Source organism: Camarhynchus parvulus, chromosome 4 (assembly GCF_901933205.1).
Source record: "Camarhynchus parvulus chromosome 4, STF_HiC, whole genome shotgun sequence".
Lineage (NCBI taxonomy): Eukaryota > Metazoa > Chordata > Aves > Passeriformes > Thraupidae > Camarhynchus > Camarhynchus parvulus.
In genome coordinates this window covers 25,632,379-25,876,171 of record NC_044574.1, presented here as the reverse complement: position 1 = coordinate 25,876,171, position 243,793 = coordinate 25,632,379, and the positions used below count along the sequence as shown (strand labels likewise).

The following is a 243,793-nucleotide window of genomic DNA, read 5'->3' as shown; positions in this document are numbered from 1 at the left end:
CCCACCACACTAACTGGTCAGTATTGTTCCCAGGAGATGCTGCTCCTTTGGCCCAATCCTAGACCATGGGTTCCTGTTCTCCCACTCCTTACCTGGCAGAGCAGCTCACTCCTGGGGCCTGCAGTGGCATGGGCAAAAGGCCCCCCAACTAACCATCATAAAGGTGTTCAAGAAATCTCTCTGGTTTTGCAGGTACTAAGGAGAGGCCTCTTGAGTATGTAATTTACACCAGAAGCAAAACTTTGTACAGGAGGTTTTTTGAACCAAAAGCTAATGAAATCAGTACCTACAGTATAATAGACACACTGTAGGAAGTTTTAATTTCACCACCTAAAAAGCACCTACAGAAATTCACATTGCATAAACAGACCTGTAATTTGAATCAGAAAATCAGCATATCTTGGTACAAAATATAAAAAGTGAATTATAAAAATAATGTTACTTGCCATCTGCTGGCGTTCATTGCATTTTTCTCTGTTTCACAGAACTCTTCCCTTGATTTCAGAAAAAACATTTTTTTTCGTATCAGCCATGTCAGCTTTGATCTTGGTATACTAAAGGGAACCAGAACTGCATATAGGCAGCAAACTGCCAGTATGGATTTGATTATTGTTTATAAAACTGCTTTTGCAACAAAGCAATTATATATGCCAAGAAGCTGTGTTTTTAAAAGATCTAAATAAGTCTGTAGAACATTTCTGAGTTCTGAAGCAAGCCTTTCTGATGGGAAACATGTTGAGACATAATTATGCTTTCTTCTGAAAGGTGGTTTTAAGAACCAGTAACACCCTATCCTGAAATATGCAAATTTTGCTATCATTTTGATTTGTGAATTAATATTTATAATGCAGTATCAGCAGTAAAGGGATTTTTTACTCTTCTAGTACTAAAGAATGCTTTCATAAGTGCATCAAGATAGTCCATAAGTTTTTTTTACTTTAAATCAACCTCAGTTAGATTTGGGGGTATACACTCTTTCCTCTGTCAAATTTCAGTTCATACTTGCTTCAGGGCTTCTCCAGAATGACCAAATGACTCCCACCAAAACCTAGAAAAGGAGGCAAATATCACAAATATCATTCTTTGGACTTTTGCAGGCCTGTGTGGAGAGTACTACATAGAGAAGGCTCTGGCTATTTTTAAGCACGGGATTACTCAGCTCGTTTAGCTAATAGTGTAATGAAAGGCACAGGGAGATGTGGGGATTTTTATAACTGGAAACTGCTACGGCTCCACAGGGGCTGCTTTGGTGATAGACTATCTGTGGGAAAGGATTCCTAGCATATAGATTAAATAAATTTTTTTGATGGCTACAGTAATTTTTTCGGGGGGGGGGGGGGGGTGAAGGCAGAGGTTTCAGATCTGTCGTATTTCTATTGATATTGTTTTAAATGGGAGCCAGAGCAACGTTGGATCATCTGAGAGCTGCTATAAACTTCCTTTGTAAAACCCAGTCCTGAATTCTTTACCTATTCCAAAATCTCATTCAGCTCTTTCTTGAAATGATGATTTGCCTGATTTGTTTCAGAAATGTTAGCTATAGTGTACAACATTCAAAGTTTCTTCTAAAAATCTAAAAAAACAGGTAATATGTTGTCAGCAAGATCAAAACAGCAAATGAAGTTTCAAAGATAGGAACAAGGAGACTGGTATCTTCACAGATGTGGATGAGATGGCTGATGTTCTCACTGAAAGGCATGATCTGCTAAAGGAAACCATCTTTCTTACACTTTGGCAATGTGATTGATTTTATACTTTTGCATGAGACTGTGCAGATACAGAGAGCCAGGATGAGTTAAAAGAATTTGTTCAGAAATGATCTCTAGCAATATGACATACTTCTGCTGCCATGTAATTATATTAGTTCCTCATTGGTATTCATACTCAAATGCAATTGGACTTTGCAATAAAAAAAATGTGAAAGAGTGAGTACCAGGCCATTTCTTAGATTGGCACCAGCATGAGACAAGAAGGGATGTTTTTATAATTCTGGGAGATTCAAGATTACTTACAAAATAATTGAGAAATACACATGGCAAGGAACAAACAACACCGTTAGAGTTACCTCTGCACTCCAAGGCAGCAAGTAGACCAAAGCCACCAGGTCTTTTAAGAAATGCTACCTTTTCTATTTGTCACTTAATTCTTTCAGCCAGTGCATATACATTTCAGCATTATTACATGCTGAAATTCATTATTCTTGTGTGATCTCTTGCCTTCCTTGGGCTTCAGGGTGATTGGTTGCCCAAGAAGGTAGGAAGAAATGCACAGTCACAGATGTGGGGAGGTCATGCTTTGTACTAGAGAATCCATTTTAAAAGTATTTTTTTACGTAACAGATATTATCCAGCCTTTTTTTTTTTAACTAATACTCCCAAGGACATGTTAGCAATGATCCTCAATATGTGAGAATTCATGGGAACAGGCTCCTTGGTGATGGGAAACAGCTGGTGGAACATGGCCCTCAGCCCCTGGGTGACTTTCCTTGTGATTTATGTCAAGAAATCCTCCACTTGCAGTACAAAGGGCAGGAATATTTCCTGTAAGGGTGAACTAGGTGAACCAGCAGATATTCTGAAATACCTTTGTGCTGAAAATACCTCTGTGCTGAAAAACCTCTGTGCTGTTCAGTGGTAGCATAAAGAAATGTAATGTCAAAAATATTCCTGTTTCACTGAAAAGACTGGTTTTTGTGTCTAATAAGGCTGACAAGAGGGGTGATTATTGTGAGCTTTGTCCTAGCTAAGCTAGCTGCTTTGTTGAAACTTGTAGGAATGTAGCATCTCAGATCCCTACTGTTTTTTTAGCTTTTGAATGAAAAGAAAATTATTGGTTGACATTATCAATAGATTCAAATGTTGTTGGGAGATCCCAGGTAGGCACACAAATATACATGCTCAGGGACAGTAGAAACTCAACATCTCAGGAAACCCAACCAAAACCCACTTCCAGTAGAAATTGCATGAGAGCTGCACAAACTGCATGGGAGTTTAGCTAAAACCTAATTAGCAATAGGTCCTTACCTGTGCTGATCTTGAAGTCTGGTTCCTCGGGGTGGGGAAACTACTGAAGTACAACTGTGAGGGAACTTAGCATTACAGCATTATTCAGCTTTATTGTATGAATCCAGCCAAATTATTCCAGTTTATTGACGGGAAGAGATCGTGTTTCTTTTGTGCTCCATAATTTCTAGCTCCACATGGCATTGTACCTGGGCAACCTATAAATGGATTAATTTTGCCATGCCATGCCACTAATAACCACTGGCTTTTCCTTGCTGCCAAGCTATTGCTCTCAGTGAGAAATGTTCTTTCTGCTTTTTTCTCTAGAAGTAGTTGCACCTACAGTTAGTGGCTCTTGCCTCTGTATGTGATGGGTTATTAGTCCCTGCTGCCAAACTTTGCACCAAGAGCTGGCAGCTGTTTCCTGACTTGAGGTAGTGCCTTCCAGCTCTTGATGCAGGCAGGCCTTGGTGTGTGCTGCCCAAAATGGACTGTGGGGCTGGGATTTGGATAGGTATGTATTCATGGCTCCTGGGACAGAAGGCTACATCCTCCTATTTTGGAACATGCTGTTCTTAAGGAGTTTTGCATGCATGTGCTCTGCTCTTGTTTTGTTAATGTCTTTTACTCTGGTCCGTACTTTTTTATTTTTTTTACAATGTAACTGGTTTTAGTCCATGTACCTATCAACTGTGCCAGGAGTATCTGGCTGAACCATAAACTATAAAAATATGTGTATGGATATGTTAGGGGCCTGCAAAAGAAATGCTGAAGACCAGTAAAGCTGATCTTTGCTCTTGTAATCCAAAACAAAGGATCCTTTTTTTTTTAACCTAAAGACTTCTTGATGTCATGTTAGATGTTGGCTCTTCTAAAATGTTCACTGCAGCTGTAAGGAGAGGTTGCAGTATCGCTTCACCACGGGATCAGCTGGGCTTAATTACTTACCTGAGGTCTGTCTGTGAATGTCTTTGGGAAATCAGGAATGCAAAACATGAATCATTGATGGTTGTATTTTACACTACCAATCTGCAGAATTCATTACTTTCTTTGAATTAATTTTTGCGTATAAGCATGAAGCAAGTGAATTCAATGGCTCATGGACTTACTCTGTTAAGTCTCATGCCAGTTCAAAGAATTCAAAACTATTTGATGGATATGTGTTTGCAATGGACAGCACATATGGTCCTACTGCTGTCTCCCTCCTGGTGCTATTTTTTGCAGTTTTGTAAAGTTCACTTTGCAAGACTTCCTTAATTTAATTTATTAAATATATATTATGACCTATATAGTATAGGTAGAAGATGACTGATCTGTTGCTTCTCAGCTGCATGGACATTGCTAGCCCTTTGCCTGTGGCTCCTCGGCTGGAGCTGTGTCAGGCGAGAGGCAGCCAGGTAAGAAGAGGCAGCTCCTCAGGAGGAGTGCACCCAGCATTGCCAGGGTGCTGTAAGGCTCAGCTGCATCTCCTGGTTCTCAGTGGAATAAAGAAATCTGAAGGAAACTGTGTGCAGAAATTGCCTCAGATCTGTTCCCAGACATCTACCAACTTTTGGGAGAATGTTGCAATTACCAGCCACAGGAAACCTGGGTGTTAAAAAAAATCTTGGCCTGGGGTATCCCACAGAGTTGCTTCAAGCAATCAACATGTGTTTGTTTTCTACTTTTTAATACAAAATTACATATGGCACCACTGCTCTCATAAATAATGACTTTGCTTCTGTTATTGTGGAAATAACAGAATTCCATTAAGATCAAATCAGCTGATTACTTGCTTGGATACTCAGTGGGATTTCTCTCTGCCACCCTTTTTTCTTTTGAAGATCTCTGGCTATGAAAATGTTATTTGACTTCTCCTTGAGTGATACTTAAACATACTATGGAAATACTTTCCAGTAAAGCTATTAAGATTGAAGTGAAGCATGGTGCAATAGTTATAATTCTTTAAACTGTAATTTCTTCAAATTTCTCTACACTCTGAATGGTGAAAGACAGTGACATAGATACTACTAGTAGTTTGACTGTGTTGTTTGGAAGCATGCTGCTGTGAGCTGCCAATATGTGATAAGAAATACAGTGGGACAAATTTCCACTTAAAAAAAAATTAAATTTGGCACAGAAAGGTCATGGGTGATGCATAAATTTTGTAAAAATCAAGGTAGAGCAATTTTTCTCAAGATTCTCCTTAAGACCTGATTTTTAATGTTCTGATCTAAATGTTGCAACCCTGGATTTGTGTTGGGTTGGTTTTTTTTTAAGCTTAAATCTAGAAGTGTTCCATGGCAGAGAATCTGACATTGAACATGGAACATTATAGCTACTGCAGTTCTTCATTTCAGAATTAATGAAATTGAGAAGGAAAAGAAACAAGTCTAATTATGTTAGTCTGTGGTAACATTATTGCATAACTTAGTGGACATAATACAGCCAGTAAACAACATTAAAAAGAATAAACATGATGGGAAAGACCATTCTAGACCACTTGTCTATCAGGTTAACATCAGTCAAATCAGGGATTTTGACTTTGATCTGGGATGCCCTCCTGCGTAAGTGTCCTTTTTTATGGAGCCTGTGCCTGTCCAGAGCACTCCTGCTGTAGAGGTCCCTGCTGGAAGTGGCTCTTCTGTGCTGCAGGCTGGCACTGTCGTACGTGTGTGTAGTGGCTCGGGGCTCGTGGAAGATGGTGCAAATGTTATTTCGTAGTTCAAGCAGTTCCAGAAGCATGTTTCCATGGGCATCAACCTGTGGCAAGGAAGGAATGGGGATTAGACAAGCTCCTCAGCCAGCCCAAGGTGTTTCCCAGATGGACCTTGTGGCTCTAGTGTCAGGGTGCTCCTGGGGCTGCAGTGACAGTCCTGTCTGGTACAGCATCCACAAAGGTGAAAAGACACTGAATATGCTTTCCTGACTGGTGTGAAATTAGCTATTCAACATCTAAGCACCTTCCATCCTTGGTCTTGTAATTCAGTTAATTGTCTCATCCTCTGTGAAGTAAGACTTAAGACTTTTGTAATTTTATCTTTCACTTGGACCATGGTCTTTATGAAATACTGATTTTTAAAATCTGGTATCTGGCACCTGAAGCTTTCACATACTCAAGATGAAAAGAAAATGTTGCTCTCTCTGCCCATTTTAAACAGTTTTTGACTGTTTTAGTGCTGCAGGTTAGTTTCTAGAAGTTTTTTAACAATGGGTTCATCATATGAAGAGCATGTAGATACACGATACACATGTATTTTATCAGTTATTATAAAATACTCCTGATAAGAATTGATTTTGGGCAATTACTCTATTATGGGGATGAAATCATAGCACATTAACTTGTTCATGTGCAGATAGAATAATCCATTTTATTCAATGAAAACTTACATTCAGTTGCATTTTTATGTGTTAGTATCAGAAGCAGCTGTTTCAAATATGTTTGTCTCGTTATTTGTGCTATTAGTCAAAGCACTGTTTTAAATACCTGAGCAAAGAACTGGTAACTGCAACCAGTATGTACATGTCTAGCACAAACAATTATATATATATAAATATTAAATATTTTTGTATCATTGTCTTCTCATGTATGAGTGTAATTCACCATGAATTGCTGCATTGCTGTGAAATGTTCTCCTTTTCACAAATCTTTAGTTTTCTACACGTTTGTAGTAAAACCTCTTTTGAAAAGTTTTTGTGGTATTTCCAGGTTAAATTCTGATTTCTCCACAAAGACTTAATGGATGTTTCAAATCCACAGATATTTAAACACCCACCATGGCTCATATGAGAGAAATATATATCATAACACTGGCCTCTCAAATGAAACTTCAAGGTCTTCTCCTTGAGGCTTGAATATTACTGTGTTTTTGGTAAACTGTGGTGTTGGACCTATCCCAAATTTATAACAAATTCGATCATGTCTGTGGATGCCTTTATATCAGCGAATAAGGTATTAATTATAGACAACATCTGGTCTTGTGAAGCACCATTGATGTGCAGTGCTTTGTTTACACTCTGAGCTTTACATTTTCAGTAAGACATAGCAGACCTAGGAAATTATATAATAATTACAGCAGATTTGAAGTATGTGCAAGAAGAAATTCCAAACAAAACACACAGGGAAGCCTAGTTTTTGTGGGTTGCTGCAAAGGAAAGATGTGATCAAAGAAAGTTTCAGCTCCACCTGGCAATGGGGAAGATGTTCTTTCCCATCACAAGGAGAAATCTTTACATCATTACTGATAGCAGTGTGCCACACTAAGCACTTACTAAATGAAAGAAAAGCAGTGAAGGGAGTATTTGTGGTACAAAAGCCACACAAGAGAACTGTGGGGTAAAAAACCCTTCTAAGTGAAGTAATAAGTCATCACAGGTAGAAAATGTACTATTCTGGTTTAGAAATTGATTGTGTATGTGCTGAAATGAGCATTCAGTGGTTAACACCCCAGTTCCCACCACTGTTTTGGTGGGAAAAGCTCACATGTTCTGGGTTAGAAAGGCCAGTTTGTCACAAATCAGCATAGTGTTTCAAATGTTTGCTTGAGATATGGGCTGTATGTTCATATTTTTAGGTCAGTTCTTCAGATTTAAGAAGAAGGAAGATTTAAGCTAGGGTCTCCTACTCTTCAGAGGACTACCATAACTATGGGACTATTCTTTTACTCTGAAGATCTGACATGTTTTCTGTGCAGTCAGAAACTATCACTGGCAATCCTTGAACCTTAACCTGTCACCATTTTTTATTAATAAATAGTGATATTCCATAAGCTGTTAGCATGAGTCCTTCCGAGGTGCTGGCTGTTGCTGGCAGAGGGTAACATAAAGAGGAAGACCCACTAAGGGGTCATAAACTGGGAAGACCTGCTGAGGGGTCTGTCTCAGGCTGTCCCTGTCAGTGACATCTAGGTTTGACAAATGAACAAGGAGATATAAACAGACTTTATGCTTTATTCAGAGAAACAGAAAGATTGTTTACTCCAAAATAATAGGTTTTGTATATTAAAAATAAAAATGGCACAAATTGTGAAGGTGGAGAGACTTTATTTCCATCTTCTTCAGTCTTTAGAGTATGGAACAGCCACATATGAAACAGCAGTTCTGTTTCATTTTTCATCTGGTCTTCTCTATACTGTTCATATTGTTTGCTGAGTGTTGCTCAAGCATCTAAAACTTGTATTATCTGGTGGAGGAATTTGAACTCTTTTAGTCTTTGGAGTTGTATGTCAGATGAGAATGATCAATATCTTCACCTGGCACAAAGAGATGAAGCACTGTTACATATCTTCTAATAGTTACAGGTGCCTGTATGGATAAGTGGTGTGGGTCAAGAGTAAAAGGGAAAAATGTCCCATACTTACAACTGTACTTCTTTTATGCTCAAAACCAAACTTTCCCCCGCTCTGGTGCAGGCATCATAATACCAGTGAAAAATCTCGAAAAATGATGGAGAGGGGCTGGGAGCTGTTTCGCTGGAGGTAACAGAACTTTGCTGTGTCCCACTGCTCTGGTCACGTGCATTCCTCCTGCCAAAGACAGAAATACAACTGTTGGAAATCAGCATTTCTATGCTGAGTAAAATTAATGTTCACAATGTCTCACATCAGCATGTGGAACACAAAATTCACCGATATCCATTCACGTATGTGTGTTTATGTATATGTGTGCATACATATGTATTTACAATCACAAACCTGCACTGTACAGGCAGAAAGCAGTCTGTTCACTCAAAGGACTCTCAGTCTCAGAATGGGATTGCTGTCTGAAGTGTGAGCACTTAGAAATCCTTTTTCTATCAGACTTCCTTTTTCTATCAGAAAAATGATGGTGTATGCAATGGTGCTTTAAAAACTTTCCATCCCATTCTGAGTACCAATCCCAGTGTAATCTTTGCTGCATAACATTTAGACAAAAGCTTTTAGTTATGAGTTATGGCATTTTGTTAGTTAAATGAACTCTCCAAATATGTAGGAGAAGAACTTACCTGCACTCTTATCCTTGACTCAGTTCAGTGCACTGGGGCACATGTAGGCAAGGCTGACCTCTGAAGAAGTCTTGATTTCCTCTTCATCATGAATCCTTGCTGTGCTGCTTCTCACCCAGGCTGGGTTATCTCTGGAGCTGTTGAGTTAGCTGGTCAGAGTTTGTGGGTTATGTTGTTTTTTCCCCTTCCTCATTTTCCACAGAAATGGATAGACAGTGTCTGTGCCTGACAATCCATACCGGGGTGGCTTATCTCCTGTGCTCTGTGGAAGACAGTACTTTGTGGGGTCTTGGAGACTGCTGATTGCCTGAACTGAATTTGTGCCCTCACTGTAATAAAGCATCTCCTACACAGTGGGACAGAAGGCAAAGAGCTTTTAATGGGCTCATGAGTTCACTGAGACTGAGGATATGATGGCTTTGTTAATGAGGCATAGCTCTAGTGGTGGGACACCAAACACAACCTCTAGAATTAATAAGATATCACAGAGTTTCTGAAATGCACTTCCAGATGTGAATGTGACACTGTAGCCATCTGTCAAGATGAAGTCTTACTTCTTACAGTTTTATGTGTTGGTCTCATTCTTCAGACTGAACAGAGGGCTCGAATACAGTTTTGTTCAAATGTTATCACCTCAGGCCACAGCAGTAAAGAAGTTTATAGGACAGCCTGGGCAAGATCTCATTAATACTTGGATGTAATATATTGTAAGGAAAGCACAGAAAGGAAGAAAATTTTTGGCTTGTTAGGATATGTACTTTCCTCTGCATCAGACTGGGCCAAATACACCTGAATCTTCAAAGGGTTCGTTTCTGAAAAACTGGGGAAAAGTGAAATAGGTTTATAGATGTTTGCAAGTGCTCAGTGACATTGCAAAATTAAACTCATCCTCATTAAAAATATGTCCATAGTGTTACTTTCTGTAAGTTTTCTGGCTTGTTTTTTAAAGAGGGGGTAATTGTAGTGTGCCTGAATTTAGCTGAGGGAAAAATCCTGACATCTACGAAAGCTGTTATAACCTAGCAGCAGCATCCTTGTGCTCCTCAAGGTTAGTGCTACAGACTTCATTCAGGGCTCACTGAAGCAACTGAGCTTGTCTATGCTTTTTATTTTTGGTGAAGTTTCTGCATGTAAAGAGTAACTTTAAACATTTCTTCTATATCACCTTCTAAAGCAAAAAAAGATACAGCTGAAGTGATAAATATTTAACTTCCTTGTACCCCTTGTACTTCTTTTGCAAGAAATACAAAGAAGAAAGAAATACGTGTCCTAAATTTTCATTTGCATTTTCTGTATTTTCTTACTCTGTTTCCAGTTGAAGATGGAACAGACCATATTTTGCTGTGATCTCCTTAAAATACAATTTTTCTCTAGGCAATCTTAAATACTTTTGCATTGCTTTTGCACATGTTCCACCTGTATTTATCTCTATCATCATATAAATGAACATTTTTACAGTACAAGTAATGTGTGAAAAGATAGCTTGAACATTTTACCTGGACTCTATTTGTTTCTAGTCTGCTCTTCTCTCCTGTAGCATGTCCTGCTCTGCCTGCTGTCTTTTTTTGACGTTGAGGTCCCTTCCCAAAGAATATGTAGTTTACAAAGGCATATTCCAGCAAGGCCAGGAACACAAACACAAAGCATCCCATCAGGTAAATATCTATTGCCTTGACATAGGGAATCTTTGGCAAGGTCTCCCTGAGGTGGGTGCTGATGGTGGTCATGGTCAGCACAGTCGTGATTCCTGCGAAGGGAAGAAATAGACATTGACTAATGAGACAAGGAAGGAGATCTGAGCACAAAAGACATAATGGCAGCATCGCACTTCTCATGCAGATGGGTTAATTTTGTGATCAGGTTCTCAGCAGCCAAAGGAATGTGTTTTGCAGAACTGGAAAGGAACATGTCCTTGCTGGAACTGGAACAAGTGTGCTGATAGCACCTTCCTTGGCTTTTCATGCAGTGGAGGATGAATGAAATAACCTTTAATAGCCCAGGCTATGTTGGAACTTCCTGCCTTAACTTTTGCAATAACTGTGCTAGGGAATGTGGTGTTAGCTGACCTGGATAGCAAAAGTTGATTACTGCTCTTTCTATGTGAGAAAATGCTTCTTATTTCATTTACAACAGTAGCTCTTCTTGACCCTATAGGTGACTTGCATTGCTGTGGGGATCTGCAGTAAGTATCTAGCTTTTGATTTAAAATGGAGGATTGAAAGGAGAAAGGGAAGCCTTTTGATAAAGTGATGGTCTTTGATGAAGAGAAGGTTTTATGTATGCTTGAACCAAAGCAACTTTTCCTGTTAACTAGGTGCTTGCAAGTAAAGCATTTCCATCTCATTGTGTTATCCACCACTGAATGACTTTTTTCCCGTATGTATTTTTTTCTTTTAGCTGGCTGAAATTACTTTTTAGTCTGCTTTAATCACAGGTCATTAGTGCATGTAGATAATAGCTCTAGGCACAGGTGTAACAAGTTTAATTTTCAGGGAGAGATGGGACAAAATGGCTTTTTGGCAATAGAGCTGAAAAACATATACGCCTTAAAGCACAGATAGTGCAGAAGATCTTCATTCTTATAGAAAGTTGTAGGAAGGAAGGTGGTATGGGAAAGAACCAACTATAGGTAAACCAGATTTATTTGATGGAAGCTGGTCTATCTCCACTCATGTCAGTAGGATCTTGTGTATTCCTTACAGTCACAGATCTGGCCTGAGAGAACACTTTTTAACATCAACAGGGATTGTTCATGCAGCACAGCACAGTGTAGATACCTTTAGACACTTGAATTAGACTTTCCCGCTCCAGTTTGGAAGCAAGATGCTTTTGGCCTGATCCAAAGACCATTATGACAACAGGAAGTCAGTCAGAATCTCATCCTAAGTGTGATGCAAGAGCTTCAGATGTAGGCAAAGTCACACCTGCCTGCCTTCCTGACAACCAAGACCCTGTGCTGCTTGTGTAAGATCACAATTAAAGATGCTACAACCAGCAGAATGGATATGGTGCCACTGTTTTCAAAGGCAGTAAGTGTCCACATAATTCAGTCATTTTGAGAAGTTACCTAGAGCAACTCTGGCTGCAGAGGCATCATAATTGATCCAAAAAGACACCCATGACAGAATTGTGATCAGCATGGAAGGCATATAGGTTTGCAAAATGAAGTATCCAATATTTCTTTTAAGCCGGAAGCTAAGTGATAGTCGAGGATATGCTCCTGAAAGAAAGAAGTCATATAATGACTAATGCCTCACAAAAGGTAGGCACTGATATTTCTGTCTTGGAGGAAGAGGGGACAACTTTTTTTAACTTGTCAGTACTTACCTGTTGTAAATTCCACTCTTTTTGATACCATCTTGTAATCCACAATAGAAAATTGTGGGAGCTCGATGTTATTAACTCCTGTCACTGCTGACTCTCCTCCATTCCAGTAAAATTCAATATCATCAGTAGTGTATCCATCTGAAACAGAGACACAATTTGATTATTGACTTTTCTTTTTGGTTTATTACTTTGCTTAAATAGTTGCAGTTCAAGTGGAAGGAGCTGCTGTTAAACAGGAACTCAGCCTTCTGTTGTGTGACATTCCTGTTACACAGAAGCCTTCTCTATGCCCTGAGGAAGATTCTAGATGTAGAAGAGCAGAAGACAAAAAACAAGAATGGAATTCATGATGAAAGTTTGTTTTTTAGCTAGCTCTAATACTACTACTTTTCAGTCAGGCTTGAGTTGCTCAGTTTGCCAACAGACAGACACATCATCAGCAAAATTTTTAAACTCTCTTTGGAGGAGCTCTGACAGTAAAACCAGGTTCAGTTCCCAGATTTTAATTTGATTTCCTATGCAGGATGTGACAAAATGCACAATTGGGAGCCAGTGAAGACAAAGATGATTCTAGAAGAATTAAGGTGCTGTAGTATCACCTAACAATGTCTGTCAGAGCAGTAGGTAACCCTTTGATATTCATGAAGCATTTTATATTTTAATTAGACCATGCCATCTTTGATTTTCTGTTATCACAGAACTATTTCTTTTTTACTGTAAAACTAGCACCTTTCTTCTGTTTCCTTTTAACAGAGATGTTGATTATTTATAATGTAATTAAAAATTAATTTGCTATTATATCACTGGAAATGTTAACATTATTGTTACCATTTTCAGAAATATTTTGATTGAACTCAGAAGTGACTGAGTTTCAAAAAATCTCGCAATTGACAACATTTTTGAACTAATATTTAAACTGGTTCCACTTTATTGCATTTTTCTACTTTCTCCAGATATCTACCAGAGGAGAGAACATCTCATCTATTTTTAAATTTTTCCTTCAGGTGTTAGATTTAATCAGGTTTAAATCATATAACACAGATCAAATAAAAACATGTGTTTGAACTCAAACCTTTAGAAAACTTGACAGTACTTCTGCCAGTTGAACCAACTGTAGCCTTGAAGCCTCCAGAGAGTTAGGAACCTATCCTTTCATATGCACAAGTAATGCAATATCAAGCTAAGGAAATTAGTCTTGAGATGTCTTTTCCTGTGATGGTGCCTGGTAATAGCCTCATCCCTGGAAGGCTGACCGCATGCAGAACAGATCCATGGTTTCCCTGGTGACAGAGTAGCTCTAAGGATGAGATTGCTTGGAAAGTCTGCAGCTATTGAACAGCTATCTTTTGATGCAAACACACAATGATGGGCTGAACAAGGTTAAATGTTCACAAATTTTATTTCTGAACTGCTCAGTGCCATGGTGTTCTAACTATCTGAATTGCTCTGAAAACCAAACTAACTTATGTAATATGGGTCGCTGCTGCAAGCTTAAAACTGGGTTTCCCATTTCTTATCCTATTTTATTTTTGTTTCAAATTATCCAGCCCAGGGCTGGGACAGAGCTCTGCATGGCTGGTTTTCATTCCTTTCTGCTGCAAAAGGTCGAGGTAGCTGCTTGGTACTGAGACTTCAGTAGCTGCTTTAAAGGCTGTGCACACAAACCCCAGGGCTGACATGAGCTACATGCAGGGTGTGATACAGAATGGCTGAAAGTGAATGAAGACCGCTAAGACTGTTTAAAAGACCAAGACTGAGATTGGCAGGGAAGCGTTAACTTCATTTTCTTGCAAATCTGTTTTATGAAAACCTTCTCTTGAAGGATTTCTCTTCTCAGAAAAGGTGGTGCAAAACAGATGGCATTGGAACTGTAATCTCACGCTGAAAGGGCATTGATTATGTGTAGACTTTGTACCACACAGATGTCCTCTACATGAGGTAATACCCATCCTTTGACTTTAGGGGACAGAATAAAAAACAAAAGGGGCATCACCACTAGATGTTGACCAGCTACTTGCTGCAAACTCACAGGTGAAGGTTTAGATGTGAGAATCCTGAGCTCTTCTTCAAGGTTTGGAAGAAAACCATGAAAATTATCTTCTGTTCTGTGCTGTCATCACCTGTTGCCCTTTTCACATCCTGCCCTCCAATTTTGCTCTGATTGTGTCGTTTCTTTGGACGGTGCGGGCTGGGACCCAGGGCAGTGAGAGGAACAGCCTCCAGTCCTCAGGAGCTCCTGACTTCACTTGCAGCTTCTTAAGGCAGCCACTGCCACCCTCCCTGTGGTTTCTCTGACGTTTTGAGAAAAGAAATAATAGTTTGGCACCTTATTGTGGCTGAAATTCCCTTCCCTGAAGGTGAATTATTAGTGATTTAGTTGTTAAAACCCACAAAGGTGCCAAATAAACACCTGGGATATATCAGACGGCAGATTTCAAAAAGAAAACAGGCACAACCTCCTCCAAAAAGATTGCACCATGTTACTGATACACTGTGTGGTCATGTTGGAATTTTGCAAAAGGAAATTTTATGTGAGTTTTGTAATGTAGAGAATGTGTTTTCCCCATTGCTCTCTATGACTTTGGCTACTAAGTGAAAAGTAGAGCTATTAGGTTATAAAGTCAACTAACCAAAAGCAAGAACCTTGCATGTAAGGTATCAGCTGGTGACAAGCTGTCACTCCTGATAGGCCATGTTTTTAATCTCTGCAAACTTCCAAATACAACAAAAAGTGGGTTGAATGTGAACTACTACTTTTTCTGAATATATCGAATTTTTTTCTTGAATTAAAGTTTCCCTAAGGTTGATGGGAATTATGAGAAAGGGACAGTGATGTTTTTCACCCATGAGCATTCACATTTTTAGAAAAGTAGTTGAGCAAAAATATCTTCCTGTGGTTTTAGGTACAGTGAACTTCAGTACATTCATTATTTCCCTGGCAGTCATTGTAATATCTCTACTAGACACTAACAAGGTGTAAATTCTCCCTGCGCAGTCCATTCCCTGATAGGATTGTTGCTGTGTGATGCCCTTTCCTTATGTGTTTTGCACATCGTTCTAGGTGTGTGGGAGGCATTGCTTTTCACAGCTGACAGTGGCTCAGATGTACAGGAATTTCACAGGTGCTCGTGTTTCAGAGGTGTCGGCATGGCTTTTTTCTAGAAAACTTAGGAGTGAGACAGTTTGTTGCAGGTTAAAGACAGGAATTGATCTCAGTTCTGAACAGCGAGCAGGAAACAGATTGCTCCTTCTTCTTTTTCAAGTGGACAGCGGCTTTAAGCGAGGAGCTGTAGTGATGTAAATTAAGAAACCCTCAAGTGTGGAGCAGTACTGACTGCTGGCTAGCAGGCAATGGAAACCCCTTATTTCGAGCAGCAAATGCCTTAGTGCTTACAAAGGAAGAAAAGCTGTTTCAGCGATAGGAAAAGTGAGTCTTGCCCTTGCAGTGGCCAGTGTTAATGCTGGTTTGTTCACGGAACTTATCAGTACTGCCCAGGTAGTCCCTCGGCAGCTCTTTTGCCATGTAATCCTTGTCCCTCTGCGTACGTATGCCACCAATTTAAATGCATAGCTCTGCTTTTGTGACACAGAGCAGCACTTGCAGCTGGACCGTGATGTCCGAACACGAATTTCATGCAAGTCAGAGACACCGCGGGCCCGCAGCGTTTCAGCGATGCTGACAAGAGCTGTCACGGGCCGAACGAGAGAGCGCCGGGAGAGCGCCGGGAGAGCGCCGCAGGTCCCGGGCGGGCGCGGGGAGGACCGGGCGGCTCCGGCAGTGCGCCCCGGGACCGCGCGGGGGCGCCCGCGCTCCGCCTTGGGACGGCGCGGGAATTGCGCGGGGGATGCGCGGGGAGCCGAACCCCGAACCGATTATTTAGGGAGCTGGTTTGCTCCCAGCTTCTGCAGCGAGCATGGCCTCATTGCTGTGCTGGCATCCCTAGCAGTCTAGCTCGCTTAATCAAGCAGTTTTCCCAGGAATTCTCCGTGTGGTTTTGTTGACCTAAATAATAAGTGACCGCTAAAATTTTATTTATTTATTTACTGTATAATTAATAATGGTCCCTGAAAAACATTTGTTCTACTTAAGCCTTTTTTTTACTTGCTAGATAGTTTTCCATCTTCAAAATCACTAAAAAGCAGATTTAGTAGCCCAGCTCGAGATATAAAACTTCTGCTTCTTAGAAAATATTGTCTAGAAATTAAAAGGCAGCACTTAATCTTAATCACCAACTTTTTTTTTCCTTTCTTTTCTTTTTTTTTTTTTTTTTTTTTTACTCTCAGCATCTGAGAGTTTAAGTGAGAATGCTTGGTCAGAAGTACCACAGATCTAAAAAGTAACTACATACAGACATGGCAAGAAATAGGTTATGTCTAAATCTCCCTGTTCACAGAAAAAAATACTTTAGAAATGTTGCTGACATTGTGATTTAGCCAAGTTTAACAGTGTATGGGATGTCACCAGGCTGTTCTGTTTTACACTGCAGCACTTCTCAAATATCTCAGGGATAAGTGAGGATGTGTGTTACATTCACAAATACAAATCATGGTTTCACTATCATTAGCATTTCAATGGAGATGCCCAAACAGAATCCCTTTTCCCTTCTGATTCTCTGGGGCAGGGGAGCAGGTAGCTCTGAAACACCCAGCAGCCAGGTCTCTTCCTTCGGATCTAAGTAGGGCTTTTCAAAGGGCTACAGCAATTCTGTGTGCACAAATTGGTTGGCCCTGGGTAAGGACAGGGTCCTTAGGCTGTGATTGAGGCTGTACCCCAACCCTCTTCCATTCCTCCTGGATTGTGTCTTTCCTTAACAACTTAGTCTTTGTTGCTAAATGTCTTATACATATATATATATATATATATATATATATTTGTTATTATTCCTATGATTGTATTTAAACAGGAAGATAATGCATTCCTTCCACATGCCACCAAGGCAGTCCATACAGTGGTAAGTACATTGTACTATTTTATTTTAAATCTGACTTGTGAATGGGGCACCATGCATCTGAAGATGTGTTTTGGAACTCAGTGTAACTAGTTAACATTAAGGTGGTAGAAAAGGTTTCCTCTCACTTGTATTTGCATGTATAAGGTATTCACTGAGAAATATTTTTTGTTTTCCCTGGGGATATGAGTTAGCCTTAGCAACACTGGCTTAAATGAAAACTTGGTTACTTTTACTTGTTGGAGTACTAAACATTGTCAGTTATTTAAGAAGGTTTCTCAAATAAAAATAAATTTTATGTATGCGGCAGTCTGTTCCATCCCAGTTGGAGACATAACTTCCTATCCATTAAAAGAGGAAAATAAACGTTATTACAGCATAAAGTCACTCTCGCAAGATCCTAATCTAGTTCAAAGAGTGAATTATAACCTTGCCTTAATTTGCAAGTATCTTTAATGTTAGTTCAGTTTTACTTGTTATCATTTTTTGCCAGTGAGACTTGACACAAACCTGAAAGACCTGTGGGAGAGACATTATTTGGTTTTGCTTAATATCTGTTTAATGGCTAACACAGCAGGACTTGTCTGTATCACTGTGCCTCAACAGAGGGAAATGAAAGATTCTGGGTAAGTAGTCAAACTTGTATTGAAAATGCCTTCCAGTTAATCTGGCTCCTTCTACTGGACTATGCCAGTGATGGCAAAGGAACTTAAAGGCTAAAATAAATATAATGTAATGAACAATCAGAAACATATCAGTGTGTTTTAGCTAGCATGGCTTTCATGCGCAAGAGCACTTCCTGTAAGGCATACTGCATACTGGTATTTTTGTTTCCTGTTCACTAGTAAGAATTTAATTCTCATTAGCTATGAAAAAAAACCCAAACCAACAAACTAAAGAATTATTAGGAAAGGGAAGCAAATGCAAAATTCTTTGTTTGCATTTCCATATACATTGCAATTCACGTTGTGCTGTTTCATGGCGTTTCCTTTCTTTGCCCAAAATAGCAATCCTAAATTGACTAGAATGAAGGCCATGCTTGATTCCAGTGAAGAAAGGACCTGTCTGAGTCAATATTCTTTAGCCCAGAGGCAAGGTGGCTGATAAAAAGTCTGTAAGATCCTAAGTTAGAATGGTGAGCTTGAAGAGCACACAATTATTTACAGACAATCAGACTTTCAGACCAAGAAAGCAACAAATCATGTCTAGTGGCTAGTTTGAAAGAAACAAAGGGAAATTCAGCATACAGATAAACCGCAGAAATCACTCATTAACATGAGTGTCCCTAGTTTCTGCTTGTTCAAAAGCTGCCATGGAATCACAGAATAAAAATCTATCCAGGTTGTTAAGTATGATACTATTTCTGACTGGATGTAGCAAAGTGCAGAACACTTACTGGAGGTGTTTACTGAGGAAATATCAGCATGAGTGTCCTAGGCTCTGTTCTACCTCCATTGATGTGTTCTGCTGGCCACTCTCAGACACAAGGTAATGGTTAAGATGGACACTTGATCTAAGACACTACAACAGTTAGGGGTCTGACATGTTCCAGCGCAGCCTGATTTACCCATCTAATTTTTTTCACCTTTACAACACTTTCCTTTCATCACTGGAGTGATGACTTTTAGCCTGATGTTAAGAGCCTCTGACTCTACATATCTCTGTGTAATTCCTGTAAATCAAACTGTGATTAAAAAGTCTTGTTCATGCCCATACACTTTGTGTAGTAATAAGCAGCCTGCCAATAGTAGCTTAGAGGATAAGATGTCATTGAAAACTCTGAAGTTCCTTATATGCAAGTGTTTAGTGAACACCACCAGTGATTCAAATTTGGACTTGAATAATTTTGATGACTTGTTGTCTACAAAATTTCCACCAGTAATATATTGTTTTAAAACATTTTTTCAGAGAGCAGGTAAGCAGTATGTGTTCATGACTGGTGTCCTCTTGTGCAGCCCAGACACTTGAGTAATTTTATGTGTAATATGTACAAGGACAAGTCAGCTCTGACACACACATCATGCATCAGTTTCTACAGACTTTTAACAAGTTTCTCATTTTATAAGTTAGTCTGGGTGGATCTGAAGCATGAAGTTTTAAGATAGCACTTTAGTTACTTTGGTAGTTACATATGCTGAGGAACATTTTGTTTAATCGCTTCCACCTTTCTCACTCGTTTGCCTGGATCCTCTTCTCTTGTGCAGTTGAAACCACCAAAGTTCTGAAGTCACTCTGTCATGTTCTTGTCTAAAGACTAGTCAACAGTGATTAGTGCAGGAGCTATGCATGAGAAAGTCAACCCAAAGAGTCTCCTTTCCTTGCATGCCATTTCACTTGCTGGTGGTACCAGACCATCCTTGAGATCTTGGAGCTGGAAAGAGGATTTGTTTCTTTACAGCAGCAAGTGTCAGAAATCCCAGCCATCTTTTCATTCTGAGATGCCTTTTTCCTGAACCTGTTTTGATCTTTCTGCTTCTCCTTTTCTTATTCTTCTTTTGAATGGGGACACTACTGGTTACCAGCTGTATCTCAGCCAGCAGAAAGGTGAGCCAAAGATCCTCACCTCTTCTGCAGAGGTTTGCTTGCTTTTATTTCCCATCTTTCTTGTATTCTTCTAACATTTATTCCCCTCTGGCTTGATGAGGAGGAAGTAAATATCAATTTTCAGGAGCAGCAAAATGCAGACCACACATTGTTTCTACTCTAGTCCCAGCAGCACAGTCTGGGAGTGCTAGATTCAGGATGAAAGACCCTTGGCATGTTCAGAGAGACCTGCCCTCTCCTGAAAGCCTCGTGCAATCCTTCACCTTGTTTGCTAACTCAAAGGACTTCCACACCTTCACATGAACCTGACAAAGGTAACTTGCGTGCAGTGCAGTCAGGAGCACATTTTATGTAGAATTTTGTAAGTCCAATGCAAATCTTTTTTTAACCCCACCAGTTTCTTCCTTCCTCTTTTTTTCTCATTTGAGCTGCTGTACAATAGATGACTCTCACAGTCTAAGCCATAATCCTAGAAGTTTTTTTCTGACTTGAGTTGCTTTACGAAGATAAAAAGGGAACAACACTATTTATAAGCACATTATGTAAACATTAGCAGCAGAGGTTCAGCTGCTTAGCATTCAATTAATTTAGTTCAGTCAATATTGCATGGTACACAGTTTTGTCTGCTCATATTGTAAACACATCTTGCCCTTGAGCACTTACTTCATTTGACTAATTAAGATCTACTTCTAAGTGCTCTCATTTTGTTGCCAGGCAGACTCGCCCAACTTTAGATACAGCTGTTGTACTTGGTGAAAAAGGCATTTGAAATCCAGGTCCATCTGGTTGGTGCTCGAGTGGGTCAGGCCAAAACCTGCTCTTCTTTAAGGCAGCAGGGTCTCTGCTTTCCACGGGACTCAGACTGGAGATGAATCAGGACATTGTATGTTTCTTACCTACGCCAGCATGCCTTATACAAGTACACATATTTCTGCACAATATTGTGTTCCCACCTGAGACAGTGAAAACTCTTTTAAAATTTTAATTATGTAATGCACGTGCATAAAGTTTTTCAGAGAGGTAAATGTAGAAATGAGGGAAATGGACTTGTAGAAAGAATTTGACTCAGCTTTCTCATGAGACTAAAAAGGAAATAAAAGTTTTTAAAACACCTCTCAGTTGCCCCACCTCTAACTCAAAAAAAGTGTTGTCTGACATGGAACCAAGTACAAGTCCATTGTACTTGGGTGTTTTAAGGTAAGTTTTAAGATAATTTTAAGGTAAGTCATCTTCCCACTGAGATTTGAGGCATTGTGTTTTGTTATCTGTATTACTGCAGTGTCAAGAAGCCATACATATAGATCAAGACAGAGAAGGGATAGGCACTGAGTCGATAATTTCTCAAGATTTATAATATCTGTAAATACAGATGCATTGGGGGAAAGGCTTCATTTTCACAAACTGAAGCAAATCCATGAGTACCAGAATCTTCTAGTTTGTTCTGTGTTTTTTTCTTCTATACAGCAATTCACACCTTGGCAGAAGACACCTTGTCTTGAAATATATAAACGATACTTATGGCTGTGCCATTCTAGAACAACCGTATTGTCTCAAAGCACAGTATACCAGCTCTTCCAAGATTGTTATATTACCAGGTGCAGAGATTATTTTTCCTTCACCTCTGACTGCAGAAATACAGACTCATCTAAGAGCACAGCTGCTTCTGGAGAAGTCAGCCCTTCCTCCAAATGAATCCTTAATTTTTTTTTAAAGCAAGCTAAGCTTTTCCTTTTGCTGTTGCCCTGGCCTGATGAGTCTCAGAGGCTGAAGACTGAGACTTGATGAGGCTCTGCTGGGAAGTGACTCAGCTCCAGCTTTCCTGTCCTCTGTGGTCACCAGGGGACACCCTGGGTCACATACTGGGACTTCTGAGATTACTGAGATGACACTAAACAAGAAGAGCAGTTGGTGAAAATAACTCTGCACTCCTCTGTGTGTAATTAAAAAGTGCTTAAGACAGTTCAAGCTTTGCTAATTTCATATGCTCATGTTCTGGAACTGCTGAATGTCAAATATTTGCTATTAAAATCTATGCATCTATATGAAGACAAGCTACCCATCTTTTTGAAAATAAAATGTAAAAGTCATATAGACTAAACTATCTGCATCTGAGTAACTTGTAAATTTGTGTGCAGTGTAAAAATACATTCTGAAAGTAACATAACTCATTTACAGTCCTCTGGGGAAAGAAATATTTCCAAAGTGTGGAAACAGAGCAGTCACTGTGGCTTAACACTAGTGTGCTGTGAAGAATGAATTATTTTAGCTCAGTGGCTGACTTAAAAGATGAGTGGTAAGGAATGACACAAACTGAGCCAAAAATACATTTTAACTTTTGATGTGAAAAAAAAAAGGAAGCATGCAGTCCTACTTGGCTAATTTCTCAGTTTCAATATCAACAAGCTATTTGTGAATCTGCCTCTCAAAGTATCTAAAAAACAACTTGCTCAGCTTCACAGCTCTGTGCTAGTCTTTCTGTTCCTGTGATGTTTAAATTGAATGCTGTGGATGCTCATGCTGTAACTTTAAAATCTCTCTTGTTTTGCTGCCAGCATGTTCTCTGCAGCTCAGAAGGATGGCATGTCAGAAGTTAATGTGGATCCACAGATTGTTGTGTGCGTGCAGAGTCTCCACAGGCAATCCTTCTGAGAGTGCATTTGCAATGACACCAGCTCAGTATGTATACTCTGCATAGGGTATATGGAGTAACCTAGGCTCTATTATCTAAATGCCTTAATAAATTATAAAGTGAGTTTCAAATTGCAAAATGTGTTGCCCAGAGAGTAGTCATTTTGCTATCCCAGTGGGCAGTATATGGGATAACTTGGCAGACTTTTGTGCTGATCTCCATTCCTGCTCTTGCTGGGGTGTTTTGTATGGTACTGTCTTGCTTGTTTTATGAGTATGCTGTGATAAAATGTGCTTTTCTGTGTCCTGCTGTTGCCTATTCTTTTGTTAGGTTTTGTGGGAGCTTGACCATGGCATTTGATCCAGGGGCAGAGTCTTTGTGAAATAAGGTGGTTTGTGCATGTCACAGCACAGGCAGCAATGGGAGTATAGCAGGCATGGATGGAGACTCACCTGCACCCTGGTGAGTTGGGACAGCTGTCAATAGGATGACACGCTAAGAACATCCTATCACTTACAGCTGGCACATGAAGAGAAGATGGGCAGGCAGGAACCCTTCTGACTGTTTAATTCAGACAGTTTGCATTGCATTGCATCTCAGAAAGATGCACTGTTTGAATGATCTGAGTTTTGGAACCTCTCTCTCGCTCTTCTTAGTCCACCAAGTTTGGAAGAAATTTAAAGCCGAGTATGTATTTTAGAACACTTAAAGGAATTAGCCAGAAGCAGAACAAAGTTTTTATTCCCAGTGTTATGCTGTAACAACCAGAGACAAGTCAAAGCGGAGAAAATGAGGGATTTTTTTTAACCTAGGGTTTACAGAACCCATGGGAAGCAACACATTCCAGAGAACAGGTTTATAGCTGACAGGTCTCATGGGAGAGCTCGGGCAGTCTGGCAGGAGAGTGAGTGAGAGAAGCTCTTCATTTACAGATGTGAAAAACCTAAGCAGCTGGTACTGGGGGCTGTCCTCTTTATAAACATCAGAAATAGAAGCTCTTAAAAAAGGCATGGGGTTCATCATCCTTCAAGACTTTTTTTTTTTTTAATTAGGAAGAGGTTTGCAACTGGCTTTTAGAATACTCTGAGCAGCAAGCTCCTTTGAGAAAGGAGAAATTATGCTTTCTGTGGAACCAATTTGATATGCTTGGTGAGAAGCAGGATGAGATCAGATGCCCTTTTAGTGGTTTTGGATACTTTAGGGACAATATATAAGTGGATCCAGCTCAAAGCTCTTGCTGCCTCAGGTACAAGAACAGCAATATTCAGTAGTGAATTTTTATTGCTAGGCATGAATAAATTACTAGATATCTGCAGACAGGCAAAGGAGAAGCTGTATGGGAAAGCTTGGATTTAAGACAGGTTTTTCATCTCTAAAAAAATTCCCTATTTGTTTGAGGCGTAAGTTCTTACATCCTTGGTAGTTCAAATGCAGTCATACCCTGGATCAATGCAATCTTGTCTCAAGCAGAGATCTGTGATAAATCTGTTCAAATCTCATTCCCTCAGATGGCTCTGTGCCAACAAAGGTGATAATGAATGTTTAGGTATGAACTCAGTTGTTTTTTTCTTGGCAACAAATTATGTAGAGGTTCAAGTGGAGCATTTTATTGATTTACTTTAATATCACTCTAAGTTGGTTGTGCTTTCATAGAAGCATTGCATATATTTAGTATTAGATCTATTTCTATATGAAGAAGGGACAGCCATAAAACAATGGAATTGAAACAGAATCGCCATTTCTTATAATGTAGCCAACTGAATAAATCTTCCTCTTTTCCCCAAGTATCTCTGTTCAGGTTGCTGTGGGCTTGTTCAGTTCACCCATTCAAGTGGTTTCTATGGGTGCTGCTGACAAGGCTAATGCACAGTTCAGTGTTGCAGTGTTGATCCCTGAATCCTGCTGCAGCATTAACTGTTGTCATAGAGACACAGATTTTTGAGTCCAAAAGGACAGTTTGACAGATAGTCAGCTCAGACCTGTTGTAAAACACATAGCAGCTTGCCAATAAGTAAATAACTTTGCCAAACTGGAGCACGGCTGGTCCCTCCCTCTCCTGTGACAGTGAAACACATTTCACTGAAGTTTGTGAGATGCTGTAAGTAAAACCCCAAATGGGGTTTTAATTTATTGTAAGCGTGATGCTGTCAGCACACATTTTTTTCTGATGAGTGAAAGCCAGGTGCAAGCTTACTCCACAAGATCCTGCTGTTACTGTGATACTGGCATCCTCAGAAGGACAAAGAATATTAAAACAATAACAGTATTCTGTCTTACCCTCTAGGTAGTGCAGTGAGGTTAGCACTTGTACTTGTAACGAAGGATGCTAGAGTGGGGCAGCTGTACGCAGTCTGAAGTCCCTGACAGACAATCTCTGGGTGATATAATTGTAGCATTTTGATGCTACCATCCCTGGTTGTTTGCCTCCTCCTTCTGCTTGCTGCTTTATCAGCTGTGCGTCTGCACCTATGACAGTCCACAGCCTGTGATGGTTGCTGCCAGGAACAGTGGACTTGTGCCAAGGCACTGGGATCTAAACTGCCATAGCAGTTGTAGCCCTTGCCAAAGGCTACCTGATACAGCAGAACTAACAGCTGGGGGATTTAACATCTTAAATTGCCAAGCTGACATCCATCAGAGCTCATGTGAGAGTGCCAAGCAGTCTGTGTAACCTCCAGCCAAATATAAAGTCTCCTCTTTCCCAGTACATGCTAATCTGTGAGAAATAGATTGTTACAGATCCCAGCTCCACTGATGAAGCAGTTCCAGTTATAAAATCCCTTGATTCTGTACACAGAAGTTTTCAGTGGCCATCATGGCATTAGACACTGGAACAGGTGTAAAATATCTGATATGGTCTCCCCATCTTCCACTGCAGAATTTGGAATAAGGTGAACTGGTTGGGTAAAGCCATGAAAGATGTGTGTGAAGGAACATGCGCAGCCAAAATGCTCCCCTCCTAAATGTATACATTTCTCTTGTTGTCAGCCATGCATACATAGCTTCTGCATTCCTGTAAGATAGCTTTAGGAAAGCTGGAAATGCAATTTTTTCAGGAAAATAATCTGCTGGCTCAATGTAGGCATGCATTATCCATGCCTTTGCTGTGCTGCTGGAGAGGTTTGATAATAGTGCAGCATTTGGTTCCTTGTGCTCTTTTCCATTCCTGTGTCACACAGCTGTTTTGCTGCTATTTGCAATGCCTGAAATTATTCACTGTTAAGTACTATTAAGGAACAATTCTTATCACTTTAGGTTTTCAGGGACTGTCTTTGGCTAATTACCACAGCATCCCTACATGGTGAAATGACTCAGTGCCTTTCTGCTCACAAGTAGTGTAATGTTCATCTATTCTTTGACAAATTAATCTGTGGGACTTCCTGGTTCCTCTGGAACATGCTCCTTCTGTGGCAGGAGTAAGTCACCCTTAAAAACTCATGGGAACCCAAAAGAGAGCCAGGTTGTGTGTGCTTCAGGATTGGTGCTCTGTGGCAGTGCTGCACAGCTGCACAGCTGTTGTGGATGCATCGGGGAGCATTCAGGTTTTGGAGGGGAAAATATGTCTCCAGCTTGCTTGTTTTAGAAATGGGGAAGCACCCTGGGACTCTCTGAGAAGCCATTTGCCTGCCAGCCTTTGGGAATGAAGGAAGTCCTGTAGCTTTCACAGTACAAAGTACTGCTCTGGAAGCTGGTGCCACATGGGTTAAGCCACAAAACTGTGCACAGTATAAAAATGAACAAGCCCACTTTCCAATGCTTTGAAAATGGTTTGGCAGTGCACATTCTGCACAGTATCTGTCTAGTGGTGAGAAATGGTGCTCACTATTGCAGACTTGCTTAGTGATTTAGAGACTTGCTTAGTGACTACAGCACCACCTTCCTTGCCCCTTTTACTTAAGGAATAGTTCTGTCCTGGCGTTCATTGAATTCCCATCTGTCCCAAAATTGCGGTGGATAAGCTTTTCTATCAAAGAGATACTTTTTTAACCAAAAAAATATGAACAGTTTCATTTTCAACCTAGCTCTGTGAACATTCTATACTGGCACAATAGAAACAGACCAGAAGCTCAGTAGCTGAAGGGTGAGGCAGGAGCTGGAAGGAGAGCTTGAGGGTGGGAGTCTTATAAACTGGTTGTGCCATGGAAGCAAATGGCACGTGCCTAACACACATGGCATGAGCAGAGAAGCCATGGACATGGTTATCACCCCTTTATTCACCTTATTTCATTCTGTCCCCTCATTACTCTCAAGGGGATTAGTTTGTACTACTGAGTGCAGAGTAGTCTGGACAAATGGCTTACTTGTACTCAAATGCCTAAGAAAGAAGCAGGCAGCTTGGCCTTCAGAACTCTATTCTTCCAAATATGATGTTCTGGTTTAGGGCACCCCAGGCCATATGATCCATAATCTTCAAGAATTTTAGACACGCAGAAGAGAAGAACTGTGCTGCATTAGAAGGTATGTTTTAGGTGGAAAATTGTCAAAGACACCAGTGCCCCTGACACATCTACTACTTGTGGGCTTCCAGTAGCAGGTAAGCACATCTGTGCTTTTGGAAAATCATTCTGTTGTTAGTAGAACTGAACTAAATACTCATGAGAAGAAACTGACTCTCCAATTTTGACCTGTTGCAAATTGTGATCAGCTCAACAAGTCTTAACGTATCAACATACGTATCTCTGGAGACATGAATTATTTATACAAGTGTTCAAAAGGTCTGAAAAGCAATTTTCTTTTGGGCATGTGTGACTGGCCACATGAATGACATGGTATTCTCTCATCCCTGGTTGTGTTAGCATTTTAATTGCTTATTCCATCTGATGCTAATTTTGATTCTTGATGAGGTCTCAGTGGTAGTACTAAATCCATTCTCACCGAGAACATTTATCCCTACAAATCTTCATTTAAGTGAAAGCTTGTGAAAAGAGAGGTATAAACCAGCAAAGTGTCAGTCTAATTTCATTATTTGGGCTGATACATGCTAGCTGATAAATGCTTACCTACTTTCATCATCTTCAGTCATGATTGAGCTGGGGACTTCAAATCAACTACCTCCCAACAAATAAACTAGGTATGTGTTCAACATGAAGGCAACTTCACTATTGTCACCCATTTTGGTTGCTGTGGTATTGTATATATATCTGTTTCCTCTGCTAATCAGGTGGAAAAGTGACTGAGGAGAAGTGTTATGCACTATATTTTGAAAATCAAGACTTGACTCATTCTCTAAAGGCATCCATTACATACCTTAATAAGTTTAAGCCAGAAGATGAGCCAAGCAGCAGCAAGGAAGAAAATTGTTTTGTGCCAAAAATAGGCAAGGGACTGCAAAGCCCAAGTATGGGAAGACAACCATGCATCTTAACAAGCAACTGTAAAGTGGCGGATTGTGACACTCGGACTGAGTTTTGAACAAGCAGAAAGCGACTGGGGGGATCCAGTAGCGTGATGGGAAACACTGAAAAGGGAAGCTACACGGCCAGCATAATAAATATTATTTTAAAAAACCTTCACAGGCACTTCTCTAACAGCTACCATCATAAAATAAAGAGACAATAACAAAAATTTGTAAATGCATGCTGTGTTCCTATGCTCATGGAAGACAGTGACAAAGCTCTCATTAACCTTGGAGCTGAAGGATCAAGTTATTTCCTTTTATAACCTCCAAATGATTTGGTAACAGCAATTGATCAGTCTTGCCAGAACCACGTGGGACAGACGTCAATCTTGATGTTAGAGATGGATGTGCTAAGGTGAAGTAATTAATCCCGGTTCAGCAGTGCTTAGGCATTGAAGATGGACAGTGCTTCACTGCTGTCCTCTGAGCTAATCTTCAAAAATACCCTCCTCCTCTCCTTATCAAGAGATTTTGAAAGGCATCTTACAAGCTTGGATAAACCAGTATTGTGAATGAAACACATTTTGGCTTGTGTATTACAGAAGTACATTTAGTATGTTCAGTGTGCAAGCTCACTGAACCCATACTATTTGAACAACTTGCTCCTGTTTTGCCTAACCTGTGAATGTGGTTCAATTCTCAGCTGTCATTTCACCAACCCTTTCCCTCCAGTAACTTACAACTTTCAATTTCTAGTGTGCAGTTTTGTTCATCCAGAGGATATCTGCGTAGATCCATCATGCAAGCAGCTGTTGTTGTGATCCTGTAAGAAGAGGGTGAAAAAAACCAATGAGACTTGAAATAATATTTTACTTGTTTGAGATGGCGAGATTTTCTATAACGGGTTTTCTGTTTGTTTAAATACAGAATGGTATGTACTTGGATTCCTGGCATTCAGTCTTTATATAGCTAGTAAAGCATGATTAATTTATGCAGCACAGTAGACTGGTTACAGCATAAAGCATACAACTCTATGCAGAATATTGTAGAGAGGATTTTGACTCAAAAGTTTCTGTGTAAAAGCGTACAGTGTTTTGAAGAACATTCAGTGAGATTTCTACTTGGACATCTTTTCTTAAATATTCTTAATTGAGACATCTTCAAATTGTTTAGCAAATTGTTTCATTTATATCTCATACTGCTGATATCTTTCTTTTTCGGTTTGGTTGTCACTTACTGCTATTTTAATTTTGTCTGATAGGTAGGTGTATTTTCATCCATGCTGTGGAATACCTGATAATACCTCATTCATTATTTTTATGCTTTCATAATCAGTTTATCATTAACTATGATAATTGTACATCACCTCTTAAAAATGGCACGAGGCAATCAAACACTAGTGAAATGTAACATTGTACAGTGGTTACTTCATGAACATTGAGAGTAACTATGATTGCAGGCTGGATGTTTCAGATCCTTACTTCTTCTAGAGGGCATGTGAGTCGATATTTGGTCCCTAAAGGTATTCTCCATAGCCTAAGACTTTTTGCAAGGCATTTCCTCTCCCTTGTTAGACCATAAATCACAAGAGCATCTAAAAAAATATTTGCTGATAAGTCTGTGACTGCGTGGGAGGAAAGTTAAATGACTTCACGAGGATCAAATTTTAAAGCTCCCTTTGAGAAAGAAAATTAGATCAGTGTTTTCAAACTCACAAAAGTGAGTTATCACCTTCATTTGCCTTTTTTTTTTTTTTGGTGATAGATGGGTTCTTAAATGCTTATAAAACTTTAGAAGTTGTGAATGGGCAAACTTGGCTTTTAATTTTATTGGTCTCTCTCCTTCTCTCTCTAAAGATTTATACCAGATAAAGGCAGATAACCTCTTTTCTTGATCTTTCCAGGATTTGGTCCTGTTGTTCCAGTTCCATGTTAATGAATACTAGAGGAGCTCATCTTGAGATTTTACTTTTGATGTGCTGAAAGTCAAGCACACTTACATGCTGTATTAGGTTGATAATCCTTGCTGTCACTGAACTGTCAGAAATTAAAAAGGAAAAAAATGCCACATGCTTTATTACTGTGACATGCTTCAACATCTCCTAAGTCTACAAAATCCACATCACATCTGGTATGAGGAAAATCTAGCAAGGACAGTAATAAGAACAAGCCCATGAAACTGCTCTGGAATACTGTGTAAAGTACCATGAAAATGATATCTTTATTACTTTTTTCAGGCTGATTTTGTCACATTAAATAGAAATGCATGTGTCTTAACATGCATTTGCCATAGAAATGCATTTGCCATAAAAAAGGTCTTCAGCTGCAGTAGGACCTTTCATTTAGATTAGCCATGTACAAATTATACTTCACTGAGAGGCACTGAGAAAACACTCATTTGTCAGACACCTGCTTAATAACACTTAAGATCACACATAACAATATACTGACATTAGTCACAGTTAAATGCTTTTAATGAAGGTTTCATAGGGAAATGTTTTGTTCCCAATTAATAAATTGGCCTTTATGGTAATTTAGTTGACCTGTATCACCAGAGTGTTTTCTGAACAGAGTGCTACTGTGGTGAGGCAGCACTCCCCCTGCCACTTCCTCAGGCTGCCCTGTGATCTCAGGGACTCCCATTTGGCTTGGCTTTTGGGCAATGAGTTGAGTGGTGAAGTGTACCTTGACCGTGCCACAAATTCTTGCATGGCTAAGGTGGGGGTGGCACTCTGTACCAGGGACTTCTGCTGCCACCCTGAGGAAGGGAACAAGAGATACTCAGTCATCCTCTGACAGCCTTGGAACATTATTTACCCGGATTGTAGCCTGAGTGGAGCCGTACCGTCATTTTTAAGAACTCCAGTACTTACCAGCTTGGATTGCAGCCAGGATAGAAACTCACTAATGACTAGAGCCTAGCATTTTGTGACCCTCTAAGCAGCTGCTCTAATAGCTGCCCTTTGAGCTCTTCTGGACTGCAGTAGATGCACCTCTCTCTCAGAGGGACACCTCTCAGAGCTTTGCTATACTTGGTGGACCATGACTGAAAACTCACAGTGGGACCCACACTGACACCCCCACTCTCTCTAAAGGCTCAAGTCTCACCCACAAAGAAATGACAAGGTATTTAATATATTTCATTTGATTTGAGGGTAATTTTGAACAGATATATCTTTGTAAATTTATTTAGACACAGACGTGTCTGTAAATGTTTGTGTGTGTGAAGTGATTGAAACACACTATATCAAGTATAGCATGAATGTTGCCATCTTGGACCTATAATGAGTCATGCACCCTCTTCTGCATCCTTACACTTTTTTCTTCCTGGTCTCTGTGCAAATTCTAAACTGATTCTAATCCAATTTTCATAGGTATGCTTCATCTTTGTAGTAAGTAACAGAGTAAACCCTTCCATAGCACTTTGTGAAGTTGTACAAATTTATACTAAACCTACTTTTGCTAATATATTTGACAATGATTTTTAAGTCATCCTAACCACTCATTTGTGATAACCAGAGTCTGAATGACCAGTTATTCCTAATGGCTGTGTATCTGTACTACTGACTTCTGCAGTTTTGCATATTTTACATAAGTTACATAAGAAACAGCAATTAGTATTCTTTACATCATCAATGCAAATTGATAGTGAAGTAGTAATTAATGCAATTGTTTGTATCTGAAATGTAAATATTCTACATAATCTTTTCCCCTGACATTGTAATTCTGACAACTGTACTGTCTTCTCCACCAGCCTGCCAACACAATATGGTTCCTCCTAAAGTTGGAGGTGCTTAAATTGTATTGGAAATCTTAAGTTCCCAGGAAAATAGTTACATGTAATTGCAGGAGTGCTTCAGGATTCAGCAACCTTCATTATCTGTAGTTCATAAATCTGCCTTTCAAGCATGTTTCTCACTCTTGATAGAGCTCAGCTGTGTAAAATTGTTAATGGCATTATGCTCTGCTTAACCACAAAACTTATTTAAGCAGATAAATTAAACCCAGATGAAATCATAGTAATTGTTATCTTGATGAAAATGAAATCAAGTATTTTATTATAAATAGAGTAAATAAATCCCAGACCTGTTAGTGGTTGTACTCTCTCTGGGTGGAGGAAGTAACTGATGGCTTTCACATGCACCAGAAACTTAAAAATAAAGACATTCAAATGCAGAATACAGGGGTGTAATGGCAGGAAGGAGATTGCAATATTCTGAAGATAGGGCAAAGCTCCAATAAATCTGTGTTCCAGAGGATTAGACCTGAAAGGCCCTCGACACAAGTTTGTGGCAATGGCAGAATATCATGAGGCTCTGTAAATGTTTAAGTGGAGGATTAATCCTACACTTGAAGCAGAACTATTTATATCTCAAAGTAGGATGTGTTTCTTCCAGGCTTTCCATTCTTAAAATACATTTTAAGTTCAGGTGTTGGGGCTTATTTATTTTGTTTATACAGTGTCTTTTATTCTACTGTCCTTACATACTTTAGAATCATTTGGCTACAAATGCTAAAAATGAGATTATGCAAAGAAGACAAGCAGTTAGGCAGAGATATTTCATTATGCTACTTAATTTCACTCATGTCAGTACTCAGACATTCTGAGATGGAATGAAGTCTGAACTGCCAACAGGCAAGATAAATAGTACTTGCATAAAAGCAAAATCAACAGATTTAATTTTTTGAAATTGTGGCTTGGGGTTCAAGTTATTTGATCCACTGCTTAGCTTTTACTTTGATGCCTTACTGTCTGAATATCTTATACTTACTGTATAGTCAAGTTATTTTTTGCTAAATATAAGATTAAATGAAAAAAAAAAACCAAAACACTGATGTCCAGTATTTGCAAAACTGACTTCCCCTAAATAATACTGTCAGAGATTTCCCCGCAGAGCAGCAGGGTTTGTAGGAACAAATGTTAAAGCTTAGTATTTTGAGTTAAATCATCAATGAGCAGTTAAAATAAGTTCAGAATGAACAGAGGAAGTAGATTTATGGTTCAGTACTTAGATAATTTCCTCAATGTGCTGTCAAAAAGCTGATCCTCTATTCTTGGACAAGAAATACATGCAATATTTAAGACAGCAATAATAATTAAATGTGAAAATGATGAGAGCTAAACAATGCAAATTCTATTGTGAAATGTTTCCTTCATTTGGAGGTCAGGTATCAAATTTTAATATGTTTGTTCTTTTTCTGCCAGTCAACAGAGCATAAATTATAAATGTACATGAAGATATGAACTGGGATGGACTAATTTTTTTTCCTTAAAAGTTAAATGAAATCTTTAAATCAAATAAGAAGAAACATGCTTCTCTTAACCACTGTAGGTGCTAGGGCTCTAGAACATGCTGGAAGTAGACTTTCATATTCCAGGTAAAAAATTGCTTTTATTAAATCAGTGTTAATTTAACTTTACTGGTATCAGGGAACTTAGTCCCCTAGGAACATCAGAACCCAGCTCCATATCCCTGGTGTAACTGTTTTAATTTTTCTGAAACTGGAAGAATCTTGATGTTTGTGTGGAGATGTCTTGTAAGAAGAGTTATTGAAGGAATAGAGGAAGGCAGAAATAAAAATATATGTAATCTGTAAATTTTTTCTCTGTCCAAGCCATGTACAAGGTTTACAGTTGTCATACCTGCTGACACCATAAATTTCCAAGCGCTGCCTGAGTGCTTGACCCTGGGAGAAATGTCATCTCTGCACCTGGAAACACCTTCTACTGCCTGGAGCAGCCTACTTGTAGGGTGTACATTGAGCATCAGCATCATTGGTTTGGTACTGGGTATTTGATATAATGTTGTGTGCACTTGGGATATCTGTGTTCAACAGCCTGTGTGTTGCTTGTCTGGTCACATTCCATTAAAGTCTATTAAATTCTCTTAAAAAAAGGAGTTATGAGTATTAGTAAAATTGGCAAGGGCTAAAAGGTGATTAAATAGTAATGCTTTCACAGATCTCATTAGAAGCTGAGAAAAAATTTGCAATATTGGATCCTTAGTTTTAGATATGACTACATTAGCATGTGAAAACTTTTTTTTTTAATTAGAAAACTATTATATTTTAGCTAATTTTCCCAGTAGGACATATATTCATGGCTCTAGGGTGACAAGCTGTCAACTGCTAGGTCATTGCTGCAGACTGCATACTTTAGATAACACTCAAGTTTATAAGGAAAGCTTTTGTATGATTTAGCTTTAAAAGTACAACAGACATTTCCTTTTGATCTTGCTCAGAGAAATAGTACAGTTGAATAATCATGACAAAATAAAAAGGACCTTGATGAAGATGTGTAAAGAGAAACACACAGGTCAAATACATTTATAATATTGGGTAAAGTGACCTGTTATACTTGAGTTGCACAAAGATTAGGCAGGGAAAAATGGGTCAGACTATGGGCTTTCTACTGTATTTTATCAACACCCTGAACTTGTCAGTGTTTGCTTGATTTGCCTCTCCTTCATCTTTGTCCCTTTAGTTGCCCACATTGAACCTTGAATGAAATGTGAGCGGCTCAGCGATAACGTCATTTGCCTCGGGTATCAAGGACTTGAGCTGCAGCCAGAAAGGGACACATGGCAAAATTTTGCAACGCCTTTCAAGGGCTAAAACGTTGCTTTTAAGGTAAAATGAGCTGCACTGGTCAGTGACAACACCACCCAACAAAACCACAACAAACAATTAAAAAAAAATAGAAGAAGAAATAACTAATAGTAGCACTGACTAGTGCTGTAGCACAGTGATGGTCATGGATTTGTGCTGAGACCTGGAGGAACCATTCTGGGCTTGTCTTTCCTGTGTAACTAGTAACACTCCTGAGAGTGAAGACACTTGTCAAATGTAGAGGAGGAATACTGGGTTTTCTCTGAGGTGTAAATACAAATGTCTGTTTTCAAGCAAAAGACAGGCATGAAAAGTTAATCTGCAGGGTGTCAAATCAATCAACTGCATTGGCTTGAAATAAGAATGCTAAAAAAAATAACCACTTAATGAAAACATGACTGCTCTTATTGCTCTTTCCATTCTCATATGCTCTCCCCAAAAGCTACTGAGCTGTCTGCCTGGGCTGCCATGTTGTCCTGTAGGTCCTCTGAGACACTCCTTATCCCATTCTTATTTCCCCCTGGTTATATCAACTCAAGAGCAGCCAAGACAAATGAGACAGCATTTGCCTAAATTGACTATTCCTCTTGAATCAGCTCATCAGTTGGGCTCCATGCTGGGCCCTAAAGACAGTTAAATAGCACCATATCAGAAGGGAGTAATGATGATGAAGAACTGATAAAGGCAGTGCTCCCACACAATGAATTTTGTTATTCCCATGTCAGTGGGAATATTCACCACCAGTGAATTGCTGGTAAACTGCCTGAGCATTGTCTGAGACTGAAGTCCTGGAAGAGTCAAAACTCTATTCTTAAAGAATGTTCCCTGTCTGTCTCAGCAGCAGAGCCTAATCCTGAGGTATTCATTCAGTCTCAGGGAGGGGCAAGCCACAGAGCACAGTGTGACACTCACTGAGGACAGAAAGAATGGTTTGTGACTGTGCCCTCATATGCCCAAACAGTTACTGAGTCTAATGCAGGATGTGCTGATTGGAGTAAGCACATGCCTGGTCTTGCTGTTGTGGTCATTTCACTTTGCTTCAATTAGTATTCTTTAACATGACCCAGGCACTATTTTATCACACCTGTTTTGTGCCTACAAAGCTATGCAATGGTCAAATGCTCTTCTGCTAGACTGAACTGACTGTGAATTTGAAACTTGGAAACTTGTTATCCATTTGCTGTTTATTCTTCCCTGCCCTTTTACATGTTGTATTTTCTTTTTGTTTGTTTGTTTGTTTGTTTGAATAATGAAAGGTTGTTTACTGGAAAAGGTCACTGATGATCTTCCTTTAAGTATTCCAGGTTCAGAAATCTCTTGCAGAATTTGGGGCATATGTGTTTTGTGATGAAGGCTTTCAGATGCAGCACTCTGTGATAATGGTGTTGTGATCTATAGGGCAATACTGCCTAAGAACTGCCTGCAGCAAGTGATGTCTTCAAGTAGAATTCTCTGTTCCTTCCTCTGATTTTTATTGTAAAATATAAGCTGGTGGTATAATTGCCACCTTTAACCTCACTTCTGAATGCAAATAAGTGTTATCAAGTGTGTTAGGCTGGTGCTACTGAATGCTTTTGGGAACACTGTGCTTTTGTATTTTATGTCCTGCTTGGCAGTTTAAAAAGATTTGCTGTGGGAACTGTAGGTCACTTTTTTTCCCCTGTATTTTTTCATAGAAAACATTGACTTCTACAGTCAGTGAAAAGTAGGAGTGTATCAAAGGTTACATAATTTTCAATTAGAGTGCTGTGGGCATGAAAATATTTTGTGGAAGGGGACATCACATTTCAGTTGTCTTGGGAGATTTACCTTGACACTCCATGTAATTGTCAGTAAATTAATTATTTTTTGCTTAAACCCTTCATGAATAGTTTTTCAGCTGCCAGAACTCTGCTTCAGCTACATAGTTACACAGTCAAATAGCTGCTTAGTACAGAGTAGGAATGAGGTGGGGTAATTACCTGAAATTCAGACAAGCTGACTTGCTGGTTTTTGCCTTTTCCAAGGGGAGAACCTGAAGGTCCAGCAGAGCAGTGGCAATAGGAGGCAATGGGAAAGGGAGAGCTCATACATGGAGGAGATGAGGAGAGAGGTGATGAGACATAAGGTCTGTGAGAAAACATGTTGCTCTGACTGAATTAGAACCTCCTAAAATCAAAACCTTAAGCCAGATATGTACTTTTTAAAGATAATGTAAGACCATTACTCTGTTCAATGTAGTGCATCAGAAATAGTTCAGAGTAGAGTGAAGATGAACGGTGGAAGAATGAAGATGTTTGTAAATATCAATAATAATAATAATAATAATAATAATAATAATAATAATAATAATAATTACAATTTTACAGTGTAAAACCTTTTAAATATTAAAAAAACCCTGTGCATTTGATGCTTCTAAGCCAAATTTCAGTGCAATGAGGATTTTTATTGCACAGCTATAAACCCATGAAAATAAATTTTACAATATAAATCCCAAGAGGCCTATAACCATACCAGGGCAACCAAGATACTTCAATAAAAAGTGCCTTAGATTTGGAGCTGAAATTCACTGCAAATAGTAATTTAGTTTGACAGTGCAAGTATATCGCAAGATAAAAAGAAAAAGAGCAATCCAGATGGGAAGTGCTTAGCATAAAGGAAGGTTCAAGAGAGAAATAAGGTCAGATAACTGGTTTTCAATCTGGTTTGAATTAAAAAAAAAGTTGATAAATCTGTAACTTTTTCAATGTCAGTATGCAAACCTTCTAAAAGTGACTAAATGCCAGAAAGGTGCGGATAATATCCACTGACCAAAACACCCTGCTCAGGAGAGAATACAAGTCTGCTAGATGGCAGCAGTGATGTTAGTATCATCTGGTATGATCACCTTTTGAGTTTTTGTTTTGTTGTTGCCTATTTCAAAATAAAACAAAATTAGACACCAGCATACACCTGCTCTCTTTGGCAGGAGCAGAAACAAGGCAATATCTTCCATATGCAGCCTGGTTTGGAAGGCTTCAGGATGTGCTTGGGCAAAACAGCTGATGGTTTCAGGTTTGTTTTTTTGGTTTTGTTTCATGCTTGGTTTTGTTTGTTTGTTTGGTTTTCTTTGTTTGTTTCACTTGTTTGTTTTGTTTTGTTTTGGTGGGTTTTTTGGGGGGGCAGGGGGGAATAGATGCTTTTTTCCTCGTATCTTGAGTAATCTCAGAGAGTTCAAGGAGCATTTGAACAGTACTCTCAGACACAGGCTGTGATTTTTGGGGCTGCCCTGTGCAGGGCTAGGAGTTGGACTTTGACAATTATTGTGGGTCCCTTCCAACTCAGAATATTCTGTGATTCTGTGATCTTTGATATTCTGTAGGCTCAGACTGCAGGCTTTTGTTCTCCTAGCAACACATCTGCATTTGATTTCTACAAGTAGTTGATGTGTAATTCCTCACAGTCAGTATCTGTTGTTGTGCCTGTTTCTTCTACCTTTAGCCTTAAGATCACAGTACAATAGACTCTTTCTAATGCTACTGTGCCTTTATTTATGCAGTGTTTATAAGGACAGAACAAGCAAAAATCTCCTTAGTTGACAGAGATGCTCTTTACCATAATAAAATACTGAATTAAGATTGAAGCTTATAAAACAGACCAAATTTTCTGCTTATGTTGTCTGAGTAGTTAAGGAGAATTTTTAGATAAAAACCAGGTTGTTTATGGTCTTAAATTCTCACTTTGTGTTGTTTCACACCTTTCTGTGTTGCATGGCTTCTTGAGTCCCCAGTGGTAGCTGGGTAATTTTACATTTTTTTTTCTTTTTTTTTATCCTTCTCACAGGACAAGAGGATAATACAGTGTGGCATTGCTACTTGACTACTGCGTCATATCTCTGTTGAATTTCATAGTTCAGAAGTTCTTCCCTGAACTGTTTTGAAGCTGTAAGTCACAATAAATTACATGGGCATTCTTTCATTAAGATAAACTAATAACAATGTAAAAAAGTATGAAAGGCATTGTGTCAACCTGTAGGGTTTTGAAACTCTCATCCCTATACTTTCCATCCTGTATATTTTTTGCTATTATTCTCAAGTCTAGTAGCTAAATAACATATTACTGCTAAGGTTTAGTGTCCAGCGGTTTCACAGAATGATTTCTTTTCCTTCAATGAACACCTTATTTTTGTATCAAACAATGGAGTTTGAAACCTTTATAGGAGAAGGGTTTAAAATGGGTTTGGAAATGTTACATTTTAAAGTTCATATATTGCATATTCTACTAGTTTCATACATTCTTCCTGCATCTAATTTAAAGATGCTTTGGAAGGGAAAATATTTACATATACGTTTTACTTATTGCTACCTTTACACAGAGTAAGTGCATACCTGGCATGCTGAGGAGAACTGTGATAAGTTTTTTCCTTTGATCTTTAAACTCCTCTTGCTATGGCCACGACTTTCTCTTTGAGTATGCTAATAGCTCTTCATTTAGCAAATAATTTGCTTATACTGATAAAATTTCTTACAGGTGACTGAGTATAGCAGAAGATTGAGTTATTCCCTGTGAAAGCAAAAAGTCCTGAACAGCACTGTGCAGTATTCAGGCAGATTTACTTATAATCTTGTGAGCATGCAGGCCTTTGATTTTTTCTTACGAAAATGCTTTGATATTTTCACTGGCATCTTAAACATAAGCCTGACATTTTGCCATTAGAAAGTAACAGAAAAAAAGGAATTAAAAATGGAATAAAAGATCACTAGTGAGTGAAAGCTCATACATATATATCAAACAGCCATCAGCTCAATGCTCACAAAAGATAGAAACTTCCATTGCCATTGAGAAAACTTTTCCGGCTTATAGGGAGACCTATAAAATATCCTCAGAGATTAATCTGGAAAATAAACTTTATGTCTGTATCATTCACAACCACAAGAGTGAAATTATATGGGTATAAAACACTTGTGGAAGAGGTTGCTGTTTATAACCCAGGCAGTTTAATTACACAGAGCTCTGAATGGCTGTACCTGCAGAATGGAGGAGCTGGTGACTACAGGATGGGTTGAAATATTTTAGATGAGTTTTTCAGGAAAGGAAATTCTGATGATCTGTGAGTTACAGCAATTGTTCTAACATGTACTTACCCTGAAATTTGTTGATTTGGTTAGACAAAATTATTTTTGGTATTTTACTCTTGCAGTCCTGTAATGTCTGTGGTTTTGGCCTTTTTTTCTTCTTTTTTTTTTTTTTTGGTGTATGTGTTAATCAAATGGAATAAAGCTAATTCTGTTTATATGTTTTTTAATGATAACTGCACAGATTACCAATCAGTTTGAATTCCTTATATTTAGCAGATAGGCTGCCCATTTGAATCATCATCATGAATTCTGAGAATAAGGGAGATTTTAAAGTATTTTGAGCATTCAACTAATACTAAGCATATGCGTCTGCTGCGCAGAGTTCTCTTTTTTAGTGATTTGCTTATGAGAAATTAAATAAGGTTGCATTAACATACTATATATAGCCTAATTAAACATTACTGAAACATCTGTGACACACCTTCAAAACAAACCCCTTCTCTTTTCTTGTTTTCTCTCGACAGAGTCCCAGCAGGGGGCTCCCAGGTAACACAAAAATCTGTAGCAGTCTTAATACACGCTTGGTGCCCACACTTGGGTGATAACATGTATTTTAAAACTTTTGAGAATTTGAGTTAAATTACTCCTTAGAGTAGTTTCTTTTTTTTTTTTTTTTTATGCCTTTTACCTAAAGCAGGTTTTACTTGCTGAACTCTTTTGGCTCATCTTGAAGTGTTTCAGTGGGAATTGCTTTTCTGTGCATCCAAAGGTAGATAGATGGTGAAAAGTTGAAATTGTTGCCTTAGGGGTTTTAAAAATCTGGCTGATACAGGTCTTGTGCGAGTTTAGGCTTAACTCTGATATCCCTGAGAGACATCTTGGAGTCCTTATGCACTTTAGTAATTCGCTGTAGATGGGCTAAATGTATACTCTGTGTTAGTTATTAAATTAAATAAAGAGCAGAATTATCAGTTTCAGGTAAAGAAATAATTTTAAAAATGAAATATTGCTATACCTTTCTAGAATCCTGCCAAAAATTTAAAAGTCTTAATTTTATACCTTTTCCATTTACTTCTTTCAGTGAAAGATTCAACACCTGGAGACATTGTAACAAGACAAGTAAGCCAGTAGCCAAATGTATTTGAAATTATGCCAGCTGGGGTCAATAGAATATTTCTTAGGAAATATTCTGACAATCTTTTATTCTCTCCCCTCTTTCCATATGAAAATCTGACTAGAGATTTGTGAAAAGTATTCTTTTCTTCACAAAAATTTCTTCAGAAACACTTATTCAGGTATGGAAATATATCTTGCAGAATAGTTCAGGACTAATAAAATAGAAATTGAGGGTTTTTTTAAATTGGACTCCAAAGGTGTATTGCACAGATGGTTTCTGACAGAAGAAAATAACAGGAAATGGGTTAGACATTATTTGAACTAAATCCTTCACGATAAAATCTGTGCAATTTTTCTTTCTGTCCCTTGGCCAGGAGATATTAAAATTGATAAATGCAGCATTAAAGATATATGAGTAATTTAACTGTAGAACTGTTAGGCCTTTAAAAACCTGCTCAATTTTAGCTCTCATTTTACTGAAAAATAGCTAGCCTTAAGGTATTTGGTCTTTTGTTTGTAAAAAGGCTTATCAACAAACCCGAGAACAAGTTTGAAACACCTCATATCTGCCAATAAACCTCAAAGTATTAAGTTTTCCACACCAGATTTATTTTCCAGGTTTTCGATTTACACAAATACAATAGGAACAGGACTGGAAGTAGATTTATGCTTCCAATATAGCCATTTGATCACACTGTCTCACATAGTTTACAAATCCATCTATCTAATGACTATGAAAAATGCTGCATTTGCAGTCGCTTGTGATCATGCTCTCTGAGGTTGCTAGACAGGCTCTGCTGAAAGAGACATCAGCAGCGTGCATCAGATAGTTAAACTTCCCAGGCCTTAGAAGTTCCAAGTGTTTAAACTTGCCCAGGTTTCTGGGAGATGGGAGATGTCAGACTACCCGTTGTACAGAACTTATCTTCTCAGACTATAAAATCCTCTGAGGTATAGGACTGATGGTAATGTAAGAGGGCATACATGTTTCTTCTTGGATGACTGGTGTCTGGTTGAACAAGCCTATTGTTATGCATGTGGCTTGGAAAAATTTGTCTTTGGCATTTGCTTGTGAATATGAAGAACTGGACACTTTACATATGTAAAACATTTAGTTTTGCAATAAGTAAGTATGAGTAATTTGTATATGTTTTGGTTTAATTTTAACTATTTTTTTCAAAGAGAAGCTAGGTGTAATGAGTGTATATTCTTACTGACCTGACACTAGAAAGGACCTGTGTGTGTTTTTTCCATTTGTGTGCTTGTGTTTTATTCACTAATTTGGGTTTTATTTTGTGTTTGTGCTTTCTGTTGTTACTGTATCTGGGAGTTTGCTGTTTGCTTTTCTAGTGAAATTTCAAAAATTGGAGCCAGTGTTTCTGTCAGTGGGACATGTAGCTGGTATTGGGGCTGGAGATTGACTGCTGTGTTACCCTGACCCGGGGGCAGGTACCTTAGCTGAGGCGAAGCCAGCCACTCTGGTTGCAGACAGAGCTGCACCCAGGCTGGGGGAGCTGAGCTCATGTTGCTGCCTGATGATTTACCCAGAGACTGAGGAACAGTTCACTGTCACCTCAGACTCCTGTGTAGGTCCCTCCCATATACATTTACATGTACTATAGGTTTTAAGCGCTGAATGATTTTCAAGTTGCTTTGTCCACACGTTGACTCCTGCTTTAGGCTCTGAATAAATCCAGGACTTCTGATTTTTCTAGATTCTGCCCTGGAAGATTGTATCTAATTAGATTTGTAATCTAAAATGACATGAATTATATTTGAAGTACCCACCTCCTGTCTGCCCAGCTAGATTTCCTTATTAATAGTTTTATAAATTAAATCACTTTGTTTGATGCATATTTTGCCTCTTAAAATGAGGTCATTTTGTCCTGGCAGATATAACACCGTGTATATTGATAATATAGAAGTGCCAAATACAGGAGTATACTGCTGTATTTTATGTAGTAACTAATTTTATATTTTACATTTTATCATACTCTAGGGCTTGGCTATTATCTAGATTGTGAATTCTCTTGCAGCTACTTTTAAGCCAGTCCAATGATATTTGAGAAGAAAGGCTAATCCTCTTTTTAGGTGGAGATATTTACAGAAGAGTGAAGGCTAAAGAGAAAATATATTGCCTGAAAATATTTTAATGCATTATTATTTGCATCTTTGTTCTGTCCTCAAAAAATGGATTTTAATTTATCATAAAATTACTTATAAACACCGCATTTGATATCTGCAGTGAATAAAATCAGTGCAGGTTTGCTTTTCACACTAATACCCTTAAGCATTTCATATGGCACCAGCCAACCTTCTGCATGCTGCAGCTCAGAGCAGACATGGCCTTACTGCTCTGGGCTTTGAGCAAGGGCATGTCTCTGAGAACAGCAGCCCCCACAACCTGGAATCACTTACTCATTTTCCTTTTTCACTTTTATGTCCCTAGCAAACAGCCTGTACCAGCATTTGTTCAGGATTTCAGCAGCTTTCCAGGTTGTGTTTATTAGGAAAGTGCTTGTCTCTTTGAGAGAACACCTAAATTAAGACTCTTCCTTCTTTTGTATTAAAGTGCATTTATCAGTTTGGAGCATGTCTGGTGAAATGTTTGCTGTCTCCCCTAGGACCTTAATTTACCTGCCTGATGCATTTCTTGCACAGAAATGGCACAGATTTCCTCATCCTATGCCCCTCTGATTTTTGGTTGAATAACTGTTTCACTGATGTCATGAATAAACATCAATATAAAAGGAATGAGAGTAAGGTTAGTTTTAAGAAGCTAAAACTTGTATTTTATCCTTCATTATTAGCTGTTCTCAGCATGTTCAAAATTAATAGTAAGTAAGTTGGACATCTGCAGCAAAGTATAGATTTAATTACTGTTCCTTTTAAATTTTTATCATTAGAGGGAATTTATTTTTAATAAATGGCATTTTAATGAAGTTCAGGACCTGAAAAACAGACATAATGTGATATGTACCAAATTTATGGTGATATGAAATATACTAAAATATGTTAACATATTAGGACTCAGCATAGATCTATTTTCTGTACCTGTATATAGCCTTATATAAAAACACACACTAAATAATCTGTACTGCTAAAATATATTCCAGCTATGTAACTTAAATTGCAGTGGTTTTTAAAATGTTTTTGCCTTTTTCTTTCAAAAATACAAGTGTTGTAACTGTATATGTCCATTTGGTGTTCCTTGCAAAGTATAAGTGGCAAGAAATGTGTTAAAAATCTAGAATTTCAGGGGAAAAGCAAATATTATGATATTATGCAAACTTAAGCACTAACTTCCAGAGTATGCAGGTTAAGTACGTGCAGCTTCAGTGGAGTGTATCTAACTGGCTACACTGAAACAACAGGAGTTACATGGCCCAGCTGCGAAAAGCTTGTGAGGATTTTCTTTCTGGTTACTCAGCTGTAGGATATCTCTGCATGTGAGCTTTTACAGTGTGTAGAGGAGAAAGCTGAGCTAGTAAATACACAAAAATTCCTTTCCCATTTAATGCCTACCCCCTAAAAGCAACTAAAGAAGGAAATACTTCTAAAAACTTGCCTATACTATAATAGGATGAAGTGATTCTTAGAGTGTGTATATAATTTTATTTGAAATACCTCTTGATCAAAAGTACTTCAGTGCTACTCTCTGTCACTAAATTCTTTTTTCACTTGAGTTTTGTCTCCCAATATGTTTAAGCCAACTACAATAGTGTTACTTATACGCACTAGAGATAAGCTTTGGTGAGACTGAAGCTCTTTTAAAAGACATAGTAAAAAAAATTAAAAAGCATTTAATTTAGAAGTCCAATTTTTATGCAGATGAGGTTGACAGTGAAAGAGTAACAATTTCAAAATATTGGAAGATATTTGCACTTCGGATATGGGAGACAAAGAGGACTTACTCAGATTTAGTAGGCAGAACAGAGCCTGTAAAATAGAGGATAAGAAAATCATCCAATATCTATTTATACCAAGATGGTAAGAGATGGTATGATGCCTAGAAAACATGTAACCCATACACTGCAGTGCCTTTCAGCTTTAAAATTAAACTTTTGTTAAATATTGGCTAATCATTTTTATTTGTTCTTTTGATAGTGTTAATGAGATTAAATAGTTATTAAAAATACTAATATACTTAAATAGTTGCCATATCATTTCAGTAATCTGAATTTGATCTAGACCCTGCTTCAATTAAGCTGTCTTTGAAAAAAGCTTAGTGGGCTTTGCACTACAAAATGCTTATTTAGTTCTTCAAAGTCCTGTGCTTGATAGCTGCAATCAATTACAGCATCTAAAGCTTGCGTTGAAATTCAGGCCTGTGAAGCCAGTTGTGACTCCACCATGTGGAGTTTATGTACTTCAACTACTGACTACAGGAGCCAATGCTCAGATATTTAAAGCTGAGTCCATGTTTAGTACTTGTGTGTTTCTGCTGGTTTTTTTTAATAAACTCTCTACAGAGATCAGTTCACCCTGAAGTATGTCCTCCTCTTCCCTATGTATTAAATGGAAGAAATGATGAATAATTGCTTGATTTATTTTTGCAAAGTTCGTGTATATTTTTAGGGTCTAAAAATATAAAGGGAGTCCCAAATTGGTTCTCATGAGTCTTAAAATGCTCACTGCTAAATCTTTTGCCACTGATGCGCAGAAGAAATATTTTTTGTAGGATTTTCAAAATTATCACCTAATAAAATACTTTATAATTTGCTCTATTTTTTTTCTGTAGTGAAATAAAGTGTAGCTTTTTATTTCACTATATAGATGACATGGATTTTTCTCATTTAGAACAACTGCAGTCTGTTTTTTTGGCTGGACCTGTTTAGTAAGACAAGTAGGACAATCTACTGAGTACTAGTGTATATTGGCTACTTGTTGCCATGATGGATTGTCCTCAGAAGAACTCAAAAACTGACTCTTTAAGGAAATCCATGAAGGTGTTTAGAGGAAAGCCAAAACTCCATAATCCCAAAACATGGCAATGCAAAAGCAATCCAAAAACTATTAAAATTTCACTACAATAAAAGATGTAAACAACTGTATAGCAAATTTCTTTAATAACCCTCTCAGCTATATTGCCAAAATTGAGGCAGTAACAAGCAAAAGTCTACACTTAAATTTATTTTCAGGATCATACTAAAAATGAAACATTCTGCATTGAATACAGTTTTTCTTGTGTTCCACCTCTAGGATTTGCTTCCATGGATATTGGATGAATAAATGGTTAGTAAATCAAATGTTAAATGGATCAGTTATTGTTTGTGTATTGGTTGGAGGTAAGTGGATTTGTCTGCCAGTGTTTGTGCCACAGAAAACCTCCTCTGTGTAAGAAGTGGTGAAATAAATCTCTATGTTGAATACAAAGATTATTCTTCCCCTTGTCATCCTCCAATTGCAGCAGTGCCTAGCAAAGTAGCATCCTCTGCTGAAGCGGTATAAAAATGTGTGGTCTCACTGAAACCAAAAGTTTTAGATGCTCCAAACCAGCTCTTCACACCTTGTCATGATATGCTCAGTCCCCCTGCCTTGAAATAAAGAATTGCCCTAATCAAAGGTGGGTTTGTGTCTGAACATCAGAAGAGAGAGAAGTCTGTGCAAAGGTATTGCTGGAGGTATGTTACACTTCCTAACAACTAACTCTGCTCAAGGACATGCTCCTTCCAACACACATGAAATTCTGCTGTTTATTGTGAGGCAATGTCATGATACAAGAAGAGAAGTCTCCAAAGCAACATGGTGCCATTTTTCTGCTAGTGAAAATCTGAGAAGAATTAAGAGGTGGCAGAAAATACTAGGAAAGGATGATTTAAATCAGAGCTTCCATCCCTGACATCCTGACATAAGAATCTGAACACGGAATTCAGTACAATAAATTATTAATGGTTCCTTAAATATCTCAAAGACACGTTACATGTCTAGCATATTACTTGGGAAAGCCAGAGAAAGGAGAAGCAAAAGAAGCAACAGAATGTATTGGTTTAAGATTCTGAAGCTTTGGGAGAGATTTCCAGAGAATCTTACCTTAACAGGGAATAAAAGTAATGAGAGACACTACTAGTGCCAGAACTGTTAGAGCTAATGGCATCCGATCACTTGTTTAAAATGAGTAAGGGGGGAAAAAAAAATACTCCAGTATTTTAGCAGCTGTGCTTGGCACCAGGCTGGCACTGTCCCATACACCAGCCTCACAGTGCTGCAGGTTTGCACACTGACCCAAAGGGATTTTTTCCTTTCTCTTAGGAAGCAGGTGGCTATACTACAGAAAATTACAATAGTTGCTGGCAGGAGTACTTGACAGAGACTGAAGAAACATAATAATTAACACTAACACTCAACTTCCCTGGGATATTTGAAACGAAATTCAGTGGAAATATTACCATGGAGTCAAATGTCTTTCTGTGTGTAGTTCTTGGGTGAAAGGATGAAAGAGTTATTTGGTTTGTAATATTACACATTTTTTCTACTGTGAACAATTAACAGACCTGCCTATTGAAGCAGGAGACATAACAACAATGCCCAGTTTTAGAGGTCAGAAGGCTTAGGAGTATTCTCTGTCTGCACAAGTTTATAGCATGCATTGTTCTTTAAACTGTGGGGACATAGCAGCTGAAAGTTACTGGACAAAATAGCTAAAGGGATTATTGAGTTTATCATAGAAACAATACAATAATGGAGACATAGTGAAGTGATAATGCTTTGTTACATGATCTAAAACCACTCCGGTGTATTATGTGCATGTTTTCCTTGTTTATTCATCTGTAAAGCCAAATGCTTAACCTTGGTTTATTTCTCCTCAGCTCTGTTGAGGCTGAACATTGCATCAATGACAAACTGCTGTATACATGGGTGCAAGCGAACAGGTTATTTAGAGCTGTTATGATTGTTCCAATTTCTGTTTAAAGAAGCCAGTAAAATTTCACAGCTGAGCCTGAACAGAAATATTAACTCTGCACTGAAAACAGAAAAGCTGTTTGGGGAACAAGAGGCATGAGGGAAAGGAAGCATTTAAATCATCCCTGAGATATGGTTAAAGACCCTGACTAATTTGTGAAGAACTCAGACTCTGGTTGCAGCATAATTGGTGTTGTTTTTCTTGTTCGAGACATGCTAGGCCAATGCTCTGTCTTCAGCCAAGAAAATGAAACTCACAGGTCACAACCCATGTGAGAGGTTTGGTGATACTGTCTTCATGCTCTCTACTGCACAGATGCTAAATCAAGGTAATATGCTGCAGAGCTTCTTTTCTGCTTGTGAGACTAGACTGGAACTGTGCTCAAATTTCTGAATGCTGGATTTTACCTAGAAGTATTTTCTGCAGTGTTTTCTTATGTTTTGTTTCTTACCAGGCATATATGTCACCTGGAATATGAAAAAATTGATGCTTACATGAATTAAAGGTAACCTATAGGCTGACAGAAGCATATTTATTACCATGAGGAAAGTGACCACAGATGCAAGTTTAGTGGAATAACTGCCATCTGTTGCAGGAAGAAAATGTTAATGTATCTTAACTTCATTTTTTCTTCTGCTCATTTGTTATTTTTGTCTTTGGTTAGAGCTTTCTTGTGGGATGAGGACACTACATGTGTTTTTACTTGCAACTACAGGCCAAAGTCTGTTCACCAGATGTGTCTAAACAGCTGCCTTTTCTTGGGGAAAACATGGTGCATCAGTTTGAGCTGTGAAAAAGACCTGACAGCTGAGCACCTCTTCCTGCATGCAGCTGGTGATGGCAATGCTGTCAGTGGTCATGGGTCCATCTGGCAATACTTGGCCTTGGTGCACCCTGAAACCCTATACTCAGGCATACAGATACTATTTAAATAATTTATGCAAATCTACAAATATCTCCTTTGCAATCTCTACGAAATATCACATTTCTTCAAATGACTCCAAATTTTAAATTCCCATTGTCCTAAAGAGAAATTTTAGAAGGAAGGAAGTGTTTTTGTGAGCTGTGATTGATTACCAGGTGAGAGCCATAATGAAGAACTCTTTAATAGTTTTAACACACAGAAGAGCTGGAAGAAAGAGGCATTAGGTTTCATTAGCTACAGCTGTAGCTGTTAAAGGTAGTGTTGCTGCTCTGCGGAAAATCCTTGTGTGTGTTGTGGCTGACTAAATGGAATATGTACTGAACTCATACATGAGAAACCAGGAAGAAAGCACAGGGAAGTGCCATTGATTCTATCTGCACTTCTGCCAGCACAGACAGATTAAAATGCCCAACATACCGTAGGCCATAAAGGACTGTCCCATCTGGATGGAGTCGGATCATTCGGTTTTTCACTGTAACCCCATGGACAAATGATTTCTTGTCATTCTGGAAATACGTGTCCGGCACCCAGAGCTGGTCGGCCACTCTGTTGTCCAGAGTTAAGTTCAAAGGTATTCCAGAATAAGAGAGCCTTTTATCCCTCCAGGACTGCTGAAAGTACATGGTCAAGGTGTAGTCCTAGGGAAGAAACAAGAAAGGCTTTTTGTATTTTCATACTGATTGACTGACCAGTAGTTTATTTTTGGATGAATCTCAGTAACTCAGTATCAGTAGCAATAGGAAATTCAAGGATCATCAAGGCATTGTAACCATTAGGCAGGATCATGAATCTTGGCTTGTTCATATTAATGTCAAACTTGACACTTCCCAGTGGCAGTGACTACACCAGGCTTTCATGATCTCTGGACTCAGAGGGAATAATAGATGGCACATTTGGGTCTCCAGTCTGTGGATCAAACTTGGTTTCTAATTTTTCTTTTTTTAAATGTGAAAAGAGCAGTGTTTAGCTGAGCTCAGCCAAATAGCATTGCATAGCACTTAGGATATTTTTCTGATATTCCCTCCTTCTGATATTCCTTCCCTTCACCCTGAAAGATTGCCTCCACAATCCAGAAGGCCTAGCCCTCCTCAGAAAGAGCAAATACAAGCTCAGAACATAATGGATAGCTTCCCATTCCGCCTCTGCTGGAGTTGCCAGATGTAATGACTCCAGATAGCCAGGCATATCTCATCTCAGCCTGGGAAATGTAGTGCTTTCTGTCCTTGCCAATTGGATTTTACTGTACAGAAAATCAACAACTTGGCTATCATGTTATAATTCCAGTGAAACACCATTTATGCAGCCTTTCAGCTTTCATTTTGTCTGAAAAGAAACTTTCTAAAGGCTTATAGTCTGATTTACTCTCTTGTATACATCTTTCTGGGACACTGATGATTTTAAATGTAGTCAATTTTTTCAAGTGGAAAAAACCATGTACTTTGTAGCTCATGGAGTTCTTAAAAGATAAGTAGAACAGCAGTATGTGGACTACTAGTTTTCTCTTCCTCATCTCCTCCCCCAGCCCTGTTTTGAAGTGACAGGTCACTTTGTCACACGTTTTTATGGTAGAAGTGCCTCAAAATCATAGCTATTACTGAAAAAATTGGTCTGGTCAGGAGTAAGATTTTCTTTTAGGTGATAGAAAACCTTACCTCTGTCATTGTCACAAATCCTAGCATGGACTCTAATTCTTGAAGAAACAGCATAAAAGCTGTCTGATACAATCTGCGCTCTTCATCTATAGTGGCTTCTTAAGACTGTATCATTGCCATGAAATCAAAGCAGACTTACTTTTCAAAAAGACCTTCTACCTGAAAAGTCACACCCAACAGAGCTATAATACAGACTTGTCAGTGAAAGTTGTTAATAAAAATACTGCTCTTCCTTGTCATGGGCCAGTAGTTTTTTTGGGCTTTTTCTTTATGGATGAAATATCATGATTAATGATCAGCAGTTATATACAATACGATAATCGCATCCACTGTGAACACAGACCTCAGATTTGCAAGGATTTCATAGATATGCCCCTTTTCAGGCCTGAAAATTGGTTGCTACCCACAACAGGCACAAGAGGCTGTACGCTGAAGGTTTGTTCAGGTTTTTTGGCTGGCCTGGGTCACCAGGAGGAGGTCAGAACATCTTTCCTTTTCAGACCATGCTGGTCAAACCTGGAACTACAGAGTAATGCAGTGAGATATATGCTGCATTTTGCTGAGTAGGTGATTTAATTTAAGTAGGAGTACAGAGGAGCAGGAATACTAAGGAAGCAAGTTTTTGAATGTAAAACTTGAACAGAAGTAGGTTAGAAGCATCACTTAAAGAGAAGTTTACCCTTTGCTCCTCTTACACATATACAAAAACCAGTTGGGAATTGGATGAGAGAAATCAAAAATTAAAAACAAAATAAAAAATCAGCCAAACATGAAAGAACAAAACAAAACCTCCACCAAACACTACAAATACCCCATAAGCCCCCACCACTATTCTGGTGCAATTTTCATACATTTTATCTGTTTCCTAACCTGTCCTATTTCAAATCTCTTTAGGTAGAAAAGCTTTCATAGATGACTGATAAAATTCAAACCCTCAGTGCTGCACCTGCGATCCTCTACATCTTCTGCCTGATCCAGCAGAGCCTATGTAGCCTGCAGAACAGATGGAACAGAAATTCTGATTATACATAATTATCTTTTCTCCTTTTTGCCTTTCTTTATATTTTCCCTAGGCCTTAAGGCCGCTTTTGTGGAATTGTTATGCTGTTCTATAGAAAACCAAACAATTGAGAATGGTATCTATGTAATGGTTCTCAAAGATCAATCAAGAGAAGAATAGCCACAGTAAGCTACAAGAGATCTTAAAGGATGTGATCAAGTGAAAGATAATTTCTGTCTCTTGGCTATGACTACTAGAAGAAGTTGAGTTGCTATTTTTAGCATCCTAGTCTGTTAAAAAAAAAGTTTCATCCAGCATTTGTGCTTTACACAAAATGCTGCTGTTGGCAACACCACAGTAGAGAGAGTTATCCTCTGGTCTGCAATCATGCTGTACCATGGAGAAGTATGTTGCAAGCCTGCAAGTGTTAATGAGGAAAAAAAATCTGAGCTTCATCCTAAAGTAATCTCAGGGTTTCCTAACTGAGCAAATTATCTATTTTTTTCCATTCCTCAGTATGTGGGGGTATTAGTCATTTGGTATTTAAATAAGAAAAATAGTCTGATGTTAGATTGTGAGAGTCCCTGTTGCAGTAAGTTAATATTTTAAAAAGCATAGTCAAAGACTGTTTTAATGAAAAGCAAATTACAGCTGCACTATAACAACCCCGATTTTGTAGTTATAAAATTTCTAATTGTTTTTTAATGGAATACAGCCTTCTTATCTCTCATCAGCGAAGTATTAAATGTTGGCAAACCACATGGCTAACCACATCTTGGAGGTTCTTGTATTATTTTTTACATAGTACAGTGATGTGAGTGAAGTGAGGATTTAATGACTACTTGTCTTCTACTCTGTAAAATTTGCTGTGGATTTTGTGCTTTCAAGCTCTAGACTATATGAATAATTTCTGAATCTGTCACATCTGTAGTGGTAATTGGCTGCAGAATTTTTTAGCTTCTTATGAAAGCTTCCCAAGATCTCAAGCATAAGTCTAGATATGAAAATAAATCACACTGTATTTTACTTTCATATTTAAAAAATTCTATTCATGAGTTTAAGAAGCAGGGCCCAATGTAAAATTAAAAAAGAGAATCTGTTTCTGCAGCTAATTGTTCTTTAAAATTATTTGTTTTTAAAAGCAATTCATGTTTTATAGAAACACACTGAACAGGTTTTTTTTCTGAACTGTACTTTTCGTAATTAAAAAAAATCTGTAATTCTGATGAAAAATCATATTTCAGTAGATTTAATACTGCTGTTCATGCATCTGATCTAGTTTCCATTTTTTCAATGAAAAATTTGGATTTACTAGTACGAGATCTTTTTCTCTTTTTTAGTAATTGTGCAAATTTTATATTTCTTTGTATTTGTAAATGTGTGTATGTAGATGTGTACTATAACTTATAAGTAAATCTGTATCAGTGCTTTAATAAAGTGCATTAGGTTGCTAGGACAAATACTTACATTCTAGTCCTAGTTAAGAGAAGTTCTGTGAAAATGTAAGAGAAACTAGTCTATTTTACTCAAAATTGAAAGCTATTTCATAGTCTGAATTTAAGAGGCCTCATAGACAAATACTGGCACCAAGCCTCACAATATAAATTTCTCAGTGAAGAAAATGAATGGACCATTGAAGCATATTGTACTTGAGGTCAGATGATCAATTTGGAGTGCCAGTAAGGAATGGACTGAAGAGTTACCAAACAATAATTCCTTTTTTAATTCTATTTTCCCCCTATTCTTTTATTTTTTGGTGGAATAAAAATAGATAATGTAAGGGCAAGAACAGATTTTTTCCTTTCCTGTTAAACCTCTGTAGATCTCTGAAACCAGAAGAGATACATTAAAATAACTGAAGAATTTGGACTTGTTGGTAATTTCTACTCTGTGATTTACCAGCTCAGTACAGCAGAATATAATGTGGAATACATTGCTATATTGTAATCTAACTTTCTGAGAGACACAGAACTAGAACTTCAGCATGTTTATCAGCTGAAGTATGGATTCTGGCAGAATAAAAGGAGAAAATAGGGAATCTTTTAATGTGCAATGTTCAGCTTGGTGGTCTAAAAGACCTTTTGTTTTTCCCTTCTCCAAGGTGGCCTTAATCTAAGGTCTGCTATCATTTAATGAACTGAACAGCAGGTTAGCACATTGTGATATATTTAAGTAATAACTGGATATCAAAGCACACTCTGAAAGTCTTAACAGCTAAAAATAAATAATGTGGATGCAGTTATTAGCAAAAATTAGCAAATCAAATAGTATTTTATGAATATTTAGCTGTTCTAGGTCAATATCAGACATTAGCTCTCTACATGAGTTTGCACATGAAAGCACTATGCAGCAAAATGAATACATGAAGTGCACCAATGTCATACTTCTATTAGACAGCAGTGTATATTGGCGGTTGTGGGATGAACACTGTACACCCAAACAATCTTAAATTTAAATTTTATCCTTGGGAACCACCCACTAATACAATATCTGGCAGCCTTACAGAAAATGAGATGCAATGACATTCAGATATATTATAACAATCAATACAAATGTAAATGGAATTGCAATTTAAAATTAAATATGGAGTGATAATCAGAATATTAATACTGACAGCAATAGTGCCATAAATGCAGAAAAGCAATATATGTAAATCCTGCTGTGACTCAAACTCTTATTAATTGGGTAAGAGCATTTTCCATGTTTATCTGATACAAGAATAGGAAGGGCAGAGTTTTGAAAGAATGGCGAATATATGAATTTGCAAATTGTAAAAAATTGTACTCATTCCTATGTTGCAAGAATGCTAACATATTAGAAGCAGCTGTCAGTTGTTCAGCAAGTTAATTGTCCTACCTTGGAACTCCAAGGGAAGCTCTATATCCTCACCAGCAAAAGAGCTATTTTATGGTAAGAGGACACAAATGGTGATGTGGGATTTTGGGTTTATGTTTGGAATTTGTGTGTGTTTTGTGTTGGGGGTTTTTTTGCTTGTTTCTTTGCGGGTTGTTTTTGGTCCTCCCCTACCTCTTGTCTGCCCCTGGCAGACAGATACTGCACAGAAATTAGTGGATAAAATTCAGCTAAAATTAAGGAGGAAGAATATACTGGTTCTACAAATGTTCTTTTCTAAGAATGTCAGAGGAGCTGCATCTCTTTATTAAGTCCCCAGTCCAGCCAAGCAAGGAAGCCAGTGAATTAAGGGTCACAATACTGGACCAATTGTACTTGCCTTTCTAAGGCAAGTTTCTAACTTTCTAGAAAGTTTTCTAACTTTCTAAGTTAGAATTTTCTAAGGACACAGTTCAGAGTTCCTGTGGTTGTTTCCAATGAAGACCGATGCAGCATATGTTACCCAGTTTTAACTCTTCTATCCAAATTAGTGGGAAGATGGGAGAAGGAGCATGTACTCAAATTATTCAGTCTTTCCTGGCCTGGTTCACAGGAGGCCATAGTTCTTGTGAGCTACACTTCTGACAGGGAAAATGGAAGAGAAAGCTAGGACTCCAGGACAATAGGATAAACACCTTCTATTTTCCACACAGGACTGCTTGGTGTGGAATCAGAATTTTGGGATCAGATTTTTCACACAGCAAACTTTAGTTTTGCAGAGATCACGTTTTCCACCAGAAAACTACAGATTGTTTACAGATGTGAGACATTTGTAGGAGAAAAAGTTGTGTGAGGTCTTGTTAGGCCAAGTACCAGGTCCTATACTTTGGTTAAACAGCCCTAGGAAGTGCTACAGGCTGGGGGCAGAGTGGCTGGAAAGTGGCCCTGCAGAAAAGGACCTGGGGGTGCTGGTGACAGGGGCTGAACATGAGCCAGTTGTTCCCAGGTGGCCAAGAAGGCCAGTGGCATCCTGGCCTGTATCAAGAATAGTGTGGCCAGCAGAATCAGGACAGTGACAGCCCTCCTGTACTCTCCTGGTGAGGCTGCACCTCTAATGCTGTGCTCAGTTTTAAGCCCCTCACAGCAAGGAAGACATTGAGGTGCTGGAGCATTTCCAGAGAAGGGCAACAAAACTGTTGAAGGGTCTGGAGTGCAAGTCATATAAGGAGCAGCTGCGGGATACCTGGGGTTGTTTAATCTGGAGAAAGGAGTCTTGGCAGGACCTTATCTCTCTCTCTACAACTACCTGAAAGGAAGTAGTCAGCCTTTTCACCCAGTGAGGAATATGGGAAGAACCATGGAGGTTCAGGTTGGACATCAGGAGGATTCTCTTCACAGAAAGGGTTGTTAAAGATTGGAAAGGACTGTGCAGCAAGGTGGTGGGGTCAGGGTCACCATCCCTGGAGGTGTTCAAGAAGCAACCAGATGTGGCACTTAGTGCCTTGGTTTGGTTGACAAGGTGATGATCAACCAAAGGTTGGACAATGTGATCTCAGAGGTCTTTTCCAACCTAAATGATTCTGTGATTTTTTAATTTTGTTTCATCCAGCCTGGAGATGAAACATCGATACAAAGGAGTAGAACTGGGCATTTGGGAGAAAACTGTACTTCCCATCTTCTTGTGTGGACTGTATGGAGATGGCTCTCTACTGACTGGAGGACTGGCTCATGACTTGGGCATAGATGAGCTCTGAGGGTCTATCACATGGAACGTCATGTGAGGACTAAAGCAAACTGAGCCAAAGATAGTTGGGAGGGTGCAGCACTTTCAAGTTCCCATTAAGGAAAAACATTGTAGAAGAGTGAAGAATTAATTAAACCTCACTTCCCTTGCTACCTAGAAGCAAGGTAATTGGAAAGCTGCCTGCTTTCTATCAACGGTTTGTCGCGGGTTGGCCACAAGGTTTTCAGGGTAAAGGAAGAGATGAGATGGGCTCCATGATCAGAAGGCTTGATTTATTAGGTTATGATATAAACATCTATTTTAACTATACTAAAAAGAAAAAGAAAGGGAGAGTTTCCAGAAGCTGCTAGCTACCTAAGAATAGAAAGTAAAGAATGATCAACAAACCTTGCTCTCTCGGACTGTGTCCGAGAGAGCTCAGTTCCGGATTGGCCATTACCTCCAAACACTCAATCTGGCCAATCCAGAACTGACCTGCTGCATTCCACAGAAGCAGATAACCTATTGTTTATGTCTGGTTGCTGAACTTCTCAGCTTCAGCAGGAAAATCCTAAGAGAGGATTTTTCATAAAAGAAATGTCTGTGACAATGGTTGTTGCTGAAACACTTGATTATTTTTTTCCTTTGCAATTTCCATCTAGCTCAGCAGGGGTGAACTATGAGACCATTACAGAGTGTGCCGTATATCTAAGGAGGATGACACACTGCTAAGAGCTCAGTAGAATTCCTTGTGGTGTCAGTGCACAGTGCGGCAGGTGAAGCTGAACTGATTGCAATCTTAGGAGCAGATGGGAGAGGTCTGTTGACTTTTGTCTTGAACCATATTATATAAGCACTAACAGTACCAGAAATCTTACAGGAACTGGACAGAAAGTTGGAAAACATAAGAAAGTGAGTATCAGCAATGGAAAATGAATTGGAGTCGCAGGATGAACGAGCTCATCGTGTGAAGTAAAAGAAAATCCCCACAAACCTTAATTCTGTGTTGAGCAGGGCCTTATCTTAAGCCAAACTTTAAAGTAAGAAATCAGAAATAAAGACAGCCAACCATAGCTAGACTCTTTGGCTCCAGAGGATGATTAACAATGTAGGAGGGAAGATACATATATCTTAGTATGAGGTTGGGCTAACTTTATAAAAACAGCAACTGATTTTTTTTAATGCCTCTATATATTTATAAAATTTATCTTTTACCCATTTAGGAGCAGGAGTTATTTCTACTTCTATAGGTCTGGTGATTGAAATCTATTTGATTCCTCCTGCCTGGTTCTCAGCTGTCATTCTACTATATCAAGTCTCTTTAGTTTCGAGCAAAGCAGATGGAGGTCAAAGTGACATGTGATGAGTCAGTGTCTCTACCTGGAATAGAAACAGTAATTACATAGCTGCTGCCAGATCTTTAAATTTGTGTATACCTTACTGGGTTTTTTTTGATGTGAGTGGGTATTTTTGGTGGGTTTTTTATTATTTTTTTTAATTGGTTGGTTGCGTTGTAGCTTTATATGTAACTACTATTTTTTCCCCCCTAAATGCTCAGGACAACTTTGTTTCACTGTTCTTTAGGCTTATGATTGAATAGTGTTCTATAAAATGGTCATGATTATGGTGACTTATGTGGCCAGAGATATTTTCCTGTATATTTTTGGCACCTTGACTGCTTTACAGGATTCTAACCCATAAATCATAGGTCAAGCTGATATTCACATTTTGGGCTGTATTTGGAAACCAGGATAGAGGAACACCATGACATTTCTCCTTTATAATAACAGCCTAAGCAGAGGTATTTTGCACTTAGAGTGGATAACACTAAGGGTATTAGTGACACTGTCATAGCGCAGTGCTGGTTGCAAAATCCTCTGGGAATTTCTAGTCCAGTCTCCTGTCAGAAGCAGGACTGTCACCAACCTGTCTCAGGTTGAGATATTGCTTTGTCTAGAAAATCTTGAAGACCCTCAAGAATGGGAATTCCACAACATCTGTGGGCAGACTCTTCCAGTACAGCACTACCTTTTTGGTAAATCTTTCCTGACATCTACTCTGACCCTCCCTAAGTGCAGTTAGTAGTTGCTGCCCTTCACTATTTCATCTGCCACTACTGAGAGTGGTTTTGCTGCAATCTTCCCTTCAGGACATTAAAGGCTGCCATGAGGCTTTCCTCTGGCTTTTCTCTTTGCCAACTGAAGCAAGGAAAGCTCCAATGTCTCTCCTGATAGGTTATGTGCTCAAGGCCCTGCCACATTGATAGGTCTTCACTAGATCCTTTTCAGTTTCTCAGTATCAGGAAAGAAAAGGGAGACGCTGTTGAAAGTGCAGTCGTACCATTACAGAATATGGTAATAAATTCCCTCTGTGCTGCCCATATCCCTGGCAGTGTCACTTAGTATACAGTCTACACAATGAAAGCGCACTTTGTGGCTTCTTTTCAGCTGCTGCTTAATCCACGAGTTTCCTGGCTGGACCTGGAGATGAGTAGAATGTTTGCTGTTTTTCATATCACCAGAGACCTTCTCAATGACACATGTTTTTCACCAGGGCTGGCAGCAGTTTTGAAATTCTTATCAGTGAAACCCTAATTATCTTTTGACCCATGTTGTATGCATCTTCGTTTTACAATTAATGTAAGTAGAGAAGCCTTTCTTGTTGCCCTGTTTCTTTTTAGTCACGTCCAACTAGGATTCGAAACAATATTTTTATGCTTCACAGAATCAAAGACTCATTTAGGTTGGAAAGAGATTCAATCTCATTGAAATTGAAAGAGAATTTGAAACATGAAAGTCAGAGGCAGCCTTAGCTGCTCTTCTAAACTCCAGGGCTGTGATCCTGATTTTTGTTGTTTTTCTCTCAGATTCCTGAATTTTACCATTTCATAGTCATTGCAACTAAGGCTGCCTCTGACTTTCTTATCTCAGACAAATTTTTATTCTTGTAACTACAAGGTCTAGCAGATCATGTTTTCTTGTTAGCTTCTCAGTTACCAGGAGGTTGTCATCAGTGTGCTCAAGAAGTCTTGTAGATTTCCTGAGCCCTCCTGCATCATCCTTCTGGCAGATACAGCAGTGGTTAGTGTTCCATGAGGAACAGGACCTGTGCATGTGAGACTTCTTCCAGTTGTTGGAAGAAAGTCTCATCTGCATTTTCTTCCTGGATGTCTATAGTAGATACCCACAACACAAGGCCAAATAATATTGGTTTGTCTGCTAATCTTCATCTATAAAATGTTGTTTGGCTTCTGATCCATCCCAAGGTAGAGCTCCAAGTATTCCAGCTGTTTTCTCACATAGAGGGCAGCTCCATTTCCTCTCATTTCCAGCCAGCTGACCAGTAATTCTTCTTGCTGGTTTCCTTGCCAGTTCTGTTGCCTTGTTTTCTCCTCCTGTATGCCCCCTTCCGTGTTTCAGTTCATGGAGAGGCTTCTGTCTTAGCCTGGCAATTCTGTTGGTAAAATTCTGGCCTTCTTGCATGACACAGTGGATTGTTCCTGGTTTTCTTAAAAATTCAGCCTCATCTCTTCCTGCTTGATGACTGCTTGCTGGGGAATTTTACTTAGCAATTACCCAAATAAGCCAAATTCTACTGTCCTGATGTCCTGAGTCCTAACTCCGTTGCTCACTGTCTCAGCTATCCTCCAGATCCTGAATTCTGTCATCTTGGGATCACTGCAAATCAAATGTGCTGTAAATACTAGCTTTTCATCTGGGATGTTTCAACAAAAGGCAGCTTGAGGAAAAACCCTTCATGCGATTTCTCATGAGCTGCATAATTTAAATATTATTAAGCTGCTTACATGATAATCTAACATCACAGCTGGTGAGTATACAACACTGATGTAGACTCACTGTGGAAAATTTCCTTTTGGCTTTTGCAGGGAATCAGATTGCCTTTAAATGCATGTATTGTTGACACTAAATCCTCAGAGCAGAATGCAGAGTGTTGATAGTAAAGGACTTAGTTTTATTTTTATTTTAACAGCATAATCAGTTGGGTAACTAATGGCACTGGCCAATTTAATATGATTAATCTGATTAAAAACCTACACATGCAGTGCTGTAGCCAGTCTCATGGGAACCTAAATTTCAAAATACTGTATAGTATGTGTAGACATTTTAGGAGATGAAAAAAAAACCCAAGAAAGAGCAAATAACTCATCAGTCAGTTGGAAAGCATCTGATTAATACTCTTGAGTACTGATTAGGATATGGAGGTGCAGGCTCTCTTTTCTGCAAAATATGTGACTAAGGAGAACATGGGATTAGTAATTATCTGAGGAATTGAGTAGCTTAGTGCAAAAGATTGGGATTGGTGCCAATATACTGAAAATCCAGGAGCGTGTCTTCATGTAAATGACTTTATTTATAAAGAAAACCTCAAAATCAGTTTTATTTAATGCTTAGGGCAGTAAAACCTCTCTCTGAGACTGAAATTTCAGAAGGCTTCCACCTCAGTGAAGCCCAAGACAACTGCTACTTCCATCCCTTCCTCTGTGACCACACACATTTGAATAACTAGTTAGGAAGTGGAAGGAACACAGATTAGAGATGAACTTTGTCATTACTATTTTTGCATGGTGTTTTTCTGTGTAGGTAAATTCCTTGATCCTGTCTCCACCACCAATGGCTATCCAAGGATTGGTTCTGCAGGAAAGGAGTGAAGGACGAAGCCAAAGCAGCTTTGCAGAGCAGCTCAGAGCAGCTGTGAAACTACAGCTCTGGAGTGGGATCTACAGTCCCTAGAATTAGGCAGGAAAAACTAAAAGATCTTGTGAAAGATCACAGGACACATGTACCACTGTCCTCAGTCAAGGCAATTTTCATGTCTTCTAGTCAGAGGACGCCAGGGTGAACAGAATGAGTTAGCACTGTGCTGCCAGGCATGGGACTACAGCTGAGAGCAGGTTTGGCACCTATGTACAGCTGTTCTACAGTGTCAAATCAGAGAGACAGAAGCAGCTCAGTTCTATTGCCAGGGTTGCACCAACCCTTCTCAAATCACTGTGACACTCAAGCATCTCATGGGTTGGCATCTAATAGCCTATCTACTCTCTTATATTTGCTAGGTAAGTTTATTAGTGTTTTCACAGCATTAAAATACTGCAGGAGCTCAGCAGCCAGTCAACTGTTTCAGTATTACCTCGGCTCTGTTTACTTGTTTATTAACTTGGAGGAAAAAAAAATAGTGATTATACAGAATGCTGAGATGCTGTTGTGAAGTTTGTCCAGCATGGTGACCTTTGAGAGGGGCAGATGGAACCTTGCTGGCAGAAGCATGGAGTTAGTTTTTTGAGTTGTTGTCTGGGTTTTTTCACATATCCCTGTGCTTCTGAAATATTTATTTTTGGTCCATCTTGAAACGTCAGAAGTACCTGTAGCAGTTCCTTTGCACAGAGCTTCACTTCTCTTGGTGCTTTCTAGAGACAGCTGTGTCACACTACAAAGGATAAAGTTAAAACATCTACGTGATCCATACTTGATGATCACTGATGCAGATGACACAAGTCTGGTTGTGTCCTGAATTTATTGCAACTGATATAATATATGCTAGAGGGACTATTGAGGGCTGAGGAATCTTAAATCCATGGGTTGTTGGCCAAGCAGTATTTTCTTCTGAAGCTTTAATTTCTGGAGTCATTGTAAAGCCTTAACTATGCCAACTAAAACTCCTCATGAATATTTTTCAGTTTAGAAACAAGCAAACTGCTATTTGTTACCGGTAAGTTTTCACTGTTTCGCAAATTAGACAATTTCAGTGAGGAATGGAAATTCACTGTGTTTTTGTAGTGAAACAGTTGTTCCTATGCATTTATTCCTCCTTCTACAAATATGACTGCTTTTCTGTTTCTTAATGCCTCTACTGTGTAGTAACACTAATTTTCCACTAAAATAGACTTGTATTTAGCCAGAGATGTTCTACATGCAGCTGGCCAAACTGTGAAGGTTAGGTTTGTGACACTACTGTTCAAAGCTGAAGTGTGGTATTTTCTCACCTCCTTTCTGTAGGACCAGTTTAACTTCTTGCAGAGCTAATCACAGGTGCTGTTATCAGAGCACCGTGAAGTGTAGAGGTCCAGAAGGCTTGGCTATTCTGAAGACAGTGTTCATAAATGAGGCGTTTGTCGACACAAATGGAAACCAGTGTCAGTGAAGCAGCACTCCTATAGAGAGTAAACTATGGGACAGATGTAACTCTTTTCCTCTTGCCACCTACAAAGAGTCTGTGGCAAGAAGGGGGTGATAGTGAGGAACTGACCAGGGGGAACTCCTGGGACAGAAGATCAATTGTTTGGAAGTTTTGGTGCATGGCAGAGGTGGCCAAGTCATGCCACTGTTCCTGGAATGAGCAACAATGTAGATGATGGGAAGGATTTCTTCTTTGTGGTAATGGCGGTGAATCTCGCTGATCTTCAATATGATAAAATAGCTCTGGCTGGTGGCTCCTAAGCAGAATTAAGGCCTTCACAGGTAATGATAAAAGTGAAGCTACAGCACAAAGTAGGATGCAGCAGCACCATGCCATGCAGCAAGAAAACCTTGGAAGCGATATGGCAAGTGCCTTCAGTTAAAGTTCCTGATATGGGGTAGGTGAAGTCAAGTATGGGTTTAGTAAAATGAATGTTTTCCATATTTTTCCTGTTATTTGCCTTACTTAATTGCACAAACCTTGATTAAATCCTTACAGAACCAATGGGTTTGCATCAGTGGACACTGAATGCTACGAGATAAACATGCTGGTCATAGGACTCTCCAGATGGATATGTTTTATCTAAATGGCTTTGTAGTTTTTCACTTATTTATAGCAGGAATGGCTTTTAGATCTGTTAGGGTATAGCAAAAAATTAACTGAGCTACAAAAATAATTTATCCTCCTGCTTGCTTTCAGCTAATTACAACATCTTAAGGTATCTCAGGATAGTATGAACATCTGTTCCCTGAAGATTGACCCTTCTCAGACAATAATTATAGACCTAATGAGTGGAGAATGGAATTTAGGAAACAACAAGGGACAGCTCTGCCTTTCGTTGTTCTCACCAAGCACATTCCTTTCACTAAACTGACTTCCTAACATACCCTACAGCAAACTTTCCAGATGCAATAGTCCATTTTCTTTGGAAAAGGATAGAAAATCAGATAGTGGCTCTGGAACTTGAACATCATGCTCTAACAATTGGTGTTAGCAGATCATCAGAAGCAGATAGTACTGCCTCCTTTTCCAACCACTCTGAACCATAGAGCACAATACCAGAAACAGATATCCAGCACTCACTAGTGTTGTTGCAGGGAGATCTCCTATAATTTCTCATAATTTGAGTGATATAAATTACTCTTCTGGTATGCTTTTCAGTTTGCTATTTTTAGTGATAGAAGTGACACCTAATTTGCACTTGTTAAAACAGGCTTACGAAAGTGTGTTGTAAATAAATCTTGGGAGGAATATAAATTAGCATGGTGCAGGGCAAAATAACTTCCCTTTTGTGGGTCAGAATGAAAATAATGTCGGGGGGGGAGGTTGCTCCACTTCTCTATGTTAGAGAATTCTTGTACCTTTTTATATAGTATTGGATGCTGGCTAGAGTGGAGACAGGACTTTAAATGGTTACCAAGTCTTAGCATGACAGCCCTCTTGCTCTAAGACAGCCAGATGAATGTTAACCCTTAGATCTCCCCTAGATTACAGATGTGATAAAACAGACAAAACATGTTGGCTTATTGAGCAGTGAAATAGCTGCAGATGAGTAAGATCTTTGTGGCTTCTGCAAGAAATATGTATATAGGTAATGTAATCCTAATAAGAATGTGTAGAGGACAGGATGGGAGAATAGCTTGATTTTGGCTACAGCAGTTTGAAGTTCAGTAGGCTTAATAGGTACCATTTGTGGTCTGCTGCAATGGTAGCTGCCACAGTTTTATGACATGGATAATGCTTTTATGTCTCAGCTCCAGGGGAGCAACTACGATAGCTTAGTCCCTGCCCAGCACTTGGTTTTTATCATATATCCTCTCCTATATCACCAACCTGATGTTTGGGAAAAGCCTTTCTGTGATGGGGATATCTGTTATGTTAAAGATTAGTGTTCTGTGTGAGAACAGAGTTTTTATTTCTCCCTTTTTGTATTTGCAGGAAAAATTCTTGTTCTTTAATCCTGATTTCAGTCAGTTTTTAATAATATTCCGTCTTCAAATTCTGTCTGCAAAGATTGCTTGTCATAAAGATACCTATTTTCTACAGTATCAATATAGATTCAGCAGTAGATGTCAGTTCAATACTGGGTGAACTGTTTAAATCTCTCCCCAAGCCTTTTCGTTCTTCATTTCATGGAGAGTCAAAGTCCAGCAACTGAAAGGTAATCACTATGGTTACAGCATCCAGTTCTAGCAACAAATCCAAGATTTAAGTCTTAAAGCCTGTAGCAAAATATATATATTCGAGACACCCCAGACATTTGGGATCATGTTTGCAAGTGTTAAAACAGACATTGACACTTTGAGATAATTCCATTGCAATGCTTTACTTGCAAGACAGTGGTCTGCTATTATAAGTGGATTGCTTACATAAGAGTTGAAAGAATACTTACTAGTTCAAAATGCAGCTCAAAGCAATATTGGGTTTTCAAACTCAGACATCTAAGATTTAATCACTGCCTGGTTTGAAGTCTGTGTCAACACTGTCAGCCAAAAGAAAGATTGAAACTTGGATCCTTCCCAGCTGCAAATATTTCGAAGACATCACTGAGCCATTTTTAGGCATTACGACAGCAGATGACTTTATGGCCCAGGTGGCAGATATTTCATGTGCTGAGGTCCCTCACCCCAATTAGTAACTAATTTCAATCCATCTGTTCACAGATGGCAGAAAATCGCTGATCTACCACAGTTCTCTCTAACAGATAGGTATCCATCCATAAGCCAAATTAACAACCCAAGACCAGAATTGCCCAGGGAGATTTCTTGAGATGATATCAGCGCCCGAGCACTGTTAGTGCAGGACTAGTGGCTCTTTTTAGAGACAAGTCTAATGGGAAAATCTAGACAAATAATGCTCTTAAGCTGGCAAATGTCTCTTCTGACTGTGGCTCAGGCATAGGAATGAATCCAGATAGAGAATGTCTAATCTGGACCTTTCTGTAGTTTAGGATAGGGTACAGGATTGTGCTTTATGCTTAATGGATGGGGAAAAAAAAGTGTAGAGCTCTGAGAGAACTGAATTTCTAACTTGACTGCTAACTAGTGCAGGGCAAGAGATTCTACATTCCAAATCATGACAACATGTGTTTTGTTATTGAATTCTCAGAATGGCACTAATTGCTAATCTCAAAGGCCTCATTATCCTACCGCATTTCATAACATCTTACACACACACATATATATACGTATAGATATGTATATTTGTTCATTCTGGAGAAAAGAAGACTTTGGAATTATGTGATTGCAGCCTTTGGTATCTGGAGAGAGCCTACAAGGAAGATGGAGAGACACTTTTTACAAAAACATGCAGTGACAGGACAAGAGGGAATGGGTTCAAACTGAAAGAAAGTAAGTTTAGATTAGATATTATCAAAAAATTCTTTACTGAGGCTGGTGAGGTACTGGAACAAGTTGCTCAGAGAAGTTGTGGATCCCTGGCAGTGTTCAAGGCAAGGTTGGATGGGGCTTTTAGGAGCCTCTCCTAGTGAGAGGCGTTTCACCCAATTCAGGAGTGTTGGAACTAGATGGTCTTTGAGGTCCCTTCCAATCCAAGCCACTCTATGGTTTTATGACTTATTCTCTAGATACCTTTTCATAATGAAGTGCAAAACTAATTAGAATTTTTAATCAAATCTTTAAGCAAAGCCCATTCAGTTATAAATAGCACACTGTATTTTTTCATTTGATATATGACTTTTTCAACTTTATGATACTGGCTTTCGAGTCTTTGAGGAAACTGAAATCTTATATAATGTTTAACTGCAAGTAACTTTCCTATTTAGTGACTCATAATTGTGGTTTATTTTTGTCCTGAATCTAATAAATATAATATTAGGTGTAGAATATTCTCCAGCAAATCTTTGAACTTTACACCTAAGTCAACTGTATCACAACCACCTAGTAGATATTTACCATGGGATTTGTTTGTTTGTTTGTTTGTTTTGGTAAATAAATTAGGATGTGGCAGCTGCTGCTTGTCTCACTTGACTTTTAGGTTGAGGATGTTTAGAAGGATGCATTGTTTCAGATTAAGTTTCATTCATATACGAGATCTGAGATTAATCGATATCTCCTTTTACCCTGGAGTTTGCTTTGTTTTGCTTAGAGGAATCTCAAGAATTATGTAAATTGTGTGGTGAGGGTTTTTTTTGATTTCTGTTTTAATACCATAAGTGACAAAATTAGAAACAGCTGGTGATGAAATAAAATGCAACATATGCTTAGCAATTGTAGATCAATGTAATTTCTTGTTTATTCTGTGACTCATTCCCTAGATAAAAGAAATCTGGTGGACCTCAGTTATCTAATGTTCAATAAAACATCTTTGATTACATCATGTAAATGGATGAAAATGGGAATTAGAACAAAAGAAGTGTCATGGTTCAACCCCAGCTGGCAACTATGCATCATACAGCCACTTGGTTACTCTCCCTACCTCTCCCAGCCGGATCGGTGCAAGAGAATTGAAAGGGTAAAAGTGAGAAAACTCATGGGTTGAGACAAGAACAGTTTAATAACAGAAATAAAACAACATTAGTAATAAATTGTAGTGAAAATCTAAATCACAAAGACAGAGAGAGATATAAAACCCAAGGGAGACAAGTGATGAAAACGAAAGCAAATGCTGAGCACTAGTTGACGATTGCTCAGCCAGGGCCTCAGCAGTGGCACCCTGGCCATTTCTGCCCTGGTTCAGTGCTGAGCATGGCACCACATGGAATGGAATGGAATGGAATGGAATGGAATGGAATGGAATGGAATGGAATGGAATGGAATGGAATGGAACACCCCTTGGGTCAGCTGGGGTCAGCTGTCCTGCTGTGTCCCCTCCCAACTCCTTGTGCATCCCCAGCCTCCTCATTGGTGGTGTGGGATGAGGAGCTGAGGTGGCCTTGCCTCTCTGGAAGCACTGCTCAGCAATAACAGAACTTCCCTGTCTGATCAGCACTGCACAAACCCAAACCACAGCCCCACACTGGGCAACTGTGAAGAGAATTAACTGCACTTCAGCCACACCCAGAAAAAACAGTAGAATGGTTAAGATTCTGGTTTAGAGGGGCTGTGCCAGTACTGTATGGTGAACACAGAAAGTTACACACCAAGGGAGATTACAGGCAGAAATACTCAAAGGATGAGATTTGGCACTAATTTTTATTTTCTCTTATATTTTTAATGCCACTAGAAAAATCAAAATGTAACAATGAAATTTGCAGCTGATATTAAAGTAAGGAGCCACTGTGACATCAGAGAGTCTCAGAATATCACAATGATCATCTTGAATGCTGGGGTAGTAAAAGTGGGATTATATTAAATACTGAAAAGTCTAGGAGACTAATTATAAAGAAATATTTTATAAGATGAGACCTTGCTGGGGAATGGGATGAAAAAGAAGATGAAAGAGCCGAATACTTATCTATCTGATATGTCACTTGAGCGTCAAGAAATAGCAGCATCAGAAGGAAGCGTGAAGTATTTGGGGTTTGTTGTCTGGGGGAGGGAGGTTTGTCTTTTTTTTTTTTTAAGTCAGTAGACAAATGGAAAATGAAAAGAATTTTGGATCACCCAAAAGTGAATACTTAATGAAAGTTCCTTGAAAATAGTTTTAATCAAATGACACCTCATATTTGTTTTGTTTTGCCTTTTTTAAACTACTTTATTAAATAGAGATGAATATACTATAAAATACAATCTTATAAATTAATATATCAGGCTGTTGACAAAGTATTTTTTTTTACACTGGGGAGGTCAAAATTCATAAATTGTGAGAAGAATTAATGAATAATTATTTAAAAATTATTTCTGTTGTGAAAGCCCTCCTCAAAGTTCCACTTGCATGATTCAAAGTGTGTGGGTGTTCAGCCTCTTTCTAAGGTACACCTACCAGTTTTTATATAAATTACAGAATCATACAATTTGGAGGGAAGCTCCAGAAAACCTCCTCCAGCTCACAGCGTATCCAATGAGATCAGGCTTCTTGGGGCCTCATGCACCTGAGTTTTGAACATCTCCAAGGATGGAAACTCCACAACCTCCCTGGACAACCTGTTCTGGTGTTTCATAGTCCTAGCAGGGGAAATCTTCCTTCTTATGTTCAGTCAGAATTTCTCACATTCCAACTTTCGCCCCTTGTCTCTCATCTAATGCCTATGTGTGTAAGATAAATACAAAAAAGCTCATGTACTGAACTAAAAATTTCATTGCAGCTGATTATGATTATTAATGATGTTACATGATGATACTGACTTTCAAATTCTTCTTATATATTCCTGCATGATGTTTTAACATTTGTTTTTGAACAGGAAATGTCTCACTGTTTAAAAGCATATTAAAGTAGAATTATGTCTGACAGCATAAGATAACAGGTGTTTAAAGGTTTCAACTGTACTGTCATGATCTGTAAAATATTTTTTTTCCCATTGAGTTTATATTTGAAATTTTTGGCTGAAATGCTTAGCTTTAAACATCTACACAAGAAAATCAAGTAGATCAAAGGGCTTCTCTAATTTGCTAAATCTTCTTCACTTACACATGAAGGAAAAGTTATCATAGCATGTGTTGAGTTGGTGATTTTAAACCTTGACCTGGTGGGGAAAATCTGTCTCCCATTCAAGTGTAGGAAATGACTTTCATTCACATATGATATTTTCCAAGGTAATCTCCTGTATTATTTTACCATGTAATATTCTAGTAATAGCACCTCTGTGGGTCTAAGCTGTTTTTCTTTTTAACTTAAAGTGTTTGGGAAAAATACTGAGAAATAATTTTTTAGCCATGAAATGCTGCCATGTGTCAGCAGAAAAATGACAGAAATGGAGCTCATGAAGAATTAATCTAGAACATTTTACTTTGATTGAATTCTTATTAATAAAGAAGAAAATAATAGTGAGAGCTTTGAGTCCCTTTGAGTAACAACTATTAAAAGTCAGATGTGTTTTACTTTGTTTTAGACTCTTCTTGAATTCCCAAGTGTGGAGAAAACTGAGGGATGAGGAGAAAAGGAAAGAAAAGCACACAGTATACTTTGTAGTATACTTGTACCAAAGAAATGTTGGGAATCAAATATTGTATTTGCATGCTTATAGAGATGCACAGGTGATTTGCAGCTATACTGAGCACTTCCTTTAGCTGGTGTTTGCAAATAATGTTTCTTTTTGGCCAATGTACAGTGTATAAAGGAATGATAGTGCAGCTCAAATAGTAAATCTATAGGAATGCTTCAGTGTGTATCTTGGCATAAGAATTGGCTTCCAGGTAAGCCTTTTGTAATCATCTGAAAGCTTAGACAGAGGAAGATGTGACATTTGATTTTATAATATCAGTTCATTTCCCTTTCTTTTCTCTAAGGTATATAATATTTCTTTAATAAAAAAAGAAACATTTCCCTAACAGAAGACACTGATATTACGATAAAGGAGCAAAATAGAACCCATAGAGACAAAGACAGTGTTTGTATTAATTTCTCATCTGTTGGCAAATATTTTTTAATACCAATTTTTACTTTGATGTGGCTGTTTTGTATGGCTATGACAAATAAGATGCTTCCTATTCAAGCCATGGTGCTCCTGGCTCTCTGCATCTCCTGAGGATATGCTAGAAAGTCACTGAGGAATGAAAATAAAACTGGAGCCTGTACAAATTCTGAACACAGTGCATCCCGCCTCTTGCATTTTTCTGTAAACACACTGCTTTGGTTAGATCAACAGACAGCCTGGCTTTTTACCAGGCTTACAGAGCTTCTTCAATTCAACTGCAAAGAAAGGCTACAAGAGGTGGTTAAGGCAATACAACATTTGTATAAGGGCAAAGAGAATGTAAAATTGCCAGTGGAAATGCTGGGGAAGAGGAAGACAGTATGCAGAAAAAAAGGAAAGATCTTATTTCAATCCTGGGAAAACCTGGAAGAAGAAGTTACAGGAGAAAATCAGAAGCTCTATTGTAAGTTTATCAAGATGTTAGTGTCATACAATAATGGTTTCTGAGCATCTTGATTTTTATACTTGGTTAGTTTAAAATACTGAATTGCTCTGTAAGAACTTCACAAGCTCTTATATATACTTCAGATATGTATGAACACACAATTTGATCATCTGAACTTTGATGCTAATTTTCTCAGGTACTTTCTGTAACTTTTTGATTGCAGTGTCCTCTTGGGAAGAATATTCAGCTTGATTTAGAACAAAACTTTTGTCTGCTGCCATTCAATCCTATGTCATTACTGAGCATGCCATTCCTTGTTTCCTTAACTGAATTTAGATGCAGTGGGATGGGGGTCCTTCTTGAAAGGAGTTAGTAAAGTAAGATCATAAAGATCTTAGGCATGCCTAGCACGATGGGGCTAGAGGTCTAACACACCCTATGAAGTTTTGTTACAGACATTCTAAACTAGAAAGATGTAGATAATATAGCCAGCAGCAAACCCAAGAAATTCTAAGAAAGTAACATGGGATTCACAGAGCTCCTTAAGCAATAAAAAACAGCATACCACCTTTCCACAGAAAAACTGGTATAGGCAGGTGTTGACTGCCTTTGGAAATCAATACTCTTTTCTGACAAATGCATTAATTTGTAATGGCTGGTAGTATCAGCTGTAGGCAATCTCCCTGATCTCATAAAGACAACTCCTACATTTCACAGATGGTGAAATCTAAAACTGTTTTTGATGCTAGTCTGGATCAATGCTTTAATGAAAGAAACCTAAAATCCTCCCCTTAGCTGCTGCTTTCCACTTTGAGTGGCCACGTGTTTGTTTGTTTGTTTTTCCTACAATGATGAGGTAATTTTGGAAATGCTTGTTAGAGATACAAAATAGGTAGACTATTTTGGGGACACTAATGGAGAATTCAGCACTAAGTTCTGTGATTATACATGCTAGCCACTTGACCATTCTTCTGGGTTTTCTTTATGTGCTTCTATTTCTCTAGCAAGTTAAGCAAATTCAGCATTTAATTGCTATTTCTGTTCTGAAACTTTCAACCTTCTACTTTGCAACTGAAGCAGGGTTAATTAGCCAACCCTAAAGTTCAAATACCCTCATTAGTGAGAGGCTCACTTGCCATCAAGTATTACTGAATAATGATCCCATCAAGAAAATTTATAATATTACAAAGTGAAAGCAGCAGGATTTTCTGAATGTTTTGTTCACAAAAACTTACATGTTAACGAGCACAGACTTATGTCTGACAAGGACCTTTAAAGGAAATAGGAGAAGCATATTAAATTCAGAGATATGCTTTTGATGTCTGTTTTGCTGTATTTCAGGTAAATTAAAAAGTCTGTGCATACGGCTTTGACTATTCCGACAACCTGAATTTTGAAGCAATTGGCCTGAATTTCTGCAATTGTTTCCATTTTTGTTATTTGCTTATTGTGTACCACATAATTGGTTTTCCTTTCTTTGTAAAACTGATGTCTTTTATGTAATGAATTTCACTTGGGAGCTGACTAGTTTTGAACACACTAGAGGAATATGCCCATTATCTTACAGAGGAAAGTTTCACATTACTTTCAATTGTGGGAATGTGTTTACAAAGACAGTATTTGGAGAGGCTTTGTTTTGGAGTAAAATGATGTTTCACCCCTTGCAACAGCCAACCATAGCAGTTCCACCATGGTTTAGGATTTTACCCTAAAACATGCCCCAAATAGCAAAAATATGCCTTTTTATGAGTGCATCACACATGAAGAAAAAGAAAATTGTCCACATTTTCTCAGTACTTTAGAGACATACTTGCCAGAGATAGTCATGCAATGATGAATATCAGAATACCAAGATACCAAGATAAAGATTTAAAAAAAATTTTCTGAACCTAAAGATTTTATTTTGTCTGAAATCCTTTTCTTTCATTTTTGCTTCCAAATTCCTCTCTTACAGGATAGTCTATTTTTCCATTTTTGCCTTTTACTATGTGCATAAAAAATATTCATTCATCATAGGAATAACTGTCTGCTGATTACAGAAATGACTAGTATGAAAGGCTGTGTCAAGTTCATTTATATATTTAATTAGTTTTTTAACGGACTTGACAAAAGGTGTTTTAGAAAATGAATCACAGAATTTCTAGTTTGGAAGAGACCTTTAAGATCATCGAGTCCAACCCATCTTCTAACACCTCAACTAGATCATGGCACCAAGTGCCAGATCCAGTCTTTTTTTAAACACATCGAGGGATGGTGACTCCACCACCTCCTTGGGTAGATGATTCCAGTATTTGACCACTCTTTCTGTGGAAAACTTCCTCCTTAATTCTAGCCTGTATCTCCCTTGGCGCAACTTGAGACTGTGTCCTCTTGTTCTGTCTGTTGTTGCCCGGAGAAAGAGACCGACCCCCAGCTCACCACAGCCACCCTCCAGGAAGTTGTAGAGAGTGATAAGGTCACCTCTGAGTCTCCTCTTCTCCAGGCTGAATAACCCCAGCTCCCTCAGTCGTTCTTCGTGTGGCTTGTGTTCCAAGCCCCTCACCAGCCTCGTTGCTCTTCTTTGGACACGCTCAAGCATCTCAACGTCCCTCCTAAACTGAGGGGCCCAGAATTGGACACAATACTCAAGGTGTGGCCTCACCAGCGCCGAGTACAGGGGAAGAATGACCTCCCTGCTCCTGCTGGTCACACCATTCCTGAAGGAAGAAGCAACCCTAAGAGTACTTTCCAGCTTATTCTAGCTAGCATGTCTTCTTTGTTTCTTTTTTTCCTCTCCCTAAAGCAACTCCAAAGCCTACAATCTGTTCGATGTTTTAAAGCTCTGCTTTCTTATATGAGTCTGGTACTTTTCACAGAAGCTGGAAGATGCTGCATGAAAAGGGTGCCTTGTGGCAGTTATTTTCCACTTTTGCAAGAATCTACACCAGAACATGGAATTCAAGTGAACAATGTTTCTGTCATATGTTCCTAACACACTTTTCTTAACTGCATTCAACATATTTCAGCAGTCATTGTTAGCTGTAGTGGACATTTAGTTTATTTAGTGGATATTTAATGTAATTTCTCTTGAATATGAAAGTAGAAAAAAATTCTGTTCATTTTGCCATAAGTCAAGCTTTTGTGATGCATGCTCAGACACCCAGTCCTTCCTGCTTCTTATGTCTTCCTAATTGCAGCATCATCTTAATGGGAAACACTATTATGTGTACATATAATAGAGTCCACAACCTGGCCCACAGCTGAATTCCAGGTGACACTGAATGAACAAGCACTAATCTCCAGAGCTCTAATGGGCAGGAGCCTGAAGTTTTGCCCTCCTGTGTCGTACTGTCACTGACTCAACCTATGCTGAGCAGATATTCTCTGCTGAACCCTCATTAGACCTGATATATCAGGCATCCCAGCCAGAGGACCTATTCAAACAGCCAGTGGCTTTAATTTACCCAAATCCACAAGTTTTCTTTGGGAGGGAGACAAGGTAAACTGCGGAAATAATGGATTAAAGATGACCTTTTTGGAGCATGAGCTGGTGGTGAAATCCACCTGTGGTTTGGAAAGCAGGGTGAGCAACAGGGTGCCCATGACCCTCGGGCAGGTCTGTGCAGCTCTGCTGTTGACAGCAGATACACCAGGACACCTGTGATCTGCTGTAAGGTGTGCTGTAGAGTTTCTTTGTGAAAAGTCCTTGCTACAGGGGCATGACCCCAGCCTGTTTTTGCAGTCCTCTAGATCACCTCACCTAATCATGGTGGGGGCAGTGGATTCCGGCTTGGAGTTCATTTTTGTGAGTAGACTTGAGTATTTTCATGATTTGATCAGCAGAAGATAGGAAAACATATTTATATTTGATGAACACCATAAATAATGGAGGCAGATTATTTGAACTGAACAGTTTTGTGGTTTTCCTAGAGGAAGTGAATCACTGTTTTCATGTTTTTAGGTCCTCATATGGCATTTGAGGAGTCCCAATGACATCTTTGTTTTTTGCAATACTTCAGAGCTTTTGTAAGGGTTCTAACTTTTCTTCGGCAACACACAAATTACCCGGTGAATAACATTTTCTTCTGACTTACGACTATCTTAAATAATAATGTTTAAAATAAAGTAGCAAATGTTGGCCTTTTGTTTTCTCTTCTTGTCCTTTTCCTGCTCTGGCATCTCCCACATTTATTCTTCCTCTTCTGTCATTTCCAGCTGGATTCAATTAATAAAAACGTGCCCAAAACATCTATCTCTACATCATGGTTTTTTTCCCTTTTCTGAATTTATACCAAACTATTTCTTAGTGTGATTCTTCAGGGATTTCTTGGTCAGCTGTCTGAGTCACAGAAACCATATGGGAATTTCTCCTTCACTTTGATCCTAACAAATGCTAGGGTGGTGCTGGGTGAGAAATGCTTTCTGAAACTCAGGGACAGGAACGTACACTACTTCTAGAAGTTCAGAACATTAAAACCATCTTCTGTTAACACTAGTCAATACAGAAGTAGCTGTTATTTACAATTTTTTTTACGTTAAAGCCTAAGAGTATAATTACACCTGCCATAATGAAATGCTCTTTCGTGTTCAGTACCTACCAGCTTGCTTTCCTGTTTTCAGTTTGCATTTAATTATCATCAGCCTCTGATGCCAGTAGGACAAATTGTCTCTCCAACTACATGGCAGGAGAGTTCGGTGTTTTTATGTTTTCCTGTCTCACGTATCTTTGGCAACCCACCAAGGAAATTGGGTGGGTGAATTTTTGTTAGCTTGTTTGTCCACTTTAAGTAGACCACAAATGGTCTGATTAAAATCCTGTGTCTGTGTAGGTGGGGGAAGGAGGCTTGAATTAGAAGAGAGATATGTAGCCACCTGAGATGAAGCGTCCATGTAAACAGACAAATAAGTAAAAAGAAGCTCTGCTATGTCTGTTTGATAATAATACTACTGCATCTGTATGAGATTCAGCAAATTAGCACTACGTTCTGGTCCAGGGACTGTGATGGAAGGACCAGTTCATAAAGAAACTTATAACATGGACAAGAGCTGGAAAGATGTTTTGTGCCTTCTTCCCTGACACATGCCTGTAGGAGTGACATGTACTATCTGGTCCTTTGTGGGAAACCAAGATGCAGGTGCATCAGGACCTTGTGTTAGCACATGGTTCACTTCAACATGAACACACATATCACTTCATGAACACATGTCTATCAGAATGAAAACTAGATATGCCAAATGCTTCATTAGTGAGGTTTCAATGAGCATGAATTGATTTAGAGCATGCTTCTCTTAGCTAAGTGTTGGGTTTATACTTGTGCTGATTAAACTCCTAGAAGTTTACTTGAAAGTATAAATTTCAAGCCTTGAATAAACAAGTGCACAACAAAGAAGGAGCTTAAAAAGGATGATCTTTAGAACCAGATCACAATGTCTAAAGGACCACGTGGCACTGTAAGACTTTTACAAAAGCCAAAATACAAAATAGGTCACCTGTCCTGCTGAGTGGTGGCAGATGTTGAAACAACTGCTCTGTAAATGAACTCTGTTCTGTGCTAAAGAGCCACCTACAGACATTTGAGTCAAAACCCTGTGATAAAACACCTCTGAAACTCATATGGACTCATAAATATTGTGCTACACAAGTGGGAAAATAATTTAAAAAGAAAAAGAAAATTATGCTCAAATATTAAGTTGGAACAAACGCGAATTAATGCTATTAATGTGCCTGTTTTACAGAATATGACATCGTTAATCCTTTGATTACCATTTTTAGTTGAAATTGCCAGCCCAGTTATATTGAGGATATTATTTCTTTCTCCAGAGGACAGTTTTATGAAAAACACCTCCTGGGCAATCACTCTGGAAATCTGACATGTGATGCCCACAGTTTTTTTTTGGGACATATTCTTCAAGGCTTCTGTGGTTTGGAAAGAGAAAAGTCCAAAAACAATCCCTGAAAAATGTCCTGACAGAGTTTTGCTTTGCTTAAGTGTCTTTTCTTTGATACAGTAGGGAACGTCATGCAGACTTTTAACAAGTTCTCAACTATTCTGCCTTAATTCCCATGACCATTAACAGGTCTACAGTTGCATTCTACAACTACACCCAGGACTTTAAAAGCCAGGCACAAACCCCAGATATGTGCCACATGCTGAAACACTCCTAAAGAGCATGTCTGTGGGTTCTAGTGGTTTTTTAAAAATCAGGCCACTTATCCAAAGATGTAACTAAGAAGAATTGGGAAACAAGGTGAAATTAAAATCATTCTAGCCCTAGAATGCTGTTAGAATTTTAAAAACATGGTTTCTTGGCAGCTATATCTACTATGCCATGCTTTACTGTTCTAATTTTTATGAGCTATTTAGCCAGTATTTGCTAGTTTACCTATTTACAACATTCAGCGGCTTGTTTTATAAACCATAATAAGACTAGACATAGTATAGATTTTCTGTTGCTAAAATATGTCATAATAATGTTCCAATCTGCTGTAGAAGTAACAGGTAAGGCTGATTAATCCACTATGGACCTCTACCATAACCAGTTTCAGAAATTTGTTATTTTTATTTCTTTAATGACCTTCATAAGTCATCTATGTGTGGCATCTTCACATGTTGAAATACAGACTTTCAACTATATGCTGAACTCTGAAGGAAGGAGCAAAATAGGGTTGGGGGTAGGGGGAGAGCCTAATAGACTATTCAAAACCAGTTTCAATTCATAATTAACAAACAATTCTGAATGTCTTGCAAAGTAATAAGCTGCTAGTATCAAGAAATGTAAACTTATCAGCATTTGTGTAAGAATTATTGTGGTGAGTTTGCACTGAGTATTTTTCTTATTTTCTCTTGGTCTTCTCTGTGCCTCAGCTCACTCACCTGTAAAATAATAAATCTTGGCTATTTCACAGGGATGTTCTGAGACTCAATTAATTACACTCATTAAAGGACTGTAGTTATTATATTGTATTATAGAAAATGTCACACTTTAATTGGTAGGAAATGTCAAAATAGGTATACATGGGAAGAGATATGTCTCTTGAAGGCTCTTTAAACTTTTTAATTTGAAAATCAGAAAGGAAGAGAACTGAAAAATAAATCAGTATAATGTTTCCTTTACTGCTAATTTTGCAAGACTTGTTCAGATTGAGAATGTGTAGGCTTTGGGAACTGGAGACAAAACAAAAGACAGCATAGTGTCTTCAGCCTAGAAAGAGGGTCTGGAGCTCAACTACTGAAGGCATCCTTTTAACCTACCACCTACTATGATATAGCAGCTGAATCCTTCGGAAGGCTATAGCTCTGGCACTAGAAATAGTGTCTTTGTACTGAGTATATTTTTTGAGACCTTTTTCTTTGATTCAGAACCAAGGCAAAGTGTATTTGTCATTGCCTGGGGAACTGCAAGCATGTGGCTCCTCTGAAGGTTTTAGTATATTTCTGCTTGAAATTTTGCTAGACTTGCAATCCCAAGTGATTTTTGGATTCCTTAGGAGGGAAATTGCCTTTCATCCTTTCAAGTAGTTTGGATATAGCAGCTACTCTCAACTCAATTAGTATATATTGCTTAAAACACTCCCTGCAGCTACACCACAGGAGAAAATTAACATTTGGTTAAGAAATTTGCAATTCCTTGATGCAAATCACAGAGAGAAATATATCTATCTATACACACATATATATACACACATATTTCAGGAAATGTAAATTCCTGCCTCTGGGGAGGAAAACCACAATTCACTGGTATATTCAGGTGGATACTCACTGGAAAGTAGCCTGAACATGAGCCAGAAATGTGCCCTTGTTGCAGAGAAGGTTAATGGTACCTTGGGCTGCGTTTGTCAAACAACATGTTGCCAGCAGGTTGGTGAAGGTGATCCTTTCTCTACTCAGCCCTGGCAAGACCAAAGTTGGATATTGTGTCCAGTTCTGGGCTCCTCAGAACCAAACACTCGTGGAACTACTGGAGAGAGTTTAGTTAAAAGGGCCAAAAAGGTGTTTAAGGGACAGGAGCACCTCTCCTATGAGGAAAGGCTGTGAGAGCTGGGGCTGTTTAGCCTGGAGAAGAGAAAGCTCAGGGGCAATCTCATTCATGTCTGTAAATGCCTGAAGGGACTGTGGAAAGAGGACAGAGCCAGCCTATTTCAAGTGGTGCCCAGTGACAGCACAATAGTGAGCAGGCACAAACTGAAACCCAGGAAGTTTCTCCTGAATTTCACAAACATGCTTTTCACTTTGAGGGGTGACTGAGCACTGGTACATGTTACCAAGAGAGGTAATGGAGTCTCAATTCTTGGAGATATTCAAAAGCTGTCTGGGATTGGTGCTGTACAACAAACTTACAGTGGCCCTGCTGGAGCAGAGGGGTTGGACCAAATTACCTCTAAGGGTGCCTCCCAGCCTCCACAATTCTGTGATTTTTACCAATGTAGTTTATGAAAAGTTTGCAGTTTTTAGGTGGTTTAAATCCTGGATGTTTATGCAGCCGCAACGTCAACTGAGGAGAATTTGGCTTTTCTGACTTAGGCAATCACCCTTCACCAATACACGTTTATCAGAAGATTGAAATGCTTACTGAGATCATGTAAAAGGTGAATTAGACTCAGATGGGTTTATCTAAGCTGTAGTGCTTCACACATTTTGCTAGCACATTGCATGCTGCATTAGCTGCTTTCTGCCTTATTACTCTATAAAGTTCTAAATGTTTAGTGAGAGAATTGGCTTTCCACATCTGATAGTTCTGCTGCTGCAGTTAGTGTTAATGGGTGAACTAACAACCAGTTTTAAAGAGAGGGGATAAAGTAGAAACATCTCATGAACAGTAATATACCTTTTCCCTTATAGTCACAGCAAGCTAGGAAGTGAGAAATGCAGGCAAATAAATAAATATGTGATGTGCTCTGGGGACTTTGAGCTGACATATGGTATTAACAGATATCTATTATAAGCAAGGGAAGTTTTCAGGCATCCATTAATTAGAAAAAAATGGAAAAGCTTATAAAATTTTTCTTGCAAATGTTTTGTTTAACTTCTCAGTGAAATTTCTGGGTACCTGACTTGTCTCCTGCTTCCTACCTTTGCACTTTATGAACACTTTTGTTCAAAAGTTCTATGGCAGAGACGTTCACCGAAGGGGCACACTGGGCATGTGGTGAGCTCAACTAGCTAAAACACTTCCTAGAGTCCCAGATATTTAGCTTTGACCTCGATATATAATTTCTGTGGCTCAGGTAGAATGATGGTAATCTACATTGTCATTTTGTTTCTGATGTTGATGTCTGTTGAAAATGATGTTGTCGCGCTATACAACACAGGCAGTTAAAAACAAGCATTCATGTACTTGTCTAGGAAGGTTTTGGATGATCCATTCTGAAGTGGATCTGATATAGAGAAAAGCAGCTCCAAACAGAAGTATGATATGAATTAAACTCACTCCTCATACTGAAAGGGAGCTTAATTATATTATTCAATTTACTGTAAAATTGTATGCATCATATTTATATCAAACTGGTTAAAAATAATGAAATTACTGGATTTTTGTTTTCACGTGGAATACATTCATACACACACCACCTGGTTAATATTGTGAAGTGTGCAAGGTTAATGGGCAAAGATCTGTGGTAATGAAGAACTGTACTGACTAGTTTGGCATTGAGATGACTACGAGGAAGAATAAATCCAGTGCTAATTAGGGAACAAATATCAAAATGATTGTTCTTAATAATTTGTTGTGTTATGAAGAGGGAAGTTTTGAGAAGCCAGTAGTCACTGAAGAAAACTAATGCATAACATTTAGCCACCAGTAGCAAATTGGGGATTTAGGATTTGAAATGTCTGCAAAATTATTTACAAAAGAGAAATGGGGAGTTGCATAGTACAGCCTGCAGCTGTGGTAAGTGAAATCTCTGGTTACAAACAAATTATTTCAAGACTAGTGTTCCAAACAACTCACAGCTGAACCTAACCCAAGACTGGCAGCTGATGGCAGCCCATGTAATACAACAAAAGAAAAAAGAGCACTATGGCAGCAGAGAGAATCAGAGGAAATCTACAGCTGTGATACGTGTGTGAAAAATCTCAGTTTTCTTTGAACCCTTGCTTTTGTGTCCAGTATCACTCTTAGCAACACTTCAGATTAAAAAAATCTGTTGAATATTTTTTTTGAGTTGCAATAGAAGCTTTTGTAAGAAGGAACAGATTCAAACACATACAGGGTACAGGAGATTTCTAAAGTATAGAATAGCTTCTAGAAAATACTGTGTTTCCCTGAGGAGGAAAAGATGTGGTTGCTGCGCCTGTAGGCAGCTGACCAAGGTGCTGCACTCTGGAATGGGGGAATGCACTGTATTGGCACAATAATGGGCTGAAGGCATACCCCAGTGTGTCCTGAAAGACTGACTGTGACTGACTATGAAAGTAACAAGGAAGCAACATTTGGTAAGTTGCAAACTCAGGTGTACTCTGAAGAACTGGAAAGATACCAGGGAAACGAGACTATTTCTGAAAGTATTTTGTGCTGGTAAGGATGCTGAAATTAGTTGCATTGTACACTGAAAAGGGAATTTGGGGGGGTAAGGGTCTGAAATAAGCATTAAAATCCATTTTGTGCCTAAAAAAGTTGAACTTAACATAGGTTTCAAGGAAAATTTTATGGTTTAGTAGTGGTCAGGTGTGCCATTGCCTTTTATTTCATGTATGAAGCACCTTTATTATGAAGAAATTTTAATGAACTAGGTCCCCAAACAGCAAACACCACTGGCAGTAGGATGTGATGAATTATTCAAGCAGGATAATCCTGGCGGAGTGGTGAGGCTCTGCCTCCAGAGGCACACTGAGTGTCCTGGGTGGAGGAGGGTTCTGTCAGGGGTGTACTGTACAGCGTAGCTTGAAGTCCTGGCACCTAATGAGTGTGCAGCTCTAACCTCGGTGAAAAAGCAAGTCTGTGGCCTACTTGGGAAGAGTGTCTATAACATGAGTGACGGGGGTTTCAGACGCACTTGAATTGTGGCACTTGTTGGAAAGGGTGAAAGGCAACCTTAGAAACTCTTGTTTGCCTTTAGAGAGTCTCTAATATGAAGGCATTAATTCTAGATAGTACAAAGAATGCTTAGGGCAATACACTGAAAAATAAGAAGCCTAGCAGAATATGACGATTACTTCCAAAATCTGTTTTTGAGAATATTTGGCTTCTGGCTGAACAGAATTTATTAAGCTAATAACTCTTCTCCTGACTGGAACTGATCGAAACTGCCAGAAGCAGGACACCAATGTTGGGCAGTTTGGGATCACTTGAAGTATCAATTACAGCTCCTGTTATAATGGATCTGACCAAAGATACACAGCCTTTGAGAGCTTTCTGCACAGTAAAATGAATTTGTATCTTTTCCTTGGGTTCTTGCAGCCAGGTTTTCATGGCTTTTGCCTGCACTGCTGGGGAGCAAAGCATCACAGTGAATAGATGGGGCAGCTAAGCTGCTCCTTTAGAGGTCTTGTGCTCACCTCAGACCTGAGGCCCCAGGGAGCTGCTGTACCAGCTCACTCCTCAGACAGTGACTTAGCTTTGAATTGCTGACTCTGGCTGACAATGATCTATAATGTATTGCTCACTCTGCTTTTAAAAACAATGGAAGGACAAAATGCCACAGTGAAATGAAAGAGGGAATGGCTAAGCTGTGTTAACATGCCTGGAAAAAAACAAAGCCCAAGCAAAGCCACTGTTAGTGTCAGAGTTCCTTGGCTGTCACATTCAATCATACAAATCCCAGTAATGTTACCACTGCAGCAGATGTGTTTTATTATTTACAATGGGTTGTGGGGAACTTGCCTTATAGTTGGACTTGTTTTGGTGCTACCATCTTTGTTCCCCTAGGCTGTTTCAGGTCCTCTGAGAGTCCTGGAGCTAGTGCAGAGCTATTTTTTTCTCAGATATCCTTAAAGATCCTTTCCTGTATGTGTTGCTGGAACACTTTTTTTTTTTTTTTTTGAGTTGACACCATACTGAGTCCAATATTTTAGGTCATGTATTCTCTGAATAAAATCAGGCAGAGTGGTGAGCTTTCTGCTGTAAAATTTCCTTATTGGTCTGTCAGAAAGAGTGAGCATTGAGGACCAGGCACTAATTTCCCAGAAATATGAAGAGCTGTGTTTGGTGTGTGATGAATCAGGCAGACTTTCAAAGGTCGGCAAAGGAAACATTTGTAAATTAGAGAGATCACCTCAGATCTACTTTTATTTAAAAATCTGTATCCACACTAGCTTTGAGCAAGGACAAGAGGATGCAGCAGAGCATCATGAGAACAGATGATCAGCACCCAGCAGTTGTGAGGACAAGACACTGTTACCTAGCAACTTCTCAGAGCTGTCTTTTATAAATCCATCCTGTCATGGATGTCATGTATACACCACAGTTGGTCTTCACAGATTTTGCACTACTTAGTATCATAAAATATATCTTCTGAGCAGTAGCATCCTTGGCAGGTATTAAATCATGCCAGTCCAGGTTTTTCTTGCCCTACCTGTTCCATAGCAAGGCGAGGGCTGTGGATTTGTTTTTTGCGTAAGTCACCATAACCTGCTGAAGCTCAGAGATGGGGCAGCATTTGTGGGAGCTGTTGTTTCTCGACCTTTCCTCTTTCTTATACAGATTGAGAAAAAATGGAGAATTATCTGTGGTGATTTCCACATCTATAAGCTGCTCTCCATCTTTTGCAGCAGAAGGTGACTATGATCTGTAATTTTTTCTTTCTGAGGTGAAGAACCCTTACTCTGACTCAGCATTAAAATACAAAATGAATAAGTGGAGATATTTTTGGTTTTGACAAGTGCTACTTTACTATACCTCTATAGATTTCTCAGACAGATTATTTGATTCTGGATAGACATTTTGGATGTCACAGGATTACAGATATTCAGCAAGACTGATTTAAGGCCTTAACTCTTCTATCTAATCTTTGCCTACTAATCACATTTATTTTGAGATAATTCAAGTACACCATTGTTTCCAATGGCATTTGGAGTTGGAATTTAGAAATTCCAATCTTTGTTTAATGTTTTACTCCTGGCACTATTTTGCTGTGTACACTGTAATACTGCAAATAGGGAGTTGGACACATTATCCTAAATATTACACAGAAAAAATACTGTGCTGATTCCTGCATTACCCTTTCAAAATACTTTCCATCCTTTGTTATAAGCAGAGGGAGTGCAGCATGTCTTGCTCCAATAAGTATCTCTAATTTGATGTGTTATGAACTGGACTATTTTTCTTGGATTCTATTACAGTACAAGAAGTTCAACAAGCTGAGCTTTCTCTATGGCTCCTAGAAGCTGACAGGCATAACATCTCAAAAAAAAAGAAAGAAAAAAAGAGATGATATTAAAAAACAGCATCATGTTTTGAAGCGACCAAATGCAGTAGTAAAATATTGTGGCTTGTGACTTCCTCATGGTTACTTTAAGTGACTTGATATTAACTTGCACACTATCAGAGATACTGAAAGGACTGAATTCCCATTCTGGCTTTATTTTGTGGGTTTTCAGCATTCCTTCTATGTGAGAAAATATTACTGGAAATTGTCACTATCTATAAGAATGTTGTAAAGAAATTTTAAGCTAGAAGCCTGTCACAGTAGTGGTGAATTCAACCTTAACCACATTTAGTGACAGAATTATGGTTTTGTTTCATTTTTACTTGTATGTTTTTTGGTTGTTTTTTTTTTTTTTTTTTTTGTTTTGTTTTGTTTTTCTGGGACAGGATTTGTTTAAATTTCTGTCTGTAATAGAAAAAGCAATGATTGTAATGACAGAAAAGATTCTGCTATGTCTTTTCCTTTACCTATCTTGTATTTGTGTCAAGATCTTGATAAACTCAGAAAACAGCCTGAAAAAGATGTGATGTGATTTAGTTTATGACACATTCAAGTTCTATACTCAACAGTAATACTGTGTACAGTATCCCCATCCTGTATAAATATATACACTGAATGTGTATATATACAGGACAGAGAATAAGAAGCAGCTCTGAGCAAAATGTAGCTCACAAAAAGAATGTGGACTACTGTCAAGCTGTTGCAGAAGGAAAAGTGGCATATGCTCCAGTGGGATGTGTAAAGAGAAGGAGAATTTGCAACAGCTTGTATTTAACACAGTACAGAGAAGACATATAGGAGATAAGATATATCAGTCTTCAAATACCTGGAGACTATTGCTGACGTAACTCGCTGCTGACTTTTTGACCTGTGAAGTCAAGACAGGATGGGCTTAGAATGCAACAAAGTAGATCACAGCTAGCAAGGGGAAAAGTTTCTAATTCTGAGGATACATTTTACATCAGTTTCACACCAGTTACTTCAGGTTGTTACAGGGGATCAGTCACCGCCAGTTTCTACGTCCCTATTAACGACAGGCGTTGTGCAGGTACTATAGCACCACTAACATTTGCAACATCCAAAGAAATGGACTGTGGGACTTTCTCAGGCTTCTCTGGAATTTCCAGTATGTCTAAGTGCAATATTTCATTATCACTATTTGGCAAGAGGCAGGATGAAAGGTAACATAGTTTTGAAGTACATTAATTTATTTTACAATAACTCAAATACTTATTCATGCCAATTCCTAACATTCCAGTAGCAAATGTTAATAGCATCTAAAGAAAGTGTCCTAAATACACACAGAGTGATCTCTATGATACAAATTATCCTGTTACCAGAGCTGCAGGTCATCTGCAGCTGAAGTCATGCTTTTGAGGTTCCCTACATCCCCAAAACCTTTATTCTCCTTCAATTACCTCTCCTAGCTGCGGAAAACTTCCCACAGACAACTTTTTTAACGCCCTTTTCCTTTACTATGATACACAGTCTTTCAATCTGATGATGAGAGGTGGTAAACTCTAATCAGGACCACCCTTTCTAACTCACGAACTCAAGACAATGGGCACTGGAGAAGAAAAAAATTTGTTTTTCCACACCAGCTGGATTTCTACATATTTTTGTTTTGGCTCAGTTGTTTCCTTTATCAAAGTATTAAGACTTGTAACTCAGATGATGAAGTCTTTTGAGTCAGAGCTACCACCTACTGTTTGATTAACATCTTGCACATGAGTTTTCCCTCTGTGAAAAGATGTCTGTGTCTCTCTTTGGTACTTGCTCTCTTGCCCTTCACTGACTCAGAGTGCCTAAGGCAGTGGATCAGCTTCATAACTGAAAGGATTTCAGGTCAAATCCTTGGCAGGACATGTGAGTGGAGCACTCATTCTGGAAATGGCTCTAAACAGCAGAGCTTGATTACTTGATTAGTGCCTGATTTCCAGTTAAACACTTAATAAATCTTATCTATTATGGTATGCTGTTCACAAAATGTGGCATATGAAAGCGGACAGCTGTTAAGATGCCCACTGTGCTGTTCAGCATATTGGCCAGCCAGCCAGAGAGAGTGCAAATGAAGAAAGCTGCCAAGCCAAGCCCTGTGTGAGGTAGATGGGTAGTAGCAATGATGGAAGAGAAAGGAAGTGTTTTAGGACCTAGAGGAGGGGGCTGCAGACACTGCTTATCAGGTGAAGCATAGGTATTGAGTCTACTTGTTTCAAGTTGATTACTCATAATTTACCATCTGATTTTTATTTTTTTTTTTAAACTGCATTATATATCAGCTCAACATGAAAACAGAGGCTGGAGCCAAGATAAAAATGTTGCAACCAGTTAGTCGCTGAGCAAAGTGAACTGAGCACAAGCTAAGGGTTAGAGCACAACATAAGACCACCTCAGGGAAGCTGCTCTCATTCACAGATTAATTAATTGGAAATGCTACTTTTGGCCCTGTGAACTATACTGGAAGATGCTAAAAAATTTAAAAAGTCTTTCAGAAACACTAGTCACTGAGCAACCAGAGGATCTTGACAGGAAAAGGAGCAAAACCTATCAGAAGTATGGACTTAAAATATTTTCGGGATACTCTTACTCCTAGGAAAACCCATGATGAAGTACTTGGTAACATAAAAGAAGACAAATTTAGAAAAACAGTGGTATGTTTCTAACATGGAACTTCTCCTATTGTTCTCTTCTAGTAAATGATTAATTCATTATCAAACTATGTCTAAGAAACTCCTTGTGGTAACACATCTACATGCAGTCTATTTGGTCCAGATAGGAACTGAACTGAGGCAACCTGACTTTTTCAAGCAAAAATGAACATAACTCCCTGTTTTGAAGGTTTACCAACAAAAAAACTGAAGTGCTGCTGATTGCAACATTAACACTTAAATTGGTACAGAGGGCAGTAAAGTGGAGCATTTTTTCCTATCAAATGTAACTTGATTAGTATAATTCTTTTTATGTTTTTATGTTTGACATATCTTTATTTTTAAAGAAAGTTACATAGTTTCTGCCTTTTTATAATTTCTTATTGTGACTCTCTTAACTATCACCATGCCTTCAAGTTTCAGCCCCATAAGCCTTGAATGATGAAGTTTTCTTCAGCTGAAAGTAATTTTAATTTGAAAACCAGAAATCTTAGAAACACACAGAAAACCAGTATCTTATTTTTTAACTCAGCAGTGCAAGTCTGATGGCATCAGATGCCTCTAAGAACTAGTGCTTCTATGACTTAATTACACAATTTAAGCCTACAAATTAAGCCTGACAACATCTGAAATTACTGTGGTTTGTTCTATCTTCCTGGCTCCATTTCCATGCTTGAGAAATCAAGTGCATAGGCAGGAGAAGCATTACTGTGCTTCTGCTCATTCCCTGGCTGCAGCATTGGGACCAAAGGGACTTGAAGCCCTTAACATTTCATGGCATGAAATGCCTCCTCCCAGCACAGGGATGGGGCACACCAAAGCTGTGATTTTAAGAAGCACTGCATGTAAGAAGGAGGCATGAGATCAGCTGCAATAAATAACATTATTTCTAAACCAGGAAGCTTTAATTGCTTCACACTCTTATGTAACTGGGGCCTCTGAGAGTGTGGGTGTGTGTTTAAATGCACATCAGTGTGTTTCTGTCACGCCATTTCCAGATGGCAAATATGGAACTGGAGAGTATCTCCAAATAGAGCTTTGCTACAGCCACTCACTCTGCTTCAGACTGGGAGTGGAGAAAAAAGTCTAACAACATTTGTGACTGATTCAATTACCCTGGCTTATTGATGTGTTTTATTGCTGATTCTTGATTTCTCCCCTTGCTCACTATCTCACGTAAATTGTCCCCCTCATTTAATAAATATTTTTTTCCCTTTATATGAAGTGTTATTTTACTTAAGAGTAGAAAAATTTCTTATACCTTTGACAGACATTTTATGCACCTCAAAATTACAATAAATTGATTGATGCTTGCTGGGCAGACATTTCTTTGTCTAGGACAGTAAAAATGAGCTTAGATTATTATTTGGACCAGATTCCTAACACCTATGGGGCTGTGCTTTGACCTGAAATTTTCTACCTTGGTAGAACACAAACAAGGCTCACAGTAAGTGGGCTGTTTAGTTTATACATTTTAGGCATTCATAATTGCCCTTCAATAATCTCAAAAGGTTTTGTCAGGTAGCACAAAAAGTGAGAGAGCTAATGTAAAACTATTTTTATATCATTAATAGCTGCAGCAAATTCTCTATTTGATTCCAAGCCTTGAATGAGTTGTTTTGGGGAGAGGCTTGAACCTGGACTAGAGTTGGGGTCACTGCTGGGAGAACTACAGGATTTCCCTCCTATGTTTACCCCTACAAATTTTCTATGTCCTGCACTTGCTTAGTTTAGGTAACTGCTTATTTTGCTTGAGTCTTTGCCACCACCAATCACAGTTTTCAGAGCTCTATTTTAACCTGTTCTGTCTGGGAAACACAAACCAGTAAGGAATAACAGTTATATTCCCATACATTGCACCAGCAGTTGGGAATCATGTGGTGATGCAGTGGGAGATACTGACCTCCTGCCTCACCCCCTTTTTTAGCACATGCAGTCACAAAGGAGCAGGATGCTGCATGTGCTCCAGTTTGTAATTCCCAATACAAACACTCATGCAGAGCTGTCGGGTGTGTTTTTCAGTTAGAATTACACACACCATGAATTCTGATGATGAATTTGCTACAAGACTAGAGAAAGCGAATAAATTATTTATGACTTGACAGATTCCTGTTTATAATCCTTGTGGCTACTGCTGTACTGCTGCCAGATTTTAGCACCTTTGAGAAAGGACTTCATATTAAGAAATTTGTCATCTGAAAAATAAAGCCTGTTGGCACATTTGGTACAGAGGGGCTTCAACTATCCAAATAATCTTCTAAGCAGGCTTCTTTTATCTTTCTTGGGAGATTTTACAACTTCACTGTAGAAAATCCAGAGAAATATATTGTTTCTCTTCATAAAAATTATCTTTATGATTTAGCTTCTTTGTTATCCTTACCTCTGCTGAAAATGTGGTCACATAAATGTTGCGTAGTAAGAATTTATAATATAGGTTCTTACACAGACCTACATAAATTTCTAAACAGGTGAAGAATATGGCAGTGGAATATGTCCAGTTCTTACTCCTTGCCAAGGCAATGGAAGAAGATTTTAATTGTGAGTTTTCATACATTCCTACTTTGTAAGTTTGCTGGATTTCTACTCAACTCCTGGGGGAAGAGAATTCCCACCAGAACCACATATGCAAACATTTTAATCTGGTATTAGTGTGGTTTTAATATTAGGCATTTATGGAGGTAGGGCAGGACCTTAGATATGTTACACCTCATGTTTTCTTACCCAAAACCATGCAATTACTTCTACAGGAGCAACTTAGCACTACACCAGGATAACTTTGTTCAAACCATTCCTTAAGGAGATGTCATGGTTTAACGTAGTTTGGTTTTTAGCTGGGGATGGAGACCACAAGCTATGGAAGCCATTCCTTGTAAGGACCTTGGCAGCTTTCTTCAGACCTGACAGAACCAATCATCTGGCTAGTTTTGAATGCTGACACTCTGACAAACCACTTGAGAAAGCTGAAGACACCTCTGTGAACAAACTCTGGGAAAAGCTCTCTTGCTTCTGACCTTTGAACAGGTAAGTGGATGCTGGCAAGACCAGAACACCAGGCCTGGCCCTGCTCTTAGTATGTCTCAGAGACATCTTAGAGATGTCTTAGTATTGGGCTGAAATTCTCTTGTAAGGCTATGGGGAAGATATAATTGATGCATCAGACTTTTTTGTCCCTGTAACCTATGGAATGCATTGGGGGGATGTAGCATTCTAACTAAACATGTGAGCAGAGGCACCTGCAAGCAGATGTTGAAGTAGCTGTGATCCATTGAAAAGCTTGAAAAGAGAGAAATGAGTGAGATGAAAAACCTTGCCCCAGGAATGGAAGAAGAAAACCTCTGTTCCCAGAGATAAGAGAACTTTTGTTTCTATACTAGAACAGCTCATCCTTAAAACTGTACCCCAATAAGCTGAAATGACGATGGTGGTAGCTGTGGGAAAACTACCAAAACCGTGGGAGGGACCTCACAATTTCAGATTTCTGGGCAGCTGCTATTCATGAAAATTAAAATCACAAGAGATCTGTTTCTTGTGGAAAAGTCTCCATGGCATGGTAAGAGAGACTCCTCTCCCTAAGTGGACTGATAAAAGATTATTTTAAGAGTAGCAGACTGACTGAAAATACCAAATTTGTCTCTTTATGTTGTTGGTGGGGAAAAAAAGAAAAGCTGGGAGGAGGAGAAGTATTCTGAAAGCTTATTCTGATTTCTTACTATTTTTCTTTTAATTCTGTTAATAAAGTTTTCTTATACCCTTTAAAATCTTGAGCCTGCTTTGCTCTCCTCCTAATCCTTATCTCACAGCAGAAAATGAGTAAATAATTCTAGTGGGTGCACTGGTATTTGGCTAATACTAAACCCACTATGGGAGGCATGAAATCAGTTACTCCAGAACACAGAAATTGTGTTTTGTGTAACTGCCCAAAGGCAGCCAAGTGAAAAGACAACAGTACTGTACCTTTTTCCTCTGTGACAAACATCTGGTTTGCAAGGCCACACCATGAGCAATCAGTTAGGAAGAAAACTTTTGTCTGGTTTGGTTAGATTGAGTGAGCTGACCCCATGCTCTAATTTCATCCATGTGATTCTTCTGCCACAAGTCTTGGTACAGACAACCTAAATGGCTTCTGACCCATGTCTGTACTGAGAGAGAAATGATACAGCTGTATTTCTGGATGCCAAGGCTAAATTCATCATCCCTGCTGAGTCTGGACCAATGATTTTGGGCACAGTGCTGCAAGATCTGGCTTCCCTGCTTCCAGACTAAAACTGGTATCTTCATGTTATCCTGCATAACATGGAATCCCTGGAAAGGGATTAACTTGATGATTATCTTACAATCCATCACAGGGTGACCAATCATTGTCTTGGATACCTCACACTCTCCAGGAATGCTGTAGAGCCTGGTCTAATTCAAGATGCCATTCCACCTACTCTATCACACACTGCAGGCCTGACACAAAGTGCTGCTGTTCAGATTTGGTCTCATGAAACGGTGGAAAAACAGGGAACAGGGCTCTAAATTTAGTCTGTTTAGAATGCCACACCACTCAGTATGCCCATCTATTTTCAAAGCTGCAATAAAGCAGCATGGCAATACTAGTAAATGTCATTAGTTCTTTGAACTGAATTACTTCCAGCCACCAGTAATACATTAGAGCAATTCTCATCTACTACATTAGAGTAACTCTTGGCAGTGTGAACAAAATGAATCTGATACATATACATACATAAAATGAATCTGATACAACCAGCCAACCAAAACTTGGAATATAAATTCTCACACAGTAATCACTTCCTTTTTGCCTCTTTTCTTTTTAGTCAAGGCAGTATCATTCTTTTTTTCAGTCAGAGTCATAAAGTTTTTGTTCGAAGTTTTTATTGGTTTTCAAAAATGTAGTTGATTGGTTAATGTGATTTTGTTGTAAATAATCCTCTTTAACAAAATCCTTCTCTTTTCAACATCTGCCATTTTCAAGCTTTAAGATATTTATCTTATTTACCTGAAATTATTTTTTTTACAGTTAATAGATTATAAATTTCATTACCCAAATATATTGATATACTGTCATACACCTTAACTGGGCTATGAATATTAAAGTACTGACCTTGTCCCATTTTCTTTAGAAAACTTTCCATGAAAAGAGTAGCTCAAGCATACCAAGTGTGTATTCTTTTTCTCTCCTTAGTGTTTCATAGCTTTATTGATAAAAACAGCATCATCAAAGAGCATCAGCATTTGAAATGCTCTGAAATTATACAGAACCCAGTATTTTGTCACAGTAGTTCTTAAACCTCATACTGATTGCTCTGTTGTTGGTATAAACCCCTGATACAAATGGAGTTATTGCTGACTTATGTTGGAGAATTAAGTCCTACTGAGGCTGTTACCACTAGAAAGGGCTTGGGAATGGAACTGGGAACTTGATTACAGCTCCTTCTATTTGTGAACTGGTCTTCACTATTTGTACTCTCTGTCTGGACTACAGTCCAAACACTACATCTGAAGAGATTTAGAGACTTCAAACTGGTTGAGAAAATATTGTGCTTTGTTTCTTCAACTATTTGTGCTAAATTTTGAACAATCATACTGAAAAGAGAGGAGAGAGAAATTCCTACTTGCTCCAAAGAGACATTGGTTAGACAGTGAGCACATACTCTCTGACATCTTTTAAGAAACTACTTCAAATGCTCTCTGACACCTTTAATAAATTATTTCAATACCTTTAAAAGGTGTCTTTTAATGATCACATCTTTGGTTATCAATGGTATTGAAAGATGCTGATGGTTCTAATGTAGAAAAGCTTGCTAGAAGCCTTGATCTATGTCACAGGTTATGAGAAGACCTGTACAGATATTGTATAATCCACTGGTGCTTTTTTGCCCAATGGTAGATTTACAGACAGCTAGAAAATCCCTCCAATTTGAACACAGAGGAAATGTTGAACTTCATGGCTGCACTCTGAATGATTACTGACAGACAATATCCTGCACAGCAAAGGGGAACCACCAGTCATAGGATTTTATTTATTTATTTAATTTTCCTTTACGAGCTATTGGTGTTTATTTGTATGATACTTCACCTTGCTGGCAATCACTAAAGGAATGCCCCTAAAAAGCTGAAGTGTTAAATGTTTCTTCTGTTTCTTTTTCACAACTAATCTTCCACTACCACTGTAATGGACAAGCAAAGTTTTATGTAAGCTGAGCAAAAGGAGTGGATGAATGTACAGTTTGACCAAGAACAACATAATGGGGAAAGGAACAAAAATATTTACAGCAATGTAGAGCTAGGGAAGCCCAGTATTTCTGAAATGTCCAAATTTACAAAAATTATAAGCAATTTTGAATCTCTTTCATGCCCCTCCCTCCAGTCTTCATTATTATACTTTCTTCCGTATACTCAGATATTCTGAACCAAACAATAGGAAGGATTTTTACTTTATATTGCTTCCAGTTGTTTTCATTCCAGAATAGATGAATTATGGAAAAAAAAGTAAAAAACCAGTTGTGTCTCTGAAGCCCAGCACAGAAACAAATTGTACCACTGCTATGACAAACATGTTAGACTCAGTGAAAGCAAAATTGCTTTTTATCTTGCTGTTCTATAATCAGTTTACAGATTGCAGAAACTTACAGAAAAGATAAAATGGTCAAAGACTTGGAGATCCCATAAAACCACATTTGGTGGGGTTTTTTTTTTGCTAATGTGTGCAAGTCCAGTAGATATTGTTAGTTTAAGTCTCAGGCTTATGATCAACAGGTTGGAAAAGAAATTTAAAATGCATATTTGTAGGTATATTCTTTCATAAAATAATCCTCTTAACCACTTTTTTCTCAACTGTGTGAGCAAAAATTAATTCTCAAGTGATTAGGAACTTGAATTATGAGCATTCAAAGACACTGCTCCATGATCTGAAAATGCTGGAAGCAAACCACAGTCACCTAATAAAACACAAAAATACAGATGGAGAAATATATCATACAGAGAAATAAATCCTTCTTTGTGACTCTAGTTCTTATGCTGTAAAATTAATTTAGATAATTCTTCTTTTAAAATGAAATCAGAAGTACCATAAAATATCATCCAATCCTTTAGTAATAAATCTGATGGATGTTGCTATAACTGGTCATGTTGAAAAGCTCAGGCCTTTAGCAAAAGAAAATAATATTGCTACATAAAATACAACTGCAACTCTCCAGCTGACTTAGGAACTGAATCAGACTATCTAGGTCATAGCCTAAGGACAGCTTTCCTTCCTAGTCCTGGTTCAGGGAAGAACACCACTGACTTTTACATGATCCCTAACAACCTCATATATGATGTCCTTGATCATTGTCCTGAGTGGTTTTTTGTTACCAGATAACATTTCTTTGTCTGATTCATACTTTTGACTAAGTAAAGTAACTGTGGCCAGGCACTCATACCTCTTTTGGAAGTTACTTTTTTTCAAGTATCTTATTTTAAAAGTTTTTTTTGCTTGGAGAGTGCAATATACACGCACAGTTCTGCTGCTCGTCAACTTTTGTATTCCAACAGATGCAAATACTTGTAGGGGAAAGCAAGGGATAGATTAATGGGTTTTGGAGTATGTTTTGCAACAGATTTTTGTACACTGACAATTTGTTAGCAGCAAATCTCAAGTGAAGAAGACTTAAAAGGATTCTACAAGAAAACCAGTAATACCCATTTGGGAACATGGGAAACATAAAGAAACAATGGCTGAAACAGGTACAGGAAGAACTGTTTATAGAATCTTCAGGACAGAATTTGGATTTCTGCACTGTTTTCATTTACCATTTAGTTCACCAAGGGAATCCACTGATATTTTTCATGGAACACCCTAAAGGGAGACAGAAACTGAGTCATGGTATTTTGATTCTATAAAAATACTGAATCACAGTATTTTGATTATATTTTTTAAAATTTGTATCTTTGTGTAGAAGTAGCAAGAAAGCTAAGAGTAAATTTCATAACACTGTTTAATATCATTCTCAGTTGTTGGTACTGTCTGGTTTACAAAATATTTTCTGGAGCAAGGAGGCTATAGAATAGAGCTGGGAATTTGTTTCAGTTCCAAAGATGATATCTGTTCACAATCATGGTAGAGCACTACAGGATTGCTTGTCATCTTCGGGAAGATTTCTATGAATTTTTCTTTCGTTCTGTTTGTTTAGCAATGAAGAGTAAAGTGATGCTTTAGATTATTCCATTCAATTTTCCAGTGTTAATACCAAGTCCCTAGCCTTTTGTGGGCCTTTATGTTAATGATAATCACTAAATAAATATACAGGAATTTAGGAAGCATTTTTCAAGACAGCGTTTCCCCCACCATACTTCTGTCAAAATCCTCCTACTCCAATCCCTAGTTATGCAGCTACCTGAGCAAACACCTCTAGCTGGTTATTGAAACACCTGTTCTGGCTTTTTATCATTTGAGATACAGCAAGAGATGAGGACAAGAGACAGGAGCCATGGGACAGCAGAATGCAGAGAGCTCTCTTTTGAAAGGAAATTTTCTTGGCCATCTTCTTCCATCCTGCTAAATACAGACAATAAAACACGGTATAAAATAAAATTAAATTTAAAAAATTAAAGTTAAATTACATTTTGTATTTCTCTTTAGATTATATTATGCTTACATAATATAATCTAGATAGTAGAGATTTAATCTGTTAACAGACAGACAAAAAACCAATTGTTTTGTATTTAATTTTTAATGTTTAATCTCTTCTGAGATATTTCATTGCTCAGACACCATCTTTAATGAAAAATGTAGTTATTTTCAAAAATTTGATTGTACTATGACAGATTATATACAATACACCATCTAATATTTATATTTCAGTCTGGCATATTCTAGGTACATTATTATCATATTATTTACATATTCTTTCGTGCTGATCCTTTCTGAAATACATTTCGCTAATCCTCTGATACACTTTTATCACTTGACTCTGAACTCAAATTGTCAGTAAGACTCTGGGTGTATCACGACTACAAAGAAACTGAGAAATTGTCCATGTCTGCTATCAAGGTATTATATCACTCCCTGCTAAGGTGAGAAACATATTCTAGATTGATGCTAGAATCCACTTCAGGGAAACATACTGCACACCCTCACCAAATTCAGAAACATGCTGGAGAGAAGATGACTCTTTTGCTATTTTGTTTTGTTTGTTTTTAAGCTTTTGGGTTTTTTTGTTTGTTTGTTTGTTTTTTGTTTTGTTTGTTTGTTTGGGTTTGTTTGGGGTTTTTTTTGTTGTTGTTGTTGTTTTTTGGTTTTTTATCTCTTTTTGGTTTCTTTTTACCCAGTTCTTGACCCGGGTCTAAGGTATGCCTCACTGCTGGCACTGAAGGCTCATACACTATTTGCCTGTCTTGCTTCCAGTGCCATTTCAAAATGTCAGTGTTCTCCCTGGAACCAGACAAAAACCATGGAATGCCATCTAAATGACTCTCAAAGTGCAGGTTAATTTCAGCAGGTCCATAAGTAAACTCTATCCGGGTATCTTCCTAAAAGATACCAGAAGTCCTTCTTCACATCTGCCAAGCAGGTGTTCTGTTGCTCACATTTATGACAATGAATCAGACACCCTGTGACCTTTCAGCTTTGCTGCTCCTTTGTGCATATCTCATGTGTCAGAAGATATTGAATATGGAAAAAAAAAAAGATTTGCGGATAGCCTACTGCTGCATATTTAATGGAAAACCGAACACTGAGAAAATAAGCTGGATTGCTGACACTAAAAAATGTGTTTACTTATCTTATTGTAACATATTTTCACTCAGTCTTGCATGAAAATTCATTCTTGGCACTGATGTGGAAAGCAATATAGAAGTTGTCTATCTTCTAGAATTCATACTGTGGAAAATACACTCTCTCCAGGAATTTGATTGTTTCAGGTCTGCAATAATGTCCAGGCTGAGTAGTCAAAGCTTTTTATCTACATCCTTATCTCAAAGATGTTGATTCCAAACTTACTTCAATCAGAGTACCTAAGAACTTGTTGAGAAATAATTTATGCCAGCAAAGTGTCTTGAACCTGTTTACTCCTAGTTCTTTTCACAAAGAAATTTAATATATATCATTTTCCAGGATGACAACCAGAAAGTTGAGTGAATGCAGGAAGTCATGTATTAAAATAAACAGGTTGCAGGTATATTTAGGTAAGATTGCTTAGATGTAAGAACAGGCATGAAAACAGAATCAATAAAATATTATTTATAGTATTAAAAAAACCAGTAGGGCTTTGCTGTAAGGAACAAAATTACAGGGAAATGAGGTGGTTTGGGAATGATACATTGAATTGCAATTACTTTCCATCCAACATCTGAAAGACATTTTGTTCTGGAACACATGCATATGCAGAAGTTGGCTTTTGAAACTACACTTTGTCTGCTTGTCCTCCTTCTTTCATCTGAATATGACTCATCCAATACAGACTAGTTACTACCAACTTATAATAGTACTGGTTAACAAGAGTTCTGATCTAATGTCAATGTGTAGTGAAAAGTACAACTCCAAAATGGACTACTCCTATGATGTATAATGGCTTTACACATCAGTTGTTAAGTTTTCTCAGCAACATCTGAAAATACACTTAGGAAGCAGGAACATAGCCAAGCATGCCCTTCCAGACTGCCTAAGGCAGATCCTTACATAGGCTGGTAGTTGCAATGGCATATGATGTGCTGTTTTATTAACTTGAAAGTAAGTAAAATGACCATTGATGTTAAAGACACCATATCAGAGAAAAAAACTTGGGGGGGAAAAAGCACTAATGAATGTAAAACAAAGGAGAAAAAAACAACTGCTTTCCTTTTGTGAAAGGAGCAAATGTTTATATGTGATACAAAAGTCATAAAATGAACAGATGAGAAATAATGTCTTGGAGTCAAGGAGAACACCCTGACTGAGATAGGGAAGGACTGCTCAACAATGTTCTGATTTTAGCTCCTGGAGTCTTTCAGACTGGCTTGGAGTAAGAGCAGTAAATACACAATGAAGGGTAGGACACTCCTCACTTTATGTATGGACTAGGTGAGATAACTTCTTTCATTTCACACTTTATTCTTAAAAAATGTATCAGGTTTTGACATGGATCTAAATATCTTGTCATTCTTAGGTCCTGTCACTCATTCAGTATCTTTAAGCAGCTATACCACCAGTTCACTCAGTTATATAGGGACTTGTCAAGGGCACAAAAATTTCCAATTGGCACTTATCAGCCATATTACCTTATTACCATATTGCCTCTGATTGGTCTTTCTCATAGAGACATGGCCAAAAGAATGAGTCCAAGAAGCAATCTTATGCACCAAACCACACTAATATCTATACAGTTTTCAGATGCCTTTACATTACTTCTGCAATTGGTCTGGTAATGTGATAATGCTTGAATCCTGAGACTAAGAATTGCTAAGTGAAAAAATGCTCCTTGCTTTGAATTTAAGAAGTAACATATTATAAAGCAGGAAAAAAAAATCTTTGTCAAGTTCTCACACTGCCTAACTTTAGCCTCCTAACCTTGAAGAAATATTACCATAGACTTTGTGGGATAGGATTAACAGAGAGAGAGATAAGGATACTTCAAACAAATTATTTAGAGGAGGAAGGAAAACCTTCCTCTTTGTCAGTTTAAGGAACCTGCATTATCTCTCTGGTGAGTAGACTGATAACAACTGAAGATATTTGGCACTACTGCACTCAATTCTCATTCCAGCACATCAGTAGCAGTGTTTCAGAATTGAAGTACTTGACTTCCTCATCTATCAGGAACTAGAACTAGGTATCCACATTCTTCTACCCCAGGGATAGCTGACTTTAAAAGCGCTACTCCCAGCATAAGACACAATTTACCAAGAGGCCAAAGGGCTGCAACTGCAATGCAGAGTTGTCTAAAAGCACATTGGGCCTGGCACTGACAGAGCACCCAGTGAAGTAAGTGTCCACTCTAGAAATAAGAATGGCAGGTCTGGGAAGAGTATTTTCAGTTATCAGCCACACACTTAGAATGAAGGCTATTATTTGTTAAAGCGCACTAAAACTCTTTCACAAATACCTAAAGAAAAATGTCCTCCACAGAGGGGAATTTCTGTTCATACTAACTGTCCTGGTAAGTGTGTGGGACAAAAAGCAGAATTTGTGCCAGTCTTTATTGTTTCTTCCTCCCCACATGCCGGCCTTGCAATATCTTGCAAAAGACAATATGAGGACTGAGTGATAAATCTGAAAAACTGCCACCTCCCTAATGATTAGCAAAACCTTCTGCTTTTGCATGTTGTTATCACATTCCAAAAACTGGGAAAATAATGTTCTGAAATTAAGTAAGGTTAAATAACAGAATAACCTGAATAGGTTATTCTAAGAGAATAATCATGCAAGTTGCTTATCTGATCTGTTAATCACAAGAAATAGGCATTTAGTGGCATCAAACACTAAACAGAAAGAAAGAGAAAGCTTCATAATTTTGATGTCTGATTCTTCTGACAAATGACTATCATTATCGTCTTCTCCTGTGAAACCATCTGCAAACAATATATTCTTAAATATTAGAGTGAATATGTAAGATAATAAATAATGAACACACGAAGCTTCCCCAAGGCAGCGCAGAATCGTACGTGCTTTGAAAGCTAATGCTGACAAAGTATGCATGATGCTGTGTGGTATTCAGAAACTTCTCTTTATTCTTACATTCACTATGTTCATCTGGAAACCTGCTGTACTGGGCAAAGTACTGTGATGAGTGAAGTTAAATTCAGAGTTGCTTCTTGATATATCACAATATGTCATTCAGCAATACCACTGAGGAAAATGTAATTACTATGCAACATCTTGTGCTTTCTTGGGATTTCTCACTAGGTAAGTAAGAAATAAATTCCTGTCAGGACTGCAGGAGTATTGTTGTAGAGATGTAGGAACAGACCAGCTGGGTCATAAGCCATGATGCTGTGTTGAAATAACTGGTCACAGGGGATATATTCTTTTTTAGCTGCAGGCTGTATGCCTTTTCTTTCCACCTGAGTGTGCAGAGACTTGCTCACTGTCCAAATGAATGTTCATACAATGCACTTAATTCCCATAGTATCCCTGCAAGGTAGAAATATTAACAGAGAAGCAACTGAGGGCCAGAGAAATTAAAACAAACAAACCAATCGAAAAAATTCATGGAAGGACAGAAATTTACACTTTGGTTCACTTGATATCTCTCCCCTGACACTCTTTCCTTCCATAAAGCAAACATCTTAAACAACATATAACCCCTGTAGGCACTGATCTCCTGCTGAACACAAGAGTAAATCTAAGACACTGGCCTCCAAAACACTTTCTGAGCATGACCCAAGCCACCTGAATCACTGCCTTTTTCTTTGGAATAAGGACTTCCACTCACAGCTTTGTTCTGCTGCTACAATGACTGTTGTGATTACCAGGAGGAAGAGGCGTTAACACCCACACATTTCCCCAGTTTCAGTACAAAATTCAAAGCTCCTATTATGGATCTATTTTGATTTCTTTATTTTAAAGTCAAATACACAAATAAAATCAAAGGTACCTACAAAGAACAGAAGAGATTCCCACTTGTGACTTTTAAAACTTGCATGCCGAATGATAATGTGGTTGTGGGTGTGAATAATAAAAAAGAAGATGCATAGGTAGTTGTTCATGTTCATTTTGTTTTCACTGGATCTGGCTCAGCATAGACTAAGGAGACTGAGGTCTCAGATTACTCTTGGAAAGACCTGATAGCTTCTTATACCAATGTTTAAATTATACCATCATAGAAAGGTTATGGGTGGAAGGGACAAGATCACCTAGCTCCAATCTCCCTGCCACAGACAGGGACAGCCTTTACCAGACCTGGTTGCTCAGAGCCTCATCCAAGCTAGCCTTGGACAATTCCAGGGATGGGGCACTGCCAGCTTCTGGACCACCTGTTCCAGTGCCTCACCACCCTCACAGTAAAGAATGTCTTCCTAATATCTAATCTAAACCTATTCTCTTTTTGTTTAAAACTGTTAACCACTGTCCTGTCACTACATGCCCTTGTAAAAAGTCCCCCTCCATCTTTCTTGTAGGCTGCTTCAGGGACTGGAAGGCTGCACCAGGTTACCCCTGGTGTCTTCTCCAGGCTGAACAATACCAATTCTTCATATGAGAGCTGCTCCATCCCTCTAACCATCTTGGTGGCCTCTTCTGGACTTGCTTCAACGAGTTCATGTTCTTCCTGTGCTGGGGACCCCAGAGCTGGACACAACACCCCAGGTGGGATCTCACCAGAGTGGAGCAAAGGGGCAGAATCCCCTCCCTCTCCTGCTGCCCACACTGCTTTGGATGTAGCTCAGAGGACACGTTTTGCTTTCTGGGCTGTGAGTGCACATGGCTGGGTCATGTCCAGCCTGTCACCCAACAGCACCCCCAAAACTTTCTCAACAGGGCTGCTCTTGATCTGTTAATCCCCCAGCCTGTGTTGATACTGAGAATTGTTCCAACCCTTAATTTAAACACTAGGCTAGGATGCATGAATACAGCAGCAGGAAAATAGTAAAAATGCTTCAAGGAAAACCAAGCTGTCTGCAAGCCAAGACTCCACAATGACAGAGAATATATTCCCATGAGGGTAACAGACTTCTTGTTTTTTTCTCAATTGCTCATTTTCATTATTTTTTGCATTTTGCTCCTCAGAGGCATCATCATAACAATTAAGCATTTTAAAAAGCTTTTTCTTGATGTCTACGTGCGTTCAGAACAGTTTGTCTTAAACGTCTTGTTTACATGTCACTGGCAGAATTTTTTCCAAGAAAACACAGTTACCGCAGGAAAGTATAATCATCTTGAATAAGGTGGGCTTGACTCATTACTGATGCAACTTCACTGGTTTTCAGAGGAACCCAACCAATGAACAAGGTGAGCCGAGCATGTCAATGCTCCATGTACTCCAGAGAAGCCATGTGGAGCTGATATTCCAAAGTGGAGGAACAGCTAATAAATGGGAACAATCTTTTCCCCTACCAAGATGTCAAATATATTTTTCTTCTATATTTCTATAAAAGATGACTCAAGAGCACATGGATATATATAAATCTTAGCTAATAAAAATATTTCAACTGAAGTGTATTGGTTCAAAATTGCATTTGGCTTGATGTTGCACAAAGTTTGTCCAGCTTCTTGCTCCAGAGTTCTTGAATATTGCAACATGTTGTACTGATCACTTCTGTTTACTGGAAGTTACATTAAATACTGGCTTTCCATTTTTCTGGACTAAAAATTGCAAATTATGCATACTAATGAGTTCAACAGATTCATAATGTTTTAAGTACAGAGCTCCATATTTTTAAATTCCTTTCCATAAAACTGTGCTGAATTCTTCATTACCTTAATCACTTAGATGAGAAATAACCAACACAACAATTGCTTTATTGCTAGTTCCTTCTAGCCCCACAAACATACTTGGAAAAAAAAAACAACCATGCAATTCATAAAAAATGTTGCCTGCATTGTAAAAGGTTCTAAATAGAAAAAATATGAAACTATAAAAAATAATCTACCACAGTATTGCTGTTTCAAATCTGTTAAAAAGAATTAACCATCTGTCACGACAGCAGCTTGACCTGATGGGCCCTGCAGAGCAGCAGTGAGATCAGCAGGGTCCCTGCTGAGCCAGCAGTCCTTTCCTGCCCAGTCAGGACCTGATGCTATTCCCTGGCACAACAGGTTGTCCTCAGCAACACTGCTTCCACTTACTTGTTCTCTATGATCTGGAGCACCACTGTTGCCTGGATTTTCAAACAGCAACTGTGCAAAAGTCACTGAAACCATGAAGTTCCACAATAAACCCAGGTAAATAAGCCTGCCTGAGTAATATGTCAGAATCATTTGCAGATTAATATTTAACTTCAGAATTTACAGGTGGCCATCAACCCCATGTTTTGTTCCCTTCATAGGAAACCAGTGACAAAGCTGCACTGCCTGTGAAATGTGCTAATGTAAATGAAGCCTCCAAACCTCATCCATTTTCCTCCCTGACCAGCGTATTATTTTGATCAGTTAATGGTTTACAAAAAAAACACCAATTAAGGAAAGGATAAATCATAACGAAGAACACAGGAGGGAAGAGAATAATTCCAGTCTTGGTTATTCTCTCATGCTGTTGAAGAGCAACAACACAGAAAATTAAAAAGAAACAAAGATTTAAAAAATTATGTAACCTGGAGAGCTGAACTGCTCCTGCAAGCTGCTGAGTAAACTGCTGAGCTGGTGGCGATATTATGTACTTCCTGTTAGTGGTGTAAGAAATTTTATCGGTGAGCACATTCATTGAAAAGATGGGACTATCAGCATCTAGGCCACTTGGATGGGACAGCAGTGCACTGCAGTAATTAGTGCTTACAGAAGCTTCTGAGATACACAAGCACAAACACATCTACATGCCATTGACTTCTACTCATGTTACTTCAGTCACATTTACGAGGCTCTTGAGGTTAAAATTATGCTACAAAATTAACTTAATTCCTCTTTTAATATGATTAAGATCCTACATAATATTTAGACACCGTTTATGAATTTCAACAGTTTTAACTTGCTAACTCTTCCGTTCTTTCCACAGGCAATTAAAAAAGACATGACTGAAATTCTTCCATCTCAGTCAAATGGATTGATGAGTTTTAAAGGAGAACATTTACTCCAACCTTTAATTAAGTTTGGCAGTCTGAAATCATTACTCTATGCTTTGAAACTATGTACTGTAACGTGAGCATTTAAAACCATACAAGTCAATCTTGTTATAAGGTGGATGTCTGAGTGATAATGCAGCTTTCTAGAAGCTGGCTTTGAATCTTTTAAATTATCTTTCCTTAGTTCATGACATAAGCCATTAAGGATTTGCCCCACAGAAGATGCAGCCAACCTCAGTGTGACACTGCTTTGGCCAAAAGCAACCATTTAATCTTGCAAGGTTATTGTAAAAGTTGATAGGCAAGAAATCTGATCTGCATTTTCCATCCCACGTAAACCTTAACACAGTTAATGCTTAAAGAAAGAATCAACTGCATTATCTGGTGTTATTCCGCTAGATTATTCAGTGACTCCTACGACCAATTTCCTTGTGAGCATATTTGCAGTAGTTTAGCCTTTGGGGTGGAAATAATTTCATTTTAATATGTTTTTTGGAGCACTGCCAGAGTTACAGGCATTTTTTATGTGAGAGAATTCTACAAGCATGAAAGTGCACACCTTGAGATTCTGGGTTATCTTTCTAGAAGAAAATAAGGAGTCTCAAACAGCATCAAAGTATAAAATCTTTCCAATAGCCATCTTGGCTACTTTTCAACATCTGCCAGAAGACCTTATAGTTATTTTTTTGGCCTTTACTGATGCTTTAAAGTCCAGCACACTCAAGATGGATGGGACATAAAAAACTACCGAGAACTCTCCCAAGCAGCTGCTGTTTGGAATACAGTGATCAACAAAACACATCAGCTGGGGATACCTCTGAATGAAGGCAATCTCTGGGTTTGATTTAACAGTTTGAGCTCCTGTCACAAAATTCCTGGCATCCTGTGAACAGGAACAGGTCTTTCTGGTAATAGCTTTTCAGGTTGTCACTGTTCCTCCACTGAGGTTCCTCCCCCTTTTCCCACCTCAGGGTGAACTAGTCGTGTGAGTGTTCCCTCTCTTGGTTGCACAGCTTCAGCTTCAGGTCTGTACTGAGCTGCAGCTGGTAGATAATTAATTATTATGGCCTAGAGGAGGTATGGAACTTTTCAAGCAATAGAGTACAAAGTAAATCTGATTTAAAAAAAAAAGGACTATGTTTTGGAGGCTTTTGGAATGCATGCCTTGAATTTCCTTGTGAAGAATTTTTAGTTTGGAAGGTTCTGATATTCTCTTTCAGAAGTCAGATGTAAAATCCAAAATCAGAAGTAAAAGGGAAATGCAATTGTGGAAAATGTGAAAGCTTTTAAATAAGCACTTGTCCTGTCCTGCACACAAGAAAAGAAACATGAAATTTAATTTTATGGATTTATTTTTCTTTTTTTAGAAAGAAGTTAATTTAGGAGAATGGGTCTTTTTGAGTTAATAATTTGGTTTTCCATTACTACACAACTACTTGGCACTGTGACTGTTTCCAAAGGTTTGTACCACTGAATTGCAGGACTTGTGCATATTAACAGATCCCCAGCTGGATGTTTCCAGTGGTCACAGCACAACCATGTTGTCTGATGCATGTACACTAAACAGGCAGTGCTGGGGAAATCCTTTCATTTTCCCTTCCACAACTAAAAAGCCTATCTCTTTACAGGCATATCCCATATTTAATGAAATCCTACACGCCTCAAACTGGGTGCTAAAACTTCCACTACTAAAGGGGAGGGCGTCACCCCTTTAATTTCATAGGCACCATTATGATATGATTAACTCTCGATTGTGGGAGTCAGGAGAGTTGCATTTGTGGGGAACTGTGAGTTTAACATTAGACAAAAGAAATACATATTTTCTAAAGGGCATTCACAGCTAGTTTGTCTAAGCCTTGAAATCAGAAAAGTATTGTGCCTGTCAGCCTGAAAAGAAAATGCGGACTACAGCTTATATCAACCCTGAAGCTGGCCTCAATTTTGTTCAACGTTTGAAAAATTAAGATATATCGAATTTCTGGATCATATGAGACAACATTCACATTATCGCTTTATAAGTTTTGCCTGTTTATCAATTTTGTTGAATAAATGCTTATTCTTGTCAAATCAAAAACGATCCAACAAAACATCCACTAACAGTGACCCAGTCATTTAACCTCAAGCTGCCCATTTCTACATTCATTCCACATTTCACTCTATAATATAATTACTACTGTTTGGAATAGACAGTGATGAAATGATCTGGCCTTTATGTATTATTACTTGATTAGTTTTTCCATATTTGCTGAAAAAAAAATAAAATCAGTTACTGAATAGTCTTATAAATATTAAAGTGTCTCTGCATCTCCTTCATGCTCTTTAGGACAGTTGCTATATAACAAAAAAGTATTTCTCCTTTCTTCTTCTGCACTACAGCTAAGTAAATTCTCATTAATAATTATTAGGCTTCATGACTTTTCAGAAAAAAAAAAAGTTTAATCTAATTAGTTTAATATGAACATCTTCTGGTAAATATATTTAGACCAAGGACCATTTATTATCATTTGTGTTTCCACACTGGCTGGGGCTAAAGGAATTTTTGACATTTTACTTCTGTACAAACCAGGCTTATGATTACAAAAAATGAGACTTGACTGCTGTGATGCAAAGAGTATGAGATGGGGCTCATAATGCCAATTTGGTTCCCAGGATTTATTTCCTATGTTGAGATTCACAACAGCCACCATGCTAAATTCTCAGATACCTAATTAAGACAGGAAGGAGGAATAAGATGTGTGAAATTCTGGCTACTCCAGTAAACACAGCTTAAGTCTTTCTCAATCTGCAAAAAGTGTCTTAAGATGACCTCCATCCATGCACAGGAAGTCCTTCTACCATTTCTGGAGCTGGGATCTAATGCACGAGCAGTGGCCTGCCAGGATTAAAGGTCAAACTTTCAGTGCCTTGGTTCTAAGCATTACCCAGCTCAAGTGTTAAAGCCCACAGATTCAGATTCTCTTGGCTAAATATCTACCACTGTAGGATGCCACAGCCCCCTGGGCTAGCATCAACTCTAAAATAAGGGGAAGGCCTTTGCTCTTCTAGGCCCTGGATGCTTCTGTGGCAAACTGGAAAACTATATCTATATATACATACATACATATATATATATATATATAAAAATATATAAAAATACATAATAAATACATATATGTCTATGCAGTTGCTTGTTTAATTATCCACTTTACAAGAAGTATACAAAAAGTCAGCGGTTTAAGCTATATAAATTCTTTCTGGGGCAAAAAGACGCTACCCAACAGGTTGGAATGTTAAATAAACTAATCTCTGCAAGATTTGTGGCTTATTTGGGAGATCAGATAAATGTAAGAGCCTTGAATATAATTTTAGAGAAGCTAAAGAATTATACATTCTTTCCATTATTTTATTTACCTCTTTTTGCTGAGACACGAAACATTCAGTCTGTGATCACAGAAATTATGTCATCATCAGGGTAAGATCAGTATGGTAGGTCAGGAACAGTGTTCCCAATATAAAATAGAGGGATTTTTCCTTTTTTTTCCTTTCCTCTTTGGCATCTTTTTTAACTACTCTATAAAAGGTTCTTTATCACATGCATTTTTTTTTTAACTTTAGGACATGTACATGACATCTTTTGCCCATAATAAAGGTTTGACCACCTTGACTTCAGTAAGGAACACATTTTAGAGAAAATTACAACATGTACTGCATGTCAATTTTTTTCGAGTCCAGTTACTTCTCTCAACTGTTTCTTAGTAGATAGAGAAATACATTATTAGTTTGCTGGCCCTGAAGCATGACACTAATTACTGCCAATCATTCTGCCCATGTTTATTCTTGATGTACAAGCAGCACCTTCTGCCAACCACATAAAGGCATCAGAGTAAACTAGACATCACAGCAGCTTAATACATCTAGTCATAGCATGGTTTTAATGAACTCTATATTCATGTAAATGTCTATTACACTTATGGAGCTCTGTCATGAATGAAAATTAGCTCAACAGTCATTAACTGAGACAAGGAGAAAGGTCACCATGTGCCTTTGGAAGGTAATGCTTGCACTTACCACAGCAAGGCTGTGAAAATCAGATGGGAAACTAAACTAAAACTTACCTCATGGTACATTAGGGAGGAAGCATGGTTAGAACCAGGCAATGATCACTAGAATGTTTACATTCTACTTCTCCTGCTTGTTTGTTGTATGACAAGCTCTTCAGATCGAAATCAACGTAAGACAACATATCTGATGTCAAATGGGAGAGTCATAAGAATTAATCTTTCAATTAATCTTTCTGTAAAAGCTGGTATGGTAGCTCAACATAGTATTATTGAACTACCAAGCAGGTATAAAATAATGCTATTTAATGAGCTGAGGAGACGAGGACTGAGTAGTAAGGGAGAAAAACTAGAACAGTTGACTTCAAGACTGTGCAAGTCTTGCTTCATTAACTGAGTAAAGTATTTTACAATAGTCTTACAGATTAGAACAAGCCACTTCAGCCAGCCAAGCTGCTGGAACAGACAGTTACTACTACTGGTGCTTGCAGAATTCAAAATAATTCTATTGCCTATATCTCAACTTTTTACCCAAGGACTGGATGCACTTGGACATACAAATCACCCTGTTGACATGGCAGACAGTCTACATGACCATGTCTCACCCAACACACCAAAGGAGAGCACCTCCTCTCTCTCTCTCTCTCTCTCTCTCTATATATATAATCTTTACTCTTATTTATGCATTGAGACTGGAACACAAAATTTAACTCTGTGGGCACCATGACTGGAAATGTGTACCTCTATCACTTTGGATATAAGTTTTCATGTTCCCGAGGAAAGCCAAGGGATAAGAGAATTCCCTCCAATACCGCTAGGGTGAGACTGATTGAACTCTGGTGGATCCAACCAGACCAGAGGAGGACCTCACGTGATGAGGGTTTGCTCTCCTTACTCCTATTCCTTCAGCAACAAAACTGCCCTACAGCCAGAGGACACTATAAACTTACATCTTCTGAAAAACATTTCTGGCTCTGAAGCCACAGAACAGTAGTTCTTACTAATAAAATAAAAAAAAATCTATAAGACAGAGTTTAAAGGAAGATTAATGACTTATATGTGACCGCAACATTAAGCATCTCAAGGCTGTGATTTCTCCAAAATAAAAAAAGTACCAGAAGAAAGCATTATTTTACTAGGTAAAAAACCTTTTCTTCTTATGCCAAGATATCAACCACCTTGTTTTTGCAATGATGGATGGAATTACTGATCACTGTCCAAAACCAGGCAGACAATCTCTAGCAACACAATAAAGACCTTGCAACACAGAACACTCGATATGGGTATGTACAGGTAGACTTGTGATATCAAAGCCCTTTTAAACTGATTCAGGATGTAGACTCCATATTTTGCATTCAGGAATGGCTATAGCTACAGCTGGGACCAGTTGCTTCCTTCCACTGTGAGACGTGGCATTTTATGAATTGAAAACATTTTCTTACTTTTTGACCAGTTTTAGTCAAGTTGTCCCCTACACACAGAGATTATACAAAAAATCCATTTAGCATGTAACTTCTCTTTCCCAGAGGCTGTGCAAGTGCTAGAATGAAGAAGAAAGCTTTGATAGGTACAGGATGCAACTAAGAAATGCTGTGAGCTGGTGACAATTAATGACAATTAATGCCCTGTGAGATTGCCACTGGAAACTGTCTCATCCACCCCCTACAGATTAACAGTATTTCAGGTGTTGAGATTTTATAAGGTAAGTTTTGGACTTTTCTGAACAGGTGTTTTTGTGTTTTGCTCCATTTGGCTTCTTCCAGATGTGAAAGCAGCAAACCCACTACAGTGTCATAGAAATAGTTCGGAGTTGATTTGTTCTTTGACTATTTTGATAAGATCTGTGTTGTTTCCTCTGCCTTATCTGTGTGGTATGCACCATGTTCCTCCCTGAAAGTACAATACAGGGAACAGGAAGACCAGGAGCTGAAACTTGCAAAATGTTGTCTTCGTCTGCAGACCTTGGTATGCTACACACAACATGATGAATTCTGTTTCCTCCCCACTCTACCACACATATTCATAAGCAAATAAAACAGTAGCACACAAACAGAACCTGTGATACATATAACAAACAACAGAAAAAGCCCCTAAGAATGAAAACAAAACAAAAAAATCAATGAAGAGATTGTTTGCATGGCAGCTATTAACTAATACACCAAGGAAGAAATCCCCATCTTTAAGTAAATTACTTCAAACAGGCAAATATCACCCAGTGAAATAAACAGCGGATCAGAATGGAAATGTAAGGTTTCTGAGCTTTTAACTAAGTAGGTGTTCCCTTATGTACAGAAAGCAACTGAGATTTTCAAGTGAGATCAAACACAAGAAGAGAGAGTGAGAGCAAAATGCCCATGATGCTGACTAATTCAACATGATTTTGTACAACATTCTCACTCGCAACTGATTCATTGTCTTCTTCTGGGAAAAGGCTGTCAAATGAGGCAGGCACTAAAGTCACATTTTTGCTCTCTAAACCTGCTTGTCTATTAGCATTCCTTCCTGCAGGAGAACTGAAATCAAACGCAGTATGTTTCACACCTGTAGCTATGAGACTTCTGATTCTGATAGCAGGAAGCATCCTTATGTACTTATTCTGCAGTGTTGTTATTTTTTTCCCTTCTGCAAGAAAGAGAGCACTTTCTAGAAGTCCTTATTTTCTCTTTGAACCTTTTACTCAAGGCTACTAGCATGCAAAGTGAACTGTCTAACTCTTTAAATAATTTAACATGAAAACACGCACATCTGGCCATCTGCTGCTACTGTTGAAGAAACTCCAGCATTTCCGACGGCAGTTGCTGACTACGCAAAGGGCAAACCAGGGCAAGAGGGACCCAGAACCTCAAACCTGCAGTAGGTATTCTGACCGGGGCAGGGAGCTCTTCCGAAGGGCCATCGCAGGCACGCCAACATCATCCCAAAAACGCAAATAACTTTTCCTAGCAACTGCGACGTGCTCGGTTATTTTGTGGCAATCGCAGCGGCTCGGTACGCGCATCCCCGCGCAGCCGGGCTCCGGCCGCTCGCATCGCGGGTCCCGCGGCTGCGGCAGCGCCCGCACAGGCGGGGCGGCGCGGGCTCCGGCCCGAGGGTCACTCACCATGTTGACTTCCGAGACCACGTCGATGCTGGCGATCTCTATCCGCATGCCCACATCCACGGGCGGACCTGCGGAGGGAGCGGGAGGCGGCGTTAGCGCACCTGGGGGGGCCGGGGCGCGGGTCGGGGGGCCGCGGGCGCCTCACCTCCGAAGTCCGGGCGGAGGCGGATGTCGTAGCCTTGGAGCAGCCTGTCCACAGTCTCCTTCACGTAGGACATGTTGCTGGGCCCGTCGGCGCTGCGGGAAGAAGCACAAGCGGGTTAGGGAGGCGGCCGGGCGGCCCCGCGCCCGTCTCTCTCCCTCCGTCCGCAGCCCGGCGGCGCTCACCTGCGCGCCGCACACGCCACGGCCAGCGCCAGCGGCAGCAGCAGCGCCCGCGGGCCGGCCCGCCTCGCAGCCGCCCCCATCCCGACCGCCGCCTCACGGGGGACGAGCCGCGGACTGGAACTTGGCGCGGACCGGCGGGGAGAGCCAACTCCCGAGAGCGGGACGCATGCGCGGAGCGGGGCGTCGCGGCCCCGGGGCGCCCCTCTGCCCGCCCCGGCCGCCCGGGCCCGCCCGGGCCGGGCCCGCCGCGGGATGCTGAGGGAGCGGGGCCCGAGGGCGCGGCGCCGCAACAGGTACCGCGGCAGCCGTGAGGGCGGCGGGGCCCCGCGGCTGGCGGGCACAGCGGGACCGAGACCCCCCAGCTGCCGTGGGGAAGGGGCTACCATCACCGGGCGCGCCTCCCCGCTGGAGAGCCGGCTTCCCGTCAAGAGACAGTGAATGATTGTTGAGGGCGCTTCGGCATGAAAATTCTCCTCGATGTTATGTTAGCCGTGAAGTGAAAGGGACACTGCCATTCGGACAGAAATGGCACGTTTTGCTGCAGGTCGCCTTTTGCCGAGCGGCGGAGGCTTGAGGACGGGCCCGCCCCACGGAGCGCTCGGCGCTCCCGCAGCGGCACCCGCGGTGCCCCGGCTAACTGATCTGTAGTTCCAATGTTTTAACCAATGCAATTGACCCTGCGTTTAGAACTTCTTCTTTTTTAAGACTCTCGGAATGGATGCTCTAATGTAACCTGACCTTTCCTGTGCATCATTACAGAGTGACTGATCGGAGCCCTGTGAATAGTTCATGACTTTGCCGGTGCCGCTCGCTTTCATTGCGCCGTAGCGCAGCAGAAATAACATTTATCTCTTTCAGGTCCAGCCCATCTCCTCTGTGCTCTTCACAGTCCTGCGTGCGGTGCCCTTGGGATACGTATTGGATGCTTTTGAGTCCGCTACAGCGTCATGCAGACTTGTTTCTGAGAAATGGTAGACTTGGTGATGTTTTTTGTAGCTGAAATATGCCACGATATTTGAAAAATGCTGGAATATTGATGTAGTTTGTGACACACATTCTAGTGATAGTTTTGAGCAGCTTTTGGGTCAAATTTTTGAACAATGCATTTTTCTATGAAAATGTGTCCCTTTTGGAGAAGGAGCCCAACATGCATCCTGAGAGATTACTATGGGAGTCCTTCATCTCGCATGTGCTTTCTCCAACCATAAGTGTACAAATTTATGAAAATAATTATTTTATCAGTTCTTTGTAACAGTATATTATAAACATTTTTGATTTTCTTTGAGGCGTTTTATATTTTTTTCTTTTCCTCCTAGTTCAGTAATTAGCTGCTGAAAAATGTGACCTCCCAGCTCAACTTGAGAGTACTTTAGGATTGCTATTTGAAAGAGTTTTGTTCCATTATAATTGGTGTGGCTTGTGTAGAGTGCTTTAAAAAAAATCCTACCTATAACTGTCTGCCAAATAGTGTCTTTAATTAGAGTTGTATCCCACACAGCCATCATAAAGTTACCTGGTTCTTCTGAAGCACTGAATTAGGATTTACCATACAGCTATACATTTTACTTCTTGATGGTATGCCACATTACATTTAGCTTTGTCATAAGCCATGTGAAAGTCAGTTATGCCTGTATTTAAGGGAGACCAGTGCTCTCCAAGGCTTGCCAAAATCTGTCTTGAGGCGTAAGGTCAGGGGCGTAAGGTCACTAATAAACGAAACCAATTGAAATCCACTAGTTTTAACATATTAACCATGACCTTTTTGCATTCTAAGGCATGTCAAGTACTTACTAGAAGCAAGACAAATAATATAATCATAAAGCATGATGCAGAAACTATCCTGGGCCAAATGCATGTTCATTTTTTACCTTCATTATGTTTAAACTTTCAGGATGGCATCTTTTTTCTTACACAAATTAATGTTTCCACTTTACTAAATATCTTTTTTGCACCGCTCATTTTAATTTGGCACCAGAAAGTGCACATCATACAAAGATAATGTCCTGCTCAGGTAGTGTTGGCTAATTAAAAGAAAAAAGCAAGATCACTGAAAAAGAGGGAAATTTGGAGATTCTTTCTGTGTCCCACTAGATAAGCTCTGTAGGCAGGTGTCCGGGTTTAGGAAGACCACAAGTTTTAAAGACATAAAGGGGGAAAATGCAAATATCATGACTATGCAATATCTCTCTACTGATATTTTGTGCCTTCTAAAAAGTAGAATGAAAGTAGGTGTCTCTGTGCTTCTGCTCAAACAAATGGGGAGCTATGTTCCTCATAGTGTAAACTTTGTATGTGGAGGTGATGACTGAAATTGATAATTGTGATACTGACAGGTTTTGAGAAACTGCAAATAGGGACTTGCAGACCCAGGATACTCCTAGTCTGTGTCCAATTGGAACTGCTGTGTGGATTTTTCGTACTACATACACAGCTGAAAGAAAAATGAGAATTAGGATGAGTACACATTTTTTTTTTTAACTTGGCACTGAGCAGGCAACATTTTGCAGTAATTATATCAATTATATAAATTCAAAATTTTGGATCAATTTTTTTAACAATTAAGATGAATGGTTGTGTTTGAAAACTATTAAGTGAAACCTTGAAATTGTGAAATGACTACCTGGGCAGGTAAAATCAAATCTTGTTCATATTTATACATAAAGAGGCAGGTAATGAAATAGGTGACTTATTTCATCAGCTTAGTAATAGCACTATTGTTGTTTTGTACCTATAGCAATCCCTTGAGTCAAATAGAGTTTGTGAGCCATCTTCTCAAATGACAGAAAACTGCAAACTGGAAGTACTTTTAGTGTGCCTTGGGGATTTCAGTGCAGCAGCAAAGCTGCACAAACGATCGACAAGAGCTGAGTACTACCATGCTGAACTTGTGCTTTATCCTGGGATCTGTAGGCAGTGTGGCACTGCTACACACTGAGGAGATCACCTCACCCTCACACCTATTTCCCTTTCCTTTGGGTCTCTCAGCAAGCCCTCACTCTTATCTCAGGAAAGAAAAAGGTTCCTCTTTGTGCTCCATTTTCATCCCTCTCTTTATACCCTGTAAAGATCAATTAAAGTCTTTCTAGTGCATATTCTACTTTGTTTTAAAGGACTGTAAAATGCTTACAACAGTTCTTTTAAGGAATTAATAGTAAAGCAAAACTGTGAATCAGTTACTCACTTTTAATAGTCAAAATGAGAATATATGAGCTATAGGATTTTGTCCTGTAATAACTATAGCCAGGATAATTGAGTCTTTAATCATGTCAGCTAAACATATGTACTACTCGTTTGAAATCCCTTTCGAGATTTCCAAGCATTTTGTCTAGACCACCATTCAACATCCATTCTTAACAATACAGAATTTTCTTCCTCTCAAGATGTGCATGCCCAGTACTGCACCCCTGATGACAGAAAACCCTACAGCACATTTTCTTTGCCCTCCCTCCTCACCACCTATGGGAAGTAACCTTGCTTCAAAGTCCTTCACCCCATCTGTGAAAGATTTACGAAGCTCCTTCAGCCTCTGATTCTGGCTCAAGAGAAGTAGTAGGGGCTAAAGATTAAGGTCTTTGTGCCAGTTGCTATAGAGATGATAAAAAAAGACAACTTTAGTTTCAGAGAACAAACCATTCTGGGTAGGTAAGGAAGACAAGCCACGAGTGCTCAGACAGACATGAAGAAGGTGAGGGCAGCAGTTAGTCTCTGTGCATTTGTATAGCTTTTATGGACATTTTAACTACAAGGAGCCAGTCATCTTAAGTGTTGTTGGAAAAACGAAGGCAGTTGATGGCAGCACTGCAGAAGCTGCTTTTAAGGAGGTATTTACAGAACAGAGAAATATGAAAGATTTTAGTTCTCTTTAAAGGTACTTCAGAGGCTTCCTTTTATACAGCTCCTAAAAGTTGAGTTTTTTCAGTAGTGGTGTTTCAGTCAGAAGCAGGACAGAAAGAGTTAACACCTGATGTTTTATCCTGGAGAAATTGAGCGCATGTATACCTTTTTATTACAAGCAGCTCCCTTGGTTTTAGGAGGCTGATGAATACTGTGGCAAGGTGCTTTTACATTTGTAGGATTGAGAACTTTGCTTCTATGCTTTTTAGGCCGGCTCCTGTCTTCATTTGTACAGTGGGGTTTTTTTTGCCTTTTTTTCTTAGCATAAGAAATCAAAGACTGTTAGTTGAATGGCTCAAAAATTATTTTTCTGATAAATGGATTAATTTAACCCAGATTTGCCTTTCCATTGTTTTCTGAAGCAGCTCACTGCAAATCCTTATTAAAATTATCAGGTTATGAGTAGTATTCTCATACTCACAAGCATTTTACCACACAGAGCCACTAGAATGCAATGTGTCTCTTTCTCCCATTTCAGTGATGTGATGCACTCACTACAAACACTTGTGAATGTGAGTCATGTAAATAAGAGCCTAGCTTGTTTTCTTCTAGCAATAAGGGGATAGAATGGCTGAATTTAGTCACATATGCAATTTCTCTGGAGATATGTTCCATAACTGTGTAGCTCAGAGAGTTCCTTTCTCAGGAAGAACCAAGTAAAAACTGGATCAAAATGAAATTTTCTTTGAGAAAATATAAATTTTTGCATTATATACTCTCAAGAAGTTTTGAATTAAAAAATACTCCTAAGCAACCTGGTCTATCTTTGAGGTTAATGCATCTCAGGGAAGAAAGCGAGCTTGGCTCTGCAGTTGAGCTGGAGGTGGGCTACTCAGCTTCCCCTTCCAATTTCAAGTATTTTGTGGACTTAAAGGGTGGTAACATTGCTTTCTGCCTCTACTTCTGGTTTATAATTCTTCCATAGAAATGGTAGTTCCAGTTCCTTTTCAATCTCCCATAGCCTCTGCTTATTTGGTGTATTATATTGCTGAGAAGGTTGAAGATCCTGGCTAGTTGTTCCTTAAAGCTAGTTTTACATTAGAAGTTTTGGGGTTTTGACTTAAATCTGATTTGTGATGAAAACTGGTGCTGAACACAGGCCTTTTCTATTGGCCACCACTTCCAGTTTTAAAATCAAATCTACCCAAAATTATTCTTAGTGCACTGAAGACCCAGACTCCAAATCACATACTCCTCAAACAGCCAAGTTCAGTAAGAAAGGAAACAGACATTTTGGTTGACATTTTATAGGACTTGTTTTTTAACAATAGGTACATTGTGAATTATATATATATAATATATATATGTTAAAACCCTAAAAAGGAAAAGCTTGAACAGAGCTAAGAAGGGGCATCACAAATAGAAACAGTTCTTTGTCTTGCTGTTGCACCTGCCTCATGAAAGGTAGGCATTTTATATTTCCACTGATTATCAAGGTTGTCTGCTGCTTCCAAAATGGAGGTGACAATAAGAAAAATTTGCATTGTATTTCAAGAATATGTTTACAAATATGACACCTCTCACATTTAAGAATGAGTTTTATGGAAAGAGCAAAATATAACAATAAAATCTGCCAGACTGAAAACTTGCAAGCTGCTTTCTTCGATGATGGCAAATTCCCGTGGAATTCTGTTGTCAACTTACAGCCATGAAAATGACAGCATTAGGTACCACCATGCACAGTCATACCTACGCTAGGAGAAAACAAAGTGGGCATGACTTTAACAAATGCAATAGTCCTACACACCAGCTGCTTGCACACTCCTTTCTTGCCTCAGGAACACATTTGAAGAGTGAGACAGATGCTTCTGGCTTGCTGAAATAAAGAGCACGTGTGAATCTTTTCTGCTGGGAGTCACTTTGTCGTCAGGGAAGTGTAAGACAACAAGTAATTTTACTTCTCTCTTTAAGTGATGTAGGGGTGCAGATCTAAAATCCATGATTTATGTATGTTGTGTGGGCTGGCAGCAGTCAGTGGAAGCAGTCCATATACTGAGAAATGGATTGTGCCCTGTCATTTTAGCTGCTTTTAGCTAGTTGAAAAAGAACCTTATAATAAAGGCTAAAATAAGTGCAAAGTTCAGAAGTTGAAGAAAAAAAGAAATTGAACACAAAGACAGAAAACTGGCAAAGATCCTCAGCCAGATCTGTTCCTCAGCCAGATCACAGAACTGGGATGCTTTAGTGGTTTTTTAACCCCTCCTGGTATCTCTTCCCACTGCAGTGGCAGGCACAGGGGCACAAGGATGCTCCCATGGATAACTGCTCTGTGAACAGGTGTTCAGGAGGAATGGTTCAACAGCATGGAGTGCTGCTTTATTCACTGTTCATACATTTTGGAAAAGACTGAACTTTTTATGGCTGCCCTCAAACCCAGCTCAGAGAGCGAAACCATCATGACTTCTCTTTTAGAGCAATGAGCAGCATGTTAAAGCTCAGGAAGCAGTAAAAGGTGAGATAAGGGATGCAGGAGCATCTCCTTGTTCCCTTGAGCTTCTCTTTAGCAGCATCAAGCATTTGTGTGATGTCAGTATTAGCTTCAGACAGTTTTTAGTACCATTTTGGTACAGAAGTAAATAGAGGTTGAAAGAAGATTTAGTTTTGTGTGCAGAAGAGGCCAAAAGAACAAATATTAATATATTAATGATTTGGAAACCTTTGTCTCTCATCTTTTCCTACTGTAAGGATTGGTTTTCCAATCCTTCACATGAGTTGACTTCTCATATTCTCAACCTCTTTGTTATGTCTTCCTTTGTCTTGCTAGGTGTCTCCTTAAGTGGCTTGTTCTTTGACTCAAAGTTTCTCTCCCTTTACCTGGTATATTAAGGTTTAATTTTTACTTCACCTCAGGGCGTTATCAAGGTTTTAATTTCAGAAAAGCTGCAAAATGTGTTTCAGTGAGAGGTGCTAGGCCATGTGAGTGGCAGACAAGCCAAAATCCTTTTCACCCCCTTTGAGAAAGCAAAATGTTGCCTGCCTGTAGTCAGAAAGGGAACTGAAGAATTAGAACATTTGTATAAGGGGATTAAACTACAATAATGAAGCTATAAGAAAACGAAGTATTTTAAATATAGAGAAAATCCCAACACTATAGTAAATAAAGAACTCAGAATGAAAAATGCTATGTTGTTCTGATCCAGAATCACCCACATGGGTGACAGGGTTTTTGTTTACTTCAGTGAGTTTTGGAGCAGGACCTAAATGTCCCTAGTATCTAAACCATACATAAGTCAGGGGAGATTTTTACTTCTTGGGTAAAGAACAGATCACATATAGCTTTGGGTTAATAAGGCAGCAAGAGCACCTTATCCATCCTCTAAAAACCATTCATCTTGTGAAGTCTGCCTCCTGGAATTGTGTATTTGTCTCTGTTAAATATTCAACTTCCTTTTTGTCCCTTGGATTTTCCACCCACTCATTTTCACCATCAGCAGTGGGTCTTCATTTGTCATGTCTAAGTGGGCTAAGAGGTGAGGGAGGTGATGGTGGAGGCCTGCTCACAAAGACAGGGTATTTCTCAGAGAGTGTTAATCTCATGTACTCTCATATCTGTGTCCAGCAGAGAAATATTTAGAAAGCTGATTATGTATTAAACATCTGAAATAAGACTCGAAGTTGACAAAATGTCTTAACTACTAAGGACATAGGTATTGGTTAAATACTGACCTATTTGGTAATAATACTTAGTATTGCTACACATTTTTAAATCCCTGTGTGCATTTGAACTAATTAATGCCTTCAAATATCCCTACAAATATGGAAGGCTTTTCTAAAACTTGAGGAACAGGAAATTCAGACATGGAGGTGTGGGGATGAAAATTTTAAATGCAGATTTGGGTATTTACCTCCACAAGGTCTATGTCAGTCTTATGTATAAACTGATGCATGTAGACAGAGCTACACTTGTTAGAAGATTTGGTCTAAATGACTTATCCAAGGCTACAGAATTCAATGGCAGAGCTGAGAAAGGATCCAAGGTATGATACTATTTCTGTTTTTAAGTGCATTGTGCCCTGTGAATTTTATAATTATAATAATGATTTTTTTCATGCTATTCTTGAAAAATTCAATCTAGTACTTAAGACATGAAATACTGCAGCTGGACTGGATCAACCCCATGGTGAACACAAACTAGCACACTCTGTGACTGTGTCCAGGAGCTCATATTGGTACTGTTATAAACTACTTAGAGTGGACTTGTCACTGCACATCAATTACCTATTGATTCATACTCTTGGGTAAAAAACAAAAGAGTGCTGCACTTTGTCAATTATTGTACTTCTTTCACTCTGTATAGGAGCAGACTACCCTCCCTTCATAAGAAATATTCTAAGGATGAGAAATACTCCAGGAAGATTGAAAAGGGTGAGGAACTCCTCAGAGGTCCTGGACCTACCTGGTGTAACTTGAAGGCTAGCTGTGCTTTGAGAAGTTTGGACCAATGATTTCTAAACATCACTTCCAAGCTGAATTACACTGCAATTTCCCTTTGTGTGGGAAGGGGAAGGGGTAGAGACTATACAGTGGATATACAGAGACTATACAGAGACTATTCACTGTGCAAGAGGTGAGCACCCCACGTTGCTGTAGAACGGGATTAGATCCCTCTTGCTTGCCACTGAGGACATGGCCCCCTGCTAGGCCACCACTGTAAAATACCTCTCTGGGAGAGTAGCGAAGATCTGGGAACTAGTTAAGGAAAGTAGCTAACAAATATCTTAACTTGTCAAATGGTCTTAGCAGCCACTGCTGTCAGCATGAGGGAACAGCACACTGTGCCTGCCAAGCAGTTCTCAGCTCCTTGCAAATGATACTAAGGTACACCTCAAATACTTGAAAGAAGTACTTAATTTTTTCTCTTTTCTACCTGCTCATTTTTTCAGTGTTTTCTTTGCCTGATGCCTTTTTATTGATGCCTACAAAACAAAACCACCCCCCTTGTGCTGCCCACTGCTGCTACTTTCCTTTTCTTTCTGAGGATATGAAATTTTTCCTCAGTAACTTTGAGATGTGAGTAATGCCACTCCATGCAACAACCACCAGATGGTAATGAAGAGCAGACTAGTTGTGTGTCTTTTGTAGCTTTAGTGTTTTGCCACAAATGGCAAATTTTGCTTTTACTAGCAGAACTTACATGTCTAAACACCAATTTGTTCAGCTGCTTACCTCTGGGCCAGTCTGCTTGGCAGCTCTATTTGTATTATCCCCCCAATCATTCTGTTTGCTTTTATACCAAAAACACGAAAGGGAATATTCTCTACCTAATGCACAAATGCTGATATTATTATTTAGTACAAAAATGTTCTTATTATAAGGAAGGTTTGACTATATTTGGTGTATCACTATATGAGCTATCTCTTGTGAGAAAGTAGATGCAGAACACCTTTAAGTGACTGTATTCCTTGCTTCTTCTGCTGCCATTATATTTCTCCAAATGTTATGAAGGATGTGCCTCTTTCAAGGTAGAAAGTCTGTAATTGTGCGTGCTTGATGTCAGCAAGGGAAGCAGTGTTGATAAATGAACCAAACCAAAGCAAAGTTCTTAGCTGAACATCATTGTCAGTGAAGAGGTGGTGCTGAGCACAGCTCACCAATCCCCCAGCAGGGCAACATGAGAGAAGAGCAGCATCAACAGGGCCTCTTAAGGACTGTGAACCCCAGACCTCTGAGACCCAGAAGCCAGCCCCATAGGGCTCATGAGATTCAGAAGTCCCAGTTTTACTTACCTGCCTGCAGGATTTTGGGTTCTTTATGCAGTACTTGTAAAACATCTAGGTCAGTTTTTCAGGTTTTTCCTGGCACTATACAATCCAGAGACTTTGCAACTCTTTCCTTTCCTCCTTTTAAAGAAAAATGAGGCTCCTCCTCCTTTGGTGCAAGCCAGGCACCAGGAAGGCAGGGAGAAAATCACTAGAGCTGTCGCCAGTGGCTTCACTGTGGCTTCCATGGAATATTTAAGTCATTCCCCAGGTATCTGCCCATGACTCATATACTTCTGGGATTAGTAGACATGTAATGACTGGGAACAATGCAGCCTTCCAGGAAGGCAGTTTGTTGGTGCATCTTCGCTCGTTCCTTCTGGGAGCAGTTGCCAGCAGCAGGATGCAGCTGTCTTAAAATCAGTAGCAGAGCAGCAGGCTCTGCCTGAAAGCAGGAATTTGAAGGACTCTGCAAGTGGGAGCATCCAGCTTTCCTCTCCATCTGAGCTATGGCAGCCCCCACAAACTTCATCTGCCTCAGCCCCCTGCCCCTCTCTGCCCTGCCTGTCGCTTCTGAGTGCTGCAGGAAGTGTGCAACTGTTGCTCGTGGCAACCAAAATTTTTTGACACATTTTGTATTAAATGTGGGAGCCCTGACAGGGAAAGGCAAGATACAGGGCAGTGGCTTCCCAGGTTCCTCCCCACAACCTTGGCTGCCTTGTCCTTCACCTCAATGAAGGAGAGACAGATTTTTATTGCTTTTAGAAACGTCTGCATTTTCCCCTGCATGAAGAGGGTTTACTTATCTTGTTTTTCTGGGGATGCCCATTTTAGAGACAGAAATCAGGAGATCTCCTTGATTACCCACTTTGCCAATAAGGACATGACTACAACTTGTCCTGACGGCCCTGACTGCAGATGTGACATGGGTCAGTGACGTGTCAAATTATATGAGTGTGTGTGCCAGGAAAGTATTGGGGTCAGATGAGAAAGAAGACATGAGGGCACATGAATCCTCTAGTTCTTTCTTGGTGACAACATTTTTTTGCCCCAAATTGCAGTTCCTGCAGTGAATGCTTCCACAAACACTGAGAGGTCCCCTTAAATATAAAGCTCACAGTTTACCTCCTTAAACATCCATGTGTCAATCACTATAATCCATATAAATCTTCTTCCAATCAGTAATAGCAATATATACATGTGTGTGTATATATATATATTTATATTTGGTACTCAAAGGATTTTCTGGTCTTATTCCAAGCAATCAAGGACATATGTGTTAAAATAACCATGGTACTGTAGAGCAGTCTTGTAAATACCATATGCCAGAGGAAAAAATACACAGCTAAATGCATGTCGGCATCAGCTCCTGCAGTTTCGTAGGAGTTCTGGCCATGGAAGTGCAGCAAAGCTGGGCCAGCTGGAGGTTCAGTTTTACATAGAGCTTATGCTGTGCTCTGAAAAGACAGGTGAGGATGTGGCTAGAAAACTGACCTGGGACACAGCAGACTGGAATTAAGCTCATGTTCTGCTGCAAATTTCTTATATTGGAAGCAGTTACATTTCATGCATTGTGTCGCATTGCCACTTTTTGTGTCTCTATTCCCAAAGAAACCGAAATAACAGTACTTTCTTGTATCTAGTCCTTACTTAGTCTTGTTTATCTAGACTGTAATTCTTTAGAGAGGCAAGTGCATAGGTAAAAACTTTGTGATCAGATATTGAAATAGGAACCTGGAAAGAAAACTTCAAGAACTACATCGGGAAAGGGAACTACTGGGAAAGCTGGAACTGGAAGAAGACCCAGAAAGAGCTTATTCATCTTACTGTTCTTATTATCTTACTGTTCCCAGAGCAGAACTTAAGTTTTGATCAATAGACCCAAAATCTACATTCCTTAACCATAAGCACATCACTAGAGGTGTAGTCAAGGCCCACAGTGTCCTGGTATCCTCCTTGGTTGAAAACTCTTCCCTGAACAGGTAGTACAGACTTTCCCTGAACTCCAGATCAAAGTTTTGATAAAGCCAAGGCATGCAGGTTTCCACGATCTCTTTAATCAGCATGGATGGATGTTGGAGAAGAAAGGAATGAAAGACCCTTTAGTTAGTACAGTAAAGGTATCCATATATTTTCTTGGTCATTTGCCAAAAATGGAATCAGGGGTGTGCATTTTCCAAAGAACGCATACTCAACCCCTGATTTTTTAAAAAGAATGTGTGTGAAGACAAGTTGTTTGTTCAAGATTATAAGAAACTCTACTGATATGGATAGAAACTAAAAAATCCAAGAAATCAATGACTTACCTATTTAGATAAAGAAACATTGAAATACTTGGCAGTGATCCCAGTTTTGTCTTCTCTTTTCTAAGAGTTACAGGTTTTTAACTATGCAACATATAGCTGGGCATTAAAGATTTTCACAACCTTTTTAATCTTAGCTTGTCTGTCTTCATGGATTTGATGCCAAAACTAAATAAGGTAAAAATCAGCTGAATAATTAAATCTGCTGGGGGAAAGGATGGAACCCATAATTTGCCTATATAACCTGTAGTGTTGATAGAGTCTATGGTTTATAAAGGGGGGAAAAAGCAGCAAAACCAAAAAGTACAAACGCTGTAAAGGTTAAATAATGAGTAACACAAGAAAATAATTGACTTCCTTTTTATTTCCACTTAATCTGATGGTAACGTAGAAATGGGAAGGGTGATAAGAAAATCTGCTTCTCTGTGTTGTAACAAATAAAAAGTGATTAAGCTGTACTTAAGATCCATAGCTTTGGATAAACCTTCTTTGAGGCTTGGCCAGAATGTCTGCTTCATCAAAAATCATTAGTAGGATACATCAGTAGAGGAACAGAAAAAAAAATTCTATTTAAAAAATTCAAGTGCTTTCTGAGCATATGGAGCCTGGCAAAAATAGTCCCCTTCTTACAATAGTCCCCGATGGGTGAGATTTCTTCAGAGAAATCTTGGAAGAATTGGTGGTAAAAGCTGGAGAAGCTGGGAAAATGCTGAATTCAGCAAACACTTTTGGGGACCATCAATCCAGCCTGTGACCACTAAATCCTTCTGGGAGTCATCAAGTTATTTTAGAGAGATGATATAACCCAGATATTCTGTGAAGAGATCAAAGACCATTTGAAGCAGTACTGTTCAAAACAGCATACATCTGCTGGTGACAAAGAAGAACCTCTGGAGTTTATGCTACAAATGCATTACCAAAAAAACCCCCAGAATAGCTCTTAAGTTGTAATTTAGAAAACATTGAAATTTACCAGGGCAATGCATATATCAGAAGGAATATACACTCAGAGGGGCTATATGTGGTTTACAGGAGTGTTTACTGTTATTTTGAACTGCTTTAAGTTCCTTTTTCCTTCAAGTCTAGTTTTGTAAATGCTTCATCAATCTACAAATGATTCAGTTTTTCAGATATCAAGGACAACTGTCTGGTTTTGGTATGAATCTTATGGATTTCTTGATAATCATCACTGGATTTAAGGGAGATATTAACAACTCATAAATTTGAGGTGTTTTAGAATTAATTTTCTAAATTTATACAAAGTGAATTTATACAAAGTGAATTTTCATTAATTTTAGCGCCTGTTGGGAGTAAATGCAGTCTTGTGGCACCCAGATACTGCATCAATACAACCCAAGGCAGGCTTGGTATGACAGGACGGCACTATGTCTACATTGTCCTAGAAAAAACAACATGAGAATCTTTTTAGAAGCCATGCGTATTTCTTGCCCTTGCATGGTATGTCCACAAATCTTGTAACCTGATGTTATTTTTACTGAATGTTACTTCAGTTATCTCACTGAAGTACCTGTACTGAAGAGACAAAAATATCAATAATATTGTTCTTTGTTCTGAAGAACTTGGAAATCATTCAAAGACCAGCTCAGTTCCTAGAATTGATGAAAGGGAGAATTTTTTTGATTTCTAGCTGTAGCAGAACTACTGACTCCAGGCATGGCTTTGAGAGAGGGTTGTGGGATAGCATTTCTCACAACGTTCATGTGGTGAGATCATTACCGGTGAATACCACTAGATTTTCTATTTCAGCTCACACAGGTGTCTATACATATCCAGAAGGTATTAAAACAACCTAAACCCAAGGGTGTCCCAGCTCTGCCTGGGTGTTTGTTTTCTTCCTCAGCAGCTGCAGTAAGTGACAGTGCCGTAGAGCCATGTTTTGCTCCTAAGTTTGTGACTAGCCAGCAGGATTCTGCCCAGTTCTTAATTACCGTCTATTGCCCTCACTTTCATTTTTTGAGTTTCACTTCTGTCAGCAAAATTTAACTGAGGTATCCCTATATAAGATAATCTCACTAGGAAATATTTTCAATATTCTGCAATAAGGGTCTACTTTTTATTTCAAGGGAGAAAAACTCGACACTCTCTTTACTGGAGGTGAGTTCTCAGTATCCCCCTGGCACAGTCCATGCTAGAGCAGAAGATTGATCCAGAGAAACAAATCACAACACATTACAGAAGATCCCAAGTGGCTGATTAACCCAGAGAAATTTATCTGACTCTGGTGAAATTAGACTTCTGAAGAGCTGTTCATCCATCCTTCTGTTGTTCCTGATCAGATTGCTAATGGAGACAGAGCAGTGGACTCTGTCTGTTGTGCTGGTTTTCACCTGTGTGTGGAGTTAAACAGCCTCATCACAAGAGCTGAAGTGACCTTGGCGTGACATCCCACCGTCTGTGCTGTCCAGGTTTGTAAATACTGCACAGGGCGTGTATGCCATCCATAGGCAGGCGGCCCCACTTGGTGACGTTTTGGCAGCACATTTGTCATTCCACTAAGGCAGTCAGATCAGAATCCTGTAAAGCAGTCAGGAGATGAGGATCCTTGTCAAAATCTCAGGAAGCAGACTAGTAATCTGCAGAGGCCTGAATAGGGCTTTTAAAATTGGAAACAGAACTGACTGCCTAGACAGAGTTTTTGAAAGATAAACAGCGTCAGCAGGCTAAATGGATTTCAAGCACAGCTTTAATTGTTTTTCAAGCGAATCAGCAAAGGGCAACCTAGATGGAGCAAGCTCTGAAGTACAATCAGGAAGATTTCAAGTGTACAGTGGTTTTGAAGATGATCAGGCATTTCAGTGCTAAAAGATACTGTAGTAAGTAATGAAGAAACACTTTTTACTGTCGGCATTGACAGTAAAAGACATGTAGTCATTGAGTCAATTACAATACCTGCCCTATGTGCATGATGAATTTCACCACCCTCATTAAAACTGACATGCACGCTGATTTTCAAACCTCAAAGACTCTCTCCACAGCACACTTGATCAGAAGAACAAGTTGTTTATTGCCAATACATACTGCATGTGGAACACCCCCCATTCTCTTCCTTTCCCCCTCCACCCAACCATCCCAATAGCTTGTGACAGACTAACAACACTTCTGAGTGGATTTTACTGTAATTCTTCAGAATCCCTTGGACCTTGCATAATGGATTTTTTTGGGTCACCAAATCATGCTTCCTAATTATAGGAATGATGAGAAAAGAAAAAAGAAAAAACCCATCAGATATAATGTGAAATGATTCCCTTATTCTGGCTTTTTTTGCTTTTAGAAACCTGGGATAACCCACTCGCTTCCATCTGTTTTGGGCGTGCTCTGTTTTAACCTTGAAGTCAAAGCTTTCCTTCACCTCCTCTTCCTACCTCTCTCCTGCCAGCTCCTCTCCTACCGGAGCGAAGAGACCCTCCTGCCCCCAAGCCCTCCTCGCTGGGGAATTATTCGCCCCCGCCCGCCCCCGCTCTCGGTTTTGTTCCTCTCGCGGGGAGCAGAGGCGATCGGGACGAGCGGAGGCTCCGCCAGCGCGGTCACCCCCGCGACGCCCCCGGCCGCCGTTCCCGCGCCGCCACCCACCCCCGCACGGCCGCCCCTGGCAGCGGCGGCCGCCGGCCGGGCCGGGAGGGGAGCGCGGGGCGGAGCGCGGGGCCGCGGGCGGGGCGGGGCGGGGGCGGGCGCGGGGGGAGCGGCGGGCACCGGCGCCTGTTGCCCCGAGAGAGTTAACGGTGCGGGGAAACTCGCTCGCCGCTCCTGCGCCCGTGCCGGGCGCTTGGCAACCGGGGCGCCGCGCATGTGGGACCGCCGGGGGCCGCCGCTCCCCCGCCGGGCCCCGCGTCCCCCTCCCCGCCCCGGACGAAGCATTTAACGTGCCCAGGCGTGAAGTATGGCATGCAAAGATGGTTTCTGCCAAGGAGCCAGCCATCGCCATGTCCTCGGGTCTCTCCATCGCCCTCCTGCACTGCCTGTGCCTGGCGACCTGGTGAGTAGCCCGGCGGCGGCGGCGCCGGGGCACCCGGGCGGCCGGTCCGGTGCCGCTGCTCCCGCGGGCTCCCGGCGGCTTCGCTCACCCGCTCCCTCTTTGCCTCGCAGTCTCACCGGGCCGCCAGGGCAGATCAAAAAAGAGGAGAAATTGTGGCCGGAGAATTTTACCAGCATCCTGAACAGCCTCCTGGATGGCTATGACAACCGGCTGCGACCGGGATTCGGGGGTACGGTGGCGGCGCGGTGCCGGCGGCTGGGGCGGGGGGTCGCTGGGCTGGGGCGGGGGACGCAGCGCTCAGCGCTCGGACCGACCCGTTGCTGACCGAAAACGTGGGGGTGTGTCCCCACTCCGTGCTCCGGGGTCCGAACCCTCTGGGAGGGGCCGGCAGCGAGGCAGAGCCCGGCCCGAAAGCCCGGGGGGTGCTGCGCAGTCCCGGACGCGGGGGCCCCGCTGGGGCGGTCCCGGGCTCAGCCCCCGCTTTGCTGCTCTGCCCACATCCCGGGCTCGGGCGGCTGCTGCTGCGCTGGAGGAAGAAATAAGCGCTGAAGCCGGTGCGCGTTGGCTTGGTGGGGATGGAGTGACCTGTCCAACACCCAGATTCTTCTCGTTCGTGGCAGGTTTTGACCCATAAATGCCACGATCGGGTCCTGATAGAAACAAGTGTACTTTTACCAGCCTAGGAGGTTAGGTCTGATGGATTCTGTTCCCCTAGTTAGGGAGAATCAGAGCTCAGGTGCCAGTTCTTTACCACAGTTGCTGAAATTCCAGGTTTGATTTAAAGTAGTAGACTTGATTGCTGTATAGGAATTAGACGTGGCGGGGTTTTAAATTTGCCTTCACCTGTGCTCTGCGTGTGGGGGTTTTGGGCCTCTTCCTTTCCCCAGGCTGTTAAGATGCAGTTTTGTGATGCTGAAGAAGCAGCCAGACTTGTTCTTCTTTATGAATTTGATGTTTTTGTGCAGGGTCTTGGAACCAAAAATCATTAAGATCCAGGCAAAATAAAAGTTTATTTTGTAATCTGGAATGAAGGTATTGAAATTGCAAATTTGGAAGTAAAATTAATATTAAAATATGTATTAAAAAATACTACAGACCTTTTCATGATGCTCAGAGCTGTAATGAGGTTTTTATAGGCTGCTTCCAATACAGGATTGAATGAGATCCTTGCGTAGGTTTATGTTGCAAAATACTTTCTTCCTCCTCTGAAAGTACCTTCTCCACACATGTGATCCATCCACACTGACATATATGCCAGCACATTCCCCACATGCCATATGCAGTGCTCTCACATGCATGATTGTGATTGTTAAAGGACAGCACCGGGCACCCATGGACCACTCTTATTATTTTGAGTGTGTCAAATAAATGAGGCCTTCTTAAGTTAGCTTACACATCAAGTGAGAAGGAAGCTAAATTTATTAACACCCGGAGGAGTCATTGGGAACTGATAGTCTTTTGCAATTTAGTCTTTGTGGAGAGGTTACAGACACTTCTGCACGCGTACAAGAGATGTGCTAAGTTTGGCATCATTTTAGGTTGAATGCCAAGTAATTAGTCATCTAGAAAAGATGCTTTATGAGCATTATCAGATTTCCAAAATTAAACCACCAGTAAATATGTAATATATGGTGATTTTTATTTTAATACAGTTGTCCTTTGCAAGATGTTTTGCAAGAGTAGGTATTTTTCCCCTGTAAGTGTGGAAGACTTTCAGCAAAACGCAATCAAGGAGAAAAAGTTCATCGTATCTTCTTGAACTTTCACATTGGGAATATTGAAGTAAATGAGAGAGGGAGGCAAAACCTTAGATTTCAGCCTGGGGAAAACACCTCTGGGCCAATATTTCACAAAATGGATATTATTTTGCTTCTTCCTTCCTCATAACCATCTCTATGGCTAACATTTAACCACTCATCTTTGAGTTTTGAACTTTTAAGTAAAGCATGGAGGAAAATGCTTTGGTTTTAAAAATGATGCTTGCCTCCCTAGCTCCTTGCAGTGAAAATTATCTACACCCGATTTGAGAAGAACAACTTTGGATTAAAAAGACCAAACAACAAAACCAGCCAAAGAAAGAAATTTCTGTAACTCATCAGATTTCACTTTTTGACATTGCTCAGAGTAATAACTACAGACTATTTATTGAAATAGAGAATATAAAAATCAACTTTTACCTTTATTTTGGGGCTTTTTCCTGATAAATCTGTATCAGAAGTGGGATTTGTAGCTTGAAAGTGGGTCACACACTAGTTTATAGCATTGCAAACAAAATGTCAGAGGGAATGGGAATATTCAGAGATGGAAAGTATAGTGTGTTTTGGTAATGTTAAAGCTACATCACCTTCTGATGAACAGCAGAATACTTATTTTTGTTTTCTTCTTGAAGCTTATTTGCCATCTAGTTTTCACAGGGCCTGAAATGAAACAAAGGTTTTATTTTCAGAACAAAAGGCCTCACAGAGAACTAACTGATGCTGATTTTAAACTTCATATTGATGAAAATATTTCTAATTCTGGCATAAATTATGTTTAAAATCAGACTCGGGGAGGTAGCCAAATTCTGAATTTTGCTGGCACGTTACAGCATTACCACAAATAAAAATACATGAAGATAATTTACACGCAGAACAAAGTAGAAAATGTTTGATTTTGAAATTTCCTACAACTGGATTAATATTCTCCATACTATCATTAATTTGCACAATGTTTGGTAGTTTTGGAGGAGAAGTCAAATTACCTTAGCATGCTTACAAATGTGGACCTGGTTTCCCAGGGGAGTTGTGAACCCCAGTGGAGTATGTGGAAGCTTCTCTTGGTGGTAGTTATGCATTGACACCTTGAATTATAAGTTCGCTTTATTAAATGAATTCAATAAACTTAAAAAGTTGCTGTCACCTTATGAGGCACTGGGAGGTTTCGTAGTGTGAAGAACAAAACCAGAAGGGTTTATTAAAAAGGTTACTAAAAGACCATTTAGGTGAAAGTTCTCATTAAGCTGAGGCAGGGGGAGAATCTAACTCTCTAGATTTGCTACTCTTTAGTAGCAAAGAAATGTCACCTAGAAATTGAATGAAATAAAGCAGAATGGGCAGTTTCATGTAGGAAAGAAAAAAAACCCTTGCAACTGCTGTCAGGAAGACTTTAAATGCATAAGAGTTTTGAATTTGGGTAGATGGAAGGTATTTAGGGACTAATGAGTAAAGTAATGCTGTATGATGTTTGAAAATAGTGTGATGGAAGTGAAGTTAGTTCATTCCCTACACTGTATGTTCTGTATGCAATTTATAATCCAAGTAGGTTTCGTGGTCAAAACCACTTTACAAAACCAGTGTTTTTACAGAAGCTGCTTGTAGCGTCATTAATTGAAATCATCATCTGCTGGAAAACTTTGAGTGTACTACCAGAGTACTATTTTGATTCAGCTGTAAAAGTTTGAAGTAGAAGCATTTCTAGCTAAACCCGGTCTACAGTTTTCATATGCTTTTAAAATTTTGTGCATTACATGAAAGTTTCAGAAACTGTATTTTCTCTGAAAATCACCTTATTTTCTGATCATTAGTTTCAAACTGACAGTAGAAGTCCAAAGTCTTTGAAAGGAGAGTCTTACTCACTTGAAGTAAAAAGCCTGGGTCTGATTTGTCATTTTAAACCCTTGCATGGTTTCAGACTTTACCTGAGTGACTCTTGACATTAGAAAGGCCTGCAAGAGCTGATTCAATGCTGTATTGGATGGTAACTTTAAAAAATGTAGTGGTGTCTTTGAAATTTTCATGATACAGGAACTAATCACACTTAAACCTGGACTTAGAGATGTAGGAAGGAATAAAGAGACTGCAGCTGATGAGGGTGACAAGACTGTGTGCTGCTGTGTATCTTCTAATTTTAATGAATTGTGCCTTTCAGATGACATCTGATCTCTGGCATCTTGCTTTTAATGGCCAATTGTATGGCCAGACCAAAGAAAGAAAGTGCTGTGTGACTTGCCTCCTGCCCCAGGCTCTCAGGTTGGCTGTGGAACCCACTGACCACAAGCTGTGGCATCACCCACAGCCTGCTGCTGATGTGTTGTGGTGTGGTTGCCCATCAGTTAGTGAAAGATGGAGCCCTCTCCCTTCCTGAGTTCTGTTAATTTGTGTGAGGTAGAACCTGGCATAAGTTTTGAGTCTCACTATCAACTCCGTGTTAGCTCCGTGGCTTTCTCTTTGGAAATTGCCACATCCGCTGCTGACTCCTGAATAGAAGGAATAGGACTGTGTTCATCCATTTCCCTTTTTCTTTTCTTCCTCCTTTTGTGTTCTTTCCCATGATCTTGTGACTGAGTGCAGCTCAGTAGTGCAGCTGAGTATTTGGTAGAATTAAATATATTGGCCATTGTCTCCCTTAGGAAGGGTAGGAGAAGGATTCTGTGCCCCTTTAGTCTGTGTGTTGTTCAGCTGATGAACAGCATTTCTGAAGAGTTTCATTTCCTGTCTATGCAGGACTTTAGTCAGAAAATAAACGCAGAATACATTTGAAGTGCAAAGGCAATTTTCTGTTTTTAGAGAAAATAAAAATATCTGCATGATTATTTGCTCTTACTAGGAACTCAGGCATACCTTAAAGGTTCCATTGCTCAGCATAATAGATATTATAATTTATTTTCACTATTTAGATTGCAAATGGACTTGAAGTGAGCATTGAAAAGGGAAGTGGGTCATTTTTTTTTCCGGCAGTTGTCCATTCTTTCTCAGCTGGTGAAAGTTGGTGACTCAAAGCTTAACAGGATATGGTGTTAGATACCTGTAGGTGACAGATTTGAATTTGGCCTCAGTTAGTAATGCTTGAAGTCATTACCATCTGTCTGTTGTTCAGTGATCTGTACAAAATTAGCTGATATTCTTAGTCCAGTTCTTAGTAGACAGGTGTCCACATCATGAAAACTGGCACCAGTATCAGGCTTATTGGCTGGCTCAGCAGAGATGTTTTGCTGATAAATAGGCAAAGAAATAGTAGTCTCCTAATTTCTGGAAGTATACTGTTCCCTTTTCAGGTTCAGACATGCTGTTGGATGAACATACATACAGACAAAGGTTATTGTGTGATGCTGTGTTTGTTGTATTGTCTTTTGGTAGGGAATGTAGCCCATGTGTTTGAATTCTGCATTAATTTTTTAAAATGCCCTACCTACTTCTGGCTTCTGAGCAGAATTCTTACATATAGCAGGTGACCTTAGCTGTTCTTTCTGATAGAATGAGACAAGAGAACATATTTCATATGATGGGGCTTTTTTTCTTTTTTTTCCTCACTTAAAAAATGTCAACCCTATTCAGGCAGCAAGAACTTGGAAAGAGAAAACACCAAATCTTTCACACGTAGTTATATTTAAAAAAAATCTGTGGCAACTACTTTTTAATTTTTTTTTATGTAGCTATAGGAAATGATGTAATATGATTTTATGTGGTTTATATATCCTGGGATTGATCTCATAATAGCACCAATAACTGCACAGCATAACTGCACTTTGTATGTTGAAACCTTTGTGCAGGCTGGTTTGTTAATGTTTCCGATTAGTTGTGGGATCCTTGATGGCAAAATTTGCAATATACAGAAAGCTTGTGCAGGATTTGAGTGTTTACATACAGCAGGGATCTCTGCAGTGACAGTTGCCTATGGAGACGCAGGGATAATGGAGCCCGAAGTCTTTCACTGGGAGCAGTGCTGCAGCTCAACCCATATGTTGACATAAAATGCACGCGAGAGCTCTCTTGCACTCCTCTTCCCAGGGTTAGGGCCTGGCATCACTTCTTCAGCCCACATGGAACATCTATAACAGTGAACTATTCTGGCTTTTTGCAGGGGTTGCTTTTAATCCTGCCTGAGCTTCTTTAAAGTATATTATCTTGCAAGCAGTGATTCAGACGTAACTCTTCCCACTGCAGTGTGTAGGACTCTCCTCCTATTTCATTGACATAAAAATACATACCAGTATGATATAAATAGTTCTTCAGCATTCCTGAAGATTTATGGTGGATGGATACTTTGTGAAGATCCATTGAGGGGTAAGCCCAAATGGTCATGTTTAAAGTTAATTGGCCTTCTTACAACTCACTGCATTTTATTGCCAGTAATAGAGCGTTAAGGATTCTAATAGGATCTTCTGCTTGCAGAGCCTGAGTTGATTAAGTGGTGCAACATATTCGTTTTGGAGGGCTGCTTAAATCACCAGTAAAAGTAGGTTAGGTGACTACAGATCACCTCCTCGTTGACAGGAATTCCCACGATTAATAATAGTTTAAAAAAGAGGCAGCAGCATGACTCACTATTTATACCCCTGCTATTGTTACCAACTATGTTTTCTTCTAGAACAAGAAGAATAAGAGGTAGGTATTGGTGTCGCCATAGATACTCCTGGGTTGGCATTAAGTACTGGGATGTGCTAGAAAATCCAAGATTTGTCATTTCACAACTGTTAAGGCCAGTGTAGGTGGAAGACGTGGAGCATGAAAAGGCTGCAACTGGAGAGAAAGCATTAAGGAGATAGTCAGCTTCGCTGTCTTTGCTCCTACCAGACACTGAACTGTTTGGCCAAGGTTTTGGCTGCAAATCAAGGATTTGTATGTCTGTACTAGCTGGATAACTGTTATGATGTTTAAAGTATCTCTAGGTCCGCATTCATCTGCCATTTTCTAGTGTAATAAAATGTGATTTTCACATCTGTTTTGTTACTCTTCTGCCATGATGTTGGACAAGCAACCAAAATATATTTTGTGGCCTCATAATTGTCTGAGAGTTCCTGCTTCCTTCTTTCTCATGGGTTATACTAATAAATATTTGAGGGCAGAATAGCAGTTACTGGAGAGTGAACTCAAACATAGTTTTAGTCCTGTGCTGCTGCTATAGTGTTTCTAAATAGCATTAACGTGTAGGCTTGCTGATTTGGAGATTAGCTTCTTGATCTTAGCTTCCCCCTTCTTTCTGAGAATCTCCCAAAAAACAAAGTTGCAATGCCTATCGCCCATGAAGATGATCATTTAATAAAACAAAAGAAATCAATGTCTGAGAAGCAGCTTGTGCCTTTAGGAAAATCTGTCCCTGTGCTCAATTTGGTATGATTGTAAAATTACAGTGTTCTGTGAACTAAAGAAAAGACTATACCATCAGAGGAAAAGCACTTAAAGGTCTGGGGTTTATTTAAGGACTATTCCTATTTAGTTTCTTATAACTAACAAAGCAGTTGCTGAAAGGAATTCAGGCACTTGTCTCTGTTACTCAGTAAAAAGGGAGTACTGAATATTGAACTCAGTCCCTGAAAGGGATTCCTTCAGGAACTGAGTGCAGCATTCAGTATTCTCTTATTATTGAGTAACAAAGGCTAATTCCTGTATTTTCTTATTAAAGCTGTGTGGGAAAATGAATTTTTCACTTCTGTAGAACTGATTGCAGAACTATTTCAAGATCGAATGAAATAAATATCTATGTATTTAAATCAACCCTGGATAAATTTTAAAAGTGCACTTATGGGAGATCAGTGGTAATTGAATCTCGTCTATTTCTACATGAAAGTATGACTGGGCTTTTCTCTCCTATTTTCTAGCACTGTAGGTAAAGGTCTTCACTTCTAATCTCTTGGAGCTCTTCTGCTCTCCAGAAATCAATATATTCAGGAAATGTCATTGGACCATGTGGCTAGTAAAATGAATGATCTAAACCCTCATGGATTTCCCTGACTGATGAACGCTTTGTTATTTGTAGAAAAGGCTGCAGCTTCCATGTTTAGGGAGTAACCCATTGCAAAACAAATGGCATGGTATGAAAGTGTGTTATCTGGAACTTGGAGGTTGCTTCTTAAAAACCTCTTTGAGACAGACATGCCAAACTATATAACTTTCCAGGGAGCTCTGAGCTACCAACTGTTGTACAGCGGAATTTCTTATTTTATTTTGAAAAAATGCCCTTCTGAGAAACTTAGCTTCCAGCAAAGTAATCTTTTTGACATTTAGATGAAAAATTCTTAGCTTTTCATCTCTAAATAATTGGCAAATTCTGTAGTAAAACAATTTTGCATGGTTCTCTTTTACTTTTTGTTCACAGCTTGAGACTTGTTCTAGGTGCAAGAACTTCAATTTCCCTGTTTTCCCATTGCTTACTTCTTTTTTTATCTTTTACCATTTGATTCAAAGTGACATCTGTGAAGACTGATTTTTTAGATTTTTTTTTCTTTTCAAGTGGGACATTCTTCTGCTGCTAACTCTGTTGAATCTTTCCTTCTTTCAGCTTTAGATTGAAAATATTATGATAAAACCTGATTTATCAGACTTGAGCCACTTATCCCTTTTAGTAATTTGAGTTGTAGGGGTTTAGAATCTGGTTGTGAATTTTTAGATGATGCATTGTTTTTCAAACAGATACTGTTTGGTAAGACCTTCAGTACATTTCTTTATCAAACTTATGATGTGAGTTAATTACCTGAATTAAACTGTTAGCTAATGCTTTGATCACAAAATCATCATAACAGCTGATCATGATTAGCAGCCTTCTAGAGTGTTACATTAGGAGGAGACCTAAATCCCAGTGAAATTAGTGCGTGTTTTTGGTTTAAGGGGAAATGTAGAGCGTATGAAGAGTGAACGCCCATTTAAGATTTCAAGGTAGTAAAAGAAATAATACATTAAAATGAAACTGCTTTCTCTGATGGTTGATTTGCTGTAGGCAGCTGTGAGAGTGCAAAACCTCTGTTCAGTGCACTGTTTTTGGCAGTGTCCTAAGTATCATTGGTTCTTTCAACACAGACATTGTAGCAGAATCTTCATCTTGGTTCAAAGCCTCAAAGGTACTTAGACCTCCAACTTTTATTTTGGATATTAGTATTAAAGCACTTAAGTGCATCTCAGGAAGTGGATGCAGTTCTTGATCCTGCGATACTAAATTACTTGGTACGTGGCATGCTAATGTCTGTTGTCCAGTTATTGCCACTAGGTCCAAATATTAGTAATGAATGCTTTGAGGAATGTGGATTTCCGGGATTCAGTGCTTGTTGTAAAGTATAATGGTGTTTTTAGTGAGCCTTTTAATTTTTTGGCATCAGTTTTCTTAGCACTTGAGTCAACTTTGGTTTTCTGAATGAGGATTTGCATGGAAATACTGCTTTTGATTTACTTATGTGGTAAAGGTAATTGAGCAGTGCTTCTTATTTGAGACTTATCTGAATTGACCTCTGTTTGCATTTTGCTCTTGCTCGTCCACAGAACCCTGAAAGCGGTAACTGTTCACACACCAGGATCATTTATGGGAATTGTTGACCTGCAAAATTCAAATTTTCTTGCTCACTTCCTTTTCATACATTAGGTCCTGTTACTGAAGTCAAAACAGATATATATGTCACCAGTTTTGGACCTGTTTCTGATGTAGAAATGGTATGTATTCCTGGGATTAAAATGCCATTTCCTGGTTCTGAGAAACCATTAGCTGCAGTAGGAGTGGATGCTTCATCTGTACTGTTCTGTCAATCATGCAAATTAGGCAAGATTAGTAACAGCTTAATTTACAGGTTATAATTAGATACATAAGGCCTGATTCTGGTCACACTTTCAGTGGGTTTTGGCTGGCTTAAGAAATTCACTTCATGGGATTTAAAACAGATTTTCACAGCACAGAGGCAGAATCCAGCCTTGCAGGGAGTGTCTAAGTCAGTCTACTGTGAAAACATGTAATATCTTTGAAATTGCTTTTTATTTCTGAAACTTGTTTTATTCTCAGGTGAATAGTAATGACATCACTTCAAAGATACTTGTTGACGTTTTCATTTCAGATGAATGCCCTTTGCTGATCTTTGTGCTCCTTTAAGCATCACTTTCAGCAAATGTTTGTCTGACAAGAGTTTTCACAAGTATATTCAGAAATTAAACGTCCAAGTCACATCGCATGAAATAGTAACAGAGGAGAAGTATTTCATTTGCATGTTCTGTTATTTGTGGCTGAATGGCTTTTGATTTCAAGGTCAAATCCCGCAAAACTCTCATCAACTTCTAAAATACAGTGATGCACCCTTAAATCATACAGCAGTTGATCTTTTTATAACATAATCAAGAAATCCCATGGAAATAATGCAGCCATATGTGTTGAACTGAACTTCTTCATGGAAAAAGCACTTTCAGGGTAGTAATTTTCTTCCCGTATAGTGCTGTTGTTCACTTTGTGTTGCACCTGACTTAATTCTGTTATATGGAAAGGTATGTGATAGCAAGGTATTTTTCCAGAGCTACAGTTGTGACAGCACTCTCATGTTGAAATGCATCTTACCCCTTTGTTGGTTATCATGTGCAGTATGATGCTGATCAGAGTGACAAGGGGTACAAGAATGTGGTCCCAAGGAAATCTAGTAATAGGTGCCTCAAATGTGCAGGGAGGGCTCCATGGCATCTCTCAGGTTTCATTTTCTGGGGAAGTTATTAGTTATATTGGAGCATATATCTAGGTAGAAGTGAGAACATGGACTGAAGATGGGTAAGGAACTCGCAAAAACAGAGTTTATTTCCCCTTTCTTCAATAAGGATGATTTAGGAGGCTATTTAGGGATGCAGGAATTGTTTCTGGAATACTCTTCAGTTAATATATCCATTAGTGATCCAATGTAATCTGAATGTGGCTGCACTCATATAAAGCTTGCTGCAACAGTGACGTGTGCTATGGTCTCAGTACAGGGGAGGTCAGAACGTCTTTTTAGTTGCTTTTGTACCCATTTTCATTTTATGAATGGTTTTCATTTAATGAAAATGGTTGCAATCTTGTATTACAAAATCTGTCAGGTAGAAGCTAATAACAGAAACTGCTACTTATGAGCTATGAAGTTGCCAGCAAGAAATGACACTAGAGGAGACACTTTTCATGGATTAACTATAAATCACAGCGGAGGATAAAGTTATGGAAAAGAAGATATACAATCCTAAGATGCATTACACTAGTAGTCATGCCTCCTGCCAATGCAAATAGATACGGTCTTACAAGTAATTTCAATGGAGACATTACACAGAAGAATTTGAAATCTAGTCAGAAAACATTGTTTGGCTAAACAACAAAATCAAAACTGTAAGTTAGAAAGGACTTAAAGCCTTCCATGTGACCTTTTTCATTGCTACATGGTAGTTTTTTTTGTGAAATGCTTTAGCTTCCCGAGATGAGAAATGCATTTTTTCATCCATTCATTCACATTTGATTTCTCATGATGTGCCGCTGCAGTTGTTTGCATGTTTTCGTTGGAGTATCTGAGTGGCTTTTCTGAGGAAGTTAAGGGGATAGTTACATACTTTGAAAAAATGTAGATATATATGCAAATCTCTATATAATTTATTGTCCCTGTTTTGTGGGCATGGCAAAAGACTTATTTAGCTTTCCTCAGTTAAAAGCTTACCTTCCATGAGATGAAGTTGGGTTTTCTTTCCTAACTTTAAAGTGGAACTAATAGTTTGTCCTGGTATTTTCAATTAAGCCAGCAGCAGCTGATCAGTGGATATATTTTCTTTAAAAATCTGTTGACAATTCTTGTCAGAGATAATTTTGTTTCCAGTTATATGCTTGACTTCCAATTCAGTTGCCTGCTTCCTGAAACTTAATTAGGTTAATTATTCCTTGATGATTAAATGTGTAGCAGTTTATGGATATGACTAATGTAAGAAATTAAGCTATTAAGAAATACACAAGACACTTTAATTGGTGGAAAGATGTTTTTGTAGTGGACTTAGGATTTTCTTCTCTAATGATTTCTTTGCTCCTGAGGGATTTCTTCTTTTACAGGAAACACACATGCAAATGTGATCTTTGTTTTTCTGCAATTTAATACAGGAATATACAATGGATGTCTTCTTTCGTCAGACATGGGTAGATAAAAGATTAAAATATGATGGCCCTATTGAAATTTTAAGACTTAACAACTTGATGGTTTCGAAGGTATGGACTCCTGATACTTTCTTCAGGAATGGGAAAAAGTCTGTTGCACATAATATGACAGCCCCAAATAAACTCTTCAGAATAATGAGAAACGGCACCATCCTGTACACAATGAGGTATCTAATGTGTTTGTTTGACTTCTTACAATTACTGTATGCAAAAGTTGTACTGCCTAGACAAAATGGCAACCAGAGACTATTTAATTTGTTCCATTATAGGCTTACAATAAGTGCAGAGTGTCCCATGAGATTAGTGGATTTTCCCATGGATGGTCATGCTTGTCCTCTCAAATTTGGGAGTTGTAAGTTGCAATTATCAAATTTCTTGTAACTACAGAATTTAAATAGTAGAAGTAAATTTTGAGCAGTTACTAGACTTTATGAATTTATAGAGTTATGTCTTGATATACAATCTCTATGCAGACAAAACTCCTGTTGATTTCCTCAAGACTTCAATTTAGCACCTCAAAAATTAAACCCAGAGAACTAAAAAGCAGGTGGTGATTCAGCTATTATGTTAAACCCCACTATTCTGGACACTCAGTTGCTTGAAATGTGTAGTTTTTCTTGGTTCCTGGGGAGGAATTGGATAGTCAGTGAAGTGAGAGGTTATCTGGAGAAGAGAAACTTACCTTTAAACAGCCAGGTAAAAGACACGTAGGGAAGCAGGCTAGCTGACTTTCTGTACAAGTAGTGGAAGCACATTGGCATCTTAAGAAAGAGGTGTAGGTTATGTGCAGAGGTTTGATGTCTAGTTGTAATTTTGTGTCTGCTGGCCTGTAAGAGGAGTATACACGGCAGGTTTAGACTCAATAAATAACTTTTTAACTGGTGAGAAAAATCTTAGTGCAGATGACTCTTCTGCTTTGAAGTCAGATGTAGGTTTTTGAAAAATATGCAAATTTTGGATAGAGGAACAGTTTGGGATTTCTGCACAACAAACAAGAGAGGGTAGCTGTGGCTCCCTGATGTGAATCCAAAGCAGAGACCTCTGAGAGCCCCTGGAAATGGTTGGTGCACTCCATTAACTATCTTGTTATTCTTTTAAGCCTTCTTGGTCACTGACTTCTCTGCTTTAGACCCTCCAGTGGCTGGACATTAATCTGTTTTCCTTGACCCTAGAGCCTGAAGTCAGAAATTGCTGGAGAACCTTCAGAGATTTTTCATTGCATAAATTTAGCTTATACAGCTGGATAGTCAACCTGAACGGGGGTATGAAAGACACAGCTCTGATACAATTTTTCATCAGTGGAGACGAGGTGCTGCAAGATTTGTCTTTGGTAGCAGCTGATGTAGGTTTGTCTTTGGTATCAGTATGATAGGGGTGCTTTGATAGTGAGGGCTCATTCACAGTAACAGCTCTTCAGACAGAATCACCACTCAGCAGGAATTGCTGAACACCAGTCTGGTATTTCCCACAGTGAAACTTGAAATAACGTGTATCCATTTCAAATGTAAGACTGATTTGATTCAATTTTAACAGGAGTTTGGACTGCGTAGGGATTGAATGCTAGCCCTAAGACATGTCTTTTGCATTAAATGTAAAATGTTTCTTTGTGTGTGCTTATTTTGGGGCCGTTGTGAATTCTTTACTGACCTACGGTTTCTGGCAAATATTTTAAACAGAAGTTTAAAATGTTGCCATTTTTAGTATAATCATCTTTTTTTGTAAAGTAATGTGCGCCCAATCTTCAAAATATATCCTTCTTGTACATACTATTTTCTTTTTTATATTAGTATATTTTATTAGTAAAATTGTAGTTAGAAATTGCTAAAATAAATATGAACTTTGCATGCCCAGTAAGGGCTGATCCATAAGGGGTTTATGTTTAGTCTTCACATTCACATGTTAAGTGAATTTATGTGTGACACTTGACATATAACCTCAGCTCTTATTTATTCTACTCAAAGGGTGGCTTTTTGGGGGTAACTTAACATGAAGGGTATCTTCTGAAATTGTTCATGTATATTTTACTGTTTGGGTTCAGTAGCTTTGGCTTTGGTTCTTAGTAAGGCATGAGAAAAAGTTTCCTATTTATGCAAACTGATGCTGTGTTGTAGATGCTTATCCAAAGAGTGAAATGATTTATACCTGGACAAAAGGACCTGAGAAGTCAGTGGAAGTTCCTGAGGAGTCTTCCAGTTTAGTTCAGTATGACCTGCTTGGGCATACGGTATCCTCTGAAACTATTAAATCTATTACAGGTAGGAATCTCGTCAGTAGAAGTCAACTTGAGGTAAAACTAACCTGTAACATTGCCCAAAGCCTTTTTTCTTTTTCTTCCTGTAAGTTTTATTCTGCTGAATGTCATAGGGTATGTATTAAGGGCTGAGAGTAAATCTGAATTAGGTTTCTGTCCTTGAGATTTACATTTGCAGATTCATTACAGTAGATTGCGACAGTCTTTCAGAAAGCTAGAATGAGATCATTACTCCAAGGGACAAAATGAGCATTTAATCACTGCTTAAAATGCAGTTTGGAGAGTCAAGAGGATGCCCGGGTGAGGAAGTAATTTCTCAGCACTGTATCCACATTATGTGCAAAAGACTTCCTTTGTTTGGTGGTGCAAACAGCTCGGGATAGAAGTACAGCATACAGAATGGGTTATTAAAACCATAAAAACCCTCTAGCCAGATAAGGGTAGGCACAAATACGTTAGTCACAATAGATACTTCTGCTGATTTGTGTTGTAAGAAATAAGGCGAATGGCAACTACAGGCATCCAAAATGAGTGAAGTATCGCTGATGAGCAGTGTGGTGATAAACAAGCATATTCCCAAAATATTTTTAAAATTTGGAATCATTTTCTAAGCATCAGCAGGTTTGGGTGTTGTGAGATAGTCAAAATGAAACCAATAAAGCAAATATATTTGATGTATTGCTCTACGGATGTTTTACTCAAAGATAAAACGGCATTTTGCTATTCACTAGGAATTTACTTCTCAGCATATAGATTATTATGAGTTAATTTAAAAAAAAATCCTTGCTGTCCCAAAAGGCTCATTCTGTAGTGCTTTATTGTAGACAGTTTATTGCGTTTATGGTAAAACTGCTTTTTTGGTCTGTTTGCTTAATATGAATTACAACATTTTAGATAAATTTAGAGTATTTTTAATTCTTCTCACTGATTTGTTTCATTATCATAGTGGGACTGACTTATAAATCTAGCAAAAAGTTGAGATGCTTGCATAACGTTTGATGTGTATCATTGTTCTTAATTTTTTATTCAACAGGTAGGTACCACAATGTTACAGATACCGTGGTAGGTAGATAAATTGTGTTGAATTCTCATCTTCAACAGCTGTCAAAAGGATTTTTAAAATCATGCTTATACTGTAAAATGTAATTCAGTATTAGTTGTATTATAGCATTTTTGATATCAACTTCCGTGTAAGGACCTACTCTTTCTGAGATTTTTAAACAAACCTTCATTCATTCTTGTTCTGAGAAGATGTCTTTCTGTGCATGTTAAATTATATGAATAGCATAATTTTAAACAATCCTACTTGAGAGTCTGAAACAAATTTTATACTCAGATTTTTTTTTTTTAGGTGAATATATTGTTATGACAGTTTATTTCCATCTCAGACGGAAAATGGGTTATTTTATGATTCAGACCTACATCCCATGCATTATGACCGTGATCCTCTCTCAAGTTTCATTTTGGATAAATAAGGAATCAGTACCTGCTAGAACTGTATTTGGTAATTATTTCCTGTTTTTAACTTTTTCTTGTACTTGCTCTTTTAATAACTCTCACTAGAATAGGCCTTTTCAGTGCCTTGGGGTATACTCCATGCTGTTGCAGAAACAAGGGGATAATTTAAATTCAGAGGAAATCTTGATGTTGATGTATGAAGAATGTTATTGAGTGCATCCTTGGACTCTGAGGAGAAACTTGGAATGTATAACCAGAAGGGTGGCATGATAACCTGTAGCAAATGGCTCCTCAGCTCTAGGGATTCTACCTGCTTGAGGGAACAAATTGGAAAGACCTGGCTCTGAGTAATACACTCAAGTCCTTAGTCTACATCCAGATCAGGTTTATCCTCCAATGGATAGTAGTGAAAGTACTTGAACTCAAGGTTTATAGAATACTTATAAAATAAATTGTTTTGGAGTGTGTGAGATGTTCCAGTGTCTTGTTATGAGGTATCTGTGTCATCAGTGGAAGCTCGCTATGAATGAGGCTTAGATTCTGTTATTGTAATTTCATATTTAGTGCTTTTCTTTCCTTTCTGCCACTGCCATCATGAAAATGAATGACAAAAGCAAACTGATCACAAGATATTAAAATTGATCTTTTCAAAATACAGCTTGAATGAGGTGGCACAATGAAAATAACAGAAAATCTTCAGTGGAAGACAAAGTGCAAGAATCTAAATGGAAATACGTTTCCTAACAAAGAAATAGGATAAAAAACATTTAAAAAGCTACCTAAAGCAGGAAGAGAATGCTCTACTACAATGCTCTACTCTATAGACTGCTAGATGCTGGCAAGAGTAATAGGGGCAGTTGTACTGGCAGCTCCAGGTCTTACAGAAGAATGATTTAATAGAGAAAAATCTTATAGAGACTGTCAGTAAACTAATATTGTCACAGATTATCTCCCTGGTTTTGGTTAATGTTTGGTCATTTATTTCACTTTACCCTATTTTTACATCTATTAAATAAATGTTTTTAGAAACAATTCATAAAAAGTTTTTGCTTGAAGTGGACAAAGGTCCACACAAGTCCTTAGAAAGGATAGGGCTAAACAGAGATGGGCCTCATCCAGGGAAAGAAACAAAACCCAAACAACCAACTTTCCCTTTTTTTTTTCTCAGACTTAAACATTTTCAGTGATGTAGTTTTCAACACCTTCCCACTGAAGAAGGTTTTGTGAGCTTGCATCTGTATTTTTTGTCCTCCTGAAAACTCTGAGAAATCCTTTGAGCTGTCATGACCAGGCTGCTACTCTTTTGTTTTTCTTCTTTAGAAGGAAGGACTGATTTCATTGTGAGCATTTCTTTGTATGGCAGTGTGTTGGTGAAGCCATTTTTTATTTTATTACCTTGATGGAATACCATCATGTAGCAAATAGGGATGTGAGTAAGCTGTTGCAAAACATCATCTTAATGAATTTAAATTCTTCTGAGCATAAAAATTGCATCTTGAATTAGAATGGATACAGTGTTCTTTTCATAAGAGTAAGGACATCTTTATTTGTAGTCACTCATCACTGAGGTTATCATGCTATGACTTATGCAGTGTTCAATGCATACTTGGGATTTTACATTTCTATGATATGGGATATTCTGGATGGAAAAAGGAAAAAAAGACCCCATTCATTTGTTTTTTATGCAGCATGTGTTTGCATTTGAAGTACTACCAGGAAGTGGCCATCTTTTGATGGCCATCTTCAGTGTTCATGCTTCACACATTTTAATTAAAGTTGTTATTTCAGAAGATGAAAATCTAATTAAATTTCATTGGCTGACTAGTAGCAGAAGGCTGTAAAAAAAACTTGATGATTTCTCAACTAACAGAGTTTTCAGCATAATATTCTTCCTTAGCACCAATATAATTTGTCATGACCTAATGTTTCCTGGGTTACAAGTGTGATCAGAGACACAGATGCAGAATAATAGGGGGCATTCAGAGCCATTTACAGAAGTCATGTTTTTGTTGCAGTCTGAGGAGTACTCCCCAATCTAACAACTTAAATCTTATTCACATGTTTAGAAAATAACTTATAAAAAACTCAACTGAACTTGACGTGAAAAACATATAAAATGAAGGCTTCTGTGTTTTTTTTCATGTGAGCTGTAGATGATCTGCTGAAGTCCTGGTTTTCTGTGCCTCCTTTAAAAAGTGGTAAGCTGTTTTAGGACTTAGCTGCTCATGGATACATGATGCTTGCCATGACTTTAATGCAGTATTCACTAGCAGCAGAGAACTACTCATACGTGATTTAAAATTCTTTGTTTGAAGGTCCTTGACACTTCTTGCTTTGTTTTACTTTGATTCAACGGTTCTTTTGCTTTATTTTTTTGAAGGAATAACCACAGTGTTGACAATGACGACGCTGAGCATCAGTGCAAGACATTCACTGCCAAAAGTATCCTATGCTACTGCCATGGATTGGTTCATAGCAGTTTGCTTTGCCTTTGTGTTTTCTGCTCTGATTGAGTTTGCTGCTGTCAACTATTTCACTAACATTCAAATGGAAAAAGCCAAAAGGAAGACAGTCAAGTCCCTTCTTGAATTTCCAGTTGCTCCAGTACAAAGGAAAAGAAGTACAGAAGAGACATTCACGGTATGTTTCCAGCTTATGCAAACATTTTCTGCATTTTTGGTAGTGTTTCTCAGTAAAAATTGGCCTTTATCTTCCTCCTAGGCTCCCTTTGAGCTAATGATGATTGTACATCAGATTAATGGAAGGCTAATACTATACTATATTAAATTATAAAAACCTGTAAAACATGATTTAATTCTTATTTGCGTTTTGAATAAACTCAGGGGTGAGGTGGCAATTATGTCCATCCATATGTGCAGTCTCTTCTATGTTTGTGTTTTGGTGAAGGTCAGTTAGGATGGGAATCTTGGGGAAAATTAGTTTGCTTTTCCTTTTCCACATTGATTCTGTATGGACTGATTATATGGGCCAAGATATTGCAGATTATAAGGGCATCACGTTATCCTATGTGGCTAGTGTCTTTAATGAATTAAAATATGTTGAAGCATTGCAGCTGTACCTTGGAGCACTTCTCTAAACATCACAGATCTTGCATTGCATGTGTTGCCTACCAAGAGTTTTCTTTTTTTATCTGTTACAATTTCAGGAATTTTTGAAGAAAGTTGGATGAAAACTTTTTGTCTACCACAGATATAATTTTAATGTAATTTGTGTATCTTTGCACAGTAGTTCACCTCAATTCCTGATAAGTTTTTGTGGCTCTCTTTAACAAAATGCTTGTCTGCTTTCCTAATGCTTTGGATTAAGTGTGACTTTGTGGGGGAGTTGTTTTAGTGTGTGGACTAGCTAATAAGGGCTCAATCTCATTTCCAGTTGGGCTCACTTGTGATTACCCTTTCCTCTCTTCTCCCATTCCCAATAAATGGTGCTTACTGTTTGAAGCAGCTGTTCATGGGAGATGTAGCTAACAAAGCCATTGCAGCACCTGTCCCAGCTGTGCAGGGGCCAGTACTTCCCAGCCGTGACTGGCTCTTGGCAGCACCACTCAAGAAGTGAGACTCTGACAGCAGCATTGTGATTTACTTACTCTTCCTGTCAGCCTGACTTTGTAATTTCCTTTGGCTGAGCCAGGATTTAAGAAGTGCTGTTTTAGACTAACTCTTGTTAATTTTGTCTTCTGTCTCTTTTCACATCTCGTTTGTCTCCTTCCCTATTCATCTTCTCATTTTTACCTTCCCACCCCTTCCATTTTCTGTCGCTGCGCAGCTGCTGTCCACCCACTTCCATTTTTCTTCCTCTTCTTTGCTTTCCTACTGTAGATACTGTTTTCAATCTCCTGGCTGTGTTGTTATGTTAGCTCCCATTTCTGCTTAGAAGGATAGATATACTCCTAAAAAGTTTGTTATTTGTCACTCCTGCTGGTAAGAGACAGGAACCAAGAAATATGTTTATAGTAGCACGAAGTTCACCTTGTACACAGAGGCATTAGTGCTATGAGCTTATGCTAAGCTTCTTGACTGTGCAGCATGAGGTTTAGTAGAGTATCTTGGCTGCTCCTGAGGAGTGAAAGTAAATATGCTTTTGGTGGTAGGTTTTATTTGGATACCTAGGAAAATAAATTACTTAAGAACAGTTTAATCCTAGGTTTATTTATTAGATTTTATTTTAAACAATAGGAAAACAGTCATTTACTCAGGTAGCTTAATAAAACTTGTTCTCATGGAGGCTTCAAAGAACTCTTTTGATTCAGGGATGGAAATGCTTTAAATTAGTAGTGTGTAATGCTTAGCCATTTATACACATTTTGGAGAAATTCCTCTTTTTCTCCTATTTTTTTCTCTATTGTTCTTCTTCTTCTTACTATTGCTATTATTGAAAAAAAACCAGCAGCAACAGAACACACATCTTTTTCTCAACTTGAAAGATAGATAAAATGAGATGTGATGAGTTCTGTTCCACTGCTTGCTTAATACTGCTGGGATAAATGTGGGAGTGTTCTCACAGATTGGGAGATTTTGAAAGCACTTAAGGGAGCAATCTACTCAAGGGGTTACACATTAATGTTATGAGTATGTAAGGGAGTATGTAAGGGAGTGATAGTGTTGATTGTACCTTGAACTGTTATTTTTTTTCAAGGGTTTCTCCTTAATTCTGCCTATACTGAGGTTACTTTCTATATTTTGCTTATAAGGACTAATCTAGAATTTTAAAAAATTCCTTATTATTATGTATTATATTATTTTATCTTTAATCATTATACTATTATTATTATTGAATTATTTCTTTATTCCTTATAATGAATCTGACTTTTTGGTCTGCACAAATACTGTCTAGTCAGTGCTGGTAATGAAATCTCAGTTTCCTTGGTACTGAGATTGGTGGTAAGTTTGTGGTGCACAAAGAATCCAGGAAAATAGCCGGACTGTAGCATGTAATTTGTAAGCAGTGTTTCTTAATGTAAATCTGCACATTTTTCTCAATAAATAAATGAGAGTATTCAGTATTAGTAGTATTTAACAAAATCTGTGCTGTGCTGGCACTGTTGTGGTAGAAGTTCTGTTGGTAGCAGTACAATTGCCAGAGCTCAAGGAAAAGTTGCATATTAAACCTGAACTTTTTTTCAAACAGACTTTGCCTATAATACTAAATTTTCCAGTCTCCACAAATTAAAATTTTTCACTTAGCCCGGAAAGGAAGTGTATGCTTATTAGGAAAGAAGATGCCTGAATACCTAATCCTTAGCGTTCTTTCTGTTGAATATCTCACCATTTGCAACGGGCTTTGGATCTTCTACTAACTGGGAGATCCCTGTCTTGAGCCTATTAGCCCTATACTTTAGCCTACCTTGAAATGGCATACAGGTGTCTCTGCCCACTTTTTTTGCTACTGGGATGCCATCTGTGTAGGTCCCCTGGAAAATTATGGAGCAGTTGAGGTTGTTAGGGAAAACAAACCTGGTGACGTTATAGTTTGAAATAAGGGTTTTGTTTTATAAGCTGTTGATTCTATATTATTAACTGGGTGGTTTCACTCATTTGATCTTTTTTTTCCCCTAAAGTAACATGGTGGGATTGTCCTTGAAGGATTCTTTGAGGGAGCAAGTTGGGCTATGAAACTGGATTAGCTATAGAATATGAAGATTTTTCTATCTGATGATATTAGAAATTAGGCATATTAATAGTAAACTTTGGTAAAGATAAATTGCACATTATTAGAAGTCCTTTTTTGACAGGTAAATCTTTGACCAATTTCTGACCAGAGAATTTAAGTGGGTTTTCTGTATTGAATAAGTGCATATATTACTCATGCTAATTAGAATTTTTTAATGGTGGGTTATTTCTCTTTCTGGTCAAAACAACTTTTATGGTTGTCTTGGATCAAAGGCAACTCCTATCATTTATCATTATGATCAAATGATTTGGATATATTTCTTCACTAGGACCAATAAATCTTTACTGTAGAAAATGTGGGCTATCTGTTTTTCTAAGTTATTCTCTTATGTAATTATATTTACTTTTTTGGAGCCCCATGATGGGTGTTTCTGATTAATACATTGATTAAAGTAAGCATTAAATGCAGTTCAGAGGCTAGCTAAGTAGTCTGAACTGTGTTAATTCCAAGAAAAAAATCCTGTCATCAAGCTAATTTACTGGGCTGAGGGTAGCAGGAGCAAGCCTGCAATAGTTGCAGATGCAGTTTGTGTTTCTTTATCACTTGATTTGACTCTAGCCATGGTAATCTTCAATTTTTTTTTATCCTCCTTCCCCTGCCTACCCTATTTCAACTCTTTCTTCTTGTCTTTAACTTCTTGATACAAACTTAATGTGTTTCAATGAGGAGTGCAGGTCTGCAGAAGACATCCCAGGAGTAGGACTCAAGCTTTTTTGAGGTCTGGCTTGAGTTCATGAGGGACTTGGACAGACTTCCTGTCAGGCACAGCAGGATAGCACTTACATATGTGCTCAACCCAAGAGAGGTAACTCAGCCCTTGGTTACCTGTGATTTCTTTGTTTTGGGAGTGAGTTAAAATGCTTTCTGTTTAGAAGGAATGAATCTATCCCTAAATGTTCTGAACTGCTTTTGTTAGTATAAGCAGAAATATTGCTGCAAGTCAATGTGTGATGGAAATGAATGATTTATAGTTTGTTATTGGACTCCTGAGTCTATTTTTATGCTTCTGTACTATTTCCTTTTCACTGTATTCCTATGAAGTTTATTTTTAAAGACCTACCCAGTTTTGGAAATGAAGAATGCTACTGAAAAGTAGTCTTCAAAAAATAGACTCCTAAACAGTGGTAACATGAGCTTCAACCTCAGCTGTTTGTTAAAAGAGTGTGAAACTCAGAAAAAATCAGGTCAGACTCAAAAAAACCCCTTTTGAATGGAATTATTTCTTCAAACTCAGCCACAAGTAGGTTGTAACTATCAATTTTTCTTGCTTTTTTCTGAAGACAGTTAAATGTCATCTTGTCCTTAGCAAGTCCTGTAGCTTCTAACGGGGGAGCTTGGGGGTCAAGCTGTTCACTGCTGTGTAGGCACACACTCCTCTCCTTGCTTGGGTGCTTTGTGACTGCAATCCACCTCGCAAGTTTACGAGAAATGTTGTCATGAAGTTGATTAATGGTGAGATGTCAGCAGAGACACTCTTGTGTCTGAAGTTTCACTTTAAGTGGAAGTGAAAATATTAGCCTCTGGACCAAAACTTCTATTTGAATATACAGATGTAATGGAAGGGTCCAAAAAACATACCAGACCTAGAGTAGTACCACTTACTTTGCTCCTTCTTTGGAGTAGTGGGATAATAGCTTCCTTTGTCCCAGCAATAGTGAAGTGGAGCTAAACCCTCCTGCCTCATATATGAATTGAAGTATTTGAGGAGCAGCTTGGTCTTGATGGCAACACTTGGGCCACAGGTCTGGTTACTGGACTCCTTATGTGGATGCACAGCCTATCTCCTTTGGGTGACTTAAACAGTCCTGCAGTTAGGACATCATTTCAGTTTTTAAATATAATGACCATTTTTTTCTGCTTCACTTCTTCTCCACTGCCTAGGATGTTATGGTTTGGGTTTTTTAGGGCAGTGGCATTTAAAACTCAGATCCTAATGAAGGGAGTCAGGCTCGAGAAATGCATAGAGTTCATCTAAATATAAGTACAGGACCATACAAATGGAAGCTACTGTGCCGCTGAACAATTTCTTTGACATGTCAACAGTTTTCTGCTGCTCTAATTTCATTAGTAAACATTTTTCTTGTTGATGATTTACAGTCAAGATATGCTAGCATAAGGTTTAAACAGGGTAAGAGTGGGTGCAGGTCATAAACAAGTGGCACATTTTGTGCTGAATGCTGCTTGAAAGATAGGAGAGATTAATCACCTGGGAGAAGGTTGCAGTGACTTAGGGGGAGGTTTCAATTTTTGGATACCTGAAGGTAGATCCAAAATGGTTAATGAAATATTATGTTAGCTGTGATGCTCAGGTACAATGTTTTGTGGGGCTTTTGATTTTTTTTTTTTTTTTTTGGGTGGGGGTTGTTGTGTGTTCATTTGGGGCTTTTTTGCTATTGGTTTTGGTTGTATGGTTTTTTGGCTTTTTTTTTTGTTTGGTTTGTTTGGGTTTTTGGTTTGATTCTTTTTTGGCATTTTTTTTTGTTTTGTTTTGGTTTTTTGTTTGTTTTTATTTTTTTACTTGGTTCACTAGACTTAGTTCTACTATCAACTGGCACTATTTATAATGTATAAAGCTAAAAATAAGCTCAAACAATATGACTTGGGCATAAATGAGAGACACAAAATATAAAAATTTTGTTTAATATTTGACATAATATTTCTTTTTAAATAGCACAAATAAAGTGCTGTATTAAAAAATTTTGTCTTTCTTCAACAACCTGATATTACTCTACCTTTAATATGCTTGGGTTGTGGAATGAATTTATACTGTAAGTAGAGACATTTCTCTACTGCAAAGTGAGTAGGCAATCTAGTATGGGATTTGTGCCTAGATTCTGACCCAACTTGATTGTAAACTCCACTGAATTCCAGAATTCAGTTATAGTGAAGATAGAAAATGGTAGGGTGCTTGATCAAAACTGTTGGGATTTAAAGGTGGACAATGAAGTTTTTTCTTATTGTAGTGGAAATGTTTTTTTGGGGGGAGGTTGGGTTTGTTGTGATTTTTTTTTTCAATGCACACAAAAAGAAGCAGGAGTTTAGTTGCAGCACCTGGTGGATAAGAAAAAATCCTTCTGGAGTGCTGTCTTCTCCAAGCCTTATTAGGAAATGTTATAACTGATCACTCTTCAATTTCCTGTAAGTATTAGAATGAGCTGTCTCAAAGTAGACAAGGAAATGTAAAGTAATAATAATACTTGGCTGTTACTCATCTGATGCTAAAATACCTGACAGTGTTTACTCTAAGTTGTGGAAGACTTTATTTAAATAGCATTAGGATAAGGCTTCTTTTTGGAAACCAAAGCATAATGCAGTTATTTTAAAAAATAGTATATCCTGTTGTTTTAAATTCCAAAAATGTGCGTGAATGTCTTTCTCTGTCATTGTGATGATTTACTGGAAAAACAAAAAGACTGTCTTGCTCCAAAAAACCATATTTCGTATGCTTTTTTCATTAGAAGATACAGTATGTGTTTCTGTTTAGTAATAAGTTGTTTTCCTGCCAGTACCAGTTGCAGGCATTCAGATAGGTCTTCTATTGATATAATGTCAATTTCCTCCCTTTTAAAAATCTTTTTTTGTAGAGGGAAATGTTACATAGTCAAAAAATAGGTTGTAGGATTTCAGAAACATCAAGTTAAGGGCAATTCTTTATGGTGACTAGGGTAAAATTTTCAGATTGTCCAGCATCAACCCTTACACTGAAAATTGTTGGGGAGTTTATAGTTTTTGCTGTGATGGTTAGTAAGAAATGATGTCTCTGAACACAAGACTCTTCATATTTTCTGCTTAAACCTTTCATGTATTTATATTTAAATATTAATGTCAAAGTATTGAACACTTTGTAGAGGGGAAATGAAACCAATGACACCAAATCACATTTGAATTTTCCAACTGTGTGTAAGATTTCTGGCTGACTTCATTTTTTACACTGGGAAAATTGGAATCAGAAGAAATAAGCATTGAGAAGCTTGGGAAAATCTACAAGGCAATGAGTGTTCAAAGCACTTTCAGCAAACTACTAAAGCAAATTTAACTATAGCTTTAAGGTCAATGAAATTTGAAAGATACAGAAAATAACTAAGGTCCTTGGTTCCTAATCAGCCATTCTTCTTCCTTTCAGAGATGTCACACAAATCACCTCCACAGTTCATTAAGACATGACTTAGGCTAATAGGTTTGTTCCCCACCATAGTTATGTTTTCAGTTCTTTCATTTTGTCATAAGATAAATAAAATCTTTAAGAATTGTGTGCACCAGTACATACATGTTTGCATGTGTAAAGCTTTTAGGCAGCACACAGGTGGATGGATTTATTTATCATAAATTAGCCATGGTTTTTGTAATTTATGTTTTGTGCACTTTTATGCCTGTCTAGTGGTAGAACATAGAATGGAGTGCTCTTCTTTCCTCTTTTCCCTTCCCATCACATGATTCAGATTGCTAAATGAACAGAGTGGGTATTGAACTGGCTCTTATAACATATCTCCCCTTTGTTTTTTCTTTCTGAATAATTTGCACTGCTCTCTGCACTGCTAGATCTAGGGACTAGAATTCATTGTATTTTGTGGAAGGTGGAGCTTTTACTTGGCTATTTTCCAGGGCTCTATAAGGCAACCCAAAGTCTCTAGTATTATTCCAGTAGAATTCTGATTGACTGGCTCTGCAACATAGTAGTAAACCAGGGTAGATTTCTCGTCCAAGTTTTGCTTTTGCTCGCAGCAGGTCAATATGGTGACTCAGTGGGATTTGGGACAAGCAGCATTATTTACACTGATGACAACATGCTGCTTCCCTGATAAATGTCAAATAGTGTGAATTTGGCAGGCTATACAATGTCCTCCCAGAAGAACAGACTGTTTTCTGAGGAAGGATTGGTAAGGATAAAAACCACTATGGTAGATTTTAATAGTAAAATATTACTAAATCATCATACAAACAATTTTGTTGTTGCAGCTAAACAGTAAGTGATGTCAGACTTTGGTTGCTCTAAGCCTTCCAATTTTTGAATGAATTTTTGCTTGGATTAATTGAGTTCTCCCAGTTTGGGAAGAACTCAATGCTCTGAATATGCTCTCATATGATACATTACTGACACTCCTATATATTCATTTACCTGTGCCTCATTGAAGTTTTGGTTGTGCTGTCATGAAAGACACTAATTGTATCCTTGGAAAATTAACAGAAAAGCATAAAGGTGTTTATTGGCTGTTAAGTTTTGATTCCACTCTACTAACACCTCATTGTTACATGCTTGATTATTCTAATAAACAATTAAAATTCTTTGCTGTTTTAAAACTACTTTGATTGTGCTTCCATTTTCAAGAATTTTTTTTTGACTGGTTGATTTTGTGTTTGGGTTTTGTTTTTTACTTAGGGAGGTGAAATATACAAAATGGTGATTAGGCACCTGAAAGACTTAATGACTAAATTTCCTTGGGTAGGCATGTAAAAAACTGACTTGCTGCTTGTTAAGTGCTTGCCATGCATCTTAGGTGGATACCAACCCTGTTTCAACTCAGCGGCCAGTATTCCTATTAGATACAGCCTCCCACCAATCCCACATGGAAGTCTGAGCAAACTTAAGTCCTGCCTTTTCAATACTGGAGAATTTGATTAGTAGCCAGACTGCTAGGTAGTCCTTGGCGTGTTAAGTTCTATTGAAGCTGCTTTTGTTATGTTAAATAATTTATATGTGGCCATGGAGAAGGAAAGGAATTGATTCTGGAGCTGGCTTGTCTGTGCATACACTGCAATGGGAGGGCAAGATTGAAGTGTGGAGAAAGCAACATCTCTGTTGCTTCATCATCTTCTTCTCCGGGAAGGAAGGATGATCGCTTGTCCTAGAATATCCAGTGGCCTGGTGGGGAAATGCTTGAGATGTGAAAAGCTTGTGTTGATATCCTTGTGACCGTCAGGGCAGATTTGAGAAGTAGCCTCCTATCACCAAACCCATGCTCCCTTCCTGGTTGCTGGGTTACAGTAGAGGAGGACAGAGTCTTTTCCTGAGTGTCTTTTTACAGTGTGACTTAACTGTCTTGCCTCAGGAAAGAGCTGGAAGCACTGGATACAGTTGGGTGGCTCCTTCTGCAAAGGCATGTAATTTAGGCTGTGATCCTACACAGGGCATTTCTCTCCAGCTTTGACAGCTGCTTGCTGGATGCTGCAGTGTTAGCTCTCTCTCCCACTAGAACTGGTACCAGATGGTGGTGGTGTGACTTGTAAATTCTGCTGTGCATTTATCCCTGGGAAAAGAGAATTTACTCCTTTAAGTATTGTACTACCCCAGTCCCAGAAAGAGATACCATTTCAGTGATGTCCTGTGGCAAAGATCTGTTGTGAACTAGAAAATGTATTGACCTGCAGCAGTGAGCTCTCCACTTGAGTAAACAAACAGTGCAAAAGCAGCCCTGGGATCTTGCACATTGATGCTGTGAAGCTCTGTCACAGGGTGAGCCTGACACAAGTCTTCAGAAGTGTCTGTATATCCAACCCCACAACTGCTGAGCTGTTTTCCAAGGAGTCCTGAGGAAGATTAGAAGAATGCATCTGAATTATATTGCCAATACATGGCTCTAGTTTTAATGTGCACCTGTTTTTCAAGAGTTTATGATGGCTGTGCTTCCTAGTGATCCGAGAGCCTAAGAAGGGGATTTTCCATGCTGAGTACTACTGATACTCCGTTAGCTCAGGCAGTAAGAGCTGCTTATTTTGGATTCACATCTCAAAAGGATGTGCCCATCATAAAAACTGTGAAGAAATTTAAAATTACAGAGACTGATTTAAAGTTGCTATGTAGAGCACTAACAGGCTACTGAAAGATGCTCTTGAGTTGCATGAAACAGCTGACTGTACAATGTTGCACCAACACAAGAGTTTCTCACAGCTTGCAGTGTTCTCACTGCTTTTGTTTTTAAATACAGTCCTAAGGACTAACTTCCCTGGTGTCCTGGTAATCACTTTTATCATTGCTGCATTCTCCCCAGGACACAACTTGTGACTTTTAAATTATGTTCTTGTTTGTTTTATGGATTCTAGGTTGGCCTTATCATAGGAAATATGCAGTGTGGTTATTACCAGCTCTCTTTGTTCTGTAACAAGATGACTAAGTTTGTCAGTTCAGTACTGCATATTGCTGTGCTGATGATCCCCTTCCCTTGAACCTCAGCTCAGCTGCTGCACACTACTTCACTTCGTGCTAAATTTGCAATCTTGACTTCATTGAAGTGCAAAATTGCCTCGCTTGTCAAAAACTGGTAATACATAAAAAACAATCCGGTACTTTATTTTTTTTGGCTCAAGTTGAGGCTTACATAGACTTAGAAATAGTTTCAGAATTTCCACATTATGTGAGCAGCTGTTTATGGTGTACAAACCATGTTAAATATTGAAGAATTTAGATCAGCTCATATTTGTGCATCATTTTAGTGCTGTAGTAAACAGCAGTATCCATCAAAGTTCAGCTTAAATGGAAAACCAAATGATGTGTGAGTTGATTTTTGGCAATAGATTTGTTGAAGGGTTTTTTTTGGTTTTTCTATACATTCTGTCATAGAAATTGACCATCAGACTTACTCCACAAATCTGCCACAGTATTAAGCAATAAATTACATAGATTTATCCTGAACTATGCTGAAAGCTTCTTTCATTGTATTATTCATGGTTAATTGCATGTGAATCCACTGGTAAAGGGAAGGATACGGCATTAATTACCACATTTTACTTATATTTGTAAGGAGGTTGGTATAGATGTCCTATCTTCATGCTAAATGGACTTTCTGTTCTAGTACTAGCAAAAGGGCATCTTGCATCAGGATGTTACACATAGGAAGAATTTTTATTTAATGATTGTTTCCCTAATTTAGTTCTTTTAAGGATAAAACGCATGGGAAATAGCATGTGATACTTAAAACTAAAGCAAAATCTCAATGCCTTTTAAAGCAGTCAATACTTAAAAAATCTTTTTGCATATTGCATGCTATGTGACAAAATTTGTCTGACTGGATTTGAACCTCCTGTTCTATCCTACAGCCTCCTTCCTCCTCAGTGAAGTATGCTTATGCATAGGATGGATAGGATGGGAGTTTTCTAAACCTATTTTACTGAGCATGTTTTTTGTTTTGGGTTTTTTTTTTTTTCAGTTGTATTCACTAAGGAAATATTCATTTGAGTAGAAAGGAAGAGTGATTATGAGTCTTCTGAAAAAGACTTTACTTCACATTTTCCCATATTTGGTCAATTCCTTGGCTTTACTACACTCACCTATCTGCCTCTGGCATGATCAAAGTTTTGGTGATAAATGTTTGAAGTTCCATGAAGGCTGGAATTTAGTTTTCACTGTTGCTGATATTGGCTGTTAAAAAAAATAGGTGTACATTAGTGCACATTTATGTATCTCAGCCAACCACAGAGCTTTAGCCAATGAAGATGTCTTACAATTGGGACAACATATGTATTCTCAGAGCTCTTGAGAACTTTGATGCACAGACAGGAATTGTGCACTCAAATCACCCAAAATTTTGAAACTCATCCATACTGTTTCTGCCAGTAAAGGTTCAGAGGCTGAATTCTCCTGACAGAATCTATAACAAGAAGGTTTCCTCTTGAAGGAGGATTTATCAGAGTAAAGTACTTACAACTTCTGATTTGGTGGTTTCTGGTGTGTGTGGAATTGGTCGTACCAATTGATTGCACCTATCAGGTGTACAGACTGTTCCAAAGAAAAGGTGAAGCAGCGTTTACCTAAGCAGAATTTGTTGTTTTATAGACAGGCAATCTTTATCAGATCTATTAAGCCTGGCACTGCACAGTGGAATAGACTGGATGTTATAGTAGTTTCCAGGCTCCCATTTTGCATTCCTGAGATACATGATTTTAAATGTCTCCCAAAAGTCTTACTGAAATGCCTCAAGAAAATCAGAACCTTTCTTGATCTAGAGTGAGATTGTGAAAACTGTGCATTCGGTGTTTCCTGTGGAGCCCCGTCTGGTCTAGCACGGCAGTCCTGTTGGCTCAGGACAATTGAGTGGTTTCCTGACTTGCCCTCGTAAAAGAATCCTTACTTTTGGATAATCCCTTCCTTTCTTGGCTTGCATGTTCATTTGGCTCCTATTTGATTTTCATGTTATATTTCTTGTTTTTGTGCCTGTGATGGATTGACCCTGGCTGAACACCAGGTGCCCACCAGAGATGCTCTATCACTCCTCCCCTAAACTGAGCAGGGTAGAGAAAATACAACAAAAAGCTCATGGGTCAAGATAAGGACAAGGAGAGATCTCTCACCAATTACCATCATGGCCAAAACAGACTCAGCTTGGGGAAAATTAGTTTAATTTATTACTAGTCAAAGCAGGGTAGAGTAATGAGAAAATAAAAACTGAATCTTAAAACATCTTCCCTGCAGCCTTCTTCCTGTGCTTAATTTTACTCCTGAATTTATCTCCTGCCCTAGAGTGGTTCAGGGGGATGGGAAATGGTAGTTACAGTCTGTTCATTACAGGTTATCTCTGCCACTCCTTCTTCCTCGGGGGAAGAATCTTCTCAGTCTTGTCTTGCTCCAGTGTGAGGACCCTCCTGGGGCAGACAGTCCTCCATGAACTTTTCCAATGTGAGTCCTTCGCAAGCTCTGCAGTTTTCATGAGCTGCTGCAGTGTAGGTCCTTCCATGGAGTGCAGACCTTCAAAACCAGGATGCTCCACACTCTGGCATGGGGACCTCCACGGGCTGCAGGTGCATGTTTGTCAGACACAGGGGAAGTTTCTGGCAGCTTCTCACAGAAGCCACCCCTGTGGCCCCTATGTCATGCAAGTCTTGATGTGCAAGCCTAGTCAGTGCTTCCAAACTAAAAGGCAGTAGTTTTGTGTTTCATGTTGTTGTTTTAAAAAAGATAAAATGAAATAATTTTGGGAGGTAGAAAATGCTTTGCATACGTCTATAATTGGTCAGATTGTCATCACATTATCTTTTACTAGGGTTATATACCATAACTGAAATGACTTTGGAACATTTTCCTAACACAAACTGAGCATTGTATTTTACTATGTTTTACAACAGAATTTGAGTAATTAAGGCTTACCACAGAATCAGGCTTTTAAAATATTTTTATTAGTGACCTTGTCACTAATCTTCAGACGATGTAGAGTTGTGAGATAGCTTCTGTACAGAGGAGAAATGTTATTTTAGTAGGAAGAACTGAGTTATCTTTGCAATGTTGAATAGAGAAATAAGAGAAGAGCCCTATGTATAAAACCAGTAATAAGAATTTTCGCTAGATATTTTTTAAGTGGACAACTCAACAAGGAGGGATACCTGAGTGCTTTAATTGAGGAGAAGGAAATGTTGTCATAATATTATCTTGAGTAAAACAAGTGCAAGGAAAGGATAAATGATGGTCAATGTGCTGTTGAGGCCACCCTGACAAGGAGAGTGCATTCTGCTCAGCTTTGACAAGGCATGGCTGTGGGTGCTCCAGGAAGCATGCTTGTTTCAGTACCTTTCAAGAGCAAGATTCTGCTCAAGAACACAAATACAAACTATTACAATGACATTGTGCAAGAACAACCAGGTGTCTGTGATACACTGTGTGTAGAGCATGTTAGAAATGCCATTTCTGACTTCCATGCTCTGAGTGATTGAAAGGTGGTTTCCAGAGAATTAACAAAAAATGATCCCACATTTTTGGTGCTTGTAATACTGTGTTATTTTTAGATCTTACAATGTTGTGTATTTAGGCTTTATGTGTACATTTATGTGTATGTTATAAGAAAATTGTGTTTCTCCCTAAAATTAAGCTTTCTGAAGTGTTGGAAGTTTTCTGTGTCAGTCACAAGAAAGCAAATGCCCAGTAGGGTTTTACACAGACACACATTTTGACCATTTGAAATAGTATAGACAATTTTATTCTAGAATAGAGACTGTAATGGAAAATAAATAGTGAATCCAATAGCAAGAGGTCTGATTTGGTCATTTAGATGACAGTTGAACTGAGGAGGAAGATGAGGTATTATGCAAATATATTGATGGAAACAAGTTCCTACAAAAGAAATGGAGATGACTGGAGTGTGAGGAGCCTGACTGTTACGTGTCTGTCTTACCTGTGTCTGTAGATGATGGTGCACAAAAGGGAAGTACACTGAGATGGTCACTGAAAACAGGTGACAATATTAAGTAGAGCAAGAACATAAAATGGTGCCTCTGTAAATTAACGGCACCTAATTTATTGTTTTGCTCTTCGAACTATTCTTTATGGTTGCGTGTGGAGTGACTGAAGGTGTGGTAATTCCATTCTCCAGCAGCAGCACCTCTAAGCTACTTGTCTAATATGGGTAGAGAACAGGAAGGAATGGAGACATGTCTTGGGTCCAGTGCAGATCTACTTTGCAACCCCTGCCCCAGCCTGTGGATTTTTGCTTCCCAGGCACTGCTTGAGAGCTTTACAGTGGGTGACACATACTTGAGCAAAGCCAGGTTGACCAAGGATCTGCATGCAAAAGATAAAACTCACCTGCTCTCATTGACTAGTGCCATCTTCTCTATGACACAGAGATGTTGTTTTGGGCAGTGAGCATTGATAACTTCCATCTGCTTAGCTTTGCAAGCCTTCAAGTGACATGCAGCACTCCACCAGGTATTACCAAGTCTCTAGTAAATGTACCCCTGTCCTGATTGTACTTTATCATTTCAATTTAGCAGTCTTGGAAATGGCTTTACTATTCCTGGGTCATTGACAACCCTGGTGTGAAAGTGCCCAATTTTCGCATCTGTGTGTATTTCTGCACTTCCCAAAGAGTGACTTGGGCTTCTCTATCAAACAGTAAAATCAGTGTTTCTTTCAGGAAATACCAGCTTCTTCTGGTGTTTCTTCTAGACCTCTGCTCCTTTGGATTGCAGATGCAGAATAATAAATAAAAGGGATTGACACGCTTCTATGCAGGAAGGAAAACTGAAATTTAAGAGGGATTCTTTGGTATATCAACTGTGAGCTGGCAAATACATCAGACATGAGCAGGCATAAAGCTGTGACAGTTTCAGATAAATTCAGGCCAACAGTATTGCCAGTGACAGATTTGTACAGCAATTAACAGGATTAAGGACCAGCATTCTGCTCATGATGGGAATACTATCAAGTGATTTGAATTTTTTTTTTTAGTTATTTTTTTAGATTTCTTTTCAGCTTCAATTTCTCTGTTTCCTTGAGCAGAACACTGAAGCACAACTGGTGTAGCAGACAGACAGAGTGTCAGCCTTGTCACTACTCAAGGTACTGCTAGTACCTTGAATAACACCTAACCTACTCTCTGTTACTGCTCTGTCACTTGGATGGAGAGAACTGCTGTTGGATGAAGGAGGAAAGACATTGCTGCCTGCTTTCTCTCCCTTTGATTTCTGCTGTGAGCTTTGGCAGGGTTCTCTGGGAAGTCTGGAGGGAAGGGGAGCCAAAGGCACAGTCGGTATGGTGCAGGGCAATGCTTGGGAATGGTATCATCAGAGAGGCATAAAATATAGGACTTTTTATATATAACTAGTGGTTGTTTCATCCTGTCTGTATTTAGACCTGTGTACCCTATCTGTCCTCAAGTCTTTGTCTTCTGGAAAGCAGTTAGTTTCTTAATTAGAAGATACTCACATATTATATCTAAAGTATTATATGTTTTACATCATATTTAGGTGCACTGCTGAAGGTCAGAATTTAAATACCTTTCCAAAAGGAAGTTCAGGACATGTTAGTCTTCCTCTTAAGTGCAGAGAATAAAGGCAGAAGCCAAGTCCTGCTCCCAAAAGTCAGTAGAATGTTAAACTCTGATGGGTTTTCCATTCCTGTACTTCCTTATCTGTATTTTGGTTTCTCATGCAGCCTAATAAGTACTATTTGGTTGAAGAATATCTTTCAGAAAGACATCCAGACTTGCCTGAAGACACCAAGTGATGGAGAATTCACCACTTCTCTTACTTAATGAACGGAGAGGAGTAGTTGATGAGAGACTAATTTATTCCCTGGTTCAGTTGTGCCTGGTGAATTTATTGCCTATGGTTGATGTCAAAAAGCATTGGCTTTATTTCTGAAAGAACAGCAATGTGGCAATTTGATTTGCTGAATACTTGCATTTTAACAGCCTCTTCTGTAGAAGACTAGAGTTCCTGGTATATGGTAGTTATTTTTCTGGAGATACATAGAATAAATAAACCTTCATGGCTGGTAAGTTGCATCTAGAATATTTTTATATCATCAGAGAAGGAGGTAGACATTGGAGAATCTTGTTTTGAGCTTGAGCCTGGAAAAAGCTGTGACTAACCTGAGAATCCTTAGCTTCATGGTATTCAGTTTGTATAGGTACTGCACCACATGGAGCGTGATATCTTCACTCTGGTATTCCAGCCACAGGTAAAAGGAACTCTTGTTTGTCACTTTATATGCTATTAAATCTATTTTCATCAGCTTTTGGTATCTTTGTTCTTCAGGATCAAGCTATGGTTATATTTGTGAGTATTACTTGGATAGTGCTTGATTATAGTTTCCATTGCTTTTGTTTGAGTGTTTATTTTAAGAATGACAAGTATTTCTTTGTAACTTTGCAGAGTACAGATGCCAATTCAAATGTAAGGAAAAGAACAAATGCCACAGTACAGTCTGAAGCTGATGGTGGGAGCCGAATTGACACAAGGCACAGCTCTGTCCAGTCTCCCTCTGTAGCTCAGGGGTCTTCTGACATTACACCCCACTCCCTTTCTGCATCAAGTCCCAACCCTTTCACACGAATCAACGCATCGGAGACATTATCTTCTGCAAGAGCTACCCCTCCAGCTCCTCCTTCTACCCCAATTTTAACTGGATTTGTATCCCAGCATGCCACAGCTGGATCCCCTTCCATTCAGCACTTGCTTGGATCTAGACTGGAGCAGATTCAGACCACCACACCTAATACATTAGGAGCATCTGCAAAGCCATCTGCTGTCACACCACCTCCTCCCCCCGCCTCCCACTCTGGCACGAGTAAGATAGACAAATATGCACGCATTTTATTTCCTGTTACCTTTGGAGCATTTAACATGGTCTACTGGGTGGTGTATCTATCCAAGGACACCATGGAAAAATCAGAAAGTCTAATGTAGTTTTGCTGCTATGTAGTAGTTCCTAAATTATACTCACATTTGATGCAGAGTTTCTTCTTTTGAAACTATTTAAACAGGTCAGTAATTCTTATTTATAAAAGCTGTGTGGTACTTTCCCGTTCTAAAGGCTGGAGTTATTGGGGATAATTTGTTAACTCTTAACAGAGTAGTGGGTAACAGTAATAGGTCTTCCTCCCTTCAGCCAGCAATGAACCAACACTTGCTTGAGACAAGCTGCTCTGGCTGCACAGAACTTGCAATTGGGAGGAACATGCACCTGAAAGAAATCAGAGGCAGAGGTGCACAGCTGTGCAGTGGAACACGTCTGACTGCTAGGAATATGCATGTTGGCTATCACAAATGCCTGAGCACTGCTGTCTGGACACAGCATTGCATTCTCTGAGTGTGAGGTCTATGTCCTGTATATTTTGACAGTGCTGGCTAGAAAAGGACTTTCCCTGCTAGATTAAAATTGACAGAATGGGGGGAAGAAAATCAATAGCAGCAAAAGGGAAGAGAGTCCAGCCTGGGAGAGTGCAACTCCAGGAAAGTTATGCAAAGGAGTTGTAGAGCTCCGTATATTTTTACTAAGCATTATTTTGCATTGTAACCTGGGAAATTCTCACACCAAACTAAGAATGAGTGAACCTTGTAAAATCTGAACTCTGATGTAATTCTCAAAATTGGATTTTCTTGTTTGGTAAGGTGATCTTAAGTGGGCAATTCTTCTTTGACCTTGCTGACCAGCTTGAGTGGATTTATTCCTAAATTACATCAATTGTAGTAGATGAGGACCAGACCACAATGTTCAACTTTTCATTTAAATTCTTTGCTTTTTCTCTGGATGCTTTGGGTTTTGGTTTGTTTTTCATTTTTTCCCCCCAAACTTTTCAGTTACACTCCTGATTTCCTTTAAACACATACTCCATTCCCCCCTCCACCTCCTTATGTAATGTTTGTGTCAAGTTAAATTTTCAACACAGTTTTAAAAGTGACTTGAAAATTAAGCAAAAAAAAAGCCCCATTTCCTGTGCATAGATGAGTGTGGCATGTCACTGAGTGAATGAAGGACACCCTTTTTGAGAAGGACTGCTGTGATATAAATAAGAAAGTAAATTTTCTAGGTGGATCCCAGGCTAAAAATTTTAATTTACAATCCATTTGTTCACTTTAAACTGTGACATAGGTAGGTGCTTTTCTTACCAAATTGCAGTATGCAAGCAGGCAACATTATTAAAGAATTGAATAGTTAAACCTGATAGAAATCCTGATCATAAGCGTTATTTTCACTAGAACAGGTAGAAAACAAATTGCCAATAAATAAAAGAAATGTTTGTACAGAACTGTCTGGCTTGGCAAATGGTTAGTGTTTCTGTTCAGGTGACAAGTGGGAATCAAGGGCCAAATTCTCAGCTATGATCTGGCTGTGCCTTTAAAGGGTCTGGACTAATCCTTAGCTTCAGCTGACTGAATAGGAGATTGGTAGCCTATTGTCAGAGTCTTGTGCTGCAGGGCAGATCAGGTGAGTGTCCAGTGGTTCTGTGCCCAGAGAATGATCAAGGGACTTATGGAGACCACAAGCTGCTGGCAACAAAAGGGATGCATAAGACTACCCTAGACTCTGCTGGGACAAAATTCAGGGTAAAAAGACCCCACAATGGTGAAACTATGACCGTGCCTCTGTCTCTCCAAGCCTTTTAGCCAGCTCATGGCTGAGAATCTGACCTTTAACTTGTGGAACCTGGGAGATACCTGGCAAGAGATACTGCAGTGTGTGGTATGGATCCCAGATGGTTCTTTCATGTGTAATAATGAACTGTAGATGATAGAATGCAGTGGGAATGTCTTATGTAACTTTATTATAATGGAGTGATATAATCAGTTGCCTTAGTCTTTCTTTTACTTAAGGGATGCTCTCAAAAGGCCAGGTATGGTTTTTTTCTTTTTCATCTTTTACATCTGGAAGATGGTTGAGACTACAGCACTCATTAGGAAAACATTGTGTGGCATAATGGAGAACTGGAAATGGAGCACCCATGCACGATGTCCAACTGCAGTAGTTTGGATCTTTGGATGTACTGCTAGTTGCTGTAGCTCTTTCCTCTCTAATTAGATCACATTGTTGCAAATTGTTAGAATAGAAGATGGTATGCAAGGGATTATTTATTTGGTTAAACCAGAATAAACAAAGCTAAACCTCTGACAATTATTGATTATAATTGTGCAAGCGATAAAATACTTCTAGCATGAAGAACGGCGACCTGCTGTGTGGAGAACCCAGTATATGCACCAGAAGTTAATGAAATTACTCTTTGCTTTCCTCTGTGATGAAAACCAAGGATGTTCTCTCACAGGCAGAGCTTTAAACAATTCATTAGAAACAGTTGTCTGTTCTTTCCACCCATCCGTGTATACTGATTTTATAATCAGCTTTTTCTAGTGCATTGTTCAGTGGGATCGACACTAGTTCAAGCTAAGATTGATCTAAATGTGGTGCTTCAATTCGCTTGTAGTTTCTGTTTAAAGACTTAAAAGGAGGAAAAAGGACTGCAAAAATAATAAATTACAGGTATTTATTTCTATGCTTCCATTCTGGGAGAAATTTTTAATGATACCACAGAAAAAGTTACCTACTTTAAATATCCAGTGTATTTTTGAAGTACCTTCCAACACTTCCATGCCTAAATTCAAAATTAAGTACATTAAAATAATCATTATGAGTCTAGGACTAATTTATTGAACTGTACTATATTTTTATGTTGCAGCATATGAAGAAATTGCCATAATTACCTTTCCAAATTACATGTGGGCAATGTAAATAGGAATTTATTGTTAACAGTTGTTCCTCATTATTTTTAATCTCCCTGGATGATCAGAAACAGTAAAACAAAAAAGAGTCTGCAATATACTCAGTGATACCTTGATAACTTGAAAGCACAAAAGGAGGAATATGCTAAATATAGCAACCCAAATCTGCTTACTAAATTCCTAAGGGAGAACATTGCAGGTGTCATTTCAGTGACCAAATAGCTTATTAGAGATGAGGTTCAGTGAGATGACCTCTACAGGAGCTATATTTTTAGGTTTTTGTTCTTTTTTTTCTATTGGCTTTTTTGAACAATCTTTTTTTTTGACAATATCATAGTGGTTTAAAACTAACCAAACACTTCAGATAAGTTCATATCTATCAACAGGAAAGGAAACTGGAGAGAAAGACAAAAGTCTTTACAAGGAAACAGAGGTAGTTCTCCACTGATATTTCCTCAGAGACATTGTTACCAGTGACAAAACTTCCACAGATTGCAGTGATGCAGCCCTGACCACTGATGCAGCCACTTGAGAAAAACAGTTAAAAACTTGGTTCAGGAAGATTGTCTTCACAGGAGCTGAAGTGTGGTTTGTAGTCAGTTGAGAGCCCACTATTAACAGGTTTCACTGCAACTGAAAATAATGAAGATGAGAAAGGTGGCCAGCTTAGACCCCAGCCCTTCAAGGTGACCTGAACTCTTGGAGCTCACCAGCAGTACTGGAATCTGTTTTTCCTCCTATTAAAATGGACTTGTCTCCATCAAATGGATGTTGGTAGTGCATTTCTTCTCCCATGTGTCTTTGAAGGGGAAAAAGGCTTTAAACTGTTTAGTTATCCACTCTACATTACCCTTTAATCAGGCAAGTAAACTGGATGATAACTGAGTGAAAGAGGTAAATAGTTTAATAAGGAATGTGATTAGAGCTATTCTGTTAACAGGAGCTGAGAGTTATTGATTACAGGGTGTTCAAGTGTCGCCTTTGGCATCTCATCATCTTCATCATTCTGAATGGTCCTTACGAAGAAATGGGGAAACCAAGTAAATGCATTTAATGAACTCAGCTTTTTGATATGCCCAGAATTCCATCTTCTTCCACTGTACTGTGTACCTCCTGTGTGTTATTTGGCCTCAGTGTCCCTTAGTGCTGTAGCTCATTGTCTGCATGCCATGTAAGAACATCAGGGTATGCAGTATCTATTTATCCAATTTATCCAAAGCCTGACTTCCCATATTCCTTGTGCTGATAGAAGTGTAGAGAAGGCCAGAATGGGAGGAATGACACACAGGCTTTGTAAGGGACACACATTGGCCATCTGGGACATTTTCCCATAGTTACTACAGATTTCTTAGGAGACCCTTTTTCAGTGTGCTATAGCAGCACACTATAACTACAAATCCCAAGAGCTGCCAAGAGCTCTGTTTGGATAGCAAAGTAGATCATGGGCTTTGCACACTTCTTATAACTTTTGCTTCACTTAGAAGATTAAGGAGGAAAGAAATTTTGGTGAGTTGTACCTTGTCTTCCTGGGACTTGCCAATAGGGCTTGACCTCACTAAAATAGAAAGGGTTTGTGTGGCTAGCACTGGTTGTGAATTGCAATACAGACAGCTGACAAAACCTCACCCTTGGTTTTATTTAATACTAGTATTGAAAACTAGATTAGAAAAACAGGCAGCTGTAGTGTTGAGAATCCTAGATTTAGTATAACATCTGCTGATGATATCGATCAAGCCAAGGATGATCACAGTTGTACAAGCCTTACAGAACTTCAGGGCTATATAGCAGTAAGTTTGCAGGTCAGTGCTAAGGTGGGGAGAAAAGGAGGTGCTTCCCTTCATGCTCTGACAGGAGTAAAGCAATAAAGCATAAGCTTTATTGCCGCTCTCTTTAAATGTGGTAGAAGAAAACTGCATAAACAAATTTCATACTCAATGAAAATCTGAGAGGCAAATAGCATTATGGCAGTCAGTATTAACCACCAGACACCAACCCCCAAAAAAACAAGGGGAAAAGATCCAGGAAAAAAAATTAACTTAAATGGCAGTAGCATCTTTTAAAATTATTTCGATTTTTTTTTTCAAGACCCTTTATTTCTTTCACTGTGGGCTTCCAAGGTGAGTTTACATTTTTTTAAGAATCTCTGCTGGTATCCACTGACACCAATATGTGTTTCTCATTTACTTCAGTGCACTTTAATAGGGAAGTTTACTGGAAGGAAAAATGTGCCATTTTGAAAGAGTCTGATATGCATTAATTTGTACCATCTTCATTTGTAGGCCTCTTCTCAGAGTCAAGATGTAGCTATTTTGGAGAATGTGAATGTGGGGAGAGTTGCAGTGTGTTCTGAGTAAATCAGACTCTGAAAGTAAATTTTTGCCACATCCCAGGCAAGTGAGAGTAGTGTGAAGTACAGAGCACCCTGTAAAGATCTCTCTTTGGTAATGTTATATTCTGTGTTAACTGGAGGGAATGAAAAATGCAATTATTGTAAAATTTGTAGAATTTGCAAAACATAATTTGTTTTCACATAAGTTAGAAATTGGGAGGTTATTTATTTCAGAATTGAATAGCATTGTTTTCTAGTCCATAACTTACTGCATCTAAAAGTATCTCTTAGACTTTCTCATGCTTTTTGTGTTATTCCACTGGAAAGGATTTCAAAGAAAGCCAGTTAATATCCATTGCAGTTCACTATATTTTTGGTCATAATTCTAGTTTCATTTTCTTGTGCAAGAGGACTGGAGAGCATGATGGCTTTTTCAAAATAAAAATAACACTGGCAAAACAAAAGCCTTGGAGATTCCCTTTTTTAAGAAAACCCTCCGAACTCCCATCAGTTTCTGAATGGTTTTTAAAAAAAGTAGTTTAGTTTAAGTATTTAAAAGTACTAATGGTGTTGCAGGCTGGGTACATATATACATATATCCCTTGAAATATAATTGCCCTGAATTTTAAGGAGGCAGACTCAAGATGCACTTGCTAATAGTTCTGTATTGAAAGAGTACCTTTCTGGATGGAAAACACCATGTGAGGTAGGTATTTTTTTATCATTATCTTCATATACCTGTTTTCAAGAAAAAGATCTGGAGGAAGAGTGTGATAATACTGAATTAATCTTCAAGTAGCATGAAGATCTGGGTCATTTCCTGCTGGTCATCTTGCTGTTGTGTCAGCATTTGCTTAGTGTTTTTGTGAATGCAGTATCCAGGTTGCTGTTAACTGACAGCAGTCTGTGGATGATCTGATGACATAAAGAAACACTAAAGGAAATAATTGTTTGTGATTATGTTTTCATCATTGGAAAATACTTAACTGGAGTTTGGTAGAAGAAGCAGATAGTATGAAGCACTCAGCTGTATTTCTGAGCTCAATACATTGAAAAAATTAGTTGAGTACTGCTTTGTCTTGCATCATCGTCTTGTGCTGGTGGCTCATCTCCATGGTAAGTAAAACTGCTATGAGGATGGAGGTCTCAGAAGTAAAGAATGTCTACAAGTATTTCTTCAAAGTTATTTTGAAATATGAGATAGCTAACCTTATTACTAAGAGTAATGTCACAGTCTGCTTTATATTTGCAAGCTTGAAAATCTCCTTTTCTGTTAGGATGTGCCATGTTGTCAAATGAACCTTTCGTAATTAGATGATTCTGTATGTACATGTATTTCTTTTTTTTTTTGTTAATTTGTGGCAACACTCTCTATCACCAGAGGAGTGGTGGAGATTTGAGGTGTTTCAGATAACCAGAGCTCTTGAGCAATCATTTTAAAATATTTGTTTCATAGATACATGCCTTTGCAAATCAATATCAGCAGTGCTTTTGTGGTAAAAAATAATCCACCTGTGAAAAATCCTGATCTTGAATACTCAACCCACGTTTGAAGGGCTGATGAAGAACATTGGGCAAGGCAGGACTCAGGGCATGTTTATTCTTAGAGGCTTCTGAATTGGAGCTGGCTTATGTTCTGCCGTCTTCTGGAGCAGTCTGCACCAGAGAGACTACAAGCAGAATCCATGGGCTTTTTGCAAGCTTTTTTTAAGACTCCACCATAAGACTGTATTACTGCTGAATGTAGTGCTCTCACCATCTTCTTTATTGCCTTGCTTTGTGTGTGGGGAAGAATTTCAGTGCTTGTGGGGAAGCAGGCTGAAGTAACTTGTCCAGCTAAACCCCCAATTTTGTTTTGTTTCCTTTTGGCTGGTTAGTAGTAGTGGGGTCTGTCTGATCTGGCTCCCATCTCAGTGCTGGTACAAACGAGGGTGTGAGGAGCCTGGATTGATGCTTTGAGCTGAGTTAATGCTGGTGTGAAACCACGGCCTGAGGATTCTCCACTTAACTCCACTGTCATTAAAACAGAGGCTCTCTGAGGCTTTCTCAAACCTCCTGTGCCCCTGTGGTCATTTTTCTTCCACAAAGGTGATTTTGCGAATTATATCAATGACGAATCATGGACTAAAAAAAAAACCAACAAAAAAAGAGGCCAGAATTTTTGAAAGGGCCAAATCACTGAAGTTATTTGAAGAGAGAGAAAAGGAGAGAAGGGAGAACATGACTATGGATGAAAAATGTATTTTCTTGCTACCAAGCAGTTATTTTAAGATATGTCCTATTAGAGGTACTAGAACTGCATCTGGCAGGAAACAGCCTAGAAATAATTATTCCTTCATTATAAGTATAATGAGAAAGTATTAAAGAAAAGTGTCTAATGTCCTATTATAAACATTTGTGTTCCATTGAAGCTGTTTGCAAAAATGGTATTTTCTTTGTCAGCCAGGAAGAATTAGGAGACAGAATGGGAAAGGGAAAAGAATAAGTTTTATTAAGTTTTACTGCTTCTCTTTGTTTTAGAACATTTCTCAACCAAAAATGTAAACAGTAACATTAAAAAAAAAAATCTTTCTGGGGCTCTATACATTTAATTTTCAGTAATGTAGAACTTTGGAATGTTTAGTATTTAACTTGCTTTATGTTTAAGAGACTAAATAGAGAGCATGCTGTCTCTGATTTAATTCAGTTATCAGAGGGGATGTGGGTGAAGAAAACATCTTTCATTACAGTAACAACCAGTTTTTTTAAAGAATCATGCTTTCCTACTAAATCTGAAGACTTCATTCTTGTACCTGAATTCATGGGAGCTGTTTGGTGCTGAGCATTTCTGATAATCCAGTCAGTGCTACAGTGTGTGGGCTGCACCTGCATTTAGAGTTGCCATGTCTGAAAATGTACATTCACAAGCTGGCACTTGCAGAGCATGGATCCGCAAAAGGCAAAGGTGTGTGTATGTGTGTGTGTGTGTGTGTGTAGCTCAGAGTGGGTGCATGAGTGCTGCTCGTGTGGGAGATGATGGGAGTCTGTGGTCAGAAAGAGAGGGTAAGGAGAGTGTGACTGCCTCTCTCAGAGGCTGAGCAGAGCTTATATTGGATTAAGCCACTTATGAAAATGCCACCTAAACCCCTTTTCCAGATAGGCGGCGTAGGAGCAAGCTGAGTGCAACGTGGAATTCAACTCCAACTGCAGATCCTGCATGAGGATCAGCCCGGTTAATCTCCCCTAAGGGTTCTGATGCTGTGGCTAGAAAACTGAAAAGATGTGAGGCAGCTCCTGCTGCCAGCTGGAATGCCTTCATGTTGCTGTGCATCCAAGCTGTCCTGTAGTGCAACAGGGTCTTTGGAGTAGTGGGGGTGGGATGGAAAATGCTTTTTTGGAGTACAAAATAGGGCAGAATGAAAACTTCCTTCAGGTCAGCACTGCTCGTAGGCACTGCAACAGCGCAGAAGGTCCCAGAGGAGCACCAAGGTGTACTGCACCTTGTCTGCTCCTTGCCTGGCTGCTAAGTGTTCTGAAATGGAGAGTGGTGGGAGTGACAAATACAGGTCTGGTAATGAAACAGAAGATGCTTAGTGCTGCTGCCAGGTAAGTACCCAGAGTCTCCTGCCAGCAGCTTGTGGGCCTTCCCAGAGACAGAACTGCATCGCTGACTTTTTGTAGGTCTAATTATTATGCCCCTACCATCTCTCCTGTAACTTAAACACTGGAAAAAGGGGTTCTCTTTGATGCTCTATTTTGTTGCATAATTGTGCACATTTCTCTATTTTGTTGCATAATTATTAAGAAGAAAATCAAGCTGAATTCTTCTCATTTTTTTAAACTTTTTTTTAAGAGGCTTCCTCACCTGCAGACATGGAAATCATAAGCTCCATTGCAAACTTCAGGAAGGTAGGAAATACTTCTATGCAAATTTCTGTCTATGACTATCTCACAAAGATAGCTTTTGTTTCCAAAGAAAATCTCTAATTTGGAGGATATTTAGTTAAAACTTTAAAAATTTTATGTACAAAAATATTTTCTCTGTACTGAAAATGTGAATTTTATTTGTAGACATTTCGCTTAGGAAGGTAAGGTGAAATGTACGTGGATTTTCTGTTAAGCTAAACCAGATGCTTAGCTGTGGGATATTCAGTAGCCATTTCATAAATACATGGATTATATTTTTTCTCTTTGAAAAATGTGGACACAATATATAAACAGAAGTTGGGAAAATTCTGTGGTGAGGTTTTAAAATGCTACTTCTCACTTCCTCTCTGGCTATCATATACATAAATATAGTGAAATCAGATAAGAAAAGATATGTGAGTGAAAAAAAGGCTTTCTTTGATCTTCACATTCTCAGCTGATCTTACTTCTTCACATTCTCAGCTGATCTTACTAAGTATGCAATTAACCAGCTTCCCTGTACAGTTTCATGATTTCTTTCTGCTATGTCATGGGTGAACTGTGGAAGACCTAGGAATTTTTAGGTTCAATATATCAATCCAGTTAAGAGGGCACTCAGTGCTGGCCTTTCTGAGTTTGGAGCATGTTTTTGTAAGCGGTGGAGCAATTGTTCAGCAGGAGAAGGTATCCCAGTTCTGGATAAGAACAGCTGAGGCATTTTCCTGAGGTAAGATATTAGATTTGAATTAGGTTTAAGGGCTTCTCATTAGCTGTTTTAAACTTACAAAATGAACAATCTAAACCAATCTTTGGCATGTTCTGCTACTTTTGCACTGTTTTGGTTTGTTCATGTTGTGTCCCTGACTTTGCTCTCTTGCTGTGTGGCTGAGGTGAGGAGCAGCACTTTCTGGGATGGTGTGGGATTCCCATGCCTTCCCTTTGGCCACAGGCTCTCTATGCATCACATCTCCACCACCAGGTGGAGAGCAGAATCTGGGCAGGGAGAGGGTGTGCATCCATGCCAGGGGCAGATAAACCCTGGCAGTCAAGCAGTAAGGCACAGTGTGAGCAGGGCTGGAATCCTAAGGAATGGTGGGTAAGGACTTAAGGGTGGGCTTCAAGATCCAGTGCTAGCACAGTGGCAAAAAGCAACTTTGGCTGCTTGAGATACAGATCAGTTGTAGAACAGACAAAAGTTTTCAGGTTTCTAATTTTCTGGATGACTAACTTGTGCTCTGGGCTGCATCACTAGTCAGCATCCAGAGCAGAGACAGTGTGTTAAAAGTCCATCTGCAAACACAGTATTGACTTGCTGGTAGTAAGTAAATAAGGCACCTAGAAGTTGCCCTGGGTACCTTTTTCTTCTCACCTTTACCTACCACCCTTGCACTCTGCCAGTCCTGATATTCCAAACTGCTGGGGCACTTCAGTGAGCTGTTAAAATCAGTCAGTCTAACAAATGGTGGAGAGCATCCTTTCTCTCACTCTTTCTACTCAGAAATTCAGAGTTGAGGGGCAGACTGGGAGATATCCACTTCTCTGCTAATTTGAAGTTTAAGACCTGTGTACCAACTGAGGAACCAAAAAAAAAAAAAAAACCCAAAAAAGAATTTATATGTGATGTGTAGCAGCTGCTACATGTCATATTTATTGTGTAATTTTAAGCTGAAAATGAAGTTAAAAGAAAAGGTGGTATTTACTGATATTTTGTTTTACCGTAAGCTTTTCTTTTCCTGAGAAGCCTTGTCCATTGCAACCAAAACATCTGGATTTAGGCTTAGACATTGCAAGGAAGACTCCCAGTGAAAAATATGAAGCTTTTGGAAGTACTTTTATATTTTTTTTCTGTAAAAGTAGTGGCATGCAGAAAATACACTTAAAGCAAGCCTAGTAAAAATGCTTTTCAAACACCCCCTGTAGGAAAGTCCTATCTTCTCTGTCAATAACTTACTACTTCTGCAATATGTGGCTGACCTAGATGCATGTTGCAAGAATTCCTGTGCCATTCCAAATTCTGATGTTTATCCCTTTGTATTGGCTCATACATGGGGAAAAACTGAAAGGAAATCAAAGCAAGGGAAGCCTTTTGTTGAATTCTTTTACACTATTCTTGGTGCACATTTTAGTTGCATGGAACAATGTGGCTGGGAAGATTTGAAAAATCAGAGGTTAACTAAATTATTTGAATGATATGTTCAATGCTGGTCACCTGACTATACTAACAAACTTAAAAGGTGGTTTGATAGCTGTCAACTTGTTTTGCTATTGTGCAGCTTAACTGTTACCTTCCTGTATTATGAACATCTATGTATTTGGAAAATAAATCCATCTTGCAAGAAAGATTGTGCAAAAAAAATTGTTCCTATTATACTCCAGTGTATTGCTGATGTCAAATAAAATACAATTGTGAGAGTTCTTAAACAGTTGTCTTTCTAATTGTGGCCTGAAGCAGAAAGAGAAAGGAGTACAGTAAACCTCTTTATATGGATTCTCCTGAAATGATTGCTGCAACATTGATGCTAGCTAAATGGTTCCAGCAACCTGATGTTTCAGATATGAACAGATAAAGGGATGAGTTTCATGAGCAATATGATGAATGTTAATCTGCTTTATTATTTATTAAGATGACAGACCAGTCTACTGATGTATCATTGCCATGATGTATCTCACTATGTCAACAAGCTAAAAGCTACATGAATTACCTTGCCTCTCTCACAGCAGCAGAAACAAATAATACACAGATTAGCAACACTCAATTTATTATCTAATTTATTTATTTTTTATTCCCGTGAGGTAATCTAAGAGAGCACTTCCTTCTTGCCTTACCTGCCAACAGGCCATTCATCAGCTGCTCTATTTCTTAACATGACCTAAAATGATTTTCTATTATTCTTTGCTTGGTCCTGGCAAAGCTTCTGTACATTAGGAGCCACAGACTTGTAAAAATGGTGTTTCAGCAAAAATGAACTATAGCTTGCAAAAAATATGTGTATAGAGGCATGTATGGAGAAATCATTTTGGTATGAGTAATGGCCCATGCAAAGCTGGGAGTGGGGAATCCTAGTTTATTTTGCTAAGTGTGGCCAGGACCATCAAACCTCTTTGCTGAGCTGAAAGCTGTCAGAATGGCTTGCAGTGCTGCAAAGTGCTGTAATTGCTGCTTGCTTCAGGGACAGATGTTGATGCCAAGAAATCTGCTATGTTTGACAACCACAGCTAGATCATAGATTTGGGAGACTACAGCCCTTTCTCCTAGCTTCTGTGGCTGTCATTTCTAAGCCTGTAGCACAAATTAGTCATACACGCTGCTGCTGCCACTTAATGCTACATGGCGTGGTACTACCTACCCCACATGTCACATTTTACTCACGTCACTTGCATTGATTAGATGGGGATTTCTGCTGTTAGGCTATGGCAAGGCCTGTTTAGCATCTAAGGAGAGTTTCAGTGGATGCTGGGGTCAGGTTTTATGTAATTTAGAAATGGCTGCTGGTAGTATAAGAGGAATTCGACCTGAAGGCTGAAAATTATCAGGAACTTAACTTTACCTGGGCTGGTGAAAATGAGCTCCTAAATTAATTTTTAATACCTCTTTGTGTACTGGGTGTGATTAGTGCTTCTTAAGAGCACTAGATCCATTTCTGGTAGTTAGGAGCATGAGACTTCTGTTTTATATATTTTCAGTCTGAGTTTAAGGGAATTGAGCCTGTGTTTTCTGTCTGATTGGCCTTACTGTGGGCCCATGAAATATTTGATACTGAGCTGGGAAAAGGTGCTCTCAATTCCCATTGTAATATATTTACTTTTATATGTAGTACTTAGTACTTCTCTTAGGAGAACAGCACTGCTGAGGAGGACTCGGTTGTGGAAGTCAGGTTCTGGCTTTTTGCCTACCACTGCCTTCTGCCCTCTTCCCTTCTTCCTTTCTGCAGGGTTGAGTCTCAAGTTTATATTCTCAAATTTGTATTTGGATGCTCTTTTGGAATGGCCCTGGAGAAGACACAATTAACTATGGTATAAATGCTGAAATTGGACCAAAATGGAATGGACCAAATTCAGCATTCGGTCACAAATGCCGAATATCAGTGTTCATCTACTGAACAGCCTCTGACCTGGTATGTATACAAAGGTAAAACCTGCTCAGCCTGTCCAGTGGTCTGAGATGGTAACACTAAATTTTTCCAGGAAACCAGCAAGATGACAGCTCTAGATAAAAGTGAAGAAGCATCTGGGAAAAGGCTGGCTGTAGCTCATGTGACATTTCATAGCTTATGCTAGCAATTGTCATGTCAGGAGGGCAGCCAGTGCAGGCACAGAGAGACAGAAGTTGCATCAACTTCAGCACAGCCAAGTGAGCCTGGAAGAAATATTCAAAATACAAGGTGAAGGGTAGTCCCAGTCTGAGTGCAGGAAGGAGCTGGTAGCACCCTCATGCTATTAGGAAAGCGAAGATGAAGGTGTGAGTTGATGTGATTAAGCCAGCAAAATTTAGAGAAATTATAGATCAAAGGCTTGTTTTTCAGATGTGCTGGAGGGTCTCTAAGAGGAATAGAGAATTTACCTGTATTGCTGAAGTGCTTTAATGCTGATGAAAGCCTTTGGATGGAATTTATGTGTCAGCTCTGATGGATAGTGTGAAAGGAAACTTGCTGGAGACCTAGGAGGTGTGAAGCTATTGGGGCAAATTGCCAAAGGCATTCTAGGATGGGCAGTGTGTCCAGATGTACTCCCTGTATTTATTGCAATTTTAGCTATTTTTCTTAAAAGACATTTTCTGTTTGTTCTGTGGAGATTTTTACTTTCTCAGCTGAGAAAATTTCGTTTCAAACTACAGGAAATTCATTAAAAATGCATTGAAGTGTTTTCTTTTTCAGATAACAAGAAGCTGAATAAAAAGCTACTCTGAAGTATCGTTCACAGCATGGGAGAGCCTGCCAAAATGACACAAACAACTCGGAGCTCCCTGGTGTTTTATCTACTGGGGTTTTTTTTTGGTGTTTGGTGGTTTCATTTGGTTTTTTGTTTTGTTTTGTTTTTGTTGATTTTTTCTTTTAATGATTGCAGATGGAGGTGTTGTTACATCCTTCCTTTACAAGGCTAATGATTAGAGCCCTTGCCCATAAAAGACATTGAGTGTCTTCTGCCTGTTTTACAACATGTATATAGGTGTCAGCTCCCAGCTGACATAAAAAACCTATGTGTGTAACCAACCTGTGTGTAACCACAGCCAGTGGGCCATAGCAGAGGAAAAGACCTGTGGGATCCCTTGAAGCATAGTAGAAGGTATTTTGCTTCAGGAGTCTGTCCAGGATCTGAAGATAAGAGATGTATGATTCCATTGCTGGTTCAGGAGATAATTTCCTGCATGTTTTTCACAGTGTTTTTGGAACCCTTGTTTAAGGAACCTATACATGCAGGAAGCCTTAGCACCAGGTAATGTACATGGAGATGGAATAGATGAGTTAGAATGCCTACAGAATTGGCCCTGAAGGGAACTGGACTCAGCTGAAGAGGCCCAAATGCTGTGTGGGTTGTATGGACACAATTCCAGCAATAGGAAGGCTATTTTTTTCCAGGGACACAACCATCCTTGGAATTCTACGGCAGCTTTATGACTAGGTGTTACAGTGGTGTTGATATGGGCCTCAAAGAGATAATTTGTAAGGGTACAAGTGTCCAGCTGGAAGTTAAACAGGCCTGATTATTTGCACAAATCTGGGCCTGTCTGAATTATTTTTGCTACTGCAATATACCAGCCTCTTTTTTTTACCATGCATTTGACTATGATTCCTCTATTTATCCTCCTTAATAACAGTCTTTGCTTTTATGGAAATGGATTACCTCTGTCAGTTCAGGCTGGAAGTTGTGCTTGTGTTTTTTCTAAACCTCCAGCTCCTCTAAACAGCATTGCATCTGTGCTATGTGATTCATTGTGAGCTATAAAGCACAGCAGTGCTTTGGAGACAGGGTGTGTGTAAGCTCTGCTTTGTACATTGACAGCTGAAGGTCGAGAAGCTGGGATGCCTTAGGAATGCAGAAGCATACCCCTGCCAGATTCCCTGGGGTCACAGAGGTGTTTATACATAGAGGTATTTGAGAAGTGTTTCCATTCTCTCTGTGTGGCTCCAAGCTGTGCCTGGGAACTGGCACAGCTGGCATTATTTTAAGGCCTTTTACTATGTTTTAGATTTGTCATATAAGATTACAATAAATGCCACCTTTGGAGAACAACTGTGGTGAATTCTATCCCTGAATTTAAGAAAATATTATAACTGTTTATGAATGTAACAGCACAAGGAGGGTAATTGTTAAATCTGCTTAATTTCTCTAACTGGAAGCATCTTTTCCTGTAATTTTAAGAGCCTAGGATCCTAACAACATCTTGGGCTTTAATAATTTTAGCTAAGATGCCAATATTGTTGCTTCTGGAATATATTTAGTTATCAAACTTGTGGCCACTTACATATCATGGCACCCATCAGATCTTTTTCAATCAGTTCCTACATGATGCATGTTTTATCTTGCCCTTATTTCCATACATTGTTGTCAATAAGCTGCATTCTAAAATACAAGCCATTAGTCTTTTCTGGGATATACATAGAATCACATGAAAATAAGTGGCCATCACTTTGATATTGCGAAGGTGATGGGCAGGGAAGTTGTTCTAGTGTATTCTCAAATTCGTTAAAAATACAAGTGTCTACATGCTGAGAAAGGTCTGGAAAGAGCTGATCTCTAATGGATTGCTCAGTTCTCTATCCAAAGTGTCTGTGGGCAAAGCTGGGTAAGTAGGCACATCAAAACTTACATATGAAATTTTTTGTTCCTGTGCTGGATATGCCATTTAAGTGCTTAGCCATTGAGTGCTCTCTCTGCTGGAATGCAAAACCAGTGCATATAAATGCTACCAGTAAGGAAGAAGTAGCTCTCATCAGAGGGAAAAATTGACAAGGTGTGCTAGAAGCATGAGACCTGCAGAGTCTCCTGGGGAAAAAAATGCTGTTAGCAGCAACCCACCCAGAATTTTTATTCTGGAGAAAACATTTCTCACTGTAAACCTGCGTGAAGCCCAAAGAAGTGGTTGAAGAAAGATTAGGATATACTGTCTTCTCAGTTTTCCTTTGAGCCACCTCCAGACAGTCCCTCTTTAGCATCCTAATCTTTGAAATCCCTTTCTGAGACACCCTAACTCTCAGATAAACATAAGGAGTCAGGGATCCCAGAGGAGAAAAACCAACAGCTTCTCCTTTGAACCTTGCAAACCCTGGGATAAAACCAGCACAACACTTTATGTGCTGGTTCCTCCCACTGAAATCCAACATCCACACCTATAGTAAAGTCTGAACTTAAACACAAGCAGATGCCATGTCATACTGATACCACAGCAAAGGCCTTTCTCCCTGCATTTTTTTCCTAGGAATGGAGAGGAGGAGAGAAAGGCAGGTAACAGGGAAGTAAAGATGGACAACGGATGGGAGGAAAAGATAACTGTATTCTCAGGTAATATTGGCATAATTTGAATAATATAAAAATTTGTTCTCAATAGGATCATTATTTTTATGTCTTTTTCTTGAACAGGTATGCCATGCAAGTCTTGAAAAAATGTTTAAGTTCGGTCATGTAGGAACACGGGCTGAACTCCAAAATAGGTCTTTGGTTAGTTATCTAGCCTCTATCCCTGCACATGCTCTGGTCTGGTTGTTCAGTCATGGGAAGAAATGACCTGTGGCAGGAAGAGGTTACAGGTGCTTAAAGCGAGAGCAAAGGGAATGAACCTGAGCGTTTTTTTGTGTCACACCCCTTGATTTATTGTTTCTTTATTCACATGACTGACAAATTCATTGAGTAAATTATATAGTGTAAGCACCTCTTACTTCTGTTATCATAGTAGCAGGGCGTGCTAAATGGAGCAAATCAACCAAATCATTACTTAATCATGTGCTTAATTCATTGTCATAGATTTTTCCCCATGAGTATTCATTATGTCCTTGCAAATCCATTGCTGTTGCATTTGCCTATAACCGTTATTTAAGTTTTTTCACTAATTAGTTAATACATACTACATTAATGTCTTTAAATTTGGATGAAACACAAGTACTTAATTCAGGTTACAAATGTCTTTGTGCTATGTTACTAACATGTTTATTTAAAGAGTTTTGTAGGGAAAGTTGTATAAAATAAAGAATTTTGTGGGAGTCATGAAGAAACTCGCAAGAGAAGTAAAGAAGACATTTTCTACTGTGTGTGCTGAAACTACTGGAGAGTAAGGTACAGATTCCAACAACAACCAAAGTACAGCGGCACAAGGCCACCAGATTTATTCTCAAGTCCTGGGTTTTTAGCCCTTTTCTTTGGTTCTGCTTTGTTTGGAGTTTGTTTAGGCTTTCTCCCATATTCTGTTTCTGTCCTTCTTGGCTATTTAGTTCCTGCTTTTCTTTGTCCAGTGTTCCACCCCAATCTCTCTTTGTAACTGATTCCCTCAACTAACCTAATAATTGGATTCAGTGGAACTTGAGGACACGCTCAAGTGCTCTCCTGAAGAAGGATGCTCTAGTTAATCAGACTGAAATTGCCTGTGAAGTAAATAACATTTATGAAGAGTTTTCTGAGCATTAAATAAATGCAAGAACAATTTATGTTAATTTTGTCACAAAACACTTTATTAATAAATTGTTCAGGCAACTAGACAAACCTCTCAGATACCTCTTGTAGAAGAGAAAAAACCCACTTATTAGAAGTCTTTGCTGGCATCCCTCAGTGCAGTAGCTATACCCTGCAGTCCTGAGCTTGGACAGTGAAACTCCTCACTGTGTGAAAAGCTGGCTGGATTACTGGGCCCGGAGATGGTGGTGAATGATGTTACATCCAGCCAGCAGCTGGTTGCTAGCAATGCTCCTCAGGGATCAGTGTTTTGGCTGGTTCTGTTGGATATCTTTAGTGATTATTTGGATGAGGGGATTGAGAATATTCCCAGTAATTTCACAAACCACACCAAGTTGGGTGGGGGCGTTGATCTGCTGGAGGGCACGAAGGCTCTGCAGAGGGTCTGGAAAGGCTGGATTGATGGGCCAAGGCCAATTGTATGAGGTTGGCCAAGTGCTGGATCCAGCACCTGGGTCACACCAACCCCAGACAGTGCTACAGGCTGGGGGAAGAGTGGCTGGGAAGCTGCCCAGCTGAGAAGGACCAGGAGATGCTGGTTGACAATGGCTGAACATGAGCCAGCTGTGCCCAGGTGACCAAGAAGGCCAATGGCATCCTAGCCTGTATTAGAAGTAGTTTGGCCACAGAAGTGATTGCTCCTGTGTACTCAGCCCTGGTGAGGCCACACCTCAAGTTCTGTGTTCAGTTTTAACCTCTTCCCTTCGGAATAGACATTGAGGTGCTGGAGTCAGCCTGAAGACAGGCAATGGAGCTGGTGCAGGGTCTGGAGCACAATCCTGTGAGGAGTGGCTGAGGGAGTTACCTGACAGGAGGCTGTAGTGAGGTGGGGTCTCAAACAAAAATACAGGAGGAAATGGCGTTAAGTTGCTCTAGGAGAGGTTCAGATTAGATATTAAAACATTTTTTCATTAAAAGAGCAGCTGGATATTGAAGGAAGTTCCCCAGGTAGGTGGCGGAGTCACTGTAACTGGAGCTGCTCAAGAGGCATCTGAATGTGACACTTGGATTGTTGTTTAGTGGTGATTATGGTGGTGCTGGGATGAGAGTTGGACTAGAATATCTTGAAGGTGTCTTCCAACCTTGATGATTGTGCAAAAGACATAATTTTATTTAATTTTTGATTTTTTTTTCTTGACCATCTCCATGCTAGTAGGTAAGCACGCAGCTAGTCTTTGGGGTAGTTTTGGTTTGCATCAGCTAGTCAAGTGGTTTCTGGACACAAGTGGGAGCTCCTGATGGGGGTTTTCTCAATACATAGTTGTCCTCACTGGAGGGCAAGAGGAGAAAATGACATCACTCTGTTCAGTGCCAGCTGGCCTAAGCAGCAGGCACAGTCCTGGGCAGATTTAACCTCATAGCATAGGTGCACCAGGCTGCAACAGGGTGTAAAAGAGTTCTTGTGCTCCTAAAAGGATGATGGAGGGATGCAGCAAATTTTTTGTTGGAAGTAAAATTTTTAAAAGCAGCTGCAGAGAAATACCTCACAGGGTTATAATAATCTTTGCTGGAAGCCAAATTAAACTACCATTACTGGCATTGTGTGCCATTAATCACAATCTTTCAAAATGAAATTGCATGTATATTACAATTTGGTTCTTTACATTGTCAAGGAAATAAGCCTAACACAGTCCTTCAGTTTGAGATAAAGCTATTTAATATTTCAGAGATCTCAGATGATCTTGCTGGTACTGTCACATGCGAACTCCACAGCCTCTGACTGCATCCAAGCAGCGCTATACCCACAGTTCACTTGAGACATCCCACAGCATATTCCACCCAGAGTAAGAAATGCTGATAGCCTCGTGAATCATTAACCACATGGCTGATGTGCACACAGTCTAGATAAACTCTGCACTCTTTGTAGTCTTTCAGGTCTGACAATTAACGGTGCTGACTCTTGCATGCTGGTGGCTGATTTTGCTGCCTTCTTGCAGATCTTGCAGATCACTTCAGTCCATGTCATAATCATTAAACATAAAGGAAGCACTGGAGTTCTTTGAAGCTGAAATGTGTCATAGAGCTTACTTTGACCAAGAGAGATGTCATAAAAGATGACATTATCATAGATTTTTGTTTTCTTTGGTGTTAAAATTAAGCTTGAAAACAAGAGTGATTGAAAAATAAATCCTTAAAACATCTAAGTTTTCAAGGCAACAAAACAAAGATTTTCAAATTTTTAATGAAAAACTTGGAAATTTTATCCAGTTCTGATGGAAAAAGACAGATTAATATAGCAACCAAGTAGGGATATGCATGCCCCATTTTAATGCTCTTGATCTAATGAAAGAATTTCAAGTGAGGGGTTGCATCAGCTTGCAGACTTGCGAGTGATAGAGAGATAGAGAAATACAGCATTCTAAATGTAAGAAAAGGAAGATGATTGAATCAAAGACAAATCTTGTTTTACTTTGCTGCCTATCTGCACGGGCCTGTGACCCTGTACTGCAGATGCAATAAGGATCTGTACCCTGCTTGCCTTGAAGTGCAAAAGGAGAATGGGAGAGTTCAGGGACACAGGAATGATTCCTGACCCAGGTGAAGAGCTTGAGGCTAGCTCTGTTTTTTTGTCTCTGGCAGGCACTGGGTCTGATTTGCAGTCTTAAGCAATAGGATTGTTTAAGCCACCATGATCTTTATGTTCTTTATCACTCATAAAGGAATATTTTAAAAAAATATTTTTGTTAAATAGTTGATTAAAATTTAAATTTTATTTATTAAAATAAATTTAATTTAAATAGTCTGTGTTGGCATTGGCACACTGAACCAAAGTTTAGGCATGCAAGTAGTGACTTTACAGAAGTATAACACTCAAATGCTTGGCTGAGTCAAAAGCTCAGGTGAATGTGGGTAAATGTGCACAAGCAATACATATTTATAGATCAATTGTCAGATTTTGACCTGCAAAGAACTGTTCAATATAATGACATTTATATTTCCAGCAACACTATATTTAAAGGCTAATTCCAGAGAAATATCAGGCATGAAACTTAGAAAGTTTTATGTTTTGAGGATTTCAAGCTATGGGTATATCTGAGGTATAGGGTACTGCATGTATCAACTCTTGCTATTAATAATAGAAGAGAATTGAAGTTAGGAGAAGTTACTGATAAATGTAGAATGGCATTTTGGCTAAATTATGGCATTCTTAGATAAGGCTGTAGAAAAGAATTAATCAGATTTAATAGCAAAGAAATTAGTAGTGGAGAAATAAAGTGTCTTGGTAAGTCCAGCTTGTAGAGAATTTTTTATATACAAGAAAATGTTTAGAACTATGGAACTAATAAATCGGGAAATTATCAAGGAATGTGATACAATATGAAAACGTGGGGCCAAAAGACCTACGTCAGCTAGAGAAAATGTTTCCTAGCTTGAACTGAATAGCAAGCATATCTATAACATACTATTGCAGCAGACTGAAAAAATATGTTAGATGCCATCTGGAAAGTTGCAGTGATTGCACTTTTTAAAAATTTCCTTCTAACAAGAAGCAATTTTGCAATCTCAGCTGTGGCAGAAATTATCAAGATGAAATGCTTCTTTACCTTTACTTAAATGATACATTATGCAAATTGAAAACAGCAATTTGAGGAAACAATTACATAAAGTGAATAGCTTCTATGATCCTCAAACAGGAAATTGTAAGGGATAAAAAAAGCAAACTCTAAATGCTCTTGACTTCAAGCTAGTACAGGAAAAGAGGCTTTATACCTTTCTTCATATCAGGAAAGGCAATTTCTGGTATAGACAATGCTTGTAAAACGTCCCTGTTGGAGGCCTTTAAACAGCTAAGAGCAATTAAAAGAAGTAATACACCTGATGAAAACTTGAAATGTTAAGGTAGTATCACTGGGGACATATGGGGTAGTAAACAATTTACTTGCAGGGCAGAACTGAAAATTGATTCTTGCTCTGACCTAAATTCCTGTACCCCTTCAGATTTATCAGCTTTTATGGGATTCATGGCTCTTTGCTGGTGGTGCCAAACAGCCCAGTGCTTGCTGACCCATGTCTGCCAGTGAGTGGTTTTTACTAGAAATTTATTTATGTCAGGCTTTGAAACTGAGAAGATGGTCAGTGTTTCTGTGTCTGTGGAAAAACAGAGACATTCATGTGAGACAATACTGTGTCCCACTTCACTTATTCAACTCCACTCTGTGTTTCAGTGATTTTAATTATGTTTTCCTGTTGCTGACTTTATGTGCTCTCTTAATTATCTGTCCTTTAGTCTTCTGCATTTTGTCCAGCAACTCAAACTTATGGGTTGGCACTCAAGCAAGGAGAGATACCTTTGGCACTGGGAAAAATCTTTGACATTGGGAAAAAGCGGATATTGTATTCAAGCACAGGAGCGTCTATGGGGTTTTTTCTTATTGCTTTTTCTTTTTAGAAAACCTGTATCAGAAATGTTTCAATACTGTCAGTCCTGCCTTGACTATGTGTCTAGATTAGCTGATCTCTTATGGTCCATGTTTCAAGAAAAATAAGCTGCATTTCCTTCACTCAGTAAAAAAAAAAATCAAATGTGGGTTTTAAAAATTATTATTTTGATTCATATTTTTGTGAATATAACTCCTTGTGTTTCTTAAGCGTTTACATCTTTGTTAAATGGTTTCCTGCAACAGTCTTTGTCACATAGAGTAATCTGGTGACTGACAGTTTGTTTGCATAGTTTTTTTTCTAATCCCATTCAAACTCTTGGTCCATAAATTCATTTTTCTTGGGTAAAAATAAAGAGGCTACATTTGTATGTAAAATGATCAAAATAGTAATTTTTAAAAAATAAAAAATATAGCTTTTACAAAAGCTTCTCTTAGACTATGGTGTTCTCAACATTGCTTTTAGTTTTTAACTGTGCTGCAGCTCAGCTTTACTGTGTAGAATTAGTATGTAGAATGTAGAGGCAAGTGGTGAGATCCAAACTGTGTTTCACCTAGGCAATTCCAGTTATGTCCTACCTTATTTTCTGATGGTGCAGCTAAGAGGTCCTATTCCTCTCTTTTTGCCAGCCCTCCACCTGCACAATTTTCTGAATAAATATTTCAGCAGTGCAACGATGGAATGGGCTGTGGTACAAAGCATATGTGATGTCAAGAAGCAAAAGCTGCAGGTGAATTAATTGAAGCCATGTGTGACAGTAAGAAGTGGAATATCAGTAAAACGAATGCTTCAGAATGGGGAACAACCTGCACCCTGTTGGCTTAAAGAAAGGTAGCTGTGATGTACTGGAGTCACAGCTGTTAATTACTGTTGATTACTACTGCTGTACTACTGCTGTCATCGCTACTGGTATCACTATGTATTGTGATAAGGGACAAGAAGAGATTGGGTGCATTAGTATCATATACTCTTGGAAATATATTTATTGGTGCAAAAATGTTATATACCTTTAGTTAGGATGTGTTTATTATTTTAGACTGTTATTATTTAGGGTGTGTTTTTGTTTTCTTTATTTAGGATTAGGGGTTAGATCTTAATCGCCAATGAAGGTGGAGTTTACTATATAGATGGTTGTCTGTAGTCACATGTTCTTCTGTTCAGGCTTCCCTCTGTTTTCTAATATTATATTTCGCTGTTGAACATATGGTTGAACATAAATTTGTATCAAGAGATAGTGTGGTAAGCACTGGAAATGTGAAAAAAGTTCTGATAATACAAAACATCCTGAGATTAAACTGACATGTGTCAGTTCTCTTTGAATTTTGTGAAAACAAAAGTAGGTCTATAATTAAGATGTCCAATTCTCAGACTAAACTATGAGATACAATGAATGAAGGAAAGTGAGCCGAAGACAAATGGAAATAAGAAGCTCAGAAACTGATTTGAAGGTCGTGTATGGAATTTACTTAAGGAAAGAAAGAAAAGATCAGGAAATTTGTGATTCAAATATTGTACAAAATAGCTCTGTATCTTTCTAAATTAGTAAACTTCTCAGGTTTTTGGGAAGAATTAGATTGCCTTCAAGCAGTCAAAGAAAGACTGAAGATTTGAGTTAAATGCCTTAGAGATCAGGAAATGATCAGGGTAAAGAAAATTACAGTCAACCTCAAACACCGAGTTAAAACAAAGGGCCCTTTGCTCAGTAAATAAAGAGATAATGGCATTTATTATATAAAAATAGTATTAGGATGAATAAATATTACACAGGAACAATATAACAATAATAATAGAGGGTTGTACTGAAATAATATACAAATGCATGAGTAAAGTCATGAGAATGAAATATCTACCCATCAGGGATTGAAATAACAGCCTATTTAATCGAAGATCTTTGATTTCTGAGTCAAAACTTGTGGGTGATGATAATGGAGAAAGCATGATTCAGGATGATGTGACAGCTTAGTGAAAAAAGAAGCAAGCAAAGTAGCTTCATGCAAAACTAGAGGCAGGAAAAAATACAGGAGGCATTTGCCGAGAGTATTGAGGAAACCATTAAAACAATATATAAATTATAAGAAGAATAATGAATTGGTGTGGCTGAAACGAATCAGGTGTTAGATTAAGTAAATGGACAAGAGTAAGAAGGTAAGGAAATGAGAAAATAAGTTTTAAGAAAATAAGTTTTAAGAAGCTAATGGGTCATAAAAAATTAGGTGAGAATTCAGAATCTCTAAAAAGAAAAATAAGGATGTTGAACTCCAAAACAACACAGCTCTCAATTAAAATCAGCATTTCTCATTTCTGCCCTTCCAAGAAAAAAAAAATCACCTAGTATTTAAAAAAAATCAACATAAAAAATCCCATGAGGCCTAAAAAAATCAACAAATGAGAACATGATATTTTTCATTTTTAAATTAGCTTAGAGGCTGTATTCAATAAATTTTAGAGACATACAGACCTAGACTTGAGTGTACAGGTATTTTTGTTTGTATATTCACCACTTCTGAATGAGAAACTGTGTAATTGTACTAGTTCAATGCAAGTAGTATTCACACAGTGTCTTGTCCTGAGTGAATTATGGGCATTATGAAACCTGTTTAGACAGTCTCTGTTTAAGACTTTGGTGGATGAATTAGTAATTTGGCATCCTCTTGAGACTTGGGTGGGAGCTAGATGCTGAATTAGGCAGGCTGAAGCAGACATGCAGAAGAGTAGAAGGCTGTCAGTGAGGATTTGGGGTGTTTTCAAAGGGATTTGAGAACTTCCACAGTTTGAAGGTTGCTGAATGCAATTTTTGGGGAAAAAACTGGGTTGGATAAGTCCTGCTGTGGAGCCTGCCTACCTCTTCTATTTAACATGTAGCCGTTAGCTCAGATAATTTTTAACACGTAAAGAGCTGTTAACCTGAGCTTCTATCATTCACTTAAAAGTAACCAACCAAACTGATTCATTGTAATCTTTTTCAGCACTCTTTGCTTCTTAGTGAGGGATATCTGGCAAGAGATTTGATAGATCCTGTGGCACTGAGGAACACAATTACTTTAACACCCATGTCTGCCATGCAGCTGCAGCCTCAGGGCCCCTGCCTCGGTCATATTTGGTAAGGTATAAAGGAAGAGATAGACTTTGACCCAAAGACCTTACGAGCTTTTCAATGTTTATTTTTAAAAATTATTTAGTTTTTTTACATTCTTTTATAATCTATTGCTCATCCTTTCTTTTCAGTACTGTGCAGAGATTTTCCTCTCTGCAGTGCCAGGCCTTTATCGTTCAGTGTGTGTCTCTAGTGCTCTCATCAGCCTGTTCATTCACTCTTCCCTGTGCCTCTTCTCCCCTTACAGTCTGGTGACATGTAAGCTGATCACAGAAATCTTTATGTTCCTTTGTTCCAAGCACCTCGGCACAGTTCTTCATTTCTTCTTTCTGCCTGACAATTGTGCTCATGGCTTTGTCATCCCAGTAAGTGGGAGTACAAGAGCTGGCAACATCCTGGCATCCTTTCTGAGCGCACGCACTGGATAGTTTTGTTGAATGCTGTTCTGTCACGATGTTCAAAGCAAACATCTACTGCAATGCAGCTGTTTGAGCTGTGCCTGCACTTGGTACTATTTTTGTTTGCAATTCAACATATTTTCTTAAACCTCTTTTAGTAAACTCAGATACATGCTGCAGGCTGATAGCTTTTCAGAGAAAAGCATAATCCCTAGGAGCTGTCTGCCTTGGCAAACATGTACATGCCTTTCAATATGTCAACAGGCAATTATTCTAGCAGTGTTTATTCCCTCACTTCCCTCAACCCAGCCCAACAATTGAGTATTTTTTTCACATGCCCTCACTTAAGAAAATCAGATGAGTGCCCAGAATTGTGAATTTGTCATCTGTGGATTCACGCAGTCACAGCTCTGATGATTTTGTTATTCAACCTTTTACATTCTTTTAGAATTATATTAGAATACATATATTTCAGAACTAGGATAATGAAATTTGTATTACTTATATGATAATGACTATGAATGTGAGTGCCATATTTTCAAAACCCAGATACTGACATTCCTGAGAGAGTCTTCACTAGCTTCTTTTTTTCCAATTTCCCTGTCACAGTGCATTCCTGTCTCAGTAAAACACTTTACCTCCACAACACTAGAAGAAAAGCAACTTCTCTGCTGTTTTTCCCAATCAAGATAATTTTAGATTATAGGATCTTGCTCTGTACACGCCCAGGGCCTCAGTTGTAATCATCCTTCAAAGGTGTAGTTTGTTCGGTAATTAACTTGTTACTGTGTGGCTCATGCAGTGTACAAGTAGCTCAGATCTTTATGTAGAATGGTCTGCTGATTTGAGAATGGCTTAAAATAATTTTCTTTGGGAATATATTTTTTTAAAATTAAAATAGTTAAAAAAGTGGAAGCTGCTTTTTATGTCTTAGCCAATTTAGAAACATTAGAGATTAGAGTCCCCCACCTCTTTCAAAGAATGAAACCTGCTAAAATGGATTTTTTCTCACATCATGTCTGGAACTCTTTTTTTCTCGAGAAAAGTGGCTGCTACAGCACTCAGAATACTTTGATCGTGTGATAACAAATATATACTGCTGTCTGGCATGGAATAATTGCATGTTTGAGATCTGGATTTATTCCCTTCAGTTGTCTCTTAGTGATGGGGGTTCTAGTTTGAATCTTTGACAGCATTTATATTGCATATATAGATTACTAAATATATATATAGATCTATATAACTATACATAACATCTATATTGAAATTTACATCTAGCATCTGTACTAACATTTCATTGCTACTTAACCAAATGTTATAATACTAGCATAGCTTTCTTAACTTTTGGGGGGCTTTGGGACACTGTGAGTTTCCCCTCCCTTTCCCTCCTATTATAGGAACATCTCATCTGCAGCTGATGAGAAATTGTGGGAGTTAAGATTCATCTCAAGGTGCAGTGCCAAGGCCCTGACATGCTTCATCTTTTTCTTCCACAGTAAGTTCTATTTTCTACTTATTACAGCTGTTTCCTCCACTTGGTCCCTTTTGCACAACATGCTTTGCTGTGTGTGTGCTCCTGGGAGCTGTGTGGGCAGATGCAGGTCATGAGAGGGGAAGATGTGAGCAATTCACAAAGTCCTTTGACATACAATACAGGCAGAACATATTACTGGCCAGTATGAGGAAGCACAGGTGATGGCAAACAGGTCACAGGTTCAAAAAGCTCTTCTTCAAGAAGAGGAAAATATTGAAGAAGAAAGATTCAGTGTTTTAATTTTACAAAATCATAGAACCATAGAATATCCTAGAATCCTAGAACATCATAGAATACACCCACAAAGATCACTGAGTCCAGCTCCTGGCCCTGCACAGGACAGCTCCAAGAATCACACTATGTGCCCAAGAACATTGTCCAAAAGCTTCTTCCAACAAGCCTTTGGGTGGAAAACCTTTTCTTGATATCCAGTGTAAACCTCCCCTGACACAGCTTCAGTCCATTCCCTCGGGTGCTGTCACTGGTCATCAGAGAGAAGAGATTGGTACCTGCCCCTCCACTTCCCCTTGTGAGGGTGTGGAAGAACACAATGAGGTGCCCCCCTCAGTCTTCTCTTCTCCAGGCTGAACAATCCAAATGACCTCAGCCTCTCCTCATATGGCTTTCCCTTCAGATCCTTCACCATCTTTGTAGCCCTTCTTTGGACACTCTCTTTCTATCTTTCTCAAATGGTGGTGCCCAAAACTGCACACAGAACTTGAAGTGAGGCTGCCCCAGCTCAGAGCAGAGCAGGACAATCCCCTCCCTTGCCTGGCTGGTGATGCTGTGCCTGATGCCACCCAGGACAGGGTTGTCCCTCCTGGCTGCCAGGGCACTGCTGACTCATCTTGTCATCGATGAGGACCCCCCGTAAGTGGTCCTGCTCTCCAGCATCTCATTCCCCAGTCTGTCCACACATCCAGGCTTGCCCCATCCCAGGCAAAGAATCCAGCACCCGTCTGTTAAACTTCATATGGGTAGTGATTTACCATCTCCCTAACTTCAGGGGAGATTTTTTTTTTGAGGGGGGAAAGAGGGATGAATAAAAGCAATTAGGAATATTTCTGTTTTAGAGTCTGGAGTGCCCTGTGCTCCCACCTAAAGAAGGGCAAATTATTTTCTTATTGACTTTAACTAAATGGAGCTGATCTGATCCCTTGTTTTGGGGCAAAGTGAGAAAATTGAGGATTTTAAAATTAAAGGAGTTGTGGTATTTACTGAGCAGACTGGAAGGAGGCATGGACAACACATCCCTATTGCCACGTCCTTTCTTTCCTAGCCACTACCACAAGCAATACTCTGGCATTATCCCCTTGGTGGGAAGAAATGTTGAAGAAGGAATGATGGACCCTTACATAATCCAAGCCTGAGCACATGGAAGGTCTCTTTGCCAGAAGAATTTCTGCTTAACAACTTTGCGGTAACACTACTGCAACAGAAGCCTGCCACTTTTGGACGTGGCTATTTTGATAGATTTGACTGTATTGGTAAAGTTCTTGTATCTCATGTATGAGAACACAAACATCTAGTTTGTCTCTTTGTTTTTCCCTTAGTATTCACAGTTTGCTCTGGGCACTTGCAGCATTTAGGAAGAATATCAGTCTGATTTGTTGCCTGCAAGAGAGTCTAATTAAAATAAGAGAGCAGGATGGGAACTGATGACACATAGTGCAGCTGAGCTGCTCCCAAAGCTGAACATGGCAGCTGTGGTTTTCGTCATTTGCAAAGCCTCAGCCAACACGTTGGCCCACAGAGTTAAAATAAATGTCTAATTATGTTGTTTAATTATTTCAGTTCCAAATTCCTGCTTGAAAAGTATTGCAAAAGATGTGAGAGAAGCACTGAGAGAGCCATTATCATGTCTGTGGCTTGCCAGTAAATCAGAAATCACAATACTTTGTCTTAGTCAGGTTCCTCCCTTCCCTGTGCCTGTGGTCAGGCTGCAGAGGAAGGAGTGTGTGTGCTTGAACCAGTCTCCAGCCCTCTCCCCTCCTCTGTCACTTGGCACTGACTCACAGCACTGTTTTTCAACATGATGCTAATTAGCTGCTGAGTAGTGAGATTCTGTGAACTCTGAGAGAAAAGACAGAAAAAGACTTCAAAGATGTTTACCAATTTTTCCTTTTTTTTTTTTTTTTTTTGGTAAATTGTGACAGTAATAAAAAAAAATTTTTATCACTGCTATCTGGATCCAGCAATTTTGTGTGTGCAGGAAAACATTGCTCCAGGTTATTCTGTGGTGAGGAGGTTGTGACTTTGTTTGCTTTCCATGCAGTGGGCTAAAGAGAGGGAGCAAATATGGATTGCTGTGCTAAATCTGGTGGCTGTAATTTGACATATAATTCCACTTGGTACTAGTGTGCCAAGCAGAGGAAAATTGATGCAGGAAGAGAGGCTGAGACTCCTGCATCAGAGCAACCTCTTGGGAGGTCTAAGTTCAGTATGGGGAGCTGATACCTTTTCATGCACAGCTTAAGCAAATGCTCTTGATTGAAGTGATGAGGACCATTAGGTCCTTCAGAATCTCTGGTTTTTTAGCCTGCTTTCACAAAATCACTTGCAGTAAATTGGTTGTTACTGTCTCAATTAATGGATCTACTGTTTTTGGACACAGTCTGCCTATCAGTTAAGCTGTTTGTGAATCAAATGTTCATTAAAATTGTCTTTATCCAGAACCCTGGAAATAAAATGACTTTTCACATACAAATGGTTCCCACTGGTCATGCATCTTTAATTAAGTGGTGGCCCACTTCTGCCATACTGTGTTATTCTAAATTTATCATTCTTCAAATAGCTTAATAAGAGATGGATGTTGAATACATTGTAAAAATGTAGAGGAAAAAGTCTTTGAGAAAGACTTTTGTTTTTCACCTGAGTCTATTTGTCTTTTATTTTCCTGATGTTAAAGGTCTTCCCTTGCCCGGTTTTGAAAATTCTGCACAACATATAACCAATATAGTCAGTGGCCCACTTGATATTAATTTGTGTGATCAAAGAGACCTCTGAACTGCTCAGGGAACATTTTGAGTCAACAGTTTGCATTTATCAGGCTCATGATTCACACACAAATAATCTGAGACTGTAGCTGATGTGCTTGCTTAGTTATCTTGAGATCACTGGTTTTTTCTCCCACAAACTGAGTTTCATGTTTCTCGTAACTATACCGAGATCTCTTTGTTTTCACATGGAACAAATAAGAGAGGAAAATGAAAGCTAGAGCTCCAAGAAGTCAAGTCTTTTCTGTATCCAGAATTTTGGGGTTTTTTTTTGATGAACATTTTGAATTCCAAAGGGATTTACTGCAGTAACAATTGTTAATTATTGCAAAGAGAAACTGGCTGAAGAGAAAAAAGATTTGTCTCCAGAGTTAGGTGTCAGTTTGCTGCAGATCCCTCTTCAGCTAAGAGAATATTGACACTACAAACAATGACTGCACACCACAATCAACCAAAAAACCAATTGACTTAGAACTTCTTTTGGAGCATATGATCAGTCAGTGATATCCTCCTTTTCCAGTCCAGGTATTCTGATTTTAGTTTTCAGTTTCCTCTCCAAACTGATACTTTTTTGTTATTAGAAAATTACAAAAAGACTTTCTGGAAAGTCTACATAGAAGGAAGAGTAGGTTTAATTTCTTTTGTTCTAGTCTGATCTTGTGAGGAGTCCAAATGTGGTGACTGCATATAAATCTTGGTGCCCATTTGAGAGTGGTAGGAATTTAAATGAAAGATTTTTATTTCTCCTAAACTGGAGACAGCATAAATTAGAACTTGACAAAATGCACAAACTGGAGCAAAATTAAATTGAATATTTTCAGTTGCCCTTGGATCTCTAAACTTTGTCAGTCCCTTTCCTTGTTTCTCTTTTTGCGTGTGCACATCTGAGTAGTATTTTATTCTCATATGTATTTCAGGATTTATTAATGTCTATTTGTTTAAACTGTGTAATCTGTAAATGCGTAGATTGTTGTTAGCCTTTATCCAGATACCATCCACAATTCCTTTTTATCTTGACCATTATTTTCACATAATTCAAAGTACATCTAAAACAGCATTTTATTTTCTGCACCTTTTAGCATTACTCCTACAAAAGAAGTAAAGACTGCTCTTCTATTTTTTTGGTGAGGGAGAATTACTTAAGGGATATTAAAATATACAGTGATTACTCCTTCTCACTAAAATGCCTGATCTGATCCCAGGTCATAAGAAGTTAAAGGGGAGCAAAATCAGTGTTAATTGTTTGTACCTGTCCAAATAGGAATTTTCTCCTGAGTTTGCAAAGGAAGGTCATCAATCAACACACCCCATGCTGGACCTCTGCTGGCATGGCCACTTCACACCTTGGCTGGCGAGGATGCACTTTCCTACTTTTCAAGGCTTACATTTACCAGTGCCAGCTGTGAAGCAGAAGGACTTTACAGCCAACATGAGGCCAGTGTGGCAGGATGTGGCACTGCAACACATAAGTAGTACTCAAAAGACAGGGTGTCTCTTGCGGCCCATCTCTCTGCTCTGTGAAGGTGCACTACTGATCAGACACAATGAGCATGAGGCCTCCAGACCCAAGATTTCATTGTGCCACAGGCCCAGAAAAGCAGCCATGCCTCCCAGTGACAGCAATCTTCCTTCAGCTGTGAATGTGTGTGCAAGAGGGGACTGCAATTAATATTGCACAGTGCATGCTTTGAAAAAAAACCTCATCAAAACTGTGTCAGCTTTAAATTTTTAAGTTGAACATTATCCTAGATTTTCAAACACTTTGTTAAGGAATGGATATATCCAGGTTCTTGCAATTCTAGAGGAGTAGAACTTTCACAGCGTGTCAATGGCACATCCAGTTGCTGTCAAAAGAGCAATAGGTGAGATTTCCAAGGCAAGTATATAATTAAGCTAGCAAAAGGGACATTGAAAGCTGTTATGTTAAGGATAGCTTTCCACATCAAAATCCATGCTTGGAAAATGTTGTGAATAATGTTGTCTTCTGAGAAGGCTGCAGTAAAATGGGAATGGAGGAAGGAAGAAAAAAACCAGAATGTAGTATATTCAGACTTCTTTTCTACCAGCCTGTTAATGCTTGTTACCTTTATACAGCTTTTCTGCTGTTAAAATAAATTCAAAGAAATCCCTCTCTTACCCTTCAATGAAAAATTTAAAAGACTGAAATATACACATTCCTGCAATATCCAGAACATCTCTGGAATTTTCTGGTACTTCAGTGAGACATTTAGGTGTCCCACATTGTCCCACCTTGTTTCTTTTCCAGTTTTCAGTATTCCCCTCATGGGGATGGTCATTGGCTGCCTGACTTCTCATGCCATCCAGGTGCTGTATCTCTTTCAACTTTAAGTGTATGTTTACACAGTTAAATTAAGTGCTCTGTAAATTAAATGCTCTACTAAAATCCAGGCAGGAGGCTGCCATTGGTGGAGGCAGATTTTTTCCTTCAAATCCATTGCCCTCTCCAATGAGAAATTACCACAGATCCCCCCTCTTCTAGGTTTCTTACTCATCCACAGCGGTAGTGTGGATGAGTTTAACTTCAACTCTAACTTCCAACTCTCACATGAGAGCAGCTTTAGATATTTCTGTTGTAAGTTTCTAAACTACACTGCGAAATTTTTGAGTGCTAATATGGCAGCTGCAAGGCATGAGTTGTATCACCATGAAGGCTGGGCAACTTCACAGTGGGGACACCAGTACCTGCTTGGGTCTAGATCCAAAATGGGCTTGTCTGCCTTTTGGGCTTTGCAGTTCCTAACTTGAGTTTAGAAATGAGGAAGAACTCCTAGAGAGATCAACCCTCTTGGATAAAGAATAATTTGGGTATAGAAGCAAACTTTGGAAGAGTTACTACCCTGACTTCTACCTTATTGTAATGGTAGCCAGAATTAAATGCGTGAAATTTGGGCAAAATTTGAACATAATTAGTAATAATCCAAATATATTTTCTAAATGCATGACTGGGTGAAATTCTAGCTCATTATTTTCAAATTTTTTTCCTCATAATTAAATGCTTTTGGATATTTTATATTTAAGAACAGTTTTATTCTTTAATACTAATTAAAAACCACAACCACGGTGCACAGTGTAGCTTTAAAGAGTCTCACAAGTTTTCTCCTTCAAGATTCAGAGTATCAAAATTATGATCCGTCTGAAATTATAAATAAGCCTTCTTCAGAATATTTGCCTTTAAGATCTCCTAGCTTGCATTTCTCCAGTATTATTTGTTATTTAAAATACAGCTTGCCTTGTTTTGTTTTGATGCTTGAATTTCATGTTACAGTAGCAAAACCACACTCCAGGTAATTCATTTCCAGTTGAGCTTCACTCTGCTTGAGTGCTTAAAAAACCATTTGGCTTACTATCTTGCACCTTTTAATGCCTCCTGCAGTCTGCAATAACCATTCAAGAAATTCACTGCTTGTCATGGCCTATTGGTTTAAATTAAAAAACTAAATTTAGAAACTCCACATGCTCTGCTATCAGTTTTTCTAGTGTAAAGCTGTCCTACCATGGGAAATTGCCAATGGACTTCACCATCCCTGAAAAAAATCAGTATTAATAGAGTGGAAACAGAGTAGAATAATATTTTGGCTGTGTCTTTTTGGTGAAATATAGTGTAGATATAAGTGTGAAACATGCCAAAAAAAAGAAATCCAAATTATTTTAAAGCAACCTGTGCTTTGGGGGATAGAATGTACCATGGAGACCCTGAGGTGGCATGTGACATGGCAGCATCAGGCAGAGGTGCTCACACAGGTCAGGAGGCACTACAGGAATATCAGCAAGGCTGTATGCCTGTGCCAGGCTGTGCTGCAGGATAATCGTGCCTCTCAATGATAGCTTTTGTGGAGACATGTCTGATGGCTGTGAGGTAAACACAGCAGTTCAAGAGCATCCTCAGTCACCACAGCATTTTGCCTTCAGGACAGCCCCCAAGTCCCTTTTTGCTTGACTAGGCCTACTTGTGTGGTACCTAAAATCCTGGGGAGACTGACAGTCAACAGAGCAGGTTTGTGCTTTTGGAAGGGATGCCATCCAGAGGAATCTTGACAATTTTCAGAAGTGAGCCTGTGTTCAAGACCAAGTGTGAGGTCCTGCACCTGGGTCAGGACAACCACCAGGGCAATCCCAAACACAAGTACAGACTGGATGGAGAATGGATCAAGAGCAGGCCTACAGAGAAATACTTGGGGTGTTGGACAAGAAACTTGACATGAGCCAGCAATTTGTACTTGGATGCCAGAAGTCCAACCATATCCTGGGCTACAGCCAAAGCAGCATGGCCAGCAGGTTAAGAGAACTCATTCTGCTCCTCCACTCCACTATCATGAGACCCCCACCTAGAGTTCCAGATTCAGCTCTGGAGAACCTAACATAAGAAAGTCATGGACCTACTGGAATGAGTCCACTGGAGGGCCATGAAGATGCCCAGTGGACTGGAATACTTCTTCGCCTATGAGGGCAGGCTGAGAGAGTTGGGGTTGTTTAGCCTAGTGAAGACAAGTCTCTAGGCAGACCCTATAGCAACCTTCGAGTACCTACAGTGGCTACAAGAGGGCTGGAGAGGGACTTTTTGCAAGGGCATGTAGAGATGGAAGAAGAGGGAATAGCTTCAAACTATAGGAGGGAAGATTTACATTACTGTTAGAAAGAAATTCTTTACCCAGAGGGTAGTGAGGCACTGGAACAGGTTTCCCAGAGTTTTGGATGAACCACCCCTGGAAGCATCCAAACCAGGCTGGACAACGCTTTGAGCAACCTGGTCTGGAGGAAGGTGTCCCTTCCCAAGGCAGGGGGATTGGAACTAGGTGATTTTTCAGGTCTCTTCCAGCCCCAACCTTGCTATGTTTCTATGAAATTGTCACACCCAGCAGTGGGCATTAAAGGTCTCATTTCTCCTATATATCTAAGACTACTGTATCTCTCATTGGAAAGGAATATGACCTGCTCTGTACTACAGAGGAAAGCTGACCAGTAAAAAGCACATAACCAAGTTGATATGTAAAGAGTGGCAAGCAAGTCTGTAAGAGCTCCTGCCACAACCCCAGCACTGCAAAACTGACTCTAGACAGCTCAGATTAGTGAGGTGCTCAATCTAGACTATTACACTGGCATATCTGCCTGGTTTATCAATGCTTAGACATGGCAGATCAGCTTCTGACCAATCATTCAAAGGGCAGTTTCTCTTACAGCATCCTACCAAATACCATCTAGGCATAAATTTACATCCAAAACTGAAAATCCAGGCATTTTTAGGGTTCACTTGCAATAATGTGGTAGAAGCCTGTATTGGGAAAAGAAGTTGGTTTGCATGTAAAGGTTCAGTCACACCACTGGGATGAGGGAAGTCTAGATTAAATACTTTCAGTAGATCTGTCCTGTCTCAGGGGAATGCCTTCAAGTTGCACAGAGCATTGGGTAAAATGTGCCCTTGTGCAGGTGCACAATATTAAAGTTTTATGGATGCCAGAGGGAAAAGAAGAGTATAGTTGGGCCCTTTGTATATCTGCCTAGTGTTTTCAAGCAGATGCCAGCTTTGTATCTTCAGGTGTCAAGCTGGCTGAATGTGAGCCAGCTCTCAGCTGAAGCTGTGCAGCTCCAGGTAACGCATTGCTGGCTCTAGGATAATCAGAATCAGTAATCTGGAAGGCAGGATTTCTTTAGGCTGGATCCACTGCCACTCCAAAGCAACTAGAGAACATCCAACTCGCTGATAGAGCAGGCACCTCTTAAATAGGGGCGCCCAGCTTTGAGGTGCCTGGAGAAGGCCTTGGACTCCAGTCACCAACCTCCAACAATTTCTGGGCTTGTAGCCATTCTCCTTCATCTATGTCACAGAAATCATACAGAGTTTGGACTGATCACAGCATGATCAAAGCCATGCTGTGACAATAAGCAATTTGAGCTTCCCTTTTTTCTGCTCCTGGCTTCACTTTAGAGCTTTTCAGTGTTTATAGCTTTATAACTCAGTTATTTATCTCCAGGTCACATCACATGTTGTGTATTGACTGCAAGTTGATTTTTGTTAATTGTGTAACTCTAACTTTTAAAAATAAAGTTATTGTGGAATTATGTTTGAAAGCCTTGTCTCTTCAGTTGTGTTAGCTCATATGCTGTATCACTTTTTTTCTCTTTTGTGATCAGTTTAGCATGAAAAGATGTTACATATTTAGTAGTCATTTCCGTTTGCAGATTTTTTTTCTTTTTAATCTTAACTCATTTTTGTAAAACAGCGTAAATCTTAATATGTAAAGGATTAATATGTGCTTTTCTTTTCAGATGGTCTGCGCATTAACATTCCATAAATAGCCCAATTTTCCCCCTGAGTTGATAAGTAGTCAAATACTTCCACTAAGGACATTTTTACTTTATCATCCAGAATGTGAACAAATTTAAATTTAACTGGCAATTATTGGTGATGAATGGAAGTAAAATATATGAGTGTTTTTCTAATTTAGTTTGCTTAATCTCATCTTCAGTGCTGCTAAGTAATTGCTTGAGAAACCATCAAGACAAAAGGCTCCTAACAGGCTCTTAGACTCCTATTGCTGTGGCATCCACCAATTTATGTTGCATCAGCATCATCCACCAAGAGATTCTAGCCTCTGATTCCAGGAACTTTAAAATTCTTTTTATTTGCATTAAGGCTCTCTAAAGAATACAAAAATTCAAATTCAGCCTCACTGTGGAATTTCTGTGTTCAGCAGCTGAACTGTCACTATGGGACATCTCCTAAAAATCATGCTTAATTCCAGACGTACACATTCCCTATGAGATTTTATCTCATTTTTGTTAGTTACATACTCTGAAGGCTCAGTATCTATGCAATCATTAAAATCATCTCCTGATCTTCAGTTCATTTGTTCATATTGCTCTGATGTTTGGCAAGTATAGCAAGTTCTTCCAGGTTGCAGGGGACCTGTTTCTTCAGTTCCAAGAAAGATATTTGTGGAGCCAAACCTCAAAATTCAAAAAGTGACGATAGATAAGAGTGGAGTGTCTACCACCTGGCATCCTAGGTATGATTCAGCTAATTGCAAATAAAACCAGGACTGGTAAACATTTGTACCAGTGGAACCCAGTCTGGAGTGAGAGTATGTTGTGCCAAGCTGTGCTGTATTAACTGGGTAAAGAGACAACATTTGGGTGTCCAGTTGATATAGCAACCTTTCAGAGTTTTGATAAGCAAATTAAGCAAATACTTGGCTCTCCTAATTCTATTACATTCTAAAATGCATTTAGGTATAAGAACATGGTCCGAGTTCCTCTTGGGGAGTGATCCTCTGATTTTGGTAACCTACATTGAGGAAAGATGAACTTGAAACACATCTGAAGCAGAGTAAGACCACTAGTAGTTAGGGTGGTTAGTAGCCTCCTTATATACACAGAAGATGTGTGTGGCCACTTCAGATTAAGGCTAAAAGATGATAGCTGATTGATAATCTAATTAACATCTAATATATTGGAGATTCAATATCAGGTGAAGAAGGTGACGGACTGATGATTATTTTGTTTCACTTTATCCTGACTTTGATAACTTGTCATTATTTTTTTCATAATTGCAATTCAATTACTGTTCTTAAGATCACTTATGTGGAAGCCAAAAGGTAGATTGGTTTTCTTTAAACTTATCTGAATTCAACAAAAGCAGACAAATAGCCTGTAAATAATAGTCTTATTTATTTACTTTTTCCTTGAAAGACACAGAGTTGGTTTCTTTCTCCATTGTGTATGAAAAAAGTCAAATGGACTTCAAACATTACAGTTTGAAGCTTGCTGTCACATTGAGCGATGTAAATGGAGACTACTTGTGAAAAGCCAGATGTTCATACTTTTCTTGTTCCAGAGAAGCAATACTCTGATCTCCTTTTGATTATTTTATACCTTGAAAATCATCATTCCTCTAAACATCAGACTATGAATAAAAATCTGTTGTTTTCTATACTTGGTAAATATGTTTTTCAGACTTGAAATAAAAAGAATATAATGAAATTGGTAATTTATTGCTCCTGCAATTCCAAGCTAATTAAAATTAGTCAAAGAAGCTGCAATGGACAGTCTTAGGATTCCTTCTGAAATAGTATTTTTCTAGTGTGCACTGCTCTTAATCTCTTTTCATTCCATTTCATGGTGGTATATAATTAATATTCACGTCTTTAATTTGGTGTCATGGCTCAGGAGTGATACTTTCCAATTTATATACCACCATCAAATGGTTGCTCAGAAGGATACAGGACTATCCTGATGGATAGATGCACATCTACATTCCCAGCTATGCATGTTTCTTTTCTAAGTTTTGCTGATGCATCTCCATTCTGAGCACTTGGCTTTCTTTCTGAGATTGCACCGTTCATGACTTCTTGAGGATCTGGATGAAATGAGTCAGGAATTTTCAGGATGATTAAGATAAGATCTAGTAAGGCAGCCACATGAAAACAGCAATGAAGAATATCCCTGCTCTGACAATCACTTAAGTCAGAAAGGCTACAAAATTCCTGCAGCAGGTGTAACTAGGACACAAAATTTTCCTCAGTTTTCCTTTATAGGTAAATTAGAGGCTCCATGGTTTAAGCAAAACTATGCCACTGATTTGAGCTTCACCATGGTCTGTATTTGAGGTGGAACAGGGTTTAACCTCTGTTCTCTCTAGAGGTGACTACAACTCTCATTTAAACACTTCTGCCTTCTAGAGGAGGCAAAGATTTTCTGACCTAAAGCAGTTTCTAGTCTAGAATCTCCAAATTTTAAGAAAAACACACAACTGGAAGGTGATGGAATTTTTATCTCAGATACTCTCCTTAAGGCAGAGAAGGTCATCTCTAAATCCTTTAGCCAAATCTCCTGGAATGTATAGGTGCAAATGTTACTTGACTTAACATAAACCACAGAAAACTCCCTTTCAACATTGTGTTGAACAGTGAGATGGTGTATAAGTAGTGTATTGGTTTAAGCAACACTCCAGCACTAGAAAGTGATCTGAAGAGAGAATATTTATGGTCAATTAGACTGACAGTCCTGTAGTGACCAAGCTATTTCTTTACAGCAGGAGCTGTCTTTCAAAAGACTGCTAATGGTAAAGAAAAAAATACCTTTTTATTTACTATATAGGTGCTAGGATTCTTTAAATTAATTAATTAAAAGGCAGTTTGGGGACTTGAGAGACCTCTGTGTAGAAGATAAAGTTGTTTGCACTTATTTGAATCAGGACTTTAATTGCTATTAAACCCTGATGAAAGTGAAAGACTATTTCAGAAAAGGGGCAATGAAGGAAAAAGTAAGCTTTGAAGATTCTGTAAATTTTTTTCTGCCATAAAAATAAAGCCATTTAGAAAAATACTGCATATGTATGAAGTCAACTATGTATTCACAAGCTGAGGCTTAGCCAAGAGCATTGTGTGAAGGTGTTGAGTCAATATGGGAATGACAGTAGCTAATTTTGAGTCCAGCCAAGCATGAATGGACTTCATGTCTTTTTTGTTAGTCTTTTTTTCATCCTTTCAGAGCTGTTGAAAAGGTAGAGTTATGAAGCCACCTTTATTATACTAGCAGCTCTGTACTACACCTGCCTAGGTTTTATAATATTGTGCATAGCCTCTTGCTATATTCATGATTGCCAAAAATAAAGTCATAACATCCTACAATACAGCTTAATAGCTGCCCAATTTATCACTATTTTGCACTATGTTGACATTACAAAAACATGAACTTGCAGAACACCCAGATGACAATATCAAGAACAATCATATAGAGTGCTCAAAAATTGTGTTACCTTTTCTACTAGCTTTGTAGAAAGACGTATATGTCTGTGCAAAAAAATCAAACCCAAAACCAAAAAGCAAAACCAAAAAAAATCCCCAACCCCAAACAACCCCACAGTAAGTTTTAGATCTAAACTCCTTCTAACTGATTTATAAATTTTTTTTCTCCTGAGGTTGGAGCAGTTAACCTAATACTGTGTTATTTAATGAAATTAGGCTAATATTAGTATAGCATTTTCTAGCCAAAATAGATACTCCAGCAAATATTAGTGCTATCTAGGATTTCAGTTCTGAATAGGAAACTAAATTCTTTATCTCAGACTTCTCATTTATCAAATATACAACTATATTCAGCTGTATACGCAGTATAATTTCCATTTTTATAACCTTATCTAGCACATTAGGGGAGTGGAGTTGCTATAACACTTTTCTGTTTCTATCCTTCTACACCTCAAATGGTAAAAGTCATTGTCAGGGTCTCAGTTTCTAGCTGCTCTCCATGTTTGAAATCTCTAGTGAGGAGATGATAAACTGAGAAGGATCATGAGGTGTTTGTTTCTGTGCTGAGGCCTGCTTGCAGTGCAGCTGCTGCTCTGTGGTACAGTCACTTTTGGTAGATTCTTGCTGGATTTGCCTGCCTCACAGTTCCAGAGACCCTACTCTTCTGTTTACAAGGGAAGTGAACATTCTCAGAGGGCATGATCTAATCAAATCCACTTTCACTCCACCTCATTGTTACTAGCATTTGGTTATTTACATATTTTAGCTGGTTTGTTTATTCAATTTGAATATAGAGTGTTCAATTTCAAGAAGTTGCTCTCTGTGGACTTGGGCAGAGAAAATTTTGTGTTCTTTATTGGTATTGCTGAGATTATAGATTTTCATATATCAGTGTCATGATTTCCTGATAAACCGTCCTACCCTGCAGCTGGATGCCCCTTCCTCCTGGCCCTTGGTTATGGGAGTAAGCTGAGAAGATTCACCTGATTTTACTGAGGATGACCTTAAGTGGAGCAAAACCCATTCTCGTTGATTTCTGCTCTCTAAGGTTTTGAGGGTGGTATCTCTTTCCATTTTTCCCCACAAGGTGTTTGCTGATGAAAAAGCATGTGAGGAGAAAGAGGATCTGCAGCTTGATTCACCATTGCTTCAGACTTCACAAATGCCCAGACTGAGAATTTGCAGATGTAAAAGTTATCTAATTTTTCAAAAATTACTGGTCTTACTGTGAGCGAATTATGATGCTGCCTGCCTTTGTTACGGCCCTACTGTCTCAGCAGGCAGGAGTGGCATAGAGGAGGAGGTCAGCCCAGCTCTCCACAACTCAGACTCTCCACCCACTAGCAGAGGAGTGTGAGATTGCTGCTGTTTGGAATGGGTGACCTCTGCCATGGAGCTGTGCTAACAGCTCTTTTACCAGGGTGGGCAGGAGGGAAAAAGGCCTGCATCTGGCACTGATTTGTGTTACTCTGCCAGCCAGTCTGTGGTGCCATTTGAGGTGTGAGCAGTTTTTGCTGTCCCCAGCCACCTGCTATGAAGTGCTGTTGCCTGTTTGCTGGCACTGTTCGATTTAGTAGCATCTAATGCTCATCTTGATAACAAGACATACAGGACAATAGAGAATTAAAATAAATTATCTGCAAACCCAGTGACCCACTTTCTATTTCAAACAGAACAGAAGGGTTTAAAGTATACAATTTGTTCATTTGCCTCGCAGAAGAATGTGTTAGGAAGAAATGGTTATGTGTTGCATAATACTGTAACAAGGAAAAGCTAATGTGACATGACAAATTATATGTAGAACTGCAATGATAAAATAAATTGGTCTTCTGGAGACTATTTTAATTTTTGCTTTTTGTCTTTCATATGCAAATATACAAGTGCTGGTCTTATAAACCATTTTGCAGCTAAGAGGGTGAATTATTATCTGCCTTGTTAGTAACATTCACAAAGTGTCATCTTCCCAATGTAGGGAATATAAGAAGGATCAAGCCAGGATGACTCTATTCATTGTAATTTAGACTTCATAGTCTTAGGTACTTGAAATTTAGAGAAGCAGGTATAATAGCAGCTAAAATTTTGATCTTGCTGTAGAAGAAAATGTATTTCTAATTTTCCAGGTAGAGAATGCTGAAACCTATGATAGAATGATGCCGCCTACTCAATCAACAGGCTCACTATCTGTTTCAATTTGTATGGAACATAATTACTCTTGTTTTAAATAATAGCAGCTTTCAGTGCAGACCTTTGAACAACAGGGAGCATGTTCAAAAACAATAACTTTTTCATAAATTAATGGTGCTATAACTTTCTCAAAAATTCTTTTCTTTTTCTGCTTATATAACTGTCTATCACTCTTTGGCTAATATGCATATATCACATCCTTGTGTCAATAATTATTTTTTCCTTTTTTCTTGATTTAATAAAATGAAAGGTCCTAGCAACAAGGCAAAATGATAATTGAAGAAAAGATTTCTACAAAGAGACAAGTGTTATTTTAATTGTCTCCTGCTTGTCCAGTGTTTCTTTCTCATCAGCTACTTTCTTACTTCTTACTGATGTATAAGTAGATCATTAACAAATGAAAAAACACTAGGAAAAAACCCTAAAGGATCTCCTTGACTCCTATCAGCATTTATGATATATTTAATATATGTTTAATGTATGTATCTTGTTGGCCCAAGGTGAACCACTCAGCAGACTGTAAACTCCCAGACTGAGCTGACTAATTTCACCTTCAACAATATCAATATATATACTAGTTGTGCATGATACTGAGCCAGTGCAGTTTTATTTTAACAAAAACCAGGGAGACTGAAAGTAGATAGAAAAGAAAGGCTATTTTGTATGTGTCCTGTCCTTAAACTGTTCTGTGATGCTGTTCCCAAAGGATGTAAAAATCCCTTTGGACTGCAGGGACTTTCTGCAATGACAGTTGAGTCATATTTTTGTCAGGTTTTATGGTGTCATTTCTTATGTCCAAGAACTAGCATGCTAAATTTAAATTTATTCTTCCAAATAATAAAGGAATTGTTAAAACAGTCAGAAACCTTTGCTAAAATGATAACCATACTTTTCCTATAATATAAAATAATAAACCTATTTTATTTTAGCTTGATTTTTAGAATGGCAACGAAATGTTGCCCATTGTTGAAACCAATGAAACCCATTTTTTATGTCTTGTATCTGGATTCCCTGGTGCAGATGGATTGAAATCACAACACAATCCTTACCTTGACATTAACACATCTTTGCTTCTCTCTCTGGCCACCTATATTAACAGGACTTAGTACCTTCATGAAACTAGGAAAAAAAAAGACAGTGTAATTAAGAATATAATGTTAGTATATAAAGTAGGGACAAAAAATGTTTAAGGTGGTAAAGACATTTCTTAATATCTTTATGGTATTTACAACAGCACATTCAACTCTGTCATATTAATCTGATAAATGCAATAACTGCAAAAGAGGAAGAGCTCATAGGGATACAGACAAACATAGATATTCACACAGAGATGCGAATCATTGGTGACTTTAAAGCTCATTTCCTTGAGGAAAGACCAATTAGGGGCAATTTCATCTTGTCAGTTAAACTGAGGAAAATCTATAATGAAACTTCAACACTAAGCCTGCCTATAATTTAACCTGAAAATGCTGAAAATTGTAGCTTACAGTAGTAATAGATGTACCTGGTATTCAGAGCATTATCACAGATTTTTCTTTATTGGTAATTTTTTAACTTGAGCTTATGCTCAGTAAAACATGCTGTCGAATCTGACTAATGCCACTGATGTTTATCATTCATAGCGCAGAAGGATAGAAATAGAAAAGATAGAATACTGCATTTACTTAATGATATTAAATGGTCAGTAGCTGATTATTGCAATAATCATTCTTCAGATAACTCTTATCCATGAGTGGTATTTCATAACAGACTCCTCAGCCTCCTGAGTGTCCCACTCATTAGAGATATAAAATATACTGTGAAACTTGATAGCTCTAAATTTCCCGTGTTGATCCTTGTGCAAAAGAGCACTTGCTCCGGGTACTGAGATATTTGTACCTACCAGAGAAGCAGGTGAGATTTTGACATGAGAAGACTTGGTTTCAGAAACCCAGCTGTGCCTAAAAAGGGAATTTGGCAACTGTGTTTATGGCCCTGAGTCTTGTCCTTTTTGCCTGAAGGAAAGACCTAAATAGATCTGGGAAGGGAGGTACTGAAGGCAGCTGGCAGATATTTTGAGAAGCAGAGCATCCTAACTGTTGGATGTGAGCCCTTCAATCCCTTCCTGGATTTGGGTCACAATTCATCTCCTACTGCTATAAGACATAATTTCAGAGGGGGGAAAAGCTACTATGTATGCATATAGAGCCTGTGGGTTTCTTTAATCTTAGGAGCTACTAAGTTTTGGGGCATTGTAGCAAGCTGTTCATTAAATACTTGCAAATTCGAGATCTTTTCCCCCATTTCTGATATTCAATTTACTGACAGTGGAAATAGAAATGTAAGATATGTAAGTGCTTAGAAGCCCTTTAGGGTTTCTGCTAGCTGTGGGGATGTGGGTAGTGGCTTCTGCTGCCATGGCATGCAGATCCTTGCCCATTATTAGACTCAGCAGGGGTTGGAATTAGCTAGTTAAGGAGTCTTTTGCTCCTAAGGGTTAATATTGCTATATCTGCCTTCTTCTGGGGAAGAAATCTGCCTGGTGTGGGTGAAGAGAAAAATGAGCAAAATATGGATGTCTTGGTCAGAGAACAGTGATTAGTTCCTCATTAAAGAGACAGAGAGAGAGAGACACTGTAACTATAGTAACTGCTGCATATATGATCCTCTACCCACCTCATTGTAACCCACGTGGTTGCAACAAAGATTTCAAGCTATTGTTACTAGTTTGTACAGCCATTCCTCCAACTGAGGAGTCACATAATAAATGCTTTTCAAATATGCATATATACATCTATATGTATTTTTATATTCACACATGTACACAAACTCAGAGAAACTGAGTTTCCTTATGATTAGCTAAACAGATAGATAAAACCATTAGTATAAATACCCATCAGTGGTATTTGTAATATTTTTTTTCTTGCTGACTAATGGAAAAGAAATGCCATAATGACTCAGGAACCACGTCACCATTTAAGAATACTTGTATCTGTGCATATAGTTATCTTCTCTAAGCTATTACATATTTAATTTCAGCTCCTTCTTTCTAATAAAATACCATTAATATTTAAAATTTGAGTTAATGAAATATGTCTCAGAAATCCTGCTGCCTATATCAAAGCATGTTTCTGATCTCTCTCAGGCTGATGATGCCATTAACTTGTTCCACTGCACTCCACACCTGGCTAACTGCATTAATGCATGACACTGCTCACCTACTTGGAATGAAATGACTAACATTTAGCCCACTGACATGATCAAGCATAAATTTGAAAAAGACAAATTGCTGGCAAATGTTCTCCCTTTGAAGGAGGTCATGGCAAGGTTTACAATATTCATCCTCCTCTATCTGGCCAAAATATCCTGCTCTGTACTAAAATTAAAGGGCAAGTGTGAGTTAAACCTAATGCCTTAGCAGCTATTTCCAAATCTTGTATTTTATGGACCTTTAGCTAGAAGTTCTGAGAGCTTCCACTCAGCAGAACTGAACATCTTTCTTTGGTTTGAAACTGATATTTCCAAATAGCAAGTCCTTCCATTTACTTCTGATAATGAAACCACTTAGCTGTAATAGTTCTATCAGGATTAAGGGGACCAAATTTCAATCAAAGCCTACAAAGAAAGTCTTTCCTTATGTGAGGGGATACTATAGCAACTGTAATGCCAGAGACGATAAAATATATTTCTAAACAATTTTTTTTTACAACAGAGAAGTCTAAGTCAGCATCCTAGTCTTACAATCATGAATATACTTCCAGTCACTGAAATGGGGGGTTTTTATGGGTCACAAGACCTATTCCAATAACTTTTTTAAACTTTTAGACTGGTTAAGTGAAAAGTGTTAATTTTTTACTGTTCTCAAACAAGCTCCTGCATGTTTTCTTTCTGCCTTTGTCTTTTAGAGTGAAAAAAATCCTTTCACCTCAGTGAAATATCTCCACTAGCCTGAATACCAAGGCAGAATTTCACTGAAGTGTGAGCTCCATTGAAATTTCTTCTGTTTCCAATAAGGTAGAGATTTCCTTCTTTCTTAAAGAAAAAATCAGGCTCTTCAGGGTCAGGACCTTCCTGACACGGCTCCTGGGCATGGGTTGCAACTCACCTTTTGTAGCTATAGAGCCATGCAGTGAGTTATCCTGGCCCTCACAGTGAACACTGGCACAGCGACTCCTGGGACATTCAGTTTGCTTTTCTTGCACATCTTCTTCTCTGGGAGCATGTGGAGGCTGAAGTTTCTGAGGTATCCAAACTGTTCAGCATATCCAGACATTTGCAGACCATAGTGGACAACTGATCCAGTTATCACAGAGAAAAACCTGTATGTGTGAAATCTGCTTCATCACACCAGGGCTCTGTTAGGTTTAGACTAAGGTGCTTTGGTTTCCTAGAGTCTCCTCCTGTGAGGTTTCCTGTCACCTCCTGGTCACATTGCATAACTTCTTCCCCAGAGATGCTTCTTGTCCAGGTGTGCAAGAAACAGCAGCAACTCCAAGCAGGAGGGTGATGACAGGTGAAAACCAAGGAGCCCTGCATTATCTGTCTTTAAAAGCTACTTCAGAAAAGGTTGTGAAAGACTCTATGTAGCCTGTAATTACTTCTTGTCAGAGTATGTCAGAAACAACCAAAGAAGCTCTTGAGATGTGTTGCCTTAGGTTCTTGCTGCCAGTAACGTAGAAAAAAAGAATTTGTGACACAGTTCTAATTTGTTGTTTAGAATACAGTTAATTTTAAACTTGTCAAAATTTTAAAAAAACCCTACAAACCCATCTCATGTTTCTATTATATTTGAAGCACAGGATGTCAGCCAGAGCATCTTGGGAGAGCTTCAAAGGTTTTGTCATTCTATAAATGCGGTGATATTTTCAAGTGTATTGTGATGTACAGGTACAGGTACATCTTTTTCTCTTTTACCTTTGAAATGGAACAATACTTTCTGGGATATTTCAGAACACAGAACAGGAATTCCTTAATTTCTGCAATACTTTTTGTAATTATTGGTATTTTCTTTCTCATAGAAATGAATTTTCTCATTCATTTCTTCCCCTTTGAGATCAGTCAACGGACAAGTAAATACCTAGAATGTCTTTTTGTCTTTGCATGTGAAGTAGTAGGGTGAAATACCTTTTCTCTACAATGTTCTGGCAGGACTTTAAATTATGCATATCCCACCTGATGTCAAAAACTGTTTTATATTTGTGCAGCTTCAGTCTCTGAAACAGGGAAGCAGAGTAGTGTTCTTTATGATTATGTGCATGTACAAAATGAATACTTGGAGCAACAGCCATAACCAACAGTTATGGCATCATCTAGTTGAGCCTGGCATTTAGTTACATCTCTAGAGCTGAATTACACTACCCTTTTTCCATTAAAGATGAAAGTCTGCTGAATCTCAAACCTAGTTTTATTGTCTCTGTTCCACAATGTAATTAGACTTAAAGATCATAATATAACTTTTCCTGCCATTTGCAGGGAAGGATGGGGTAAGTAATGGAAAAATCATGCAGATGAAGAGGTTGCTGTTGGCAGCAGAATTTTGGTTTTTTTGATCATGGGTTGGTTTATATGCCACTGAGCCTCCTGGCAATGTATGGGTTCCACCTGTCTCAAAGTGGGAAAAGAATCTTACCTGAATGGTTAGCAGGGCTTGTGGAGAGAGGTTTAAACTAGATTTGAATTAGGCTGGAGAACAGGGGGCTCAGGGAGGAGCTTTATCATTCTCTATGACTACCTGAGAGGAGGAGGTAGTGAGGTGGGGGTTGGTCTCCTCTACTAGGTAGCAAGTGGCAGGATGAGAGCAAATGGCCTGAAGCTGTGACCACAAGTGGTTTGGGTTAGGTATTAGAAATTTTTTTTTCATGGAAAGGGCTATAAAACATTGGAATAGTTTGCTCAGGGAAGTGCTGCAGTCACCATCCCTGTAAGTATTAAAAAAATGTGTGGGTATGGCACTTGAGGACATTAGTGACAAACATGGTGGTGTTATTAGGGTGACGGTTGGGCTTGATGATCTTAAGATCTTTCTCAACCTTGTTGATTCTATGATTCTATGGTTCTAACTTGTTAATTACACCAAATTATCTTCAGAAATAAAGTTGCTAAGTTTTGTTTTCCAGTCCCTTGAATTTCCTTTTTATTGTTTCAGTTTGTTTAAGTATTTTATTTTATTATAGTGAATGTTGTTTTGTTTGGGTTTTTTGTTTGTTTTGTTTGTTGCTGCTAGCTGTGGTCCCCAGTTACATGCTTGCACTGCGTACTCTTCTGTTCATTGACAGACTAAAGAGCATAGGCTTAGCTTGCTGAGATAGGTACAAGATGTGAGCTTGTCCTTGGTCCTGGTACAGTCAGCCTCTTGAGCTAAAAACATTCAATATAAACTTAACTCTATGATTAGGTCTGGGTAGCTTACGTAAAATAAACTGGTTGTCTCAATTTTGAAAGTATATGTGGCACAATAAAAGAGAAAATAGGAAACTAATGCTTTTAATAGTAGTAATTTGAAACCTTGATCCAGATTCCCTTAGCTTTATATATCTTTTTTCAGCAAGATATATAAAGAAGACTTGTCCTTAGTTTCACTTGAGCCAAGTACAATTTAGCCTCTAGTCCTTTATTTCTTTTCAACTCCAACCTCTTCTTTCAATATTCTTTCAAAAAGCAGTGAGTCAACTCTTACTCTAAAATAACCATGACACTCAGATGGGAACAAGAACCTAATAGTGTCTAGTGTTTAAAATACTGTTCAAGAGTCCCATTTACACTGTAGTATTTAACTATCTGGGTCTTGAGGTGAATCTTGGCAATAACTCTTTACCCAAGTTACAATATTTCTGCAGACCTGTTGACAAGCATATTTTATGCTAGTTTGGGATTCTTGGTGACTATTCCTCAACTCGGAACATCTTGTTATTGCTTTACCTTCCTTATGCTTCAGTGTGGTCAGAGAACTTGAGCGGCTATGAAATACTCCAATTTTGGTCAGAGCCCAGGAAGCTATTTTCAGTCTCAGATGATATTTCTGGTCCCTTTACCCCGCTGGGGTCTTCTGTTTGCCATGGCTGCATTGGGCTCCATTTCATAACTGCAAGCGACCTCTGCCACACTGGCCACTTTGCCAAGTGGGAGGCAGCGCATTCACAAGGCAGACACCCAAATGCTGAGCTGAGCTGTGCATTCCCACAATGCTTCCAGTATCAGCTCTTTCTTCTCCCTTCCCAAAAAGTGGCATAACTTTTTGGCATTCCCAGCATTTTCAGCCAGACATGATAAAAGGGTAGAGATCTCAAAGACATGAAATTGGTCCTAGTTTTGTAGATGGCTGGTGAGAGGGGAGAGATTTAGTTTTCTTTCTGACAAAACGTCTGGGCCTTCCTGGCCTCTAGCTTTCCCTGGTTTGCTTATCACCCAGTACAATGTGGGATATAAATCATATAAACATGGGCTGCTTCTTTCTCCATACATAGAAGAATAGATTTCATGAGTTTTCCTGCTCAGAAATTATTTGTAGCTTTTTGTATTAAACTAGCAACTTCTTGGCAAGGTGTAATCCAGAGTGAATTTTCTGATAATTGTTTCTCTGAAGTCATGGAAATGTTCAGCCTAGATTGGCATAGCAGTGAACAACTGGTAGCACCAATGAAGCAATGTCACAGGGACCCTTAGAAAATATGGATTGCACAGCATGAAATCAGAATATACTAGGAGAACAAAAAACATTCACATCTGAAAAGTAGCTAAAGTGGAACAAAAATTGACTTTAAATAGAAAATATAAAGACTTAGAATGGGGATGGGCCTATTTTAGAGGAGAAAATAAAATTTTGAAGTTTCATGTGAGGCACTGTAAAGGTAGTAAAGGTGTACACTGTAAAGGTGTAAAGGTTTATTGAAAGATGGTTTTGAATTTTAGTAGTTACACTACTGAGGCTGCAGGCCATGAGTCTACAGTAATGACAGAAAACTTGAAAATATAAAGCAAAATTCACAGATGCACCATTCCAAACTGAGTAGCAGTAAATGTTACCCTAAACAAAGCAGAAGCATACATACTCTTTACCTGCATATACTCTGAAAAAAAAAAATTACTTATATGTGTTTTACATATTTTTGTTGTAAATACACCTTTACAACAAAGTGGAAGGCAAAGTGGAAGAATAGTAAAGTACCATGTAACAGGGTAAACTCTAAACTGAGTGGACAACTGGAAGATGACAAAAATCTGTATAAAATACAGTATGAAAGGCAACATTCCTTTATGTCCCAGACTAACTTTATTAACATTAAAATTTTCACGCTGTAAGAGATGTACTAGTAGAAAATAGTCATGATGGGAAGAAGAAAACCTAGAAGTTTTTTTTAATTAAAAAAAATAATAATATTAAATAAGAATGGACAAACTATGTAACAGTTCAACATGAATAATTTTAGCTTTTTGGATAGTAATGGATTAATGACAGTGCACAGGAACAATATACTCTGTAAAGATGTTTATAAAGTAGGTAATAAAGACATTTGAGCATCAAATATTCTAAGGTTTTAGTAAAGTCGAGTCCTGCATTCCAAAATGCTTCCAAATACTGTTTTTTCAGGTGGAGCTCCTGGCAATATCAGTAACACAAAATCAATCTAAGCTCTAAGGCATGTAACAGTGAACTTTTTCCGCAGCAATGAGTAGTACAATAGTTATAGTTCACAAAAAATAATATATGTGTGTATGAAAATGAAATAATTTTACAGAGTAATGATTAAATGTAATGATTTTAATAAATCATTAAATAATTAAATAATTAATAATGAAATAGTTAATCATTAACTACTTGATGATTAAATGATTAAATTGTAAAAAACATCCCAGCTTGTTTAAGAATGTGTATGTAGTGATCAATGAACTTGTTCAGATAAACATTAAACATGTTTTAGTGGATTTTTATACAAACAACTACTTTAAATCATCTGATGCTTTTAATGTATGTCTTGAAGAAAACCAGGAGGTCCCTTGGATACCTGTGGGTGCTATAGTCTCTTACCTTGCCTACACTGTCACGGTGTAATGTAAGAAGCATGAATTGCATTCATCCTAAGTTTATTTCATTCCTTTGTTTACAGCTGGCTCAGGATCCAGGCATACCAATCCTATTTAACTCCCCTGAACTCTGCTAAAATGGTCACGATTTTTCTTTATATAATTGCACCATAGTGCAGATTAAATCTGTTTAACTAAATAACTTAAATTCTTAGTAATACCCTCATTTAAAGTGATAATAGAGGGTAATAATACTTCATAATCACAACTTCATAATCACAGTAATAACTTTTAGGCTGTCAAAGTAAGTGTGGTCAGTAATGCAGTGATGAAGCACAGTATTGTTTGTCATCATCTACGGCTGCAAATTTTACCTACGACCGATGCCTATGACTAGACTACAACTGCTGCATCCACACCTAGTGGAAACACCTTCTTACAATGGATTTCTGCTTCCATAGCTCTTAAACATTCACCATACCATGCACTCATATGGCCTTCATTTGTGTTTGTCAGAGTAGCAAATGGCTTATTCTTATGTGATTTAAAGCATGGCACTTACAGTCAGCCATGGCAGGAGTGGAGATTATTTCCAGTAGAAGAGAAATTAATATGTTAGTGCTTCAGAGTTTTACTGTCATTTACTTGAGGGATGTAAAAGCCCTACCAAATTTCTAAATAACCAGCAACATAAAAAACCAGTGGCTAAATGGTGCTTGCAGTTCTTGTTTTGGCATGTTCTCTATTCCACCTCCTTCTACAAGCAATGGGCTTAGATTGCCTTAAAAAGATTATCTAGAAAGCATCACTAAGTTTCTCTTTTGCATATGGATATTGTCTAGTACTGCAACAATCATAGGACCTGAGAAATGTGTATTTGTTAATAACAGCTTAATGAGCTACTCTCTCAGAAAATTACTTACTCAGTCTTTGGGTTACAATAATTTTTTTAAAAAAGAAACCCATTGATAAATCTCTTTCATGGTGTTTCTTTGGGTAGATATTAGATGATGATGATGTCAGATTCAGTGCAGCACTGTTTTGCTAATGATTGCATTGGATCAAGGAGGACACTAACAATTACAAACTTGTCAGAAGCCAGAAAGTAAGTAGCTGAACCAATGCTTGAACTGTAATTAAAAAGAGCCCTGTAGCTAACAAGAAAATTGTGACAAATGAAGCAAGAAATTGCTTGTTATCTGTTGTGTCAACTACTCTTTGACATTAATATTTTTAGAATAAAAGAGTAATGAAAATCTTCTGTCATGTTTACAGTTGCAAAACTTAACAGCCATTATCATGAGCAAGGCTGAGGCTTGGGATGGGCAAATTGACTAGGGGGAAAAAAAGGATAGTTTTTAATTATGCTTATCTGTCTATGATCAAAACAAAATAATCTTTCACTGATAATCTATTAATGACTTTGGCCTTTAGCTACTGTCCAGTAGCTTTTTATTCTCCTGTTGCAATCTGACCAGCAAGTGATTATGCAGGTTAGTACTGCACATTGCTTTAAATCTTTACTTAATATGTTTTAACTTACAAACAGATTTAAGCTGGGAGCTGTTCCTCTCTTAATAAAACAGGTTTTTGATAACTGCAGACTACCCAGGTTGAAATTTTTGCTTACATTTGTCTTTTTGAAGTCTTATGAAAGCTAATCAAGAAATTAGAGTCCTAGTAATTCTTAGTTTGATTGTTAGGTGGTATACTTGAATTATATCATGGCTATATGATGAAAATAATCTCAGTAATATGTTGAATAATGCAGCTCTGAACCTTAGGTTTGTTGGTATTATCAGCAGTGAGCTATAGAGATGAGTGAATGTTCACTCAGGCTTTGTGAAGGCAAAGATGCTTCAGCAGTGAGCTGAAAAAACCACTGGGGTGATTTTTAGGTTTGCTGTGTCAGCAGCCTACTTGCGATGCCATGTTCCCTATCCTTAACAATGACAACAACAACTGCTTAATGCCAGTCCCTGTGCCTCCTGCTCTGCCCTGGCCAGGCCTGAGCCCAGGACCTGCCCCCAAGCCCGTGGACCACTGTGGGCATGGTTCCTCCTCCCATCCATTGCGGGGGTGATGATATCCAGGTGCCCAGGTGGGCACTCTGAAAGCACTCTCCCATCTGCAGACTGCTCTTGCCATTCCCTGCTTGGTGTGCTGAGCTACTCCTCTTGTCTCAGAGCTTCTCTCGAGTGAATTGTATTCCTGCGCAAGGCAGCTCCAAAATCTCTGCAAGTCTCTCTCGTGCATGTGTGTGCATTCAGTATGCTGAACATCTGAATATAATATTTTACTTTATTAGGAGGGAGCCTTGATCTGTTCCTATTATCAGACACTGAAAATCTTGATGTTACAATTTTCTGGCAAAACCAAAAGAAAAGTATTTTCATTTCCTTTGTTCTTTGCCAAAAGCATTTAAGTAATTTTATCTGAAAATATTCTACCAAGACAATCAATTGCCACGAGAAAGCTCTTAGACATGAGTGATTAGTGACTAGAGGTGTTGATGAGCTTTTAATTATTTATTTTGTAATTAATAGGATTTACTTGTAAAAGGGTTAAGAGTAACATAGCATTTATTATAAACCTCAAGGCACTATTAATAAGGTAAATTTCCTTAATGGATTTAGAGAGAAATATTTTTATCCATCTATTTCTTTTATACATGTGACAAAGTAAGTGATGATAAATGCATCAGAATCTCTATGTTTAGCTTAGATTACTTGTATCATCATACTAACAGAGATTCCTAGTGATGGATGATGCATATAGCATAATACATCCTTAACCACGATTTTTTTAGCACCGCTCTCTGCATTGATCTTGCTGAGAAAGGATGTAAAAGAAATGTTAAAACTATTTAAGAAGATGATCTCTGCCACCATCAACTGGCCTGGCAAGATATCTTCATCATCAAATTTGCATTAAAAAAATGAAAGCTGTTATTTTTTGCCAGACTTCCCTTCTCCACTGGAATTCCTCTGGAAATTTGCATGAGAAATTCCTGAGAAGCTGCAGTGGCAATATTCTGCAGCCACTGTATAATTCCTGTTAGTCTTTAATAAACTTTAGAGTTTTGTAAAATCAATGGCATGTGTTGTTACTGATTTAGTTCACCCCTCTACCCTGCCTTACAGTTTCCTACTTTACCCTTTTCCCTCCTTGGATAGTCAGCAATATCCTAGGAAAAAAAATCTGCTGAGTGAAACATTTAGAGGACGTGGAAAAAAATCTGTCAAGAAATGAAAAGTAAGAGGTCATTATTTTTAGTGTAGTGTTTTGAATAATCATTTGATCATAGCTGATGCATACATGTACTGGGAAGGGATACCAGTCAGCAGAAAAACTCATAAGAAAAGTCAGTAGTTTAAATTTGAAACTGAGCAAAATTTAAATTTGAAATGAAATCAATGAGGCCATTTGTGGCCCAACGGTTGCAGTTCAAAATGATATTATAGTCTTCACAGCAATTACAAGGTGACATATAGTGGCCTATTTATGCTACTGTATGTCACTACAGAGACTTATAACATTCTGAGTGTGAAATTCTATTGAAATTAAGAAATAATACCAAGGGTTCCTGAATTGAACACTGAAGGTTGTTTTATGCTGTGCTTGTGCTGTTCCATGGATAAACAAATGCTCAAATTATGCTATATTTTGCCATATAACAATTGCTGAACTCTTTCAAAACAGAGCAATCTGTAAAATAAAACCATTTCTGTCATAATTGTGCTTTGTTTTCCTTAAACATTTTGACAGTGTAATTTATCTCCTAAGTGCCAATGTCCAGGAAAAAAAATCTGTTTGCTAATCTCTTTAGTTCTAGGGTTTAATGTGATGTTAATAATCATGCCCACAACTTGCATAGATTTAGCAAAGGCATGAATCACAGCACAATTATATCTCAGTGAATTGAGGAATTTGTAAGCAAGCCAAAGTACTTAGCAGTTCCTGCTGTAAAAGTAGTATAAGAACATGGTACAGTGTTTCCAGATGCAGTTCTATTACAAGCTGCAGCAAGAAAAGTCAAGGGGAAAATTTCATATTTTTGTGTGAAAGAAAAGAAGAAGCTATTCATGATGGGGTGATCTTAGTAGTCACAAAATAGTTTCACTTGAGGAAAGAACAATAGAAATGTAATTATTAAATATAGAAACCCAGGAAATTCTAGTCTAAAACTACCCTGTAGTGATGCACTAGGTGCTTTATCCAGGTTGCACAGCAATTATTAGTTGCCTTATCTCACTACTGCCTGGTTTTTTATTGGTTGCCTTATCTCACTGCTGCCTGCCTGAAAGATTTATTGCCTTCAAAGATTGGCAGTGTCCTGTGCAGGCTTCTGTCCCGCTGGAGGGAAAGGGAAAGGCCTGGCAGAGGAGGAGTGGGGAGATGCTGTTATACCCTTTCCTTTTCCTACAAAAAGGCAACTTATAGGAGACAAGGTCTAAGGACCTGGGGAGGCTGTCTAGCCTGGCACAGCTGAAATAACTTGGCCAGTGTTTACAACTAAATGCTGAGCTCCCCTTAGGCTTTCCAGGTTAAAGAAGGGAAAGGAGTATGCCCTGTGCCTCAGTTGCTATGGAAGGGGCCTCTTGCTCTGGCCTCCAGGGTAAAGCAGGGAAACTCTGATTTATCCAGTTCTTCTGGCCCAAGAAGTACCAATTATGTATAAATAGTTCCTGACAGATGTTTGTGTGATGTGGTCTCAAAAACTGCTAGTGATGGAGATTTCTCTATTTCTAGGATGACTAACTTAGGAAAACTATCACAATGTTTAAGGCTAGAAATGCATCTCTCTGGTCTCCAGATCAAATCCCCCAGGTGCAGTACAAGTCTGTTTTTACTTAACCTTCCTTCAATGGACACAGAAACAGATTAATCTACTCTCCTTACAAGAAGATTTTGCATATCAGAAGCATGCTCAGTCTCCCTCTAGCTTTTTTCTCTTCAAACTAAGTAGTTGCAATTAATTCAATCATTCCCTATGGGATAGTTTGTAGCCCCCTGATTATTTTTCTTGTCTTCCTCTAGGTTCTCTGCAGCTGATCCATGGATTTCTTGAAACTGATACTCTCTGGAAAGCAGCAGTGTTAAACAGAGCAAGTTGGATGTCTTGCCTACAGCCCCTGTTTTCTATATATGCATTAGGGCACAAAGACAGCTTTTAGATTGATGTTGTTGGGTACTTAATTACTAGGTCAATAGACTTTCTTCTTGTGTTTGGGCAGCTCATCCCATCTAAGATATTTTACTTTGAATGCTTGATAAAACATTCAGCAGAGCCATATTTTGCCTGTCACTTTCTCTTTGTGAATGTTCTTTCATTATTTCCTTGAGTTTCCTGCTCTGTTTACTTCTGTCTCTATAATTCATTGCAGTCTTTTTGATAGTCTTTCAAATTTTAGGAAGCATCAGCATATTTTCTCTCTTTTTGTTCAGTGACAGTTTGTCTTCAGCTGGAGTCAGATGATGTCTCTTCATTGCTGATAATATTTGTTACATTCATTTCTGTTGTCACTATTTCTTAGTAGGTAGGCCACTGCTAGGAGCACTGTAATAAACTGCCACCATCAGGCATTGGCTAAGTCATAATGCAATAATCTGATGATGGAAATAATATTCACTGCTTGATGAATCAGAGATATCTAGAGGCTTTTCTAAGTCTGTAAAAGTCATATCCCATATGCATTGTAGCTTGTTGAGCTATATACAGTGATAAACAGAATCATTCTTTAATAGTGTTAGGGTGACTGTGGATTATTTTCTTTTTTCTCTTTAAGGTAAGGTGGCATCAGTATTTTTCCTTCCTTTGTTGGTTAACAGCTTTCTGGTAGTGGAGCTTCTCTGTGTATTTAAGTTAGCAGAAACATTTACCCTCTTCTCATCTATGCTATGTGCACTACCAGTAAAGAAGCAAATAAAAACTTAGAGGAGCAGAATGGTTGCAGCAGTAACTTGGAACTGCCTAAGGACAAATTAATTGGGCTTTAGTACCTCAGATCACTTTGTAACAAGACTTTTTGATTTTCGGAATTCATACTGAATTCTGCAGAGTATCTCTACTGCTTAGACATAGCAGTGTAGGTGGTGCATACAGTGTAGATGGTACCTACATACAACAAAATAAAGGACGGGTCCTCCAGAACCTTCTCTTTCTGTTGTGCTCTGAGCAGCCTTGCAGCTGATGTGGCTGAGCAGCCGGGCACCAACCATACTCTGAAGCTTCTGTTAGATCCTCAGGTCACTCCACCTCTCCACCTCCAACAAAAGCTCCCTCACAGACATGAACTCTAAGCACCAGAAGACTTATATGGGATCAATAAAAGCTTTGAGTTCTATGGAAGTGCCTTTCATATTAAGTTGTTTTATCTGGTAGTTTTCTTCCGTGATCATCCAGTGCTTATTTTAATTGCAATTCAATAGGTAAGGGGCTGGGAAACAGGCAGAAATACCTTCCTGGCTCTGTAGGGTTCCTGAAAGAATAACTCTGAGGCGTGACTTGTCAGTGTATAACATTTTCTTAAGTCTCAGTTTTAGTTGTTATGATACATTCAACACCTCTCTTCAGTCTTCCAGGCAAAGCATGCAAAAAACTGTATTGGGTGATCGATATAGCTGTCCTGGGTTTACAGCAAATAGCATCTAAATTGGATACTAGAGTGAATAGACTCTGGTTTGTTGGCAGAGTATTACCTTTTTCTCCATATGTAATGTCTGATTTGCTAACAAAACTGAAAGAAATGCTGCAATTGTAATTAAATAAAATAGGCATGAATGGTGTAAAATAGAAGTGTAATACAAACATGTACAGCAGAAATATTTGTCACTGTTTTTGTTCTTTTAATTCTACCCAAAGATGTCATAACCCGTCAGACTGTGGCCATTTGTCTGATTTGAAAATCTTTCCTTTCAACAAAAAGCGAAATGTTTCCATGGAGATCAGCCAGAGATAGCCAAATGACGAACTTCTTGGCTGTACTTTCGGTTTGGTTTCTATGGTTTCCAGACAAGGAGGGGGTAATGTGAAGCCACTGAGCTAGCTTGCTTTCTCTTTCTTTCTTTCTTTCTTTCTTTCTTTCTTTCTTTCTTTCTTTCTTTCTTTCTTTCTTTCTTTCTTTCTTTCTTTCTTTCTTTCTTTCTTTCTTTCTTTCTTTCTTTCTTTCTTTCTTTCTTTCTTTCTTTCTGTCTGTCTGTCTGTCTGTCTGTCTGTCTTTCTGTCTTTCTGTCTCTCTGTCTCTCTGTCTCTCTTTCTTCTTTCTTTCTTTCTTTCTTTCTTTTTCTTTCTTTCTCTCTTTCTCTCTTTCTCTCTTTCTCTCTTTCTCTCTTTCTCTCTTTCTCTCTTTCTCTCTTTCTCTCTCTCTTCCTTCCTTCCTTCCTTCCTTCCTTCCTTCCTTCCTTCCTTCCTTCCTTCCTTCCTTCCTTCCTTCCTTCCTTCCTTCCTTCCTTCCTTCCTTCCTTCCTTCCTTCCTTCCTTCCTTCCTTCCTTCCTTCCTTCCTTCCTTCCTTCCTTCCTTCCTTCCTTCCTTCCTTCCTTCCTTCCTTCCTTCCTTCCTTCCTTCCTTCCTTCCTTCCTTCCTTCCTCCCTCCCTCCCTCCCTCCCTCCCTCCCTCCCTCCCTCCCTCCCTCCCTCCCTCCTTCCTTCCTTCCTTCCTCTTTCTTTACATCTTTCTCTCTCTTTCTTTTTCTTTCTCTCTTTTTTTCTCTCTATTTTCTCTCTTTCTCTCTTCCACCCACCTTACATTTTTGCATGTTAAAGGTAATAAAGCAAGTTGTGTGGGCCCACAACAAGCAAGGGTAATTGTTGTAATCTTGGTCTTTGAAAAGCCTTACATAGATCAATTGTGCTGTTTTACATTTGCCCTTATTCTAAGTTAAAGAAATAAAGAAAGAGTGCTAAGACTTAGCATTCTGAGCAAAGTTATAGGGAAAATAAGTTTATAATGACTACATTTACCTTGACTGTGCACACAATGAGAAAATGGTAACAGGATTGACACTGCACACTTCTTTTAAAGGGGTACAAAAACTAACAATGAAACACTGCATCTTGGAAATATCTCAAGGCCTTCAGAATAAGAAATGCTGCAGGTCTCACCAGCAATACTAAATGGAATGGAGAAATTTAGGTATTAGAGTAGTAAGCAGGGTAGCTAATGGATTTCTATACAGTGTCAAGAGAACTCCATTAAACAAAAGAAAACTGTCACCTTGACATCTAAATTCTCATCTTTCACTCTGCACACTAAAGTTGTTTTCTTCAAAAAGTATCATGTGGTTCTTTGGAACTGGTAAATACATCCTTTCCATGTTACTTCAGAGAATGTTACAAAGAACACATTCCTTCTTCAGAGAATCCACAGGGTGTTTTCCTCTCCATCCTGTTTCACTGTTTCTGCCTTTCCCAAGTACAGTAACACAAACTTATTTCCACTTCTCAATTTTTTGAGGGCTAACTCAATTCTCTCCTACCACCTCTGCCATGTTTCTGAGAAGGCAGCTTCTGTCTTTTGCCTCAAATTGCATTCTTCTTTTTCTGGCTCCTTTGCAGAAAAAAAATTATGACATCGCAGAAAGAGTCTTAAGTAATAATGAAGAAAACAAGATACGATACTATTGCTATTTGGACCTCTCTGAAATGAGGACTGAATGAAGCTTGATGACTTACAAAGGCTCTTATATCAGCCCAGTATGTAACACTCTGCAAATTTAACTGTTCATGCTGTCTCCGAACAAGAAACTGATGAAAAATGAAGTATATTGCACAACCTGCTGTGATGCCTAAACCCATCCTTTTCAAAAAAACAAACAGGAAAGAGTAAACAGTAGGAACTAGTTTAACAATTCAAGCTACCCCCTTTCCATTGAAAAGCCTGGTTAAAGAATTGAAAAGCTGGCCATGATCCAGCAACTTCTGTGGTTCTAAATTTAAAAAAATAAATTAAAAAGGTAAAAACCCCCTAGATAACAAACACAGGGCACAATAAATATTGAAAATAACATCACAGAATATTATTCAGACATAAAATCTCTTATTTCTAAAAGCTTTGAAAATCATTTGAAATCTGCAGAGCACAGATGGTTGGTGGTAGCAGAATTAGAGAAAGAGACCAGAAGGCATCACCAGCCTGACCCACAGTAAATTAGTGAGGGGACTACGGTACCTTAAATGTGTGCAGCAAGGGAAGGTAGCAAGCACTGCTCCTTACCCTCCAACTGATTCCTGGTCACTGTTCTGCTGGTGAAAGGAGATGGGGAGATGGGAATAAGCCTTGTAAAAATGGCACAGGGAAGGCAGTCCACTTCCACTTAAGGCAGTCTCCCCTTAAATTGTTGTGTATGACTACAGTACTGCAAACAGCTGCAAGAAGATGAAACAAGAAGTGGGAATCTGGTACAATTGTTGTCTTAAATACCCTGAGGTGAGATGCAGTTTGCAGAAGCATTGCCAGGGGAATCATACTGAAACTGGTCTGTATGGTATGAGATCTGATTAATACAAACATCTAAAATATTCATCCTTTACTTTGAGATCACTGTATGAATAGAATTTTTTAGGTAATGAAATGTAATTTTTATCTTGATTAAGTAATAAAAGACTAGTTCACTGATGTCCATTTGTAAAGCATGACAAAACAGGGTTTCACCTACATAACAATTCCTAATTGTGTGCAGTACAGAGTAGAACTTCTTACTGGCTTGCAGAATAGCGTCTTAACTCTTGTAGAAAAAATTCTCCATGACAGAAAATATTTTCCCGGAGGGTATAGACTGCATGTTGCTTAGTGGATTAGATTTCAGGGAAGACTGTGCATTGTGTTACTCATTGCCATTACTCTGCTTTCCTTTAGTTATATAATCTGTTAAGAATGATAGATAATTTTCATAAGTTTTTGATCATCAAACCAGTATTAGTTGAGATGTGGTCCATGTGCCAGATGTACTTTATAGTAAAATTCCTGCCTTCTACAGTGTGATTTTGTTGCCATTGCCTGTGTGCATCTAAGAACTGTCTGCTATTTTTGTGTCTGGGAAGGGGTCACAGAGCTGAAATACTGTGGTGTCAATCTCTGCTGCTCTCATTTCACAGAATTACAAAATTGCTATTGTTGGAAAAGACCTTCAAGATCACCTAGTCCAACTGCAAACTTAGCACCGTGAAGTCCGCCACAAAACTATGTCCCTGAGTGTAACATTTATGTCTTTTAAATACCTCTAGGGACAGCAATTCAACCTTTTCCCTGGCCAGCCTGTTCCAATGCTTGACAACATTTTGGGAAGGAAATTTCCCTAACAGTTAGTCTAAACCTCCCCTGGAACAACTTAATGCTGCTTGCTCTTCTGTCACTTTTTACTTGGGAGAAGAGACTGTCTCCCACTTGGCTACAATCTCCTATCAAGCACTTGTAGAGAGTGATAACATCCCTGAGCCTCCTTTTCTCCCAGCTGAACACCCCCAGCCGCCTCAGGCATTCCTCACAGGACTAGTGCTCCAGACCCTTCACCACCATTGCCCTTCTCTGGACTCACTGCAGCACTTCAATGTCCTTGTACTGAGAGGCTCAGAACTGAACACAGGATTTGAGGTGTGGCCTCACCAGTGCTGGGTACACGGGGACAATCACCGACCTGGTCCTGCGGGCCACGCTACTGGTGACACAGGCCAGGGTGCCATTGGCCTTCTTAACTGTGACATGCTGGCTCCTGCTTGCCACTGTCAGTCAGCACCCCAAGGTCCTTTCTGCTGGCAGCTTTCCAGGTCTCTGCAGCCGTTCCCCTGCCGTGACCAATCACATACCTGCTGTGTGAAAAGCAATGCCTCTTTTTGACACGTGCCAGATGTGCATCCTGCAACATCCATGACCTGCAAGGGTGAATAGAGGAGTTTAGCTGTTCTGCCTGCTCCCCCACTCCACAGTCCCATGACTGATGCTGCCACACAGCAAGGATGTGACTGCACTTTGACTGGGTACTGGATGTGCAAATAATCGTGACAGAAGAGGGGGATGCAGCTTCCAGTGCAGCAGAAATAAATCTATGGCCACCCCCTGGCTGCAAGTGTAGGTGTCACTTCCCTCCTCTGCACATTTTTGATAAGTTGAAATAGAATTGCATACCATAAATTATCTACAGCAATCCACGTCTCCTCAGTTATACCTTTCTGCAGTGATCCCTGTTGCTTAGAAAAGGAGAAGAAATTTACAAGCACAAGGGTTTTTACCTCTGATTGCAGCCCTGGGCTATCTCTCTGTTATCAGAATTTCACAGGAAAACTGTTGGTTTTCACCCTTCTGAGGAAATCTTTTCCACTTAAGCTCATGACTCTCCTTTGCCTCTTTTAATCTTGGCAGAAAGTCCTCCCCAACCTGAAGCTTAGCTAAACATGCTTGGAGATGTCTGCAAGAATACTTGAGTGTTATTCTGACAGTGTAAAAAAACAAGGAAAGACTTCTGTGGTAAGTCTGAATATTTGGTTTTGAATAAAAAATTCGAACAAAAAAAGCTTCAAGAAAACAAGCCTGATGTCATCTATCTAAAATTTAAAGACAAAGAGTTGTTAACTACGTGATTTTGCTCAAAATCCCCAAAGGAATTCTCAGAGAGATTGTGACCAGTGGACCAGTGAAGTCAGAAGAGCCCCTAAAAACAGGTTCATCTTTGTAAATTCCAAACAACAAAACTTTCTGATGGAAGGGAGAAAGAGGTGAAAAAACAAAACAAAACAAAACAAAACAAAAAAAAAAATAAAAAGAAAAGAAAAAGAAAAAGAAAAAAGAGGAAAGAGAAAAAAGTTCTTAAACTTGCTGGGAGAGCTCTGTGATGTGCTGAGGTACTTCCAGCTTGTCCAGTACATATATTCCCCAACCTTGACTGCAAAATGAAAATGTTCGATCCCTCCACAAGTCTAGCCATCTCTTTCCAGCTCAACTTACCATGCCACCTAACAAGCATACTATGACACTGCTGACAAAGAAGCCAGAATTTAATGTAATTTTAGCTGCCATCGACACATCACTTTCTACTGTAGACATCCAGGACATTGAGATTGTAGACTTTGCATTTTAACTCAGTCAATATCTGCACAAGAAACTGCTAATTGCTCCAGAACTTGGGAAGCTTTAAGCAGAAACTGCTAATTGCTCCAGAACTTGGGAAGCTTTAAGCAGAAATAATAGGTTGGCTTTTGAAAAGAATAGCAAAATATTTTTCGTTCTTTGCAAAATTACTTCCTAAAAGTATATAGCATGGTGCAGGAAATTAAAAGTCTTGAAGTCAATGTTCTGAATCCTTTTAATATTGAAATTGAACAATGAAATTCAAGGTTCTTAATTGGAATGCTTTGAAGAAGGTATATTTTCCTCTTTTACTGGATTTATCTGTTCAGGATATTATATTGAGACATCCTTTGTGTGAAAAAAGTTATTAGTGATTTGCTTTAACAGTTTTGTAGCTTAAAAATTTGCATTTATGAGCAGATATATCAAATATCATAGGTAAATCTGTCTCCCAAGCAGTCCCAACACAGTGTCTCCATTTGTAGGGCAGCAGCAAGGCTCAGTCATATTCATTCCCATTTCATGCATCCTTCAGAGGTCACCAGATCACTTGGCCAGTTGAGATAACCTGTCCAACTCAGTGAATTTACAACACATGGAACAGACAGCAAAGAGATGCTTTAATGCGGAATTTTTCACTCTAAGAGCACAAGAAATGATGAAAGGGAGGAACAGACAGGATGGGATGTTAAGGAGCGGTATGTGGTGTCGGGGGGTAGAGTGTGAGGTGTGAGGAAAAGTTATTTGTGATTAAAGAGACATTCTGTGAACAGAAAAAGTATTATTTTGAATAGACGAAGGGGGCAAAACAGGAAGTTAAAAATTTTGTCCAGACAAAAAAAGAGTCACACTTTTTGAGTTTTTTAGTTTTGAGACACGCCTGAAGGACTCATCTTTGCTAGGGAAAAGTTATTTTTAATACACATTGAAATTTTCATGTAATACAAGTTGCATCTTCTAAACACACAAACTGGTCAAATTGTGTAGCGGGCTGTACCAAAGTTTCACCCCAATGTGAGTTAAAACTTGTGGTTTAAATTGGTGCAAGTGGCATCCTGACGTGGTTTGACTGTTGCCGTCTCTCATAGCCATACACCGTTTTAGGACTTCCACCCACACCAGTAAGGATCCAAGTAAGCTCAAGTGTAAAGTGTATTTTAGTTCCTGTTTATTGACCTGCTGTGAATGTACTGCAAACATGCCGGGAGGTTTTACTGAAGGGACATCTCCGTACCCCTGGTTTGAGCCCAGCCTGTTAACCCGGGCGTGCGGGGCCTGCGGGAAGCTGCTCCCGTTCCCGCCGGGAGTGGGGAAGCAGGAGCTGCTTGCTGCCATCTATTGATAGCAGGGCGGAAGGTCGGGAGCCGCCGGCTCCCAAACTCTGCTTCCAGAGGTAACGAGGTGAGATTGTTCTCAGCGATTGAACAAGCAGAAAATGGTTTCAGGTTGATGCAGGGTGAGCGAGGCTTCTGCATAACCCAGTCTCAGCCCCGGGTCACGGCGTGTGGGGGTTCAGAGCCTCAGAGAAAAGGGAGAACGGCCTCTGGGGCTTTACCAGAGTGGATTTCACAGTGAATGACAGTAAGAGTTACAAGAACTGACCCAGAGGTTATAGTACTTATAAAGCAATAATTGTTGGACAGTTTGGAAGCACAGCAATCCCTTTCCAGGGCTGTACGAAAGGCAGAGGACCACGAAGGCTCACTCGGGGAGAGCTGGGAGGAGAGCAGGACAGTGGGACAGGAGCATCCTCCTGACCGCACGTGGGGGCTGAATGGGGAATGTGTAAGGATGTGTAAGGGTGTGTAAGGATGTGTAAGGGTGTGTAAGGATGTGTAAGGATGTGTAAGGGTGTGTGAGACAGGCTCTGTAGCTTCACTGACCATGGACAGTGTGCAGGGTGGCTCTGCAAACTGCGAGGGACCAGAGGTCTTCAATACTGGGTGTTCATATCAGTGGGTGGAAAAACTGAGTCAAATGACTCAGAATGCCTGAGTTGTTTTGCTTTATTGTTGCCTGTGTGTTTTCCTTTCTGTGCAAACACCTTTGTGGTTGTTGGTGTTTAATTCCCTGAAATGATCTCCGTTTTGTTTCCATATGGGTTTTTTTTTATACAATGACTTTCATACGCAGGAATATTCTGCCTGCAGAAGGTTTCTGTCATTTTTCCATACATTTCAGGGAATGGCTATGAGCTGTTTCTCCTATGAGTAGAAGGAGTCAAGAGATATTTTATCCTTACTATCTTTGCTCACAAACACCCACTAAGAGTAAAGTGCCACCAAACTAAATTCAAAGATGTTATGCAGACCTTATATGTGAGCTGCTTGCTGTTAACTTAATATTCATATGAAAATTCTAAAATTAGAAAGATAATATGGAATAGATGAAAGGAAAAACTCTACCTTTAAAAATTAACCTAAAACCAACACACTGAGGTGTACTTGAGCCAAGTGTGGTTTTCTGTCTTACAGAGGTTTTAAATATATATTTTTAATGTTATTAGTGTAATTAAACATAATTAAAAGATCCTCAGCTACTGCAGTCTACATCTGGAAAGGTAGCATATTAATGCCATTTTCATTTTTTTCACAGGTCATAGGGGTTAAGCAACACTGGACATTGCACAGATTATCTTTGTGTTTACTATCAAAATAGAATGCATGTAGGAAAAAATATCTCTCTCAGAAAGAACCCAGGCTTTATTTCTAGTGAATTATAATTAATATATAAGAGTATTATTGTCTGCTTAGGATCATACGATTGATTCCTCAAAGGCTGTGATTTTTTCCTCAGGACACTCATAACTGCTCCACTGAATGAAGCCAGCTGCTGAAGACAGCACTTGGCCCAGGCATCGCTGCTGATGCTCATGGTGTGTCTGTGGGTCTGTGTGTCTGTGTGTCTGCCTCACCCCACAGAGCCCCAGTGCCAGACACGTCGGCCAGCAGAACAAGCACAGCCTCTGAGCCAGTGCTGCTGCTCTCGTACGAATGTGTGAGTGCACCCTCGTACAAATGTGTGAGTGCTCCTTGGTGAGGGCGGGAGTGAGCAGTTTGCACCCCTCAGAGATGGCCAGGCTTTGTGGCTGCTCAGCCAAATGCCTCAGCTCCTTATTTGCTGACTGCCCTCACACTGCATCCTCCCCATGCTGGCCCAGACTGCTGGGGCCTGGCCCACTCTCCTGTCCCAACACGCTGTGTGGGCATGATGGGTCCTCTTTCTTGGGAAACACCTAGGCTGCCTCTGCCCAGGTGAAATGAGCAAGGTTCTGCTGAGGTATCTCCTTTCTTGCTGGCATTCCAAGCCCAGCAGGAATAAGTTACTCTTGCTGATCTGCCTCTCACTGTGCATTCCCAGTGTCACCTTTACCATCTGCCTCCCCAGTTTCATAGCTCCTTGTTCAGGTGAGTCAACCCACCTGAAAGCATTTCACTTGGGTCCATTTGATTTAAATCAGGGAGAGCAAGCATCTACTCTACAGTAATTAAGAGAAATCAAAATTTTAAGACTACTTTTTCATCAGTCTTTTCACTTTAACTCTGCTAAGCTCCTTCCCATAGCTGGACTTTTTCTGGAAAGCACAGAGAAAGAATTAAAGAAATAAAAAAAGCATGTGTTTTTCAAAGAATGTGCTCTAGGGGATGTCAGTGACAACCCAAAGGGTTGGAATCCATTTTGTGGAGAACAACAGAATGGGAAGGTTGTGCCAAGAGAACTGAGACCTATGGAGAGGCTTTGCAAAATAAATGTCATAGGGAGAATGTCAAATTGTTTTTTTCATGATGAATTTTTCCACTGAGAATCTATTCATGAGCTTAAGGAACAATATCAAGACAATAATGTTTTATGCTGGAATTATATGTTCTTGCTAATATCTGTATTCCCTTTGATGTTGATGAGGCTACTGAAAGAATGCTACATTCAGTTCTGAAGTCTATAATTTACAAACAAAAAGAGTGCAGGGGGATAGAATATAAGTAAATAAAGGTAGTATAGAGAGTAATCTTATCCCCTAAAGAGTTGCAGCTGGGTGAATTATTAAAGATTAGGAGCAGGCCTGACTTTAACAGGCCACAGCTGTAGCCAATAAGAAGAAGAGTGTTATAAAAGAGTGGATTGGTTGGCTGAGGGGAACTGGAGTCAGTTGGCTACTGTGAGAAGAAGAAAGAGTCAGTGCTTTGAAGAGATGCCTATGAGAAACATCAAGGAGGTGTGAAACTCTTGCACTAAGGAGACAACAATCTGAAACCTTTGCAATATAATGGCAACAAAAAAGTATTGAAGAAGATTCGAAAAAAAAAGAAAGAGTGGGGGACCAAGTAGAAAATAGGCCTTTAAATAGTTCCTAAAGACTTTCAGTCTGTTTAACTTATCAAGGAGAAATTTCAGCGCTGAAAAATCCATTTATAATAGTGAGAACAAACTTGATAAGAGATGTTTGGTATCTAACTTGTGAAAGAAGGAATATTTAAACTTGAAATAAATCAAGCTTCTTATTAAGAAGTAACCATCCATTGCAATGGCTTGTCAGAGTACAGCAGGTTCCTCAGATCTTGAAAGTTTCTATTGGTGTTTGGACACTTATTTAGTGTCCAAACAATTATATTGTGTTTGCGTTATGTATTTGTTTAGTTTTTGGTTTTGCTATTAACATTACCTATGAGCATTTTTCTGGCAGTCTTAAATGTTGAGCAAATCTTACCAAAATATAGTATTATTTTAAGATATCAGAGGGTAGTACTACCCTACTGCCATGTGTTCTCTGCTGAATTTTCAGAAACTTCTGATTGCTTTTGATGGCCTTTGTTCAATTTTTGCTAGACTGGGCACCATACTGCTTGCCTGCCTATACAAGCATCACAGATCTACAACACTGGAATCTCAGAGAGCTACAGGACTAGAAATTTTATCTGTGGAAGTTCCTTAGATGTGAGAAGCAGTATATTTGACATTCTGTGTGTGTGTGTTCATGTTTTTCATTTGATCCTCATTAATCATTACAGTTTCCATGTAGCTCACACTCACACCCTGGTTATTTCATCTTCCATAAACCCCTGAGATATGAAGGGGCTGGTCAGTGCTGTGTAACAGGCTATTCCAGATAAGAACTACTTTGTACCAGGTGAATTTTATCTGAAGTAATTGCAGAGAGCAGCAGAGAAAAAGTCATAAAAATGTATATTCAGTGTGGAGGTGTAACTGCTTTCACCTCTGGAGTAGGAAAGTTCCTAGGGCATCTTTTGAATGTTAATTCTTATACCATCTCTCTTAGAGATTTATTTTACCTATTTATCAGAGTGAAGAGGTATCTTTATTTTCCTCTCTGCAGTTACCACAACATGGAGTAGGAGCAGGCAAATATAATTCTATTTTTTTTTAACAGAATTTTACAAAAGATGAGATGATAAAATATTTCCTGTATGAAGAATTCTTGAAATCTAACCAGAAATACTCCATTTTGATTATTTAGCATTTTTAATTATTCTTTGACTTTTTCAATTACATGATCTTAAAAAAAATATTTCCAAGTGTGACTTTATCCCGAACGTACAGATGGCGGTACATAATTCCAGTTTTACTTCTGACTTATTTTTTGAAACCTATTCATTTGTCAGACTATCTACTTTTCAAAAAATAGATGATTCTTTAGAAGTCTTTAACTCCAATTAATAACAACCTTTCAATACATTATGGCTTATTACACCATTAAATACAGCTATATTACCACTACATAGCCAAAGTTTCATGCAATATTATGAAAGCTTGAAGGCTTGCTTTTTAGAGTAAACACATCTGCAGGTAAAGTTGTAAAATAAGTGAGAACATTTGATGTTATAGCAACAAAAAAAATTTTGCTATTTTGGTAACACACAAGTTATGCTGTTTTAATCTGTATAACAAGTTTATTTCTATGGTTAAGAAATTGGTTGAGATTTTGTCTCCTTTTCAGACAAAAAGATGGATACGATAAACCTCTATGAATTTCAGCACATAACATATACTATTGGCATCACTTCTGTTTTTGTGGTTGCTGTCTGCTCAGTATACTTATTTTAAATATTTTACTTCCTTTATACATGCTGATCCCCTTCTAAAACATAGGCATGACTCAGATTTTTTAAAAGTTATCTCCATTTGTTGCTGCTACCCCTACAGGAGTGGTGTGTCCTGTATAGCAAGAAAACATTCTTATTGTATTGTTTATGTTTTGACCAAAGAGTTTTTAGATTTATAGCCATTTCTAGAATGGTTAAAATCAAACTTCTACCCAGTGTTCCATACTTGATATGATTCATAGTGCCACATTGTATACACTCTTGTGTTTATTTGAAAACCTCATTTAAGAAAGCACAGGATGTGAAACAATACAAAATTTACAAACCCTCCTTCTAGAATCACTTGCATTCCTTTAGATTGAGTACACTTGGGTTCAGAGCTGAGAGGGTGGCTTCCCTTTGGCTTCTGTTAGTAAAAAACAGATTGCATATGGGTTTCCTTAACTTGTTTAAGTGTTTTGTGTCACCAAGAAAACAATCAAAATATAAACACTTGAGAAATTGCTCATTTGGTGTTAAGGGCATGAAACTGGAAAGTTTCTCACAACAGAATGTTAGGGCAAAATCAGGATCAAAATGATGGGAATTATATGAAGACAATAATCTGTTTTGGTATCAATATTGAAGTCTGTTGATTGATACTTCCAGAAAATAAAACATTTTTTGTTTACTACTGACTCCTTCATTGCTATTTATCACCTATACAGAATATGAAAAATGGGGTAAATACTGTCACCTATAACAAATTAAAGGCAAAATTGACAAAAACAAAATTTACTTCAGGAAAATACAGTGTCCTTATTTAAGCAGGAAAGTCTGATTTATATATCTTTTTTCCTCATAGCTTTCTCTTATTCTAGTGTGTGTATGATTCCTGCAGCAATCTAAAAAGCATAAGATTAAGAGAGTGGTATGTCTCAGAGAGGCTATCTGAATTATTTTAGGATTTTTATGCATCTGTTCAAAGTCCACAGACAACGGAGAAGCTATTAATGAGTGGGTTGTAAAATTATGATTATCATCATAAAAACAGATGAACTTTTGATTTCTGGTTTCATTGCTTGTAAATACCCTAAAATTGATGTAAAGGCTCTGAAATGTTTCCTGAATTATTATTCTGTCACTTAGACATAATTTAACAGAACTATTAAATGTGACTTTATGAATCGAGAGGCTTGCCCACTGGATTTCATTGTTTATAAAATGCACAATTTTTTACAGTGCTCCCAAAGTTGCTTTCTACTCAGCTTGGATGTTTTTGTTGTAGTTTGGATGTTTTTTGCCTTCTGCAAACACCAATGCTTAGTGTTAAGACCTACAGCTTTACATGCCAGGTAAGCATCTCTTCAAAACCAGACCCCTGCCATGGAAAGGCAATGCCTGGAAGATACAGAGGTGCTGGGGTCTATGACAGCAATAATCATTAGCTGCAGGCACATGTGATGCCTGCACGTGCAGTTACCTGATGAGATTTTAGCAGGCAACAGCACCAAAAATCTTGTTTTCACATGCTATGTCTTTGCAGCACACGTGCCACAAAATGAAAGTTCTTTGTCATCTCTTTTAAACTGAGATGTTTCTCTACATGGTAATACTTCTCTTTATGGCATCTCGTGGGCTAATAAAATGCTCATTCCTCAAAAACTACTGGCCTGTGAAACTGCACAAGGCTTATTCTGTAGGAAGAACTGGAAAGCAGCCAGCCCAGCCAGCCCAGTTGTGCCAACTTTTACCAATTCACCAGGCAGTCAGGGGTGACTGTGGGATCATTGAACACCAGAGACTACCAGAGAGTCTCCCAACACAGAAGACTGGATCTGTAAAGGGGAATAGTTTATTGATTTTGGAGAAATAATTGTCATCTATATGTTCATTGATTCTCTCAGCATAAACATATATGTAATGTGCAGTACATGAACAAGAGCTTTTTCTCTGCTAAGCATGCAGGGTTTTTGGAGGAGATATCCCCTTGTGCATCTGGCTGAATAAAGAATGCCTGCTTTTCCAAGCTGCATTGGTGTTAAGAAATCTTTTTATTTTAGTTGAATTTTGGTAACACTTCCTTTCATTGCTGCAGTTAGAAAACCTAAGTAAGGTAACAGAAGAGATTGAATATGTCAATTTTAAATGGTCAAATAATCCACTACTGCAGTTAATTTGAAGGTTTTTCTTCCTTTGCAGCTATTTATACTAACAGAGTTGCTTTGGTAGTATTATCCCTTTATACACAAGAGTCAGATTTGTCCCAGTGATTTCAAAGCAAGAATGTCTGGCAGACAAGAGCTGTAAAGTGCCCCAGAAGTCTGAGAGCAAATTAAGACAAATGTTCTTGATATCCTCTCTGATTATAAGGATTAATTGTATGTATCCTTTATCTCCTACAGTCATGCTGCCTTGATGAGTGTTATATGGATTAGCAAAGCAGCAGAGTGTCAGAGGAACTGTGCTTTGGTTGGTAAATTTTAAGTGAAAGAGGTACTGAAGTTGTTGCTGTTCTTATCCTGCCTCTCATTTGTGTTGAGGTGAAATTAAGCACCCAAGAGGGCTTAGAATTCTCTAATTGCCTGATGCTGGAAGAAGCTGCTTCTGCTTCACACCAGGTGACACCAACACTTTTGGAGTGTGTGTGTATTTTTTGGTTTGTCTCTGGGAAAAATGGGGAAAACCCAAGTTATGATACTGCATGAAGCTTCCTTACAGAGACTAATCCAAAGCAGTCTGAAACTGAGAAAAACACAACTCTGAGGCACTTTTAAAATCTTGGAAGGAGTTGCAGAATGGGACATCACACTAAGTAAAAACCATTCTACTTAAAGGAGAGTTAAGTATTTATATTGAGTAAATGCAATCAAATATATTGTAAGTGTTAGTCATGGACATGGCTGATGAAATTGCGCAAAGGAATAACCAAATATCTATGACTACTTGTGGAGAGATAGAATGTAAGAAAATAAAGATAGTGGAGAAGGTAGTCTCACACCTGAGGAGTTGCAGCTGTACTAATCACCAAAGATTAGGAACAGGCCTGCCCTTAATAGGCCACAGCTGTGTCCAGTAAGAAGACGAGTGCTACAAAAGAGAGTTGGCGTTTGTTGGCCATGCTGCGAAGAAGTCAATGCTGCAAGGAGCTGCCCATGAGAAATCACCAAGAAGGTATGGGGAACCTTTGCAATAAGAAGACAACAACTACTTTGGCTAAAAATCATGCAAACATTCTTTGTTTTACCTGAGGAATAAAACAAGGATGTTGAAACAATACATCTGGGTGATATTAAAAAACACCCCACCAAACAAAAACCCCTCTCCCTCCCAAACACAGCATTCAATAATACCTGTGACCTGACCAAGAAAAAAGCAAAACATGCAGTGGCTGAGAATATGATACCAAATCTTCACCAGTGAGACACCAAATCAGAAAGCATTTCCTGGTCCACTCCTATCTCCATCAAAACCCAGGAGATGTAAGCTGAAGTTAGAAACCTCCAGTTTTAAATCAGCAGGCACCTTCATATAAGGATAATTCAGTATTTCAGAAGGGCCCACTGGAGATATGACACTGCACCAATTTCTGATACCTTAAAATGGAGGCAAAATATTTCCTACAATGGTTTTATATGTTCTGTTTTTCTCTTTTTTTTTTTTTAGGATGCACAACCAAGATGTATATTTTATTTAGGATGATTTTAGCATTTGCTTTTGTATAAAAGACAGCTGGACATGAGCTGGCAATTGGACATTTGCAGCCTAGAAAATAAACCATCACCTGGGCTGCATCAAAAGCAATGTGGTGATCAGGTCAGGAAAAGTGATTCTGCCCCTTCTCTCTGCTGTAACGAGACCCCACCAGCAGTGCTGCATCCAGCTCTGGGGTCCCAGCACAGGGAGGACATAGTCCTGCAGGGGTGAGTCCAGAGGAGGCCACCAAGATGGTGAGAGGGATAGAGCACCTCTCCTGTAAGGAAATGTTAAGAGAATTGGGATTGTTCAGCCTGGAGAAGGGAAGGCTTTGGAGTTACCGAATTGCAGCCTTTGAGTACCTGAAAGGAGCCTACAAGAAAGATGGAGGGGGATTTTTACAAGGGTATGTAGTAACAGGACAGGAGGGAATGGCTTTAAACCAAAACAGAGTAGGTTTAGATTAGATGTTAGAGAAAAATACTTTACCCAGGGAGTAGCAAGGCGCTCAAACACGTTTCCCAGAGCAATTGTGGATGCCCCATCCCTGGAAGTGTCCATGCATCTGGGATGCTGCTTTCCCAAGGTTTGGCTGACAGGGGCTTTCTCTTGAAACTGAAGGTAGTAGTGGGGCTTCTGTAAATTAGTTTGGATGTTTCGTTATTTCCTTGTCTTTGACATTGCTCATTTTTTTGTTGTCGGTAAAAATTCAGTTTATTTATTCATCTAAGAAGTGTAAAACTTCAGTATAAATCAACTGATGGGGCTCTGTCTAGGTGTGTCTGCAGGAAATTACAATGATCCATGACAGTGGTTACCCAAGTTTTAAACTCTCATACATCATTGTGAAGCATTAGATTTACTTGTATCCTCCATGCAAGTCATAAAGAAATGAAGAATGTGTGCACTTAGTTGTTTAGTAAGCTGTAGATCAGCAGTGATAGGAAGGCCAGACAGATGAATGTAGGTAATGTAGTGCCTTTCTCTTTGTTTAAGCTCTGTAAACATGGCATGAAATTGGAGCTTTTTTTGTGTCTTTTGTTTAGTCACTTACATTTTTATGAGCTGGCTGCTTTCTACCCCCTTTTCATTCTTCTTTATTACCCTGCTCACCATTGTAAGAGAGTGCTTCATAGATAACTAGACCGAAATTGCACTTTGTAAGAAAGGACATTCTTTCAAATACTCTTGCTATTATTTTTAGAGAGCAAAGAAAAGTGACTTCAGTAAACGAATTACTTTCTTTTTTGCATTTTTTAGAAAAAAAAAGTATTGAGTCATCTTTGATCCTATGGGCTTAGTCTTAGCTGTAGTGTCTGAGGGAAGACTCTTAGAAATATTTATTGCCCGAGAGAAAAGAAAAAAATAGGAGAAGTGGTGATCTAGTCAAGAGTAGAAAACATGAATCATAGTGGCTGGGTTTTTCTTTTCCTCAATCTAGTATGAAATAAGAGCAACCAGACAGTCTTATTGTTAGGTTTTGGACAAACTGCTTCTGAGTGACAGAATTCTAGGTAGTTCTGTAAAAAGTACTACAGCTTGAAAAATGTGTGGAAACATGCTGTATTAAACACATTTACAACAATACTTATACCTTACAGCAATACATTATAACAGTATACACAATACAACAATACTTCTATATTACAGCAATACATTACAACTTATACATTATAACAGTTACATTACACCTGCATCTATCTCTTCTTGTCGAGGCAGTCATAACGCAAAGTAAAGACTTCAAATGTCCCAAAACAAAGCCCTCAAATGTCCCATTATTGCTTGTTGGTGGCTCACCTACTTCCAGGTGTCTTGATTGGAGATAATCAGGTCCAGACCTCCTTGTGGCTTCCACCTGCCACTCTCAGCTTCACCAACGCCACCACCCCCACTCCATCCCAGTGGGTCACAGTAACCCTACACACTTTACACTAATACATTACAGTAAACATTACAACAAACACTAATACATTACAGTAAACATTACAACAACAGACTCCATCCCCTCCAGGGGCTTTTCCCAAAGCATCTGCAGCTAATCCAGCAGCAATCCAATGAAGGATATTGCTGCCAGACTGCCACACAGTCCTGGCAAGTCCAAAGCTTCTCCAACCCTCTCCTGGGGTCAATCTTCTGATGTTATTCATCCCTTCCGGGGGACCTCACCATCTTCTCCAGGGACTCTTCTGGTCCTCACCCTCTCCTGGGGTCCTGGGATTCTTCTCTTCTCTTCTCTCCTGGAGTTCCTGGTCTTTGCAGCAGCCTTCTCCTGGGCCTTCTTGCTGTCTTCTGACTCTTTGGCTGACTCCACCCTTTTATGTCCCTTGCTCTTAATTACTTACAGGTGTTAACACAGCTGCAACTCATTGGGGAATACTGTGCCTCCTTACAATTCTCCCTACAGAAACACTTGAGTGTCTATGCATCTCATTTGATACAAAATAGGAAGTTATCCCAGAATGCTATTACTGCTATTGTTCCAGTTAAGAAAGGTGCATACTAAAAATGGGCTTGTCGTGATAACAAAATATTGTCCATTCTTATCACTTTCAATACTCAACAAAACAATTAAGTATGTTGAATTTGTGATTTTCTTTCCTGTTGAAGGTGATATTTGGCATATTAAATTATGGCACTAATCTTTGGGTGGTATGATTAAATGTTTTGTAAAAATAAGTCTGCCAAATGTATATAAGCTACTTTACCTTTCATGCCTGTTCAGTTATCTTTTAATTTAGGTACAGCTAAAGATAAAAGCTTGAAGATATAAAATTCAACTTATTGATGTATGTATTTATATTGCCAAATCACTGACCAGGGGCAGTTCATTACTAAACCCAAAAGTCCTGCCTAATTTGAGTCTGAAATGTAAAACATGTTGTGACAGCAAGTTCTACCCTCTGCTTGCCTCACTGTGTGGCTGGAGCTGTCAGGTGTACAGACACTGTGCAAGGGGCTGGAGACCCTTCATAAAGAGGTAACCTTAAATAGGAGACAATGAAAGAAATTTTTCAGTCATTTTGGAAGAAACCTAAGAAAGGAGAGAAGCTAGGGCTTTTTTGTGAAACACACGCCATATTCAGTTCTTCAGTGGCTTGGCTAATAAGTAGTATTTTGCTTTAACTAAGGTATTTATTTTTAAATATTACACATAGTCATCTTTTATGACACCAGTATTACTGATGGTAATTTAACTATTAGTAGAGCCTGTGAAGTTGAGGGGAAGAATACCATTGTGATATCACAGTACAAGGTCAGAATGATTGATTCAGAAGCCTGTATGATTGAAGTCTTGAAACAATGACATTAGTGGTATGCATTTGGTTTTAGTGCTCCTAGATGTTTGGAGCCTTTTCTGAAAAGTGAATGTTTTCATGAGGAGACCTTATGTTAGGAAAAATGATTACTCCTGTGAAACTCTGCTGCACTTTGGGGGAAATTGGAGCTTTGCTGTGCTGAGTTCCATCAGGAGCCTGCCTAGTTGTTTGCACCAACACACTTAATTATTTAAATAAAATTTCTGTTACAAGTGTTTATTTGACCTCTCTCCTTTTAAACATCGAAAAGGGAATCCAGATAAAAAATATGCTAAACTAATCAGGAGTCTGATTAAAATGGGAAGATGCCGAGGTAGGACCAAACAATCCTTATTTTTGTGCTGAGTTATTTTACACTGTTTAGTTGGCAAGTTCCTGATAGACTGTAACAGCTGCCAAAGCATAACTTTAATGAGGTAAGGACTGGTTTAGCCTTGATTATAAGTGGTTCCTATGTTATGCTCCCCTGCATTAGCTGTATTCTTGAGACACATCCTTTCAACTATAAGAGATTTAGAGAGTAGAATGAGAAAAAACAGACATTCTAACAGGAATTTAAATTTTAACCTCTGCTGTCATGCTGGTATTAAGGTTGATGGAAAGTTGCACTTGAGCATGCTCACTGCAGAAGTACTTTTTGACTAAACAGAGCTTTTGTATGAAAATAGATGCTTTCCCCAGGGGGAGAGACTGACCTACAAAGGACAGCTAAAGAATGAAGCACACGCCTTTTCCTGGAAAAGTTACAGCAGTGTTTCCAAACTTTGACCAAAGTATTTAGATTATTATGTTCTCTTCATCCTTGTGTAAAATCCAACATTTTAGTTATGGCCACAGGTACAAACTGAATTCATAGATTCACTGGAAAACTAGAAAATGAAATATAAGAATGCATATACATCATCAGAAACTAGGTAGCAATGAATTGAGCCAGAAGGGACTGATGTGCACTATTTTTTCTGCTGCATACATTGCTCAGAGAGGGAGTTGGAGGGCAGATCAGATTTGGCAGTGAAAGGCTGGAAATGTTCTGAGTGATGAAGCTATCCATCATGAGGATAAAGTCCTAGGTATGTCGTATCAGTACTGACTTATTAAATGGCTCCACACCATGACATTTGCTCCTGCAGAAGCTTGCTTCAGTACAAATGTATAGAGAAGTTGGCTAAACCTTTCCAGATACCTCAGGGCTTGTTCATCTTGTTAGATGAGCAAGAAAATTTAGCACTTCCCTGAAGTTGAATGGGCTCTGACCCAGCAAATTATCTTGGATCCAAAAGCCATTTGAATATTGAATTTGGGCTATGCTTAAATTCATAGTCTTTTTGCCTTATCTGCTTTCCCACCAGAGATTTTTCTGGGAATTTTTCTTACTGTTCTTGAAGTCAGCTGTGTCCATTGTGCATTCTTTCATAGGGAAGACAGCAAAAATTTCTGTGTATCTTTAAAAATAGCAGGAATTTGTCCCTTGGGAAGAACTGTAGTAATGAATTTAAAGATATCAAAACTAAAATCTGAAATGATGCTAAATGCTACTTAGAAATCATTGAATGGCACTGTTGATATTGTAAAGATAAGTGAAATTGGCTATTTTCTGTAGTGGCCCCCTTTTGCAGTTTAAACTTAATATTTAATCCTTGCTGAATATAAGAAAAGACTTCAATATGCTTGAAAAAAAAATTATCAGGTGATGTTTGTCCATCTTATACAACTTAAAACTGACAAGTCACAAACTAGAGCATCCTTCTAGCTGACAGTAAGTGGTATTTATGTTCCTCTGAGAGGAGATTAATCTAGATCATTTCCTGGGGTCTCTTAGTTCTTCATGTTCACAGTTCCTAGATGCTGACAGCAAGGGAACATTCAATCAGTTCAACATGAAGCTAAGTAAAAAACACTTATGATTTTTTTTGCAATGCATAATTAAACTCTATCATGTATTGCCCCAAGATATCATTGCAGACAGATGGTAAACAGGAACCCAAAAAGTCTTAAAATTTTATATATCTCTTCACAGTATTTACAGTTACAGTAGAAGTGGGAATTATAGAAGATATATAAACGTTCATACTTCTGCTGTCTGTCAGATGGGAAGATGAAATAAAATTGGTTAGTGTCAAATTTTCTTATTTTAGAAAACTATACATTCTTGTATGAGACAAATGGTCAAGGTCTGTGTGCTAAATTCTGCACTCTTTAATTGAGTAATGGCTTTTGCCTGGAAAAAAGCCTATGGAATTCAGTTCAGTTATGTCTTTTCTAGGTAAGTCTTTTTTCATGCAATGCTGTGCCCGGCAAATTAATAGGAGGCATTAATAACAGCAATGCAAATCCTAAAAAATTAACTGTTTTCATGGGTAGGAAACTGTGTCTCTTGTTTATCATTAACCAGCAAACAGCGTCTCCAGTATTCTATTCACCACGGAATAGTTTGACACGTCTTTAAACAGAGGTTTTAGTGGTTTAGTTTTAGAAGATTCTGTGTTGCTGAACAGACATACAGCTGGCTGACTGGTTGTTCTTTGAGCACTGGTGTAGTCAGAGCACTGCTTTAGGGAAGTAAATAATAAAAATACTAATGTTTAAGGTTAGTCTTTGTGATAGAATGAAGAGCATGTTCCCATAAGTTTAGGAAGACAGAGATTTGTATCTCTCTGATACTAAAGCAGAACTAGCATTCATAGAAGATCTAAAAATTTTTTTTCTATGATGAATGCTTTGAAAAATCTGTTCAGAATGTTGCTAATTTACATTACTGGAATGAACAAATTTAGAGGTGATTTGTATGTACGCTATTCATAGGACATCTGAGTGCTGCATATGCTGAGCACCAAATTCCACCAAAGACATCAGTGCATTGCTTCTCAATGAGACTCTGCATTTAGGAAAAGACACGCTGCTGAGAGCCGGATTATTGTTGTTGAGAGAAAATGTACAGACAAACTGAATGGGCAAAGAATAGATTTTCAACCCTGGGTTTATTGGAAAGAAAAAAAGGAGTCAGCTGTTTCTTAATATACTACATTGTAACAGAATATACAATCTATATTCTACTTAAATAACTTTGTTTTCTGAAGTGTATAATAATTTTGATGACTTTAATGTGTTGCCAGTGTTTAACTTAACTTAATTGGTATAATCTATTTAAATCCTTTAGAGCTATTTCATCAACTTAGTGACTATTCCATGAATCACTCAGGGAATGTGTGAAAGTACACCTAGGCTCTGGAGGAGAAAACTTCCACTGTAATGTCAGAAATTCTCTTCATATATTGGGAACTGTTTCTGACCCTAAACAAAGTCCTTTTTGTTTGGTGGCGTTTTTTTCCAATATATTTTATTTGGATTTCTTTTTTTAAATTATTTTCTTGTGGTAGCCTAAAAGGAGTAGAAAGGCCAGGAGATCTGTTGCAAGAATGACATATGCCTTGTTGTGTATGTGATGTCAAATGACCAAAATCTGGTTAGAAAGCAGAAAAATGCTCTGAAAGTCTCTAAACAGGTAATAATATAGATATTTTTAAAGTGGATGAAAAGTAGAAGTTTGTGTTGCTCTTTTAAGCTTCTCTAGGAGTACTTCAGCCATGGAAAAAAGTGGCTGAGCTCCAGTGGTTATTAGCCCAGAGAGAGCTGTCTCTCCTTGACTCCCTTGAAATACTCCCTGCAGAGTCAGTAACAGTAGTTGCTGGTGTTGTTGTTTATAATTTGGGCACCCAAGTGGCTTTAGTTCTAAATTATTTTGTACAGTTTTGGATTTTTTTTTCTCAGAAACATTCCCTTCTGGTTTGAGGTTGGTTGAGAGGAAAGAGGAAAACTGTGCGCATACATATAACTGAAGTGCAGAGGTCTCCATGAAGCCACACCCAGCAACAGCTTCTCTAGCTTTCTGTCTGTGGCATCATCTCTCCTAGATGTACCAGCATAGCATGAAATTATCTTTCACAAGCAGAGCAGCTGGTTACTGTGAGAAGTGTGGTGAAAGCAGTGTGAGACAAACACCAGAGAAGAAAGGGAAGTTTCAGGAGGGTCAGGAAAAGCATTCAAAGTAAGGAGAAAACAAAGTGTACCTTCAGGGCTGGAAAACATTTTAGCTATTCTAGAAAACACTTTGGCTTCCTGCTGCTTGATTTCTCACCAATAGCACAAAACCCCGCACTGTCATTGAAGACTGGAGAGTCAGCAAGAGCCTCTTTTCCTTAGCTTGTTCAGGCAGCCAGACTTCTGCCCATGGCTCCCAAGCACAGTAGGATTGAACATGCTCCACTTCCCATATGGGTGCTGAACATGTGCCTCTGGATCCTGCTTTTGAAACCTGCTTAAAGAGGAATGCAACAGAAAGGAGACTTGTTTTAGTAGCTGGCAGTGCAGAAGAACTGAAAGAATTGCCAATTATTATTAGCTATTTTAATCATAAAAATTGACTATAGCAATCACCAGTCTTCTGGCTAGAATTATCCCTGTGTTATGAGTTTGGTTCAGCTGTCTACACCTCCATGCACTAACAAAGTGGTGTGCTATGTTCAGTAGTGTTTACAATGCACCGGGACTCTGGGATTAATGTAGCCAGAAAAATATCCTAGGTATTTCTGAAAGAACCAAGCATTTCCTACTTAAATTGGTGTGTTCAGTGCTTTGAAATCCCATGAGAACACGACTATGATAAATTCATCATCATTGGGTTGTGAGGCACCTTTAGCAACTGCAGCATGGATCCACACAAAACTTAAACTGAGATTTTCTAAGCTCACATGGCGAAGTTTAACTCTGGTGTAGCTAGTGTCTGTATTTACATTCAAATACAAATAATTTTTGGCTTTGTAAGTCTTACTTGCTGGTGCTTACTAAAAAAATTTATATTTTTAAAGAACTTGTTTCTGTTGATCATCCCTAGGCAAATAAATGTTTTTTGGTAGATGTATGAAGTTAAAAATAATAAGATTTACAGCATTGCACAGGACCTGATGCCAGGTAGTTTCATTGTTGGAGTTATATGGGTAAATTAGTACTGATAATTCAGTGCTATTAGATCCACTTGCATAAAGAGCCATTAGTACTAAGAAGTAATAATTAAAGTACTCAACACCTGAATTATTTTTATTAGGAGAGGAGAAAGAAAAATGTGCTATTACTGTAGATGCTAAGATGTTAATACTTGTAGTAGGGCAGCTCTGCACAGCTTTCTAAAAAGAGAGGGAAAAATTCTCCCTAGAGGGAACAGGAAAACTCTCTAATAATTCTGTTCTTTAAAATTGCTGATGCTTATACATAATTAATGAAGTTAAATCAGTAAGAATTTTCTTTCTATTCAGATGAAATAAAGCTCTTAATAAAATAAGTCTGTGACATATTGCTGGCTGAAAAATGTCCAAGAGATTTAGAACCACCTTCCCACATGTAGTAGGATTTATTAGCTTGTTTCTAAGCATCTTTTTCTTGTTCATTATTTCCAAAATCTGCTCTTTTTAACAAAAAAATAAATTAAAATTGTATTTGAGGTTAAAATTATAAGGATTATTTTTTTTTGCATAAAGACATAAAGTTAGAAGAGCCATTTTCCATACTGAATTTAATAATTATTTAGGAATTATTCTAGGAATCTTTACCAAAAAAAAAAAGCTTAAAATTTCTTAGTTAATTATATACTCTTGTATTTAATAATATAACTGACTAACATCCTGAATTTCAATACGGGAAAGAAAGAGGACCCCAGAAAATACAGGCCTGTCAGTCTCAATTCAGAGCCCAGTGAAATCATGAAAAAGATTATTCAGGAAGATATTGAAAAAATCTCTAGGACAAAGCAGTCATTTGTCACAGCCTACAGGGCTTCATGAGGGGAAAGTTCTGCTTGTCCAACCTAATTTCCTTCTATGACAGGGTAACCCACCTAGCTGATCTGGGAACTCCAGTAGATACAATCTTTTTGAATTTCAGCAAAGCTGTTGATGCTGTGTCTCACAGTGTCCTTGTGGACAGAATGTCCATCCCACAGCTGAATAACTGTGTTAGGCACTGGGTGAGCAACTGGCTCATGGGTCTGGCACAGAGAGTTACAGGGAATGGGGTGACATCAGCTGGTGTCTGGTCACCAGTGGGGTTCCACAGGGCTCCATCCTCAGCCAGGCATTCCTCGACATCTTCATTGACAACTTATTCATAGGACTCAAAGGAATACCAAGTAAATTTGCTGATGACACTAAATTGGGAAGTGCTGTTCACTCCCTCAGGGGCACAGAGGCCCTGCAGAGACACTTGGACAAATTAGAGAGATGGGAAATTATCAACCCTGTGAAGTTTAACAAGGGCGATTGCTGGATTCTGCACCTGGGATGGGCAACCCTGGTTAAGTGTATAGACTGGGGAATGAGAGGTTGGAAAGCAGTGCCACAGAAAGGGACCTGGGGATCCTGGTCAATGACAAGGTGAACATGAGCCAGCAGCGCCCTGGCAGCCAGGAGGGCCACGGGTGTGTCCTGGGGGGGCATCGGTCATAGCATCACCAACTGGGCAAGGGCAGGGATTGTCCTGCTCTGCTCTGGGGCAGCCTCACCTTGAATATTGTGTGCAGTTTTGGGCGCCACAATGTGC

The 243,793-nt window shown here is 38.8% G+C and overlaps 2 protein-coding genes across 2 annotated transcripts; one reads left to right on the top strand and one right to left on the bottom strand.

The window, feature by feature from the left end:
- Positions 1-5,411: 5,411 nt before the first annotated feature.
- GABRB1 (gamma-aminobutyric acid type A receptor beta1 subunit) lies at positions 5,412-109,888 on the bottom strand. Its single transcript, XM_030947433.1, has 9 exons — positions 109,787-109,888; positions 109,605-109,696; positions 109,460-109,527; positions 48,758-48,978; positions 28,492-28,574; positions 12,292-12,429; positions 12,032-12,184; positions 10,461-10,711; positions 5,412-5,744 (listed from the first exon to the last, which is right to left on the bottom strand). Exons 1-9 carry the CDS (start codon positions 109,864-109,866, stop codon positions 5,412-5,414), a joined length of 1,419 nt encoding a protein of 472 aa, XP_030803293.1. The 5' UTR covers positions 109,867-109,888.
- Positions 109,889-125,532: 15,644 nt separating this feature from the next.
- On the top strand, positions 125,533-162,399 carry GABRA4 (gamma-aminobutyric acid type A receptor alpha4 subunit). Its single transcript, XM_030948101.1, has 9 exons — positions 125,533-125,676; positions 125,787-125,905; positions 135,004-135,071; positions 137,497-137,717; positions 137,820-137,902; positions 139,662-139,805; positions 141,153-141,305; positions 143,640-143,899; positions 160,526-162,399. Exons 1-9 carry the CDS (start codon positions 125,594-125,596, stop codon positions 161,057-161,059), a joined length of 1,665 nt encoding a protein of 554 aa, XP_030803961.1. The 5' UTR covers positions 125,533-125,593; the 3' UTR covers positions 161,060-162,399.
- Positions 162,400-243,793: the final 81,394 nt, after the last annotated feature.

Bases quoted from the DNA above. Each gene is read 5' to 3' on its own strand.
- GABRB1 (XM_030947433.1), bottom strand. From the start codon at position 109,866: ATGGGGGCGGCTGCGAGGCGGGCCGGCCCGCGGGCGCTGCTGCTGCCG. The intron at 109,528-109,604 runs GTGAGGCGCCCG...CTCCCTCCGCAG, and splicing joins CCTCCGCCCGGACTTCGGAG to GTCCGCCCGTGGATGTGGGC. The intron at 28,575-48,757 runs GTATGTTGGGCA...CTCTTCTTACAG, and splicing joins ACAGTCCTTTATGGCCTACG to GATCACAACAACAGCTGCTT.
- GABRA4 (XM_030948101.1), top strand. From the start codon at position 125,594: ATGGTTTCTGCCAAGGAGCCAGCCATCGCCATGTCCTCGGGTCTCTCC. The intron at 125,677-125,786 runs GTGAGTAGCCCG...TTTGCCTCGCAG, and splicing joins TGCCTGTGCCTGGCGACCTG to TCTCACCGGGCCGCCAGGGC. The intron at 141,306-143,639 runs GTAATTATTTCC...ATTTTTTTGAAG, and splicing joins ACCTGCTAGAACTGTATTTG to GAATAACCACAGTGTTGACA.